At 38.2% G+C, this 288358-nt stretch overlaps 11 protein-coding genes and 2 long non-coding RNA genes across 13 annotated transcripts; 7 read left to right on the top strand and 6 right to left on the bottom strand.

The window, feature by feature from the left end:
* Window positions 1-790: 790 nt before the first annotated feature.
* On the top strand, window positions 791-5188 carry LOC139147795 (uncharacterized). The gene is made up of 2 exons (XM_070718997.1): window positions 791-1033; window positions 4567-5188. The coding sequence occupies exons 1-2, from the start codon at window positions 883-885 to the stop codon at window positions 4785-4787; spliced, it is 372 nt and encodes a 123-aa protein (XP_070575098.1). The 5' UTR covers window positions 791-882; the 3' UTR covers window positions 4788-5188.
* A 6445-nt stretch (window positions 5189-11633) lies between these two features.
* LOC139147792 (uncharacterized) lies at window positions 11634-16479 on the top strand. The gene is made up of 2 exons (XM_070718992.1): window positions 11634-11885; window positions 16004-16479. Exons 1-2 carry the CDS (start codon window positions 11747-11749, stop codon window positions 16219-16221), a joined length of 357 nt encoding a protein of 118 aa, XP_070575093.1. The 5' UTR covers window positions 11634-11746; the 3' UTR covers window positions 16222-16479.
* Window positions 16480-32749: 16270 nt separating this feature from the next.
* On the top strand, window positions 32750-35685 carry LOC139147791 (uncharacterized). The gene is made up of 2 exons (XM_070718991.1): window positions 32750-32997; window positions 35203-35685. The coding sequence occupies exons 1-2, from the start codon at window positions 32859-32861 to the stop codon at window positions 35421-35423; spliced, it is 360 nt and encodes a 119-aa protein (XP_070575092.1). The 5' UTR covers window positions 32750-32858; the 3' UTR covers window positions 35424-35685.
* Window positions 35686-40289: 4604 nt separating this feature from the next.
* On the top strand, window positions 40290-46084 carry LOC139147793 (uncharacterized). Its single transcript, XM_070718994.1, has 3 exons — window positions 40290-40540; window positions 42659-42855; window positions 45633-46084. Exons 2-3 carry the CDS (start codon window positions 42705-42707, stop codon window positions 45854-45856), a joined length of 375 nt encoding a protein of 124 aa, XP_070575095.1. The 5' UTR covers window positions 40290-40540; window positions 42659-42704; the 3' UTR covers window positions 45857-46084.
* Window positions 46085-51388: 5304 nt separating this feature from the next.
* Window positions 51389-68583, top strand: LOC139147790 (copine-5-like). The gene is made up of 17 exons (XM_070718990.1): window positions 51389-51518; window positions 52740-52780; window positions 53830-53876; window positions 54616-54719; window positions 55808-55847; window positions 58362-58432; window positions 58964-59036; window positions 59382-59485; window positions 61652-61798; window positions 62556-62634; window positions 63009-63171; window positions 63773-63909; window positions 64170-64294; window positions 66196-66301; window positions 66573-66636; window positions 67263-67339; window positions 67819-68583. Exons 1-17 carry the CDS (start codon window positions 51454-51456, stop codon window positions 67957-67959), a joined length of 1584 nt encoding a protein of 527 aa, XP_070575091.1. The 5' UTR covers window positions 51389-51453; the 3' UTR covers window positions 67960-68583.
* A 935-nt stretch (window positions 68584-69518) lies between these two features.
* LOC139148713 (uncharacterized) lies at window positions 69519-73140 on the bottom strand. The gene is made up of 2 exons (XM_070720189.1): window positions 72860-73140; window positions 69519-69897 (listed from the first exon to the last, which is right to left on the bottom strand). Exons 1-2 carry the CDS (start codon window positions 73008-73010, stop codon window positions 69677-69679), a joined length of 372 nt encoding a protein of 123 aa, XP_070576290.1. The 5' UTR covers window positions 73011-73140; the 3' UTR covers window positions 69519-69676.
* A 2303-nt stretch (window positions 73141-75443) lies between these two features.
* On the bottom strand, window positions 75444-82782 carry LOC139147788 (uncharacterized). The gene is made up of 4 exons (XM_070718989.1): window positions 82648-82782; window positions 81815-82032; window positions 76966-79194; window positions 75444-75986 (listed from the first exon to the last, which is right to left on the bottom strand). The coding sequence occupies exons 3-4, from the start codon at window positions 77114-77116 to the stop codon at window positions 75760-75762; spliced, it is 378 nt and encodes a 125-aa protein (XP_070575090.1). The 5' UTR covers window positions 77117-79194; window positions 81815-82032; window positions 82648-82782; the 3' UTR covers window positions 75444-75759.
* A 3691-nt stretch (window positions 82783-86473) lies between these two features.
* LOC139147787 (uncharacterized) lies at window positions 86474-90107 on the bottom strand. Its single transcript, XR_011555799.1, has 2 exons — window positions 89760-90107; window positions 86474-87670 (listed from the first exon to the last, which is right to left on the bottom strand). It is a non-coding gene; the product is annotated as an uncharacterized lncRNA (long non-coding RNA).
* Window positions 90108-94968: 4861 nt separating this feature from the next.
* Window positions 94969-97753, bottom strand: LOC139147786 (uncharacterized). The gene is made up of 2 exons (XR_011555798.1): window positions 97482-97753; window positions 94969-95462 (listed from the first exon to the last, which is right to left on the bottom strand). It is a non-coding gene; the product is annotated as an uncharacterized lncRNA (long non-coding RNA).
* A 24135-nt stretch (window positions 97754-121888) lies between these two features.
* Window positions 121889-205797, bottom strand: LOC139147783 (palmitoyltransferase ZDHHC3-like). The gene is made up of 8 exons (XM_070718987.1): window positions 205331-205797; window positions 203411-203573; window positions 141533-141718; window positions 129014-129159; window positions 128041-128116; window positions 125707-125788; window positions 124889-125019; window positions 121889-123692 (listed from the first exon to the last, which is right to left on the bottom strand). The coding sequence occupies exons 1-8, from the start codon at window positions 205420-205422 to the stop codon at window positions 123528-123530; spliced, it is 1041 nt and encodes a 346-aa protein (XP_070575088.1). The 5' UTR covers window positions 205423-205797; the 3' UTR covers window positions 121889-123527.
* LOC139147785 (exosome complex exonuclease RRP42-like) lies at window positions 205797-213410 on the top strand. The gene is made up of 5 exons (XM_070718988.1): window positions 205797-205894; window positions 206517-206950; window positions 210228-210351; window positions 210857-211012; window positions 212895-213410. Exons 1-5 carry the CDS (start codon window positions 205838-205840, stop codon window positions 212994-212996), a joined length of 873 nt encoding a protein of 290 aa, XP_070575089.1. The 5' UTR covers window positions 205797-205837; the 3' UTR covers window positions 212997-213410.
* On the bottom strand, window positions 211941-236028 carry LOC139147782 (uncharacterized). The gene is made up of 7 exons (XM_070718986.1): window positions 235901-236028; window positions 233444-234901; window positions 224565-224708; window positions 219236-219479; window positions 218530-218714; window positions 215710-215809; window positions 211941-215118 (listed from the first exon to the last, which is right to left on the bottom strand). The coding sequence occupies exons 2-7, from the start codon at window positions 234791-234793 to the stop codon at window positions 214859-214861; spliced, it is 2283 nt and encodes a 760-aa protein (XP_070575087.1). The 5' UTR covers window positions 234794-234901; window positions 235901-236028; the 3' UTR covers window positions 211941-214858.
* Window positions 236029-236251: 223 nt separating this feature from the next.
* Window positions 236252-280363, top strand: LOC139147781 (membrane-bound transcription factor site-1 protease-like). The gene is made up of 23 exons (XM_070718985.1): window positions 236252-236553; window positions 240544-240961; window positions 249317-249468; window positions 254709-254814; window positions 255577-255698; window positions 256737-256854; window positions 257521-257741; window positions 258329-258445; window positions 262198-262265; window positions 263134-263236; window positions 264069-264220; window positions 265260-265424; window positions 266125-266221; window positions 266558-266650; window positions 268550-268687; window positions 269447-269619; window positions 270212-270327; window positions 271519-271675; window positions 272132-272256; window positions 272421-272636; window positions 276659-276781; window positions 277637-277763; window positions 279429-280363. The coding sequence occupies exons 2-23, from the start codon at window positions 240763-240765 to the stop codon at window positions 279742-279744; spliced, it is 3204 nt and encodes a 1067-aa protein (XP_070575086.1). The 5' UTR covers window positions 236252-236553; window positions 240544-240762; the 3' UTR covers window positions 279745-280363.
* Window positions 280364-288358: the final 7995 nt, after the last annotated feature.

The raw sequence follows: 288358 nt of genomic DNA, 5'->3' as shown, positions 1-288358 counted from the left end.
TTTAAATGACCCCCATGAAAGGTAAACTGTACTGACTTTACTGTCATCGATGACGTCGTTGTTTTCTTTCGAATAGGAGCTCGGCTTTTGGGTCGCGTGATTGTCTGTGATGATGGTTCACAAACAAAGTCGGTACTGGTACAAGGAACGGATGATTGGAAAAAGATTAAGTGCGAGTAGACGGCCACACAAAATCTGCTCGGTACTAGGCGAGAAAGTATAAACTAGGGTCACTGGACGTTAAAATGTCATCATCAGGTTCGCTCGCTTGATGAGGTCGTCGTAGCACAGTCTCCCCCTCTGCCGAAGAGACACCCTTTGCTGGCGAAGCTGACCTGAAGTCGAACGTCTTCAAGACTTCTGTTCGTCAAACGTGGGTTGCCAGCGGTTTATCAACTGTACCACTTCACCTCAGGTATCTTGAGAAATTACAACAAATTGAAATATAAAAGGATTGAAAAATACAAAGGTTTATGAAGAAAATTCTTGCCACAAGTTTCATAACAATTCTCATTTTAACGTCGTTTCATATAATATGTCCTTTTCCCTTGAAATGCTGCTACAAAGGTGAATATTACCATAGTGACAACCCTACTACGCAATTGCCAATCCAATAACCTTTGCTTGTATTGCTATAGGGTGAATACGATGACCTCGGTTGACCTGTATTGTATGTCGTATTTTCCAAGCGTTCGCCCATGACGACCTACATTTAGATATATTCTCTTATCTCTTTTGTTTGAAAACATTTACGTATCTCGTGTTTGAGGTCAACATCTTCATGACGTGTTTCCGGTATTTGCAACGCGACGTATTCCCTGACGTTGGAAGTCTCCATGTGACCTAAGCGTATATACAGCTGTAGTCACGGTTTGAGCAAGTATGGCGTCCGACTTGAGTCCAGTCATAGCGGAGCGATATAAAACCTTGAACGCGCTGTATGAATCCGGAGATTACAAAGGTGTGGCTGCGTGCTACACGTCGGACTGTCAAATCTTGGCGCCAGGAAAAGGTATACAGACGGGACACGACGGTAAGTTGAAACTGTATATTAAACCGTGTATTTCATATTAAATATGAATCTAACCACGTGTATGCCTATATCCGTAAGTGTAAGAGTACTACATGTAGTCACTGATACAGGTGATTTTCTGCCTGTTTTTCTTCAGTAGGCCGTCGAGACCGCGGCTGGTCACTTCTAGCGCGAACAAATTAGAATGTTGGGCACGATGTTCACAGAAAAGAACAAAATTGGAATATGAATGTCGGCGGCAGAGTTAACCTATTAGGCCTATCTGTAGGCCTATTATGATACAGTATTAAAGCTTTGAGGAAGAGCACATTTTGCTGTTTACGACAGTAGTTCCAGCAGCGTACAGTTGAGGTCGGTCAAAATGACATCGAGACAAACTGTTTTAAAATATCGCTGGCGTCGGATACAGACACTGCTTATATGGTAGACGGAGAAGCCCAAGCGCTGGGGTCAGGCTTGAACTCCGTACTGTTGCCAAGGCAAGGCCTCGCGTCACGTGACGCTATAGCAGATGCAAGGGTGGCGCCAGAAGTCCCTGACACCTCCCACGGAGTCAGTCATAAAATTTTCGAATATAAACATTGTTGGTTGAAAGAATAAGGTTGACATAATGACGGTTTTCAATGAAATAGGAATACAAACAGACACCTTTTTTAAATTTAATCTTCCTGAATCATATACCATCCAAAAAATGTTCAAAATGCAACACAAAAAAACGAATTTTCGTCGTTCCTGTTTCAGTACATCGTGCATGTACATGTTTCATGACCACACAGTACAATGTTTGTTAAAACTTTCAAGAGCAAATATCCTGTGATCAATCTTGTTTACATGCATGTCATCAAACTAAACATGGATAAATCAGAATTTCATGTGGTAAAGTTTGGACTGCGAATATCAATAAACACTTCAAGTTTTCTGTAGAACAATTTTGATCAGTCGCTTCAGGTTTTATAGTGTTCAGCACATACTCTACTTCTATGTTGTCATTTAATATGACAATTTGATAAGGGTAGCTAGGTGTTACGAAGGGATCGGACTGTTCACCTCTATATTGTTCAGAACAACGGCGAGACAATAAAAATAGACAGTCTGGAAAAATATACAAAATATAGAAAATATAAAAATATCACCAGGTTCCTACCCCTATTTTGAAAAGCAAGTATTCAGAATCACTCCATTCTTTTTGTTTGGTCACGCTACTTTTTTGAAAAGATATAAAAGATATTCTCATATATCCTGTTCTTGACGGGCCGTGTAAGACCCAGAAAAAATATTGTGAGTTTCAGTTAACATGCCTTTAGGAAATAGAATCGGTCGCTCAGGAACTTTTTTTATTTTTTAATGTCAGTAGGGTAGGATGAAACAAACACCAGAAAATGTGGCAAATCACAAGGGATTCTTAAAAATGCTATGACAAAGTTTAGAGTCGAACGGTTTAATGTCTTCGATATCAATCACGTTATCTTGACGTGTTGAACGACACACGAATGCAAAGTGACGGGCAAAGCACGCCGTCGTCTGCATAGTGCAGTGCACGCGTCGCAGCCCGTCAGCTGGAAATTCGAATACGCACATGACCAGCTATGACATCATTTGATAGAAAAGAATAGGGTAGGTCGGGTTACCGAAAACGCTAATATTTTTAGCTCACATTTGGTATACCAATGTGAAGTTATCGTATAAGCTTAAGTCGGTGGCGTATGTGTGTCTGTATGTATATATATATATATATATATATATATATATATATATATATATATATATATATATATATATATATATATATATATATATATATATATGTATATATATATATGTATGTATGTATGTATGTATGTATGTATGTATGTATGTATGTATGAATGCATGTATGTACGTACGTACGTACAGTCTGTCCGTCAACATCAAAAACACGCGAACCGCTACACTTTTAAGCTTGGTATTTGGTGTGTGGATGCATCCTGGGCTACAGATGGGATTTTGTTCAAATAAAGTTGCATTTCCCAAGTTATGCTAAAGAGCTTTAAAATGTGAAAATGGTCAAAAATAGATAACTTCAGAACCGCTGTTTTGATTACTTTGAAAATTAGTGTGCAATTACCTTATATCAACCTTATACAGCTTTATGTATATCGTAAAGATATCTTGAATTTTGTATTTTTGCTTAATTTTTTTGTTATTTTCCTCATTTTAAGTAAAAATTATTCTTCTCCAAAACCGCCGGCCCAATTGCTCTGAAATTTGGGTTGGATATTTGCAAGGGTGTTACCCTTCTAATTTATTGATATTACGACAAAATTTGCAAGATAACCGTTTTGGGGCAATTTTTGTTATTTTTGGTCAAAAAATTGTAAAATATCTTTTGTCTTTAAAACTGCTGGACAGACAGTTTTTATTTTTGCTATACAGATGCCCAAGGATGACAATAGTTGGGTATGTAGAAATTGTCCTGAAATATGCAAATTTGTATTTTTGTGACAATTTTGTCATTTTCGTTCAAGAAAACGTATTTTTAAGACAATTTTGTCAGTTTTGATTAAGGAAATTTGTTCTGATAAACTACTTGCCTGAAAACTTTCAAATTGTAATTTTGTATAAAAGTCCCGAAGGATGTTATTAGTTAGATAAATCTTCTGCTCAATGAAACTCCAAAATTTGTATAATTTAGGTAAGTTTTCTCAGTCTGTGACCTTAAATGACCTACACCAACCCAGGATATGTTGTGAGACAGTGGTGAAGGCTGTGAACACAATTTTGTCATATTTGGTATCAATTTGTAGTGAAATTTGATCCAGAAAACAAAGCTGGGGTTTAATTTTTCATTGCAGACCAATTTTTGCAACATTTCAATGTAAGACGCACAAGAACTGATAAGAAATTTGGATTCAGGATATTTCCAGACGTCATAATCACCCCAACAGTGGAAGGCATTTCACTATCTGTAACTAACTTACTGTAAGTGCTGTTTACATTCGAATGAACAGCACTGATAGCATTTTAACAGTTTTAAAAATTCCCAAGGTTGTTAATAGCTCACTTTACATTTCCTTTCATCTGGCATTGTAGCTCTTTATGTAAATACGGTCAATGGAAAATTTGATATCCAGGAGTAGTCTAGGAGATTGATCAAGTAGCATTAATTTTTTTTACCTGGTCCTTTGTACATTATTTTTCCCCACTCTCCCACCTTTTCTTTTTGTCAAGCCTTCTCTGGCTGTTTTTTATTGACACTTGCTAATGTATGTACGATCTCTTTCTCCCATTGCTAAAGTAGATCTCGAGTGCCTAAGTTGCACACCTTATTTGCATTTGTTATTCTTGTTTCTAGTTCTACTGTGTAGAACTCATTGTCATAACATCAACATAGAATTTTGCTGCACTGAACAGCTAGAAACAACATTCATTATTGATCAGTGGTACCAATACTAGTATGTATCAATTCTGATCAAATGTGAGCAACACCGTATCATTGGCGCTGTGACCAACCCTGACAGAATCTTTTCATGTTTTGCCTCTTTTTTTTAATTCAGCCGTCGAAGAAGCGTGCAAAGCATTGTCCAAAACTGGCATGAAGACGCTGAAGTATGAGATCAAAGATGTACGAGGCTGTTCCAGTGGAGAGTTGGCATACATGATCGCAAGTGTCAGCATGGCCAAGACCGATGGCTCCGGAAATGTGGAGGGGAAAAATCTCGTAGTCTGGAAGAAGATCGATGGCGTTTTTTACGTGGCTGTTGATATGTTCAACTAGACTAAGTGCCGACTCGAGTTGAATCCGGGCTGCCATCAGACAGGCTGAATCCGATAAGACTTGCTCAGGAGTTATTCCATGTGTTACAAGTATCTCAACTAAACTTATGATGTCATCAAAATTAGTACAGGTGCTTTGCCAACCGATGTCTGAACCACGAATTATACCATAGGATGGTGGTTCTGTCTTTCGTCTCAGCCTCCAGAATCAGAATCATCATGGAAACACAGACGTCTTAAAGGTCAAGTGACTTGCCATTTTTTTCCTTGTCGATATTCCTCATCCAAAGCTGTGGATGTTGTCTTTACACTATTTTACAATAAAGTGTATTTGTAATGCAAGTTAATGCAATAAATACGTTTGCATGGTATTTAACAACGAAATAAAACGTCAATAATTTATCTTTGAAGCAAAGATAAAAGAACTCTCTCAGTTTTCGGCGGTATATTGTACTGTATTCAGTATATCTGATAATAATCACATAATAACCGAACATAGCGAAGACTAAGACAGACAATTACAGACGATTTTCCGTTGTATCGAAAATCTAAGAAAAATTCTCATGCATCAATCTAAGAGTCTGACTTCAGCAAATAGAGATTTCGTTAGAAAACCTTCAGAGCAGGCGCAACTCTAGCAAAGGAAGAAGAATACGGATGTGGGGGAGTAAAATGACGATGAGAATCCCCCGGGGTGGGGTTCGAGATAAACTGACGTCGAAACAGAAGCGAGTGATTCGGTTTAATGTAAAAACCAAGGTTGGTTTATTACAATTCGAATCCAACAACAATAACTAGTAACACCAAAGTAGCAAGGCTTGTCCAGCCATGCAATCTATAGAGCTCTCCAAAACAAGCTAAGGGACGGACCATTAGATCTTGGGAGGGGGGTGGTCAAAAACAGAAAAAAAAAAATTTTCAGAGCAGAAAGTTAGGAAAAAAAAAATCTTCAAACTAGTTTGCAAAATAAAAAAAAATTAATAAGAAGACAAAGGCGTAAAAAAAAAATCTGCAAAAGTCTTTAAAATTTTGATTTTTTTTTAGATTTTACTGACAGAAAGCAACTTTCTGTATTTTTTAGTACATCCTCCCGGCACATTTTTAATTTTAATTTATACATTTAGAGTGACTGTATCCCTTATACTGGAAGTTGTGATTATCTTATCTTTTCAGGACTTTTGTATTCTGATCACTTGAAAATTATGAAATTATAGAACCTGTTTTCTACTTGTTTCCTGCGTACAAACCAAGCAGGTACACTAGGTAAAACATTGAAACTATGGTATGGTTGTCAAGACAGAAAAATGTATTTGCCTTTTAAGATCAAGGTAAACAGATGCAAGCCACATCAGTTTCATTTTTTCACAGCATTTTATTGCAATGATGAATGCAAGAATGGGTGAACAAGTAGAAACACGTCAATTATGATAAAACAACATATCAAGTCATTATGTATTATTTGCTTTTAAAAAGGCATTTTCAATTCTTTTTTTCTCAAAAAACAGCCTCAAAAAACAACAGCAACACATGTTTTAACATTGAACAATACACTACGTAGAATGCCACCTATCCAACAAATCCCAACACAAAAACACACAAAAGGGGTTGAACTTTGAAAGTTTCTCGATAGCAAATACTGAATAAATCTGCATGAATAATCGTTTTTGTGTAGCAAATTTCAAAGAAATTGGACAAGCCCTTTCAGAGAATACAGATTTTTTGACCATGAATGGCATAAATAATTGCCCTAAAAAGACAAATATTGAAATTTCAACACATCTATACACATCCAATCAATTTGGACATACTGCTACAGAGAAATAGATGTTTTGATCAAAAAAGAGCAAAAATTGCTCTAAAAACACAAATATGCAAATTTAACTATATTATTTAGCTTATTTTAGCTTCTCAGCTTGTCAAAATAAATTAGAAATCATGAGATATGCATGATGTTTGGTTGGATGAATGTAGGCATTTCACCAATCAGTAGAAAGGGAAGCCAGGAAACCAAAATAGTCAATTTTCAAAACTATAGGAAGCTACTGAGGAGCAAGAAGACCATGTTTCAGAGGAAGATGTGTAATCCGAAAAAAATGCTCCCAAAGTGCCACCAAATAACACCATTTTTATCTCTATTTTTCAAAAGCTCCAACAGCAGGAGGGGGGACACCCCCCTCCTGACTACCCCCCGAAAAAATACTCCCAAAGTGCCACCAAATAACACCATTTTAATCTCTATTTTTCAAAAGCTCCAATGGCAGGAGGGGGACACCCCCTCCTGACCACCCCCCCCCGGCAAAAATACTCCCCAAGTGCCACCAAATAACACCATTTTAATCTCTATTTTTCAAAAGCTCCAACAGCAGGAGGGGGGACACCCCCCTCCTGAACTCCCCTCGCAAAAATACTCCCAAAGTACCACCAAATAACACCATTTTAATCTCTTTTTTTCAAAAGCTCCAACGGCAGGAGGGGGGACACCCCCTCCTGACCACCCCCCACAAAAATACTCCCCAAGTGCCACCAAATAACACCATTTTAATCTCTATTTTTCAAAAGCTCCAACAGCAGCAGGGTGACACCCCTCTCCTGACCTCCCCCCCCTTGACCGCTTGCGTGGCCGCTTTATCTTCAGACAGCGACGAACTAAAAAAAAAATTATAAATCTGAAAATTTACTCTGAAAAAAAAAATTTGCACAGCTAATCTCAATTGGAAAAAAAAAATTTCAGAAATTTACAATAGTAAAAAAAAAATTTTCACAATTTCATTGTGACCACCCCCCCTCCCAAGGTCTAATGGTCCATCCCTAAACTAGAAGCGTGGCAAGTTCCTATTCTACCTCGTGACGTCGACCATGAACGTTGGAGAAAACATCAGGAAAAGTAGCAAAGTAATTTGAGCGGGAAATATACCAAAGTCTGATTGGATAAACTAAATGTCTATGATTGGCTGAGAGTTTCTATCTCAGGATCCTAGTGTCTGTAATGAATAAATTTTAAATTACGTTCTACACTTCTCCAAAACGGACACTCTAAATTTGCTAACCTTACTTGAATCAGCCACTTGACAGTTACTCAGCATGCAACGCTTTATAAGCGTTTCATGGAGAGAAGAAACTGGTTGACTGATTTAGGGACCGGTTCACATATCAAAGGTCCTCACTGTTAGTGTAGAGCCGCTGACGGTCAGGTCTTGTGTTAAAGAGATCCAAAACGCACCATGTAACCAAGATATCTATTGATCGAGAGCAAATCTGTTGATGTGACGTTTACCAACTGGCAAAGGGCCTATTCGCCTTACAGACTCTAACAAATATCTGCCAAGCATTTTAAAAGGCCCAAACAGTTGACTCAGCTGAAATATTATTCGTCTTATTTGTACTGCGGCTGGCAATTTTGTTCAGCTTTTGTGTTGAAAAAAAATTCTCACTGGGGATTTTACTTGAGGGATCTTCGAATTTGACAGAATAAGAAATCCGTTGGGCAAACTCTCGTGTTTTCGTTTAGCCTGTTTTCGATGTAGCATGTCCGTTCATGTAGTGGCAGGCTGCAGGTGTGACGTACCTCTGTTGTGCATGTACTGTCCGTCTTACATTTGAACTTTGAACTCGGTCGACCGATTGTAAGACGGGCGTAAATGAATATATCTCATGTTTCCCTATTATTTTGTAATCTGCACGTTTTCCGTTGAAGAGCGTTACTTGCCGTACACGTATTTATTTTTAATATTATTTTTCATTGATTTGGTTGACCCAATATCTTGTTCTTCTTCCTAAAACCGATATGTCCCGTCCGCTAAAATCACGGTCAGATAGTTACGTCCGACTAGTTTACAAAGTCCCCTTTGAATAATTTTGATTACATATATTCTTAAACGTTGAATGAATAAATTGAGGTATAAATGTATGAAAGATTTATGCATTGTCACGTGATAGTACCCAACCCTTAGAGTATATGGCGATACAGCGTGATGGCGATATGACTTTGGTCTCTTAGCACCTGCTGCTGGACTAGTATGTTTGTTTTATGTTGTTTGATCTGCAATTCAGGAACTGCCATGTTTGTTTACGTCAGCAATGATTTGAGGAGTAAACAATCAGAAGACAAAGCGGCCATTGTGTACTTTGGCAGAAAACAAAGCGGTCATCGTGTACTTTGGCATTGCGATTCGGTTTAGGGTCGCGTCTCGGAGTTGTTTGGACAAGAAATCGCGGTTCGCTACGATATAACGAATATTTTGCGTGTAACGTAGGCAACTGTTTTTGTTCGGTTTTGTTCTTCTTAATGTTAGTCTTCGGCACACTTGAAAGTGAAACGTAATGATGGGTGTTTACCCATGCCGGATGGAGGAGGTCTTTCAAATTTGTTTAAAAACGACCGGTGATATTTTAAATGAATAAAGAATTTGTGGTCACGATGCGAATATGTGATATTCATGAAAACGTCCGTTCCATAGTATTATGAAACGACATGTTTGTCCATAGGGAAAACCGGTAAGTCCCCTGGGGTGGGGAGGGATCGGGATCTTTGTGCAGCGGTTTACTTTATTTATTAATTTTGACCATGATATTTCAAATAAAGATTTCAACTCCAAACCGTCTGACTGCTTTCTTTATTACTGTACAAGTTCAAAATATCTCCTCTCCAACCTGTATACACACCACTGTAATTGCTCAGCACACGTGTGGGACGGCTGTGATGTTGGCTCACTCAATAACCCGCTGAAACGGACAGCCGATTAGCAATGTTTGCAATGTTTGCTGAGCAATTACAGTGGTGTGATCGTCTTATTTTATGTGTTTGTAAATTTGTAAATGTAATCCTTAATCTGCAATCAACAAAGCAAGTGTTATTGTTCGTCAGCTGTATAGACAGGAAAATACACGTACGTCGTTGGTCTTGTCAAAATCTCTATATCACAGCCATGTTACCGCCATGATATGCAGTTCAGACCTGACGACACAAAAAATCCCAACTGATGTTGCTTCTTGTACACGAGAAAGTAGTCAATCTTAGACGAGTCAATCTGATTCTCTCAACAGTCAACAAGTTACCAAATCTCACGGCGAGGTTCGATTCAATAACACGACAGCAATGCTGATAACATTATATCGATGGCATGACTCAATCATAGCGGTAAAAAGAGGTTTAATGGTAGAATGCTTCTTGGGGACAGTTATTCTGACTTCTGACTTTCCATTTTTTCAATACTTTTCTGGTCTCCCACATGCTTGCCCTCACGTAAAGGTTTTGCAGTAAGACATGTTTTTACTGTTTTCCGAAAATCGAAAGGTTTATTTTTCCCTTGAGTGAACTCACAAAATGGCGGCCATCACAAATATTGGTAAATGATAGGTTCTCTCTTGTACTTAGCTTTGCACAGTGACCGTTGATTTTTATTCTTGATTTGGTAAGTTTCATCGAGGAAACTTTGAGCAAATGTCTAAGTCTTTAACTTTCGATTTGTAAACTGCCTCATTCTGTTGGTTGATCTGAAAGTACGCCGCCGGAGCAAATGGAAAATTCATACGGCACGTGTGCATAATTTTAATTATATGACGTCACTCACGACCAATAACAGTCGCGTGTCTTTCTTTGAGCATCCTAAAAGCCTTTCTTGTTTGATTTGTACACAGCCAACAGGTATCCTTTCAAACTTGAGTATTACATTAGTCCTTCTGTTTTGGTTCAAAAGTTGCCATAAAATACAACATAGTCATTTTATTTGTCATCGCCATATCGTCTGTTCCATGTTACACGATTTATTTCAATTCCAATTGTCACGTGAATAGAATATGACTTAGAATATGTCCTTCTTGCAGTGGAATTCCAAAAGTTAGCATTTCTCTATCACTACATCCGTGAACACGGGTCTAGTGCCAATAATAAAGTGACTGCACCACCTATAGCTGTTAAATCTGAAATACATATTCTCTAGCCTCTGACCAGAACTTCCCGTGGAGTAAACTTTGCAGGCCCGCAGGGTGATAAATAGCCGTCCGGTGTAAGCGGTCCACGTTAAAGGCCTGTGCTGGCGTTAGATTGTCTCGCAGGGAAATCTACTTATTAGAGTACAATTTCGATGGAAAACAAAAGGCTATGGTACTCCATAATTCTCTTAAAGACTACAACAAACTTGATCCCGGGGATCAAGTCCCTGGCCTTTAAAGACGACATACCGCCTGAAGATATTTCTGCGATGCAAACGAAGGTTTGTTTCATCTCTGATTGCAAAGAGACACTCCCTCTCTCTCTCTCTCTCTCTCTCTCTCTCTCTCTCTCTCTCTCTCTCTCTCTCTCTCTCTCTCTCTCTCTCTCTCTCTCTCTCTCTCTCTCTCTCTCAGTGCACAGATATTTAAAGATAAACGCAGCTTAATTCAAAGGTGTCGTATTGTCAACTTCTCGGCTGATTATGAACTTGAATTGATCAATAAACATTGTGTAGGATTTTCTTTCTTCGCAAACGTTGCAAATTACTTTAAATTCGTCACTTCAGTTCTGAATTTGAAAATCGAAAGTTGTATGCCTGAAAACAATTTGAGCAGTCCGTCGACGTGATAAAGTACTGCCTTAAAGGTTCATTGTCTTACATTGTGTTGAGGTCGCGAAAACCTTTTGCAGGGTTCATTGTGTTTGGTGACGACATCACTGACGTTTAGCTATTGCAACTTGATATCAAGATCAAATGAAATTCGCCATTGAATGAAGCATTATTACAGTACCTCAAATACGTTTTATTGTGTCATGGAACCTCTTACGATAATGTTTTACCTTGCGCAATATATGCCCCTCTATTATTTGTGACCGAAAACCCTCTGTAAATATTGGAGGCGTGTTCGTTCATATACTCTGACTCGGCCAGTTACTCGACATCCCCATTCAACGTTTTCGCGTCCACAGTTTGTTACCATTCTGTCTTTGGCGTACACCGTCTCTGCAGCGCAATTAAGAAATCGAAAATGGCAGCCGAGCTGAAGGCAAGATTCACAAAAATGATTGATACTTTCAACGCTGGTGACTTCAAAACTGTGGTTTCCATGTACACCACAGACTGCAAGGCGGTGCAGTCAGGAAAGCCCGTAGAAGTTGGACGTGACGGTGAGTATCAGAACCATCGACGGTTTTCTATACCATACGTGAGTCGCACACATTTCATTTTAATATCATTTCAGACGTTGTATAACAAATGCCAGATTTAAAGGCCTGTTTTGCAGTCTGAAAGGAGGGTACTTCATTTGCATGCATAATTAGGGATTTAGTTCAAATTCGAACAGCGCCCTCTAGCCAGTGAGTGACGGTTATGGCATTTTTCGCCAGAATTTTATCCGCAGATATCTCAGCCTTCGTTTAGCATCCGTCCTGTTTCCAGTTAGCGGCTGAATTGTACTCTTAGTTAGTGTTCGCCGATGATTTTTTATGGGGTTTCATCGATTCGTTTTTGCGTTAGCCTTATTTTCATGGTTTTCGAGCGACCGAAAATGCCGTTCACTAAACACTGCCGCAAAAGCATATCCAAAGTCAAATTTCCATGAGAAGTAGGGAGGGGACGTATCTTGAGTAGGTCCATACGATCTGAAAAAATCTCAGTGGCTTAAGCCTCCGTTTTTGAAATAAGTCTCGTTGAAGTTGACTATGCAGCGACGTTCATGTGTTAAATCTAACATGGCGACCTACAGCGCAGCGTGAGTGTACAGGTAAACTCTTTCAGCTCTTTCTCGGTCCTCACCGGCTAACTTGGCAGATTTTTTCGGTTCTGTTTATGTTTTCAATGATTGTGACGAGGAAGAAAGACTGCAAGCTTGTGTTACCTCACTGGCCAACACAATCGCCTGGCTGGCTTCTCGGTAAAGTCGTGGACAGTGCAAATGGAAAAAAACACTACGGTGACAGAAGGGCTACGTTTATCACTGTCTGCGGCCGTACACGTAGTATAGTGGTAGACAGCCGTCGTACTGACTAGCAGTGCTGTTTCGTTTAGGAGTGATTTTTTCCGTTTTCGCATTCTAGTAGCTAGCAAGCATACAAAAACTGTAGGAAATAACATCGACTGCAAAAAATCTCCGTGGATAAATACGGCTACTCTGTATCCCGCACACGAGTACTTGAATATAGATGCGGCTAGAATGATTGCCGGTAAACAGCTGCGCGTTGCGGCCATCCCTGCTAGCATTACCGTGCGTGCTCGAACTAGACTGGCACATTTTATAACTCATGTAACTAGCAAAAATTTTTTTAAGTATTGATGGTCATAATGTGACATTAATTAAATACTTTATTTATATATAACATCAGTGACCCGAGATTATAGGAGTAAACTTTGAAAAAAATGAAAGATTAATCGTGTAACACCCGCGCCGTGTGAACGACAAGTGGTTTGGTCGCGGTAAACAGCGTGGAGTGTACGTAGCGTAACGGGTGTTCGTATACTCATAGACCCTCGAGATCTACGTATACAGCGATATGGTAACTGCATGCCAACATTCAACACTGCCGCAAATACATGTCCATGGTCGCACGGTCATGAAAATTTCACCAAATGTTGATATAGTTAAATGAATATTTTCTGAAATTTCGGCTTGGCTTAAGACCTCTAAGGTCATTATCGAGCTGTTTTACGAAAAAGGTGAAGTTTACTTCCGCATTTGGCGGGTCGACCTCGCCACCCACTTTGTAGCGATTTAAATAAAATCTTCTCAACTTTTGTGAGTTTACCCGAGGAAAACAGATCATTAGTATGTATGCTACAACTGAAAGCAAAAATTATAGTTCTAGCTATTGTACGTTTTGCTGCACGTCGATATTTAAAGACCACCCTTTCGCCGTATTTTATCCCTCACTGCAGTGGCGGTCAGCGTAACGAAAACGAGGCTCTCTAACACGAACTTTTATGCAAATTTCATAGGCTCCTTTCAGCCTGTTTTGGCGCCAGATTGTCTCAGAGTGGCATTGATGTCGACCACAAAAGTGTTGCATTGATTTTTCAAGACCTTGAGTGCGCCCCGATTGACCCCATTGCTGAAGACAAATACAAGCAAAGACGTGTATAGGCCTATATGGTGACCCTAGCGCACAGTGCAGTGACATGTGAATTTGCTGTTGTTTCTAGTCATAATACTCCCTCGGAAAATACAAAATATCGCCTGTAATTCAGCTTTCGTGTCGTGCTAGCTGTGATATCGCAGCGGTACTTGTGGCGTATCGGACGCGCTCGGGTCATTGGGGTCATCGCAGACTGTGGCGATGACCCCAATGACCCGAGCGCGTCCGATACGCCACAGGTACCGCTGCGATATCACAGCTAGTGTCGTGCATGACATGAAGTGCAGGCCTACGCATCCAATAGAATAGGCGACGACGTGGTTGCGGTTCACAGTCTTATGTTCGTGTTTTGATAGCGGTAAAGTTTTGAAAGCAGAACTTGAATATCACTATAATATCAATGACGGAATCATGGAAAGTTCCAGCTTTAGCATTGTGTAGGTACGATCGCAATGAAACGCAATCGTTAAATTTGATCACCGCATATTTTCATTGGAACAAACACGTCAAATTCTGAGTCAAGCAAACCTGTGGGTGACAAATCGACAGAAGACGGAGAGCAGTCGAGCACATCACAAGCTGACAAATACCATAAGGCCGAACAAATAAAACTGTGCTGTTCCGATAACCCGACCTACCCTATTTTTTAGCTGCCGACCCTAAACTTTTTAGAGCTACTTAAACACGGAAGTATAAAAAGAAAGAAAACCCCGTAAAATCACGCGTTCGTTACTTGGCATTTGATTTTTGCTTAAACGAGGATGTCTAATATATGGGTTTTTTTCCCTTTGATATGTATGATACATTTTTCTGGAAATGTGGTCAGTGTTTGACCGCCCTGAACCCCTGAAAAATGCATATTCAAAAATAAAAATATTTTGGGGAAAAATTCCTGCCGACCTACCTACCCTATTTTTGAAAACCATGTTATCGGAACAGCACAATTTGGTTTTTTTTTGCCTAATGCCGACGATAGTACGGGTGCGATATGCGATAATGCGATAATAGACGACGCAACTAAACTTGGTGACGATCGTAATAATACTGGGGAAACGCTTCCTAGGAAGGCGAAATCAAGATCAACACTGCCCCCTAAAATGTCAAGTCTGCCCCCTAATTTTGATGAATTGGGCACAAAGTGCCCCTTTCAATGAACGTGCAGAGAAAACACTGATGTTATAACACTGAGAGGAAACACTAGCATCATACGTCGAGACAGTCATTGAGTGACATAACAGCAGATCGCTTACATCTAGCCTCACTGACAACTAGTCTGGTTCCCTGACCCGTTTTCAAGCCCGGTAGAGGGCGTTGGGACAACGGGTCAGACTAACTGACGACGGGCTGCGGCCCATCGATTATACTCAGATTGAGCAATGATCGATTCATTGAACTTGTTCAGACGTTTCCGCGCCCATAAATGTAGTCTAACGTGCAATGCATTTAATAACAACGATAATTTCATTTTTTAATAATTTTTAAATTAAACTATTTAAATTAAAACCTGAAAGCAGCCCGTCTAAATACAGACAAAGAGCGACATGAGGCTGTATGGGAGTGTGTGTAAGGTACAAAATGGTAGCAGAAATATTGTGTTTGCTCTATCATTGAGACTGAATATCTTGCCCATTTCCCTTAACCTTTTTAGGGCCAAAGTCAAATTTTTATTGCCTCTTTAAAATATAACTCGGGCAATTTTTGTCAGGTCCAAAAATTTATCTGATTTTCCCAAAAATGTTGATCAAACACTGTAGGAAAAATAACAGTAAGCTTACTCAAAGGGTTAACAACATAGACTTTATGTCATGAGCAATGCCGCGAATTGATTCATCAGAAATGTAAACTTCTTACAGTGAAAACAACAAAATGTATGTTGATGAAATGTACACATGCATATCCGCTCTGTATGTGATCACGTGGATGAAACTTTTACATTTCCTTTGATAATTCTGAGATGAGTCTGCTTGTCCGAAAAAAAACAAACCATTCTAGGAAAGAAGTACTTCGCCGCACCGTTAAAGCTTGTGCCGAAGCAGTACCCTATTGCCGGATCTCTAGCTTCCGTTGTCTAAGGTTGTTCATGAATCTGAGAGTATGTTTTCTCCCCAACATTCTTTTACGTCGATTTTGTAAAACATATCCCATTAAAAAAATTGATCTCTTGTTGTCATTTTCAGCGATGCTGAAAGGGTGTGAGGAAATCAAAGCATCAGGCATGAAGATGACAAATTATGAAATCCTGCACGTTGACGTGTCACCTGACGGTGAGATGGCTTACATGGTGGTCCGAATGGAAATCAAAATGGCCGATGGTTCCACTCCAGGCCACCACAACACTCTCATTTGGAAGAAAGTTGATGGCGTGTTTGAAATATGTCTCGATAGTATGTGCTAAGACAGCCGGTGATTGCAGCAAGCTGACTGTACCGTTGATGTCGTCTTTTCATATCAGTCTTTGTGAGTTGAAAGAAAGCATGATTTGCTTTTTACATATATGACGTGTCATGTAATTGAGAATGAATCATCTTTGCATTGAATCTCCTCCGGTAGGTGAAGCGATAATCGACTTTATTTGACAGTGGCATTGAACCTTCTCAAGCGAACAACATGGTCACGACCCAATTTAGCGAATAAAAATTGCTTACAAAATGCAGTCTGTATTTTCCTAGTTTATACTGATATTTATGGTCAGTTATATTACATTCATTCATTCCTTCGTTCACTCGTTCATTTATTCATTCCATTTGAATAGGGAAGTAAAACGATTAAGAAAGCCAGGTCCTACTTCGAGGTGGCTAATAGCAGCTAATAAGGTCCTGTGAAAATCACAATAGCTTGCAATTGAATAGCCTAGAAGAGCTAAAAGTAAGCTATTAGTAAGCTTTTAGATCTGTATTTTGTTGTCACTTTGAATTTCATTATGTTGGTTTCACCTTTTTCTACCGTCATGAGATAACCAACAATATTCAAGCAGGGTACACAATGTACAAGGATTTGAAAGGTCTTTACTATTGCTGTACATGTATTTTGTAAATTTTCTAAGTAGGGTGGGGGGCAGAGGGTTAGTCAAAATTTCTGAGTTAGAGAGGGGGGTTAATCAAATTCATCATGGTTGGCGGGGGGTTTACTCGAAATTTCAGAGTTTCTGATGAAATTCCTCCCAACCCCTAGGCCGTAAATAATGACGGCTCTCTAACAGTTAGTGTCGAACATCTGCGAATATAACTGCCCAATACATGTCTAGTTTTTCTTTGCGTGCATCCGTAATAAGTATGCGGCTAAGCTTATATGATGATTGGAGGGGGATTATGAATTTTGATCATATACACGAAAGGGACTTGAAATATTTTGAGGGTATATACCGAGGGGGGGTCAGAAAAAATAAGATTTCAGTCGCGATTCCTCCAGCACCCCCTCCACCGTTATTTTTGAACGCAGCCTAAAATCAGAAATGCGAACTCTTCATAGGGGCCTATTGTTGCAACGAGAAGCAGTAGTCTATGTAGCCACATAGAGAAAGATAGATAGAGTGGCAACGGGTATTGTTTAAGGCGTGAAGCGGTTACGTAACCCATCCATGTTCGCCTCGCCTCAGGTTGCTCTCGCCTCGCATTTCCGAAGAGTGCCGACCATGAATCCTTCGGTAATTGTCGGATTTTCGCCAATTGTTAAGTGAAAGTGTGTTCGGCAAAGTTTGTGTTGTTGTTGTCGTGTGGTGCTGAGCAGAATTGACGTGCTGGCGAAAACGGGAGTGTTTTGAGCTTCAGGAAAATGAGTTTTACCGTTTTAAAAATTCCTCTCATATTTTTATGAATATATAATGAGTGTATTTGAACCAAATTTGAAAGTCTTTTATCGATACTGTCTGGTTTTACTCAATGGTTTACGGTCAGTCATACCCTCTTTTACACGTGCGTCAAGGAAGGACATGTTTATGAAACTGCTGGCGTGTTATGTTTTGATTGGCGTGAAGCAGTATTTCTGGCCTGAGAGCTCACAAAGTAACTATGGTTGCTACGCGACTGGCATTACGATGCCATCTCGTCGTATTTTTCGCATAATCTCGTGTAATTATCAACCACAAACAAAGCCTCCAAAAAGTTTAACACCTTTGAAGCTCATTTTAATATGAAAAGCCAATAGTCTACCGAGACGACCATGGAACAAAAGGCATGCAAGTGTTGCCACTCTGCCTATATGTTTCTCTGTGGTAGCCACTATAACGAAAGTGAGTTGCACGTTATACGTCACAAATACCTGCCACGCGAGGGCGTTTAGGACGTTCGTTCGGTCTAGGCTCGGTCCGCTCAGACAGAGTGTTGCGGATATAAGTTTGTCCATACACTGGCTCTCAGGCCGGCAACAGCGTCTCTGATCTGAAACGTTCAAGGACCACTAAGTATCACTCAGGATCAATTTTTATGCCAGTATTTGACCTGAGACGTTTCAATTGACCACGTGTGAACACGGGAATACGTATGTATTAAATGTACTGATTTTCACAGGTGGAATACATTTGTTGGCGTCATCTTCGTGTGCTCAATACAATTCAGCGAGTGTGCAAACTTAGTTATGGAAAAGTCGCATTTGTAACTTTGATTATCATAGAGACATCAGGCCTAGGGTTGGTGATATTGGTATTGCCACCTTACATGACGACGAAACGACAACAAAAGGTGGAGGGAGTGACATAGGAACTTGTAACCCTGGATGAGCATTGTTTGCCTGTGCCATTACAAAGCTATCATGTTCTCCCCCTAAAGATGCTTAAATTGTTTATTAGAAGTTTATATTTGTGAGAATTTTTTAACAACAAATAAATTATAAACAAAACCTGAGGGTAATTTAGTATCACGCACATGTTTTCATGTCGCAACTGTGGCATATAGTGCGACGTCGTGCACGATAATCGAAATAGCATCAAATCTCTTGACGGTATCCCACTAATCGCGACGACTTGCGCATTTAAAGGTATACTGTCACCGGTTCCAATTTTGCCGGTTACCATGGATAGAGAAACTCTAACCAATCACAGATTTTAAGCGGGTAGCCGCTTTTTAAAAAAAGCATCGTCACATGAGCATTTTGAATACCAAGGAACGCCCCTTTGACCATATATGGGCATATTTAGATTACAGGTGACTGTATACCTTTAAATGGGCTGGTTTAATCAGCCGTAGCCACTGACTGTATAATTCCTTCCCGGAACAAAATGATCAGATCGTGAGAGATTTGAACACAGTACATAACATCAAAATCCACATTCACATAAATAATAGTTTATAATAAATACAACGAACATTTATTACATATACGCACAATAGTAAAATGCATATTGTTAGATAGCATTTTCCAGTGGAAAAGCAGATACATAAAATTATGAGGATATGATTATCCCTGTGCAACTGATTTTCGACTGGCTTGTGTACTTTGTCATTAATATGTAATGCAATGTTTGTTTAGGAATGATTTTAAGAATAGCATGATCATATGGAAACAAATCACTCTTTGTGTACACTGTAACTAAGTCCGATCAATAATGTTGGCCTTTCCAACACAAGCTTTAATTATGTCTAAGCTATTTGCACACAACAACGCTGCTAGCGCAATGTATTAATAAAAAAAACGTTATTTGGCGGCTTTGCGCATGCCCTTCCAAGTGTTTAACTTTTTTGCCCGAGGCACTCAAAATTATGTTGCAGAATTTTTCAGCCCTTAAAGCCCCAGTATTTGTAACTTTTAACCTTTTTTTATGTTCGAAATTACATGTTATTCTCTCACATCCATCGTGAAATGTTGTTCAGTAAAGAAATAAGCCAAATTTGTGCGCCTGTAGTGACATACAAACGCTAAATATTGCCCGATCGAGTTGGATTGCCGCGCGGGTTTGTTGACAACTTGTAGGCTGTGCACGTGACCGAGAACGCCGATACTGATGACATCATCAAGCCTGCAACATTCCTGGGGCCTTGCCATGCCACGCAACACTGCCTGGGTAAAAGAAAGCTGTAATCGTGACCAAAAAACGACGTAGGTCGCCCAACGTCAGACGGGAGTGACGTTGGGCGACCTACGTCGTTTTTTGGTCACGATTACAGTTTTCTTTTACAATTATCTTCAACATCGACAAACAACAGCAAGGAATGACACATTGTTTTTTAATATTTTTTATTATCGTCGTCATCATCATCATCATCATCATCACCATTAACAACAACAACAACAACAACAACAACAAGATTACTCAATTCCCTGTGGGTTTATGTGAATGAGTTTCTCATCGAGCTGCGTCTATAATTGTCCCGGGCATTGTCCATGCAAATTTGGGGCCTGCCTTATCTCCCTCCGATCGTCTGTAGACTACAGCCAAAATCACAGTCCTAAGCAAATTGTACAGTTGTGAAAGTCAAATATATATCTCATGAATTTTATACAAAAATATGTAAACAACAGAATCAAACCAAGAAGTTAGTTTGCTGTTGGGCCGGGTGTGCACGGGGACGACTTTGCATGCAGTGAAGCCGGGATCTCTCTTGTGTTCGAACTTCTACCATGCCTGGAGCTCCATCGCATCGCAGCTAGCCGATAATTGTCCTACTGTAGATCCTTGTGAGAATTAGATGCCCGTTACGTTCGATATCATTAGGAAATACTTTTAAATTTAATAAGTAAGACTTTTTTACTGCATTCAAGATATAATTTTTCCTTTCTGAGCGTTTTCAATTACGGCAACGATATGCGAAGTTGATAGGCTGTGTTGCCTGCAGTGTAGCCTGGCCGTACACAAAACTTCGTCTGAGTAGACGGAGCAGAATCGGTCCCGTCATTTATTTTCAACGACATTTTCATTATATTCCATAATGGAAGAAACGACTAGTTCAATGATTACGATGGTGTAGTGTTGAATTTTTATTCATATATGTTTTTCTCTCTCAATTCATTCAGCAAACTTGATCTCCGTACCGTCGGTCACAACTTGCAATGCCTTGCATGCATGAAGCTTACTATCGACTGCCTCCGCCGTTAGTTTAACTGTTCAAGACGTTTGTTTGCACGGCTCATTATAGTCGGAACAATCTGTAAAAACTTACATATTTATATCTTTCCGGTATTTCACCCAACTTTCGCGCGTTTTTAGCTGAGTCTCCAGTTTCGATGGACCAGACCTTTTCGAAGAGCGTATAGTTTCTACGGACGCCACAGTAAAACTTGCGTAGATGTGGGTGAGCATGCGCAGTGGTGTGATTACGTTTCGTTTCGTGTGTCAACAAAGCTGACTTCTGGTCCGGACAAGAAGTCATTTTTCACTCCTTTTACTGTTAATCGTGAGGCGGGCTGGGCATGCAAACCACTTGATTCAGTATAAATTATGGTCTACTTTTGCATACTGAGGATGTCATTTTAATCAAAAATATGAAAAAAATTGTTAAAAGTTACAAATACTGGGGCTTTAACATATCTGAATCTTGGTTATATGTACTCTGATCGCCCATGAGTATCGTCATCTTAAAAAACCTTTTTAACGAAATCTCCCATGCAGTACTGGTATTGTTACTGACATACGGTGTAAATGAATTTTGAAAAGACGCTGTACTAATCGTGTTACATGTAGTGTTTGCAGTGCGAAAACAATAAACTTACAGTTTCCGTCAATGAATGGTATTCCACAAGTCAACAAAAACTTCAAAACCTTACAAATTATGTTCAATAATATGTAATACGGTATTCAATGTTTTCTATAATAATGTAACATCGAGCCGAACTTATATATTAGAGATTCTAGCGACACCAACCGTGATTTACTTTATATTCGTCGATAGGACAGGCCAATTGACATTAATGCTCCAAAATTCTGTCATTAAACCTTGTCTCTGCCGTTCTCAAAGACCCTGTTCACACCTCAGCATGCATTCAATAGTGTTGTCAGTGTGCCCAAGACACACAATTTACAATCTCGTGAGTAAGGCACATGGTTTAATTCAATATTCTCTCCTCAGCATACAGTTTGTTTGATCTCAAATCAAAGTCAGATCAGGGGCAACCGACGTTGGGAAGATATAAAAGGAATAAATTTTTGTGTTACAAATACACTATTTTATGACGTTATGAAGAAAGTTAAAATTTGAAAAGGTAATTGGAACTCTTCCAAATCACCGCTGGGCTGCGATATGAAAAGCCACCATGTCCCCCAACTCCCAAATCTTCACTTACTCCTCGCCTCATATCTCACTGCGTTTACCTTGCCACATTATATTGCTCTCCCCATATACAAACTTAAGCCTCTGAAAATATCGCCATCTTACTCTCTGCCTGCCCACTGATTTATTGTCCAACCACTAACACTAGAACTTTGCCAAAGTGGAATTTCCCGCCACCTGATGCGAGATACAGAACTCCTCGTCCGTCCACCTGGCAAATACAGCTTTTCGCAAGATCAGATTCAATAATCCAATTCACTATATAAAGGGCGACCTCAAAAGTTCAGTGTCCGATAAAAAACTTAATTCTTTAAGGTTTTGCACCCCCCTCCCCGCCATGAAACTTAATTATTGAATGTTGATCAGAGTTTCCGATTATTTCCTTACTGTGATACTTCCAATCATACTTAAACATACTCAGGATGGGTGATATTGTTACAGACAACATTATTTCAATGAAAAACACCTTTGTTTCATTCAAAAAACTCCTCGGTCTGTCACTGTAAATATAACACTAATATCAAAGTATCTGCTTCGGACAACAATAACAACAGTGCAAAAACAGCATGCGTACACTTCCTCTCGACCTCGTCCGCGGCCTAGGTTACTAGTTGTTTTGGATCACGATCGACTTTGCCGCAAAAGGAGCGAAAATGCGTAATTACGACACAATTTTATAGAATTTCTTACCCAAACCAAAGTACGATATCGTTATATTGTTTCTGTCTAATAGAACACTTTTTTGGGTTCACCCCCCCCCCCACCCCTGACTTAAAGAATTGACATTTTTATCAGAGATCGATCTTTTGACGTATCCCTAATATCCGATGGTGATAAGAACGACATGCAGGAATCAAGTTTTAAACTAGAATGCATTTTATATACATCGGAGGCGTACGTGGAAAAATCAATATGGCAAGAGAAAAACGTGTATAGTTTACCAACCTTGGGCCAACAGTATTTACAATCAATTACTTCGAGTGTCTTTGTTTGAGCATTCTGGAACCTTTCCTGTTTGTTTTTTACGTAACTCCACTCGCATGGCCTGGAGCAATGCGCTCTTCAAAGTCGACCTTTATATATGAATGTATCATTATTGGGACTGATGGCATGAACCATCATTGCAGTTTGTATAATCTAATCATGGAGGTAAAAAGAGGTTTAATGGTAGAATGCTTCTTGAGGACAAGTATTCTGACTTACAATTTTTTTTTTCAATACTTTCTGGTCTACTGCTTGTTTTCGCTCATTTAAAACTCTTGCAGTAACCGCATTTTTACAGTGTTAGTTTTTTCGAAAATTTATTTTTCCCCGGAGTGAACACAGGGATGGTGGCCATTTTGAATTTCGAATATCGGGTAATTATTGTGTAATTCGTTTCTCTAGTACACATGAGACCATTACCATTGCATGGGTCTACCAATATTGACCATTACAAAAGTGACTTCACTTAGCTGTTAAATCTGAAATACATATTCTCTAGCCTCTGACTAGAACTTCAAGAATAAATGTACCGTGGAGTAAACTTCGCAGGCCAGCTTGGTGATAAATTGCCGTCCGAGTAAGTGGTCGACATTAAAGATGACATACCGCCTGAAGATACTTCTGCGACGCAAACGAAGGTTATACGTTTCTATTGAGGTCACGAAAATCTTTTGCGGGGGTCACTGTGTTTAGTGACATCATTGGCGTTTAGCCATTTCAATTCGATATCATAAAATTCGCCACTGAATGAAGCATTACTGTTACTCAAATACATTTTATTCTGTTATGGAACCTCTTACGCTAGTGTTTTACCTTTCGCAATATATGCCCATCTATTATTTCTGATCGACAACCCTCTGTAAATATTGGAGGCGTCGGCATTCTTAATGAACTCTGAGTGAGCCGGTTCTCAACATCCCCATTCAAAGTTTAATGTCGATCGTTTACCCTTCGCCGCGTCCCCAGTTTGCTACCATTCTGTCTTTGGTGTACACGTCTCTGCATTGCGACTAAGAAATCCGAAATGGCGGCCGAGCTGAAGGCAAGATTCAAAAAAGTGGTTGACACGTTCAACGCTGGTGACTTCAAAACAATGGTTTCAATGTACGCCACAGACTGCAAGGCGGTGCAGCCAGGAAAACGCATAGAAGTTGGACGTGACGGTGAGTATCCGAACCATCGAAGGTTTACTATACCGTACGTGAGTCGCACATATTTCATTTTAATATCATTTCAGACGTTGTTTTTGGCGCCAGATTGTCTCATCAGAAAATTAATTACTAGATTGCAATTTATCCTAACCATCGAAGGTTAAATATACCGTACGTGAGTCGCACACATACCATTTTAATATCACTTCAGACGTTTTATAACACATGTCAGATTTAAGGGTGTACGGTCATCGTCCTAAGGTTTTTGTCATGTTATTAATGTCGGCATTGCGAAGTGAAGCGTCTGCAACACTCTTGCATAGGCATCGTCTGGCCACTGACGATATAACACCTGTAGATGGATCCCTTGCGTTACAACTACAATTGAGTCAACGTGTCTACAAATGCGCTAACAAATTAACAGAAATTTCCGTAGTTGAACGTTCTGTGGGTCGGTTTCGTTGACATCGCTCCATGCTTGAAAACACTCCCCCTCAGTCCATGTTTATCCGGCCCGTCCAGAAAATGCTAGGTAAAGCCAATGGAGGGAAAATGACACCTAAACAAGTCATCGTTGATGACACAGTCCCCGCTCGCTCCATTAATTGACATGCACATGTACACTACAATACAGTGTCTGTGTGCCAAGTCTGAACGAAAATCGGTTTAGGGGTAGTTGAGTTATGGTTCAAAAAAATCGCAACAAAATGGCAAGTTATGGTTCAAAAACATGAAAAAATCGCAACAAAATGGATATTGCGAAATAAATCGACATGCATATGTATGCAACAGTATTTTATCCTTACGAACAGTTTAAAAAAATCGACTCTGGGGTGACAAACGGCTGCTGACGGACGGACGGACGGACGGGACCCAATCTATAAGTCCCCGTCGGAATGCATCCGCGGGGACTAAAAATGCATGCAGTTTTGTTACAACGTACCTGGAAAACAGGGTGACGTAGCAAAATATCAGTGTCATTTATAAAGTCGACCACAAAAGTGTTTCATTGATATTCGAGACCTCGAGTTGCATAATACCATTGTAAGCCATTGTTCTTCTCAGTGTTGTTTGCAGTCGAAGACCAACACAAGTGTTTGAGGTACTCTGTGCTGAATGCATAGAGTATTAAAACACGTTTAAGGTATTATTTTACCCTATACGAGTGCGGTGTTAATGTTATCCGTCCCGAATGTAATATTTCTTCATTTATTTTTTACCTGCCTCCATGCCAAATATCAATACTTGACTAAATACCGAATTTGTCGTTGAGATCAAGATAAGCCAAATTGGCGATGCAAAATTTAAGGAGATACCAAAATATTGCTATGTGACGTGCAGGTACGGTCGTGGTTAACAATGAAATTAAACTTGGCACAAGAACGATATGCATTTCATTATACCGACTTTAATTGATGTGAGAAATTTATTTTGAAAACAAAGAACATGGGTAAATAAATGACTGTGAGAATTGAAGCACGATTGTTGCAATAACATATAATTAGGTATAAATGGTTGTAAATCGTCTTCATAGGGCTATGCTGTGGCACTTCCTGTCAAATTTTTACCTTTTCGCGCCAAATTTGCAGTGATATCATAACACTTGGAGGAAACACTAGTATCATACATCGACATTGACTCATTGACTGATTGACTGATATATCAGCAGATCATTAACAGACAGACTGTAAAGCCTCACTGACGCTTTGTTGCCGGTGGTCTATTGTGACTGAGCAACGATCAATTCATTGAACTTGTTCAGACCTTTTCGTGTTTGACAAGGACATCCATGGCCAATAGTCAAGAATTCTGCACCTTTTACATTTTTTTACATTTATCCGTGCACGAAATACATTCTTTACATTCTTTACATTTAATAAATGTATTAAATGTAATGAATTTATTTATTGCTGACCTTTCGTGTAAAAAATGTAAAAAATGTAAAAAATGTATTAAATGTAAAGAATGTATTTCGTGCAGACCTTTCGTGTAAAAAATGTATTAAATGTAAAGAATGTATTTCGTGCAAGCCCAGCTAAACCTGACCCGAGCATAGAATGTATTTCGTGCAGACCTTTCCTGTCATATATGTAAAGAATGTATTAAATGTAAAGAATGTATTTCGTGCAGACCTTTCGTGTAAAAAATGTATTAAATGTAAAGAATGTATTTCGTGCAGACCTTTCGTGTAAAAAATGTAAAAAATGTATTAAATGTAAAGAATGTATTTCGTGTAGACCTTTCGTGTCATAAATGTAAAAAATGTTAAATCGGCAACTATTGGCCATAGCTCGACAAGGAGCGGTGTGATGTTGTAGGGTAGTGTGTAACGTATGATATGTTAGCAGAAATATTGTGTTTGCTCCATTTCTGAGACTGAATATCTCACACACATTTCCATAACCCTGTGAGTGCCGGAGTGATTTTGTCGCCTTCATGAAATATAGCCCAGGAAAAAATTTCAGATTTTTCCAAAATCATTGTCAAAATTGTAAAAATGTTGCAATAAAAATTTTGGTGGGAAAAATTACACTACACAAAGGGTGTTATGTAATGAGCCATGCCGCCGCAAATCGATTCATCAGAAATGTAAACACCGTTAAGTGGAAACAACAATGAACACATACATAATACATGCTCTGTACGTGATCACATGAATAAGACGGTTGGCATTCCTGTTGACAATCTTTTGATGGTCTTGCTAACCCATAAAAGCAAACCATTCTAGGAAAGAAGTACCAGTACTTTGCCTTTCCTTACAGAATAGACTGTAGAGGGGAAGCTATACAACCCTGTCGCCGGATCTTTGAATTCCGTTCTCTTATGGGTCGTTCATAAAAGTGATGTTACCCCTTTAAAATGATCTTTTCCTTCATTTCCAGCGATGATTAAAGGGTGCGAGGAAGCCAAAGCGTCAGGCATGAAGATGACGAATCATGAAATCCTGCATGTCGACGTGTCTCGTGACGGTGAGATGGCCTACATGGTGGTTCGAATGGAGGTCAAAATGGCCGATGGTTCCACTCCAGGACCTTATCACAACACTTTTATCTGGAAGAAAGTTGATGGCGTTTTCGAATTATGTCTCGATACAATGTGTTAAGACAGCTTGTGATTGCAGTCACGCTGACTGTTGGAGTAGTTTTTTCCTGTCGGTTTTTATGATTCGAAAGATACGAGTAGCCTGATTCGCAGTGCCATACAACGGAGAGCGGACGATCGTTATTAGGAAGGTTGATATTCGGCTGATGAAGCGGTTCGATTTTATTCGATAGTCTTCAAGTTATCGAACCTTGTCGAACGAACAATAGTCACGACCAATTTTAGACAATAAAAATTGGAAATAAAAATGAAGTCAGTATTTCCTAGTTTACGCTTGTATGTCTGGTTGATTCATTCAATCATTCACCAATAGTCATTTCATTCCTTCGTTTCCCATTCGTTCATTCATTCATTCCATATGAGTGCGGAAGTACAACGATTAAGAAAGCGTTGCTATTTATAAAAAGGGGAAAGACTAGACCTACTTTGATGTAAAATTTAGGAACTAAAACGGCAGCAAAGCGCAACCAACGAGTTTGTAAGAATGGTGTGTCTAGAAAATAAAAAAAGAAATTGATGGTAAGATTTGTGTCTGTCAGTGAATGGCTTCAATTACCTTTCCATCACTCCTGTGCATTATTCGTATGAGAACTAAAGGCGCAAAGTTGCTCTTTTTGAGCTTTTGTAGCTCCGGAGTCAACGACGATGTACATAGCAGGTTTCGTCGACTTTGATGAAGTCAATCAAGATGTATCCCTAACTAGAAAAATTCGTTGAATATGCAATTAATTAATAAGATGTTTTACAAAATCAAAACTGACTCTTGGTAATATTATATCATAGTATCCACAATATATCACGTTTTGTCAATTTTGTTCAAGTTAATCAAGCAAGATATATATCCCTAATTAGGAAAGATCATTGAATATGCAAATTAGGAATTGGCTGAAGTGAAAATGCTTATAATAATAATTTTCAGTAATTTTAACTCATAGTATCTTCAATATACATACAAAGTTTTGTCAAGTTTGATTGTGTCAATTTAGGTATATATCCCTGATTAGGAAAGTTCATTAAATATGCAAATTAGAAATTAATTTTCATGTCACACTTTTATGTCTAAGCCCTGCACTTTGCCAGGGCAGAGCCTCGCATCACGTGACGTTCAGCGGCTATAGCTCAGATGCAGGACTGGCACCGGAAGTCCCCGACATCTACACGAATACAGTCATAATATTTTCGAGATAAACATCGTCAGTAGAAATAAGGTTGAAACGATAACGTTTATCAATGAAATAGGAATACAAATAGACACCTTTTTTTAAATTTAATCTTTCTTAACCACATACCATCCAAAAATTGTTTTTAAAATGAACTCAACAGAACCCAGTAATTTTCCATCGAAAACGTTTAAGAGCAAAGAGTAGTATCACGTGATCATTCTTACTTACATATATGTCATCAACCTAACATGGATAAATCATAATTTCATCTGGTAAATTTTGGACGGTGGACAGCAGCAAACAGTTGAAGTTTTCTATGGAAGAATTTTGATCAGTCACTTTGGATCTTATGATGTTCAAACACATACATTACACTTTAATTAACATGGCAATCTGATAAGGATATCGATGTCTAAGATGTTGCGTGGAGACTTTTCGCCTCTATATTGTTCAGAACAACGGCGAGACAATCAAGACAGTTTGGAAAAATATTAAAAGATATAGAAAATATAAAAAAGATCCCCACTTTCCTACCCTTTTTAAAAGCATATGATCAGAACCACTCCATGTTTTTATTTGGGCTCGATACGTTTTATTTTAATATTCTCATGTACCCTGTTCTGTTCAAGACGGGTCTAATATGGCCGAGAAAAAAGTATTGTGAGTTTCAATGTACTTGCTTTTAGGAAATAGGATAGGTCAGTTGGGAATTATTTTAATTTTAATGTCAGTGAGGTAGAATCTATCGAACACCAGAAAATGGGAGGAAATTACGCTTCATTTTTAAATATATGAAGAAAAAGTTTAGGGTCGAAGGGTTTAAATAGGGTAAATCGGGTTACCGGAAACGCACTTATTTTTTTATTAGGCTCAAACACTCCAGGCCCGGCAGTTATACAGGTATATGATCAACCCTGGCAGCTGAAGCTTTTCACGTTTTGCCTCCGTTAGAAGCCGTCGAAGAAGCGTGCAAAGCATTGTCCAAATCTGGCATGAAGACGCTGAAGTTGGCATACATGATCGCCAGTGTCAGCATGGCCAAGGCCGATGGCTCCGGCAATGTGGAGGGGAAAAATCTCGTAGTCTGGAAGAAGATCGACGGTTTTCACTACTTGGCCGTTGATATGTTCAACTAGACTAAGTGCCGACTCGAGTTGAATCCGGGCTGCCACCAGACAGGCTGAATCCGATATGAATTGCTCAGGGATTATTTCATGTGTTACAAGTATCTAAACTAAACTTATGTTGTCACCGACCGACGAACCAACAATTGTAACATAGGATGGTGGTTCTGTTGTTTCGTCTCAGCGTCCAGGATAAGAACCATCATGGAAACACAGACGTCCTAAAGGCCAAGTCACTTGCCATTTCTTTCTTTAATTTCCTAATCCAGAGCTGTGGATGTTGCCTTTACACCGTGTTACAATACTTGTAATGCAAGTTCTGTTGTACATTAAATGTGTTTGCATGGGTTGTGAATGACTCAAAAGTACTGAGCACAATGACATTGCATATCGTATATAACAACTGAATAAAACGTCAATAATTTATCATTGAAGCAAATATAATTGAAAACTCTCTCTCTCTCTCTCTCTCTCTCTCTCTCTCTCTCTCTCTCTCTCTCTCTCTCTCTCTCTCTCTCTCTCTCTCTCTCTCTCTCTCTCTCTCTCTCTCTCTCTCTCTCTCTCTCTCTCTCAGTTTTCGGCATTATTATTATATTGTACTGTATCCAGTTTATCTAATAATAACCGAACATAGCGAAGATAAAGACAGACAACTACATTAGATGATTTTCAGAAAAATTCTCATGCGCCAAATCTAAGAGCCATACTTCAGCAAAGAGCGATTTCATTAGAAAATCAAAATCTTCAAAGCAGGGACAAGTCTGGCAAAGGAAGAATAAGGACGCTAAATTTGTATTCAGTCCGTTACTTGAATCAGCCGCTTGACAGTTACTCAGCATGCAACGCTTTACAAGCGTTTGACGGAGAGAAGAAACTGGTTGACTGATTCAGGGACCGGTTCACATATCAAAGGTCCTCATTGTTAGTGTAGAGCCGCTGACGGTCAGGTCTTGTGTTGAAGAGATCCCAAACGCACCACGTAACCAAGATATCTATTAGATGTGATGTTTACCAACTGACAAAGGGCCCATTCGCCTAACAAATGTTTGCCACGCGTCTTAAAAGGCCCCAGACAGGTGACACAGCTAAGATATTATTCAGCTAAATTTGTTCTGCGGCTGGTAAATTTGTTCAACTTTTGTTGTGAACATACAGTTCTCAACGGGGAATTTCACTTGAGGGATCTTCAAATTTGAATGAATACGAAAAGAAATCTTTTTGTCAAACTCGTGCTTTCGTTTATTCTGTTTTCAATATAGCTTGTCCCTTCATTTAGTGGCAGGTGTGACGTACCTCCGTTGTACCTGTACTGTCCGTCTTACATTTGAACTTTGAACTCTGTCCACCGATTGTAAGACTAGCATAAATGAATATATCTCATGATGTTTCCCTATAATTTTGTAACCTGCACATTTTCTGGTGAAGAGCGTTATTGGCCGATGTACATGACCGTATATTTTCCTGTATGTTTAATTGTTTTGGCTGACCTAATATCTTTTTCTTCTTCCCCAAGTCAACATTTGCCCCAAAAATCACCGTCAGATAGGTACGTCCGACTATTTTTGCTAATAATTTTGATCACATAAATTCTTAAACGTTGAATGAATAAATTGAGGTATAAATGCGTGGAATATTTATGTATAGCAAAGTGATGTACAACCCATATAGAAGAAAATATTACTTTGATCTCTTAGCACCTGCTGCTAGACTAGTATGTTTGTTTTATAATTGATGTGTGACTTATTTGATCTGCAATTCAGGAACTGTCATGTTTGTTTACGTCAGCAATGATTTGAGAAGTAAACAGAATCAGAAGACAAAGCGGTCATTGTGTACTTTGGCATTTCGATTCCCGTTTGTCTTGATCACCACGGTTTAGGGTCGCGTTTGGGAGTTGTTTGGACAAGAAATCGCGCGGCTAGCTACAGTATAATGAATATCTGGCTTTTTACATGTTTCGTCTAGTTCTTCTGAACGTCAACTTTCCGCATCCTTGAAAGCAAGACGTAAATGAGATGCATTTAACCATGCCGAATAGATGTCGTTCAAATTCGTTTAAAAACTACTGGCGATATTTTTTAATGAAAGAAGAATTTGTGGTCACGATGCAAATATGTGATATTCACTAACACGTCTGAAGCATTTCTACAGTATTTTGTGAATATATTTGTCATGACAAGACAACGCATTTCACAGGATAGCATCTGCATGTCGTTAGACATTTCACGGTATAAAATCTGTTTCATATTTCATACTATTATCGCCTAATTTTATATGTTTGTAAAGTATTTGATGAAATGTCAGACAAGTGATCTTATCCTTAATCTGCTACCAACAAACAGAACAAAGCAAGTGTTATTATTCGTTAGCTGCAGAGACAGGGAAATACATTGTATGTCGTTGGTCTTGTCAAAACCTCTACATCACAGCTATGTTAAATCCAAGATATGCAGTTTAGACCTGACGACATAAAATCACAACCGATGTTGCTTATCTATACGAGAAAGTAGTTACGCTTTGGACGAGTCAATCTGATTCTATCAACAGTCAACAAGTTACCAAATCTCACCGCGAGGTTCGATTCAATAACACGACAGCACTTATGATAATATTATATCCGAATGATAAAGGATGGCATGAACTATCCGTTGCAGTTTGTATAATTTAAACATGGAGGTAAAAAGAGGTTTAATGGCAGAATGCTTCTTGGGGACCGTTGACGACTTGACAACTTATCGTCTGATTATGAACTTGAATTAATCAATAAACACAGTGCAGAATTTTCTTTTGTTGCAAAAATTGCAAATTACTTTAAAATTCGTCATTTCAGTTCTTAATTTGAAAAACGAAAGTTGTATGGCTGAAAACAATTTGAACAGTCCTCCCACGTGATACAGTACTTCCTTCAAGGTTCGGTGTCTTACATCCTGTTGAGGTCACGTAAACTTTTTGCAGGGGGTTACTGTGTTTGGTGACGACATCACTGACGTTTAGCTATTGCAATTCGATATCAAGATCAAAATGAAATTCGCCAATGAATGAATCATTATTTTTCCTCAATGCATGTTATGGTGTCATGGAACCTCTTACGCGAGTGTTTTACCTTGCGCAATATATGCCCCTCTATGATTTCTGACCGACAACCCTCTAAATATTGGAGGCGTCTAAGATCATTATGTACTCTGACTGAGCCAGTTCCCGACATCCCCATTCAGCGTTAAATATCGATTATTCTCCCTTCGCGTCCACAGTTTGTTACCATTCTGTCTTTGGTGTACACCGTCTCTACATCGCGATTAAGAAATCGAAAATGGCGGACGAGGTGAAGGCAAGATTCAAAAAAGTGTCTGACGCTTTCGACGCTGGTGACTACAAAACTGTGGTTTCCATGTACACCAAAGACTGCAGGGCGGTGCAGCCAGGCAAACCCATAGAAGTTGGACGTGACGGTGAGTATCCGAACCATCGAAGGTTTACTATACCGTACGTGAGTCGCACACATACCATTTTAATATTATTTTACTCGTTTCATAACAGAAGGATGTACTGTTCGGTCAAAGTCCTACGGTTTTGGCCATGTTGTTGATGTCTGCGTTGCTAAGTGACGGGCAAAGCGTCAATAACACTCTTGCATAGCCATCGTCTGGCCACTGATGATATAATACCTGTTCATGGATCCCTTGCATTGTATGATTACAGCTGCAATTGAGTCAACGTGTCTGCAATGCGCTAACAATTTAACAGAAGTCGAGACGTTCTGTGGGTCGGTTCCGTTGACACCATGCTTGAAAACACTCCCTCTGAGATGATATTTATTCGGCCCGTGCAGAAAATGCTGGGTATAAAACCACCGAAGAGAAAATGACACCCAGAACATGCAAGCAGTACTAGTTTTGTTACAACGTACCTGGAACACAGGATGATGCAGCAAAATATCACAGTGTCAATCTATAAAGTCGACAACAAAAGAGTTTCATTGATTTTTCGAGACCTTAAGCACGTCATACCACTGGAAGCCATTGTTCGCTTTAGCGCTGTTCGCAGTCGAAGACCAACACAAGTGGTTGTAATACTCTATGCTGAATGCATAGAGTATTACAAACAAGTTTGAGATACTGCTCTACCCTATACGAGTGCGGTGTTAATTTTATCCGTCCCGAATGTAATATTTATTGACTTATTGTTTTACACTGCCCCCATGCCAAATATCAATATTCGACTTAATATCATGTTTGTCGTGGAGATCTGGATAAGCAAAATTGGCGATTCAAAATTTAAAGAGATACCAAAATATCGATAGCTATGTGACGTACGGTGGTTGACAATTAAAATGAAACTTGGCACAAGAGCAATATGCATTTCATTATACCAGCTTTAATTGATGTGAGAAATTTATTTTGATAAAAAAAAACAGAACAAGGGGTAAATAAATGACTGTGAGAATGGAAGCTCAATTGTTCCAATAATATATAATTAAGTATGAATGATTGTTTTAATTATCGTCTTCAAATGGTCATGACAGTGAGTCTAAAGTTTTTTCATGTCGTGGCACTTCCAGTCAAATTTTTATCTTTTCGCGCCAAATTTGCAGGGATATCATAACGCTTGGAGGAAACACTAGTATCATGCATCGACATTGACTGATTGACTTATATATCAGCAGATCATTTACAAACAGACTGTAAAGCCTCACTGACGCCCTGCTGCCGGCGGTCTATTCTAACTGAAAAATGATTAATTCTTTTAACTTGTTCAGACCTATTCGTGCTTGTAAATGTTATTTAACATTTAATGCATTTAATAATAATAATAATAATAATAATAATAATAATAATAATAATAACAATAATAATAATAATAATAATAATAATAATAATAATAATAATAATAATAATAATTTATTTTTATCAATTTTTATTAAAATAATTTAAAGCAACCTATTCAAATAGACAAAGAGCGGTATGATGCTATAGGGTAGTGTGTGTACGGTATGAAATGATCTGGCAGAAATATTGTGTTTGCTCATTTTCTGAGACTGAATATCTCACACTCATTTCCATAACCCTGTGAGCGCCAGAGTGAATTTTATCGCCTTTATAATACATAACCCAGATAATTTTTGTCCGGTCAAAAAAAAAATTCAGATTTTTCCGAAAAATATTGATCAGAAACTGTAGGCTTTGAAAAGTGTTGTCTATTTGCTCCTAAATAATAAAAAAGAACCACTGAAAAAATCATAAAAATTGTCAAAATATTGAACTTAAATTTTGTTTGGAAAATTTTAATACCCAAAGTCATGAGCCATTGCGCAAAGCGATTCATCAGTAATGTAAACACCGTATAGCTGAAACAACAAAATGTGTGTTTACGTAATGTACATATACATACGTGATCACATGAATAAGTCGTTGGCATTCCCGTTGACAAGATGATACTGCGGAAGAAGTACTATATCTTTGCCGTTCCTTACACTGCTCACAGCATAGGCAGCAAAGATGAAGATAGACGACCCTGCCACCGGACCTTAGTATTGAATTCCGTTGTCTTATGGGTCGTTCCTAAAAGTGACGGAATGTTTTCTCCCCAAGAATCTTTCATGTCGATTTAATAAAAAAAAACACATCCCTATCAAAATGATTTTTCTTCATTTTCAGCGATGATGAAAGGGTGCGAGGAAGCCAAAGCATCAGGCATGAAGATGACGAGTCATGAAATCCTGCACGTCGACGTGTCACCTGACGGTGAGATGGCCTACATGGTGGTTCGAATGGAGATCAAAATGGGCGATGGTTCCACTCCAGGACCTTTTCACAACACTCTTATTTGGAAGAAAGTTGATGGCGTTTTTGAAGTATGTCTCGATACAGTGTCTTAAGACAGCTGGTGACTGCAGGCACGCTGACGTTGGAGTAGTTTTTTTCCTGTCGGTCTTTATGATTCGAAAGATACCAGTAGTTTGATTTGCAGTCACATCTTGAGGTGCCATACAACGGAGAGACTGAGTACGATCGTTTTTAGGAAGGTTAATATTCGGCATGTGAAGCGTTCGATTTGATTCGATATTCTTATCTGGCCTTGTGGAACGAACAATAGTGACGACCCATTTTAGAGAATAAAAATTGCAAATAAAAATGAAATCTGGTTGATTCATTCAATCATTCACCCCTGGTTCATTCATTCCTTGGTTTGTCATTCGTTCATTCATTCCTTCGTTTGTCATTCGTTCATTCATTCATTCCATTTGAGTGTGGAAGTACAACGATTAAGAAATCGTTGCTTTTTATGAAAAAAGGGGGAAAGACTAGACCTGCTCTGGTGTAAAATTTAGAAACTACACATGTTGAACTAAAACGGAAGCCAAATGCAACCAACGAGTTTGTAACTGAGAATGATGTGTCTAGAAAATAAAAGAGAAATTGATGGTAAGATTTGTGTCTGTCAGTGAATGGCTTCAATTACCTTTCCATTACTCCTGTGCATTGTTCGTATGAGAACTAAAGGCGCAAAGTCGCCCTGTTTTAGCTTTTGTAGCTCTGCTGTGTCAACGACCCAGAGCTTGGGTTGATTGTCCGTCGCCATCCGTCCTCCGTTTGTTGTCCGTCGTCCATTGTCCGTCAATGTTCGTTCATCTTCTTCTCAGAAATCGCTGGTTCTATTGCCCTGAAATTTAGCGTGCAGGTTCTTAGGGGTGACCTGAGAGACACCAACTGTGATTTGCAAACACGGAGGATTAATAATTTTAGTCCGCGTGTGTACTCACAGATAAAGTTAGTAAGTCTTTGCTTTTGATTTTTAGACTGTTTAATGCGCCCTCTCCTTATGTATATTGATGGCTTCGACACACAGTATTGCCAGATGGTTAGCATGAATGATGTCGTTGTGGCTTAATTGTCTTTGGTTTTGAGACAGTTCCTCGAAGAAAATGCCTCGAGATTCTACCCTTACCACTTTGTCTACTATATCTACAGCTACCTTGTATCAGAGTTTCAGCGACTTGATTTTCCAGGGGCACTGCCTAATGTTCAACTATTTTTTTAGGGAACCTTCAGTAATTACACGTGTAAATGTAACTTTCTCCCCTATCCGCGTGTCTAAAGTGTGACCCTCCACTCTATCCGACATTCTAAAACTTGACCCCCTCCAAAAAAAAACACCGCAGTATTCTCCCCAAGAATTTCTGAAACAGTATCAACTAATTAATTGTTATGTAAGTTAGGGACAGAAATTACATGGTCGACGGCTGGCGTTTTGGGTGGGGCGCAATTTATCATGCAAGCATTTCTTGAAGGGACATCACATTTCATGCATTTGCAGGAGGGTCATATATTTTGCCCAACTGCAGTTATAAGAAGGCACGATGTGGCTGATATAGTGCTTCACCCAAAAATATCAAATCGTAATCCATGGGAGTCTATCAGGCAAACTCTTGACAAATTTCCCATATTTTTTTTCTATTGCCTTTCATCAGTGTTAACTGTTCAAGGCGTTTAATGTAGGATATCACTGCATCTTCTTTGTTTGTGAAGCTTGTGGATAACATGTATGTATTTTTAAAAATCTGTGTATTTCGTGGGTGATTTCCTATTCAGGAAATATTTTACATGGACAATCGAAATCAGCTTCTGTTAAAAGTTACCCTCCCCTCCCACAAGATAGGTTTATAGAAAGTGGCCCTCCCCTTAAACATTTTCTAAAAAGTGACCCCTCCCCCATCCCCTGTAATTATTGAAGGCTCCCTTTATAAGAAACATGGCTCTCCTGCATGTTCGGTTCAGCCACGGTCCGGACCGTGGTTCAGCATTGGTTGGATGCTTTCGTCTCAGCAGACTAGAATCAGTAATTTGACCTCTTAATGGGACCTATTTTTGCCCCGAGATGCAATAGAAAGCCACTATAATGCAGAAGTCAGAGAAGCCGCCATAAAGAAAGTAAGAGGCATATTAACGTCATAAATACCTGCCGCGTGAGGAGTCCCAGGTCGAGCCGGCAATTATGTAGTACGTCTCACAGTTACGTGTAGTTCGATACATAGCGGCCGCCGCGTGACATGCATAGATTTTAGGAGATACTGTGAACACAAACGTTGAATGACTGTAAAGAAAGAAATAAAGGGCGACGCGCTGACCATTAACGTTATGGGGCACGGGCAAGAGGAAAGCCAAAAATTAAAGGGCGAGGCTTGCCAAGCCCGTTAATTTTGGCTTTCCTCGAGCCCGTACCCATAAATAAACGTTAATAAATAAACGTTAATGGCCAGGGTAGAGTCTGTTATTTCAATTGTATTATCAACGAACCCCGAAAACCGTCAAAATTTACGAAAATTTCCCGTGCGAACGACAACGGGGCCCCAGGACCTGTCAGTGAGTAGTGCGCGCGCTGCAAAAATTTTGCAAATTCGGAGATTTTTTTTGAATTTTTGAAAACAAGCGTCGAAACTTTGCCCACAAATGCTCCATTTTATTTTGTGGTTGATTATAATCTTTGTTCAAATCACAATTTTCGTTTTAGCCGTAAAGTTAATATGTTTACGATATTATTCATATTCACGGGCATGAAAACAAACCATTATTGTGTATATGTGGGCAGTCACGTGGTTCAGCTCGATCAAAGTGCGACGGGCAGGGAATGGTAATATAATGTCTTCTTCGACAGGATAGGCCAAGGAAATATGACATTGATGCGCCCAAGTAGACTTGCTCAAAGTCTGTCGGAAAATTAATATCAAAACAGAATAAATTGAAGGAATAAACTTCAGCAGATTGTCGCGTTAGTTGTAGGCTGTTGTAGATCCTTGGGTGAACGCGTTGGCCCACAACCAGTAACTGCTACAGAGAAAAGTCAAACGACTTGGTGCCAATCAAGCTACAAAGTTCTGTCTTCAAATCTTGTCTCTGGCGTGCCACATGACCCTGATAACACTTTAGCATGCATTCAATATTGTTGTCAGTGTGCCCAAGACATACAACTTACAAGATACCAGATAATCTTGCACGTAAGACACGTGATATAATTTAATATTCTCTCCACAGTAGAGAGTTCGTTTGTCATGATCTCAAATCAAGGTATGATCAGGAGCAACCGACACTGAGAAGATGTAAGAGAAATAATTTTTCGTGTCACAAATAAAATTAAAATTTGGATCAAAGGAAATTGGAAGTTCTTCCCAATCGCCCCACTGCTAACGATTTGAAAAATCCTCCCTCTCCCACACTCGAAAAATGTTCACTTGTCCCTCGCCTCATATCTCGCTGCGCTTTCCTTGCCTCATTAATATGCACTCCCCATTACAAACTTGAGCCTCTGGTCGGAAAACCATCAGAATCTCACTCTCCGCCTGCCCACTGATTTAAAACATTAAAATTTGTCCAACCACCGACACTAGAACTTTGCCCCAGAGGAATATTTCGCGTCCGCTGATGCGAGACAAAGAACCCCGCTTCTGTCCACCTGGCAAACACAGCTTTTTGCAAGACCAGATTCAATAATTCAATACTATCATGGTGATAAGAATGCCAGGGAATCAAGCAGCTCACTTTTCAAACTAGAATGCATTTTATATACATCGGAGGTGTACATGGGCAAAATCAATATGGCAAGAGAAAAACGTGTATAGTTTACCAACCTTGGGCCAACAGTATTTACAATCAATTACTTCGAGTGTCTTTGTTTGAACATTCTGAAACCTTTTCTGTTTGATTTTTACGTAACTCCATTCGCATGCTTTGGAGCAAGGTGCTCTTCAAATTCCACTTCCACAAAATTCCATAGATACCCCTCCGTGGCACAAGCTGTCATCATTACAGACTAAAGCGCGCGTTTTTTTACTAAAAAGAGAGTTTTTGTCAATTCAAAGAAGATGCGGTTGAATGCTTTAATTTCGTTGTACGTACTAGACTATGTACGAGTGGAGTGCACATTCTGAAACCTTTTCTGTTTGATTTTTACGTAACTCCATTCGCATGCTTTGGAGCAAGGTGCTCTTCAAATTCCACTTCCACAAAATTCCATAGATACCCCAACCCTCCTGATTCACAGCCGCTTGTGGTTCGACACAGGGCGAAGGCCACTGTATGAATTAGCGATTTTCTTACCAAGTCTTACTAGACTGTGTCCTGATTGGATTACCATGCGCAGGTAACCTTTCCATGTTATGCAAATAAAAACGTGCTCGTGTCAGGGGACTTCGTCAAGCCTGTACACAGGAATTCCTAAAAAGCCAGAAATAAGATCCATTATGTCTTATTTTGATATCATATGAATAATAAATTATGATTGCAAAAAGCAGAAGTGTGCACTTTGTTTATCGTTTGGTGCTATCATAGAGGGGGTTCCCCTACCATCTATGGTGCTGTCGCAGCTGCTTTCGTTATACAGTGAGTATATCTCTTCATCAAAATCGATTTTTTTTTCGTCATGTGATTGTTTGTCAAGGGCGTTCACACCGAATGGGTTACGTCAACGTATCAGCTGATTCATTTTAATGAACTTGAACTTTCGAGTAAATTTTGCAGTAAATTTTGTATGAGATGTTAAGGCTTTACGCAAAAGGTAGCAAAATGTACCAAAATTCTGCAGTCAGTTCTCAGTATGGAATAAACACTAGATTTATGCCAAGTGGTTAATTAATTTGAACTGAGTATACAGGCTGAATTTTTTCTCTTTTTAGCGTGTTTGGTGTTCTCAAGGTCGCGGAACTTTTAACGGGGGTTGTTTTTGTTGACAAGACAGCTACCTGTGAGAAGAGCTTCCGTCTATTTCAAGATATATCAAGACCGTCGAAGGAAGGGAACGGTCCCGCAATGTTAACTTTTTATTTTTTGATCGATCGATTGTTTACGATTTGTAAAGTCCTCGCTAACAACCCTTCGTAAGTATTGGAAGCGTCTCTTTCCATATTCAAGATATTATAAGCTGTTTTCCTAACATCCTCTGTCATTGTTCAGTATTCCAGGTCCTGTCCCTCACCACAACAACAACGTCAGTACTTTACAGCTATGGCCAGTAGTTGGTAAAAATGCACGTTTCATATTGTTGAAGCTATCGTGCTATGGGGAGTTGTATGCCTTTGTACATTATAGAACCAAAACGTGTAAGGCAAACGTGCATGACTAAACACTGTAAAAGTCTGCACGTTAGACATTTTAGACACGTTAGGTCCGTACACGTTAGGTTTGCACGATACACGATAGGTTTGCATGATTGGCATGATAGAAATTGGAGTCATGTGGAGAACCTAAAATGACATACACGTTAGACATTTTAGACACGTTAGGTCCGTACACGTTAGGTTTGCACGATACACGATAGGTTTGCACGATTGGCATGATAGATTTTGACTCATGTTGAGAACCTAAAATGACATACACGTTAGACATTTTAGACACGATAGGTTTGCATGATTGGCATGATAGATTTTGACTCATGATGAAAACCTAAAATGACATACATGTTAGACATTTTAGACACGTTAGGTCCGTACACGTTAGGTTTGCACCATACACGATAGGTTTGCACGATTGGCATGATAGAGTTAGACCTTACCGTGTTTGTAGGCCATCACGTGAATCTTGAGACATATCGTATAAGGTGCCGACCTAAGATTTACGGAGCTAACGTGTCTAAAATGTCTAAGGTGTATGTCATTTTAGGTTGTCCACAAGTCAAAGTCTATCATGCCAATCGTGCAAACTTATCGTGTATCGTACATATACCTAACGAGTACGGATCTAATGTGTCTAAAATGTCTAATGTGTATGTCATTTTAGGGTCTCCAGATAAGTTGAATGGTACAGTCATGATATACACGTTTAGACATTTTAGACACGTTAGGTCCGTACACGTTAGGTTTGCACCATACACGATAGGTTTGCACGATTGGCATGATAGATTTTGACTCATGATGAAAACCTAAAATGACATACACGTTAGACATTTTAGACACGTTAGGTCCGTACACGTTAGGTTTGCACCATACACGATAGGTTTGCACGATTGGCATGATAGATTTTGACTCATGATGAAAACCTAAAATGACATACACGTTAGACATTTTAGACACGTTAGGTCCGTAGACGTTAGGTTTGCACGATACACGATAGGTTTGCACGATTGGCATGATAGATTTTGACTCATGTTGAGAACCTAAAATGACATACACGTTAGACATTTTAGACACGTTAGGTCCGTACACGTTAGGTCTGCACGATACACGATAGGTTTGCACGATTGGCATGATAGAGTTAGACCTTACCGTGTTTGTAGGCCATCACGTGAATCTTGAGACATATTGTATAACGTGCCGACCTAAGATTTACGGAGCTAACGTGTCTAAAATGTCTAAGGTGTACGTCATTTTAGGTTGTCCACGAGTCAAAGTCTACCATGCCAATCGTGCAAACTTATCGTGTATCGTACATATACCTAACGAGTACGGATCTAACGTGTCTAAAATGTCTAACGTGTATGTCATTTTAGGGTCTCCAGATAAGTTGAATGGTACAGTCATGATATACACGTTAGACATTTTAGACACGTTAGGTCCGTACACGTTAGGTTTGCACCATACACGATAGGTTTGCACGATTGGCATGATAGATTTTGACCCATGTGGAGAACCTAAAATGACATGCACGTTAGACATTTTAGACAGGTTAGGTCCGTACACGTTAGGTTCTCCACATGAGTCAAAATCTATCATGCCAATCATGCAAACCTATCGTGTATCGTGCAAACCTAACGTGTATGGACCTATCGTGTCTAAAATGTCTAACGTGTATGTCATTTTAGGTTCTCAACATGAGTCAAAATCTATCATGCCAATCGTGCAAACTTATCGTGTAACGTGCTGACCCAACGTGTACGGACCTAACGTGTATGTCCAGGTAAGTCGAATGGTACCGTATGTCAATCGTACAGTCATGATATACACGTTAGACACTTTAGACACGATAGGTGCATCCATGTTTGGCGTGCACGATACACGATAGGTTTGCACGATTGGCTTTTTTGGTCACGTTAGTTCCGACCTAACATGTCAAACATGCACTACTAAAATGTAAAAATGTCTAAAATGAAAAAACCCGACTTCTGGCCATGGATGGTACTTTACAGTCATTCTGTCTGGGGCATAAGTTTGCTGTCACTGTAGCAATCGAAAATGGCGTCCGATCCGAAAGCCGAACTGGCAGCGAGATACAAGATTCTAATGGACGCTTTCAAAGCTGGCGATATCGAAACTTTGCTCGGCTTGTACACTAAAGACTGCAAGTCAGTAGAGCCAAAAAAACCTGTTGGAGTTGGGCTTGATGGTGAGTAGGCAAACAATCGCAACTATCAGGAAAAGTACAGACCTAGGTGTGAATCTAAAAGATAGAGTTTTTGTTCTTTGTAAACGTTGCCAAAAAGACATATATTAGGCGACATTGTTCATAGTTTTGGCTGTGGACAGCTATCTCATTGCAGCGGCTAGGTGTCACTGAACACCTGGTTCAAAGGAAAGAAAATTGCTAGAGACAGACCAATGCCCTTGCGGCGACAATTAAATCATGGAGGTACAAGTTAGACCTTCATGGTTGAGTCTAAAAGTCTGCAGACTCGCGTAAAATTCAGCAACGACATTCTATGATGAACCATTCTTATTTTAGCTCCGTCTTCTTGGTGGTAAAATTCTGTACGGTCCATTCATAAAGAAAACCGCTGTTTAACCAACGCCACACTCATTCAGTTTTGTACAATACGGTAAGATAAACAAATTTAAAAGCTTTAGTGAACTATAGAATCATGAGAATGGTGCATGACACGTTATTATGTCACAAGCTCAGTGAACAGACAATGACGCAATAGAGATCATTGCTGTCTCCAAAAATCGAAAACAAACGGATCCTTTTGGAGGGCCCATAGTTGTCCTCAGCGACTACCTTCGCACAAGCTGTCATCATTACAGACTAGAGCGCGCGTTTTTTACTAAAAGACAGTTTTTGTCAATTTAAAGAAGATGACTGTTGAGCGTTTTTATTTCGTTGTACGTATTTGACGAGTGGAGTGCAATCGTTCAGATACTGAACGACGCGAGGGTTGAAGGTCCGAGTTGAGTTCAAAATCCGAAAGATTTATTAACCCTTTGGATGCTGTTATTTTCCCGCCTAAATTTTAGTGCCACATTTTACCAATATTTATGAATTTTTCAATAATTAATTTAATAATTGTTGACCAAAGGCACACAAGTTTTAATTTCTTACAGTTTTTGAACAAAATTTAAGTAAAAAATCTTTATAAAACAAATTGTCTGGATCTGAAAAATTTTGTCTGCGTTATATTCTATGAAGGTGACATTGACTTTTGCACTCAAAGGGTTTAGAGAAACATATTATCTGACTTACAATTAGATTTCTCTGAGTTCAATGGGGGGTACTCCAATAGAAAGGTGTACGATTATGTGCCACTCCAATGGGTCACATTTTCATGAAAAAACCCTAAACATGGGTCACTTTTCCTTAAAAAGAAACTAAATATGAGTCAGTAACAAGGGAAATGTCCCCACACTTTAGGACAGTTTCACATACAATAAAATAACGTTAAAAATTGCCAAACGTTGTCAAGGAAATCCCTAACAATGGTTCATGTTTATGATGGTAGATATTTTCAACTCAGGCGGCACACATCTGCATGAAAATATTGGGAGTACCCGGCCCTGGGAGTTCACAAGTGCCCTAAACCATGAATTTTCACCCCACTTGCAAGCAGGAAACCTCAACATTTCCCCTCTACCGAGACGAAAAACTTTCTACTTTCCTTGTCTTTATGTCAGCTATCGGAAACTCCCGATAACAACCGATTGCACTTCCTGCACATGCAAATTTGCCTTTTGTGAAGTTCCCTGCTGGGCTAAAGAATGAAAATTCAAATTGCTGGCAACATTACAAATAGAATAAGGGTTTTTTTTGCTGCAACATGTTTATCAGATGTGCCAGATTTCCTGTGAATCTGTTTCGATTTGTCTCGCTTGTAATTTTGAATGGAGGAAGAACATTCCGGGAAAATACTTTCCAGAATTTCCACTTGTTGTACTATGGATGGATCTTGTCCTATTTGTTTCAGAAGGCCAAGTGTTTAATATTCTCCAAGAATCTGTCGACTAATTTCCCGATACCAATCTACACAGTCCAGTAAAAGACATCTATTTCGATCCCTAGATCTGTTATACGAATATACAACACAATAACTGTAAAATTCCTCAGCTATTATCTGAATTGACACAACCAAAGTTGACGAAACTTACCATGTACACTGAAGATAACATTATTGAAAGTCATTAAACATTTTTTCTTCAGCAAATTCCTAATTGATTGACTCAACCAAAGTTGAGTAAACTTGCTGTGTACATTGAAGATACTTCGATATCACATTATTCAAAGTCATCAATCATTTTTATTTTAGCCAATTCCCAATTTGCGTATTTAATGAACTTTCTTAATTAAGGATATGGGATTTACTTTATCAAAGTTGACAAAACATACTATGTACATTGCTAGGTACATTGATGATACCGGTTTAAAACAATATTGACAGTCATTTTTGCATTTTCATGTTAGCTAATTTATAATTTGCATATCTAATGAGCCTTCACAGTTTGGCATACATAGCTTGAAGGACTTGAACAAAGGCAATTAGACTTGCTAAGTAAGCGGTGATACAATGACAGCAGTCAGGGAAATTTATTATTTTTATTTCAGCTAATTACATATTTGTATAGTTAGTGGCCTTTATAATTAATCTGTGGTGAATATCGTTCATTATATTGATCATAACACTTTCAAAGAAGTTGAAAACATGTGGTAAAAGTTTAAATTTACTTATAACTGCAATATATAATGAAACATGTGAGCATTTTAAGTTCATATCTGGTATGTATATGAATGTGCCATTAATGGGACTGATGTCACCATGCACAAGTAGAGCCACACAAATGATTGGCCGTGACCTCTTATCGATTTTCAGCAATCATAATGAAAGAAACTATAGCGACTTTCATGATATGAAGATGATTGTTTTCAACGTGATTTGTTTTCAATTTTTTTCATATCAGCGATGCGGAAAGGATGCGAGGAAGCGATGGCAACCGGTATGAAGATGGTGAAGTATGAAATTTTGCACACAGACCTGTCGAGTGACGGTGAGATGGCCTACATGGTGATCCAAATGGAAATTGAAGGCCCTGACGGCTCCAAAATCGGCAATGTGCACAACACTATCATCTGGAAGAAAGTCGATGGCGTTTATTACGCCTGCCTCGATACCGTCTGCTATTAGACCTCTGTCGGTTGGAATAACACTCGCTTCACCGTAACAGAGCACTCTTCTCAATCCTTGTGACTCGGAGGATAGAAAGACTGAATGCGAACACAGAGAGACGCCGTATAAAGCTTAACGGAAGGTCGTTATGAAGATCAAGTTCAGCAACTGGAGCACTTCGACTTTCATCAAAACTACTGATATTCATTTCCCTTTCGGCGAATAAAAATACCCATGAAAGTGAAACCTTTGTTGACTAGTTTATTCTCGTTCATTTCGTTCATTCATTTATTTATTCATTCATTCGTTCGTTCTATCCGGTCTTAACTCACTCACTCATAGGCTCAGTCGTTTGTTCGGTCGTTCATTGATTGATTGATTGATTCATTGATTGATTGATTCATTCATTCATTCATTCATTCATTCATTCATTGGTTGATTGATTGATTGATTTGTTGATTAATTGATTGATTGATTCGTTCATTAATTAATTTACTAATTCATTCATTCATTTATCCATCCTTCCATTCATTCATTCACTCATCTATCCATACATCTACATATTCGCTTGTTAGTTTTACAGTCCTTTCATTTACATATATAAACATTCATAAAGGGGATAAGAAGGCCGTTTAACCAGCGCTCTTTGCCTTCTGATGATCTTTATTTAAAATTATACAGAGCTTTCAGTAACAAGTTGCCTTCACAAGTCCAGGGTAAAAGCTGACAAACACAATCGGGTTAATAAATGACGTCATTTATGACTCATCTGTGCCATGATCCTGGTGTGTGTTCCCACACTCTGCGTTTAGCTTCTATGGTTATGTTTAAACTGACTCTTTTTAGAACTTTCTCCTGAACATTCGTTTAGGCCCACTCATAGTGCGTTCGTTCATCCATACACCCATTTATGCAACATTCATTTCTTATTTTACTTCGAATCCTTCAATCCCCACTCATTCATCCATCCATTCATTGATTCGTTCGTTCATTCATTGATCAGTGTCTATATCCATCCATCCACTTATTCATTGATGGCATGTGTGTATTCATTCCATCGGAGTCTAAAAGTAAAAGAGCTACTCAAAAATATTCCCCCGTTTGTTGGGGAAAGAATCACAAATGTCATGACGTTCATTCTGCCGTGTTGTGACGCTTGTAAGTTGCAACCACTGAGCTGTGTCGAATGACTATGTCGTGTTCGAAACCAGGCGGTTGTGTGCGGATATTCGCTAAATGCCACATATACCTTCCCGGAACCTGACAACGCTATGAATAATGAAACATAAATTTACAAATGAAATAAACGTGATCCGATTAATCTATTAAAACCCGATGAAATTACTCTTCCGAGTAACTCTGCCGCTCATAAAAGTATAAATGAAAAAAGTAGGTAAATAAATAAAATACAAGGTGCCCTTTGAAAACGTATGGTTGGAAACCAAGATTTGTTCATTGGATTGAATTGGATCATGTTTATTTCACTGGTACATTTATGTTTTAATATCTATAGCTTTGTCAGGTTTTCGCGAAAGTCGTTCGCAAGTTATTTTCAAAGTGGATGAGTCCATACTAATTTCATTAAAGAAGAAGCTCCCCTATAAATACCGTAAGTCTATGCAAATGCAAGAAAGTCACGCTTCTGATCGGACACGTTGTGTTTGGTCCGAGAATCCCGTAATTTTGTCATGTTCAGGTGTGTATTGTCATCGAGCCTTGCATATGATATCTGTGAATATATATCGACTAAACTTGAGTCGAAAATAAACTGAAAAAATGTTCTTCTTCTGTAAGAGAACACATTTGTTTCAAAGATGTGTTCCTGTACGATCGTTTGACCCCCATTTGCAAATGTCACGAAAGTGCCGATCATGATCATATTTATGGTATGCATTAGAAATACATCGCCGAGTTCGGAGAACTCGGCGATACGTGCCTATAGCGCCGTTTCCAAACTTCCTACTTTTCTGATGCATACCACAGTGGCAATGCTGTGTATCGAACCATAAGCGACCGTGCCGATGCCGACAGTCAATTGATTCATGACAAATTTTACAAGCGATTGCCGATGAGTAGGGTGTAATACGCATCTGACTTTTCCTTTATCACAGTGTCGAAAGCCTTTCGAGTAGCTCCGAATTTTCGTCATCAGATAAGAGTAGAAGGCAAAAACAGCACAAACAGACAAGCGTCTTTCCAGGGTATCTAGGCTATTCTTAATCGTGAGGTATCGAGTCACTCGCGGCTTCTTGTGTTACATCGAGGTGAAAACTACCTATCGAAGTTCGGATTTATCATCCACTTCTCCAATATTTAAAGTTTCAGTATGCATGAGTGACACAACTTTTAGTTCTGCTTTTTTTCACATAATATCTGTATTATTCTTTGCTCTCCTGTATCGCATGCAATCAGGGTTCACCTCGCTACATACATGTCATCAATAACCATAAATGTAACATCCGTGATAGCACCTCAATGACATCATCCTGCGGCCAATACAATACAATATGTATACTTGCTGTCACTTCTGTGGCCGGCGTCGGGTCACCTTGGCACAATATGCCATCTTGCGGCAGATTTTCGGACGCTGCCAGAACTGTCTGTGTCGCCAAATAGCAAGCGAAAATGTTGTCTATGATTCATTCATTCAATTTAGCAACTAAACTGGGAATAAATCAAACTACCATCATCCTGTAGTATAATGAAGCTGTAGTCCAACTCGGTTTTCGCACTGACTGTTCGTCCGGTGGAGGGGATTTCGGTCCCCCCCCCTCCCCCGGCCACGGAATATGATTGATTTTGATATTCAGAAGATGACAGAAGCAGGTGTGCTCGTTAGCTGGGCAGTCTGCTAAATCGATCGATTTTGTGCTCGATCTATAGATCCCGTGGTCGATATGCCCGCCACTGCAACCTAAATACTCACTGGACTCGAGCATTGGACCCGTTGACTGGGCTCATGGACTGGACTCGTGAGTATTTAGGTTGGAGTGGTGGGCATATCAACTACGGGATCGATAGATCGAGCAGAAAACCGATCGATTTAGCAGACTACCCAGCTAACGAGTGCCTGTGAACAGAAGGTAATACTTGGATGCTCCAAACACCCCGCCCAGTGTGTCACAGATAGTATGACAACCCTGATAAACCATCGTTTACATGAGAATCCAAAACCGTCCCGCCCAGTGTATGCAAATAGATGTGTCATCAGTAATCCCCATTGTGCGCCCAGAACCCCGTATCTTCCCGTTTAAGTAGACGTAGCCAGTTTGAACTAGTGCTACCGTTATCAGACGGGATTTTTTTTAACTTCTACGTCTCAACCAGTTTGCACGTCGGACAAGCAGAAGAAAATTATGCCCATCTCGCTAATTTGCCTGATTTAAGGGATTGTGGAATGATTGTACAGTGACGAAAGTTAGAAAGAAAACTTTAAGCCTCTCTTACGAAAAAAATCATCAACAAGTTTAAAGTCTTTCAATTTCGTTCTACCTTAAGTTAAAGGTGCAGGTCATTTATAAGCTTTATCTAAAAGGCAATTGGCCAACACTATGAAAAATTCAAAACAACGGGCTAACACCATGCAAATACTCAATGTAAACAACAACTAATGCGAGACCGGGGATCGAGAAATGCCCCTTTAAATAAGTTAAGTTGAAGGAACGAAATGTTTGAAAAGACGGTCAGAAAGAAAAGAAACAAAAGAAGTTCAATACTATTCAAATGAGTCTATCATTGCCTTTACTAGTCGTTAAACCCTATTAACAGTGAAGTCAGCATCAGATTTGAAATGCCAAAGGAGAGAGTGGACAATTGAAATTGGGAAGGTTTAGCATTTATTTTGAATAAGATCAAGTAGACAAAACAGTTCTGTCGGGGCATCTCATTCTATCATTGAAGTGGGCAAGTTACAAGCTAACATGACAGTGTATTTGTATTGTTAATTCGCCTTGCGTCTGGTCATTCAGTGTTTTCAATTTTCTGTCAGCTCCAGGCATTGTGACTGTTGTCTTATTGTAATAACTAACACCCGTACATGAATACATACATGAATTACGACAATCACACATCCCTATGTCCTCCGCTTCTCTAATTTCATACAAATTCTTTGGCACTTTCTGGCACTAGTTTCTACGAAGAATCTCAAATTCCTGTTGTGAGACGCAGCTTTTAGGACGTGCCTTCTGAGCATGCGTCCGGTTATTTGTAATCTTCTCACATTCGCAGCAAATCGATTTATCATAAATGCATAAGGGAGCCTTCAGTAATTACGGGGGTGGGCCGGGGGAATTTCGCGAACACCTGTACCGTAAAATGTGACCCTCCCCCCAATCCTCTTGTCTAAAATGTGACCCCCCCCCCTTGTCCAACATTCTAAAACTTGACCCTCCCCCCCCAACTCCCCGGGAATAACTAAAACAGTATCAGCTTATTTACATAACAATTGGTTCAATTGTTATGTTAGGGACAAATTACAGAGTGGAGGGCTGGTTTTTTTTGGAGGGACAGTCGCAATTTATTACGCAAGCATGATGAAACTATGAATAATTTTTTTTCAGTACAAAATTAGATAAATCTGTGCATTTATGTATGCTTGATTATTCACATTATTGTTCTTGATAAGACTAGAATGGTTACAAGTCCATAGTTGTGCAAGAAATTTGATTTTGGAATTTCACCAAAATGTCAATTCACTATGCATTGGGGTCTATGATGAAACTATAAATAATTTCTTTTCAGTCCAAAATAAGATAAATCTGTGCATTTATGTATGCTTGATTATTCACATTATTGTTCTTGATAAGACTAGAATGGTTACAAGTCCATGGTTGTGCAAGAAATTTGATTTTGGAATTTCACCAAAATGTCAATTCACTATGCATTGGGGTCTATGATGAAACTATGAATATTTTTTTTTCAGTACAAAATTAGATAAATCTGTGCATTTATGTATGCTTGATTATTCACGTTATTGTTCTTGATAAGACTAGAATGGTAACAAGTCTATGGTTGTGTAAGAAATTTGACTTTGGAATTTCACCAAAATGTCAATACACTATGCATTGGGGTCTATGATGAAACAAGTCTATGGTTGTGTAAGAAATTTGATTTTGGAATTTCACCAAAATGTAAATTCACTATCCATTGCGGTCTATAAGTGTGTGCGTATTTTGTTGGTGACTTCCTATTCAGGAAATATCACATGGACATTCAAAGTTTTGGCCATAATATCAGCTTCTGTCAAAAGTGACCCTCCCCCCAAGATAGGTTTATAAAAAGTGACCCTCCCCCCAATTCCCCCGGCCCACACCCCCTGTAATTACTGAAGGCTCCCAAACTGGAAACGATTGTTTGCCACACATTTGCTACAATTCTAACACAATTACCTCCCAGAATACGAAACTGTCTTTAAGATGGATTACCGTAAATACTACCATTAATAATTAAATAGTGTGTTGTTATATCTTTATGACAAGCACAGTGCCAATATAAAGCCCCCTAAAGCATACAAAAATATCAAAGAATTTCCCCTTGTTCAGTTGCGCATGCGTGATTTTGTGACAATGAAAACGTAGGTTCCGTGACTGTCAACAGAAAGCTCATTTACTGTCAAAATGGCTTCAAAGCATGGAAGACAACATGGTCCGTTCGTGGAAGTTGAATTGAGCGTCTCAGCAAGGTAACGTTTACACATGTTAGAGATTTGACGCCCCTCCACCATTAAGTGTTTGTGTCATTGTTTACGAACAATCCGTTCAATAAGTCTCTAGTATTTGACTCGGTGGACCTGTGGAGCAAGAACAGGTTCCGTTTCTAGTTCCATGGTTGACTAAATTGGTCCATTCAAACAGCGCGTTTGAACTGTCCTTACTTTAATGTGTCACTGTCGATAGTGCCTATAAAGCTGATACCGCCACTATACATACTGCCTTCCGTATGTGCAGTTCAGTTCCAAAAGTAAAAAGTCTTGTGTATACCTTGCGACTCCGTGTGGCCGGACCGCAAACTGAAATCTACTTACCCGGATCTCTCCCGGATCTTCCCATGATGTAACTGAAAGATGAATCGAACAGTGCAGTTCAAGGACAACGCGGTATTATAACCGTTCTGGAGGTCCATATATCTTATTATACTGCATTATGTGTGCCGGTACTTTGTTCACAGTCTGTATTAAGCTCTGCCGTAAAGTGTTGCGTTGTGCAGTGCAGTGCTGTGTTTGTCATATACAATAACTATGTAATATTGCGTTGTACCTTTGATTTTTGAAGAACTGATGGGTGTGATTGTTATTGATCGAAAGTCGGTCGATCAGACCAGATTCGTCCATCTCGACGCATTCATTTGATATGCCAATACATTTGCTTTGTCGTTTCGCTCCACTATATATGCCCAAACAAAAGCAAAGTCCTGCCTCTCAAAGCCTGCCCTTACTGAATGACCACAGCTAGCCCACAGAATACAAACCACAAAACAAATAAGTTTTATAGGTCTCGTCTGAATGCCCTTCCCATCAGCAAACTCTTAAACCGAATCTCCCTCACTACCTGCCCGCTGTTTTTCTCCCAAGCTGCCCATGCACTTAGATACAGAACATCTATCCGTGATGACAAGGTAAAAATGCCCGCCTGCCCTGTCTCGGCCTGCTACACGAGAACAAACACCATCCCGCCAGTCAGGAAAAGACTTTGTCGGCTATTTTGTGTTCCAGTCATGACCCCACAGAATATTGTACTATTTTACAATTTCCATCAATCGGATAATTTTTGTTATTGCTCACATAAGTTAGAGCCCCATATCATACAGGTACATTTAGAGACCGTATCCTCAGATGAAATTGTGTAACGCCGTACAGATGTCAGATATTGACTCAATATTTCACACATTTGTTTTTGCATCACAGAAAAATCCGGAACAGAGATCTGCTATCTATATCAGACCCAAGTAAGTATAATCTCAGTTTAATAGCGAGAAGCCCATCGTGGAGCGGACGTGCAGCGTCAGCAAAGTTCCTTTATTTGCGTATAGAAAATGCAATGATATTACTGCTGTTGCTGTCATTGTTCAAACTCTCACAACCTCTGTCTTGGAGAGAAGCCACATGTACTTACTGTATGTTATCTTCGAACTTGATGTCATTGTGCTTGACGCCGAGATAAAGTCCTCAGATTATTTACTCCTTAACAAATACAATTTTCTATCTTCTTTGATTGAAAAAACTTGTCTTGAAATAATATTATAGGAAAAGCGTAGAATTAGAAGTCTAAGCCGACGAGTCATGATAATTCTTCAACGGGGTACCCTAGTCCCCTCAAAAATTCTTCAACGACTAAAGTTATCATAAAAAGTAATAATCTTTGGGTTATCTAAAACATTAACTTCTCTACTTGTCGTCTTGTCAACAAACTGTGCAATTGTAAAAATGGTAATATTTGTAATTGTGGCAAGTCGTCCACATTTATTCATATGCTTTTTGCGATATTTTCGCTTTCTTTGGCATTCGATTTGTACAGTACAGTACAGTGCAGTACAGTACAGTACAGTACAGTACAGTACAGCACAGTACAGTACAGTACAGTACAGTACAGTACAGTACAGTACAGTATAGTACAGTACAGTACAGTACAGGGCAGTAAAGTGCAGTACAGTACAGGGCAGTAAAGTGCAGTACATACAGTATATTACAGTACAATACAGTACAATACAGTACAGTAAGGTGTAGTACAGGAAAGGAAAGGACAGTGCAGTGCAGTACAGTGCAGTGCAGTACAGTACAGTACAGTACAGTACACCACACTACACTACACTACACTACACTACACTACACTACACTACACTACAGTACGACAGTACAGTACAGTACAGATAATGTACAGCGCCGATTAAACTTTAACCATTTGGAGTACAGTATGCTTGTCAGAATCACGTTTAAAGCAAGGTATAAATATTAACTCAAAGCACTCACGATAACAACGTTGTCTTCATTTGAACAGTGTGCATCATGTACACCAAGAGACCCTGTTCAGACGTCTTCGTTGAGGTAAGTTTAGTTAACAGTACGTCACAAGTTGGTTCACAGATACATTCTAAATCATAGTCGCCAACAGAAATGAACTTCATAGCTAGGTTTAGTGTTGCATTAATTTGTTGTTTTTTTATTAATATTATTATTTAATTTTCTCTACATAATGTTTTAGAGGAACATATTATTAATAGATGCATGTGACAATTGTGGAACAACATTTTATTTATATCCAGGTATATAGATTGCAGCTTTCTGTGTGTACAGAGAAAATTGTATACGTTTGTATGGACTTAATAGTCGAAGAATTGTGGTAATCGATTGAGCAAAAAAGTTAAACTTCATCAATTTGTTGCAGAATTTAGTATTGTTTTTATTCATTGATGTGTGTACGAGGCGGCAGAGAAAAGGAAGGTTTCGTCGATCAGATCAAGGTATTTTGTGTGAATGCGGTGAATTTAAAGGGGAGGGGTGTGTCGTCGGAACTCTGCTCAAAGGTTGCAAGGGTCCCCTACGACCGATGTAAACACTGTATGTAGGGTACGTTGGCAATTGATGAAAGTTAAAACATGTTTGTTAACAATGCATATTTTAACATTTAAATGTTGACCTGGTGCATCTAGACATCACACATTGAAATACATTGTTTGTAAACAAGAGAGTCGCACACGAGCAGTTCCGACGGACACCCTCCCTTTAAACATGGCGGTGTGATTTGTGTGTATGACAATGGTTTCGTGTTGTTTCTTCGTTTCAGCACGGGAGGACCGAATCCGTGAAAGATGACATTGACCCCGACTTTGTCACGAAATTGAAAATTGACTATTTCCACAAGGAAAAACAAATACTTAAATTCGAATTGTGAGTACAGTGGCTGGACACTATCTTTGCAGAAATGATGTCATTGAACTTGCAATTAGGTAACAACATGAATGAACACTGAATGTTTAATCTTGTCTGCTGCAAGGAGAGCTGACGCTGTTTCAGCATGTCTCAATAAGTCGAACAACATGAACTCCTTTTCATATCAAACAACATTAATGAAAACAAAATCAAAAAAGAGGGCGACTTTGTCCACATTAAGCGATAATGATATATTAAATCATTGTAGTTGAAAGCAGCAAATTCGTCAAGGTTAAGCTGGTTGAGCACTCAGGCTGGAATACGCAGCCACATGCACGAAATGTACCCTGGGACACGTGAGCATTACATCCAGCTCTTTGTTAATTGCATTCGCGAATATTTGTTTAGGGACTAAAGTGTTCTGTTGTTTGTTGAAAGTAAAATAATAATGGTGTAGTTCATACAGGATTGGGAGTTTCTACAAGTTAATTTTTCTCTCAGATTATAACGGCATAAAACGTCGCGTCAGTTCAAGAAGGTGGTAACTAACATTTTGGCAAAAATCACTCTGCGGAAAATGATCTGAAATGACTTGTTACATTGGTTTCAATTCAAAAAATATGTAAAAAATCTTTGAGTAGATATATATTATTCAATATTTATCAGAAAATGTTTTGCATTCAGATTGTGGATTCTAGTATAAATGCAGATTGACTTTTTCTTGCACACCTGTTAAATTCTGAAATTTGCAAATGCGACCTTACCGTACTGACGCGACGAAAATACAAACTTCAATGGATTCATTAATGTGCTTGAGTTTTTTGATCACATAATAATCGATCCTGACACGTTGGGCAGACTGAACAAAAATGGAGTTCTGTTTGAAGCCTACTTAACCGACACATTTTACATCTTCTGTTTTCTCTAGCAATATTCTCTGCCCGTCCGCTTTCAATTCGCCGGCTATGATTTTAATCATAATTTAACGCCCCATTATTGCTTTTGGGGGTTTGCTTGTATTCCATTCTTTGCAAGCAATAACCTACATGTACTACGTGCACAATAAGATACATCGTCTCTTTCCTTTTTTTTCGTTTTTCCATTAGGTATGACAAAGATTCACCGAGTGGAGACCTGAGGCGGCACGTAAGTAACATTTTCATGCTGACCGTGACGTAGCTGCGTGTTACAATATTTTTACGACTTTATTATTACAACGTGATAAATTCTTGATTTGTACTCCGACAGGTGAATATTAAAAGCAACCATACCAGTACATTGATAACGCATATACTGCGATCCGATTGGTCGAGATGTGAAAATAGCCGTGCTATGTTCGCAATGTAACACAGTTGGAACAGACACGGACTCTCAGCAAGAGAAAAAATCCATTTGACGTTTCACGCCAGAATTTCAATTTCGTATTATCATATAATAGCAAAAGCCACCTCAGCAATGGGCATACCACGAGATTTTGACCGGTTTACTTCATATGTGCACTCGCTGTCGCTCGTGCATATGTCGTGGACTGGTCAAAATATCGTGGTATGCCGTCGCTGGGCGTGATTTGTTAGTCCCCACGGACACCGTCCGGGGGGACTTATAGGTTTGGTCATGTCCGTGCGTGCGTCCGTCCGTCCGTCCGTCCGTCCGTCCATCCGTTCACGCAGATATCTCAGATATGCCTGGAGCGATTTCATTCAAACTTGGTACATAGATTACTTTATATGTCATACATATGCACGTCGATTTGTTTTTTGATACGATCCAATATGGCCGCCAGGCGGCCATTTTATTACGATTTTTTCATGTACAGAGCCATAACTCAGGCATATCTAAACCGATTTTATTCAAATTTGGTACAAGGACATCGACCTATGTCATACATATGCACGTCGATTTGTTTTGTGATACGATCCAATATGGCCCCAGGCGGCCATTTTATTACGATTTTTTCATGTACAGAGCCATAACTCAGGCATATCTCAACTGATTTTATTCAAAGTTGGTATAAGGACATTGACCAATGTCATACATATGCTTGTTGATCTGTTTTGTGATACGATCCAATATGGTCGCCAGGCGGCCATTTTGTTATGATTTTTTCATGTAAAGAGCCATAACTCAGACATGTTTCAACCAATTTTATTCAAAGTTGGTACAAGGACATTGACCAATGTCATAGACATGCACGTCAATTTGGTTTGTGATACGATCCAATATGGCCGCCAGGCGGCCATTTTGTTACGATTTTTTCATGTACAGAGCCATAACTCAGGCATATCTCAATTGATTTTATTCAAAGTTGATACAAGGACATTGACCTATGTAATACACATGCAATTGATTTGTTTTGTAATACGATCCAATATGGTTGCTGTGTGGCCATTTTGCTACTTTTTTTTCATGTACAGAACCATAACTCAGACATGTATCAAGTAAATTTATTCAAAGTCGGTACAAGGAGATTGACTTATGTCATACATATGCACGTCAATTTCTTTTGTGATACGATCCAATATGGCTGCCGTGTGGCCATTTTGTTATGATTTTTTCATGTACAGAGCCATAACTCAGGCATATCTCAACCGATTTTATTCAAAGTTGGTACAAGGACATTAACCTATGTAATACATATGTACGTCAATTTGTTTTATGATATGATCCAATATGGCTGCATGGCAGCCATTTTGTTACAATTGTTTCATGTCCTTAGCCAAACTCGGGCACGTCTCAACCGATTTTATTCACCGATTTTATTCAAACTTAGGACATCACAGACCAAATTCATCATGAAGAGGACTCTATCCTCTCTGAGGACTTGTAATTAAAGTACCCGTTAACAAGTGGGGACTGTGTCATCTACGATGACTTGTTGCTTAAACATTCTACTGCACATAGTAAACGTGTGTAACCCAACAGTATTATGAAAAAGAAATTTATTCGCGTCGGTGAAGATTTTTGAACTTCGAGCGATTTTGGCAGCTTTCTATGACGTAACAAATTGTTCCTTTTTCACACGATAACGATTTTAGCGCTACGTTTGCGTTATCATATATCAATTGATCATTGCGTATCAGATTTTGACAACATGTAGAAGTTCCAGACCAAGAGACTAAAATTATGGTATACAGAGGGGCATTAACGCTACCTGCGTCCACAAAAATTATAAAAATTAAGGTAGAATGCGCCTCAAAACTGAAAGACTTATTCTTTTGCTCAAACTCTCCTCCTGGGAACCTTACAATCTCTTTCAAAATCGATAATACAATGCAGGGGGCACATTGCAAAATTTGGTACTAGAGAAACAAATTACCTTAAATTTACCGAAATTCAAAATGGCTGCTATCCCTTTTTAAGCTATGAAGAAAATTTCGTTTTCAATTTTCATAAATATAAGATAATGTAAGTAATGTAAAATGATGGAAAACGTTAGTCAAATAGTTTAAAACTTCATTTGCTCCATAAGTTTCAACGTCAGTTAACACAGGAGTAGACTAGAAGGGTGTTTAATATAGTGTGGATATCTGCACCAAGGCGTATCTACCTCAGTAGAGCAGAAATTAAAAGAAAATAGAAAGCCTATCGTAAGGGTAATCTGTTATCACTTCGAGTCCTTACAAATAACTACCAATTGTCAACACTATTGTCGTTTTCAAGGATTATCTCGGTCACGTGATATGCACCCTGGAAGACATCGTTGAAAACAAGAGAATCGAACGACCGATTGAGTAAGGAACTCATCATCGGTATTGCATTGGCATCTATTAATTAAAGGCTAATTATGTCACAACACATCTTAATCTGGGCAAAGTACAAATATCGTCAATGATTCTGTCACTTAAAAGCATCACCGTCAAAAGTAACGTGTCATCGTCATGGTAATTGCTGTTTTCAATTAAAACACGTGACATGCTTCATAGTCATCCTTGAAACTGGCCTCATGGAGTCCATTGAGTGGTTTGCTCCATATTTAACATGCTTCAAATAATGCTTGTGGTTGTAATGGATTGCCGGCGCACTAATGTATCCATGGTCCCCGTCGTCACAGACACACCCTGAAAAATAAGTGCGGGTAATGTGACGATGTTTTGTTAAGCTCTAGCATGCTCTACAGAGAAAAAATGCGGTGTCAAAGTGGTAATCTGCAAACTTAGGCTGATAGCGGTTCCTTCGCCCTGCTAAGTACTGCCATGCAGAAGGAATATTTTGCTATGAACCCAACAAGAAACAATGAGAAAATCTTTCCTCTTTTTTAACAGATACAAAACAATACTTGACCGAAAAGGCGGTGGTACCTTGATATTGTCAGCAGACGAGGTTGGAGAGCGTAATGTAAGATTATATTTATAACTAATAAATATTTTTGTGAGAAATATGATATCTATAGTAAGGAAGACTGTGCACTTAAAGGGGCAGTGTTTCGGACACTCGGATTTAACAATATTTTATGGTCTGGAGGCTTGAGTTTACCCATTTTGAACCCTGTGTCGAGTATGCATATTAAGCTTTAACCGTCCTTTTTTGTGAAAATTAAACATTTTCCCCTATTGTATTAACTTGTTTCAATCTGTAATCCCAAACTTCGCACGGTGACCTGATCATGCCGGCTGGAGGATTTTGCCAAGACAATGTTACTATTCATAAAATTTATGCTGTGTCAACGTTCCTTTTTTCTAGGACATCGTGACGTTGCAGTTCAGGGCAGAAGATCTGGATAAAATGGATTGGTTTGGAAAAGCGGATCCCTACCTTGTCTTTTACCGAACTAATCCAGATAAAAGGTTTGATAACATAGGAAATTTTGTGACTGGGCTAAGAAATAATATTAAAAACTATTGACACAATTAAATTCGAGAATTAATTTGCTAAGTGCTGAAAACGTGTCAAAAAGTGTTAAATTACCAATTTACGCCAGAATAAAATGACCTCATATTTTATTTCTCAATTATATATTTACAAACTTTATGCATGTATTTATTATGCATGTACATAGCATTAACTTGTTTAGGAAGCCGTCATTATTTACGGTCTTGGGGTCGGAGGAATGTGAGGGGTCACTCGAAAAATTCAAAGTTGACAACTTCAAGGGGATTGCTCAAAGTGTGGAGAGGAAGAAGGGGGTTTAGTCAATTTTTTGTGCGAAATAAATTGAAACACCTCTCCGATTGCATCTTTTCACACACCAATTTCTCAAATTTTTCGATGCGAGAGGGGGACACCCCCCCCCCTCTCATGCTCTCCCCTTTGGGGTGTTCTAACAGTTTACGTAGTAAAAAAATCAACTCTCAGATTGCACCAGGCTGTACCATTGCACACATGTCTAAAATTTGTCCATGCAAGATAGGGGACAGCCCCCTCTGACACTTTCCCACTCAGCCTCTTGCGTGTTCTCCCCCTGTACTATCAAATTCTGCCCAGTCAGATATTCAAGTGAAAGCCCTGCCATGATACCCATCCAAATGAAACAATACTATATGATTGGATACTGGTTATGAGGTGAGCTTTTATGTCTGTATTTTGTTGTCACTTTGAATTTCATTTTGTTGGTTTCACCTTTTTCAACCGTCATGAGATAACCGATGATAATCTAGCAGGGTACATCAGGATTTGAAAGGTCTTTACTATTGCTGTACATGTATTTTGTAAATTTTACAATTATTTGTATTTAAGGTAGCGGTAAAGGCTATTTTTGCACAAATTCTTTTCTCAGAGTTAATGTCAAGTTTCAAGTGTTTGAATCAAGATATTTAGTTCAAATTTTCAGGATAACTCCCTTAGTTAATACTTTCTCCAAAGAATATAAAAATTGTATGTTTGTACCATGATTTTGAAATATGACACCAATCAATATTAAAATTTAATTTTTCATATTTTTTTACATCTTTGAATTTAATAATAAATTAATATTACCAAATTACAAATATTATAAATATGTTGACACTATTAATTGTAAGATTTGTACGGCAGGATTTGTAAATAAAATTTGTTTTTATGATTTTACATGGGTTTACATATCAAAAAATTATTAAAAATTCTTTCAAATTTCAAAATGTGATTTTTCAAAAAGTACTTCAAATACAGGAAAGTATGCCGTACAAATCTTATCTGTAACCTTGTTAATAGGCTGTAAAAATTCCATGTCCATATCTCATTTCAAAGGTTGGATTTAATTGGTATAAAATTATGTAGGAAAACTGTTATTTTGTCAAATTGTTGAAAACAAGCCATATTTGCACCCTCTTTTGAAGTCAAAGAGCAGTCTTTTTGGTTAATCTCACTTTTGACACCTCTTTGACACTCAAAGAATCTAAAAATGCATTTATAATAGCAGTCACGCATTCTGAATGCAAGCACTGCCTTGTCAAACTTTCCTAAAAAACAGTAAAAAATGACTTTCCCTTTCAAACATTTTTTAAAAGCTAGGGGACCTCTACCATAGTTAATACACTAAGGACTCCCCAACTTCCTCTTATTTGGTCAGTTTTTCAGAAGTTTCAATGGGCTATAACTCTGCAATGCTTATGACCCCAAATGTCTAGTTTTTTTTATTCCACAGAGAATGTTGACTTCTTTCATGTTTTAATAGTTTTATTGAAGTTTATATCTGACGCTCTAGCCTTTACCGCTACCTTAACTTGTGTGTGTGTTTTGTGAGAGAGAGGGGTCAGTACAAATTTCTGAGTTAGAGAGAGGGTTACTGAATTTCATCATGGTTGTCAGGGGTTACTCGAAATTTCGGAGTTTCCGGTGAAATTCCTCCGACCCCCCCCCCCTCAGGCCGTAAATAATAACGGCTCCTTTAGCATGTACCATTAAGCATGCACATGCAAGCAAGCATGCAAGAATCAGACCATCCAACAGCCCACCCCACCTCACAAGATACGTACATACACATCTCTCCTGACCTAACTCCACAGTTTGTCTGAGCAACATTCATTTAATTACAGCACTACAATCGTTCACCGTACTGAAATTTTACTGAAGACCTTAAACCCCACCTGGGAGCCGTTCAGGTTGCCCTTGCGAACCCTCTGTGCCGAAGACTTTGACAGCACCATCTACATCAGTTGCTGGGACTGGAACCAACGAACAAGGTAGTACGCTCTTTTCACAAGGTTAAAGCATGAATGTAATTTGTTTTACATCCATGGTTAAAGTAACGACATTGTTGACATACTTGCATATAAAAAATGTATAGTGCTTTTACCGACTTTCGCACGAGGTGCAGAATTTTTTCACTCGAAATTTGCACTATGTATTTTTTTCTCGTTTTCAAAAACTTCTCGGGGCTTACACATCGTAGACCTTCTTGATCACACGCACCGAAATTCACTTTGCGAAAGCCCTGTTTTGCTGCTATGTGCACAAAGAGCGCAAAATTGAAATAGCTTGTCAATTACCTTTAGAAGATGAAAAAGTACAGAGAGCTCCTCCCAGTCTTGGAAGTGTGTATGGACATCTAGTCAAATATTTATAATGCATATTTTGATATACAGGACCCACAGAGACAAAACAGTATTAAGACTCCCAAAATCAGTTGGCAGTTGCATTCTATTTGAGTACGCTCAAGCTCTGTGCCCTCATGACGTGAACTGGACCTCATGTACTTTGGCAAATGTGAGCTGTCTTTTGAGTTCAAGGTTACCTTGAGCTCGGGGAGTCTTAAGTTTGAAACACAATTTTAGATTGCTATTTACACGTGATTAGAATCCCTGAAAGCAAAGTTCACCTATTGTTAAAGGAAATTTTAAAGCCCTCCTCGGAGGATTAGAAAATATAAAGTTGTGATGGTGCGTTGCTCACAACTTGAAGAAGATGACAACTGCCATTGTTTGCGCTTGCGCATTACAGAGATGTCTGCATTGGCCGGTGCGAGATGACCTTGAGTGAACTCAAGCAACGAAGACAGAGTTCTACAAATTTCTACAAGGTAAAAGACAATCAAAGTTTCAACAATTCATTTCTTTGTGGTCTGCGGTTGCATGTCAAACCTCGTAGGTAATTTCTCTTTTTACGGACAAGTATAGGTCGAACCAAGTTTAGCCATTGTGCAATTGTGTGTGCTGAAAAACTGAGTCTGTAAATCTGTTTTACAACAACTTTCATTGCTACATTCCAGTTTCTGTGACTGACTTTGATTACCTGTTAATTGATTCGAAATTTAGAAAGGCATGAGCTTCATCCTTGGTTCAGTCCCGTGTAGCACCAGGAGGTATTTACCAACAAAAACTTGAAGCATGTTCCATGATGAAATAACGAGTTCAATGTCTAACAGGTGTCATTTTCCACCACTCATACCCGCAGCTTATCAATTTTGAAAAGAAAGAAACTTCGACCAAGTACGACAATTCAGGAAAACTTTTTCCTGTTAGTTACACAATTGAGAAAAGGTATTCTCTCCAGGATTACGTCAAGAGTGGGCTGAGGATACATTTCACTGTAGCTTTACATGTCGCCTCTGTCAACGGTAGGTATATCCATGGAGGTAGGGTTTCTACCTCCATGGTATATCCAATGCAGTGTTGTGGTCTTGCGAGCAGAGTATTTGTACGTCGCATGAGACTTGAAAGGGTTTGAAAGGTAGTAGACTGGACTATTCAGTCGTGTGAGGGCGCTCGGGTATGACACGACCGTGGGTCTGATGTTTAGGAATACCGCTCCCAGAAATCAAGCCTTTGCAGTTTAGTGAGGTAGTATTTCGTAGTACGGCAAATTACGGTACATCTACGTACTATGTCCGGGACTGTATACCGGTGATTACCTTAGAATAAACTATGTATATCTCATAATCTCTCCTTATAGTAATTCATAAAAGTCGGAAAGTTCCCATAGCATTCGACTTAACTTTTCCATTTTGACCAAAATGCTTACATGCACGATGTACAGACATTGAAATGCCTCAAGATAAATATACTATTCACACAAAATATACACTGAATTCCTACGTTAGTCTTGACAAATCCTAATCATAGAATCTCTCTGGGAAAACCACACTTGATGCATTTCACAGAAGCGTAGACTATCTTTTCTAATATTACCAGCATTTACTAATTTTGTTTTTTGTTCAGGAAGCGAGATGCGTTACGAGAAGGTTCTGACCGCATTACGACAGTCTATCGAGTACTTCGATAAAACACGGAGCATCCGGACCCTTGGCTTTGGAGCAACAAATCAAGACCACAAGGAACCTGATGTATTCTTCTTGGTGAGTACCCTGTATTAAAATTGCAAAAACAAACACAAACAAACCTCTCTCTCTCTCTCTCTCTCTCTCTCTCTCTCTCTCTTTCTCTCTCTCTCTCTCTCTCTCTCTCTCTCTCTCTCTCTCTCTCTCTCTCTCTCTCTCTCTCTCTCGTGTGTGTGTGTGTGTGTGTGTGTGTGTGTGTGGTGTGTGGTGTGTGAGTGAATGAGCACACATAGATGTGTGTGTCAATGTTTCCTAACGGCTCTGTCATTTTATCTTAGAATGGAGCGACGAATCCATGCTGCGAAGATGTCAGTGGAGTTATAGCCTCATACAGACAGACCTTAGCAAGTTACACAGCTACAGGGGAAGCGGACGTTGCGCCCGTCTTAAAATATGTAGAAAAGTAAGTGTACTACTGTCGCTTAAAATGTGAAGGATGCGATATTCTCTGCTTAGGGACAGGTCAGTTTCTTCGGCCGGGGGGGGGGGCGGTGGATTATTTTTTGCCGACGTCAAAAAGTGGCTGACCCCCCTATTCCAAATTTTGAAAACAGGGTGACCCCCCCCCTATTCCAAATTTCTAAAACAGGGTGACCCCCCGGGCGCGACAAAGGTAAAACAAAACATGGACATAAATTATATATATATATATATATATATATATATATATATATATATATATATATATATATATATATATATATATATATATATATATATATATATATTATATTTTACATTTTACATATATTTATATTTTAAATAGTCATTCTATGTTTTAGTGACATTGTTGACATGTCAGTTGTAAGATAGGAATTTCAAAGTGTCAATCTTAAAGTTTAAATACAGTACATTTTGAATGAGCTGTATTTTGAATGAGCTGTGAATGTATTTCACACTTTCTCTGCTTAACCAGATGTCCTGAACTGTTGTACAGAAATGGATGTCAATCATTAATATCAAAGAGGAAAAAGCAGTGAATCAAAAACTTTGATGGGTGTTAAGACTTGCCAACCATCCAATTAAATCTACTGAGGAGCCATAGAGAGCTTTTTTAGCCAAATCTGATGTGTACAGTGTCTGAGAGGACCTTTTCTTGTGTAACATTGAAACCATAAAAGCACAGCTAATAATGACAAAAACTGCCTTTTTTAACTGTTATTTTGTTCATTAAAAAGCATCTTTCTACAGAAAACCTATGAAACAAAGGAAAATAATTGCATCAATGAGAAGGAAAGATATCTTGTCATTTTTCTATCTCTAAAATAAGTCACTGTATCAAATATATATTGTGAAATATTTGTGCATGTTGCTTTCTCATACTGAATTCTCACAGAGAGAACAGAAAAGTATCAGGAATTTGTCATCCTTTACATATGAAATGCAGATTTCATAATGGTACACTTTCACTTAGCAAACATCAAGATATCTCTGAAAGTATGGCGCCCGAAGGGCGCGCCAAAAAATATGAAACATCCTGATATCTCTGATATATATGTCTGTATATTAAAGTCATGCACCTGAAGGGCATGCTGAAAGATGTATGATATATTAAAGTAATGAGCTTGAAGAGCACGCTGAAAAATATTGAACATACAGATATCTCTGATGTATGTATGCTTGATATGTTAAAGTTGGGCGTGCTGAAAAATATGACTGATTATTAAAGTTACGCGCCGAAGGGCGCGCCGAAAAATACAACTGAATGATGAATTTTGTGGCTGACACTAGCATTTTAGGCAATGATGAGCCTGTGTCAAAATTCAAAAACACACTGACCCCCCCTATTGGGCATTTCAAAAACATGGTGACCCCCCCCTATCACCAAAGTCAAAAACAGGGTGACCCCCCCCCCCATGAATCCACCGCCCCCCCCCCCCAGGCTGAAGAAACTGACCAGTCCCTTAGAAAATTTATCTACACGGTGTTGAACTTTCCTTTATTTACACAAATAATGCCCTTTATGAATGGTTCTTGAAAAGTTACCACTGGATACCTAGTCACCGGACACTTAGTAAATGCCCGGATTGTGAATTGTTTAGGGGTTAGCCGCTCTGATACCACACGAAATGTGCCATCAGATTAATCAGGTATTTTGTTTTTCTTGTGACGAGTATACGAATACACAAAACAGAGTTGCAATTCGACAGAAAGTTATGTAGTTAGTGATGACTTGGTATTGATATGCCTAACCGTGGACATGGTACACCACATTTGCACTGTGATTAAGCTCTCATTGTCATCATGTTTTGTTCGATTATCGACTGGCATACCCTAACTGCTGTTACTGTTTTAAATGTCAAGATTTGCCAGAGATCACAACGATGACAACACCTATTTTGTAGCGATCATTCTGATTGCACATGTAGACACAACCACGCCATCAAGGGTCAAAGAAGCTATTAAACAGGTGAGCATTTCAACATATTCTGTGTAATGGCCAACATCACAGGCACGTCAAAAATGTTTCATATGACGTACATATTACCATTCAAAGTTTGGGTCAATGTCACATGTAACATCTACTTCGGGACAGGCAGGCACTTGTAGTGATTTGTCAAGATGTAATGGTCAAGGCGTCAAATAGATAGAAACCCTTGCTTTGTGTATCATATTTTGATGAGATGAGCGTGAAATAGATCATATAATTTCTTTTCGATTTTTACTTTATGCCTGGATAGGTGTCCCCTCAGCCAATATCCATTATAATCGTTGCGGTAGGAAATGACAATGACGACATAGCAGGTGAGACTCAACGGTCACTAAACACTGTTAGCAATGCAGCGTCCCTCTTCGGCAAGGATCGCTATTGCTTCGTATATCTTTAAGGTATACTGTCACCTGTTCCAATTTTGCCACTGTTACCGTTGAAAGAAAAAAAATCTAACCAATCACAGATTTTAAGCGGGTGGCCGCTTTTTAAAAGCAGCGCCCTCACACGTGCATTTTGAATATCAAGGAACGCCCCTTTGACCATATATGGGCATATTTAGATTACAGGTGACTGTATACCTTTAACACAAGTCATCACACCAGTGCACCAGCCTTATGTTTTAGGGATTCACTCACAGTTTGTGCAACTGACCTGGCGCTGCGCTAGCATGCTAAAAACGATTTAGCCGTAAAAAGGCAACTTTGCCAGTTTCAAGAACGTGTAAATGTATAACACTACATTATCGGCAAGGCAGCCGTGTTGCACATAGTATGTTACTGTGGAAGCTTTCAACTGCGAAGATCTACATTAAAACAAAGATTTTGCATTTGCATTTTTTTTCGAAAACGAAAGAGAAAATACAAAAGAAATGCGATCTTCGCACGGCTGCTGTCGTGTAATTTGAAACGCCATAAAAACATTTTGAATTGATTCGCAGGTTTATTGAAAGAAATCGAAGCCGAAGATGACCGACCAAACTCCGAAGGAGAGAGACCGGCAAAGCATGTTATCAACGTGAGTAATTCATGAAAAGGACGACAGGCGTAGCCTTTGGTGACATTTTAATTCCCTGTTGTTCTAAAATAAAACAAGAATCTTTTCTTATTCGCGTCCATGAAATATTTTGAAAACACAAAGTGTTAGGTTAGCCTTGCCGACACGCCGCATTGTATATAGTGTTCAATGTTGCTGTTGACGAATGAGTTCTAGTCTAGACTGCAATTTATCTGTTAACAACAAACCTATGCGCTTCACACATACATGTACATAGTGTGTTGACAAGTAAACCCGTGGTATTTCAGCGTGATTTCGGGAGTAGAACAAGAAATTGTTCACGACAGGAAAAAAAATCGAAATCGAAAATACACGTTTCGAATTCTACTTGAATTCTTTGTAATGCACAATGGTTTCTGCGCAGCTTTTAGTAAGCTAAAACTATTAATATTGAAATCCATGCTACCTTACACAGTTTATTTCTCTTCTTGAATTATCAGTTTGTGTGCCTGCAAGATTTCTTGGATGAAAAGGGTGACGTTTTCAGCGAGGACAGACTAGCAAGGGAGGTCTTCCGGAAAATGCCGGACCAGTGCCTTCATTGGATGACCGAGAACCAGATCAAGCCACGCTATGCATAAACATGCAAAGTCGGTCAGGATTGAACCGTGGATAGGTCTTCAGATAACCGTGATAAATCGTCGTCGTCAGACGATGTTATTCCCGCTAATTTTTAAAAGGATCGTGTGCAATTACCGTTACCGAACCCCCCCCGGGTCATACATTTGGTCACGTAGAGACAATTACACCTTAATTCCAATTCGATACAGTTATTTCCGCCATAGTATCCACAGATAATGCGCCATGCTCCAAATGAAATGGGGAAATTGGTCATTTAGTACATTTGAAATTGTCCGAGGGAAATTTGGATGGCCGCAAAGTGCCATCCTCACAGCAGTATATACAAATTTCTTATATTTCAATCTCAGACCAAGGCTTTTAAAATTTAAAAATGGGCCTAAAAGTTAATCACTAAGATTATAACACCATTTGAAAATTGAAAATTAGCTCAATTTCGATTTTCTTTTTCGAAGGTGCAAATTGGTTTATTGGTTGGCTGAAATGTGCCACGGATTGAACACCCATCATCCGTTGTATCTACATAATAACGGTCGCTGTCCTCCGTATCAAAATCTTAGACGGAAATAATCAACAAAATAAGTAAAGTGTATTTCAATACACTTTACAATCTCAATTATAACAAGAAAGATGAAGCCAAGACATTTTGCCCTCCCTGGTCTCAGCCAGAAATGGTTATACCTTACAGAGTTTTTTCCCACGGAATGAAAACAAATGTACTTGGGCTGAGGCCCAAGTATGACAAGTTTAGATATTTATCTCGTTTTATCTCCAATGTATTTCTTATCACTACTTTGCATAAAATCATTAAATTCGTTTTGAAAGAGGCTTGATATTCGTTGGAATACCATTTCAACTCTGACCCAGCATAACACTGCATGACGAGGTTTTTGACACAAGAAACTAAAATCCTTTCTTTTGACAGGGTACACTTTTCTGGTACCGATTAAGTATCAATGTATCTGAACTCCGCCATTTACTGACATCCAATCATATTACTCGCCTTCAATACATCTCTCTCTCTCTCTCTCTCTCTCTCTCTCTCTCTCTCTCTCTCTCTCTCTCTCTCTCTCTCTCTCTCTCTCTCTCTCTCTCTCTCTCTCTCTCTCTCTGGATGTGCTGATAAGTTGAACCCTGCGCAATTCGGAACGATTTTGTCAGCAAGAGAATAGAGCTTTAACAGGACTGATGTATATAAACTTAACCTTTTTAATAAAGGTGCTTTGCGCCACAACAATAGAAGTAGTCTCATTTGTGAAGCGTAAAAGCTGTTGTTTCTGATGCAAGCGACTTTTGATCGAAGAGAGGTATTCTGGTCTACTTCAAGAAAAGTAGTGAACAATGAATGATTGCTGTGAGATGCATGTCCAGAATTCGGCGCTCTTTTCATGTAAACTGCTTCACTGTGACGCTTTCAATTAACACTGAGTATAGTACAAACCTATCACGTGATACTTTGCTATGTAATGATGTCAGCGATGTTCTCTGTACATGTTGTCCTTCGCAGTTATACATGTTTCGTAATATAAACATAATAACGACCAAATCACAAGAAATCACGTTAGATTCAACAGTTAGGCTTTATTCAACTTGCCTGGAAAGCTATAGGCATTAAAGGAAATGTGGTGTATCAATACTCAGAATGCGATCAATTCGCTGTGACCTCGATATCAGAAGCACATAAATGGCAGGTACACACATCAGACACGATTTCGAATTTTAGTTGAACATGTCAACGCAGGCAAAGTATTCACCGTCGACTTTCTTCCAGATGAGCAGGTTGTTGGCAATGCCGGCGCTGGAACCGTCGGCCTTGAACATACTGACACGGGCTATCAGGTAGGCCAACTCCCCGTCGGGTGATGAGGTCAGATGCTCGATCTTATATTCCAAGGTCTTCGCATCGGAGTCCAGGAATTCCTGACAGACCTTTCTACAAGCTGTCAAAAATAAAACAATTCAGAAATGGTTAAGAACAGATCAATTGGCTGCTACGTTGCAAAGAATGCTCAATTATTTATTAATTACTTATTTTCCGGCTTGTGACTGACCGGGGTAATGTTTACCTGGCATGAGGTCACCCGCTCTCTTTTTCCTCCGGCGTCAACAAGTGGCACCTTTCAGATGCAAATGCACGATATGGTGGTGCTTTTGCAGCAAATTGCAAGAATCGGTTCGATGGCGGTGGGCCATTTATTTTAGTCGATCAGTGGGCGGGAAAGAGAGAATCTCCCTTATGTCAGTGTGCGGGAATATTGTCAGTGTTTTATTTTCACAGTATGCAACTTGAAAAAACGAACAGTGGGTAAGGCGGATATAATCGGATGCGGGCACGTCTCAGATAAACATCACTTCATCAACTTGTTTCAGCTAGCAAAAACTGAACTCATAAATATACGTCGCCAGTCAAAGTTTATTGCGAACTAGTATTTTCGGTCAACCTAAAAAATTCTGACGAACCTGAAAGACGGCAAGAGAGCACAGTTCAATAAGAAGCACAAAACCATGTGTTGATTATTAGGAGACCGTAGGAAACTTGGTTTTCTAAGAGTTAGGGGCACTGGAGAGTTCTTATTTTTTGGTCTGGAGAGAGGCACAATGGGAGTTTTGATAGTGAAGAGGGGAGAGGGGAAACTGGGGGTTGGGAAAGTTTTTCAAAGGACAGTTGCGAGCAGCTTTTACTTTCCCCGCCAAAATTTTATTTCGCCCGAAATTTTTTCAAATGCTATATTTACACTCAACAACACTGAAAACGCCTTTGGTTACAGTTTCTTGTAACATAGGCTGGTTGACTAAATCTACATGTACGCCACCATTTGCCAGGTTCAGTCACTTGTTGACTGCCTGACGCCTTCAGGCGTACCTTTGGTCGACGGACTTGGCATGTAACGGACTTTGCGCCTGCTACTGACTGTAACCGTGGAGACCTGTGCGCTACCTCCATGCCGAGATGTGTCTTCCCGGCCAGTCAGCACCGGATCGCGTGATATCGAAGGCCCGTTGCACAGGCGCCCAGCAGCTACAGACGCTCGGTTAAGCTAGCCGACATGTACAGTAATATCACGTACCGTTATTCTTTATTAGATAGTCAAGTCATGTAGACATTCTACTCATTGATGATTATGCAGTGCGTTCGCCTGGCCCGAGCCAGGCAGCCATAGCAATTCGCCAGTCAACATGTAGGCCTATAGGCCTACACTAATATCTCACGTACGGTGATTCTTTTTCTGAATAATCAAGTCGTATATAGACATTCTACATATTAAATACGATTATTATCCCAGCAATGTGCCAAGCGCCTGTGGCCCGTTGGGGGGGGGGGGGTGGGGAATGAGCATGAGCTGACAGGACACCCTGACCCTGTTAACCTCAATTTGAGTCCCTTGTATTTGCTGGCGTGTGCACAATGTCGTTCATCAGTAATTGGCTTTCAGCAGCGACGGTCGGCTGCTGCATGCATAAAACGTGCCGTGTTTGTTTGTCTGCAACGTGGGCGGCAGACATTGAAAAATGACATTTTATACAACGAGTTTTGAAAGAAACTTACAGACGACACGATCTGTTGAAATGTTTTGACGTTTATACACAATGAGTGCCAGCTTCACCAGTGCACGGCTGCACTGTCACTTCTATGTTGGAATAACAACTTTTGAGATGCCTTACAGGGTCGCGCATCCTAGCACAGTAAGCTATTGAGGAACCGCCATCTTTACCATGTTTGCTTTTCTCATGTTTAAATTTTTGACAGACATATTTGTCATTGATTTCCGTACGGGCCAAACATCACACTGTCAGCATCGGACCGCCACTTGCTATTACGTCCCTGGCAAAATGTGAATTGCCTTTGATTACATTGAGTCGTTTCCTGTGTATTGATGGAGAAAAAGATTGCATACTCAGAGCGAAAGGAATCTGGTTTTTTTGTCTCTTTTTTGCGTCTGGGAACGGCGTTTTCTTCAGACAAAAGAGCAATATGATGTTTACGTCTTTCTTAATGAAGCTGCTCTTCAGTAAAAGTGAAATATTGGATGCCTGAACTAATCTTTACTTGATGCACATATCAAAATTAAATTGCAGTTGTTACGCCCAAACAGAATTCAACAATTATAATAGGATTTCTATCAGGTGCAGCCAACGAACAATTTTACTTTTAAAGGGGTCCTTACTATGATAAGACATATTGTGTATGGCAAGCAATGTGAACTGACTAATTTTAAGTCAAGGGGGTAATTAATTAGCTGTTCATAATTTGCCCTCCCACTAAAATTTTTCGACCTACCCTCCCGCACTCAAACTTCATTTTTACCCACTACCCACTTATTTTTTGCCGTTTTCCCCTCCCCACTGTGAAGTTTTAAAGCTCCCCTGCCCTGTGGCGAAAAAACTTGCCGATTTCCCCTGCCCTTGAAAAAATCCCCTCAAAATTTTGTCATTCCACTTCCCCTGCAGACATAAAAGTTATAAGTACTTGCCCTGTGTCCCCATCCCCGGAAACACCATGGCTCAACTTCCCCGTCCCCGTTTAAGAGTAGCTTCCCCTCTTTTCGTTTTCGCCAAGCCCTGTCCCCAGGACAATCAACCGATATCTGCCCTGCCCTACAAAAAAACGAAAATTTGCTCCCCTGTCACTTAAAACATGTCCCCTGCCAGAGCAAAATAAAATTTCCCCTGCCCTCAAAACTTGCTCCTGGAACAGCTTTTTCGATGAATAGCTCCGTTGGCTGCACCTGTTCTATCCAGGGACTGCTCACTGATGGATAAGCGCCGAAAGAATGGTACATATGGGGTTGACCTACTTTTCTATGTTCAGTGGATAAGCGTTTTTTTCTGTGTAGCCGCTGGCTATGTATGAGAATTCCCATCTAAATTTCGCATGATAGACCAATGATTCCCGTGACTGACCTTCGTGCCCGATGGTGATGTCTTTCTTAGCTGCCACACACTGACAATCGGTCGTGTAACAGTCAGATACGCCCTTGAAGTCCCCGGCGTTGTAAGCATCCATCAGCACCTTGAATCTTGCTTCAACCTGTGACTTGACATCAGTTGCCATGTTGCTAGACCTGTTTTTTTTTTTTTAGCTGACCTGGAACGTCAAGGAAACGAAATCTGGACCGCGGCAACTTGAGACAGCCTGAGATAACTACTGTACTGCTCGGATTCTTGGCTGTTAAGCAAGTGATGGATTCTGGGAGATCATTGGTTGTTTGCCTCTGAACTATGTAAAGTGCAAGCTATATAGGTTATGGGAGCGTGACCTCTTTGACATTGGGCATTGATATTATAAATTCCATCATGCCATTTAAGGTTCATAGAAATAACTTTTTATACTTATGCTGCTATCGATTTCGCTCGGGCCTTCCAATTCAAAGGCAACTCATTGAACGCCGGTAATTACTTTTTCTGTGCAGACATCATCATCATGAAAAAAAAAGTCACGGGAAAATGTGTAAATCTACCTATTCAAATTGAGAACCCAGAAAAGAAAATTATTTTTTTTTATTTCTGTACCTCCTTCCAAATATTTACCGCATATACTCGTTTCCGTTACATGTTATTGCAATCTATGCAATGTTTTTTTTTCTAATGCTCCCCGTTGGTTACTCTTATGTTTGACCTGAATTATTAGAGACAGGCGTTTTGGTCAAGTTTTTTGCATTTACTTAGGGCACTTGTCAAACGGTTGTAGACATATAGGATGCCACAGATTATTTCCAATTTTACCGCAAGGTAATACGCACCTTGAAATATTTTGGACATGTTGGGCATGTTTTTCATATGGTGTTTGTGTGGGAGGAGACACAGCCATCTCTCTTGCAAGCTTGCAAATCAGGGTTACTCAAGAAAAAAAAAGGCTTGTCTCTACATTCAAACGCTTTTTTGTCTTGGACTGAAAGATAACCAAATTGTCACTGATGCCATCGGAAACTTTTGTCTGTGGATTAAAAACCCCAATATTTTTACTTACAGGTTGGTATGTGTCGGGTGCCAACTATTTTCGTAGCATTTTTACCGGAGGTCTATACATTTTCCTTCTATGGATTTGACTTTTTCGTTGTGTGTACCGGTACTTGTTCGTTGTCTATTAGTGCTGTGCTGTTTGTGTTTGTCACGTTGATTTTGTACATCATGGAACTTATTATGACTATGATTTTACTGAAACTTTCCTCAAGCAAAGTTCACATCTTTCTCTTTCATAATAAAGAATAAACATCAAGGTCACGGTGCAAGGATATAGATTAGAGAAATAACTTTATATAAGAAGCATTCCAATGAATGATACATGAGTCTAGCTGTAAACATTCTACTGTGAATGGTTTTACACATGTATATAAGGGCTCAAGTTATCATAATGATCGGCTAAAACTTCAGAAATCGCAGCAAACAAAGAAATTTTCCGCAGCTGACTCTACGTCATATACACGAGAATCCCCGATACACTAGCACTATAACCAGGGAGAGAAAAATCAACTGTCTGGAGGTCATTTGCAGTCTTTGCTTCCATGGTAACCGTCCATCATTCCCGCTTCCAAGGCCCAGCTTATTTGTCGCCGGCCTTTGAGATACGGGAATTTGAGACCTGCGTCCCCTGCCTCATTTCGCCACAAGGGGTGGCCTAATGTAAAAAGGCCCCGTCTGGTGAAAATTGTCCGTCGTCGGTGGATCAGTCACCCAATAACCTTAGTAGTATGAGAGAAACATTCCTGTCGGATTGTATCATTAGTATTTTTGGATAAAGAGGATTCAGAGCACACTATGTCAATGTGATCATAAAAGTACTGAATAAACGTTTCGTTTCGTCAATTGAGTCCATCAGAAATATCAAAGGAAACTAATTTTTGTTTCGCCTGGAATACATCAGATGTTAAGATGTGGATTTGGATGTACAGAATGAAAGGTTTAAACATTCAGGGAAGGCCAATCAACCTGCAGTTAAGTTAAGAGGTTTGACATACCATCATTCGAATTACACTTTCATTAAGGTAGTATGCGCCTCGAAAGTGAAAGACTTACACTTTTGCCTCAACTTTTCTTAATGGAGCTTTCACCATTCTCTGGCAAAATCAAAAATAAAAATATGGGTCATCGCGCAAAATCGGAGCTGGAGAAACAAATTACCAAACATTTAGCGATATTAAATTCAAAATGGCCGCTATCCCTGTGTTAACGATCTGGGGAAAAATAAAATGTTCGATTTAAAAAAATATGACGATGAAACTTTTTCTTACTCCAAGAGATTTAAATTGAGCTTCTTCGAGTAATAGAGCAGAAAGCATTGACAAAATTTGAGAGTTCGATTTTTTTGTCGAGGTGTGTACCACCTGTACATGAAATCGAATGATCAAAGTGGAAATGAGTTCACTCAACGACCAGCAAATGACTGCAAAAATAAAAGACTGTAAACTTGCACTCATGTTACGGAGATAGCGTGGATCTGTTTTCCGAAATTTTTGATACATCCTTTCATTCAGTAATGTTGGAATAATTTTGAGACTGATAGCGATCAACTTTTCTTAATTCATAAAAATTACAATTTTAAGGAAAACGGATTAAAGTTCATTTTCATTTAATTAACCTCCATGACTTTACATTCTTCAAGTATTGTCGTTAACTTGTTTTGGACATCATAAAAATGAGCACAACAATCATTTGGCAATTTTTGGCAAAATAAAGAAAATTAATCTATCTTTACAAAAATCACAAGCTTCTTATCAATAACGTAACGATTTCTGACCACAGATATACGTTCGCCGTATTTTGACTCAAAAACAAACTAATAAACAACAATTCTCCATAGTTCTCTAATTTGACATATCAACACATATTTTGTAATCTCCATCGTCCACTTTCTTCCACACAATCAAATTGTTCTTGCTTTTTACAACTGATCCGTCTCCTTTAATTTGGTCGACGTGTAGAATCTGATAGATCATGTAGCCGTCGGGGGAGGCGTGGAACTCTCTGACGTCACATCTATAGGCCTTAGGGCCAGCGACCTTTACGCCTTCTACACATTCTTGTACAAGAGCTGAAAAAGAGTCACCAAGCAGGATGTGAGTGCGCATGCGTAAGAAACGAGAAACTGCAGTTAAAAGTGTAGGTTTGAGAAGCTGTTCAAGAGCAGGATCTCCCCGAAATTTCAAATCTCGCCAAATTCACAAAACGCACTATGTCAAAGTTTGATTAGTTTTTATTTTGATTTTTGGTGTTTATGTCTCTTAGTGCGATTTTGTACTTTTTCCTGTCCTTTTTTTCCGACTCAACTTTGGCAAATGTTTTTCCTTTTAAAATGTCTATTTTGTTTTATAGTCATGTATTTTTTTCATGTGTTTGGCAATTTCATTTTGCTCTCTTAAATCAAAATTAGAGCTAAGAAAGTTATTATTGTTGTTGTTGTTGTTGTTGTTGTTGTTGTTGTTGTTGTTATTTTGTTGTTGTTGTTTGTATAGTTGATTGGCCTATGCGAAACAAGTTTACCAGCAAATATGTGCTGCTGACTTTGTTTGTTATGATTGGTGAAACAAGTGAGCTCCTGAGCTAAAAGCTTCTAAGATCACGTCGTCAGTAAGGGTTTTGATCGAAAACGAAAACTTATCAAAACAGAATGAAACATTAGGGTTTCCTAAATGAGTCACGACCTTTCGATGTTGAAGATGCTGCTTGCGTTGAACGTACAATTAGCTAAATATTTTTTTTCAAGCATAACAAAATGGCAACTGTCCACGGGCTGACCTCATTTCATGTCAACTTTATGTAAACATTCTAAGCAGAACTGTCAAGGAGACGGAGCGAGGTGAAGCAAACTCAACTCGAACTTTGCACCCTTTTCTCCATTAAATTATAAGTATAAGCATACAACATGATACCGTGAGTATCGACGAAGCCACCTCTTGTACTGACAGTCAGCGAGAAACAGAAGTACAACGAACGACGGGCAGGCAAACAAACAATGAAACACATGTATTTATCGATGCACATGATCACCTTCCCTGTATCAACTAACTCACCTTCTCGTCCAATTATGACACCTTTGTCCGGCACCACAATCTGGCAGTCTTCCGAGTAGAACTGCGCTAATTCTCGGAACATGCCGGCGTTGAATGTGTCTTCTACCTGGCGGATTCGTTGAGCAAGGACAGTTTTCAAATCAGAAGTCATCTTGGGCGATGTTGGTGGGGGGGAGATCAAATGACGCTTGTCGGGAATCTAGTAACTATCACGATATCCGATATCAATCATACTATACAGTTCATCGGGTGCAAAACGTCACATTTTTTACTTCCGTTTGCGCCCTATCGGCTCGGGCTGCGCAACTCCAAATAGTAGTCGCACCTATTTTTTAAGGTAGTAGGCCGTATGCGCCTCGAAAGTGAAAGACTTAAACTTTTGCTCAAATGTCCCTCAAGTAATCTTTCAACCATTCAGTTTCAAAATCAAGAACAAAAATCGGTGGTCAACGTGCAAATTATGGTATACCTGAGAGACAAATTACCGACGATTTACTGATATTTGAAATTCAAAATGGCCACTATCCCGGTGTTAAATCTGTGTATTAAAAATAAATTTTAGATTTTCGAAAAACTAAGACGGTGAAAACTTTTCTTTCATCAAAAGCTTTAAAATGAACCCCAACAAGTGGTATATCAGAAGAGAATTGGTAAAATTTGAAAGCCCGAATTTCTGTCCCCGAGGCGCGTTCTACCTTAAAAGAAACAGTACCTTCTCTGTCACCAACATTGACATCGACACGAATTTTTAAAGAAATCTTTCACTCTGTCACAAACTTTGACATCGACGTCTCTACTTGTCCTATAGGCCTAATGTATAAGTTTGGTAGTGTTCTCAATGTAAAAATCACATGATTTCCGCTAGTATAGGGTCGAAGGAAGTCGTTCCTAACTCACGCCGCCCTTATGGGCCATAATCCCAGCAACTAGATCAAAAAGTGATACATGTATATACGCTGTCAGGTCATGATCTAAACTCGTGCATCAATATTATCAGTACTGTACTTCAATGGAGAAAAATGTGTATTCGTTATAATGGCCCATAGAACTACGTCATCGCCAAGCGACTCTTTGCAGTCCTTCTGTTACATGTAAATACTTGAAATTTTTATTCCTTCGATTGTTGAGAACATAATATGGCGCAAAACGACAAAGCTTATTCCTTTCTAAATATTTGAATCTTGGAAACTTGAAAATGCATCAGTCACTTTCAGTGCTAGACTTTCCTGGAAACCAACGTCGCACTTTTTTCGACGGGGGGGGGGGGAGATACAGAATGATGACCCAAAACCCTAAGACTAAATCATAAAAATGCAACAAAATCATGGGTCACATGGTTTCATGAAAAGTTTTTTTCTTCTCGCAATCAACATCAGGATGTCCCAACATGCAGTGAATGTCTTATGTGAATTACATTTGTATTTTCCCACTCAGTCTACATTGAAATTATTCTGGACCTTGACAACACCAAGAACAGTTTCTCGTATTCCCCATGCATGTATCCAACATGCTAAATTTGAACTGGAACCCAATGAAGGATCTTAAGTTGAGATCTGTACACAGTGTTCGTATGGTTGTTCAGAAATATTTTAAGCATCCAAAATAATTTATTTGGAAACGTCATCTTAATAAACATAAATTCACAATATTACCAGATAGGTAGCTAATTCTCCAGGACATTTGTACATTGAGGTATTAAGGGGCGCAAGACAGAAAGTGAAAAAGGTTTGCTTAAGTTTCTTCAGGACAAGTTTTAATCACTCTCTTTCCTAATAAACGACAACAATCAAGAATCGTCGTACAACACTTGGCATTAGAGAAACAAACTAATTACATGTCTACAAGTTACCGATATTTGAAACTCAAAATTGCTGCTATACCCTGTGTTATCGCCTCTCCAACTCCCAAGGCACAGAAAAAATTCCAAATCACACGAAGGTGCCCCTGAATTTTCTTCTCAGGTATCTGTACAACCGACATGAATCTGTGAATATTGGCTGCACGATCAATTAAACATATCACAGCAAGCGTAATAGACGCCATCAATTTTCTTAAAGACGATTAAATTGGACCAAAGGCCCATGCTCGATCCATCGGCCTTGACCAGATCAACACGGGCCAACACATAAGCCATCTCTCCGTCGGGCGATACATGCAGGTGATCAATTCGGTCGTACGTCATCAAATTCGCACCAGACTCTTTGAAATCCTTGCTGATAGTTAGGAGAGCTGGGAAAAGAATTAAAAATTATACGTCAATTACACTATGTATGTATGTATGTATGTATGTATGTATGTATGTATGTATGTATGTATGTATGTATGTATGTATGTATGTATGTATGTATGTATGTATGTGTGTGTATCTATGTATGTATCTGTGTATCTATGTATCTATGTATCTATGTATTTATGTATGTATCCATGTATCTGTGTATCTAAGTATATGTGTATATGTGTGTCTATATGCACCCATGCATGTATGCATGCAGGCATGCAGAAGAATACACAATGGAAGATATACGTTAGGCTCCTTAACAAGCCGTTGAAAATGTTGTTCCTTGGAGGGAAACTTCATTATTCTAGGTTTTGCTCGTTTTGATCAAAAAAGCGCATTGTCAGTGGTAATGTTAGAATTACATTTAAATCGCACAATATTCAGGGTCGATTATTTTAAAGTACGACGTATCAGGTCATCATACAAAGTTAATTGTTTTCCGCCTAAGCACAAACTCATCCCTGCAATACACATTGCTCATTTACATACTTGAACAATTATCGAGTAGCTTTCGCTACAATCTCAGAAATGACAGGTGCACAAACCAACAAATAAACGTGACCGTGCAGCACGATCAGCCGTCAATCTCCTGCACTGGTGCAGGCAATAATAGTTCGGTCAGTTATATCTATCAAAACTGATATGTGCTTCATGTATTACCCATTCCGGGAACTTAATTAGATAAGGTTACAGCAATGAATAGAAATTTGGTGGTTGAGTTTACCAAAGGGAAGGAATAGCTCGGCCATTGCCCTTCCTCGTATACGCAAATATTAAAAAAAGATATACAAATATTCATAGGACACCAAAAATACATAACATATTACAAATTATATCATACCAGTATATTGATGGTGCAAATGCAGCGCTCTGATTGGTCGAGACGCGAAAAGAACCGTGGTATATTGGCGATATACCACGGCTGGCATACGCGCGAGCTCTCAGCTTGAGCAAAAATCCATTTTTGACGTTCCAAGCCAGAATTTCAATATACTGTTATGATGTAATGGCAATGAAGCACACCCAGCGACGGTATACCACTCGATTTTGACCAGTTCACTCCTGGGTGTGCTTTATTGCTTAAATAACTGTACTACAATGTTTTCCCCTTTCAAAAAATTAGCTAAAATAATCCTGTAAATGTGTCACACAATTTTGCCGTTTTTACAGTGAGGGTCAACCAATCCCCATAAAGCAGTTTACAAAACGACAACAAATATTGTACTTAAAGACCTCCTATTCAATCACGTACGCTTCCTTTCACAAGAACTTTTCTTTGAAGAAAGGGCAGTGTCTGAGCTTTCCAAACATATCGGTTTCATGTTATTTCATGCTTTTTACTTCATCAGGGAGCCGTTATGCTACACATGCCTTTGTTTGCCACAAAGTTGTAATACACACAAATAAAAACTGGCTTCAAGGAAGTAGTCAATCACATATTATATCATGCCAGAATATTGATGACGCAAATCTGATTGGTCGAGACACGAAAAAACCGTGGTATATTGGTTATATACCACGGCTGACATACGCGCGAGCTGTCAGCTTGAGCAAAAATCCGTTTTTGACGTTCCATGCCAGAATTTCAATATACTGTTATGATATAATAGCAATAAATCACACCCAGCGACGGTATACCACTCATTTTGACCAGTTCTCGTGCGTATATGCCGTGAACTGGTCAAAATCTCGTGGCATTCCGTCGCTGGATGTGCTTTATTGCTGAAATATCCAATGTTAATATCATCTTCCTTGTTTCGGATCGGAGGTTAAACTCAATGAAGTAAACCCTGAATTAATCTCTCAACTTTACAAATATGGGATGTGGCGAATTACAAAATTACAACAAAAAAATTCATTTAAAATCCACTCGTTCGAGTTATATGCCAATGGGTTTTTCCAACACTAAATGCCCATTTTAGAAACATCAGTATCTCAGCTTTCCAAAACTGTTTTAAAGTATTTCATCGTCGTTCAGATCTTTTATTATAAAAAGTAGACAATTAAAAGTACCGGTAGCATGGCCAATACAACCATTTTCACCATAAGGCTATGCGTGCTAGTCAAAATTGGTTCCAGAGAGGCATTACATCCAAAAATTTCTAATAGTATCAGTTTTTGAATGTTTAGCAGAATATTAAAGCAAAAAAAGATATCCTCGCCGTAGATTTATGATTGGCATGGACGGTGGGTCCCTCTAGTCAATAGACAGTACTGTGGGCTATCGCGTATCCTGCGTATTGGACAAATACCGCGCTTAAAATGTTGCGGAAAATTCACAGTAGAAGCACTTGCAGCAGCTTTTAACGATTAACGGACTCAAAAGTGGAATGAAAAAGCCTTGTGACTGACTTGCTTTGACATATATTGCGTCTTCGCCCCCAATTTTTGAAACAGGGGCGCTGACCTGAATGACCTTATATCCTGGGTGACCTTGCAAAGATTTTAGTGCGACCGGTCCTGGACAATTTTAGTGCGACCTAAATCGTCAAAGAGAATGGTAAACCCACCTTATACACTATGACATTCAAATCATGTGAAAAAGATAAGCGAAATTTCGCGACTAACTACCTTCTCGTCCAATTACTATGGGTTTTTTTGGTCCAACCGCCTGACAGTCGTCGGTGTAACAGTCTACTAATCTCTGCAAGTCTCCAGAGTTGTAAGCATCCATCAGCTCTTTGAATCTCGCCGCCACGACAGATTTCGCATCACACGAGGCCATCTTGTTTGTTCTGCTTCTAACTATCAGACAACCTTGGGCCTTGACGGTGAAAACACAATCGACACTGCGAAAAGTGAAGTCAGACTTTGATCGCGACGAATTCTAGTCTTTACATCTAAAGGCAGGTTAGCATATGAGAGGACTGGTAATATCTCAGAGGGGCTCAAAGTTTACATACATACATGCATACATGCATACATGCATGTATGCATACATACATACATACATACATACATACATACATACATACATACATACATACATACATACATACATACATACACACACACACACACACACACACACACATACATACATACATACATACATACATACATACATACATACATACATACATACATAGACAAACAGACAGGCAGACAGACAGACGTTGACCCTTGTACAAACAGACATATGTAAACTGCCCATATCATAAGTATTAACACCCCTGTCGTATATAATTTTTGTTGAATTTTCAGCGGAGCACTTCTCTTCAGCCTAGGGTATTACAACAAACGTACACGGAGTGACCTTGGTTCAAAATATAGATCATGCACTATCGTTGTGTGCATTGAGACGAGAGAAAACTTTCGAACAAAAATTACCGTCAAGGCCTACATTATGAGGCGAAATGGTTGACATTCGCATGTATGCTAATAATCAATATCTAAGTTGATACCTAATAGGCCGGTGGTCTAATGTTGATGGTCACGTAATGTGTGAGAGCCCGCTGGATCAAACGCGTAGCAATGGTTCTACTCCAGAATAAAATGGACGCCAGTGAATGGACGTACCGTATGGACGCGATTATGTTCCGCAGACTCAGTACGCCCAAAGATCACGTGATACCGGCACAGATAAACCCACGTGTATATATAATATACGTAGGAGTACGACAGGGAAGCTAGAAATCTGGTTGTTGTTGTTGTTGTTGTTGTTGTTGTTGTTGTTGTTTGTATTGTTGTTATGTTTATATTAGTCATTTTGATGTTGTTGTTGTTGACCATTAAAATTCAACAAACGTAATGATTATGTTGTTGTTGTTGTTGTTGTTGTTGTTGTTGTTGTTGTTGTTGTTGTTACAAAACAAACGTAGATGTCATAAGAAACTCTATACGGACACAATCATCATTTGACCCAGTGCAACTCTCCCCTGAACTACACTCTCTCCTTTTACAGCCGCCATCCAGCTCATGTATCCGTGTTCGTCATTCTCGCGAGCAAGAGTTTCCGCTCCGCTGGACCTACGCAAAAATCAAGCCTCTTTAACGGGTAGCGCTAAGCTGTTACGGTAAAGAGGCATGTGGTTTACTATGATGGTGTTCGTTGAATTTTACTGGTGATAGATTGGGAGAGGAGACAGATACGTCGATAGATGAGAGAGTTGCATCGGATCAAATGATGATATTGTCCTAGTAGTGTTTCTTATGACATCTACATTACGTTATGTTCGTTGAATTTTATTGGTCAATAACAAAATGACTAATATAATACTTATAAATAATAACACAAATTGCTTCAAGTAAAAAGTAATAATATCTGTTACGTAAGTTTCATGCATCCTGCAATCTTTAGACAGAAGTGTATAGTAGGATTCTTAGCTGTATACTTGCATTTACCGTATATGTTTTGGACGTACCATTCTATTTGTAGGTGGTTTTAACATTTCTGTAAGAATATTATTAAGATGTAATAGCCTTTATTTTCATCGAACTTGTAATCAAGTAAGTAAATTTCCTGGCAAGACATCTGGCGCCTGACACAGGCCTTTACAACCTGGTCCCAGGAGAGGTCAGAGGTGACCGGCATGTTCCCCTGACAAAGGAGCGCTGCAATACCCGCGATCCCTAAGTTAAAACTAAATTTTCGATTTTCACGAAAATAATGAAGTGAAAACTTTACTTTCTCCACAAGTTTCAAACTGAGTCCAACTAGCATACCGACAAAGCGTTGAGAACAATTTAAGGGTCTGAATATTTGTCCACTTGTGCGAAGGAATAAAATACATGCGGTTTGCGACATCTATCTAGACTGACATTTTCGTTGATACCATGAGATATCCAGTTGCCCAGATTCCTCCTATTTTTACCTACATTTCAATATTACGGCATGTATATTGTGTAAAACCCGGATTATATTGAATGACAAGCAAGTTTTACAAAAGTACTTTGGTATAGGTCATTATTGACATGAGTGTGCAATGTGTTCACAAAGTAGCAAATAAGGGATGGTAAGAAATCGATAACGAATGAATACGCGCGAAATCAGTTATATGATGCGAACAGCCATTACAAAATTATATTGTTCTTTGTGTTTACTCGTCATTTCAAATAAACTCGGACAGTAACAGTTGGGCTGCGCTATTTCTGACTCAACTGTACTCTTTGACAATAAATAAAAACTGAATAAAAGCATTTAAGTCCCTTACATTTTTTTCGAATGAATGTGCAAGCTTATATTCCAGGGGCGGACGACACGTGTGTGGATGATCAGTATTAAAGCTAGCTTTAAAAAACATACAATGTGATATTTGCTGACTAAAAATAGGATCTAGTTATTTTTTTACAGGTAACATGATATGTCTTGCTTTGTAAGGATGGTTTGAATTAATATTTAATCGTTCATATAGCATTTTAATTGGCAGCATTGAGAACTACGAAATTATTGTTCACGCGCATGCTCTGATCTCGCAAAACAAGTTTTAGGCTATTCATCAATTATGAATATTTATATGGGCATTGCTACCTATGTGACATAATTCACTCTTCCGCGCCTAGACGAAATGATGAAAATTGGCTGTCTTACTTTCAACCCGAACTAAATTTCCGGTAAAACGATACACTATAATCTGTGCGTAGCTTCCGTAGGTACGTCAAATTCTGAACGATCAACACTTTTTTTCACCCCAAATTGCGTGCGAAACTACCAATCGGTCATGTCTGAAGTGGAAGTTTACAAGGCGATAGAAGAGAGAGTTGCAATGTTCGTGTCGGCCTACAACTCGGGCGATACCGACTCGCTGAAACAACTTTTCACGGGTAACTGCAAACTGATGGCCCCGGGCCAGGCGGTAACATCTGGGCGTGAAGGTACGTAATTTCGCTCTTTCTATTAACTGACAGCCTTAATTTGTTGAAAATTGTCCATGTCGACTTTCCTTTGTTTGTGTCATAATACGGAAATTAAGTTTCAACCAGTACCCGTCGCTGTCATTACGTTGTAACTTTAGGTCCTCTCTTAGTTGTGCCACACTTCTACAACTGGTGTTATCGATCCACCCGACCTTTGAGCGAAGTACTGACGACTACGTTAGGTGCTCTCTTCAGATGATGATGCCTTAATCTTTGATACATATCATAGACCGCTTTAAATTATGAAATAAGGGGCCAAAGATGGCCTGGGCGCTAAAATAATTTGACGAACGGTCAAAACACTTATAAATATGAGTATTCCCACTCATGCGGCTGAAAACGTGCCCCATATTGCCCTGTAAGCGACAATGTATACTGCAGTGAAGGTACTACATATATCCTTTCACTTGTTGTTCAGGGGTGGAAAAGATGAGAGACGCCATGATAGCGATGGGTTACATCGGTGTAAAAATCTCCGTTTCCGGAAGCGATGTTCTCAACGATGGCGACAGGCTCTGTACCCCGATGATCTTCACTCTAGGAAAGCAAGACGGAACCGAGCTTTCTGGGAAAGGGGTCTACATCTGGAAGATGATCGACGGAAAATACTACATCGACACGGATCTGTGGAACTACGATGAGGAACTCTGAAATGTAACTGTGGCTCAGCCTGGATACCTACTGTAGAATAGCAGTGTTACGTATTACAGATAGCAGCTAAAATTGTACACTTGTAAAACTTTAAAGGGATATGTCTCGATTGCTTACAATTGTTCAGTTGGGTAACGTATCCTGGATTCGCAGAGTTACACCAGAGCGAGAAAGTAACTGCCCAGTTACTCTCGCAACCAATTGAATATCGTGTAAGAACTGTCAGACCAATACAAATAAAAAACTGTTAGATTCTGTTTTTAAGCTCTTTGGTAGGGAGTTTGGACGGGATTTTGCAAGAAAAAAGGGATGCAAAAGACGGTAGTACATACTCCGTTCGGGCACGTATGTGTAACCATAGAACAAAAGAGGAGGAGGAGAAGGAGGAGGAGACAGAGGCAAAAAGATGGATTTGTTTCATTGAACCAAACAAGCTCGACGTTATTGTGTTGCAATATTGTAACTTTTACGACAAACTTTCCTGAACTATATGTATGGACCGTTTGCAGTCGCTAAAACTCCAATGTTCTATCGCTCTTTGTGAAACTCGATTATCAGAACCGGCGTGTTGATTAAAATACAATTCAGCTACTGATGTTCCATTTTAAAACAAAAGGAAAAAATTCACGTTCACTTACGACAAACAAGACATGTTTACTGACATCGACAGTGATTATGGTACATCAGTTTACCACTATTTGATGCAGGCATTGGCAGTGAAAGTGAAGCTTGAAGTTGGCCGAAATTTAATTAACTCAAGAGTAAACAATAGTATATACATTTATGATCAACTTTGGCGTCACAGTTCTTGATGATGTAACTTTCTATGAGGTATGGCACTCAGATGAAATTAACAGTATATTTGTTTTAGATTATCCGCATCACATTGACAAGCATGTATTGATACTAATAAACGTCGGTTGATATTACTTTTTCTATCATACCAGTACATTGACGGCGGAAATACAAAGATCTGCGGGTGTTTAAATATCATCGTGAATATGTCAAAGGTTAGAACTTTCCTCCGATAGACAGAGTAAGATTTTATCTTTCATTCAATCAAGTAGTAAACTTACACGATGAATTTTTTCCAGTAAAGTAATTTAGATTTCGAGTTACATCGTATATACAAAAACGCCAAGTTTTGGAGTAGGGACTTTGCCGGCCTCGATCACACGTGCTTCCAATAAACTGTGCATTTATTCCATACGAAATTCTCCCTATGGCCATACCTCAGAGAAGCTACCAACAGTGCATAAAAGTGGTAACACGTGGTGAAGAATTCTGGTACCAGTGTAGATAGCTAAAATATTGAAAACTGAAGAATTAAGGTGATTTCAGACACGTGATCGTCATCTCACTATTGTCACAAATATGCGCCTTAGATTTGTCAAAAGGTTTTCATCAGCCCACAATCAACACTTAGTCTAATCATCGTTGTTACTGGTTACTCACGACTGCTAAAGTTGCCACACTTTATTTCTTGAAACAGAAAAATTTCAAAATAAACTGGCCTTTGTTCATTCCTCATTTATAGGGCTAATCATGATAGTAAAATAAGGTGTCGGACAGAGAGTGATGTCAAAGGATTCTGTAAAACTGAAGTTCAGCTTGTAAGAAGGATGTATCTGGAATGTTCATGTAGAAATCACCGCTCCCAGATCTTCAAGTCTCCAACACACTTTTGCAGGGCTTATGTTTAGTTGTACATGTCAACGCACACTTTATAAACGCCGTCCACTTTCTTCCACATGATCATGTTCGATCCAGTGCCCAGGCTCGAACCATCGGCTTTGGTCACGTCGACACGCGCCAACAGGTAGGCCAGCTCTCCATCCGGGGATTCGTGAACGTGCTGAACTTCGTACGATGACAACTTATATCCAGATGCGTGAAATTTTTTGCACGTTGTTACGAAAACTGCAACATTAAGAAAAGACAAAGGAATCATGACATTTGAAATGATTCTTCATAAATTATTGTTGCGCAACTCAAACAATGCAACTTGCAACGACTGGCGTACCACAATAGAAGTCCTGAAGTAGTATAGTAGCGCTTTAAGGTAGAATGCGACATTTTAAAGTTCTTGGTGTAAGACAATTTTCACCGGCTTTTACTTTTACAAAAATCGAAAGTTTTACTCTTCCCCACAGAGTTAACACAAGGATGGCGGCCATTTTGAATTTCAATTATCGGTGAATTTAAGGTAATTTTTTTCTCTGCTATTAAAAATTGAAGTGTGACCAGCCGATTTTCATTCTTGATTTTGAAAGCGAATGGTTGAAAATTTCACTTGGGAAAGTTTAGCAAACGTTTAATTATTTCACCACGCATACTACCTTAATAAAGTGATGCAATTATTTCATTCACGATGCTAAGCGTATCTTAATATTTCGATGAGACACTGTGTGCAAAAGAGCGAACAAATCCGACAGGAAAGGTCAAGTGCAAAAAGGTCGCAGATTTGTTATCTTGACTGAAATTCAAATACCGCAATGTCTTTTGTAGAACTATTATTCAGTATTTATTACAACATGTTTTGCATTCCAGATTTTGGATTCAAGTATTTACAAATTGACTTTCAGGCGCACCTGTCAAATTCTGAAATTGGCACTTTCGATATTACTGCACTAACTTTGGCATATGTAAGGTGTAACTCTGATGGGTTTCCCTTAACACATCTCCCAGTCATTGATGTCACACGCGATTCTAAATTTACAAAATGGGCTTGTCTCAGAATACGACAAAACTATTTTGAACTGTAATCTAGGAGAATTGTCGTAGGGCTGACGCACCGTCCTCCTCAGCCAATCAGTTTCGGCGATAAAAAAAACAGTATATACAACTTTGCACAGGGTGCACACGTGCACCTGGTGTGGAAATTTTGAAAATTTGAATAAAACACGACGGTCCAGAACGAGTACAACATTTGATGGAAAAACGGAAACACGTGCATTGATTTTTATCACTAGTTCGAGAAGAAGAACTGGTTTCTTGTCTACTACTCTTTTGGAAAGCGATCGACCATGGGTGTTTTCACGCAAAAACCGTCCTTTACATTTAGCTCAAGGTCAAAACGACAAGAGCCATACTTAGTACACCAAGGTTGTGTCATTGTGTGGAACGTAGTATGCTCTGACGAGCACGATTCGATATTTGTACGGATAACTGAATGTCAACGCATGTGCACAAGTTTCAATCATGGTGGTTTCTCAGGTTTTGAAAGTTCGAGGTTTCACATGTCAAAATGGTCACCAGTTGTCCTCGTTTGAATTAAACTGAAGAATGGGCAATTATGACCACATCTCCAACATTACTTCGACAAATAAATAACTTTATTTCGGGTAAGCCAGTTAACGGCATTTATCAAACATTGTATCGATCGTCTTTTAAGCATGCAAACACTAAGCGAATATGACATTGAACGTTCAAAAATCATAGTATCAAATATTCAAACGTGATTTAGTTTTCAAATAGTCGCGTTGCCATTGTAATTCCTGTATGCGTAAGGTGAGTTTTTCATGGCTAAATGTATTTTTAGATTGTCCCTTTCACATTCTGCTCGCTTAATTTAAATACTAAGTACCTCTGGAAAGAAAGCGGGTCTGTGCTGAATACGCTTATTCATCTTTAGAAGAGGTAACCTGGCACTGGTCTGTGACCGGGTCAATGAAGGTCGTCCGGAATGTGGCGTGAGGCTCTACCATCAATACTTCAGCATACTCAATTAAAATTTCGTTTTGCCAATCCGATAGTATGAACATAGTAGAAAATCCGCAGCTGTTCACACAGGGAGTGTTGTTGTACCTTGTCATTGAAATGCGTGATTCTAATCAACAATTTGTTGTCTACGTGGTGCTTGACAGTCATGCCCCTAATTAGCCATAACACAACTACCTGTTTTAGAATATATCGTACTCCTGCTGTAAAATCGTCCATTGACGAAAGCCTATCGCGTGAACCTCACCACGAAATCATCGAAAAGGTGAGACTAAAACTGTTGACTTGCCTTCCCGACCGATTTCTATCGGTTTTTCTGGCGCGACATATTGGCAATCTTCAGTGTAAGCTTCAGATACACCCTTGAAATCCCCCGTATTGTAAATGTCCACTAATTCCTGGTATAGCTTCGTCAAGATGGCTTTGAGATCGGATGCCATATTTGTTTGTTGTAAGGATCTGGAAAGTTGGACACTTGGGACAAAGACGTATGCCTACACCGACGGCGCCAATTGACTTACAATTTCTGCACTCTGGTGGCTTGTGCGCTAAAGATGTATTCTGGGAGAAATCTAGGTTAAGGTCATAGGGACGCGTTATATTCCCAGTTCTGTCACGCGCGGGCGCTGCAACCTCTGACGACTTTGGGTACTGTGAATAGTTGTACCCACACTCTCATAACAAAGTAAAGAACAGGTCAATGGGTCAGGCCGATTAGGTGAGGGAGGGGCCAATCGGTGATGAGTCAGTTGTCCAATGACAGCTGCCGCTTGAATTTGATTGACGTACAGAGCAGTTTTCTTTCAGGTGTCCGGTTTGTGTCCACCCTTGGTACTTTATATAAGAACAGCGGCAATACACTTAATCTTGAAAATACTATTTTTACCACCAGACTGATATAAAAACTCTAAATAATAATTGATATGCTATTATGAACACGCAAACGTCGAAAACAACTCTCGGAAAAAAAACCCTTCCATAGTGCTCGAAAGTGAGTACTCATATTCATAGTACCAACGTTCGGCATCATTCACGTATCGTCATATCTGCGTATATCACGGGCACTCTGTTGATCTGAAGGGATAGTCCGTATCGAGTTTTGATGATTCTGTCTAAGAAGGGTTATTCAAATCAACATAAGCATGAAAATAAACTCCACAATAATGCAAACTCAGATGCTGACAGATCATTGTGTGAGAAGACTGATAACTATGTGTTGTACAGCCTTAAATACCAAAACGAGATGGCGATAGAGGCTTGTGAGAGTGTCTGCTGTCTTTTACTTGAGCGCCACCAGCGGCCACATCGGCCGAACGCGCCGCGGAGCCTGTAATGTATGCGTGCGCGCTTGCAGAACCTTTGTCGCGTCTCCCGCCGCGCCGTGCTCCATAGGTCGTCTCACGTAATGATATATATATACAAGGGTATGCAAATCATTTCTGGACGATGTGTATTTACCGAATATAGAAGTAATCGATACTTGTGTCAAAATTTCTTTACAAACATCATGAAAACTATAAATTCGATAGATATGGATCTTAAGTCTCGGTATTTATTAAAATTAACTCATTTGCTAAGCGTTTAATAATTGCTTTCTTCAGTTTAAGTGAATTATATCATTTTTATTTATTTATAACGACGCTATTTTAACGTCCGTTTCCATGGAAACGAGCGTGGTGACCCCCATTTTTTATTTCATTTTTGCACTTGCAAAACTTCCAAGAATATCTGTGCAAAGTTTCAAGAAAATGACACCACAACTTAATTTTGACGTAATTCAATCGTGCGGAACCAGTGGCGTAAGAGGTACGACATAAGGGAGCTGTCATTATTTACAGCCTGGGGGTCGGAGGAATGTGAGGGGGTCACTCAAAAATACCGCAATGATACGGTGTCGCTCACATTTGATCAGAATTGGTACATACCAGTATGGGTACCAAAGATCAACAATAATTGTTGTTTCTATCTGTTCAGTGCAGGAAAATTCTACTTTGATGTTATGACAATGATTTCTGCAAAGTACAACCAGAAAAACGACAAGAAATATTTAAACCAGAAATACAAGAATGACAAAAGTAAATAAGGTCTGAAACTTTAGGTACTGGAGGTCAACTTTAGCAACATGCATAGCAGAAACAGCTAGTCCCCCTTAGTTTGAGCAGGTCTGTTAATATGTAACAGTTCATAAACAATGACAGGAAATGACTCAAGGTCAGTGGGGTAGCCTGTTTCAGTCACTGGCATGCCACCACTCCTACACATTTGCAGGATTTCCCTTTTTCTTACCTCATTTGACACTGACATGTTCATTTGAACAACGTCACATCTCGACCCCTGCATCTACCTGTACACCAAATACTGAGATGGTAGCTTTGGCGTTATGGGAGCTTTTGCGTGTGACGGACATACATCCGCACATACATACATACCCACATACATGCATACAGACATACAGACGCCACCGACTTACCATATAAGCTCTTTTGGTATTTATATACATACCAAATATGAGCTAAAAATTGAAATCTGCAAAGGGGTTGCTCAAAATGTGGAGAGGAAGAAGGGGGTTGCTAATTTTTTTTGTGCGAAATAAATTGAAATGCCTCTCAGATTGCACCATTGCACACTTCAATTTCTCAAAATTTTCGATGCGAGAGGGGGCACATCCGCCTCTCGTGCTCTCCCCATTGAGGTGTTCTTTACTAGTAAAAAACAAATTGAAAACACCTCTCATATTGCATATACATCTATTTCTCAAAATTTTCCACGCAGGCAAGGAGACACCCCCTCTGACACTTTCCCCGTCAGCCTGTCGCGTGTTCTCCCCCTTGTACTTTCAAATTCTGCCCAGTAAGATATTCTAGTGAAAACCTGCCATAATACCCATCCAAATTAAACAATACTAAACGGTTGGATACTGGTTATAGCACAGGGGGCTCGTACTCATTGTTTATTTGTGTCTGTGTTTGTTTGTGTGTATGTGTTTGTGTTTGTTTATTTGTTATTTTTAATAAAATAACAGCGAAAAGCTGTTTTGTTAATATTTGTCAATAAAGAGCAGTTTATTTATTTGTTTGTTTGTTTATTTGTTTGTTGATATGTATTTCCGATGGTTAGGCTTAGGCTTAGGCTTAAGTTAGGGTTAGGGTTAGGGTTAGGATTAGACTTATTCACTCCCTCTATATATTCTCAATATATAGAGGGAGTGAATAAGTCTAACCCTAACCCTAACCCTAACTTAAGCCTAACCCTAACCCTAACCCTAACCCTAACTTAAGCCTAACCCTAACCCTAACCCTAACCCTAACTTAAGCCTAACCCTAACCCTAACCCTAACTTAAGTCTAAGTCTAACCCTAACCATCGGAAATACATATCAACAAACAAACAAACAAACAAACAAATAAATAAATAAACTGCTCTTTTTTGACAAATATTAACAAAACAGCTTTCCGCTATTATTTTATTAAAAATAACAAATAAACAAACATAAACACATACACACAAACAAACACAGACACGAATAAACAAGGAGTACGAGCCCCCTGTGGTTATAGCGTGAGCTTTAATATCTGTATTTTGTTGTCACTTTAAATTTCATTTTGTTGGTTTTACCTTTTTCAACCGTCATGAGATAACCGATGATAATCTAGCAGGGTACATCAGGATTTGAAAGGTCTTTCGTCTTGCTGTATATGTGTAAATTTTAGAAACACATGCATTGGTATTTAACTTTTCTAATGCGGGGGAGGGGGTGGTCAAAAAATGCGTTCATGCGTTCACGGCGATGATGGCGCACTATCACCAGCAATTTTAAACTGGCCGACATTGTAAGAATGCTGCGACCATTATTTCAACTCAAGGAATAAGCAATATATCTCTGAATTTGAAAATAAATATAGTCAGTTTAGAAAAAATAACGTCCTTTGCATCTCCTCCCATACATACCAAGTAGCACTACACAAATATTGTTCTTCATTTGAATGCTTCCATTTCAATGGAATACAAACTCGTATTTTCGCGGAAATGGGCGATGCTTGCAAGAGTAACTATTAATTCCAATTCCACAATTTTTAACCTCAATCATTGCTGTTCCATCGACGACAGTGAAGGGAGTTGATGCTACTCACTCTATAAATAGACAGAAAAAAATTATTTTTCTTTTTGTCTGCCCTCTACGACAACGATGACCTATCCCGTTTTGTGGATGACATAAGTGGGGAACACGATTGGGACTAATTTGAGATGATTAGATGGTGAAGTAATGTCGATTTAGTCTGCAAGTGTAATCTCATCTGCTTTTCCTTTCAAGTTACACACTTGTTTTTTATGAGTAATTTGTAAAATTGCAACATTCAGCTATAGGGCACCGAACACTTTTGAGAAATTTGAAAAATATATAGATCCTATTATCCCAAATGAGTTCCAATCGGCACAATACCTGCAGCTGTGTCATTTGATGATGTTATCATTGTTTTTGTAACGTAACATTTCCTTATCTTTATCACGAAAATGATGAAGTATAAACTATTCGCCCTCATTGTTTGCGATATCATGCAATGCTGGTGTTAACAAAGGAATTATGCTCAAAACTAAAACAGTTGTAACAGTAACTCTGGCCATTACACACGTACAGGCTGTGGTGGCAAGTTGAACATGGCATTTCGGCATGATTTCGGGAGCAGAGCCCGAAACTCTCTTTCTGTTTGACAAACAGAACAAAAAATACAGGAAACTCTGATCGTTAAAAGTTACTTGATTCGGCTACGTCGGCAAAGTCCCAAAAACCATTCGAACTAATTTGGGATCATTGGATCTCTATATTTTTCAAATTTGTCAAAAGTGTTTGGTCCCCTCTGGATGAATTTCCCTCATAAAACCAAGAGCATTACTTAAATAGAAGAGCAGATGAGCTTATATTTGCAGATTAAACCGACGTTAGTTCATTATCCAATTATCCTAAATTAGTTCGAATCGTGTACCTCACTTAATCAGTGAAGCTGATTTTAGGGTATGGGCATTTAGGCCTACTCTATTCGTACGCGCCTCGAAATAGAAAGTCTTAAGGTTTTGCTCAAACCTTCCGTAGAGAAACATGAAACCAGTCCCTTTGGTTTAATCCAGAGTAAGAATCATTGTTCACCGTGAAAAATTTGGTCCTAGCAAAACAAATTGAGCAATATTGACCGACGCTTGAAATTCAAAATGGCCCCATCACTGTGTTAATTCGAAGTTCGATTTTCACAAAAATAACTCGATGAATACTTAATATACTCCGTGAGCTTGTCCCGACAAGTGGTGGACCAAGACAGAATTGTAAAAGTTTGAGAGTCCGCCTTTAGGTGCTTTCTGCCTTTAATATCACTCATTTGTAATCAAGGGACGGCTAATGTTCAGGCTGGGATTCGTAAATTTGAGGGGAAAAGAATTATTTAAAAGTCGCTCACTGCCATATAAAAGATTTACCGCAAATTCATGTAACACTCAGACACTAATCAATAAAAGGATTTGTTAACTCTTTTAATTAAAACCTTTGGGTGTCAACCCATCTCAAAGGAAATCGATACCAATATTATCATGTGCATGAAAAGACTTTATCTTGTGATATACAAAGTTAAAATTCAAACTCTGGTTGGGTCGGGCTAAGTGGTTTCAGGGAAAAGAATGGTCCTATGATGAGGACAAAGCCTCCGTGTATATGATTTTCCGATAATATCCCAACATTTCAGACTGTGTCTTCTTGAATGCTGTCGGCTGAGGACTATATTAGGCTCAGTTCATCATATCGACGCACACCTGATAGACACCATCTACCTTCCTCCATACAGTTAGATTGGTCACAGTGCCAATTTTCGAACCATCAGCTTTGGTCATATCGACACTGGCCAACAGATAGGCTAACTCGCCGTCCGGGGATCCGTACACATGCTGGATATCGAAGGCTGGTAGCTTGCAACCGGAGCCTTCCAACTCTGTACAAACTGATATCACAGCTACAACATAATAAGAAATAATAAATAATTTAACTCAGACTGATGTAAGGTTACACACAAGTTGACCAAGAAAATATGACCGCACGGGAGAAAACATCCAGCTTTAACTACAGTGATATATTTCATCTTTATCAAATGAGATGTAATTATAACAAGAGGAACATATCTGAAGCTAGAAGAAGTGACATCGTACGCTACACAGAGGCGGGTACCTCTGGGTCAAGCTGGTGTAGATTTTCATTCAAGGCTTAAAGAATTTTAAATGTTATAGTTTACGACTCTACTCATATGTATATCAAACAAATAACCATTCCTGATATGATAACGTTCTCCAGAACATATCCATAGTTTTAGTAGACCTATATTAATTAAGTTTGGGGAAAAATAGCGAAACTATGCTGAGGTTCCGGACAACTGATGACTATATGTAGTGGGATCTCGTGCAAACCGTCAAATACAGATCTCGTCCAAACCGTGTTGACTAATTGACGACATATATGCACAAGCGATAGCGAGTGCATATATGAAGTGGGCTGGTCAAAATCGAGTGGTATGCCGTCGCTGGGTGTGCTTTATTGCTATTATATCAACAGTATATTGAAATTCTGGGATAAAACGTCAAAAAAGGATTTTTGCACTTGCCAAGAGTTCGCGCGTGTGCCAACCGTGGTATATCGCGAATGTACCATGGTATCAACTTGCAACACCATGCACCATAAGAAAGGATGCCGGGACTGAAAAATAGTCGCACGGGAGTACAGTCGTTACCAATCAAGTGAAAAACCTTCCACCAGTTTAAGGTTCCAAGGCAAGAAATTGGCCTTTTTAAGCTAACAATTCTGTAGTGGTTAATAAGCTCAGAACCCCTGTAAATTATACAGACGTAGACAAACTGAGCACGTCACGGCAGTACGCGCCTCGAAAGTGAAAGACTTAAACTTTGCTCAAACTTTGTTCCTCAAGGAATCGTTCAACAATTCTTTTTCAAAATCAAGAAATTACTCAAGATTTACCGAATTTGAAATTTGCCGATTTGAAATTCAAAATGGCAGTCATCCCTATGGTGAAAAATAAGATTTTCGATTTTCGAAAGAATAAGACGTTGTAGATTTTCTTACACCAAGATCTTTAAAATGAATCTCTACAAGTGGAAGATAAGAAAAGAATTGTAAAAGTTTGAGAGACAGAATGTCCAGGCCTGAAGAATATTTATCCCCGAGGCGCATTCTACCACAACTGAAAAATCTGGTGAAGAATCTTGGTAAATATTTCAGCCCAGTGTTTACTGGTCATATGTTGCAAGAATTCGATATTCATAAAAATTTCAAAGTTGAAAGCTCATTGGTGAACATCTTATCTTTATGAGAAATTAGAGCTTTAATCCATAAATTTGTTTTAAAGACCAAGGATAAATCATAAGAATATTTTATACGTTAAACTCGTTATACAACCCAAAAGACAATGTCAAAACAGCATTAAACTCCTCGTTTAGAGAAAGTGTGCAACTTAACTAAGCAGAGTGGTCTACTGGAGATGCGACACAGTAAGAAATGTGCGTTATAAAGACAATTCAAAATATTGCTACCCTGTCATCACTTAATTAACCTTTGAAAGAATTCACTGTTGTATATTGAATGCCTAAGTCCTTGCACTGCGCCTGGTGACCTATTTATTGTAAAGACACAGTAAAGTCTGTACTGTTGCATGACTCACCAACTGGTTCACTCTTGACTGAACCCTGGTAAAGTAGTTCGGACGCGATGAAAGTAGGGGAAAATGCATGTATAGGCATCGAAGTATGGTCGCCTAATTCAAATGTTTTACTCCAGACTGGTTAAAATGGGATGTATATGCTACCTAACCAGAATACAGATATAGCTTACAGATAGCCAATAGTTGCCTAGATGTGAGATAACCAAATTTCTAAAAATTATAAAGGAAAACAGAGTGTAATGAACAATGCAGTTTACAAATTCCAAGCTCAGAATATAAGGTCGAAATGATCCATATATGACTTGCCTTCGCGTCCGATTCTTATAGGTTTTCCTTTTACTGCACATTGACAATCTTCAGTATAGTATTCTGATAAGCGCTTAAAGTCTTCAGCGTTGTAAACATCCATTATTTCATGGTATCGCTTGGTCAAAATAGTTTTCAGATCAGCTGCCATGTTTGCTTGCTATACGGAGGTTGAATGTCGCGTTGAATACTTTGCAGACCACAACTATAATGTCTGCTGGCCGGCTGTACTTGATACTACTTATGTCGCTGTGCTCAGGATCTTTGCACTGCTAAGGATTCTGGGAGCGCTCCGACTTAACAATGCGTCCATTCGGAACACCAAGCATACCAGCTGTCACATGTCAATGCAATGACCCCATGACATGGAGGTGAGAATTGGAACTCATACACAGTTCTGCTACTACGCACTGCTCCGATTACTTTCCCTGGTATTATGAGTGCGTATACTGACGGAAATATATACACCCGCACTTACAAATAAAACTTGGCCCTATTCGAAATGTGTGTCAATCGTTTCACTTCAATTGTATAGGCCAACAGTTTACGGGTAAAAACTAGCGTAGTCCGATATTGAATGAATGGCAGGTATTTGAAAGTCTGCATAGTTCGTGGTCATCTTCCGTCTTACCTCTGTCTTTTACGAAAAATGATGAGTAGGAAGAACTTTAGGTATTAAGTGATCAAAAATTCTATTCAGAGAGACACAAAATTTGAGATTTTTCAAAGTTTTTGGTGATTTAACATATTTAATCATCATAATGGATCGAGTACAGTAAATATCATTTTTATGATGTCGAGAGAACATGCTCTGAGGTATATTTTAAAATTCCAAATGCATATGACAGGCGGCTAGGTCAAGGGGTGAACTTAATGCACAGAGTTCACTTCCTGCCTTGATTAACATTTGCAACATCTGCCATTGAAATGTCTAAAAGGTATCAGGCACGAAGAGAGGTTATGTGTAAACATGTACGGGTAAACGGAATTTGCCCCCTCCAGTAATTATTCGAGATCTCTCCGACTCCACGACATTTTATGTGAACGATGTGAATATTAAAGTTAACGTTGACTTAATCTTTGTGAAACTCAAGGATTTTGATAACGATAAAGTGATAATATTACTGAAGTGAACGGAATTTTCTTACGATTTCAGGAAAACCTCTGTTTCTCTGTTGCGTCAGAGCAATTTTAGATCATTCCCGGTCACTTTGCTTCATGGATTTGACAGGAAAGTGGCTAAAAGTGGATTGGACGAAACAGCTCAATCAACACCTTGATGCTTCAGTCTGTCTGCGGAAACAACGACAATTTAACGTCACTTACGAAGAATATTTTGGCTGCCATCGGCTAGTTGAGAAACTTGTCTTTGAGGCTGTCAATAGTCTGTGAGAGTAGTAGAGTAAGCGTGGACAACTGGGATTAAGTAAGAATTTTACACCCCATTTTATTCATTTATCTACATGAAGCGAAGGAAAAATTAACCATCCATGTAACTAAAGTATAACCCTGACCTATATACGAACTCACGCACGCGCAACAGTGCATTGTCCTGAACTAAGCGGGGAAATTCCCTGCTGAGCATGTTTATACATGTACGGGAAATTCCGTGTGAGTCATCACCATCAAACTAGCCTATATAAAGGACCCCCGTTGTCAGTCCGGCCGGCCGGTCGCGGAGTCTAGCTGATGTTGAACACGAAGTTCCTATCGGTGCGAACTAACTTTCATATCCATTCAATCCATAATGTCTTAGGTATCGCTCCAGCGGCGGACTAAATCCTTCTTGTTTTTGAATTTCTAGCGCCTGATGAAATATGTTCTGAATAAGTTCTGACTCCGGAGCCTCCTCGTTCCGAAGGGTTGCACCTTTTTCTTGTATTTGTGTAAGCAGCTGTTTATATTGAACGTAATAATGTTTATATTTCTCTCGCCTCTTTGATACTCCCGTTTTCCCTTGTATTACATCAATAACGACACCTGGTATAGGAGTTAAGGCTAACAGTACCGGAACTGTTGGAATTGCCGCTATTACAGCAGAGCTTACAAGAATTCCCTTAGTAATATTGAGAGCCATATCAATTCGACCCATTAATTTATAACTTCGTCGATATGCAGCACTTGTTCTTTCTATGTAATCAGCCAATTGTTCAACGCTTTCAACAACTGAGATGTGCATTTTTACTGTATATGTAAGGGGGATAAAAAATAATTGTAGTAATATAGAAATACAATATGGCAGAAGGAGGAGAAGATATACCACTCCAGGATTTCAATGATTCAAATTTGAATGATGATGATTGACGCTACTGCTGAAACATTCTTTATAGACGATGATAATGCTCTTGCAGAAGTCGATCCTTACCGGGTTAGCCCAAAGGTTGATCGTTTGACTGAACTAAAGCAGATAAAAAATTAAGAATGGTTAATAAATTCTTAGATGAGAATAAAATTACTGATCCGGATGCACTAAATGTATTGGCTATGGAATCTGAGGTTAGGGATGGAAAGCTGTATTATAAAAACCTCAAGCTGTCTAAAGATAGAGGAGGTGGATTTTATAAGCTGTCCACATTAATGAGTTTAAAAGGAGGACATGAATTTATTAGAAAAGTATTAGCAGAGCCCGAATATGTGAAACGTACATTGCATTCTGAAGATGTGAAAAACGATAAAATACCGGCTGAGAAGATGTCACCAAAAGACATGGGTATATACAAAGATAAACTGACAGAGTTACGGCAAGATGCTTCTGGTAATGCACACAAAATACAAGCTTTTGAAAATAAAATCGAACAATGGAACAATCTAAACCCAGAATATAGAGCTTTTGTTGATGAATTAAAGATAGCAAATATGCGTCTTGATGAGCTTTACAGTGAAAGAGAAAATCTGTTAGAGCAGACAGAACTTACACCCGAACTCAGAACAAGACTAGCTAAAATTGATGATCGAATGAAGTACAACTTGATATGATCAGTGGGGCACGTGAAAGACTGGCGTCGACTAGGTCTCTTCGTGATGTAATTTCCGATCCAGAATTGTCACTCAGGCTGAAGCTGACAGAGTTATTTAAACGAAATGGTATTACAATAGCTGCAATACTGACTGCCCTTGGAATGACAATATCAACAATTGCCCTGGCTGTGACTAGAGGAGGGGGAGCAGGGGGAGCAGGGGGAGGAGGAGCAGGAACTGGCGGGTCTGGTTCAGGTCCACCCAAAGTATATACAAAAGCGAAAGAAATTGTAAAGCAATTTGGCGAATGGTTAAAAACATTGGCTGCAAAAAGTGCTGCTGCAATACCAGGTTTAATCGGCTCCCTCGTCAGTTTTCTATTAAAAACAGCAGGATCGGTTGTTGGATTTGTTGGAGAACAGCTATGGATATTTTTAACTGGTTTAACATTAGTCATTATAAATAAAATTATGTATTAATATGGCATCAACATGTTTGGTGAAAAGAATATTGCAAAGTTTCTTTCTAAAAATAAAGACCTGTTGGTTTCTCTGTCGAATTGGAATGGTGCAAACTCCGGCGGGGTAAATCGACATATCCTTCGAGCAAATCCAGGTGTCCGACTAAAGGATGATAATCTGTATCATAACATATTAGCTTTCGTGAAGGAATGTCAAAAGACTAACTTCTTTAAGCGACTAGAATTCATAAACGTCTTTCAGGAGATTGACAATGATGATATGGAAGTCCAACATTTACAAGAATATTGGGTCCTTCGATTGATTCGCGACACAGGCAATCGATTTATCTTTCAGGCAGACGGAAATATTTATGTAAAGATGTGATTTGAATTTTTTCTTCTAAGTTATTATATACACGAAGTGAAATGTAAGATGTGATTTATTTTCTTTTTTTCTTCTACTATATACATTACACGAAAATGGGGTACGATAGAACATTATCACCGACTTTCACCAACCGAATACCGAATGGAACGAAGTCAGAAAGAACTCATCATGTGATTGCTAATAATCCAAGTGAGGCAGATCCAGGCCAGACACTTATAATACGATGTCCGAAGTTAGAAAGCGGAGTACTCTTAGTTCCAGATACTTTCGACCTGGTTTTTGATCTCGAAGTAATGGGAGGTGGAACTACCCGTGTAGTACAAAATGTTGCAAAAAATTTGGTGGAGAGTATGAAACTCACATTTGAGGGCCAGGCACTTTCCGATTTGAGTAAATATAACCTCATTGAATGCTATCGTGATCTCTTCAAACATAAAAGGAGAGATCGAACATGACACTGTACGGAATTCAGAACGAAAATCTAAGAAAATTGAGAAGTGGCGCGGCCGATGCAGATGCCGACGTCGTGGGCGATAATTTACTTTTCGACACATATAAAACAAAATATGCTATTCGTCTCACTCATCCCCTCATAACAGGCCATGGAGTTGCATATCCAAAAGCGTTAGGGAGTCATATTGAATGGGAAATTACGTTGGCACCCGCCCCCCAATTACTTGTCAGTAATAAACTGATTACAACCAATTATAAATTAAAAAACATTCAAATGGAATACGAGACGATTTCTGACCTCGATCTCGCGAGGTCAACTGCTGGTTATTACAACGGTGGAAAAAGTTACCTTTACGAGCATATACATTATTTTAGAAAAATCCCATTCAAAGAATCGGACACGGTTATCAATGAAAATATAAATGTACCACGACGTAGCATTAGAGGTATCGCTATACTCTTCACTAAAAATCAGAATCAGTCAGAACTGAACAGTGAACTTTTCTTTAACCCATCCATTGAATCTGTGTCTGTAATGATTGAAGGCATTGCAAATAAAGTGTACGCTCAGAAGATGATACAAGACAATTTTGGCGAGAGGTGCGACGGTATTTTGCTGAAGATAAAGATTGGTGTGAAATTGATATAGATGAGGCCGATTATTTGAAGAATAAATTCTGTCTGTTTATCGATCTGCGTAGTTTTAAAGATATTGAGTTTCATGGAAATGGTTTAAAAGTAATGAACACAAAGGACGGAATTCAACTTGAGATCCTGAAGAAAGATACCGCGTGGGTGGCGATGACGCTCACAATGATAATATATTTGCCCACATTTATGTTATCAGTGATGCCCTGGTCTCTATTGAAAATAGTAGATTAAAGTCTTTACAATTTTAAACCATGACCCGTCGTCCGTCCTATCGGCCATGTTTCTGCCAGCCATTCGCCTGTGTCTGGATTGTATAGCTGCACACGTTTGATATCATTTGGCGCCATCATGATTTTACTACGCTTTTCACTACGGATTTCTCCAGCCTTTTTCCGTACAAACTGTACAAACTGTGCCCGCTCGGGCTTCTTCCAGTTTCAAACAGATCTTTATAATCTTCAAAGTTCAAATGTTTTCTAACACAAACATCTTTCACCCCTTTATTTTTTTTCGTCTCCGAAGTTGGAGTTCGAAAAGCATACACTTTCGAGCGTATGCCGACAAAATCAAGAATAGGTTCACCATTCAACTCATCTTTAAATTTACCTATCACTTTTTTATTAATCTTCGGAAAGTTGGGGGCGGAGCTCATCCCACTAGTATCATATATAGACTTCTCACCATTCTTTTCAACATCTTCCCGGACTATATCATTGAAAGTTACGTCCGGGGAGGCGTTCGGGATCGGTACACTGTAAACAAAACTGTCAGTATCCATGTAGGCTAATCGTATTCCAGGGAACTGTTTTCGAAAGTAATTGTAATGCGTCTCATACATAAGCAGCTTAGAAAGTTCCAGTACTGCGGCGCCAATGAAAACTGGTTTTACATATCTATGCTCATCCGTTTTCAGTTCCAGTAGGGCACTGTCGCAGGAATCACCATCCTCTTCGGAAGTTATGAAAGTTATATGTTTCATCTTTGGATTATACTTCTGAATCTTTTTACGACCACTATCCGTACCGTTCCAGTCCGAAACAAATTTAAAGTCTCTGTACTTTCGAACATCTTCTATTGTCTTACCAACATTGCATTATTCATCAGCTTATAGAAATTCTTTTCGAAATCTGTCCTCCCCTTTGCCCTCATTTTAGTGTTAAAGTCAATATATTTCGCGAGACATGGAGCTTCATCGAAAGCAAGCACCCGATAAATCTTTTTCAACCGCATTCCCATCCGAAGATAGAATTCCAGCAACTTGTAGTGTAAGACATAGGACTCTCTATCCATCACACTTGTAATCAGTCGACCGCCCTGCCTCGGAAATTCATAGTGATGTGGTGCTAATGGCAAATCGCTGTGTTCTTCATGTAATTCGGCTGGGTATTCTAAGTCTACTTCTAGAAAACTTGGTGGAAAGGTGGAACCAGGTCCCCACGCTCCGCCGGCTCCGCCCCCCGCTCCGCCGGCTCCGCCTTCCCATTCCTCCCACTCTTCCATCGTCATCCAATGAAGTCCGCCCGTAGGCATTGCCTGACTCATTGCCCAGCCGTAGAGATTGTTTGCATCGAGATATTTTATTTCGGTCACCGGCTTCTCTGGATCGTAATTCCCGCCGGCGGGGCCAGCGTAAGCAGGATGATTTGTCTGTAAGTAATGAATATTACACTGGCTGATACCGCCTCGAATTCCCCTCTGTACGAAAGTCATCTGCTCAGCATCTTGAATGAGCCCAAATTTATTACCCGTGTAAAGTAACATAGCATCCCATGTCAAGCCAGGCGCTGACATGTAATGGGCCGGATCTAACTTATATGCTTCTAAACATGTGTCGCGAAAATTTTCAAATATATTTGCAAGAAGTAGAACGTCAGTCTCACAATAGAATTCCATATAATCACGAATCGTTTTACATCCAACTTCGTCCCATACTCTTAATGCATGTTCGTAATCGGACTCTGAAATCCCCTCTTCCGTCAATTCGCTATAAAATTCCCCCCTCTCCGGGAGCTCACCCTCTCCCAGTCTGTCAACCGAGTCTAAATATTCGTAGGGGAAGAAACCTTTCGCCCTTTGAATGTCCGGGTACGTAAGTGGCACTGCCGTCCATCCGTGGTCCGGCACAGTTTTTGCCAACTTCGCCAATGACCCCACTATCAGCTGAGCACTGTCCATAAACTTATAGAAAAGAAACGTTTCTTTATCTCCCTCTTCCCTCCGGCAACAACAATTGAGGCGTGAAAAATAAATGTTTTCGAGAGACCCATAATTCCTCCATTGCTCGTCTTAGCTATAATTTTAGGCTCTGGTCCCCCTCCGGCGTCGATTTCATGTAATTCTTTCAAAATAAAAGAACCATCGTATCCCTTGAGGTTGTGAAAGTAGATAGGAATGGTTCTCGACGGCCGGCATCCTTCGCAATAGAAGGTCGCCTCCTCCTTCACTACTCGGTATCCTGCCGGCTCTCCACATGCAATACAGACTGGATCACATCCGTCGCGCCGGTAATTAGAAGGATCCCTCATCGGTATTATTTTCCAATAATACGATTAGAATAATACTCTGCCCGTTCTTTCATATCCTTAGAAAGTCTGTAACACAGGAGAGACCTGTGAATGTTCTTTTACCATAAACAGTGGGTCGGCCCGGACCTCGTTCCGAAGGTCCCCACCCCCGTTCCACCATAACATACGAAAGACAAATTGGAATGTGTCGGCCGGTCCCCTTCTCAATAATTGCCTCAGTATCTGCATAGACGACGTAGGGAGAAGGACCTTCTTCCGATGTCCTTCAAATTGACACACTTCCTTAGGAAAATCTGGCTGGGCAGTGTCTGTTCCACAGTATACCTGATGTTTTTCTAATTCTTCTGTTGACTTAAAACCTCTTTTACAAACCATACAAATACACTTCCGTCTGCGCTCATTCTTTCGATTAGTACGAGAATTACGAAGGCGATTTTCCGCAGTAATTGGTACGAAGTGAGAACGGCCGCCGTCTTCGCCAACTATCAGTAAGATATTTGCTATTTGATTCCTATCGGCTTCGCCTTCGGAACTGGCACTATATAACACAGTTATGTCGGACGGGGGAGCGGGATCATTTTCGTAGATCTGAAATACTTGAAGTTTGATGCCTGGATTTTGCTGCTCGAAGCGCCTGAATACAGTCATATCGGCGGGCGTGGGCGTGGGTATTCCCTCCCAACAGTAGTCAGCCATAAATGGGGCGTACGTATTCCATTTTCTCCTTACCTGACCACCCCTCTTTTCACGAAACTCGGGGTCGGTCAACTTTAAACTTGCTACGATGGCGTATTGAAAACAGTTCTCGCTGCCCGAAGGTAGCACCAGATCGCTAACACAATGCTTATTTTTTAACCATCTGGGAAGTTGGACTGCGCCAGCCCCCGGGCCAGCCCCGAGTAAAACTTCTACTAGAATTACTTCAAAATTAAGTATCTCCTCGAGAACGAGACCAGAACCCTCAACATTTTCAATTGTATCAAGCATACGATCGTAGCGATCTATTAATTGTTGCCCCACATCCGATCCCGATCCTCTTACATCTTTTGTGTATGTATCATTTAATTTAACATACAATGAACGCGGTTGTGTATTACCAGTTTTCGGATCCGATAATTTGACTTCCATTTCGGTATAAACAGAGTACATCTTTCCCCCTTTGACCATACCTTCAATATCCACCAGCTCCCCGATATCCTTGACTCGCTTGATTTCAGGAAATTCTTTTCGTAAAACTGCTCCCTTGAATGCTGTATGTAATCGACGGGCCATCTTTATGATATATACTATCCTAAAAATTTTTAAAATGAAAAAATAATTATTCTATGATAGGTCATCAAAATCCACTATAATATTTTTGTCAGCATTTATTTGTTTATATATCTCACCTAATCTTTCTAAGTCGACTAGTTCTTCCGCATCTTGAATTTCTGGTTTATTAGGTGCAGCACAAAATATTAATCTCTCAACAGTGAAAGAAAGGGCACGTTTATTTAAGCGCGGTTTAAATGCTAAGAATTCTATCTTACTACCTTTCCTGATATTACGAGGTACAATAGCAGGATTTTCTCGGACTGGCAATGGGCTCACTGTTTTAAAAGCACAGTCAATTTCTTGAACCATATCAATACATGTAGCGAAATCGTGAGCCCCTCCCCCTCTTTTAAACCGAAATTTAAAATACGCAACTGGCTGCGCCCCGCTCCCTCGCTTCTGATACACTTTAGATGGATTGTAAAATCTGCAGGTCGTTCCGATAGGATTCCCTTCGGTGACGTTCCGATAGTATTCTTGGAGTGAGCGGCCAGGCTTGCAGCATAACTTTTAGCAGTGTTTGCATCGAAACTTTCCCCTAAGGTACGGAATACTATCAGATCGGTAAACTTTTGAAGACTTTGTTGCCAACGGACACACATTTCATCACATGTAGCTGGATCTCCTCCCGAACCGTACTTAGGTCCGATATTGAAAACCACTTCTAGCTCACTGTCTACATATATAATAGGATCTACATATTCACCAAATACTAATTTGCCTCCATCATCAATTTTGATGTTTTCTCCGGTTTCAAGTATTTTTATTGCATCTGAAATAGAAAGGATTGTCATTGTCTTATCGTATATATCTTATAAAAAAAAAATTTAAAAAAAATTTCTATGATATAGTATCCCCAAAATGTCATACATATTCATAAATGGACCAACTGGAAGTGGTAAGAGTTACGATGCAGTAAATTTGGATCCGTATCACGTACCAGAATTTGACACTAGTTTTTCCAGCAACATTGCCGACTTTTATAATGAGCGCCACGTTTCGATTGCCGATTTTCAGAACCAGTTTATAGAACATACGCTTAGTTTACAATGTCAGGCTGGGAGGAGGAGGGAGGTTTCCCTCCCTTCAGAACAATACATTATTTGTGACTCTTCCATAATTCAACATCTGACTTTTTCTCGAATCCGGGGCGTGGCAACGGAAGAAAAAAGATTGTTTCTAGAGCATTTGACCATTTACCCAGTTTCATTATCATATTCAAAGATATGCCTTGGGATTATTGCAGGCGGAATGTGTTGACTCGAGCCAGGTCGTACGAAATAGCCGCCTTAGAAGAACTAGAAGAGATTCACAATAAGTTCAAACAGACTTTCTTAGAAATTTGCCACGACTACAGACTTCCATGTTTGGTAATTCGGAACGCTCTTACCCCCCTCGTTCTCAAGAATATACTTAATCCAACAATTGATACCGAGACAGTCGGACCAGTAGATTTTCCACAAGCTTTTGACTTTGGAATTGCATGGAGCGGCGGCAGCCAGGGATTTTTAATAGACGGTTTCAAGGAGGAGGAACTTGAAAAAGCGTACTTCCCACCTGGTCAAGAACAACTAGAACAACCTCGAGTCTCACTAAAGAACCTACACAAACTTCTTAACGCTTGTGAATCTGTGTGTGCTTATAATGCTTCGTTTGACCTACGAGCACTTGACATTATGAAAAGTGGGGACTTTGAAGTTACTTGTCTATGGCTTATGTCAGTTGTGTACATTATACTTCAACCAGAACTTATCGATAAAGCTGAACAAGGGGGACTCGAAAGAACGGACTGTGGTAACATGAGAAGTCGTTTTGAAGATCTTGCAAACTTAATATGTTCAGGAACCGAGTTACCACCTCATCCACATACGGCCGAAAAAGATGCAGTAAGTGAACATTACTTACGACAGTACATGATAAATACTTGGCCAGGTGGGGGGTGGAAGTGGGGTGGTAAACTGACACTTTCGGCTTTCAAGAAATTAAGACTTTTTCCATGGTACTTATTGAATAACTTTCGTAAATACTTACGATTAGTACTTACGTAGTACTTGACAAGTACCATGGACAGGAACTTACGTAGTACTTACGTAGTACCAGCACAGGAACTTACGAAGTACTTACGAAGTTCTAATAACATTTTCCTCCGGCTCCCAACTATTGAAACTTTCTGGATAACCTTTCCATTTTATCAGATAATATTTCTTTCCTCTAATTTTTTTCGTCTTCAAATTCGTTCTACTCTGTACAGCTCGTCGGCTCCCCGGGCGCTCTGAAGTTCATCAGAATAGAAAGTGCCGAGTATTTCCTCTCCATTCAGATCTTTTATTTGTAAACTGTGGTGTTCCCAAGCCAGCTGCGTACACAACTTTTGAAACTACGAAAATCTCCTCTGTCCAATTGGTAAATATCCTTTCTTAAAAGTGGTCTTGTATTTTGTAATTCGGACACGTTCTCCCGGCTTGAATTCAGGGTTGGCTCCCCCGGCTGCCAACTCAGGACCGAATAGTGTATAAAATGCCTGCCAATCGTTCTCCTCTGTTACGTCCCTGGGTTTCATTTTGATACTTCCGTGAACGGTGTTATTGTAATTCTCGAGAAGTTCTGGTAGAATGGGGAGCCAGGAACGTGTCTGTTTATATGTAAAGTATTTCCACATCATCGTCTTAAGAGTCCGATTAAAACGTTCAACAACGCTAGCTTTTTGTCACTGTAGGTGTGAAACCAGTGAATGCCTGACTCCTCAACCATTTCTGCATTTTTCGGTTCGTAAATTCCCGCCCCTCATCTGTCTGAAGTTTGTCGGGCCTTCTCCCAGATTTCTTAATCACGTCTTGTAGCGCCTGTAATGTATCATCAGCCGTTTTTGACTGTATCGGCCTGGCCCATGCGTATTTACTGAGTACATCGATTACTGTTAGCATGTATCGAATTTACGGTTCTCTTTTGCGAACGGGGGAGGGAATTCCACGAGATCCGCTTGCCATTGAGAGTCTATCGATGTTACAAAAACGCGCCGGCCGCCCGTAGCACGAGTACGAGGTACCGGTTTATGTAGATTATAAGTTAGCTGAGTTTTTAACCAGTCCTGCACCTCTTTCTTGGTCACTTTCAGTCCGCTGGCCCGTGCTGCGTCATACAATTTTTGTACACCTCCAAAACCAGTTTTCGGGTTGTAATATAATTCTCTAAGAGTACCTTCGGCTTCAGCTTCCATAATTGTTATATTATACGAATAATTTATGTCGTACGGAGGGCATCTATATAGTACCAAAATCGGCGGCCACCGGACCCTCTATAAATCTCATACTATACGGATGCCGTAAACGAAATACTAGTTTACTGAATGGCCTACTTTTCAATTGCTTGATTAGACCCACGGCTTCCCGTTCTGACACCTCCATTCCATATTCTTTTATAATAGTTTTGTTGTCTATCTTGTTCGGTGTGTAAAATAGTACTAACATCTGTATGTTTTCCCTGAATGGTTTACTAATACTAGTATATTGTTGAGTCAGAACCCAGACAGATAATCCGTCGTGCTTGCGCTGAAACCAAGTTGGACTAAAACGTTACTGCGCTTCTTCATATCTTTGGACGAGGCGCAGTCGTCGAGGATTATTAAAGTGTTCGTGCCGGCCCATTCTTTATGCACGTAGGTTAATGTATCATCCACTGCATCGAGTCCGACTGGAAATATAAACACATTATCATCGGTGAAAATGAATCTTCTATTATACGCTTTATTATTCATGAATGTTGGGCAAATGAATATCACATATTCGAATTTCCTTAAGTACGGACCGGTGAGGAGGTCCAACATAAATTCTGTTTTGCCAGAATATGTCGGTCCAGTTATAATCATGTTGAATGGTGGGGTTACGTATATTGACATTTCCTCTGGATCTATATACTGTAAATTAATGAATCTCTTCTAGTTCTTTTAAGTTACTGGTTCGAGTTAGATGAAACCCAGTCACATCGACAGCATCTGAATGAACTTATAGTTAGTGACTTTATTCCAGTACCTACAATAGTAATGAATATTGCTAAAGATAACAAACCAATTTTACCATATTCGTGAATAGGGTCTGCAGATGCTGCCCGTTCCGGGGAGGGGAGGGGAGGGGACCGAATCCGAGTCGTGTCATTGTGAGGTGACTCTCCGGGCTCGTCCTGCCACTTCACAGGATCCCCCCCCTCCTCCCCTCCTTCCATCTCGTGTACAGCACTTTCTCGAACTTCCGTGTTTATATCACCGTTCACCCCGAAGGACATAGATTCTGTAGCGTATTGCAATTCATTATTATAACCCGAGATTGCCGGGCCCGAAAGAATAACCATCTCAGACGGTAGAGAAGTAAATTTGGCGAGACTGCCATATCAAGTTTGACACCAGTATTCATTATTGTGTCTTGGTATCGTCGATAACTGATTACTTTGTCGGTATTACGAATTTCATCTTCGAGGAGAACACCGAATTCTTTTCGGACTTGCTCTGCACTGCCAGTATCGCCCACTATGGTACTACGAATATTTGCTTGTGCGCCGAGTATGCAATATACGTAGGCTTCAAGGCTTTCATTGAGGCGAGCGAGACCGGCCTTTGTTAGTCCCGAGTCTCCCTTCAGAGGAATGAAACTATTATATTGTACCTCCGATCCATCATTTCGGAAGAAATAGTAGTGCGGTCGTTCTTTGTCGGACAGTACATGTTTTTCTTTCCAAAAATGGTATGTGTATAGAAAACGCCTCCGTCGGAGGAGAGGAAAAAGTCATGACCGTTGTATATCGCTTTTGGCTGTCGAACAGGCCCACGATTAGTGTAATATTCATATCCATAACCAAGACCTTTATTTTGACCTTTTCGATATCGAAAGTCGGACTTCGTTGGACTTATATTTCCAAATTCTGTACATAGAAGTTCATATTGGACGAGATTGTACGGATTGTCGCCCGCTTTGAAGGTGGGGGTATCGTCTGGAAGTGCAACGCCCATTTCGTGAAGGATACGACGTATTGTAAAATATACATGGAAACGGCAGAATGATCGTATTTGCGGAGGAAAATCCCCCCCTTCGGAACCAAAGAGATGGGCGAATGATATACCGCAACCAGTAGTGCTGCACCATACGGCGAAATTTAATTGCTGGTCCCAGTATTTCATGTTTGGACCGCCCAGCCAGACATTACTTTCTTTAGCTGTTCGATGAGTGATTACGTTATCTTTAAATATATCCCGAGGATGAAAAGTAAATTTATCTGTCGGCGTTACATATATTTCTAAGTCCATGAGAATAGGTTTTACTCCCCCATCCGGTTTGGAAGGAATATCAGCATGCTGTACTGTCGGTACGCTCGTCTTATTCAATTGAAAAGCAACTGGGAATAGGTCTGTACTCATTATTCGTGTTTCTATATACATATAGATTTAAATGGAGGAGAATTTTCCCGAAATCCTGTCGGAATCCCTATCGGTACGGTTCTGTTAGGGGTACTAACATTCCAGACTATGTTAATACTTTATTTCGGATTCAGGTTTAAACGAATTTTTATTTTTACTAAGAATAGATAACATACTGCAAACAATGGAGAATTTAATAAAGTCATCGGCAGCGGCAAATATGGCAGCGCATTCCGAAGGGGCTTCGGCGCCTTCAGCGCCTTCGGACAATAATCAATCCATAATAGAGACAAAACGTGAAAAAATACTCTGTGTCATCGCAAGTGGTCAAAGTAAGTTATTTTTTGGTAAGGAGATTTCAGTTGCTGACGTAGAAAAATGGAAAGATGAAACGGTGGTTAAAGCCTTCAAAATGTACGAAGCGAAATACAGTTCTCTTATAAGTGATACCATCACTCAAAGTTTCATAGATCTAGGAGCCCGCGCAATCAGTCAGGTAGTTCCAATCGATGATCGAGATAACTATGCCACTGATCTTAAAAAGGATTTTATTAAACAGTGAAATAAAACGATTATCAGGGCGGATAGGGTACACGTGGGGGCCCCTGATTGCACTAATTTCCACCGGTTTAATTACGGGTAAACATTTAAATTTTAAAAAAATCGGTTTTAATATAGTACCTGAAATAAATGGATTCAACTTCGCCGACTCAGCAAACGACTCCGTCAGAAGCCCCGCCGACGACCCCCCACACCGCAAACGGCTCCGCCGACTCCGACACAGCGCAACATAGAGAAAATGACGTTACCGACGAAGAATCCAGGGAGAGTTGCTGCGGGCAAGCGACTAGCGGAATGGAACAGGCAAAACAGGGAGAAGAAACTAAAAGCAATGGAGGGGGGGGAGAGGGGGGAGCGATGCGGTAGCAGACCTACCGCCTACAATGAAAGAACAGTGTGATAATAATTCACGCTGGTATAATAAATGTTATCTTGTTTTAGGAATTGTGGGAGTTTCATTGACTGCATTAGGACTATATTGGGGGCGTGCTCGACATACCCCCTGTTCCGTCCGGAAAGATCCTCCCCAGAAAGCGAAAAAAACAGAGCACGTAGCAGCTCCCTCCGGAACAGTTCCGACAGGGGAGGGGGAGGGGGAGGGAGAGGTTTCCAGCTCCTCTACATTGTATGAGATGGATTAACTCCCCATATTTTTTATTTTTATTTTTTATTTTATATACTAGTCAGCAATCATGGATATTAAAACAGTTGTAAACACAATGTACGATGGTATTGTAATCGCAGGACTTGCGATGGGTATCTTATGATCTCCAGCAAATTTCTGAAAATAGAGGTTGGCGATCCAAGTCGTCCAAATTTGACTCGATTGGCAAAATTAGGCGGTGCTACTGCTGCTGCGGTTGCGACCAAAGATCTCCTTGAACAGAAAAATATTATTCCTGCAGAACCTTATACTGTGTAATGGGCACCTTCGGAATAATAATAATATTCATCGAACACTTATACTTAGTAATATATACAACGTACAACGATGATCATTTGGATTGAAAGCCAAACAGGTGAACCAGTCACTGTTAATTTTTACCCTTGCATTGACACGACACAGTTTACGAAGATAAGACTGCTAGAGTGCGGACTATACAATTCATGGCATAACATAACATCAACGAATAATGTAATAAAATATCAAGAAGGTGACCACCGAAGAAGACTAAATCAATACGTCCAGGTAACTACAATATCGATACGTTAAACAAAGCAATCGGGTTGAAGCAAAAAATTAATTTTGAAAAACATCTGCCGACAAACCATGTTCTTCTAACTTTGGCTAAAGATGTTAAAGTTTATTTCAATGCTACAGGTAGCTTCGCCAACGTCGTTGGCTTTTCAGATAAGCCAGAGGACAACCCAGTTATAAAAAGTACTATGAGTCCGAAGAAAGTGGATTTCTTAACAGTCACTAAATATATAGTTCATTCAGATGTAGTCGATGTTACTGGAAATTATGTTTCATTTGGTTCGGGTGCCTCCGGAGGATACATACAGGGTAAAGTATCGAACTGTTTACAAATACTTCCCATCCGGGATACGAGAGAAATAAGTGAAAAGGTTACTTACGATTTTAAAAACGGAGCAATTTCTATGCCATTGAGAAAAGGGGGAGATTACATGAATTCAATGCGTATCTGGATAACAGATCAGGATGGGAACATGATCGATTTCAATAACTGGCCAATTAGCTTTTGTATTGAATTGCTGTAGTCGTTCTGAAGCGTTCCGAAGGAGCCCCCTACCGGTGTAACCTATCGGAAGATAAACCATCCCACGACTAATCCTCCAGCAATATAGATCATCTCATATTTCTTTGCTCAGGGCTGGGTTGATAATAATCTGAGAATTGAACTGGACTTGACGTAGAGTTGCTTTGCACCGCTTCTGCTTCTTCCAGGATTTCTGCATCTGTATCTCTTAATTCTGCCGCAGCATGCGCATCCTTTGCTTGATTTTCTCTTTCCCAGTCAGCCTGTAGTAATCTTTTTTCTGACCAGACGTTGCGATCATGTTCAAATTTTTCTAATGCTTTATCATGTCGAACTTTCTCTTCAATAAGAGCCTCACCATTCCCAGAAAGCTTTTGTCCGATAATATTTCCTCCTGTGAATGCCGTTGCATTTAATACAGCACCGAGAACTGTCATTCCTATAGCTGAAGCCATGACTGTGTATTGTATATTACAAGGTATTATTTTAATTTTCACTGTATATAACATAATTATGTCTGATCCAAGTGGCTTCGGTCTAGGTACAATTCGTATGCAAAATCTTGAGCTTGAAGATCTGAGTGATGTTAAAGTTAACAATAATACTAAGATGGCTGCTAATCATAATAAGGATTACGTCCTTCGTTATAAAGACCGCGAAAAATATTTCGTTTTAGCCAATGCCGCGGCGCCACCCCACGAACATGCTGTAGAATTTTCCGAACTTAAAGACATTGATGAAACTGTAATTGACGCCACAAAGGCTTCGAATGATCCTACTCCTTTTGCTCTGACATGGGATGGGGATAGTCAGAAATTCATGCCTTATAATGTGCCGCGTAACATCTTAGATATATTGGATAGTGAAATTGCAGGAGGTGTTGCTGAACCACCAGGAACTCCGAATGTGATTTATTTTGATAGCAATGTAAACAAATATAAATTGTTAGATTTTCGTAGTTGGCTTACTCCTACGAATCCATACATTGCACTTCTTGGTATACCAATTCATCTTAAAATTAGTCCTCTTAATACAATAATGAAGGCAGATAATACACTAAGAAGGTGGATAAACGAGGGGGAGAATTATTGCTCGTATACAGCTAGCGGAGTTCCAGTAAGATTATTTTGGGACACAACTTTAAAGAAACTGGGTCTTAAAAGTGTCGGTGATGAGGCAGCTGAATTAACTTTACAGACAGTAAATCAACAGATGACTGATAATATGAAATACTTCAACATGGTACAGTTCTCATTAGATGTGTAAAGTTAGCTACAGGAGACGAGTTTGACGATTTGGTTGGATATTATGCTATGAAAACAGATAACAGAACAACTTGTGATATTATCATAAGTATCGATAAAGATCGGGGAGGGGAAATGAGTATTGAATGTTTTGTTGGTGGGAATAGAATAGAGAACGACTTAGGAACTACATTTGTACGTAGAGATAAAAGAGTGAACACTTTAGATATCAGTACCATTCATCTGAAACGTCTCATATTATTTGAAGTAATGGTCTTCCGTCATATTTTAAGTTCAGAGGAAATTACTAAAATTTTATCTATCGGGTGAACAAGTTCGCCCCGATAGGAACTTCGTGTTCAACATCAGCTAGACTCCGCGACCGGCCGGCCGGACTGACAACGGGGGTCCTTTATATAGGCTAGTTTGATGGTGATGACTCACACGGAATTTCCCGTACATGTATAAACATGCTCAGCAGGGAATTTCCCCGCTTAGTTCAGGACAATGCACTGTTGCGCGTGCGTGAGTTCGTATATAGGTCAGGGTTATACTTTAGTTACATGGATGGTTAATTTTTCCTTCGCTTCATGTAGATAAATGAATAAAATGGGGTGTAAAATTCTTACTTAATCCCAGTTGTCCACGCTTACTCTACTACTTGCGAGACTTCACAGGAACACAGTCCCTCTATCCACGGGACTGTGACAGGAATAAGAACACCACACAGAAACCGCAACCTTCGACAGTTTTTGGTTTCTTTTCGCTGGATGGAGAAGAAATATCTTTGGACACTGCTCCAAACGAAACATTGCAATACTTTGTGTTAGTCTTGTTAGGCAGATAGAACTAGGTTCAAGCAGGTCAGTGTAATATAGTGAGAAATTTTCTATGGCTCAGCAAAACAAGAGGGATTAACATCGTATTACCTTCATCGCAAATTGGTCTGCCCCGGGTCTGCCCCGACGAAAGACTTAAACGTGTGTATTTGCTCAAGATTTCCTCAAGGAAACTTTAAACAACTCTATTTTAAAATCCCGAATAAAAAGCAGAAGTCATCCTGCATATTTTGATACCAGAGAAATTTTCCGACATTTGAAAATAAAAATGGCCTCTATCCTTGTGGAAAAAATGCAACTTCGGTTTTCATTAACATAAGACGGTAAAAATTTTGTTTACTCAACACGATTAGAACTTACTTGGGATAATGGGATATTCATATTTTTTAAATTTCTCAAAAATGTTAGGTGCCCTATAGCTGAATTTTGCAATATTACGAATCACTCATAAAAACAAGTGTATAACTTGAAAAAAAAGCAGATGAGCTTACATTTGCAGATTAAACAGACATCACTTTACCGTCTAATCATCCCAAATCAGTTCCAATCGTGTTACTCTAAGATGTTTCAAAATGAGTCCACAATAGTTCAGAAAGGTGTCGGAAAAATTGAGAGTCTGAATATCTGTTCTTGAAGCGCATTGTACCATTATGTCAATTGGACACATTACATCAAGAGTTTTAGGACCTCAAGCACTAATAACTGAATATTCTCTATAACTTTTCATGTTTTACGTCATTTTTATGCTGTTTGGAAAATAACGTTTCTTACTGTTTCCGAATCATGTTAAAACGCATAGCATTCAGCTTGTCCATGCAGCCTGTTTATTTAATGTCCAACACCAGAGCCTACAACAGAATTTTAGTCAGGATGAAAATGCTTTTTTCAATGACAATATTGAATACTTTACAATTTGTGCCATACGCTCATTCTGTGCTCATTCGCCGTAGCACGTGTCGAGATAATATATACTTCTAGTTCCGACTGGCTTGAAAAAAGTGACAAACATAAGAGGTATTTTTATCAAAGACCCGGTCACATGATCATACGCTCAGTGTTGTCTGCATTTTTGAAACAACGGTAGGTTGTTAGAGCGTGATGAGCGCCAAGGATAACCGACAAACCTATGACAAAAACAGCAAGATCTTGCATTCTTACAGCCCAGGAACTTGATGACCTTAGGCTGGCTTCACTAATACCTCGGGGGAAGGGGTCGGGAGATTTCCGGGGACTTACAACATGCTGGAGGGATCTGAAAAAAATTGACATTGCAAGGGGGGGGGGCTTGAAAATTTATTGAATATCAAATTCCTTTTCAAATACCTTCTGGCACTTATATTTCCTGCCATTTCCGTTTTTGGAGCGCCATTCAGGCGCAAGTTTTAGAGTATATTAAACGATTTAATGATGATCTAAGCAGCCACCTTGAGGCAAAAGATTTAGGTTGTCGTGATTTCTACTTACCAAACCCCTCTGTTGTGCAAAACTGTCCTCTATAATGACTAAAAGTTTCAACATAATCTTTCAATAACAATTTGGGAGATAACATACTTGATAACATTCTCCCATTGACAATACATTGGGTCTTGGTCAATGTCAAACATTCATGTCGCAATATGTACATTTTTATGATTTTAGGACTTTGATAGAATACAGATTTTTAGAATAGTGCATAGTGTCATCTGAACTGGAAGCTTCAGGTCAAACAATCTCTGAATAACAATTTGGGAGATGATAACACATGTGTTATTCACAGTTGCCTCATTGACTACAATGTATAGTGAATCAACATTTTCAGTGATATTCTAAAATCAAATTTCTTGCACACACATGCACTTGTAACCACATAAATCTAATCAAGTACATCAATATAGAAATAACGGACGACGCGCTGACCATTAACGTTTATTTATGGGCAAGGGCAAGAGGAAAGCCAAAAATTAACGGGCGAGGCTTTTCTCTCGCCCGCGCCTATATATAAACGTTAATTGTCAGCGCGGAGTCTGTTATTTCCATTATATTATCAAAGAAACCCGAAAAAACTATCAAAATTTACGAAAATTTCCCGTGCGAACGACAACAGGGCCCCAGAACCTGTCAGTGAGTAGTGCGCACGCTGCAAAAATTTTGCAAATCCGGAGATTTGTTGGTAAATAGCGTCTAAACTTGGCCCACAAATGCTCCATTTTATTTTGTGGTTGATTATGATCTTTGTACAAATCTAAATATTCATTTTAGCTGTAAAGTTACTATGTGTACGATATTATTCATATTCACGGACATGAAAACAAACCATTACTGTGTATTTGTGGGCAGTCACGTGGTTCAGCTCGACCAATTAAAACGTAATGGACAGGGCATGGTAATATAATGTCAATTATTAAACGTCTGTTAATTAATAGATTTAGCAAATTCTGTATTGTAAAAAAATTATTCAGTTTCCTCATAGACTACAATGTATAGAGGATCAACATTTCTGTGAAACTCCAAAATCAACTTTCATGCACAAACATGCACTTGCAACCACCTAAGTCTAATCAAGTACATCGATATCAATTATCAAGTATATATAAATACACAGATTTAGACTACCATGTATAGTGAATCAACATTATCGATGAATCCAAAAATATAATTTTTTGTACACACACACACACACTTTACCTGCCACTTCAAGCAAAGTACATTTACATGCATTATCATACACAAATAAATGTAGAGATAAAGCTTGGTTTGATGGGGAAAATGTTAATAGTTTGCCCAATAGACTCAAATGTATTTTGATTTGATATTTTTGGACGAAGCACTGTATCGGCAACATTTTGCCTTCCTTTGGGTGTGGGGGACTTTAAATTATAGCAAGTTAGAAGGGGTACTTAAACACATTGTGAGTTTGTTAGGGGGGTATTTGAAAAAATCTGAGAACTTTTTTAGGGTGACCATAGAGAGCGCTCTGGAGTGATGGATCTTTTAGTCTACATTAGCTTGTGGCATGTTATAAAACACCTATTACATGGTCTTTATTTGGGCTATAGTGCCCGTTTATGATCACTTTTGGTCTTGCATGACCAGAAACACCTCCAGATACCCCTTAGCCTATGGCCTGGGGAAATGTTAATGCATTATTGGTAACGCACCGCCAAAAGGGACCATTAACAAGGGCTATAGCCCTAATAACCATGTGTTCACTGTGCACTTCTCATGCAAGTTTTATGTATTGTTTTTCGGCATACTTTGGAGAGTACAATTAGAGGAAAGTTCTTTTTTACAGAACAAAAAGTAATGTATATATTACCATAAGTTACGGCTACTGTTGCTCTAAGGTAGAATGCAACTTGGGGACCAACATTCGGACTCTTAAAACTTTTATAATACTTTCTCGGTCTAGCACCTTTGGGGTTCATTTTAAAACTTGTTGAGTGAACATCTTTTTATTTGCTTCTTTTTGTAGAATCAAAATTGAAAGTTGAATTTTTTCCCCTTGGGTTAAACACAAAAATGAATTTTCAAGTGTTAGGGAAATATCCGGTAATTATTTTTTTCCCTGGTACCAAAGAGGAAGTGCCTCCTAATTTTTGTTCTCGATTTCAAAAAGGAATGATTTAAAATTCCTGTACAGAAAGTTTGGCCAAACGTACTCAGATGTAATAAGACATATAATAAAACTTTTTTGATAACTCCAATAAAAAAAATACCGTCAATGACGCTGTACCTTCTCTAATGTGTGGCCAGGTCAGGTAATTGGTTGTTGGCATAGAGTTGTTGGTAAATAGTTGATGATGTAGGGGCATGAGGTGGGATATGGACCCAAAGAACCCAAAAGATGATAAATACATCAATCAAAAAAATTCTAAGCTACAGTATAAACTGCCTAAAGATAGTTCAAAGTGTAAAAAAGTTAAACAATTCAGAAATAAGAATTAACAGTCCAAAATAGTAATGACGCACTTCCTTACTGACCTGAGTGCATGTGAAATACACAACCTGGCATCTGTAAATTAAATGTATACCAAGTGATCATTTCCAGTCACTTTTAACTGTTTTTAATGGATTTTCCAAAGAGTCCTGTGGAAATGATGAAAAACGCTTATCTGGTCTTTTGTTTGTATAACCTCATGGCTGATAATTGTCATAGTATTGAAAAAAAATTGAAAGTGAAGAAATTACTGTTTTTAATAGGCATATTTCCTTGAAATACATGACCGTGTAAAGAATATATGCTAAAAGTGTTTAAGAGTAAATTTCTTTTCAAAAAATAATTTAATTTGTGACCAAAGGATTTTATTCTTTGAGTTTACAAATTCAAACATTGCAATTTGTTCAATCATCTTGTGCAGTGCAAAATTTATAAAATGACTGAAAAACAAAAAAAAAATGGCAGAATTACAGTCTTTGTGATGTAAAATTATGGGTTGACATCACGATAACTGTTAATCTGTTTGAAGTACTAATATACTATAATTTAAAAAGAAAAATTCATGCAGAAACGGTAAAATATATTGTCAGCAATGTAGTGTTAATTTTGACTTTACATCAAAATATGCCTTTGCTGGATACCAAATATATAGAGCGAAATATCAGCCATGTTCAGCAAAATCCACACAACAGCATTGATCCTTTTCTAATTTGATTTGATTTGCTTATGTTATCCTTGTATGACAGTCAGTACAATATGGAACTTGAACACAACACAGTGAATAAGTATGCTGTAAATGAAATGGTGTGGCTGCATCCACATGCAGCAATAGGAGAGCCTTTGTCTCTCACCCCTCATTTCCAACCTGTCCCATCCCTGAAAAAATAGTTTGGTCTTATATTTATAATGTTAATAATTTCTGATTTGTTAAAATGTGCGCATCTCAAAAACTTTTGATCATAAACATTTTCATTGTTTTTTATAGCTGACCAATCAGTTAACCTGTTTATTTTGAATATTTGCGCATTTTTCCTCAGTATTTGACATTTTCTGAATACCTTCTTATTCAGTTTGTCATTTTCTAAAAGTTTAAATGCTCCATTGTGTGGTCGACGGTCAAGCTTTCCACAAGCATCAAATGTGGTACTTCATATAGGAGGGTCTGCCTCTAGAGGGCGGGCATCATGAACACTCCTGTGTTTGTTGGTTAATTCCTCCACGTAAACTTCTGATTGTACTGTAAACATTGAACATGGCCGACGTCCGATTTTCCTGTCTAAAACTTTCACTCATTTTCGTTCATACGACTCTGAAACTCCAGGAAACGATTGGGAAGAAAGGGTTATCTTGAAATATTGAGGTACTCGCCGATATTTTGCAAAATTAAATGAGAAAAAATGCAAGGAAATGCCGACAGGCTTACACAATGACAGTTTTCAGACTCGGAGGCATATGATCATCTCTGCAGATTATGCAACAGGCCCAGATCACGTGAGGCCATGAGGGGATATCCACGCAACTCAGTACCAAACACTAGCGCTCACAGAGTGAGCAAACACAAAGTGAGTACCCTAACGTCAGCTCAGTAGTCTGTAATAGATTGTAGTCAACTAAGAAACCTTGGAGAAAGGCTTAACACTGTGGCTATGCCGCTAAGTCCCTTTTGGTTTTTGTCATAGCTCAAAATCGTTCTCCCACACCTCAACCTGAGCCATGAACACCCCCACCAGTTTATGATATGACCCATCACAATGGCATGACGTCAACGGATCTTGACAGACGGAAGTCTTGACAGACGGAAGTTCTTGACAGCAGCATATTGGTTTTCAACTCTAATACCTTCTCTGTCTATAAATAGACACGAGAAGGTAAAAACAGAGCAAATGTTTGAGTCCTTCAATTTCAAAGTGCACACTACCTAAACATTTACAGAAAGATGAAGGAGCGTGAAAATGAAAAAAAAATCTGAAAAATTATTTTTCAATCAGTCATCATAATTCTTTATTTCCAAACATCGTTCCATTCCATCAGAAAAATGAATTACAGAAGTCCATAGTTGTGTAGTTGGAAAACTGTGACAAGGCAAATCATTCAGGGATAATGTCTGACACACATAGGGCTGATGGACATTGGGGGTTACAGAGATGTGATTTGCACCCTTTCAAAGGTACTTGTCATAGATTCTGTTATGAATACACATCTAAAACTCCGTTACTCACACAGTACAAAATCATCATTTCTTTTCCATAATAATTCCGTTGCATGACTGCAAGGACTCGTAGTGAGAAAATTTTTGTAGTTAGGTGTGAATTTCAAGAACAGAAGCTAAACCACACAACCAAAAACTTTACAGCTGGTTATAAGGAACTCTGGTATCTGGAAATATACATCTATGCACCATGCAAAACAACCTATTGTGGAAATGGAAAATATACATTTAGACTAGTGAAATGATAGATGATCCCACACTTAACATACTTTCAAAGAATGCGCGGTAAACAAAAAACTTGAAAATTTATAAATGGCTTAACATTGTGATAGAGAGAGGAATTTCAGCTATTTAGAAATTAGCAAGCAAAACGTAAAACTGTAGATTTCGTTTGTGTACTCATTCTCAACCAGTTGGATTTCATTGCATATTCATGAGATCAAATGTGTGCCTTCGCATACATGCTTCTAAAGAAATTATACTAATATAAATTACAAGTGTCATAAAACTTTGATGTCTCCTAGTTTTATGATAAAATCATCCATTTTAAAAATGACTTCCAGTACCTGTATGATCAGATAAATTGCTTTTCTGTTTTCTTTTTCGCAGATACTTCGTTTAAGTTAAGAGTTTTACAGTAGGTAAAATATGGCCAAGTTTTCATGACATAAGACACACAACTGTTTCATTAAGATGATTGGCTCAGACCATAGACAGTTGAGAAACTGTCTATGCTCAAACTAAGATGAAAACAATACCAAGTCGTATGAATACATATTACATACATGAACCAAATGACTACCATGAGTCTATAAAATAGTTATAAATCATAGAAATTTAGTTCCAAGCATAAAGAATGATTTACAAAATATTCATTGATGATTTAAGTCTTTTGCGGGTGTTTCTGAACATCTATTGTGCATGTTTTGTTTTGATGATGAAAGGTCCGTGACTTGGTACTAGTACGAGTGCAACCGAATCATGCTGCAAATGAACATTGCATAAGACTGGTGCCAATGATCTATGCAAACTAACATGAAATAGAACAATATACCTCAGCTTACTTTTGGACGATGGAAAGTTGCAAGTAAGACTGCAACTTTAAATTTACCACCTGATTATCATGAAAATCAGTGAAACTGTACATGAAATAAAAATCAAGGTATCACCCAGTTAAAATTTAATCTGCCTGTGATTACAGCGTAAGTTTCCTACAGTAAAAGTTGCTTTCGAAATCATCATTTTAGTTTAGTCATTTCAATTATAGTCAATCATTCATGATAGTGATCACTTCAATATAAAATCAAGTAAATAATTGTCTTCCTTTTTTTGTTTTTCTCTGGTTTCAAAAAATACACGTTAAAATCTTCTAAAAACCCTAAACCCCACTTTTTGTACTGCTGCTATACTATATACTGGTATGGTGTGACTTTTCCACTGTTGAAGTTGGGTGCTGAGAATGGTGAAAACCAGCTGAGTGAGAACTGATTCCCAAATGTCGATTTCAGCGCAAGCCACGTCGATTTCTTGTTCCAAGTTGGTGTCTGTTTCTTAAGCTGTTCAATACCCTGTGCGGAAAAAGCAAAGTTGAATCTCAGTATTTACGGGGATTGACCAATACAGGGGATGCGTCTGTCACCTTTTGACGTGATACGATGACTATTGTAGTCGAAAGTTAGAGGTGATTTCTGCTTATTTGAATATGATACTTGGTATTACAATTTCTGGATATCTCAAAAAATTAAATAGTCAAAATATCTAAGTCAATTAAGAAGGAAGCTTTCGAGCACACTCGTGATGACTTCAGAATGAGCAGTTACTGTGTACAGAAAGAAATAAAGCACCTCCTACAGAATACAAAACATGGAAATAGAATATGACATATATGTAATCCAATGAAAGCATGTATCTTAAATAGCGCCCTCAGAGACCAAAATCATCACATCATGACAATCCTTTTCTAATGATGATATACAACTGCGGTTCCACTTCACCTTATGCTTTCATAAAGACAGATTTTTAATCAGAGAATTGAGATGCAAGTGGTAGGGTTCCTAAGAAATAGGCCGAATCAAACTGAAAAAGTTCTCATCCAACGTATAAATTGAGCATCCTGTTCATATACAGTCATTTGAGTAGGAAATTCAACCATGAACATTGCACTGTCCAGACTCAAGCTACAAACAGCGAACTGAAAATAAATATTCTTTCAGAAATTTGCGTCTATCTGAGTAACTATTGCACAATAATTTCTGACAAATTTACATTATATATATGAATATTTGATGTATAATTCAAACATTAAGAATTCTGATTTTCTTTTCTGATGTCCATCTACTGTCTGGTATGCTGCTGCAGAATTATATGATGGTTTTAATTTTGAAAACACCACAGAAATTATTATTGGCACAGCATGATTACATATGAAAGATGTCTGTAAGAACATTTTTTCAAGGGTTTGTAATATATCAATCATAAGATACATATGTACCTTTACATGCAAATAATAAAAGTTGCACCAAAGTGTTTTTGACAACAAATATTGTACATTGCAGTGGCTTCTAACTCATTAGCATGAAAACCTACTTTCTCTGTACAACAGGTTTGGCTGTAATATAAAGCCTTAAAAACTTCGACATAATTGTTTTTTCTTCAGCAAAGATTAATCATAGAAAGAATCCCTAGAGCAGGCAGATGCTGGATGAGCAAAATATAGCTGATCTTGAAATGTCATCAAAATCTGCCCGGCATCCCTGGTACTTACGGTTTCGTCCGTACAGATAGCGTGGATTTGTGTACCGCACATTATTGTTGTAAATAATGCAAAAAGCACGCCTTCAAAGATGGTGAAGATCAGAAGGATTACGGTGGCTGGAGGTGAGTATCTGCTGCACTCTGTGGGGAGGGCAAAACATGAATGGGGAGGACAATAGTATTAGGTACCAAACACTGATATGTTATGCCATGGGGGTAAATATACATGGAACTACTGTTTTTTTTATGAATGAAAACATGTTCATTTCTATGACAAAGATCAAATTCTACATTGCCCTGAGATAAAGCATTAATAAGACTGCCTTGCCATGACAAAAAAGTCTTGTTGCACTGTACAGTCCATTGAGAAAGGCAGGATTGTCGCACTATTCAAATCCTCGCTGGGATTAAAATACAGTCATGCAAAAAAAGGCCAGAATGTCAAATATTACGCTCTCTTGTTAAGTCCTAAAATCCTGCATCTGGGCATTCTCCAGAGTATTGAGTACAGTACAGTACAATAATAAGAAATAAAGTACAAAACTACAAAACAGAGAGTAGGCATAGAAAATGTTCAAGTTCTGGGGAAACTTGGAAGCTTGGATTATCACTGAAAGACAGAATCACACTGCAAGTCATATACTGCCATATATCATGTCATTTTGTGTGCGGCTGGTTCTCCCGTCACACTGAATACATCTTATTGCTCACTTTTGGGTGTTTTCAGCATTTCCATTTTAAAAAAAGGGGCATGGGAACTTCATTGACAGCAATGAATCACCACAGAGAGAAATATGTATGAAAAGTTGATAGTGTCTTAATACTTACGGTTCCACTGAGAGTTGACGCATGATACAAAATGCGTGATTCCTAAAATTAGTCCATGAATGGAGATAAGAGCTATGTACATCTGAAATGTAAAAGGAAATTTCAAACAAGAAATTTAGATGACTGATTTCACAGCTGTTTAAAAAAGGAAAGGTCATCTTCATATCAGTTATACGTTTACTGCCTTGAGATTATTTTGTTGATACAAAATGTGCAGCTTGGGTGTGACGAAGTTACACTTGTGCTGCATATTTCGCTAAACAGCACTTATTTACAAAGATCCATTCAATTTTCATTAATTTGTTAACCCAAGATGGTTGGGTTCACCTTTTAACATGACAAGTTGTCATAAGTTGGGAGAAGAAGAAATGTAAATTTATGCAAATTTAAGCAAATCATGCAATTTCCTTGCTTCTTCTTCCTCCCGTTTTCAATATTTCAAAAACATTTTAACTCCGCTCTTGACTGGCTCCAAATTTTGTAAAATGTTCACATCATATTCCTTGATTGATTTATGATAAAACGATTTTGTTTGGCAATAAATTTCTTATATTTTGAAAAAGAGTCATTTCGATTTTGCTTCTCATGATTTTAATCACTTATTTTGAATGTCAGTCTTTCAACCTCTGCCATTAAAGCATGACAATAAATAATGCAAAACAAAATTGTCGTTTTTTTCTACATATACACTCTAGTTACAAATGTTACAAATGAGATATTAAATTTCAGAGACTGCATAAAGATTTTGACTTCAATTAATTTCATTGTTAATACAAAAATTGAGGTTGTCTGACAAAAACATGTATCCCTTCATCCTCCAAGTAACCTGTCACTATAATACAAAACTGAAGATTCTCTGCTTTATGAAAATATACCGTACAGGATGAGGGGGTTTCAGGTCATCTTTGAAAAGAATTATTGCTTTGAATAAAAGTGTGTTGGTTAAGTGCAACACCAAGTTAACTGTGATATTATAAAAGAACTGCAAGCCTTTCCAACTTTTGTTTTCTCAATGGTGGCAGCGGTGGGAGTTTTCCCAATCAGTATAAGGCATCACTAGCTATTTTATGATCTGTATCTGCATACAGTCTACGCTTGTGGTAAAAAACTGAATAATTGTATCAATTTCACCTAACACTGACAAAGCATACAGCCATTTTGCAATATGCTTAAAGTGGAAACATTGGGAGGGTCTTACAAGGTCATGGGGAGACAATGTCGATAGTGTTCAAGTCAAAACAATGATTGATACTTCAGAGAAATGGAGTGTTAGAGAAGTTTCAAACACACACAGAATTAAAACTCATGCTGTCTCCGATGAATTCGTGGCTCATCTAATTAGAATGACTAAGAGGTGTGTTGATTAACAATGTGCAAGTTAAGACCCATGAGGTGTCGAAGTGAAATAATTAATAATGCAATGCATTTTTGTCACTTTATCGGAAGACTGGCACTATTAATTTAATGCAAGGGACAGTTTTGTGTTTCAGCTGTACATACATCATTTCTCACATTTTGATCAGAGGGGTAACATCATTTAAGAGTGCTGCATAAGAATTCTGACACTGTCGAACGAATTATTTGTTCAATCCATGATATAGGCTGGAGTAATTTCCTTCTTAGCCAAATTGTCAAACCATGTACGATTAGCTATAAAATCAGGAGCAATAACAGACCCATGGAGAAACTAGTGGAGTTTCAGTGATGCTTTCATGTCTGCTTGTTTCTGCTAATATTTCAAATGACTATGGTGCATGCAAATGCGTCAGTACCCTACGTCCTCGCCAATCTTCTCTAGCCCTAAAAATGACTTGATAATATCACGCATGTGCGGATTTCATCTCTTTCACATGACCTGTACCATTTCAAAACCAATTTGAACATGGAATGAACCTTGCAAAAAAATAACCCAAGTGTTAAATCCACGTCATGATAAGTCTAGGTGGCAATACAACACTGCCGTTCCATCATGGGAATGGCACGGAGTGTGAAATCCAGGGAGACTTGAAATATGAATTGTCAGCACTTGGCAACGGCAATATGTCATTGATCTGGGCTTCCTATTTACAAGACAATCTACAGGAACTATTTGCATACTAATGAAATCTGCCTTGTAGAACTTGTATCATGTTCAGTTGATTTTGAAATATTTATAAGTCTTCAGGGAATCTGGTGAAAAAATTATTTACATACAACAGTTAATTGTTCAGTTATTATATATGGTTAAAAATTTGGATTGCGGTGATTAAGCCTACTGTTTACTGCGTAACGAAAACTGTTATGGCTTCATTACATGGGAAAGAAGACTACAAAGATTTTATACAAATTACTTACTGTAAATAATACAAAATATTTCTGGTTGTTTTCACCGACACAGTTGTTCACCCATGGACAATGGTGGTCCATTTTTCTGTAATGTGATGAGATAATGATATTATCCTGTGAAATCAGACTAGTAATACACATTTATTCATAATTCACATCACAATTAAATGGGAAATTAAGTGTGAAATGCAAACAGGAGGATCACTGGCTAGGTATCTTCTACTGCATGATGATGCGCTGTAAACTTTCACACTTTCCACTTGACCCTGAGCACCATTGTTGATTTGCAAAATCTGGGTGTGGTTTCAACACTGAAGACTGCAGCAGTCTGGCAATATGGCAAATTGTGGAAAATTCTTTGCGTCAGCCCTACATCTTTACATGTCAACCAAGTTTGTACCTTCAATTTACTTATGAGAATTTCTTGGCATTTGAGTACATCCAGCTTGCACAAGATGTACATATATATGTCTGCAGTTGTTTGAAGCAACACATGTCTTGAAACACAAAGTCACAAAGTTTTCAACTTTCGCTCACATTTCACTCAAGAAGACTTAAAACCATTTCTTCTCTTTCACTATCACCGATCACCATGCAAGTTTTGATATCAGAAGCACAAATTACTAAACATTATTTACTATGATGTGTTAAACAGTATAGACAAAATTTTCAATTTTCACAAAATCAAAAGCAAAATGGTGGAAACTTCATTTGCTCTCTGGGCATCAAAATACATCTACAAAAGCGGCAGACCAGAAAAATGTAAAATTTTGAGCACACAAAAAAAAGTCTGTGAAGTCTACTCTACCTTGAGAATTCCTAGAAAGTAAGAATAAGTGTACAGTTCAGTTAAGCAGAAACTATTCTGGATTGACATTAACCCTTTCACCACCATGGTTTGGTCCAAACCCATTGATATCAATGGTGGTTGTGGACCTGTTTACAGGGAATTGGGGGTGAACAGGTTAAAGTGCTGTCATACCTTACACATCTTCTGCATACACTGCAGTGATGGGCTCTCTCTGGTTTTATACTAATGCACTTGGGACACTTGTAGACCACTTGTCCCACCTTCAGACCCAGACTGGCTATATGTTCACTGGTCGCATTTCCTAAAGGCACGGCACCCTGGGAAACAAGGCAGAAACGAAATAAGGACATGAAATACACACTTTGTAAAACGCCAACCAAATAAATTTGATCATGAATTTTTCAGTTTGTACGAAGCAGCGTCTGAAAGTAATCTGTCCAAGTGGGTTAAGAGAGATCTGGGAGAAGCTTTCAGGTTAGCATGAAAACCTGTAGAAGTAATCAAATTTTCATTATACTTGTACAATGTTTCAACTTCATTGAACTTTAAAGGGAAACCGTCGTCAGAGCTGCGCCTGTGCAAGTTTACAAACAATGTATTTTATGCACGATATCTAGATGCACCTCATCATCATAGCTGCAACATTTAAATTATGCGATGTAGATTATGACAGACATGTTTTAACTATTGTATCTCACAGTGTTTACATTGGTCGTACAGGTCCCGTACAACCTTTGAGTGCAGTTCAAACTACTGCATCCCTTTAACCACAATGTTTTTGCTGATGTATAAAACATCAACAGCAGAGAGAAAGGCTCCCTTTAAATAGATTTCATTATAAGTAATCTTTTTTTTTCCAGTAAATTAAAATTATGAGCGTCACGTTTCTTCATGATGAGCGATTCTCATTAATTTTTCAAATCCCTCAACTGGATCTGGAATAATTTTTACCGCAATGAATAATTAATTAATCTTCAAGGAAAGCTGAGGACTTCAATTTATCAGTACTCATTTCGCCCCAGAGCAGAGTTGTGATTAAACTTACATGTATTTGGCTTCAAAGTAAACTTTTTATATGTAACATCCTTTATTAAAATGTTCCTGCACTAGGTATGTGTGTGTGTATTTATAAAACAAACTTGAAAATCTTTACAAAACTCAAACTACATGTACATCACTGGAATCAATACTGGTGAAAAATAACCGTGACATTACAATCATGGTAGAATGCTGCAATGGGTATAGTTGACCGTTCCTCATCAATATCGCAGCAAGGTCCAAGAGAGAGACATCTAAATTCTTGTCAAACTTTTTTCTTGAAAAACAAGAACTTGCTGGTTGGATTCACTACAGGAAATGAATCAAGGGGGCAGTATGTCATGGAATTCTTGTTCTGGATGTTTATGTTGTACATGACAATCTATAATATGCACCTTGGAAGTAAAAGACTTAACCCCTTTGCCCAAACTTACCTCAATGAAACTTTAAACCACTGTCTCACCTAATCAAGTATAAGAATAAAAATCTGGGGGCACAGTGCAAAGTTTGGTACTAGAGAAACAAAGTACATTGCCATTACCAATATCATCATCTTAAAGGTATATCTGAAACCTGTTCCAATTTTGCCACAGTTACCATGGAAAGAGAAAATCTAACCAATCACAGATTTTACGCGGGTGGCCACTTTTTAAAAACAGCGCCCTCACATGGGCATTTTGAATACCAAGGAACACCCCTTTGACCATATATGGGCATATTTAGATTACAGGTGACTGTATACCTTTAATGTTGACACAAAATGGTACCTGCAAGGCTTTTGCTGAGGATTGGGTACAATGGGTACAGTAAATACAGGTAGGTAACTGGTTTGGGTACTTTGGGTATATGGGTAACTAGTTTGGGTACTTTGGGTACATGGGTAACTGGTTTGGGTACTTTGGGTACATGGGTAACTGGTTTGGGTACTTTGGGTACATATGGGTAACTGGTTTGGGAAACACTGGGTATGAAGGTAACTGGTTTGGGTACATTGGGTACATAGGTAACTGGTTTGGGTACGTTGAGTATTACTCTGCTATTAGATAACTGATTTAGGAACCACTGTAACATTTCTTCACACCCCTAATCTGATGGCTTTGATATCGCAGGGGAACCCCGTCCCCCATTAAAGCCATGTTAAATTCACCCGGTACTGCCTACATCAAAAAAGCTGGTACTGGCTGCTCGATCAAGGTAAAGGGAAATTTCAATGATATTAATGATGCACAAATAATTGACTTAACCTCCTTGGATTTTTCTGTGTGATGCCTTGATGTGTGTGTGTGTCAATTTGATGTATCCTAGGAGAATTTTTTCTCTCAATCTTATGCATTTTATTCAGGATTAGCAAATACCATTTACATATTGATGTCAGTCCCAGTAGTACAAGCATGTTATTGACTGATTGATACCCTATAGGTTTAACTGGTTGACTTGCTAACTTGGGGAATACTAACTTGGGATAAATATTTGAAAGATGTGTGTTCTCAAAATTTCCCTATCTTCTGCAATGCTGCAGTTTGAATGGACTCATTTTCATTGCCACAGGGAAAACTGAATTTTTTATCATGCTTACGTGTTATGTGAAAACCATCATCAGTTTTTCTTCAAAATGTTGACACACTGAATGGCTGCCATGTTTAATATCAAATAAATATTTCAGGCAATTTCGTTCTCTGATTAAAAAAAAATACGGTAGCCTCAATTTATCTCTAATGGCTTTATAAGGCTCTGAAGCAAAGTTTCCGTGAGCTATCTCTGAATAAAAGTTTAAAACTTTTCTGTTACCAGGTGCATACTACCCTGGGACAACCACAGGCCACGCTGGTGTACAGAGTAATAGAAACAAACATGTCAAGCAAACTGCCTGCTTACAGTTTGCTGCCATGCAAAAACGACATTTAAGGTTATACTGGCCTTGAAACAAAAAGTTTTAGCCTTTCATTCAATAAAATTCAAAGTCACCTTACAAAGTTTGAGATCAGAGAAACAGATTGCATACAATTTATCAATATTTTTGAATTTAAAATGGTCACTATACCCTGTGTTAATTCTATTTGGGGAAACAAAACTTTTTCAGTTTTCACAAAATTTAGTTTGCTCCACGGGTTTCAAAATGAGTCAAAATGCATGTAGATCAGAGAAGTATTATAAAAATTTGAGTGTCTTGAAAAATTGGTCCGTAAGTTTCACCGCAACAAAATGCTTCAGTCTGTGAGTGGTATGTTAATTAAAGTGTATGTACGTGTGTTTTATTGAGTACAACCCTTCATAGTTTTCTGTAATGTGAGTGGACCTACAATACAGGTATATAGGGGTGAAGAATTTGATGGATCAAATATACTATACTGTACAATGAGCCTCTTCAAAGGGTTTTAGAAAGTACATTTACAGGTATGGTTAAGCTTTTCTTTCCATTATCTACGGCTAATGACAAATTATCAGGCTAATCAGCAACACGGTACAAAGGCTGTGAAACCAAAAAGGACAGATCATTTGCTCAAGCATCTTTAATTATTCATCTTGCTCCAAACTACATATATCAATTGCATCAATTATTAACGGCCTTTTATTCATGTCTTCCGAGATCATACACACTCCAAGGCAAAGGTACCGTACACTGTACTATTCTGCCTGCAGCAAGACTATGTGTTTTTATCACATATAAAAGTTGCTTGGATAAAAATGCATCGAATTCGCAGACTCACAATGTCAGTAATCTCTATAAAAGCTGTAAATATTGAGTAACTGATGTTTCACGGATGACTTGTGAATTTTTTATACTGCGGCCTCTTATGTGTCAAATACAAAAGGGAAATCCATTAGTCCATTTCTCAAACTGAAAAGATGTCATTTGTGCCGGTTTATGAGTTCCTCTCTACAGGAAAAAGTTGCGGAAGCAAAGTTGGTGGTTGGGCATTCTGTGATGTTTTAAAATGGGTGCATGGTAAACACTTACTGACATAAAGCTCCTTGAATTGACAGATTTAGTGGAAAAAAAGCTGGAATTTCTGGACAGGTCATTGGATAAATCTTTCATCATTTTAATTTTTTGTACTGTTTTGTATTCCCAAAAACACTGCTTTTACCTAAACAGTGGATGTTTTCATGGTCTTTACCTGGGAGTTCAGCTCGAACACAGGAAGTAAATACCACAACTATTATTATGACAGTAGATAATAATTAATTTGCATAAAACACCTTGTCAAGAATTCTACACATCCATCTAGCAAGTGTTACTAAATTTAACTTAGAAAGAATATTTCGTGGCTCACTGAGCACAAGGCTGCATCAGCTTTCTAAAAACCAACTGTCGATATTAACTGAATTAATTTACTGTATTTATTTGGTCAGTAGTTGATTACATGTAATATTTTGTATACTTTATTATATTTCCAGTTATTGAACATTTTCTTATTGCATTAAGGGCTCGTGTAGACACACAATTGTTCAAGCCTAGCGTCAAAGAATATGCCAAAATGCATTTTCAGTCTTTAAGACAGAAATGTACTATAAAACGAAAATAATGCGAACAATGTTTTGATCAAAGTTAGAAATCTGGACCAAAAAATTACTTATGCAAATGTTATCATCAGTTGTACAAAAAGTCATCCTAAGGTACCTCATACGGAAGGAAAAAATCCTGAAAAAATATGATTTTCAAATTTCAAGACTAATTGTACAATGCTGAACGAGGTTATCCCTTGAAAATTTACAAAGGCAGTTTCATACTTAGTAACTACAGCCGTTCACCATATTTTAGTCGAATATAACCACTTCTTATGAGCTCTTATTGACACACAGACTGATGTGCAGACAGAATGGCAGACAGGCAGTATAAGTACATAAGCTCCAATGTGTTAACACAGGAGCTTTAATGGTAAAAATAATTTTCATACAGTGAAAGTTCATATGAGAGAGAAATAGACTGTGGCAAGTCACACATGCACTATGACAGAACTGTTTGAATATTTCTACTTTCCGTAGTATTCAGATTACTGATTACTCTGCTGTTCTGCTTGTATTTTTTGACGTAGTAATTTTCTCAATGGATTCAAATTTCATCATCACATTGAAATCTCCTCCTCCACTTTTTAATATCACATCGTGGGAACAGACCAAAATAGACTGGAAAACGTCTTCCTACACATTCAAATGTCATTTGAAAGGCCAGACAAAAATAGCTAAGACCACTTATTCAAGCTTATGCGTCAAAGGTCTGAGTTGTCTCGAATAGTCTATGTACCTGTACAGCATGTATGACACTCAAGGAGTGGATGCCTATCATGATAAACAACATCCAACTTCTTTTCCTTTTAGATGACAAACACTTTAAAGTTTGTTTTTTTTTAATTTTGTGTTAGTCTTTTAGTCTTGCCTGAAGCAAATATTAAAGAGGCACTCCCACTTGGTAACATTTTTAAAACACATTTTTTTAATGCCAACGGTCGATATTTGACGTGGCGACTGGGCGCGGATCGCGAGATATCGATAAAAACATGTCATTTCCCGAGCGTATTTTTCACATCCCGAAATTTTACGATCGTTTCTGATTTTGACCCGAAATCCCCTGAAGGTTTGTTGTTGTGCTGATTGACGATATTCTAGGGAGTCTACAATAAGTTTGAAGGACGCAATTAATTTACTTCCCACTGCAAAGACTTTATATACAGCATTATGCCATTACCTCAGGTAAGTTTTGTAAAACTTCTCCTTAGTTTTTGTCGTTTTCATTGTTCTAAATCAGTTGTACTGTATTTTTAACCAATACCACATAAACATCAGTTTTTACGTGTCAAATATTAGCCGCCTCTGATGACTACATTTTGTCGTCTGCCACACAGTACGCCGCGCGCGTGGTATGCGTCTATGCATACCACTCGGCCGCCGCTATGTATCAACTGCACGTAACTGTGCTAGTCACCTATGCGAATTCTGGTGGAATCAAACTTTGTTTTCCGTTTTTTCTCAGAGTCAGTAAGACTCGGCTTTCCCCCGGGAGCATGACCGATCATCTCTCTTTCTACCTCCATGGACCGATCACCGACGCGAGTGGTACTGTGGCGTACAGCAGCGTTAGCGTAGACTCGTACTCCATAGCTTAGTTGACAATGGCCCCAGTGCCGAACGTTCGATGTTCGGAAGCTGAATTTAGGTGGGCCACCGGAATTCAAACTTTTACTTTTTTGAGGACATGTTTTTATCGATATCTCGTGATCCGCGTGCAGTCGCCACGTCAAATATCGACCGTTGGCATTAAAAAAATGTGCTTTAAAAATGTTACCAAGTGGGAGTGCCACTTTAATAATGAGATTTTCATGCAGCCTAAAATGTAGCAATCTTACTTGAATTATAAATTTGATTAAACTGGTACATATGTAATAAAATATGGCAGAAGACTTCTGAAGAAATTGATTTTGAACAGTTTTTGTCAGCTGGCACACATCTGGTAAAACTAGCTGGAATCAATACCAACTTGGCAGTACAGGGAATATCAATATTAGACACTGATCTACGACTTGTTGCAGGGGAAGATCTATCGCTAGTACCACTGGCAAGAAATCTATACCTGTATCACTCTGAAGATCAGATATCTGCTTCAAGGTGCTCTGCTACTGACGGTAGATGATTTTTGTACGGGGTATGGTGCAGTGACCTGCCTGACACAACTTTAAAGATAGCTGTTCTGCTGTGCCATCTTCAAAACTGAATTAGCTGGCCAGATCAGATCAAAGTATCAGTGGTCTTGCCCCGGCCATGCTTAAATACCCTGTGTATGTGCATGTATATATGTTCAGTCAAACTCATGTAGAGGGACTTCAAAATTTTAACATTTTTCCTGCATGCAAACGGGAACACATCGGTCTCTCACGATCGATATAGTCATGTATTCTCACAATAAAAGGTGATGCAATAAATAAATTTACACATGGAAGGCATATCTAACGAAATTTGGAGTTGCTTAAACTTTAGCTATTCTTGATAATGTTATGCATCCAATGACACCAGCTGTCAGCTGCAGCCTGAACTCTGCAGGGCTGTCGATGGATCATCGAAAGTTGACAACAAAACAGAGTTTCTGTCAAGTGACAAAAGTTTGAAAGCATCTATCAGCGGGATATGTGTCACTGCAAACATCAAAGTCCATAAGACGTAAACATGATATATGTGTTTTGGTGTTGATGGTAAAAGATTGAAATATTAACCATTGTTATGCCAACACATTGTGTTGCTATATCATTAATATCAATATTTTACCAAAACACCATCCGTTCTGATCGCAATCATCTTATTAATATATCTGTGCAATGAGTTCACGATAATTTACTGAGAAGCCAAACAACTGCTGATAGTAATAAAGGACGCTGACCAATTTCAGTATTCTGGCCATTATTCCATTTCTTTATAGTTATGCCTATATTATATCAATTTTAAAACTGAACTGTATTCTTGGAGTTACAAACATTCAAATGTGACCAACTCGCGGAGCAGACACACTTGAAGTGTTGCACAATTAACATGCATGTACATGTGTCTGAAACTGTAAGTGTGACAAACTGAAGATATTCCCAGTAGGTACATGTTTAACAAAGCAAGCCATATGCCTTTGAATATTTTATCAAGCATTGCTGTTGACAGTTTCCTATATTCACCAAGATTCTATTAGCCGAACAACATTGCAAATATTTTGCTCGTTCACCCTAGAAAATGACATCATTGGCGGTGTCTTGTTTGTTCCCCTTGTACAAAGCCATGGAACGTCTGTGCTTGAAACATCCGTCAGGCTTTCATCGATTTTCCAGCATATATGCTCCACACAACAATATACAAAGCCCTGAATGAAACAAATTTCATGTAGTTATTTCACGTGGATATTGATCATCATCTATCTTGTCATTTCATTTCAAAAGAGAATCCGTTCACAACACTTTCTGCGGCAGACCCATATGTCAGCTAAATCTCCATCTACACCACAAACTATCGACAGACCATTTTCGGCACTACATACGACTTTCTCAGAGACAGTGTGCCCGTTGTGTTTGGAGAACATGGTCTCAGTGAGATGCAGTGCAAAGGGACACCATCTATATAGCCTGATGACTGCACAAACGATCTCTTGTTGTGGTGAACTTCACAAATATCTAACTCACTTGACACGTTCATGCGGCGCACAATGTACTATCTGTCTATGTCTTGTGTGATCTTGCAATGAGCAGAAAAGTCTTTTGCAGAGATTTCACCAACGGACCTATCTCAAGAGGGCACTTGATATCCCTTTTCACTGCTGACACCCTGCTGACTACAATCAGTCTAACCTGCTTGAAAATCATACACCGTGACAACTACAGACCATTTGCACAGGACTCTCAGTGAAAAAAACATGCAAAGAAAACTGTGTGTTTATGATTTGTGTATGTTTATGTGATTAGCGGAAATTACTGGTATATATAGTGGAAGATATACAATGATATACAAAATGACGGTGATCTGTGCATCATTATGACCAGGTATTGCCTACAATCTAAATCTCAACTGGGCTGTATAATAATAGAAGATTTTCATCTCACCTACCCAATAATTTCCAAACATTACAACAGAATCTTGCTCTCTGCATTTAACAATATTCCATGTCCGCATAATGATGGAACAAGCAGAGTTCTTCTCAGTTCATCACCTGAGTATCGATTCGGACATTTTTCATGTCACAAACAAAAGTTGCTGCCGCTAGAAATATCTTGTTGAAAGACTTTGCAGCAATAAAAATCTGTACAACAAAAACACAGCTGATAATAATTGTGGGTTTGTTACCACGCACTACATTGCCTGCTACATTTAAAAAAATTTGACTGTTTTGCACCTTTCTTGTAGTTTCTATTACAAAGTTGGCAAAAAGGAGAAACCGTTTTGATTTCCTAATTCTTGTAAATGGGAGCTCCATAAACTCGTTCTATAGTAATTAATATCTTTGCATATTAATGATTATAATTATGATATAGTTTGAAATAAGTTGTACACAAGGTGAAGATGTGTTCAAGTTAACATGGATGAGCGTGAGATGATTACTTGTAACTCATTGATTCTTTTCTTGCAATCATTACCAGTATACTAAAACATTCAAAATTTCATTTTAATTACATAAGCGACTGCACGTAGAGACACAAGTATGTCACAGACAGCAACATGGATTTGAGAATTACAGCCATCTTCAACGTATCCAGGCATCTATTGGTATCTCCATTGTTGCCGGGGAGTTGTAATTGATCAAATCCCGAGGCTCACAAACGCCCAGGTAGCAGAATGAAAAGCTTGTGAAAAACGCATCTTACATACGCATAGAAAGCACATATTGCTGGTTTGGGGGTTTATTGAATATTCTCTCAGCGTGGTACGCCGGTATATATGTTTGGTAGCCATGGGGTTCATATTAGAGGTTGTTCACTTCTAATCTTTACTGTTGTGCTAGCCAGTGGGGTTTTTTATTAGCAGTCTTTCATTTCTGAAAGCGTTCAAAAAACAACCACAGTCAACATATTACAGGGAACATATATTATCTTATACTGAGGTGTCTTGTAATACCGGTAGGCTCAATCACAGGTAATGGAATCAGAGGTTGCCTTACAACTGTTAGGTTGGCTATGTACATGCCGCATCTGTGACAGGGCAATGTTGCAATTTTGGTTGAAAAACCATTCCATTTCATGATCCTAGTAACATGAAAATGGAATATTGATGGAAAGGCATTATCATAATATTTGCACATTTAAACGATATAATTAATACCCTTTGCGTAAAGAATACCATTATGTCACGCTTCATGCATTTTGTCATAAAAGTCTAAATACCATAAACCATTGACATACAAATGTAACGTTCCAATGACTATGCATAGTGTGAGTGCATATTACCCTGTTCATCCCTGATTTCCAGTAACCAAGACCACAATCACTATTGAAAACCATGGGTCTGGGCCAAACCATGTTGGTGAAAGGGTTAAAACAAATCCGTACCATTCACTGAGGTTTGCAATGTGAAGAGGCAGTGTTTCCTTCATGCTCAAAACAATATCTCTGCAATTTGACTCAGAAGAGATTAGAATTTTTTTTCCAAGAGCAAATCCTTGATTCACTACAATGGCCTCATGTAGTATGTGAAGAACAAATATTTGCATATTCCTTATAATTTTGCAAAGATTGGCCTCCATCAATTTACTGGTATTCCCATGTCCAATTTTTCATCTATTCTTGCTGTCAGTCTAAGTTAAATCAAGTTGAAGGAAATATCTCTCAGTCTCAGATCAACTGAAGGTATCGCAATAGTAAGACACACAATCAACAAGTGGTGTGTATTTGGTATTAGGCTAATCAATACATTAGCATGGGGCCATAGTGTGATACACTGGTCCACACAGTTATGTCCAGTTTGAAGAAAGTTACCAGAGATATGCTGAGAACAGTGGCAGTTTCATGAACATTGGCAACGTCAATTCGTCGCCGATGGATATACACAGGGCATTATTTGGCATAGCAAATTTGTGTCATTCTTGCATAACAATCCACTGTATGACACAAATCAGTACGTTTCCTTGTTTTGAGTGTATATACAGTGTTTAATGTGGCCACAGCAATGCATTGTGGGATAACTGCCAAAAGGTCTATTACATTCCCTGTTTCTTTCTCTTTTCTGATGCATCACAGAGTTGAAGACGTCACTCTAGCACTCTTTCACTTTGTTTTGGAAACTGTTCACTAACTTTTCAAAGATACCAAACAAATGAAAATGCCTTAACACAAACCTTATCTCAGGAAAACAGCAAACTTCCATCATTTCCTGATAATGCCGCTCTCTCTTAAATGAAAACACAGAATAACCTGAAGGACTTCATGAATTACCTGAAAACTTTCATCAATTTCCGACTTAGCAACTGTACTTAATGAGACCCATATCTAGTCATAGCCTTCAGCACGTTGGTTATTGCGGCATTTGATTGCTGTCGTGATTTCTCAAGTTCCCTAGCTGTCTGTACACTACCGGTAAATTCTATTTGCATTCATGCAGATATATGAAGATCTATCGGTATCACTTGAGTGTGTATTGTGTATACATACCGGTACACTATAATTCTGGAAACTTGGTGCTGGTATGATGCACAATGTAATTTGTTGATTTATTTTGTGACATGTTCCAATGTGGCTACCAGGAGGCCATTTTGTCATGAAGGGATGCAGGTGATAAATTCAGCTAAACATAAAGCTGAAAAAGATATCTTTGTATTGCAAACAGTGAAATATATTAACTGCTTCTTTCTGCAATCCTCAATTTCTTCTACACAGGTTAAAGATACTTCTTTTACAAATGTCCTTCACACATAGGAAAACACTGTCAGATATTTTGGAAGGGAACTTCCTGTCTATGAAGAAGATGAGCCAGTTGACTCACTTTACCATTACAGTAACTGAAGTGTGCAAGCCTGTTTGTAAATGTGTCAACTACAAGCACTATGCAGTATCTCACATCCTACTCCATCAGTGTTGACAGAGGAAGTGGCAACTTTCTGTGCTGGATTTGGGTCTTGAGATAACCTTGTGAGTGAACTGCCAACATGTCTCAATCGTATAAAGTGTGAAGGCCATGTCATGGGATTCACTGAATGTATTAGAGGAATACAACTTCACAGAGACACAATTGTGTTCATAAAGTCGAACACTCCTTAGTTTGCACACTAAAAATCCCAGGGTCATGTTGCACTGCACAGCGGTTTGTTCAAACAAAGGCACTGATTGAATGTGGTTTCACTTTCAGACAAACACAGCCTGGCAAACCCATAGAAGGCAGAAAGAAGAAAATTTAATACACGCATACAAGAGTTACATACGAAGTGTACATATTTGTATGGATTTGCTTTGTGCTGGAAAAAGATAAACAGAACAAAATTTGGATCAGAATCAAAGAAGGGGATGAAAATTGTCATGTTCACAGGTCAAGCTCCAAGTACCGGTACACGTTTTAAAAAGACTGAAACATAATCTGTTTGAACTTCAAATGTACAGAGAATTACATTTTTAAATGCAGCTACCATGTAGCAGTCCATATCGTGTACGGAAAATTGAAGTGGGTGAGAAGAGTATTGGAATGGCGACCATAACATCTGTATACGGTATGTGGTGCCTGTTTAAATGCAGTCTTTAATTTTGACTTTAATACAAGCCCTCCTGGCTAAATTGGTTTCATTACCTGCTTTCACAATACATAAATAATGGTCTTGATGTCAGAGCTGAGCTTAGCTGAGTTGAGCCTAGTGATAATAGCCAAAACGTTAGTAAGGGGGACTCTTGCTGTAGCATGGCCGTTGGCTGAACAATTTGTAAGGTGGCCTAAGCAGCTACAAGATGACAGCCAGTTTAGGGGCTTTGCAAGACTTGGGCGTGAAATGTATTCTTCAGTCAGTGTCCCTCACGGGATGCACAGACCAATATTCCACACCATCCCACCTGTGATGATTGAAATTAATTATGCTCCAACTTCTCCATGCCAACCCCCCTATGGATATTTAAAGGCTTCGAGTAGAAATGGATGAAAACATGTCATGATCTCTGACTCCCACACCTGAATGTGGAAAAGCAGGGCGAAAAGGTTGAAATAAAAACTACTTACCGGATCTGACATCATGCATTTTGCATGCGATGACACTCCGAGGAAAACTAGAGTATTGAAAATGACGATATTGACAGAAGAGTACACAGGGGAGTATGCTGGGAGGAGGACGACGTAATTGATAACAAACTCTCCGTATGCTAGCAACAAATACGTGAAGATGGCACAGACAATCCCACACGGATCCTGAAATACAAAAAGATTTGCAAAAGCATGTCAATTTAGGGGAAAAACATCACCTAAAAGCCTTGGATATTTTCATTTGAGAAACCCTAAGTCTGGTTTGTATGATTGAGCTTGCTTTGAGCACACTTAGGGATATTGATCAACTTGACCTCTCATTATATCTATTCATTATATCAGTACACCAATGATCAAATAACTAAAACATGATATACAAATTTTATTCAAATTTCTTTTCATTATACAACTAATTGATCAAAATATCAAAAATTACTTATTCATGATCACAAAGATTCACAAAACACAGAACTTTTGCATATAATGCTTTTTGAGTATTCCATCATTTTCAATTATTGCAAAATTAATATAATTTTTCACAACAGTAATTGCATAATACCGACTTCTTCTGACAATGAATTTCCATCTCGCAAGTTTGGGGGGATCTTTGTACCTGACTTCCCTCCCAAGATCTAACAGTTACTCTGTAACTCTCAAAAGCAATTCTTAAACCCTCGTTCAACACTAGATAGAGGCAGATCAGAACAGATATTACAGTCTACTAGTCTCTGTAAAGGTGCATGTCATTGACAAATCAATCATGAATTTAATAAACCCGGAGTCAATATAAACCGGTATTACGACAACTACTCGAGAGGAAGAAAGCAAATAAATTTACAGCAGAGCAATCTATTACATATTGATAGTCAATATGTGGGTAAATCTCGCTACATGGATTTGTTCACGTCTACCAACTGCAGCAAAACTCTGAGGTATCGGTGAGTCCATTGAACTGGGCAATCAATGATCTTTTTTTTTCACGGGCATAAAAATAATCAATAGGATTGATTCTGAGCCGCGGAGGAAATCAATATTTCTGTCTTTACAGTGATAAAGCTTACTGTCTTGATTGCGCTCAGATTCGTCTGGGTGAAACCAGATTCGATGGACTGATATCTCGACAGAGAGCACAATAATGAAGTACTACAGCCCTTAAAGAGAATGTGCCGATCAATATAAATTCAAGTAGGAATCAGGTACTAGGTATATGTACGTGGCCTTTAAATCTACCGTATACAGTGGCTGCTTGCCTGAAATCTGCGGGATGCAAACAGTACATGGTATAAATTCCACAATATTACTGGTATTTGCATGTTTAATTCAAACACAAAGGTTTAAAGGAGCTGCTACACACTGTGTGCTTGCAGACAATTTCAACATACCAATGGCTTCCTGGCAGAAAAAAAGTTTTTTTTTTGTTGGCAAGCCAGTTTGGATGAGAAATTTCTCTTTTGAAATACAGTGTTTCAAGTATGGCTCAATCTCTTTGAATTTTACCACAACATCAGTGTGTGATAATGTGAGTGTAAAGATGTGAAACAAAAACACACTGAAAACGTTAAATTTAAATAAGTTAAACTGATTTGAAAAATCTTCACAGCAATGGCTTGGGTAATTTTGAGACCTGCTTACTGGGTACTGTAACTTTGATCCACACCCATTAACTTGGGACAGGAACCATTTTAAGTGAAGCAAAAACTCAAAAGTTTCATCGATTTATATGGTAGCGAGAGCAAACTCATCTAGGCCATCAAATGCATTTGATTGCAAAGAATATACGGTATACCTGCTTAAAATGCAAGCACACCAAAAAATACATGTCTGATAAAATTGTGAAAACACTTAAAATTTCTCGGCTTTATACATAAAAGACCTCTTGGGTATCACGTTTCTTTTTCAAAACCAAAACAACACAAATCTACAGTTAATTTCATTTAGCTACATAAGAAATGGATAGTTCTCTATATCAGGATAAAGTTTGAGTGTTTCTCTTATTTTTTTATGAAGACAAAATGATAGTAGAAAATACACCTAGACCACGTAAAGCCTTCTGAAGCAGCTTAATGTATCCCATTATTCAAGCATTTCTATGAAATCAGTGAGGCAACCTTGTTGAAAGATTTTGCCAATGATAAAAAGTTTCCTGCAGGGCAGTGGGTATTACTTGACAATTTAGAATTTATGCATTTTTTGGCAATAATCGAATATACGGTATAATTAAATATCACAGTCATGACAGTGCCTATTCTGTACATTTACAAGGGTAACTTCTATTATAACCAAGTTTAACAACTTTCCACATGAGACTTTTTCACCATAACTTCAACTTCCGCAGTCAGCTGTTTTGGATAATAGGCATCTTATGCCTGATGTCAACTGAAAAGATGTCATTTCCATATACTTTTATGAAAGGAATGAGATACAGGCACAGACTTCGTAGAGAAATCCCTGTAAGCATGGCTTGCTACATGTTTGGTCATTCATTAAAATTAAAAACTATCCACTGTTGATTGACCAATCAGAGTGCTCAATTCAGGGTGTTTTATTTACACGTAAAGCCCTGGTCACCAAATTCCAGAAACGAATGACAGCGCCGTAGTAAAGTACTGTCCAATCAAAAGTGAACATGTCATATTCTGTAGACATCTGGTACATTTTAATATTCAAATTTGGTAATACAGCGGAAACCAGCTGCAACACAAAATTTGCTGTGCCCTAGGGCATTTATATAATGTGCCCTAGGGCATTTATAGGATGTTCCATTACATTGGAAGGCTATTTCACAAATAAAAGTTTTAATTCATATCCTAAACATGTTACATTGACAAAGGGGACGGTTGATGTAAATACATTGAAAACGAAAATATATCAGTTAGGGGCGATAGTTTTTAAGTCGGATAAAACCTTCATACTCGGGCTCTTCTGGTATATAAAGTCCAACCCTACGATAAAATGTCGAGGCCGCAGGCCTCGACATTTTATCGTTTGGTTGGACTTTATATACCAGAAGAGCCCTCGTACTCGGGCTTTATCCTATACATAACGCAGGCTGGTAGCCATCACATTGAAAGGACGAGAAAACAAAAGCTGGAACTGCAAAGCTTTCTCGAATCAAAATTGAAATACAACAGTTGCATTTCAAAACAGGCACAAAATCTACACTTGAAGAGAGAAGTAATCTAGTTATCCTTGGACTCACACAGGGAAAGAGTAAATGGATAGATGTGCAAAGAATACTAATATGAGGGTATTATTAATTTTCAAGACATGGCTGGTATGTAGGCCAAATTGAGGTCACTCATCAAAGCCATCAAATGTGAGCTACAAGCAGATGCATTGAATATGCTTTTGTTGTAAATGCTCATTTATCTTTGTTGCCCGGGAACTATCTTCTCTTCTGTTAAATGAAACACAAAACTGCAAAAACATGACAGACTTGTCCATTTTCTGTTACCATGGTAATGGTGCATTTGGAGAGATAATGTACGACATGGGCTGCATCATTCAGCTAATTTACAAGAAGCATTTTTTTTGCACTTTTGCAACCAAGCATGTTAAATTGTTAATACATGTAGTTGTGCTTGGGGGTACCAACTACGCAATACACCAGTTGCGTGTTCAACCAAATTTCTTGTGAATTAGTCCTTCCACACTGTTGCATATTGGCGCCTAAATGATTCACGTATGGTTAAAATAATGTGCTGGTATGATGTATGTCTTCCGCCAGCACAAGAGAGACTGAATTCTGTAGGCAATTAAGTGATAAATGCTGTCATTGGTGAGATATGTTTCTTGATTATTTATTTATTAAAGCTGGATATATGTGAGAACTTCATTTTGCGAGGGAATGCACTCACCTCTATGAATCTATAACTTGTCACATATGCCATTTATATTTCCATTGTGACTGCATTTGACAGGCGTACTCATTCTGTGATTACCTTTTATGAACTCCGGGAGTTTGTCAACTCCCCTGTTTCAAAAACCAATAGATTTACTCGAATCATAATATGATTATTATACATTTGGATGGCAAAAAATTGCTTGTAATGTGTGACAGGTTGCAACTCTATTCTGTTACAAGTAATTGTTTTGAAGCAGAAGGTGTAAAGGGGAACAAAAAAACCATAGTTCTATCACAATCTTTTCCAAAATACAGAACAGCTAAGATCAAAATTTGATTGACAAACAGACTGTACAGCACTGCCCACCGGTACTTGCTGCATTGTCTACATGTACACGTGTGAATTCAAGATATGATCAGTTTTTGCTGGGTGCTCATTATAACTATTTCTTAACAAATACTTCGTAGTGGTTTATTAGTTGGTACACTTTGCATTTTAAAGCCAGTCACATATAAGCTGAACTAACAGACAACTACATATGTAATGATATGCAAAAGTTTTCATCTAGCAGTCTGCATATTGCAGCTGAGCTAAATGTGGGAAGACTTATAAAACAGTTACCCGGTACCTATAAACTGACATGTTCATTCTTATAATTCAACATTGAACAATGTTTTCATGATATGTGAAATCATCAAACAAGATGTCTGAACTTTGAGGTTACAATAATATCAGTATTGCCAGATAAATGTGTATCAAAGAATGCATCGTAATCCTTATGATCAAACTAAATGGCCATAGGATATTTACAATCTACGGTACTGATGTAATGGTAAGTATCTGTATGGTATTTTGTGCCTTTGGCTTTACATGTCTGAGTATTTCAAGATGATAATTATCACAATGCTTCTTCTTTATCTTTCCCATGGTATATGAGCTTACAATAACGCTTCTTGTGGGGGAAAAATCAGTTGTATTGCGTTCTTCAAATTTGTGCTCTTCATGGTTGGAACAGACAAAGTGAAAGAAATTACCAAAGTGGAAAGCAATGACTATCACCAGAAGGAATTATACGATGAACAGTGGACAGTGGTGATTGTAACACACCTCATCCGCAGTCTGTATTCTAATTCGCCAGTTGATAGTCACGTGGGATGCATTCTTTTTGTGCTGATCCACGTAAACGACGTCATCAGGCATCATTTGTTGGAACTGTTGCCTGCCGGGCATCAGTTCCGAAAAATGATGCCCGCTGACGTCAAAAACGACATTGACGCGTGCGCGGACCGGAATGTAAACAAAGATGTCGTCTGCGGCCGATCGAAACTATAGTCGAGAATTTTTTTGGTTTATCCTACTTTCTGAAGAAGAATTGAATGCTTTGGTTTCCAACAAGGAAGCGAATCGGACGAAAACTATAATCAAAAGTGCATTGAACGATTTGCAGAAGTATTGCGATCCTGTTAGGAAAAACGTTTTCTTACTGAACCACTCCAACATATTACGTGAGACAAGTTTTGTGTATAGTACGTTCTTATGCATGGCTACGGATGAGATGTGTTACAAAACACATATTGACTGGCCATGAGGGCAACAGCATACGTCTTTAACCCCTCGGGCCTGTGAGTCACCCCCAAAAACAGACTGTTTCCCTCGGCCTACGGCCTCGGGAAACAGTCCGTTTTTGGGGGTGACTCACAGTCCCTCGGGGTACAGACGTATGCTGTTGCCCTCATGGCCAGTCAATATGTGTATACTATCCCATCAGGAATTAGAAAAGTCCCTATTGCATTTACTTAAAATAATCACAAATGCACAAGAACAATGAAATCTTGAGATATTACATGTAATTACACAGAGTACTGCAGCATGATTAGTGTCCATGTACTGATTAATTAGATTACAAAACTGAGTCTGAACTTACAGTATATGAAAAAAGTGTGAATGATCAGTGTAAACTTGTAACATAATAGCACATAATGTAATGGTTTAAGCATTTCCTACTGAGATAAAAAGGAAAAATAGAAGTCTCTTTCTAATTCAATACATGACCTACTCTTTAACGATAGTGTGTGAATACCTTGATAAACCTTAATTTGCATGATTTAATTTTGCATTATTTATTATCGTTCCTCTTCAATCAGAACCAAATCCCCCCCTAATTTTTCAAGGAGAGGAGAGGGGACGTTCCCCTCTTGTCAGAGAAACCTTGAGTAAACACTGCCTACTTATGTACTTCTTGGTTAAGGACATGACCTTTCACAAATTCCAGAATTAAAATAAATCATTGAGTGATACAAAATTTTACTCTACATGTGCAATAGTCAGTAATCTTATATACTTCTCAAGTCTTTGCATGAACACTTTATCTCAGTGACCTTTCTCCAGTCTGACACCTTGAGAGTAAAAGGCACTTTAAAAATCCCAAAGGCTGGGCGCAGTTTAACATTTGAAGATGCCAAGTATTATCAACAGTTCAGTTACCTAAGACTAATGTTATTCTCATGTGTTAGAGATGTATACATGTAGTTCATCCCTATGTTGCCAACATTTTATTCACGGTTGATGGGTGGTAGAACAAATGAAATATTTAACAACAAGAAAATGCTGGACCCACACTGAAAAATTTTAAAAATTATTACATTCCTGGGGGGGGGGGGGGGGGACTGGTAGCCTTACAAAGCTATGGATGGGCACTCAATGAAAGCCAAGTTATTTTCATCAGTGTGATCAAGCCTAGCATTCCCTGTGTGGGGGTGCATCAGTCAACATAAATGCTACTCATGACTCTCTGATTTCAATGTTACATGAATATTGAGTACAATCTGAACGAAATATCATATACAGTTGTGCTTAATAGTTATTGAAAGCAAATCTATGGGGAATGCAAGGGACAGGGTAAAGATCGGAGAACAACTGATTGCCACATATGATTTTACTCTGACTTGAATAAGCAAAGTAGAAAAATTCTCATCATTTTTACTGCCTTTCCTTTAATACTTTTATTTCATCATCTACACAGCACTTCACACAACAAACAAATATATGACTTTGAAAATTGTGATAACATGGCAAGTGACTATCATAAGTTGAAAAGGAATAATGGGCAGAAGATAGGCATGGGGTATGAATATTTTGGAAGAATGATGTTAACAGGAATGCAAGAATTATATGACTATACAAGACATTTTATGAAGCTTTAGTCGCGCTTTTCCTGTAGAAATTGACCCTGAACAAGAAATAACATTTATGGTGTGGACAGGATCAGTAATTACTCAAAAGATAGGTTCATCAAGGATGCAATGCACAAACGTATTCAACTCCTTATACAGACATGCCGAGAACTCAATAATAGACCCTGTATAAGATTAGCTGAACAGAGGAACCAAATTGGGAGGCAACATTTCCAAGGGTCAAATTAAATTACATGAAACTGCATGTGACAAACCTTGTTTACTGCATTAAGTATTTCTGATGAACGTGCCTGACAGAATTTCAATAATGGTTACTCAGCGCCTGTTTAAAACTCTATCTAAGTACGCAACAAGAAAGTGTGGTTCTCTCTAACTCTGGGAAAGTCTCAAAGCAATGAGTACTGATACCATCTAAACGTAAATGTATCTCCGATTGTTGAATAAAAACATACAGAATCAACAAACTTTTCACATCCTACAGCTATACCGTAGACAGTACTTCAACTCTCTATGCTACAGCACAGTAACCTATACATTCATTAATTAATTCAAACAAAAACTTTTCACATTCTTGATTCCAAGTTAAATTTTTTATTTGCACTACAACAACCAGTTATCTGAATGAAAAGTGGCCAAATCTAGGCAATCAAAATGATCAATTTTCATTGTAATTATGAAATACCTGTGACAGAAATATTTGGATGCATAAACCTTGTTCATGTTCACGTAAAATCAATTTACACACTCACTCTTAACCATAACACAGTGCAGTTGCAGTTGAAAGAAATTAATGTCTCATACACACCATGTTTTTTTTTTTCAGAGGGAATCCTTATACCAGCACATGTACATTGTACTGCTACAACAAGCAGCACAAAGCAATACTAAGCCTAATGGCTGAAGATCAACACAAAAGATACAACAATTACCTGGTAGTGTCCTTGAAATTCAGTATTCTCTCATTTGCTGCAAAAGTAATTACTGTGAATATCCTAAACCACTTCAGGAGAGCCTGCAAGGGGAGATGAGGACGCAATATTACACTGCCAGTCCAGGAAATGCAATTTAAAGTAATGGGGACATCCACAGGCCATTACAGTTATCTTTGTAATGATACACCAATAGCTAACAGGGATGACACAGAGAATTTCTATGAACATCTGTCTGTACTTTGTAGTGGTATACCGGCACCGGTACGAGAAGCAGCCTACCGGTAAGTGAATGAATAAACATCATAAGAACCATGCTATTAGTGAACACTAACAGTTATAACTCCGCACAAGTCATCATGGCCATACTGTTACTGCACTAACAGTCACAGCTCCAAACAAGTCATTATGGCCATACTGTTACTGCACTAACAGTTGCAGCTCCCCATCATAAGTCATTACAGCAATACTACCGGTATTACCTAACACAAACAGTCACAGCTCCAAAGGGTCATTACAACCATATTGTTAAGGCACTAACAGTCAGTGCTCCCCACAAGTAATCACAGCCACGCTGTTACCAAAAGCTAACAGTCACAGTTCCACACAAGTAATCATAGCCATGCTGTTACTGAACACTAAAAGTCACACATTATCCATGTATGTACCCTCAGTACCGGTAGTTAATATTGTGCAGAGTTCAATTGAACTTACCATCACTACAGGTAATGTGCACATCTTATTTTCACTATGTTTAATTTGTGTGCAGACATACCCTAAAGTTCAAGAAAAAATCTGAAAAGCAATAATATTTATTAATATTAGACAGTACTGATGCAATTAGTGCACTTCATCCATACGTCACTGCCTGTCTCATGAGTAAGTCTTTTAAAGTAAGTCTTTTATGCCGACAACGTAACAGATTCTATCAAAACAATTTGAAAGTGCCCCTATCTGATCTAAAGAATGAGTCATTTCTGTTCAGAGATTGAGTCTGCTGTCTTTGACGGTAGATTTTCCCTCAGATATTGCTGGGTTTTTCTGAATCAATTTGAAAAAAAGGTGAAAAAGTAAACACAAGACAAGAGGATCACATTACTGTTACAGGTCATGCCATTCTAAATCGTATGTCTTTTTCTTTCACGAACCATTCAGATGGTACTGGGCATGATCATAAAGTATGTGCACTGGTATTTCTGGAGGCATTACGGTGCAATGGCCTGACTAACACATTCAACTACCGGTAGAAGAGGATTAAATTGTGTGTTTTATGTCAGAGAATGATCAGCATTTCGGACCCTAAATTATACAATGGTCCAATTGAAGGGCCAGTAGCTGTTACATTAGATTCATTTTTTCACCATTTTTGGTTATAAATGTTGACTACAGTTTCGTGTTCTACTCCCCATAGCATGTTAAGATACACAGTATGTAGCTTGTCAACTCAGCCTGCACAAGTGTAGACTGCAGTATTATTGTTGAAAGGTTCATTCTAGTCTGGATTGAAACAAAAATAGTGAAAAAACTCTTCAAAAGTTACAGCTGGCGGCTCTTCAAGACATTATCATGAGTATGATGTTGCCCTTGAGCCAGACACTTTTTTCTCCCTCATACAAGAGTCTAGGATACCTTACCCTGCAATTTGGCTGCAATCAACCCCTTAGATGATAAACACAATATAATAAATGAAATAAAATATAAATAAATAATAATTAAACACGTGGTCAATAAATCACTTTTAAATATCACAATACTTAAGTGAGGTTGCTCACACTGATCCTGGATGAGTGCATTAAGACACTGTTCGTGAAAGGCTAATTCCATTTTATTAATTTCCCTTTGCACCCTGACCCCCTGGTACTCTATGACGTCATCGGACATTTATGTCCGAGCCGGGTTCAAAGGGTTAATTTCCAAAACAATTTTAAACTTTGAATTAAATTTCAAGATTATTTGTAAAAAGTATGCTTCAAAATTATTGAGTATGTTTAAAATTCAAGAGTAAATCGAGTAAGAAGCTGATGTTTGTAGGTGCTACAAACTGTACACTTGTCAAGGTAAAGTTATCAGCAACTAAGATGGTCTCATCATACCACCTGTCAGACATGCAAATTTCCTTTGTCATGAACATTAAAAATAATCAGTACCCTTTCTTTTGCCAACACAGATGCAACTTATTCCCTTAGTTTCCCATTGAAACTGTCAAAATCCTCTGTGGAAAAGAGGTTGATCTTGCTGTTATTCAAAGTGGGAAATAAGAAAGAAATGATCATCAAAACAATGCTGTCAGAAAATTTGAAATACTGACCAAGCTGTTCTGAGTACAGAAGTTAAGAGAAAGTTGCTTGTGTTTCGTGAGTGATCTCAGTGTGCAGTGTTTCATCAAGGATGGCATCAACAGGGGGGATTTTCCCCCTTTACCAGAAAATTTAGGGGGGATTTCACCAGGTCATATGTTCTTCTTGTATCTCTAACATGTGACTTGCACCATTTCATGGGGGCTGGTCCGCCCTTGACAAATTACTAGGGAGAGCCAGCATGTCAACAGAGGGGGAATCCTCCCGTCGCCTTCTCTAGATGAAACACTGAGTGCGTACAGATCCTGGAGAATTGTGGGTAACATCACTTACTGTGCAGCTAGCATGGAATCAAAAGATGCCTCCTCTGACTGTACAAATCATAAAATTCAATGAATATTGGATTCTCAAACTGGCATAAAATGGCTTATACTATTCATATATTAAAGAACTCCAAGGGAGAAGGCTTACCCGGTAATTTGTAAATAGTATCCCCCTATGATAGATTCAAGTTGGTCATACATCAACATTTTTTATATTTTCAATCTGCTATTTCCTTTATTCATGTGCCATGTAATTCAGTTGTTGCAGGACCTGAGGTCATAAAAACAAGAATGACGTTTTGAATACAATCTTAAAGTTTGACTCCAGAGAAAAACTGCAAGTAGACTCCACGATTATTGAATTATTGAAGGGAAAGAGGCCCCATACTTACCAAGTACTGGTATGTATGAATAACATGTCTCTAATGAAACATAGAATGACAGAGGCAGTGAGGAAAGCTAAGACAAGGTTTTACGCAAGTTCAATGATCAAAGTAGCTGGAGAATTGGCAAAACAATTTTTCCTAGCTTCATTGATCAAACAATCAAACACCATATTAAAGGTAGGTACGGTATGTCTCTTCATCAGTGTCATTTTCAAAGTTTTACTACCGGTACATGGCTTTTTAACATTATAGGAGACAACCATGAATTTAGAATGCTGATCAGATAATATCATCTGCATATCATACTGAGCTGATTTATGCTCACAAAATCAATTGACTAGACAGACCTTTTGGAACAGTGGCTCACCTATGTTTCATTAGTCATTGATTTTGGTTTGTCAGAGTAGGTTTCTCAAAGATAAGCAAAACAAGATACCCATAAAGATACACTACATCAATGCATCAATATTCTTTGGAACAAATGCTTGTGACACCGGTATTCAAATTGTGACATTTCACATTCAGTATGGATAATCTGTGACAATTTAGAATTCAAATACACTTTTGAGGTGGTAGTTTGAATGAAAACACTCACAAAGTGAGTTAATACAAGCTAGGTTCTAAATCATTTTGAAATGCTGTTGGGGTTACTCTACACCACATCAGGTAGGGTAGGATGCACCATGCAAATACATGTACAACATACACCGTTACATCAATCACACATGTTTATGAATTATGAAATGCTTTTGATGGCTTTCAAAATCAGGTTCACTAAGCCCTGTGAATGTATTAATGCAACTAGTTCACCGGCTAGTGCATTTTTTGGCCTTGTTCCGAGCGTTTTCCATAGCAACACAGGAAAAAGTTATGAGAAGTCATGATTAGATTCAAACATCGAAACAGAACTTCTGGCTTTCAAAGAAATACAACATTTACCTTTTTTCATCAAGTTAATGTCCTTGTGAGATAAAATCACACTTCTCGGATTAGGTTCTTCTGCAAAAGCTGCCAGACTTAACAAGAAAGATGGTAGCCTACAGACACATTGACCCCAAAGGTTGTGTGCTCACATTGTACATACAGAGAACCTATTAGCCAATATAGCTTTGCTCGAACTGCAATCATCTCTCAGTCTATGTGCCTGTGTGAGTAATGACCTTATCGCAGATTGAGGGAGGAAGGCCAGAAACAGCCTCCAAACACTGACATGTTTTACACCGTAAAACAAGAAAACGACCCACCATCAATTCAGTTTGATGGATTCCATGAATTTTTCTGAATTCAGGACTCTTGTAACCTGCTTCTTTGTCGTGGTGGTTGGTTTGAACCTGACAGCGCTTATTCCTATCACCATCAGACTCTGATACAACCCCATCGTTTCAAATGGGTATCAAATGCATATACAGGGGACTCCCATGTAAAAGGGTTAAAAAATAAATGTTAACATCATTTGTCTCTCCTAAGCAATTAAACTGAATGTCTGTAGGCTACGTTAATACTGAATAAGTACAGGAAATTGTGATTGATGGCATTTGCAAATGTCACTCTGGGAATTTCAAATCTGTCACATATGAATACATTACAGGCAAGGCAGAATAAAATTATCCATTGCCATCAGATGGCTAATTATTTCAAATGGATGGAAGACTAAAGCAAAATTTACTATCGTGCTACAACAGGGCCTTGGATTATGATCACTAAAACTGGGGTATGATGGAGCTTGTAGTTGCCAATATGGGTCGTAACACTACATATAAATTCAGTCTGCTGACCACAACAACTCACTTTAGCAAAAGCACTTTGTCTTGGCTTTAAATGAAATGAAATATGCACGGATTTGACTGTGACAGGTTAAATATGGTTGTGTTGTTGATTGTAAATAACCAGTACTGTGTTGCATTCATAGACACTCCAGGGACACTTTCACAGGTTTGTTTGAATTTGAATTTCTCATATTATTTTTCAGAACTGATGTAATCAGCTCAAATGAGACTTTCTGCTAAATTTAACCCACAAAAACGGTACTGGTTTAATTATTTTATACCCACAATATCAGAATCTCCTGACAATGCAAAATCTCAACTTACATTACTAGTAGTTGAGATTAGCACTTACATTAATGGTAGGTACAACATATATGTAACACTAAAAAAAGAGTGGAAAACAGGCTAGCCGTAATCTGAAGCTTCTCAGAAAACCAAACATAAGGAATAAATTCCAATAAAGCCATGGATTTGTCCTCCTTTGGGAAAATTGTTCAGTCAACTAATTTTCAGCAAAAGCAGATCTGACATCTCCACTTTTAAATTCATAAAAAGTACAAGATTCTCGAGTCTTTGTTGACAGTACCTCCGTTGTTTCCTTACCTTAAAAGATGTATTTACCGTACTACTAGAAGTGATCATCAAAAATTCTGAAGGTACCATAGTTACAAATGACACATTCCTCCTCAACAACTGTGCATGAATTGAAAGTGAAAGGTTGAAAACAAAATGACACAAAACACAAGATACAGTCAATCTAAGCGAAAAGTATGTGGATCTGCAATCATGAATGTAACCAAAAAAGGGGATGTTAGTTGCTTCACAAAGAATGAACAAATCCTGCCCACACGTTCACATCCTATAAGCAGGACATCAATCTGTACCAGAATGTCATTCAAGGACATGGTAATATTCTGAAGACAAATGGCACTGTCTTTGAAAGTCAAAAGTCTCCACCATCATGAACGTTTCTAACAATCCTAGGCTTACACCAAGACCATGCAGTTTTCAATCTCTAATGATCATTAAGATGACTGATTAATAGTTCCTACACGTCTGACTTGAGTGATTGGACTTCATTCTTGTATAATGTCAAATACATGCCCAGTACTGGTAAATGTACACAATGGCAAAGTCAAGACTTCTTTAACCCCAACTTCCCTGTGATGCCAAGGTCAATGACAAACTTTGAACTTCTCATTTGAAAGTAAATGTGGTTGAAAAGAATGCCATTGGTTGCACTATACACAATTTTAAATTATGAACCACAAGTCATAGGGCAACCTCGCATTGCTTTTCACTAGCAATACAGTTTATCGCCTGCACACCCCCAGTGGCTGGGATTGTTGACTTGATTACATCAACGATGTCTAATGACAAATAACTCAAAGCACTTTTGCATTTTGAAAAAATTGCACATAAATTACAATGTATTTGGGTCTTGTTTCATCCAGAACAAACATCCTATGAGACTGTGTAGCTTTGAATAGAACCTTAAACTAATGTCTACTTGAATGAAAGTAAAAAACACGTCTGAACAACAACAAAGGACTTGAATTGCCCACATTCAAGATGCTTCAGCTCAGAATAACTGACCTCCTAACAAGAGACTGTTGTGTATTGGAGACAGTACAAAACTGAACCTTATTAGATCCATACGGTACAGTCTGAGTTAAAGCCAATGAATCTCTTTCATACCGATACTCTGAACACGACAGCAAGTCAGGGGGACGTTAATATTGTTGGCAAAGCTAGGCGTCATTCACAGTGTACATTTACCGTACACTGCACACTGTACACAACTGACTTTGAGCTAACGTTTTCAGGTACACGTACAGTTTGCTGTGCGTTCTCTGTTATGCACACTTGTTGAAGGCTATGGATTTTTAAAATTATATTTGTCAAATAAACACACATACCGGTAGTAGATGCATGTTCATGATCTTTGTACAGGTATACGTACATACTGGTATTTGCGCCCTAAAATATTCTTTTTAACTAAGTGGAATTTTGTTTACTACCTCTGTTGGGCTCATGGCATTTTCAAGCAGTATGGTAAATTTGATTTTGGTATTTGAGAAGCGGCCATCCACACTTCAAAATACTTATACATGGCCATCAAACAGATAATATATCACATCAAATGACTCTTTTGGAAGACAGTTTGATGTGCATGTTGATCAAAATTTGCCTAGATACATGAACTTTTTAATTGAGTTCACTCTGGTTATTTCAAAAAGTTTATACAAATATGAAGTATCCGTGACATCTAAGGGACCGTCTCAGATTGTCGCAGAAGTTCAAGAAACGAAATTTCTTCGTTTAGATCAAAACCCCCTCCCCCTAAACGAAACTTCAAAAGTGCGAAATGTTCATGTCTGCCCGAGAGTACAATGTTGCATTTTGCTATAGCTACTAAAGACGTATTCCCCTTGCCACATTACAATTAAAGTAATCGATCAGATTTGAGTACTAACAGGGCATTTTACTGCATAAAAGTTTCATTTTATTTACTTTGAATTCCCTTTTTGCATCTCTTGTACTGTTCTTTGTCTTTGTGAACACACAATTTGTACTTGGTAGGGGCGGTAAATAAGCGAGAAACTTTGACAAGGGGGCCCAGGCATGTTCAATCATATTAAAACGACTATGACCAGGTGCATAACAAGTGGGAATAAAGACATCTAGTGGTTAAAGCAGACGCTTATAAATAGCACATTTTAAAATAAATGATACTTTTGTCTTTGTATAATTTGATTGATGAAATGTTTAGGATGCATGTTCCTATCGGTAAATTGTGTTTGGGGCACAAACGAGATGGAAACAGTTACAAATTTGTTGGCACGAGTGTGCAGTTTTTCTTTAATTTAAAATAAACACACGAAAACTTGTGATCACAAAATAAAAGTGCGAAAGTGAAGTTCACTAATTGAATGGAGGTCAAACCCCCTCCCCACCCTAAACGAATGAATTTCGCCTTTTGAACTTCTGCGACAATCTGAGACGGTCCCTAAAGTGTCACTTTTGCTTTAAAGTAACACTATAGTTTCTAGTAGTCGGTCAGGATGACCGGAAGTTTGTTATACTGAAGCTGTCATTCTCCTTAAGCATGGTAAAACAAACAATTTGCTCATCACAAGGGACTCTTTATTGGCATTTACACAAGTACAATTTCTGTGAAGTTAAGAATAGACCTCTCAATATGTTAAAAACCGTCCTTTAAACTGCATGGAAAATATTCAGCTATTGACAACTCTGAGTCATATGACCGTATCTTCAATTCATGCATTCTCTATAGCAAAGCGCCATACCGTAAAATCTAGCTTCTATTAGTAAATGATTATAACCTGTTTCTTTATTGCCTCTTGTTACGTGCAGAGAAAACGAACAAAAGGGTGAACTCAGCAGTTAACGTTTAAACCAAATTTATTACAAAAATAAAACTAATTGCTAAGTCAGGGATAGAGTACAAGCTTTAAAAGTGTACAGACTACTTATCTCAGCTGGGACGGCAAAGCTCCAGTCTCAGAGTTGTAACAGTCAGTCGAATGAATGAACAGTCCTTTGGCTTGCAGGCTTGAAGCTGCACAAAGTCCACAGTATAAATCCAGCGTTGACAGTGAAGGTCTTGAAAAGTCTTGAGAATGACTACTGCTGGAGTTTAGTAACACACAAGAGACACGATCCCAAAAGTCTGACTGGAAGCTGTGCACGTCCCTTTTATAAAGGCATGTAAGAACAATCTAGAACTTTTATTGACATGCTAATTACTGTTCTAAAATTATCTCCCCTACACAACTAATCAACTTTCCAGAACATTCCAAACATGACTAATTGAATTCAAGGTTGTGAGGTCATCAAGGGCAGTGACCTTGGGAATGTTCTAGACTATTGAACTCAGGTCATGATGAGTGTGGGGGAAATGACCTACATAACACACCCCCTCTTCAAAAAAGAAATTTTTCAAAGAAAAATCTTTCTTTTACAAATGTAATCTTGAAAAGGATTTAAGTACTCAAATTTTGTTTTACTCTAAAGTAAAATTTCTTGAAAGTGAACAACAATAAAATTCTTGAAAGTGAACAACAATAATTTCTAAATACGAGAGAGACAGTCTGCAATTAAATTGTCTCTGCCTTTGATATGTCTAATGTCAAGATTAAACTCCTGTAACATTAAACTCCATCTTAGCAATCTCTGATTTTGCCTTTAAATTTCTGCAGAAAAACAAGAGGGTTGTGATCAATATAAACCACTATTGGCTGATTTGAAGAAGTAACATAAACTTCAAAATGCTGTAAGGCTAATATCAAAGATAAACACTCTTTTTCGATTGTAGAGTAGTTTCTCTGGGATTTGTTAATTTGCGTGAAAAATAGCAAACAGGATGATCTATACCATGACTATCCTCTTGCAATAAAACAGCACCAGCAGCCGTATCACTAGCATCTACAGCTAATTTGAATGGCAAAATGAAATCTGGTGCAGACAACACTGGGCACTTTGCAGTATGGCTTTAAGTGTATCAAATGCCTGTTGGCATTGCTCTGACCAAACAAACTTTACTTTCTTTTTAAGTAAGTTAGTCAAAGGCTCAGTAATTGTGGAGAAATTTGGACAGAATTTTCTGTAGTAACAGCCATACCGAGAAAGCGCATCAGTTGTCGTTTGCAGTTTGGTATGGGAAAACTTGAAATGGCACTGATTTTGGCATCAACAGGTTTTACCTCACCCTGTCCTACAGTATGTCCGAGGTAAGTTACCCTTGCCCAACCAAACTCAGATTTGGCAAGGTTGACAGTCAACATTGCTTTGCTCAGTCTCTCAAAGAACTTCCGCATGAGCTTGATGTGTTCCTCCCAGGTGTCACTATACAGGACGACGTCGTCAACGTAGGCTGCACACCCGTCTAGCCCGGATATGACGTCGTTGATCATCCGTTGGAACGTTGCCGGAGAGTTCTTCATTCCGAATGGCATCACCTTGTACTGGAACAATCCGTCTGGTGTAACAAAGGCGGATATTTCACGAGCACGATCCGTCAGAGGGACTTGCCAAAATCCCTTCAGTAGGTCAAATTTTGTCACATACTTGGCTTTTCCCACTCGGTCGATGCAGTCATCAATCCTCGGGATTGGGAAAGTGTCTGTCTTTGTTAAGGTGTTGACCTTCCTAAAGTCCGTGCACATACGATAACTGTGGTCTGATTTGGGAACAAGTATGCACGGCGAACTCCAGTTACTTTTACTGGGTTCAATAAAGTCATTGTCCAGCAGGTATTTGACTTCTTCCTGGAGATATTTCGCTTTTGTTGGATTCAGTCTGTATGGATGTTGTTTTACAGGCTTACTGTCCCCAACATCAACGTCGTGATAGATGACGTTCGTCCTCGTTGGAACATCTTGAAACAGGTGTTTATATTCGTGGAGCAGTTCTTTCACCTGTTGTTGTTGTTCTGGCTGGAGGTGTGCCAACTTTGTAGACTCCAGCTTCTCCAGGATTTCTGAGTTCTGAAGCTTGACCGAGCCCAGCTTTGAGTTTAGAGTATTTTCACTCAAGTCAGTTTCAGTATCACTATCTTCATAATGGCTTGAACTGACTGCACTGACAGGCTGAGTTATAGTAGGATTATCCCTATCCAAATATGGCTTAAGCATATTTATGTGACATAGCTGTTTTGTTTACGCCTGTCAGGTGTTATTATGATGTAATTTAAATCACTCAATTTCTTATCAATTAGATATGGCCCAAAGTAACGAGCATGGAGTGGTTTTCCAGGAATTGGAAGTAGAACAAGAACCTTTTGACCGGGTTCAAACTTCCGTTTTGAGGTGCTTTTATCATATTTGGTTTTCATTGACTGCTGAGATGACTCAAGATTTTCTCTGGCTAATTCACATGCTTTAGAGAGTTTTGTACGAAAATCTGAGACATATTGCAAAATATTCAGACAATCATCATCGTCTGATAGGAATTTCTCTTTAACGAGCTTGAGTGGCCACGGACTGTATGTCCAAATACAAGCTCAAATGGGCTAAAACCAAGAGACTCTTGAATTGACTCTCTAACAGCAAAGAGCAAAAAATGAATTCCTTCATCCCACTGCTTCTCTGTGTCAAAACAGTAGGTCCTAATCATGTTTTTCAAAGTTTGATGAAATCGCTCAAGAGCACCCTGACTTTCTGGATGATAGGCGGATGACCTATACTGTTTAATGCCTAGCTGATCCATTACTTGTTGAAAAATACCAGACATAAAGTTGGAGCCTTGATCAGACTGGACACATTTAGGGAGGCCAAATAAAGTGAAAAATTGACTAAAGCTCTCACTATAGTCTTTGTCTTTATGTTTCTCAGTGGTATGGCTTCTGGAACCGAGTTGATGTACACATAATTGATAACATGTACTCATTTCCTGATCTTGTTTTTGGTAGGGGCCCACAACACAGTCTATTAGTATCCTACTAACTGGTTCTTGAAATGCAGGAATTGCTGTAAAGGGGCCTTTGGAATGGTCTGATTCGGCTTTCCTACCATTTGACATGTGTGACAAGTTTTACAGAAATGTGCTACATCCTGCCTGAGATTAGGCCAATAAAAGTGACTGAGAATTTTATGATAAGTTTCCCTTACTCCCTAATGACCAGCCCAGGGCGTTTCATGGGCCAGGCGCAATATTTCAGCACGATAGGGCTTTGGAACCACGATTTGATGTTTTATAGCCCAATCGTCATCAACCAAAACGTCTGGAGGTCTCCATTTACGCATGAGAATACCAGATTTTGTATAATAGGAAACAGAGCTATCTGAAGTTTTACCTTCATCATCTACCCTGTCAAACAAAGACAAAATATCTGGGTCTTTGTGTTGTTCTGCAATGAGATTTGATCTAGAAAATGTCTGACTTTGGTCAGCAGAAGTTTTACTGGAAGTTTCAAATCCACGAGGGATAACGGAATGATCCGTGTCAAACACCTGACTGAGAAAGGTGTCATTAAGTCAACATCTGTGACATTATTTTTGAGAGTATTTTGATTCTCAGAAGTTTTCTTTGACATGCCTTGAGTAATGGCACATGATGGAAATAAATCAGGTATCTCTTGTTCAATTGGCTCTGGATCCTGATCTAAAGTAGGATTATCAGTCACAAGTGGATTAGTAATGACCTTGTCCCCAGCAAGGTCGTTTCCAAGAAGAAGGTGAATCCCTTCAAAAGGCAAAAAGGCCTAATACCTAAAGTCACAGGTCCAGAAACAAAGTCCGAAGACAAATAGACATTATGGAGAGGAACAGGAATGTAGTCATTACAATCTACCCCTTAATAAGAACTTTAGAACCTGAAAATGACTTTTCAGAAAACGGCAGGGTATCTGCCAACAAAAGAGACTGGGAAGCCCCGGTATCTCTTAAAATTTTGACAGGGGTAGCGGAAGAGAAATCACTAGAAAGTGATATAAAACCATTATGAATAAATGGCTCGAAAATACCCATAATGCTATCCTGAGAAGAATTGACCTTGACCTCATTAATTGGGGATAAGAGGGATTTAACCTCAGAAAATGTGTTGCACACATTATTAGACTCTAATTGAGTTGATGAAGAAATAAAGCCGGTGGGCTTAGATCCACTTTGACCACTTTGACCTTCACGTTTTCTTTTCAATTTGAAACAATCTGACATTAAATGGCCGTCTTTCTTACAATAATTACAAGAAAGTGTACCGAACTGTTTGTCAGAAGGAGATTGAGACTTGGGATCTGATGATGTGGGAGTGTTACTTGAACTCTGTGAACTGTTGTCATTTGATTTTCTACTGTCCTTTGAAAAATTCTTGGATGAAAAGAGGAGTTAAATTTACCTGCATTGTTTCTGTAGGAAAAGGACTGGGATGGTTTGCTGAGAAATGAAGATTTGTGGGTCAATGAATAATCATCGGCCAAACGTGCAGCAACCTCCAATGTATCTGCCTTTTGTTCATTGATAAACGTCTTGATGTCACTCCGGATGCACCTTTTAAATTCCTCAATCAAAACAAGTTGTCGTAATTTGTCATAATTCTGACTGACCTTTTCAGAAGAACACCAACGATCAAACAGTTGTTCTTTTGTTCGAGCAAATTCAACATAAGTTTGATCCTTCACCTTCTCACAATCCCTAAATTTCTGACGGTAAGCTTCAGGCACCAACTCATAACCCTTGAGAATTAATTCCTTCACAGAATCATAATTTGAAGCCTGCTCTACTGACAACTGAATGTAAATTTCTCTGGCTTTACCCACCAAAGCACTCTGCAAAAGCATAGACCAGGACTCCTTAGGCCAATTCAGACTCTGAGCAATTTTCTCAAAATGAAGGAAATATTTATCAACATCCTTTTCTTGGAAAGGGGGAACTAACCTGAAATGCTTAGTGATGTCAAACTTGTCTGAAGGGAAGAATTTTCCTGTCTGTCCAAGCTCTAAACGTTTCATTTCTAACTGTAGTCGATGTTCTTCCAATTCTCTCTCCTTTTCTCTCTGTCTTTCTTCCTTTGTAATTCTTCTCTCTCATTTGTAATTCTAGTTTCTTGATCTCCAAATTTGTCTGCATTTCTAATTCTAATTTTCTGAGTTCAGAGGTAGACTCGGGCTCATAATCTTTCAGGGTGGATTCCTCAAATTGGCCTAAATCAACTAGATGTTTGGCAATACGGTACTGTATTTCCCTCTTGCGCATAGATCTTTTGACTTCTACTTTAAGGAAATTGGCCAGTGTTATGAGGTTGTCTTTTCTGAGGGAATTAAATGTGTCCTGATCAAGGTCATCCATAAATTCGTCTGGTTTAAATTCCGCCATGATTAAATTTCACTGAGTTCACAGTATACAGTAGTTTTGAAAAGGCTGTCAAAATGTTGTCAAACGGCTCAAAATATTCGTCTCCCGGACGAGCCCCCAATTTTGTTACGTGCAGAGAAAACGAACAAAAGGGTGAACTCAGCAGTTAACGTTTAAACCAAATTTATTACAAAATAAAACTAATTGCTAAGTCAGGGATAGAGTACAAGCTTTAAAAGTGTACAGACTACTTATCTCAGCTGGGACGGCAAAGCTCCAGTCTCAGAGTTGTAACAGTCAGTCGAATGAATGAACAGTCCTTTGGCTTGCAGGCTTGAAGCTGCACAAAGTCCACAGTATAAATCCAGCGTTGACAGTGAAGGTCTTGAAAAGTCTTGAGAATGACTACTGCTGGAGTTTAGTAACACACAAGAGACACGATCCCAAAAGTCTGACTGGAAGCTGTGCACGTCCCTTTTATAAAGGCATGTAAGAACAATCTAGAACTTTTATTGACATGCTAATTACTGTTCTAAAATTATCTCCCCTACACAACTAATCAACTTTCCAGAACATTCCAAACATGACTAATTGAATTCAAGGTTGTGAGGTCATCAAGGGCAGTGACCTTGGGAATGTTCTAGACTAATTGAACTCAGGTCATGATGAGTGTGGGGGAAATGACCTACATAACACTCTTGTAACTCTATGAAACTTTGGTTGAAGAGTCCACACCAAGAGAAATGAAGAGTTGAATATCATTCAGTCGATTTGCATTTTGTTGATGATACATACATCAAAATACATGATACATACCAAGAACATTTTCTGCTGTTACCTGTACATGTACACAGGTATGCATATCACGTGCCAGCAATGTATTACCAAGACTGAATTTCATTGCAAGCCTGAATACATTGGTACATCATGTAACATACAACCGGGACTTGATCTCATTTAAGCCCAAATGCCAGAGTTTTATAAAGCTCCTCTCGAGTTGGCAACAAACTATACCGTAATGTGCAGACTTGTTTGCCAGAAGCCACTCATCAATGTTTTACGGTGCCGGGCAGAATGCAGCTATTCCGCAGGCTTGGACAGTAATGGGTTTCCCAAATTGCCGACTGAGAAGTCCGCTATTAGCTTTCGGAGAGTCACCTGTCAGGATTGTCTAGGGTTTGATTTGTGATGTATCTTATTTTACTTCCAGGTATAAATTATTACTCCTGGTTGTGCCACAACAGGTAGAAATTTCCCGGTATCTGCCAGCCGAGAATGCTTTCGGCTCATATCAGTGAATGTTCCCATGCATGCAGTTATCTCAGTGACATATCGGAAGCATCTTCCTATCCGAAGAGAATCTTGGAATTATGTGAACTAACAGCATTCTCTTAATATAAAATATGAAATCACCGGATTTAGACCGCTGCACTCTGTTCACTGCCAAGGTTCCTGCCAACAGAAATTCATGTTGCCATATTTCATCACAAAAACACTGCCCTCTGTAGGTCATGTCAAATGTGCAATAATAAGTTCTTCATTTTTTGTTCCACAAATTTCATTATCACTGATCCAATGATTCTGAAGCATACGTTGACAGAAGAATTGAGTGACATTGCTGTTTGAAAAATACCTCAAGTTTTAATTGGAGAGTGCAATGATTAATTTAGTTGAGGGAAATTGTGTCAAATCTTGAAACATGGGTGTCAGATGCCCACAGGTCAAAACGGAATATTGCCAGCATCTCGCAGGTATGTGGCCTGGCATTTTAGCTGTAATAAATATATATCATACAATGACATCTGAGTAACATACTTAACCTTTCATTCTGTTTTCTGTTTGTGTAGATAAAACCATATTAGATAAAAATAGTTATCAAAACAAGCTAAAATCAAGCTAAAAGATTTTTTTATCACAAATAGAAACAATTCCCCCAATAAAATAAAATTATACAAATTTCATCAGAATTTGATCAAATCTTACTGACGTCACCCGTAAAAACCTCTACACTAAGTTTCAACTCATCGGACGTGTGGTTTCAGAGTTAAAAAAAATTTTTGATCAAAAATGAAAAAAATAGCCAAAAAATGCAAATATGCAAATTTCACCACGATTTGCCCAGATTTGAGAAAGGTCACTCCTATGCACTTCCATACCAAGTTTCAAATCAATCAGACTTGTGGTTTCAGAGAAGAAGATTTTTTGACCAAAAATGGGAGAAAATTACAAAAAAATTCATGAAAAATAGCAAGTCCAAGATACTGACCCAAGATGTGCACAATCATTTCAGGTCAGCCCAAAGTACTTACATGCTAATTTTTCATCTAATCTGCTCAGTGGCTATTGAGATTTTCAACAAGCGACCTAGCGGCCGATATAGCTCCGCTGTGTTTATGTAGAGAATAACTATTTTTGACACATGTTGATGAAGAAGGGTGGAAATCTTTGATAGCTCGATGCAGTGGCCAGAAAAAAGTGGCTAAAATAAGCTGCAAAAATACGCAATTGAAGATTTCATCATACTTTGAATGTATCACATAGGATCATCCCTAAGAACATGTCAACCAAAGCTATCTGATGAGTAGTTTTTGAGAATAAATTTTTTGACCAAAAATGGCAACAATTGCCCCCAAAAGTAAAAATTGCAGATTTCATCATAATTTCAAAAGATCAAATTTAGTTCATCTATAGAAACCTGTATACCAAATTTCAAAGCTGTAAGACAAGTACTTTTTGAGAAACGCATTTTTTGACCAAAAATAGGAAAAATTGCCCCAAAAATTCAAAATTGCAGATTTCATCATTATTTCAATAAATATCATTTAGTTCATCTATGGAAACCTGTATACCAAATTTCAAAGCTATCAGATGAGTAGTTTTGAATATACACATTTTTTGACCAAAACTGGTAAAAATTGCCCCAAAATTACAAAATTGTAGATTTCATCATAATTTCAATAACTATCATTTAGTTAATCTGTAGGAACCTGTATACCAAATTTCAAAGCTATCGGATGAGTAGTTTTGGAAATACACATTTTTTGACCAAAAATGGCAAAAATTGCCCCAAAAATACAAAATTACAGATTTCATCAGAAATTCAATACATATTACTTAGTTCATCGATAGAAACCTGTATACCAAATTTCAAAACTATCAGACCAGTACTTTTTGAGAAATAAATTTTTTGACCAAAAATGGCAAAAATTGCCTTAAAAATGCAAATTTGCATATTTCTGCACAATTTGAACAAATCTGAAATAGATCATCCCTAAAGACCTATGTACCAAATATCAAAGCTATCTGACTGGCAGTTTTGAAGAAGAAGATTTTTAAAGATTTTTTTACCAGAAATGACAAAAAATTGCCTTAAAAATACAAATATGCAAATTTCGCCACGATTTGAACAAATCTGACTGAAGTCACCCTAAGCAAACTGCATATCAAATTTCAAAGCAATCGGACAAGCGCTTTCAGAGACGAAGATGTTTTTACCAAAAACACCAAAATGCCCGAAAAATACAAATATGCAAATTTCACCACGATTTGAACAAACTGAAGTGAGGTCACCTTAAGTGAACTGCATATAAAATTTCAAAGTAATTGGACTTGCGGTTTCAGAGGAGAAGGCAATTGTTGACGGACGACGACGGACGACGGACGACGGACGACGACGACGACGGACGACGACGGACGACGGACGACGACGGAAAATCAACCTATTTGATAAGCTCCGCGTCGCTGACAGCGGAGCTAATAAAATGTAAACTTGTAAACATATATACATATGGCTATGGAGCTAACAAACGACCCAATGGTCGACAGAGCTCTGCTGTGTTATGAAGAGAGCAACGTTTTGTGACATATGTATTGATGAAGAAGGTTGAGATCTTTGATAGCTCATTTCAGGATGGCCTGACCTAAAATGGCAAAATTAGCTGCAAAAATACAAAATTGATGATTTCATCATAATTATGTATAAAAATGTATACCAAATATCAAAGCTATCACATGAGTAACTTTTGAGAAACAAATATTTTGACCAAAAACGGCAAAAACTGACCAAAAAATACAAAAATTGAAGATTTCATCAAATTTCACTATATCACACTAAGAGAACCCCCAGGAACCTGTATACCGAATATCAAAGGCATCAGACAAGTAATTTTTGAGAAACACATTTTTTGACCAAAAATGGCAAAAATTGCACCAAAAATACAAAATTGCAGATTTCATCATATATTCTGTATATCATATTTAGTTTATCTGTAGGAACCTGTATACCAAATATCAAAGCTGTCAGACGAGCGGTTTTGATGAAATAAATTTTGACCAAAAATGACAAAAAAAATTCCTTAAAAATACAGATTTGCTTAATTTCATCATAATTTGAACAAATCCAAGTTGGGCTATCCCTAGGGACCTGTATACCAAATATCAAAGCTGTCAGACGAGCGGTTTTGATGAAATAAATTTTTGACCAAAAATGACAAAAAAATTCCTTAAAAATACAGATTGGCTTATTTCATTACAATTTGAACAAATCCAAGTTGGGCTATCCCTAGGGACCTGTATACCAAATATCAAAGCTGTCAGACGAGCGGTTTTGATGAAATAAATTTTTGACCAAAAATGACAAAAAAATTCCTTAAAAATACAGATTTGCTTATTTCATCACAATTTGAACAAATCAAAGTTGGGCTATCCCTAGGGACCTGTATACCAAATATCAAAGCTGTCAGACAAGCGGTTTTGATGAAATAAATTTTTGACCAAAAATGACAAAAAAATTCCTTAAAAATACAGATTTGCATATTTCATCACAATTTGAACAAATCCAAGTTGGGTTATCCCTAGGGACCTGTATACCAAATATCAAAGCTGTCTGACCAGCGGTTATGAAGAAGGAGATTTTTTACCAAAAACGCCTTTTTTGGCACTAATTTGCATATTTTTGGCAATGACAACTTCATTTGAACAAAATCTCATCTACAGCCCATCATCCATGTACACACCAAATATCAAGATGAAATGTGCAGCGGTTTTGGAGTTTTTGATGTTGACGGACAGACATACAGACATACAGACATACAGACATACAGACATACAGACATTTTCCTAGCCTATAAGAATAGCTTCCATTGCCATATATACATATGGCTATGTTAGATAAAAATCCAACGAGTTAAAGCAGAATGCATAGTTAGAATGTATGTCATTTACTATTGCTGGTGCAAAACAGAATATCTGAGTCAATTTCTTTTTACGCATATCCCATAATGTTCGGCCAGTACTGCAGAACTCCACTTGAAAAACACTTATTGAAATTACACCTTAAACATCTCTAGTAAAGCTTAATGTATTTTCAATCTTCCAAGTTCAATGCCAGTCACCACGCATTGCATCAACAAAGCAGTCCATTACAAACCAAAGTGGATTTAGATAAGCCTATTTCTAATCAGATGTCTGCAGTTAGCACATCTGACGGGCAATATCACGTTCCATAAAACGAATAGGTGATCACCCCTATTTTAGAATACATGGACCGGGCCATATGGAAATGCATGAAATATATGACTTACACATGACCAGGAGCTGTATGAGAGGGTATAGCAACTTCTATTTCCTGGAGGGATCGTGGGGTCAGCGATGTTTCCCTTAGAGAGTCATAATCCATTATGGAAAATTTATAATACTGTCATAAACAAAAGTTATAAGTCAAAATGCAATGAGAAAACATAACTCACTACAGAGCAAGCTTTCAACAACATGAATATCCAGTAATTGTGTTCTGTTTATTATTTCATATTCCCTAATGATCAAAACAAACTTCAACTTAAGCCTTTGAGTGCGATAATTTTTCCCACCAAAATTTTAGTGCAACATTTTGCCAATTTTTATGAATTTTTCAGTAATTATTTTGATAATTTTGGACCAAATGGACATCACATTTCATTGGCTACAGTTTTACAGTTTATTAGTTACAGTTTTTTTAGAAAAAAATCTGAAAAAAATTGATGGGGGTATATTTCATAAAGGCAATAAAAGTTGACTTTGACGCTCAAAGGGTTAATCTCAATATTATTTTTCCGTTGAAAATTTTGGGCTAATGTGTAGCATCTCCAGAGCTGTTATTAAATTGGTTGGCTGAATCTTACCCTTATCATTGAATTATACACAATAGACTCCTTAAATTGCTGTGAATAGTGAAAATCAACCAATGAGATATAACCTTCCAATTTTTATCTGAAAATATCCATATGCCTCTTTCTCCTGACATACCAGTATTCTGTCGAAACATGATTAAATCATTCATTCTGAGGACTGCTAATTACATGTATTAGTTGTATCAATGACAAATGAATCTGTGCTCTGAAATATTTTTTAACCTGAGGAGATCATCAAAGATACAGAATGCAGCACGGGGTTTGGGCAGGATAACGTTATCTGTTAAGATTACACATATCTGAAGTTGTACTTTCCAGAGGGCCGACTTACTTTGAATTCTGATGCTAGATTTTATCTTGTGTTTTTCTGTCTCTTATATACAACTTTATTATGCATAGCTTGGTCATTATTTCAGCCATTTGCAGCGTATTTTGACATATTACAGCGCATACATGTTATCAGTTTATTGCAAATAATGCATGAAGAACTGCAATGGCTTACTCTTATCGTCAGATAACATTGTCTCCGCTGATGGCTGATATAGTTTACAAATACAACCATATTGATACTCCACAGTGCACTTATAGAAATCCCAAATCTTACCCCTAGAAATGATAGAATTCCAGAGATATCAGTACACACACTGCAAATCCCAAGTTGATCTTATTTATTTAGATATTTTCTTGAGGTAGTACGTGCCTCCAAAGTGAAAGACTTAAACTTTTGGTCAAACTCTTCTCAAAGAAACTTGAACCATTCTCTTTCCAAATCAGGAATTAAAATCAGGAGTCACTGTGCAAAGTTTGTTACTAGTGAAACAAATTATCCAACATTTATCGGTAATTGAAATTCAAAATGTCTGTCATCCCTGTGTTAACTCTGAAGAGAAAAATAAAATTTGTGATTTTCAAACAAAATCCCTTTTACTCCAAGAGCTTTAAAATGAGCTCTCACAAGTGGTAGATCAGAAAAGAAGTATAAAAAATCGCAAGTCTGAGTATCTGTCCCCTAGCATCCATTGCTATTTTGATAATATCCATGAAATATGAACTGTAATTTGCAAGGCATTTGAGAACACAGCTGTGAGGCAGAGCTGCGTGTACCCGTAGATTACTGCTCTCTGGCATTTTTTCAATAATTAAACACCAAATAGTTTTTCCATTCCTTACTGATTTTCTGTACCACTCTGGGATGTCGAGCTTGAGACAAAAGTTGACATGCATAAAGAACGTGGATCACAAATGATATCTCATTTGCCTTAGGCTGAAAAAATTAAATTTTTTTTTTCTCATAGTACACCCTTGTGAAAAAAAAACCGAAGTGATGCATTTTCTTACTTTACTCAAATGTTTGTTTTGCCCACAAGATTCAACCATCATCATGAAAGCAACAAAGAGGAATGTTTGCAAGCTCTATCATTTTGACACACACAAAATGACTGTATGATGAGCAGATGTAATTTTGACACACGGCAAAATGACTACATGATAAGTTCACTTGCACTTACTGATTACTTTTACACACTGAAGAGTGTATGAATGCAATCCACCAGACACTGTCATTTTCTTGCAACCATAGTTCACTGTCATATTTTTTTCACATCAGTTTTTCACCAGAACATAAAAAAGGCAGATGTGCCTAGCCTTGATCAACATGTCCCAGAAACAAACCTTTTCTCTTTTTTTGCCTCAGTGATAAATACCCGCTCTCACAACTTGTGATTCTGTAATTAGTCTAACATTAATTTTTAAAATGAGTAATTTCTTTATAATATTTAGGAAAATTATTAATTGCGCAACAAACAATTTACAATATCACGACATGTAATTCTCCGTTTTAAAAGATATCGTATATCATTCACACCTTTTGGGCATGTCTAATTACACGTGCTGAATGCCAAGCAAGGACGGTAATAAATGTTTTGCATGTTATTTTAATAGAGATAATATTGCCTCATAGAAGCAATGAGAATAGCAAAGATTTAATAGGCGCTTGGGTGAAGCAGGTCATCAGTGCTGACAGTACAAGTGGCATGTGCTTGCTGGGAATTGAAAAAGTGATAAACAGGATTTGCAAATACTGAAACTGGACACAAAAATTTCACTGAATTGTACACCTTAAACTAATATAGCTGTTTTAACATGAATGTTATTTTCTCCCGCCTAAATTTTAGTGCAAAATTTTACCATTCTTTATGAATTTTTCTGTAATTTTTTGACAATTTTGGACCAAATGGACATCACATTTCATTTGCTACAGTTTTTTCTCAAAATTTTGGCAAAAATCTGAGAAAAATTGACTGGGGTTTATTTCATAAAGGGGACAAAAATAGACTTTGGCGCTCAAAGGGTTAACATGAAAGCCAGAGTCAAGGCTGCAGTGATTTATTAAAAATACAACAACTGTACAATAACGGTACAAATGACACAATAATGAACTCAATCGGTGCTGGCAAGGTCCTGTTCTGGAATTCATCTAACAGAACTTTAACAACATGCTTGTGCTTCCTTCGAAGAGGACTTAGTGAAATAACATTACTGGAAACCAAGTTGTGTTTAACATGTCAATAAAGCATCACTTTTAAATGGGGAAAAGTCAGGCACGCTGTATAATTTTACAAATCGAATCAACCTTTCTGCATTAAATAATGTTCCAAGCGAAAAACTGTTCACCTATTTCTTGGTCATTTTTGTTCAAGGAATCGACCCCTGCATCCAGACACTAGACGTAATAAAGTTTGATGGAGGTAGTGAACGCTAACCAGTTTTAAATGAAGCTTTCGTTATTGTGTATAACACATGATGGGTATCAAAAGCACTCAGAGAGGATGAAATGTTGAAAGCTAATTTTCTTTGAAATCTCGTGAGTTCTGTGCTTATTTCTTTAAATGCAAGCTACGCTGTAGGCACTTACCTGCATTTTAAAATCAAAGTGACTCATCGATGGACACTCGTACGCCACAGACACCAAACAATCACTTGATCATTACCTATAAAACTTTATATGGTTTTTATTTTAACACACGTTCCATGCGATTGAATTCATATACATGTACTGAGTCATCCATTCAATGCCAATCCACAATCCGAATGCAAATGTTTTGTTTTTCAAATATCAATCACATGTGGTACTGTTTCCTATTGGAACCTGATTTGAACTTGAATTTCCGTATCTTTGGAGATATCCTGCATTCCAGAAAACTTTCCACAAATTCAACTTGTTTAAGAAGAGATTATGGTAATAGACAGAAAGAATAAAAAGAAGACATAAAGTAAATGACTCGACACATGACCTTTGACACACTTTTTTTGAGATTGAAAACGGAGAATTCACTCACCACGATGTAGAGAAATCAAACAAGAAAATTAACACTCAGGGAAGGAAAACTTTTCTTTTTTATTTTCTTATAAAACATTATTTCAGTGGAATAACCAAAGAGCTGTAATACCAGCAATACTATGGACTCCGTACAGTGATCCCCAGTGACTGCACAGCCTGGGGGCAAAAACACACGAGCCATTGAGAGAACAGCCAGACACTGATCAGTGTACATCATCTTTAAGGAACAGAAAATAGCACTCAGAAACAGATCACAGGATTAGATAGAGCAGCTGTAATATGATCCTGTACAAGTCATAGAGAGACTGCTCCCTACAGCAGTGAGATTGACAACACTTTCACTACGAACAGTGAATACCGGTATATCACACCCGGTTTCATCTACCGTGCATTGTGTGTACAGTAAAACCTGTCTAAACCGAACACCAAAGAGACTGAGATAACTGTCCAGTTTGAGGTGTTTGGTTTATAGAGGTTCCTTTAACACGGCATTCTATGTGGAAGGGACTAGAAAAGGTGTTCAGTATAGACAGGTTTCCAGTTTGGACAGGGTTCGGTTTAGACAGGTTTCACTGTATATACTTTCTTTTTCAAATATCACACTGCTGCTTCACATTCATGCACTACCTGCTACAGAGTACAGATTGAAAGACGTAAGCAAATATATTTCACAAAAATCTTTTTTTAACACATGGGCCCAATACCAATTGCCACGTTATCCGCGGCTGTTGAATTTTTGTCTCTTTTGCTGAAATCTTCCATGAAATTGTCAATGTGGCGCACAGATGTGTGTACACTACACTGACTATCTTGCTCTTCCCTAGTAGAATGTGCCATGACTGGAAAATATTTAAAGAAATTCCACATTTTTTACTTGAAGATGTACTTTTCATTCTGCCCAACAATGCACAGGAAGTGTGAAACACTTTCCATCTATACAACCTGACACTTACTTGTTCACCCTACACAGTTTAGGTCACCTTTGAGTCAGCTATGGTTTAAAAAAAACCCCTATGAACGCATAATTATGTCAGCCCTGAGTTGGCCTAATTATGTCGGGTCAGAGTTGACACAAATTTGCGACTGGGCTCAAATTGTGAACGGTTTATGTCTGCCCCAGGGCTCAGTTGACACCCAAACAGCTCGACTAGAGTGAGGTAGGTCAGTGCCTTTGGATGCAGTACATTAAAATAGCGCTGTTCACGGTTACAGGTTTGTTACTAAATATAGCTGTACGCGCGCGACATCGCACACGCAGCTTGAAATGCGGACAAATTTTATCAATGTTGCATACGTGGCCGTTTTTGCAGCTAGTACTCAGAGTCGTGAATATGTTTTTTAGTATTCATTGTTACACTAGCAGTCACCCACTGAGATGTATTTTCGTCGTTCTTGCATGCGTATTTTCAAAAGCGTTATCTGAAAATGCGGACAAATATTTATTTTTGCATATTAATGAGAGAACAGTGACGTAAACTGTGAACGGCCTATACATCTAGTGAAGACAGAATATCAAAATCTTGCACCAGGACCAGATGCAGCCCTGGGCCTTAGTGTGTGTGAACCCAGCAGCTATTCATATCATACGAATATCCTGAAATGTGGATAAATTACAGTGTGTACAACGATGTCTTATTTCTTATAAATATCGCTTTCAATCCATTCTGCACTTTATAAGTGATGTTCTATGCACTACCCATGAGTACGTCACTGCCCCAAGGTGCTCTTGAAATATCAATCATAAATAGGGAATTCAACGATAAATAATCTCGCTTTCTATCTTACAAAATATACATCTCCTCAAAAAAACTCTGGATAAGAACTCGGGCATTAATCAACCAAACTACATGTACGCCTGCCTGCTATGTAACATTGTTTTCTATTCCTGTTCACAATCGCTGTACTAGTATAGATGTATGTGTACAGGCACCAATGCAAAGCTAAAGGTTCCCGTGAGACTCGACCTTTTTGGAAATACCAAAGATGCAACATAAAAGTCACGTCTTTTACAAGCTCTTCATCAATTACTTGCTTGCAGAGGATGAATGGTTGGGTTGGAAATTTTTTCATTTTTCATTCTCTACTGAAAAAGTGCCCTTGGCTTCAAATCTTAACCAGGTATGACCTGCGGGCTGAGACAGCATAGCACGTTCATTGAGTGAATGGAACAGCAGTATATTGGACGTTTTTTCCTTTTTGACAGGACGATGTACATCGTGAACGCATCCAGGGTATATTTTACCAGTTAAAGACAGTAACCTACAGCTGGTTTGATAGGATTCATAGATCTAGAACTGACATCTGAGTTATGTAATGGATCACTGTCCCAACCCTCCGACTTTTTCAAACAAAAAGAAAAAAAGGTAATTTCTGGGAAAAAAAACAAAAAAACAAAACGCTGGAAGGGACAGTGATGTGGGCTTTGCCCAAGCAAAAGAAATAGAACACTGAGTTCTTCGTATGCAAAAAAAGTTTTCCAAATAAGGTACAAGTAGATTCCAGTTTTCTTATGAGGTAGATTTGAAAAGAAGCAATAAAAAAGAAGACGAAAGGCTGAGCTGATAGTTGGAACATTGATGATTGAGCATTAAAGATATTTGCTCACCATTTAGAAAATTGTTGGAAACAACAAATTTACCAGTAAAACAGCCAGCCAGTGATCAGATAAACAATTACACTACTATACCACAACATTTGACAGAAGCCAGCAGAGATTGCGGAAATTTGGTAAAAAGTCTGAAATGCTGTGGGGGACTAATGGAGAAAAAAACAACAAACAGGAAAACGAAGTACACTCTGTAGCCATCCATGGCCAGTAGTCAAGAATTCTGCACGTTTTACATTTATCCATGCACGAAATACATTCTTTACATTTCATACATTTATTACATGAAAGGTCTGCACGAAATACATTCTATACATTTAATACGTTTTTTACATGAAAGGTTTGCAGGAAATACATTCTATTAGATTGGTGGATAGAGTATTTCTATATAGAGAAAAGTTGTTCACTAAAATTAGGAAAAAAGTGAAGGTACACACAGAAGAGTAAAAGATGTAATAGTATCCTTGAGGTAGAATGCACCACATGCATTGATATTTGGACTCTCGAACATTACAATACCATTTTGGTCTATCACTTGTGGGGCTCTGTTTTGAAGCTCATGGAGTAGATAGTTTGATTCGCTTCTTACTTTTATAAAACCCAAAGTTGAATTTTCCCCATAGACTTAAACACAGGGATGGCTGCCATTTTGAATTTCAAATGTTGGTAAATATTAGGTATTATGTTTCTCTAGTACCAAATTTTGAACAGTAACCAGATTTTTATTCTTGATTTCAAAAGCGAATGGTTTACAGTTTCCATAAGGAGAGTTTGGGGCAAAAGTTACGACATTTAATTTGAGGCACGTACTACCTTAAAGAGCTATCATATACCTTAATCTTCCAGGACAAACACACAGTCATTTTCACTCACTATCCTTGTTTTTCATACGCTGTCTGACATCACAGGAAATTAGAAAATAGCTTCTTCTTCAAAACATCTGCACACATCTAAATCAATTTATTGACAGCACAGTCACATAATATATACCCTTTTTTTCTAAAAACGATTCTTTAATTATCAATTTCTACAATTTTTGTTATGTTAAGTGCTCTTTACTTGACTGACGTCAATACTTCTTTTGCCAAACATCTTCATATTATATAGCCTGGCCGCGCAGTCCTTTCGGTAGTATAGTGATCTTGCTGCACACAACAAAATGCTGAAGGCCCAGCGGTGGCTAACAAAAACTGTACACTCTGAATTCTGTAGTTGGATACACTGGTCTTGATGTTGAGATATTAACTCTTTCATCCCCCATTTCCTTCTCTAGAGGTCCCTCTTTACCATAGAAAACAATAGGGTCGGTTCAAACCACTGTGGTGAAAGGGTTGATAAGGGACACAGCAAGGCGTGTACAGTACATGTAGCACTGCTCAAGCAGCACAGATACCGTAGTTACTGCGTGAACTGCATCCATTTGGCAACTACCGTAAGTGAAGTGGCATTGTGTGGTTGAGCTGCACTGGTTCAATTTCACACAAGAAGTTAGAATTTTGATCTGCCTGACCCAACAAAAGAGTCCTGCATTCTACATCGGCAGTGTGCATCAATTCCTGGTGCACTTGTTCCAATCAGAGTCACTACTCAGACTTGCAGCATCTCTGCAACCATGGTAACACATTACTCTTACCGGTACAATAAGAGTAATATGTTACCATAGCCGTAACAAGAACATAAAATTTTTCTCCCTTGAATATTTCAATTGTGTTACATTCAACAGTGTTTATGGACACCTTAAAACCTTATCCCTATACTTGTACACTGTACAGGCAAATACATGGATTCTGAATCTGTGAGTTTCGCACATAAAGGCAATTATTGTCTCAGATAAAACACACATAAAACGGTTTTATTGAGGAGACTGCATATTACCAGCCTCTCTGATCCAATCAAACAATTTCCATAGTGTTATAAAACGGTCACTTTTTATCGATGGTTGGCAAATTGCAAATGTTGATTTATGGATTTTTAGACTGCATGTCTGCCTCCAATGTCATACTGCTTCCTGACTGTTTACCGACCTTGGATTGATCATCTTGCGGTCTGTTTCAGAACACAAAAACCTGGTGACATGATTCAGCCTTGAGGTATAAAAAAAATCAGGAACATTGAGATACGAGCACTGACTTTTTTTTGAAAATCATTATTTATATGAACTATCCTGCACACAAATTGGTTCTGGTAAGATTTACTGTTGCCAAGCAACAAATCATAAAAATATCATGGAGGAGCCCATTTCCGATTACGTATCATATGAATCACTGGGCCAACACTGAAATAAATCAGTTTTGTGATCACAGATGCAGCGTCTGGACAACCTATTCATGAAAGACCTTATATACCAGTAGTATGCCTAACAGCCAAAATGTCAAAAGTTACACGTGCCTTCTTTGTCTAAGTCGTTGATGCACCAAGTTTCATACATGGGCAAGTGCCTAATATTGGTACAAATTTCAGTAGTTGCTTTTACCCACGCAGTTAAATACTGAAGGCTCAAGGGCACGGACTTGCGCAAACAAAATGTTGTACTGCTGTAAAGCAAATTCAGAGTAACAAGTCATCATTGATGACATAGTCCCCACCAAGTATTATTGTGTTGGTTGCATGCCAAGGTGTTGATCTGGTTGTGAAAAGTGGGTCAATTTTGTGAATGATACCAACTGCTGTGGGTGTTAGGCAAGTGAGAGAGAATCTGCTGGCAGAACAATGAAATGACTGCCATGGGACCACATACAATCCAATAAAAAAACCACAGTATGTGCATATTTACCTTATGGTGTGTTTCCTTGAGCCAAAAATGAAAGAACACAGTGGCAATGTCTCTGTATCAACAACTTTTAATATGCAGAGACATTGCTGACAAACTGATGTGCACAGCTTCGGATTCAAATTCGTGCATCATTGTGATTATCAATAAGTGAAATGGCTGCCATTTGTATCTCATTACTGAAAATGTCAGAAGTAAATACGTCAGTCTTTCTTAGTAGTTGCTGTAAAACTTCAAAATAAAAACAAGCTGGAGTACACAGTACAGGTACTGTAAAGGTAATTTGCATGACAAAGTGGTTGAACTCTGTGTTGAGGGTATCTCCTCCGCATGAACTTGGCAAACAACTTGATTGACAAGCAAATAACTTGAATGACAGGCTTTCAACAGTGTTCTCCACCGCTTGAAAAAATCAGAGGGGTGGCTAATTTACCTGTAATTTTCATATTATTTTGTTGTTGAACAAACAACATTCTCACAAGTTATTAACATATGAAGAGAGGGGGAGGATCTTGATAACATGTATCAAACCGGGGACAACAGTTACGCTAAATAACATTCACCTTTAAAGCCATTAATTATGGCAGTTGGTCCATGGGTTTTATTTATTTCAAACTGTTCTATATCCCTAGAAGGACATCCTCAGGCTGTCCATTACAGTTTGGGGTCCCAGTTCCCTGGCAAGAATAACGGCATTCTGACATAACTGGCCATACATCAACATTATAAGACAATTTCTTTCTCGCTGATTGTGAATAACCTTACCGCCCATTGCATCTAGACTTGCTCAACATCAATGAATAGTTGATATGCCTGAGATACTTAGACATCACTGCAAACAGCTACAATGTCATGAAACTTTAAAAACGCGTACTTTTACCATCATTCAGTAATCTGATATGATAAACCTCTCCTATAACCTAGAGTGACTGACACACTAAGCCAATATTTTCGCAAACTCTTTTACATTTAGCTCGGATTTTCTCTAAAACAGATATAACTTAAATGATATTTTGCAACAAACAGCCTGCAAGCCCATGTTTTTAATCTTGAAAGTTGAAAAAAAACATGGCTTCGTTTAGTTTTCCACTTTGTGCCTGAAGCTGATGTGAGCTTACCAAACGAGAGTTACATGTATCAGTACCGCCTTGAGTAACGTGTATGCGAGACACGTACAGCACAGTACCGTGCCATACATGGATGAAGCATGGGTTAACCATTGAAATTTTACTTTAGAAAGCACAGACAAGAGTACTAAAACCATACTTGATAATCGCTCAATTAGTTGAAATGTATATTCTACTGGATGATTTCACTGTTAAAGAAGACTAGAAAACTTCGCTAAAGACGCTTTATCTAGGGTTTCTAAGGGTTTTACTCGTGTGAATATCTTGGCAGCAGTTTCAACATAGATACATGTCGTGTAGATGGGGAGAATACTAAAGACAAAACACATCAAGAGGTTTGCTATTTACCAAAAGTACCGTATAACAACATGGTGTCCTGATGGTAGAATGTATAAAGAGCTTGATGAAAATACATGTATTATGGGTATGTGAAGTGTCAACTTTTATAATAGATGGACCAATTTGTATGCATGATTTTTTGCAAAATCAAAACTTTGGCTTTGAAAATTTAATACAAACATGAATTATACAATGTAAAAATATTACAAGAGTACAAAGTGACTTCCTATGCAGCTCAAAACTCTCCAATCAATCCAATATATGTGTATTCATGACTTTTCTGAATCACTGCTTCACACTCTGCATTTATGCATGATCACTTGCAGTTGAAAGGTGCTATGCTAGCAACTTGGACAAGACAGACACATTTCAGAAATCATCCACATCCTAATTTTCAAATAATGTCGTTATGAAGATATACAGGACTATGCTTTGGAATGCATATCAACTTTGCATACCGTACATTTGTATGTAAACATGTGCTACGAGATTTTTTTTGAGTGAAAAAAATGTTTCGATGTTACATGCAGTTGGTTGGTGAGCTTTCAGTAAAATGCCAATCAAGTCCTTCAACAAGATGTTTTATACACGTGATCTAACAGTTCCGAAAAAAATACAAGAAGTTTATTGGTCTGTATCAACATTTGTGTTGAGTGAGTTGCAGGCGTTGTACAGGGTTTCTGAAACTGAAACTCTGATTATCATAATAACACGTGACTTCATTTCAGAAAGACACTCTTTAAAATATTATTAGTTTTGCTCATTAGTTACTAGTAACATATCAAACACTATTATGGTTTCTTTCATTTCTCCTACCAACACCAAACAATGGTAACAATCATCCTTGATGCCGCCACGGTTACCATGGAGATGGATGCAGTGCTCCTTGGTATCTTTTGAGAGGATCAAAAGATGAAAGTGTGAGCACTTGCAATGATCTGTTGTCATGGTAACCAAAGTGGCATCTCTGACAAGATAAAAACAACATCAAAGATTAATGCAGGGGAAGTTTAGCTGTGATATGTTGCCCAAGACGACTATAAAAGTAAGAGCTACAAACAGCTGTGCAGTAGTAGGGATTTGAAGTAAACCTCTTCTCCAACACTTTATTACTTCATTTAATTACAATAGATATACAGCCCACAGCCAAATTATAAATATCCATGATTTTTTTTTTCCTTTTGTCAGACTTTTTCACTTCATTTCACTACAATTGACAATATTTGAAGATTCGTGTTCAATCCGTATTCTAAAATGATTGTGAGCTCTAGTTAGTTGCTTCATGGGAAAGCAAACAGATTTACAACTACTGGTATTTCATTTCTCATCAGAATACTTATGAACTGTACAATGTCCAGTATGTAACACTTACCTGGTAACACAATAACACCATCTTGGATAGATTTGATGAAACAACTTTGGTGTATATCTATACACGTAGTAAGTATTGCAAAATTGTTGAGACGTACAGTCTGTATGCTTCAAGTTTATGACTGATCTGAAGAGTGCACTGAACGTCAAGAGTTCTCTACAGAAGGGATTGCCTATATCTCCAAATCTGCAATTGACTTCAGTCAAATAAGAAAATAACCCGGTACAAGCTAACGTTTATCAAAGACCATATGAAGCACACTACATGTACGTGTGTATGCACTTGACATTTTCAAGAATCACAGAGGGAAACCCTGACTTATTTCAAAACAAAAAAACAATATGTGACAAATTGCCTTGAGTTTGCCACCTTTAAGGTAACAGAAAATCGCTCATTGTAATGTCCTTAGCCAACTGAAATAGACAATCAATATAATTCATGCGGATGATGAAATCTACATGTATCTCCTCAAAAGACAAAGGAAAGGCCCACTGGTCAACAACTTTGGATTGGGTCACAAAGCAAATTTAATATGGACTACCTAAATACCACTGGTGGATGCCCACATACTGAACGTTGTACCGACATTGTATTTTACAGGAAGATGATTCATGCCGGTAAATGTGTATACCTTAGTATTTGTGTTCACCTGAATGAACAGTCAATGCCTTGTTAAACTTTTCGATTTCAAAGCAAATTGCTTTACCCATGACTGCTCCCAATGATTGATTTACAAAATGTTCAAATGGAAGGCTGAATAGATGGTCACGTCTTTTCTACATTATCAGGTCACCATCAAAGGCACTGTTGGAATCCAAGAGTGAGCATTAATCCACTCATACAAGGTACGGGATTCACTGTTATTTTTCCACTAGGTCCAGTGAACCTGTCATTCCTCTATTGTGACATACAATACCTGCGCCACCGATCCCATTATGATGGATTGCCACTTTGGGTAAATTTATGTCCCAGGGCACCATGGAATTACTTGGATGACCTTCCTGTGACAGGTCAAATACAAATGGAATTTGCCACTAATATGAATTTTTAAAGCAGGGGTAATGCTAGTCAAGGCAATGAGATGTAGATCTTTGAATTGTAACCCCAAGTATATTCACAAACCAAAAATGATCGCAATATTTACATATAACCTGACTCTTTTCCGACCCTTTTGAAAACTGTGAATCTTCAAAATCTTTTGTCCTGACAGTCAAAAAACACCAAACTCGTGGTCATAAACCATTACAAGTGGTTAACTTGTCATTATATTTCTCAGATCAACTATCAGTATCAAAGTTATCTACGTAAAGAGGGAAGAATATAAAGTTGTTCAGAGTAAGTTGTTGGTTGACCCGGTGAAATATGTAAACATTGGACCATGAATAAATGTTACTGCAGTCATTTGAATTTGTGAATGTCATAAATTAACGGTATAAATGTTACTGGAATAGCAGGTAATACATGTAGTTTTCACAATCTGACAGAATTTGTATATGGTATATGTGCATTACATGAGGAGACTTACAATATATTGCAGAAATAAAACTTGAACACTATGAAAAGAATCTACCTTGTTTGGTACACTGAAAGTGACCTGAACATCAACGATTCACAGCGAATTCAAACAAGGAGCCACGATCGATCATGATCAACACAGTATGGTTCGCACCTCCCTGGCATCACACAGATACCCATGTGTAACTGCCTAACTGCTAGGTGTATTCCTGATTGCAAGGTTTGAGTCAATCATCATTACCTGCCGACAGACCTCGATGCTGAATCATTGAAAAGAAAAACTGGCTTAACTTGAGAAATAAGAGTGGAGAGTCTTGGGTACAAATCACTGGGGCAGCTAATAAGCTGATTTTGCGAAACTGTAACCAAAGATTATCATCATGATTTTTTCAATCCATAAATATAAAATGCTACGATATGTAGCGGCAGTTTTAACAACATATTCACTTAGAAGGGGAGAGCAAAAACTTTTTTCAACTGCTCTTCTCATAATTTGAAAAATTTTTCCATCGTGCCCATTATTACGGTGTAATTGCCCACTGTCCTTTTGGAAAACTCCCACCTGGCCCATAGCTCATATGAAAGTTCTCAACTGCCCTAATCACCAAACTCCCAAACACAACAAAATTGTACTCCTACACATCTGATGGCCTTTTCCAAAGAGATATACAACATCATTTCCCATCCTGCTCACTACTATGATTGCCCACCAACCAACTGAAAATTAATTAATTAAAAATGAAAACGCTCTTGCTGGCTTTTTCTCTAACCTTCTGCTGCAAGGGAGAAAATGTCCACCCACTCAGAATGAAACCATTTACAAACATCTTTTTTCATCGAAGACTTTCTTGGCTGCTCCTATCATTACCTAACTTTGTATCCCCCCCCCCACCACTGATTCAATTATTGAAAAACCTGACAGCACCAAAATATCAACTGTGAAGTTTCATTGCCAGTACATATATACAGCTTCTCACCCTTATTTCCGCATGCATCACATCTAGTAATACACATGCGTCACATTTCTAATAATATGAAATGCAGAACTATTTAGAGGATCAAGAAGGAAACTAATTTCAGTGAGGGGAAACGCAACTGTGACATCACCTTCACAACAAATCATGTAAATTGGATGTTAAAAGAACTGACTACTGCAAAACTGTTAGCACTGTGATTGGACTCCGACTTGTCAAAGCAGCATACACACATGTATAAGTACATTTTACTGTAGTTTAAGATAATACGCTTTTCGAAACTGAAAGATACAAGCTTCTGCTCAATCTCTGCTCAAGGAAACTTGAAACAATATTCTTTCAAAATAAAAGGATAAAAATCAAGGTTCACCCGGGCAAATTTCAATGCTAGCAAACCTACATGTAATTACCTAAATATAAGTTTTTAAAATTCAAAATGACCACCATCCCTGACAATTAAGTATATGTCCATGTATGTATGTTGTATGCGCAACAACATACCCCTTGCTATCTTCTGTCAGTTTCTGGCTTCCTTTTTCATTCCATGACCCTGCTTAGGATTTTCATCCAGAAATTAAACTGCATTCATTCAGACGTGTATCTGTCTTTGCAATATATACTTTATTGCTCTCCTTTCAAATCCCCCATATTCACATCTAATCAAGCCATTAACGATAATTACAGTGATCTACAGTATGGGTTCCACAGTATTAACATTCCTAGACATGCATACAGACCTGTGTAATAAAGATTGGCATCAACGCACTATAAATCTTCAAATGCAGTTTCACAGCGAAATTAGAAAAAATTACTTCAGCCCTTGGAGAGTTTTGGCCGCAGTGAGATAGCTGATGAGGAAATGAGCCAAGTGCTGTCACCGCTTCCAGTCGTAATTACAAGCCTTGGTTTCCTGTACTTAAAAACACCAACAAATTTCACCGAGGGGGAAACTACCATTCTCAAGGGATTGTCTGATCAGGTATGACAAGATCAGCTCAATAACAGGATCAATTACGTGCCTGTCCAAGGAGAGATGTTTCTTTAATCTTGCTCACGACACCCAGAATATTTCACGACGGTGTCTAAAGATGAGAAACATCTACACAACCTCTCTGAGCAACAGTTTTTTCATTGTTTCAAAGTTCAGTTATTTGATATTTTTCTCATAGCGTTCCACTTACAGACCATTGTATGAAAAGCGGGCAGTATAAAAATATACAACATATCTGAATCAATATTTCTCCAATACTTTCATAAAATATGTACGCTTTTCCAACGTGTTAACATCATAATGGAAAAAACGACATCAAATTTGACATTTATATTTTGCATTTCTCTAATCTAAATTGCAACTTTTCATTCAGTCCCCTGTTCACCCCGATTCCCTGTAAACAGATCCACAATAACCACTGATAACAATGGGTTTGGGCCAAACCATGGTAGTGCAAGGGTTAAATGTCACATTTGTATCATGATCACGTTCCCTGATGTGGACGATAGTGTGTGGCAGAAATCATTTTCTATGGAATCTTATTAAAAAGTTACCAACTGACAACACAAAAACACAATGAAACTAATCTTTGCTGCTATAATGCCATATGAAATATCTGCAAGAGTTATCGTGATGTCGCTCAGGGACCAGCAATCCATCAAAGTAGCTAGGGTCAGGAATATACAGCTTTGAAACATGGATAAACTCTTAGAGTATCTTATTTCAGTAAAACCCTGTACATTTTCCATGGAAAAGTTGGCCTCTGTACTAGTAGTGGAAGATCTGTTGCTGGAGGAAGGGGTGTGCCACCCTCGCACCCTCGCACTTCCGGAATATGTAAAGAAGTGGGCATGGGAGTGTGCTTGTGTTACATACATTCCAGTCTGTCAGAACAGGTGAGAAAATGAAAAAACAGTGACAAAGACTACACCAGATACTCTGAGCAATACCGTACACACACTGAATTACACACCAGCAGTGTATCCTGCTACATTATGAAGGACTCACACAGAATACAGACACACCAGTCTCTGCTAAGAACAGACGCCAGCTTTCTTTTAATCTTCCTGAAATCACCTCTTATACCATCTCCTTTCACTGACTGAAAAAATGTTAAGAGTATGTTGAATTCGTTTCCATGTTTGATCTCAGCCTTTTCTAAGAAACACAGTTGACATTTATGGGTCTGGAATTGCAATTTTTGGATCAAAGACTGATAATAACTTATTTACCAGGTTCTTTACCTGTACAATTGAGTTCAACTTGTATTGGAAATGTTCATCATTTCTCCGATGACGTCACCTATTTGAATGATTATTGAGTTTGTCACAAGGCAAGAACAGACACTATGTGCACATCGTGTACCGACGGCGATGAAAGCAGGTTTATCCCATTATGGTAGATCAAATATTGGAAATTCACGACCTGAGTGTGGTATGAATGTGTCGCTGTCGCCACGACTGTCATTACTCGTTCAATCGTGGTTCTTTGATATTTTGCTTCGGACGTATCCCCAACACCTGGTCACTATTCTGTCAGTACGATGTCTGTGAGAATCAGTCGATCCCAACATGCAACTATAGGTTTTCTGGAAACAGATTCCATTACAGCCTTTGATACCGCAGTGTGGAACTTAAGCATTGGTCTAGTTCTATGAATTCTAAATGGGGAGGGTGCGGTTTTTTTACAAAATTCAAAAATTGCGTTAATTAAGACACTGCAACAGGTGAAGTGCTGGATCAAAATAAACAGTCATTCATGCAAACCAACCTGAGTAAAAACAGAATAAAGTTCTCAGAATATTCCTTCAAATTTGTACCGGTAGGTAATTGCATGATCATCTACATCTGCTTTGAATATTTTTTTTTTGCCAAGTGTCAATAGTGTTATATGATTGTTAAATGTATTCGGTCACCTGTTTTGTAATAGCCAATCATAGATTTTACGCGGGTGGCCGCTTTTTAAAAAGGGCGCCTCCACTCGACCAGCCATGGCATACTTAGCAGCGTCGTCTGCATGTTCTTTGACGTATCAAATATGGAGGACCGACAGCTACAGGTGTTACGGGCTAGTACGCTAAGCCCCGCGCCCTTTACCATATATGGAATATGCAAATTTACGGTGACCGTGTACCTTTAAATATAGCTGCAAGTGCGTGACATCAAGTACTGCTGCTTGAAATGTGGAGAAACTTTGTCAGTGCTGCACGTAGTAGTATATTTTTTTGCAGGTTGTAGTCTGAGCCCTACATACACATGTACGTATTCAATGTCACACTAGCAGTTGCCGACTATGCGGTGTTTTCATCATTCTTGCGTGCGTAATTTCCAAAAGCATAATCTAAATTTGAAATTAATGAGAGAATGATGACGTCATTTGAGAACAGAGAAACAGACCGCTGGAGGAGCCAAAGCATTTACATGTAATTTTATTCAAAAACCAAGGAGACCTACCGGTATTTAAAAACCTGCTTTTCCAAAAAAGCTTACCAAAATTTTTTTCAAAATTCTGTTTTCCAAGATTTCTAACTGCATTCTGAAACCCAAGTAAGATGTAAGCTTTGTAGGCACAGAACTTGAGGAAGAAATGTTTATGCTAGATGTCATACACATAGTATACATGCATTTGTTTTTTAACAAAATTCTGGTCTCTGATTAGCACGGCATAGTACAAGTATATGGGACAAATTCAGAGACTAATCAATAATGTGTGATTTTGTGATGGTGCAAGCGAAGAAAAATTAATATCAGGCAGGAGAATCAAACAGCTGCTTCATTATTGGATAATGACTTCTACGAACTGATAAAAGGATCACCTCTCACTGGTGTCGGTTTTCCTCTACAAAGACTTGTCATCAATCCTTGCAATGAAATGACGGCACTGATGCCGGTACCATCACAGACATGTTGCTTCCGCTGCTAATGACGGAGATTGTACACGACAATCGCATCGCATCCTGTCTTCCTTTACACAGAAAATTGGCTCCTAATGGTGGCTTGTTTGGAACGACTGAGATCAAGGATACGCAGCAAACATGTGATTCAGACAGCTTTAATAAGGGCCTTGCAGAACCCACTGTCAGCAAATAAATATTCCAAAGCAAGCATATGTACAAGCACTTGCAAAACCGCAAACCATTTTTGAAATTGTCTGATTTCCATGCTCATGTCTTTGAGTTTTATTTTATACTTTTTAAACTGACCAAAGGCAGAGTTAAAGTTTTTTGTGGTGCACTCAATGTAAATAAGTACTTATCTCACAGCAAGAATATGGAATCTCCTTGTTGCTTCAAATATGAAATATATGTGTGCCACTTTGGAACAACTCAAGCAAAATGAGTTGTTGCATCTTCCAAGATGTATTGACTTTTGCCTTGGGTGTTTTATTACACAGGACGAACACTGTACCACACATATTTGAATGCTGCCAGTGTTAGTCCTCCTCTTTTTTGAGAAATCCAAGAACCATATTTCAATTCTTTCTGAAGAGTTACTAAGAAGTTGGTATACCAGAATCTGAATACCTGTATACATGTATTGTAGTCATGCTATTACATTTTTGACAACCTTGCACTGTGCACTCTTCTGTCTCACTGTCTGCACCATGACTCATAATTTTTATGGATTTGAGATGTGAGATGAATAATTTGAGATTTCTTGGAGTATATGGTAGTATGAGTATAGGTACAGTCACATCTCAGATTTTTCTTCAAGCCATGCTGAACTATCATAGGTGCAAAATTTAGAATACTTTAGAATACGTACAGTATAAATCGTAAACAATACAAAAACAAAATGGTGGTTTCTACAACTCTACTGATGATGTCCATAACATCTGTCGCTAGGACAATTTATCCCTTATCCTTAATTTCAAGTTCACACATTGTACAAGTATGTCAGCACCAGGTCAAGTTTGTCATAAACAGTGAGGCATAACATATCCTATATGTTGAAATGTAACAACGACTTGTACACTGGAACAGTGGAAGGCCTCTGAAAGTACATACGTAGATACATGTATAGGGCTGTGAACATTTTCACTAACTAAATAAACCTACTGTGACACAGCATGCCAACAGATTTTGGTTCAATCCCACTTTTGTATTGACTTAGCAGATGAGAAGTGATAGGACTTGTAGGATATCGTTAATACATGAAATAACTGAAAGTTTTAAAAGAGCCTAAATTTTAAGAAATTCTCAATATCTATCCATCATGGACCATTCACAATCACTAATGCTTAGAATTGAGAAACCATGAATGACACTGAAGTTACAATAGAGGGTGGTTTAACGTTACTGGTGTAATGTTCCCCAACCTTTTCACCACCATGGTTGGGCCCAATACTGTTGTCTTCTAAGGCAATATTGGACCTCCAAACTGAAAATTGGGGGTGACAGGGTTACACTTGGCACTTACATATATTCCCCTCATGTTGTTTTGCCCAAATGTAAATTGTTCAAGAGGCAACATTTGACTGAAAACAAGTAGAGGAATGCACATTTAAGATTACCTGTAGCACGAAACTGATGCAAACGAAACTCTTATAAATCTAACATAAGTCAAAAAAAATTCTGCATTCAGTCTACTAATGCAACTTCTCAAATTAATTTAACTGTGATCCTGATTTTCAATTTTTGATCACCTCCATCAGTGCATTCTATTTCAAGTGGGTTTTTATCACGTTTCATCTTCAATTTGACTGCAGGTGTTTTACTGTAGATATTCACTCTGAAATCAAACAGCGACAAAGAATTCTTTGCCGCTTTTTCATGTCGCCATCACCTGCAGAAATAATTTTCTTTCTATTGATTCCCAGTTTCCGAAAATTGTATTATTCTCTCAATGCAAATTGATGGAATGACAACAATATGTCACTCTCTATGCCATTCACTTTTCCTAGTTTATAAATATTGTGTAACTGACAAGGAAATATTGCAGGATTCGCTGACATGATGCATCTATGAGAAATCTCATGATGCCCTTGAAAGATCACCTTGCAGTGGGCACCCACACTTGGTGATTGAGATCTCTTGACTGATTCATTATACAGCAACTGCAATCCCAAGAACACTTTGAATGCTCTGGGAAATATTTTTAGATTTCAAAAGGCACAGTACAGTACTACACATCACTGATGAGCTGCACTTTTTCAATCAGGAGAGTGGTTGCTGTCCTGATGGGGGAAAGGGCCATGGAAACACACTGCAGGGTTTATTACCATGGGAGAAATTTTCAATTTTGACGTTGTGATCAGACCTTGAAAGAGACACGAATCTTGATTACTTGGGGCCACTCTGCATCCATTACAAGCATCTGATTCACAAGAGTCAGGGCCAAATGAAATCAGGGAAAAAGGTGTTCAACGTCATAAATTACTTGAGGAAGTCACGAGAAGTCTAAACTGGGAAGGGGACATCACGTACTTGAATACAACTCTTGGCAAATCTGAAAATATATCTTACACCATTATGCGTAAGCAATTCTCTCTAGGTTGGTATTATCCTTGCCTCACTGAAATTGGCAAATGCTATGAAAATACACGTAAACCCACTTGCACAACTTACTTGTACATGTACACATACACATAGAAAAATATTCATCAACTCTTAAGAGTGAAGCCAAAAAGACTAGAGCATGTGTAGGGTAATTCATTTGACACAGTGAAAGTTCATTCAAAAACTTTTCGGCAGACTTCAAGATAAAACAAATTGTCGCTGTGAAATATTGTTTGGGATTTGTTGACCTAGATGTACACGTGATCACAAAATGTGAAATCTTAATTTCTGAAAGATTTCAATTTTAGAACATGCATATAAACTGCTCACAGAGAGAAGACACAGACTGATCCAATTAGCCACAATGTACGGGCAAGATAGGCTCTAACCAGGTTGATTAATATCTCACTGATAGGTTTTTAATCACGTCCCTTGAAATGTCACTTTCACTACTGAAGTAGCAAGTTACAATGAATCTTTCACACACTGCATAAATGTACATGTACATCCTCCTTGCTAATAGCCATATATATTCACAAGGTAATGTATTTTTTCACCGATAGCTGAAGATAGCGATCTGAAGAATGCTACAGCAAGGCAAAACAAGGACTGAAACAGACTTCCAGCGAAAGTTTCTGAGATCTGAAAACTTCCAACATACAGATGGATATTCTTATAAAATAATTTGCTGAGAACAAAAATATATTATTCTTCTACATTATGGTCGTGGAGAAGTCATAATACCCCTTTTCCTGCCAAGTCCATATTTCACCACTAGGTCAAGATGGTTAAAATTAATGAAACACAGCGTATTCCATATGATGTATTTTAACATAATCCTGTACATTTAAAGGCTGTTGAAAACATAATACTATAAAGTTGATTTTTTTTTTGGACAAAAGATGCTATAACATACCAAGCCAAGTGGGTGAAAATACGTCATGTTTTGGCTCAATACCGCTTTTTACTGACTTGGCTGATGGGGAAGTGATACAATTATTACTGTCTGGCAGGAAAAGGGATACAGTGTATTTTGCTCAAAATCACTGTTTTGCAAAGACTCATGTACAAGGTTAAAATATTGGAAGAGTTTACCTGTTGGCATTACAAGCAGTCATAAGTTTGGTGAGAAAGCAGTATTAATGTATGCAAATTTATGCCAATCACCAGATTTCCTGGCTTCTTTTTCCTCCTGTTTTCAACATTTAAACAAGTTTAGCTCCACTTTGGCTGAGTCAAATTTAGTCAGTTTCACATTATGTTCAATGTAACAAAATGGCAATTTTGTTTAGCTATAAAGTTCTTATGCTTTGACTAGGAGTCATTTCAATTTTGCTTATCATTATTTTAATCACTTCTTTCAATTCCTGCCATGATTTAAGAGTGCGAATAGACAACGCAAAACAAAATTGTCATTATACAACATTGGCTAAAGTGACCAACCAGTTTATAACATGCATGGCATGTAAACTGCCTTATAAATTTCTAAAATGCAGTGCAAGGTAAAATATAGAGTACGCATTTGCATGTGCACACACATGTTCAATACAAGAGCTGAAAGTTTGTGAGGGAAAAGTCTAGTGTACAAGTTGCATCCTATAATACAAGGACACAATTTGTACCTGATAGGCGTACTGTAGTCTTATTGATAGAATGCAACTGAGACAGACATCAGCATTGGCTTTTGACAGACTGACAAACACAGTCGTGGAATTCGATCTACAAGTCTGTGCTCAGGAGATAGCTGACGATAGTGACCTGAAGAATGCTACAGCAAGGCAAAACAAGGACTAAAACAAAACAGACTTCCAGCGAAAGTTTCTTAGGTCTGAAAACTTCCAACATACAGATGGATATTCTTATAAAATAATTTGCTGAGAACAAAAATATATTAATCTTCTGCATTATGGTCGTGGAGAAGCCATAATGCCCCTTTTCCTGCCATTTCCATATTTCACCACCAGGTCAAGATGGTTAAACACAAGGTATTCCATATGATGTATTTTAACATAATATATACATTTAAAGGCTGTTGAAAACATAATACTATAAAGTTGATTTTTTTTTTGGACAAAAGATGCTATAACATACCAAGCCAAGTGGGTGAAAATACGTCATGTTTTGGCTCAATACCGCTTTTTACTGACTTGGCTGATGGGGAAGTGATACAATTATTACTGTCTGGCAGGAAAAGGGATACGGTGTATTTTGCTCAAAATCACTGTTTTGCAAAGACTTATTCATTGTTCATTAATTTGTTATTACATGTACAAGGTTAAAATATTGGAAGAGTTTACCTGTTGGCATTACAAGCAGTCATAAGTTTGGTGAGAAAGCAGTATTAATGTATGCAAATTTATGCCAATCACCAGATTTCCTGGCTTCTTTTTCCTCCTGTTTTCAACATTTAAACAAGTTTAGCTCCACTTTGGCTGAGTCAAATTTAGTCAGTTTCACATTATGTTCAATGTAACAAAATGGCAATTTTGTTTAGCTATAAAGTTCTTATGCTTTGACTAGGAGTCATTTCAATTTTGCTTATCATTATTTTAATCACTTCTTTCAATTCCTGCCATGATTTAAGAGTGCGAATAGACAACGCAAAACAAAATTGTCATTATACAACATTGGCTAAAGTGACCAACCAGTTTATAACATGCATGGCATGTAAACTGCCTTATAAATTTCTAAAATGCAGTGCAAGGTAAAATATAGAGTACGCATTTGCATGTGCACACACATGTTCAATACAAGAGCTGAAAGTTTGTGAGGGAAAAGTCTAGTGTACAAGTTGTATCCTGTACAACAACACAATTTGTACCTGATAGACGTACTGTAGTCTTATTGACAGAATGCAACTGAGACAGACATCAGCATTGGCTTTTGACAGACTGACAAACACACTCGTGGAATTCGATCTACAAGTCTGTGCTCAGGAGACTTAATCATAAGCCCAGGATAATTGTCTGTCTGTTCAGCAAAAATTTCATCTGAATCAATTCTGGAATGATGGACAAATAGCTACGCTGAAAATGACATCCTCATTTACATGTAATGCATTTAAACCATCATTTCTTGGCCAGGTTAGAACTGCATTTATGTCAAATTGTCGGTACCTTGAATACCATTTTGCCACGTATATCACCTGTATATGTAAGTTTGTCAGAACAGTCTCAGGCGGTCAATCATTTTTTCAATATGGCTTACTTCTACAGGTAAAACATGAGATTACAGAGGCAAAATTGAGGTTTAAGGTTATACAGAAATTTCACACCAAAAATGACTAAAAAGTTGAAAAGATGAATGAGTGTACAGCTAGTTTCACAGACAAACAGAACTTATTGCCATGAAAGTGATAACATTTGTGTTCAAAATTTTTACAAGATCACTATCTCAAACTTGCTGTGGAGAGAAGTCAACTTTTTACCCACAGTGCATTTCACTATCACGTACATGTACCTGTAGTTTACCTGCCTAGCACACAAGAAAAGCTATTTAAGGTAGTGAGAATTAGATGAAAAATATGACAGCACAATATGAAATCACTGAGTTAATACAGATACCTGCTTGATTTTGAAGATCAGGAAAGCCTACATCGACCAATAATTAAGAAATAATTTTATGTAAACCAGATTGAAATAATGATTTTAGAGTAAGATTTCTACTCATCATTCTTATCTAAAATTGTGAGGCTTCCCTTATTGAAATTATTCATATAAAATGCAGGTTCCTGCTGACATGAAAATCTGTACACTTCACCACAGAACAGCACAATACCTGCTTTCTGTTTATCATCTTGTGTGGGCTGACTGAAGATGAGTAGACACACCTTTGGTTGTGAACTAAAAGTGATTTTCTAAGGGGCCTGGAAATAATACTGATGGTGTGAGTGAACTCCCTATGTTACTAGCAATTCAAACAAAATTTCTTTGTGTCCACTATTCTTCAGTTTTGCCTTTTATATTCCAATACACAAATTGTGAGAAAAGGAGTTTATTTTTCAGAAGACTTTCACTTTCTTAAAATCTACTCCTTGCATCATTTTGAAAACAAAACCAAACAACAATGTCCTCATCTTCAACCCTTTCGTCCATACATTCACCGTAATGATCCAACCCTTGTAAATTGAGGGCAGCGACTGGGCAAGACCATCACAGCTAAAAAGTTGGCAACACACTAATCGGACAGACTTTGATGTAGTTCTAACAGTGACAACAGCCCAATTGCTGCTAATACCATGACGATGCAACTGAAACGTGACACAGCTGAAAATTAGGAAAGTTTTTGCAGAAATTGCAATTTTATAGATCAGCAGACACTGCTGGGGTACATAATGTACATGCATGATTTCAGTCAAGTGTGAGCCTGTTGAAAAAAAAAATAATCCCATTAAACATCCAGTCATGGATATTTAGCAGACGTTCTTATGCCTGACTGTCTAGCAATTTATCCCCACTTGAAAGCAACCTTGGATAGCTTCCTGGCAAGGTCAACCATACACCTGCAGCATCAAGGGCATGTTTTTGACACTTGCTATCAGAAGGTGCTTACAAGTGATTAGCCAGGCTTTCCAGTTGTTGGAGATGGCACCACTGAGGGGTACGTCGTCGCTGTATGACAGTCAACAGAAGACTACTTTGGAGTGATACACTGTATTTTCACCTGTCAGGACTGAATCAGGTGACCAAGCCATTGTGTACCGATATTGCACTGATCCTCCCATCTCATACATGTCAAAAGTTTCACAGTACTCTTTAAGTGCCCATAGCTGTAACTTTTGAAGATATTTTTCTACAATATTAGATTTAATATGGATTGCAATTTCTTGATCTACTCCCTAAAGCATGTTGAGATACACTGTGCTCAGCTTGTCAACTCAGCCCTGTTAACTCAGCAAGTGAATTCCTGGTCCGGATTGGAATGAACGTGTAACCAATAAGTGTGCACGTATATATGTTGCATTGAAAAACTAAACTGTTGGTGTTTCAAAATGCTTTGGGAACAGATCAAGAACTTGCGATCAACATACAAACAAAAATACTGAAACAAATTATTAAAATTAACAGCTACTGGCTCTTTAAATAATAAGAATTCTAATGCAGATCTTAAAGTCTCGTTAACGGTAACTTTTAACATCTTTTCCAGTATTTTTTGTTCTGTCATAAAATAGTTCTCCGCTCAACTCAAAAATTGTGTCCAAATGCCACCTCTTCAATTCCTGAAAGCATTCTCTGTGTGTCCTGTCCACGTCGTTATTGTTGATTTCTATCTAGTTCAGACAATAATTTGTTTTGCAACAGGAACACTTTACATCATAATACTGGCAAACTAACACTTTGCATGTCAACATACTCAGAGGGACAAATTACAAGAACTCACGTTTTATTGAACAAAAATAATGAAAATATTATTCCATAAAGATAGAGATATTGTCTCCTTTAACCCTTTGAGTGCCAAAGTTGATTTTTGTTGCCTTTATAAAATGTACCCTTGTCAACCCAGTCAAATTTTTTCAGATTTTTGCCAAAATTTTGATGAAAAACTGTAGCCAATGAAATGTGATGTCTGCTCAGGCCAAAATTATCAAAAAATTACAGAAAAAATCGTAAAAATTAGTAAAATGTTGCACTAAAATTTTGATGGGGAAAATTACAGCACTCAATGGGTTAAACTATGGCAGACGAAAGACTGTTACTACAGTACAGACTGAAAGAATATGAACAGTTTTCAGAGAACACTACACATTTACTGTCAGTCTGACAATGGCCAAGGATGATTAATTATACGATTGAGCTAAAGATCATTACAGCCGAGTTCCTGTGACGAGGACAGAGAGAAAGATAGAATTTAGAATCTTCAAACTCTGCATAAAATGTATATTATGAGACATGGGACCTTGCATGTAAAACAGTATCGATGCTTCTAAAAATAAAATGTCGAGTGAGCAAAATATTAATAAATGTAGAGTGTTATTATATTTCCATGGAAACCATCATATAGAAAAGAATACAGAAACCAGTAATATCTCACTGACAATTGATGTCATTTGGACGGGAAATGATAATTGACAAGGCTTTCACATTGTCTGACTACAGATACATGTACTTCCAATATTCTAGATAAAACTCCATGCAGAACTGAACAGTTTCCCCAGAACCTTGTTTCACGGAAAAGATACATCCTCATTAAGAGTGAAACCTAATTCATATTAAAACCGTGTCTTTTCAATCAAAAGCTTGTTTCTTGTTTACTTCAAATCAATAGTTCACTGACAACAATTTACACGTTCATTCATCGCATCATTTGATAATGCCTGCATGTGATGTTAGGCAGTGTTCTTTTGCAGAACAATAAATGCAGTTTGTCTTGGTTATTGGACCATACATGGTAGCTACCATCTTGTAAATCAACAGCTATCATCAGAATTAAGAACATTACAGTACTACAGTGACGGAAAAGGATTGTGCCGTTTGTGGCTGTGCATATGGGACCCATGCAATGCGCCTGTTGCTGTGCACAACATATCCCAATGTCTCTTGAGCACATCCAAAATAGTAAAACAGCCGCTGTACCAAAACTGGTGATTGCAGCCATTGCAGCTTCACATAAACGAAGGGATGCAACCAAAGTTTATTTGGCAAAGTCTTGCAGTGATTGGAAAGCTACAAAACTGATGAACTAACGACATTCATCAAATGCTGAATTCGCTTCACATTTGCTCAACATTCATCGCCAATTACTAGGCAGAGGCAAGGTTTATCAACAAGAAAGTCACGCAGCCACAGACAGGGTGACCCACTCCCTCATATTTCTTGTAGAAAAATACTCAAATTATTGTTCAGCAATTTTCTAGATCTTCAATCAACACAGACTTGTACACTGAAAAAAGCATTAATTATTCACAGGGATTTAATTTTGCTATACTCACTTACAGGTGAAATACGCTTAATTAAATCCCAGTAAAAATGTTCCCGAACAATTGCCCCCATCAAAGTTAGTGAATTTATATTAATATATCAATTTATTAATGATTTTACTGTAGGCAGTTATTTGATTATTCTTACGGGTTACAAGGATTATGATAAAATACACAGTTCTCTCAGTTCTTACACTACATTTGTATACAGAATGCGTACTCTACCGTATTATATATACAGACTGCATAGTCTATGTAGAGAATACGTACTCTATGTATTGCATATTACTACGGTAGTACACACCTTTCAGAGCAGCTCAGATTGATAAGGCGTACTCAGAACTACACAGTGCAAATTTTACGTACATGTACAAGTCAGTCAGACAATCCAAAGACGGTATGGTCCGTAGGTACTTGCACTGTCAGTGCCAACTGTAACCACGTATAAATTACCTGTCCTGATCAAACACACTAAGCAAAAAAAAAAATATCACTTTCACAGCAACTTGGTGATATTTCTTCAATCCAGCATGGTCCTGTTAGAGTGACAGTGAATCAAGGGGCCGGTCTTTTGGATGGAGTACGTCAAAGAGTTCTTGATTCAACAGACTACACGATTGTGTAATGGGATGATACATGCCCATCACGGTGCATCAAAGATTAAGAAGATGCACTGAGCACTGCGGCACAAATCTCATGTGTATTCCACTGTGAGATTGAATCTGCTCTTTGATGGTCTTCCCCAGTGAACCAGGAACATCAGTATCATCTATACATGAAATGAGTACACCTCAGTACATTTCACACAGACTTTCAGATACCTCATTAATGTTTTTTTTAATATTCCTGTTATTGCCAACACACGGTGCATGCATCACAGTTTGCCTTCGGCAATCGATGTCTGAAATTCCTCAAATGTAGGAAAAATTTTCCTTTTCCACAAAAAATTTTTCCCATCCTTTTCTCATTTGACACAATACTTCCTATGATGGTACAACTGTATATGTAGCTGTACACTTTCAGAAGGATGGTATCTACATGTAACTTGTCAATGATTTCACATCGCAATGATGTGCCAAGAGCAGGCTAATTCATTAAATTGTCATTTAGGGTGGAAGGATCAAAAATCTAGACTGTTGTCTTATCCAGGAAGTAAAATGTTTTCTTCATTTTTGTCCGCCAAGCTTCTATCAATAGATGGAACACAAATAGTTTGTGTGTGTCAGGAAACCTACTTGGTTTCAAACACACCAACCCTGTCCATTTTTCATTTGCATTATACGTAGTGATGCATGATTTATCACATTTGTCTCTATCTTTGCACGACAGTGAAAGCACAAAGTTTTTGGCCAAACAGATCTACGGTATTTGCGGGAACCATGCTACAGGAAGGACATTTTCTTCCTTTAGACTAAAATGATTGACATGTGCATTGAGTTGATCACAAAGCCACTCACTGCACAGTGCAGTGTACACTGATCACATACAACTTCATAACTGTCATCAAGGCGTGTAGTTTAATGGACCCTACATTACATCAACAGAAGATTTAATATCAATCATCAACAGAAGATGCAGTATTGTTGTTGTTTCATGGACCGTACAATATTACATCCACAAAAGATTTCATTTATATGCAAATTTTTTTTTTCTGGATGATGGCTAAGTAATCAAAAAATTTGTCAAGTATTTAAAGTCTATGCACACACACAGGCAAGATTATTCAACTTCAACTGGCTTGCATGACTTGGAAAGCAATAAACTGAAACACAGAATGACTGTAGTCTTCAGGGAAGAGACGTAAAACATGTTTCAGTGGGCATAAAATAATTGAAAATTTGGGTACCTGTACTGTACTGTGTAGTACATACAATATGTGTGCGTTTGAAATGTATCACAGATGAATGAAAAAGCAGTTGATGACTTTGTCCTTTTTTTTGAATATAAAATATTTAGATTCTTTTGAAGCGGTATTAACCCTTTAAATGCCAACTTCAATATTTGTCTCCTTTATGAAATATAACCCAGCCAATTTTTTCAGATTCCAGAACTTTTATTCTAGATTTATCCCAAAATTTTGATCAAAAACTGCAGACCATAAAAAGTGATGGCAACAAGATCCAAAATCATAGAAAAATTACACATAAATTCAAGTAAATTGGTAACATTTTGCACTTAAATTTTGGTTGGAAAAATTACAGCACTCAAAGGGTTAAATTACACAGAAAAATACAAGATACACAACCTGGTTAATGCGATACAAAAGCAATAAAGTTTTGCAAACACTAAGAACGATTAGACAAAAATTGTCTCAATCCACGGTGGTTCTGCATGTACCAAAGTGTGAGGTGTGACTCAAAATTGTGAACAGGGTAGCAGAATTTACTAGACCATTGAATTTCTTTTGACTGACCTCCAGCCCGCATGCAAATTACCACTAGGTGTTGGGAAAACGTGAAAGATAGAAGTGTGGTGGCTCTTTGCGATTCAGAATGTAATCCTGTGGGAAGAGACTGATTTGATGGTCTCACATCAGTGCTCATATCCTAAACTGGATTTTGCAAGAAGGTTCACCATAGTAACAGGCGTAATAGACAATCCTCCATTCGATAGATAGAACATGGTGAGTTAGTTAGGTTTCGAACCGTGGAAACTAAATTAGTGCCATGCTCATGATAATGGACACAATCAAAATTTCGGAATTATATAACATCTCATGAAATTTCCTGATGTACACTTCTTTGGGGAAAGGCATGCTTGAAACACAGAGAAGAAAAAAAAATACATCAACATTTGCATGGGCATCTTTGCTCTGTATTTTCAGGTAGTAGAAAAGGCTGTTTTTGTTCTTTAATTCTTGTTGTGCAACATCGTCTTAAAAGTATGAACTGTAAAGGTTTATGCACAAAATTGTTGATGTGTGCTCAATGAAGGAGGGTGTGTTTACGAAATTACGGTACATCACTGTCTAGTCCTTACATAATTATGTATGTAAGTGTCCTAGACATAGGTTGTCGATACGATCACACTTTTGCAAAAAATAAATCCTACAGGCAGGATATTTTTCAAACTTTTTTCTGAAATTACTCTCCTTGTCAAATCACTGAAACTATTCAGGCATGTTGTTCATGTGAAAGTCTCACTTCTATTATTAAATATTTGTCAATAAAATGTCAATTGTTGCCATCGTTGTAAAACGCACGAGGCCAGAATAATCACAAGCATAATATACAATCCCGTTCATTATGAGACACACAGAGACACAACCGCTGTGTTGGTGCTACATGAAGCTAACACTCAGAATGTGATCCAGTGCTCATGAAAGCTTGGAAAATCCCAGGGTGAAAGATTAACATGACAAAAACCAAATTTGCATATTCTTATTTTGTGCAAATAAACTCCTTTGAATGGAACTGTCCAAAACACGCAGACACGGACAAACCTGTCATCACTGCTTATTGCATTTGGTAGCCAAATTTTGTTTTTTTGCACAGGCATTTCTACTGTCTGTGGCTTTTGCTACATAAATTGCAATAATATATAAATCATAGTAGCTCAAGGCTGTAGGAAAGTTTGGTTACAGGTGGCAAAGATAAAAGTGAAAGGCAGTCTGAATTAGTGTTTGAGCACAATGAATTTGTGCAAAATGTCCTACCGGTAGATTCTTCATTAATAATATTCACAACCTGTATTTTATCTGACAGCCAGTTGACTTTGCCAGCTGCCGGCTATTTTCTACATCCCTGTAGCTTATAAAATTTGACATCACTTATCAAAGAATTGAATAATGAAATATTTCAGGACTTCAGAAATCTCATGGTACTCTTACACAGAAATAAAACATATTATTTTTTATTTTCATCTTCTACACTATAAAATGTGCCGTCTCCTATTAACAAGCATGCTACGTTGAAATTCTTTGAGGAGAGTGATATTTGGATACTGAACATATGTGATGTTGTGGTAGATCATAAAAGAAATCAGATGTTTTCTCCATGTTGAATTTTCAAGAGATACAATATATGAATCGTATCTATTTGTGGGGCATCTCTTCACTTACACCATATGATTCAATGATTGATGCCGCACTGTTTGAGAAACAACAACAAAAGACCTGACATCAATGACAATGTGAACATATTGCTACTGGCTTTACAGAAATCGATGTGATGCGAAATATTTGGCATCTATTTAGGTCCTATCAAGTTACGGCCATTCAATCAAATTGATGAACACTTACGCAATTCATCTTGTGCGCCAGTCACGAGTATGAATATGGAACTGTTTGAACTCTAGGCAGGGGTCAAATGCATTGAAATGCCTCACAAATGATTCATCTTTTCCAAAGTGAGAAAAAAAAAAACTGGAGGCAATATTACATGAAATGTATGCATAATTGCAGTCTTGGTTGTGGATACAGCTTGCAAACCTATGGTCTACAGCAAAAACCCCTGTATACGGTTGTTCACAAAATACCCAGCGAGAAAGTGATCAGCAACACTTAATCATGCCAACAGAAAATCCTGATAGCAAACATCAGTTACCAAAATCAAATACCAGCACTAAAACAGCAATCATTTTTCTCAAACAATATTTCTTTGGGTTCAAGAAGTTCTTGAAAATTAAAATTGTGTAATTCACATTTTCCCCTTTTCTGTAAAATGTATACTGCAGTTTTTTGATTTCCAGAGTGAGATTTTCACAAAGACTTAATTTATTTGCTATATCCGAATGAACACAAATGCCATTCCAGTATATGACTCAATGCAGACTCAACTGGAGTACATGTCTATAGTCTTTGCTTTGTGTATCAGTGCTATTGTGTGTACTGGCACTGTGTTTGCTCAATCAGATGAAAGGCACCATAATTATTGTAAAAACAATTCCCAATGGGAGATAAAATTCCCCTGTCGTATTTGAGGACACCAGTAACTAGCAAATTACCTCACTCATTGACCTAAGGTATTCAAGCAAATGGCATGTAACTATGGATTTCTCTTATACACGATAAATCTTGTTGTAGCAAGTATAATTGCAGTGTAATAACCGGCGAGTAATTATCTTTTTTTTCACAGCCACTGCATAAACATAATGAAATTCTTGCTAGAAATCATCAATACAGCATTCAAATGTAAAGATACAACCATAACAATAAAAATTTGAAAATAATCATATTTTGTATGCAAAAGGAAGGGTACATGCACTAGACTTGTATGCAAAACTGCCAGGCCATGGTTTCAACTTGCACACAAGTAAACAATGATGAAACCATTACCATCATGACCCAGTTGGCTACATTGTCATTTTGGGAAAAGTGCAAATTAACACATGAGTAGCACTTTAAATGACCTTTACCGCTGTGAACTGTGCAAATTTCGCATGTTCCCTTTCAACACTAGAAATATATTAGACAGCACAAAAATATAAATAAACTGTCATTTAAGTGAAGATAAATTACATTTTAAAGTCGTGTGAGACTTGATTTGAAATTTTTACATAACAATTTTTTTGGCTGCACTCTTGACAGCTACTACTGCCAAATTCCTAAAACAACATGACATGTTCTACACATTCTACATTACAACAGCTATCGGGGTATTTAACATTTTGATCATATTTAGTTTGCTCTGCCAATGTAACGGTCAGACAGCTGTACATCCTAAACTGTAATTATATAATAAGTAATAACCCTCTGTGGATTGCTGTGTCATCGTATCAGGAGCTTGCAGCATTCACAATAGGGCTGTTCACGGTTGCAGGTTTGTTACTAAATATTGCTGCACGCATGCGACATCGGAGACTGCTGCTAGAAATTCGAACAAATTTTGAATGAATCTCTGTTGTTGAAGATTGTAGTCTGAGTTGGTAATACATCTTCCTAGTATTAATCCTAACATTGGCAGTCTGGTAGAAGTTAATTTTTTTCATTCTTATATGTGTAATTTTCAAATATTTATTTATGCATATTGATAAGAGAACAATAAGGTCATTTGCAGAATGCCCTAGTCTCATTTACAAAGATTTGTTTAAATATTGCTTCTTTGCCAGACATGTCACATTTTGGCAAATGACACGGCTGCACAAAAGCTCTTCTTTCAGTGTTACTTTCATAATGTTTTCCTGATTTTTCAATTGAGAAAAATTACATAACTGTATAGCAAGCCTGTAAATGTAGCATGAATTGAGTATAACAACCAGTCTTTGCCTACCATAGTAATCCCTTAGGCATCACTTGGCAGCGGGTTTGAACTACTGAATTCCAAATAGTTTAATTGATTCAAACATTTTACCATATTCCTATGCTTCTTATTCACAACATCCCAAGCTTTAGGGGGCAAAGCACGTGAAAAATACAACACTATTGTAATACAAACCTAATACTTTATAATCAACAACAGCAAAAAATTGAATAAAACTGTTGTTTAACACTCGACTGCCGCTGAGCTAACCTTTGTGCTACTGTGGTTTTAGCTGCCTAGTTCCATCATTCCCGACAGGTCAGAATTAAAACAAAGTGCCGCCTTGAGGAAATTAAGTGGCAGCTTGATGGAAGGGAATACCCATTCCCGAGGAAATCAATCATTAATATACTCGGCACATCAATTCTGTTAAAGGGCCATTCCAGACTTTAGAAAAAACCCACAAAGGATAAAAAATCGTAAAGACGATACTTGAGGAAGGCACTGCTTACCTGTATGAACCAGGTTTTATCACACCCCAACATTTTTGTGATGCCAAAACACTTGCAGCAGTAATTGAGACGTGTTTGGAAGTCTTCCGGATGGTGCATTTTGGCCTGCTTAGCTCGTTGCTCGGCGTCTGGATGGACTGGAACTAACTGCATCACCGTAGGCCTGGTAAGCAAAAACCGCGACATGAACCACAAATTACATATTTATGTACGTGTATTTGCGTATATTGTCACCACCCTTATTATCATATTATCAATTTCATCATCATCATCATTATTATTATTATTGTTGATGTTGTTGTTTTTGTTGTCTACCACCATAATCCTTTCTTCAAGACTATTTACCACCAGAACAAAATATTCAACCAACCATAAATCACGTTCATAATACTTGAAATATCAGACAATATATCATACTATTCCTCAACAAGATATTATATAATATGAGACCTGATATAATACGTCGAAAGAAAATTAAAGATGGTCTCGACAAGACATTACGCAGTTGTTTTCACAATGCAAAGCTATGTAGGAATATGCAATATAAATGTTGGGCCAGTAAATATTGCTTTTACGCCTCATTCTTTGTACCTGAATTCAGGTTATTGGCATTTATTTCTGGGCACTTAGCAGAGTGAAAATGGATACCACAGCCCCTTGAAGTGGAGACCAAGCAATGTACTTCACATGCTTACACCACTGGCTGATCTCCCTATTGAAAGTATTTGAAAGAATTGTATCTTTGTATCTCCTGTAAGGCAGCTGAACATTATGTTGCCAAATTCAGATCTTGCAGTGCATTTGTCGTCTAGATTTTGTCATTGTAGATGGAATTTTAATAGGTCATAATTTCATGCCCATTTAATGAGTTGATAGTGATTAATCATGTACAGATGAGTTGTTAATTTGGTCACCTCAGTAAGGCCCTGGTGTTTTACTGTGGTACCCCTCAATATATCAAAGGAATCCTTATAGCTAATTATAGGGGACAGTAGAAACGGTAGCGGGGCTCTATCTACCTATCTTTCAAAACTGTAACCGAAAATACTGCACCACGTGGTAATGTCACAGAAGTCTGAAATGGCTTACAACAGGTAAAAGAATTTGGGTTCAATGCTCAGGTGTTGTGAAGTGATCCACTCTTTTGTCCATGATGCATTGATGCATCCCTCGTGTATGTTCTTGCCAGTGACAGTATCACTTCCACCAGCAATGCTATTCATGCTGATGGTGAAAATTGTTAATGATAATAGTGATAATGATCATGATACTGTTGCAACAGCAACAAGTAACTTGGTGATTTAATTGATGATGATGATGATGGTGACGATGATAATGATGCTGTTGTTACAGTAACAAGTACTAGACGATGATAATGATGATGATATTGCCATGGCAACAAGTACTGTCATCATTGAACTTATCACCTGTCGGCTACACATCTTGTGTCACTTCAGATACAAGACAGAGGTATGAAGACTAGGTTTTCACCTAATTTAACAGGTATGATCAAACCTGTGCCAATGATTTCCTGATGTAGCTCAGGCTGATTTGAAGCACTGCTGGTCCAACGGTTTTGGTGTGAAGCTAACAAGCGATTAATCTGATACCCTGAAGGAAATTTGCCAAAGCGTTCTCTGCAAAGTACGTAAATAATTGGTACTGAAATAGGATTGTCAACTTTTCACACACAAGTGTTGAGCCTTTGGGGAACATTAATAGCGATATTATTCTTGAGGCAAAAATTATGGACGTCTCCATTACAATGCATGAGCAATTACCTATGATGGTGATAAGAGACACACATTTCATGTTGAAGGTGGGTACATGCTAAACCAAAGTGATATGATATTACATGTAATCGTCATCACTTAATCGTGTAAAATACTGCTAATTGTGCTATTTAATATATTTACTCACTCTGGTTTACCCGTTGCCCTCAAACTCTCTATCGTAAGGCTTGAGGACGAGGGTAGATTGGCTCCTTCGCGTTCACCACTTGTGCGCTGCATGGTTGGAACCTACGACAGCAAGTAGTCTCGATTCGACGAAAAACTGCACACTTTCACGTGATACAAGACCGTCTCCACTTCCCTTCTCTCGCGTAGTCAGTGCTAGCCGATAACGCGGATCTCAAATTGCTCACTCGAGGATTGTTGCCAGACGCCCTAACTTCGTAGAGCTGTAACTCGATAATCTGAGTTATCTGACCTCCCCGGTCGGCCAAGATGTTTATCACTATACAAATGATGGAAACACGACAGGCCGACAAAACTAAATTAGGGTGTAGTTTCAGAAAGAGTCAGTAATTCGTATTACCGCAAATATATGTTGGTCACAGTAATAAAATGATTTGCAGCAAGCTAGAGGGTACTACACACCTATATATATGACGTCACTATTCCATGTGCACATTGGTCTGCAAGCATGGCTTCCGTGTTGTTGAGCGAAGCTCAGAAAACTTTCATCGCACACGGAATACAGGTGCGTTAGACAATGTATTATCCTTCAGTATGTTCAAAGTGTATATCTGCACCAAACCATCAACATAAACAGTGTTCTAACTCGGTAGTTTGCTACTGCACCCACCAAACAACCACGACGTGTGGGTAGTCGCGTCGTTGACTGCACTAGTTGTGATTTTCAGGGGGCTCGGGCTGAGCCGGCCGGGGGCGCTGTGTGACTTGATTCCCGGCGTTGACCGTGATACGGATTTATTCATGGATGTACAAAAACAGATTTTTGTACATCCATGATTTATTAGACTATGTTGTATCCATTGCAAACCGTTGCTGGGATTTCTTCCCCGTGAAACAACTTTAGTCCATTTATATATGAATGTTACATCCATATGGGCATGGCATATATTTTACTTGAATTTGTATTTACATATTTCGAAATTCTGTGTTCATATAATACTGCACTATCAGCTCGCATTAACAGAAGAGATGATAAACAAAAACAAAAAACTCGATGACTTTGACCTGGTCACTGAGTTTTGATATAAGGCAAGTAGTCATATGATGCAATTCTGAATGTTTCACCATGAATTGTTGTACCAGGTGAGGGACCGTGGTGTTACCGCACTCAATTTTTTGTTTCTCAGGATGGTTTGAGAACAGATGGACGTAGCTGTGAGGAATATCGCATCATGGAACTACAGTGTGATGTCGTGTCCAATACTAGCGGCTCAGCTAGACTTAAGCTGTCCAACACAGACATTCTAGTCGGCATTAAGGCTGAAATGGGGACGCCAAAACCAGAAAGACCAGATGAAGGGTATCTGGAATTTTTTGTGGACTGTTCAGCAAATGCAGCGCCAGAATTTGAAGGCAGAGGAGGCGATGATCTCGCAACTGAGATTTCAAACACCATCCAGAGGATTTACGATAACAAAAAAGCAGTTGATCTAAAATCACTCTGTATAATGCCAAGGGAGACATGCTGGGTGATCTACATTGATGTTGTAATTCTAGAATGTGGAGGAAATCTCTTTGATGCAGTGTCTGTCGCCATCAAGGCTGCTTTGCACAATACAAGGTGAGACAAGTGTGTCAACTCATGTATGCATCTTGAGTGACAAAGAATTATAATTCACATCATTGAGGTAGAATGCGCCTTGGGGACAGATATTTAGACTCACATTTTTACACTTTTCTAATCCATCACTCGTTTTGGCTCATTTTATATCTCTTTGAATAAGAAAAGAATTCACTGTCTTAGTGTATGGAAAATCAAAAATTTTGTCTCTCCCCATAGAGTTAACATAGGAATGGCAGCCATTTTTAGCTCACGTGTGTAAACACGTGGGCTATTGTCATAGCGATGTCTGTCTGTCTGTCCGTGTGTGTGTGTGTGTGTGTGTTAGTGTGTGTGTGTGTGTGTGTGTCTGTCTGTCTGTTTACACGATAACTCAAAAACGCCTGAACAGATTCAAGTCAGATTTGGTACACAGGTACCATATGCTACTTGCAAGAACTGATTAGATTTTGGTTAGTGTGGTTTGCATATTAATGAAGTTATGCAATATCGTTTTTTTCCGTACAATGGTTTCCCTATGGAGACGGTAATGACAGTGTAGACATATATCAAGAAATACCGCACAAACTTTCATGAAACTTTTCATAGATGACAATCTCAGAACATTATGATGATACTGTGAGTGTCATGTCAATTGTCTTCTCATTTGCATATTTAATGAACTTTTGTTATTAGTGAGATAACTCTAAAATTCCTGCACCAAACTTGATGATACTTGCAACAAGTATTGATCTGATATATATCTAATTATACTTAGAAGCATTGGACAGTGTCAAGTTAATAAATAGGTCATTTGCATATTTTATGAAGTTTTGTAATTAGTCATATAACTCCGATATAACTTCACCAAATGTGATGAAGTCTGCTGCAGATACTGATCCGACTGATATCTTACTGTAGTGTAAAGCATTCAGTAGTGTGAAATTAATAAAAGGTTCATTTGCATATTTAATGAACTTTGTAATTAGGTATATAACTCTGAAATTACGGCACAACAGTCTTGGAAATTGGGTACAGATATTGTTTTGATAAATATCTAATTGTAATGAGAAGCATTTGGCAGTGTCAAGTTAAAAAATAGGTCATTTGCATATTTTATGAAGTTTTGTAATTAGTGATATAACTCCAAAATAACTGCACCAAATGTTATGAAATCTGCTGCAGATACTGATCCGACAGATATCTAATTGTGGTGTAGAGCATTTACTTTTGTGAAGTTAATTAAGGGTTTATTTGCATATTTAATGAACTTTGTAATTAGTGATATAACTCCAAAATTACAGCGTTAAATTTGATGAAACTTGCTACAGATGTTGATCTGATAGATATCCAATTGTACTGAGAAGCATTGAACAGTGTCAAGTTAATAATTAGCTCATTTGCATATTTCATGAAGTTTTATAATTAGTCATATAACTCCGAAATAACTGCATCAAATGTGATGAAAACTGCTGCATATACTGATCTGACAGATATCTAACTGTGTTGTAAAGCATTAAGTAGTGTAAAGTTAATTTAGGGTTCATTTGCATATTTAATAAACTTTGTAATTAGGTATATAACTCTGAAATTACGGCACCAAATTTTGTGAAATGTGCTACAGATATTGCTGTGATAAATATTTAATTGTGCTATGAATCATTGAAGAGTGTCAAGTTAGTATAGGGATTATGCATATTTAATGAACTTTGTAATTAGTGACATTACTCTAAAATTACTGCATTAAATTAAATTAAACGTGCTACAAATGTTAATCTGATGGATATCTAATTGTCCCATGAAGCATTGAGCAGTGTCAAGTTAATTAACAGCTCATTTACATATTAAATAAGTTTTGTAATTAGTGATTAAAATCTGAGAGTACTGTGCAATGTTGAAAAAACCTGCTTCATTTAGTGGTTACATATTGTTCTGTGAAGCGTACTACTATTAATGAACCTGTTGTAAAACACGTGAGCATATTCAGTTCATATCTGGTTAATTCAAATATGTATGTTAGGTAACTTATTTCTCAAGTTGCAAAATGACCCCCGATTTTATTCTCGATATTTTAAGAGAATGGTTGTATGCTTTGGTTAGTCCCCACGGACACCGTCCGGGGGGACTTATAGGTTTGGTCATGTCCGTGCGTGCGTGCGTGCGTGCGTCCGTCCATCCGTCCATTCACGCAGATATCTCAGAGATGCCTGGAGCGATTTCATTAAATTTTGGTACAAGGAATACTTCATATGTCTTACAGATGCACGTCGATTTGTTTTGTGATACGATCCAATATGGCTGCCAGGCGGCCATTTTATTACGATTTTTTCATGTACAGAGCCATAACTCAGGCATGTTCCAACCGATTTTATTCAAAGTTGGTACAAGGACATTGACCAATGTCATAGCTATGCACATCAATTTGTTTTGTGATACGATCCAAAATGGCCGCTGTGCGGCCATTTTGTTACGATTTTTTCATGTACAGAGCCATAACTCAGGCATATCTCAACCGATTTTATTCAAAGTTGGTACAAGGACATTGACCTATGTCATACATATGCACGTCAATCTGTTTTGTGATACGATCCAATATGGCCGCCAGGCGGCCATTTAATTACGATTTTTTCATGTACAGAGCCATTTCTCAGGCATATCCGCATGTTTCAACCGATTTTATTCAAAGTTGGTACAAGGACATCGACCAATGTCATAGCTATGCACATCAATTTGTTTTGTGATGCGATCCAATATGGCCACTGTGCGGCCATTTTGTTACGATTTTTTCATGTCCTGAACCATAACTCAGACATGTATCAAGCGAATTCATTCAAAAGTATTTTTATCACAGACCTAATGAAGAGGACTCTATCCTCTCTGAGGACCTGTAATCAAAATACCCATTAACAAGTGGGGACTGTGTCATCAACGATGATTTGTTGAGGAAAGTTTGAGCGAAAGTTTAAGTCTTCCACTTTCAAGATGCATACACTGTACTTCCTTAAACCAAATTGAACCCTGACCTCTTAGTGACCTGTGATGTCATTTACCGTTGAACAGGTTGCAAAGGGTTAATCAACAATTGAATGCCAGCACTAAGTCTAATTTTCATAGTACAGAGACATAGTGTTATGTGAGAATATTACGATAAACATGGTTTAACATCTATGCAATCAGTTGAACTGTGGTTAATTCGAAACTGCATGCATTTAAGGCAAGAGAGAAGCTGTTTTTATTGTAGTGAAGATGTACACAAAGTTTCAGAGATATTTCTTGAATAGTTGATTTCTTTTCATAGGATTCCAAACGTGACGGTGAGTATGGATGATGAAGGACAGCGAGAAATAGAACTGTCAGATGATCCCCATGACTGCTACAGAATAGACACAAGAAACATTCCATGTTTAGTTACTGTCAGCAAGGTAAATTGTTAATTATTCGTTTACCGGTTTCGTAAGTCTTCTTGTTTTTCATTGCAAGTGTCAAAAAATTCGTTTTCATCTCTGTCGATGTCATTCTGGCATCATCTGCAACAGCGCCACCAAGTGTTTAAAGAGGACTCAGCAAAAGTACAGCAACATGGGCACACACAGTCTCTACTCTGTGTTGCCTGCTCCTCGTAAATTTATAAAGTGAATTCACATTGTTCCTGCTCAAGGCAGGAATGTCTTAATATGGTAGAGGCCACTTTCACCAGTAAAGTTTAAAATCTTGTCCTTGAACCCACCTAACTCTCATATTCTTCCCGTACTTTATAAAGAAGAGATGTAAGATCAGAAGACAGTGCTGCAGGATTCATGCTCTATTCCAACATTTGACAACAGTTGACTCACTTATGGTAGTGTACTGTGGACCAGTCAAATCCTATAGTGCCATTTTTGAGAGACTGTCACCTCTCCTGTAACTATCGATGTCTGCCACTCTCAGGTTGGAAACAGACATATCGTTGATGCCACCATGGAAGAGGAAGCGTGCTGTCTAGCATGTTTAATGGTTGCAGTCACACCCAAAGGAACATTCTCTGGGGTCAGGAAGGAAGGATCTGGCAGTCTTGATCCGGAAAGTGTCTTTGAAATGATGGAGGTAAGGAAACATTGAGATAAAATTGCCACAGAACACTTTGACATAGAAAGATTGGTCTTTTGCCATGTAACTTGTTTTTTGTTTACTAAAAAATATACAGATAAATATTTTAAACACGGGCCAATAAGGAAAAAAGCTTTGCTCCTTATCATTGCATGTCGATTTAATTAAAATGTCCATGAGCAATTTTATCATGCGTACTTTAAACAATGAAAATATGAAAAAATTGTAAAAGCTGAGCAGCAACCATTGATGTCTGTGAGATCATACACTCAGTTTTCTGAACAGAGAACCTGTCATCCCCATTTCCGTGGAGCAAAGATATTATCATTTGGCCAGATATTATTTAGATCTCTCAGCATCCTAAAACTGCTTTGATCCAGTTTATGTCAAGTTCAGCCAGACTTCTGCAATTTTTTGAAAAGCATAAAGCGCCCTCATAGGTTGCTAGACCAAAATCCTGAATGCATGTCAAGGCTTTGTAAGAGTACAGAATACCATAGAACAGGGTTTGCAGAGTTATGTTCTTTGCGGTAACATTTTTTCCTCATGCCAAGTCTTTCATGCCCCAGGTTTACAATAAGGCCACAGAAGATGTTGTTGGGAAAACAACAATGAGAGACAGAAATTATTTCTTCATCGTTTAAATTAGTAAATTACCTCACTTTACATCTAGTCACTGCTCTGGTGTGTACCTGAATATCATTTTCAGCACGTAGCAACTTTGCACAGAAATTATATAAATGCAATCACTGGTTATGTTCAAAGTGAAAATTGCTATGCAGAAGTATCTTCAGGCAAAAATATTGTAATTTGGGATAGCAGAAGAGCAAATTCCCAGAAGTTGCTTTAAATTCTGCCTGGCCGAAGCACTACAACAATCACATGTACGTGTAATCACAGATATGACACACAAGGCACTTCAGTGTGAATTAATAAAATGTACAGAGCACTTTTATTTTGTAACAAAGCCAAATTGTACAAGCATGATGTAAATACAGAAGAAAATCAATTACAAATCAGGTAAAAAATATAGACTATTGCACATGGTAATTAAATAACAGAAACAAACGAAAATCATAGACTTAGTCCAACAGCAGTAGATATCCCATGCTGAAACTTGAGTTGTATGGTGCTGCATAGAGCATAACTGCTTCAGAAAGATGCAATGGTCACAACTTATTCTTCTGTGCATACACACCAGTTCTTTCAGGATTTGACTACCGTGATACAATTTTTTGGGGGGTTTTTCCACAAATGGATCAGAGAGTTTCTACGATCCACACACGTTTCTGTACATGTGAAACCTTCTTCGCATTGGCAAAACAAAATCCTACCTTTTTGGAGGTGAATTTACCAGTCAACAAATACGACAAGCTTTCCTGGTGCCATGAACGAAAGTCACCAGCATTCCACACAGGGCTTTGAAATGTGGTGATCACAGTATTGCCTGCTGAAAGTCCATGTAACTATGGAAACTGCTAACTATGGAAACCGGTATTGTCCTTTTTAAAAAACCCAAAAACATGCTTTGTTTTCTTAAATTAATGAAAGATAATGATAATGTCAAAACATCCCAAGTAGAAAGGAGAGTTCAAAAAACTGTAAACTTTATATTCAACAAGAGATATTTATCACATGATCAACGTTGGGTGTGTCTTTCCTATGAATTAAACGTAGACGCTGATATCTTTGGTAAATGGAGTACTAAAAATAACTTTGTATGCTATTATGACATTGAAATCTGACGTGAGGACAAAGACTGACAGTCTAGAATGAATTAGGAAGAGGAGAATGTAATAGGTACAATAGTGATATTCAAAAGCAACTGTAGTAATGTCCATCTCACTTTTACTTTTTTTTTTTTTGGTGCTCTTTCCAGTCTGCAAAGAAAGTGGGAGTTGCCGTAAACAGGAGTTTGAATACTTTACTGGAACGACTTGAGAAGGAACCAAATAAGTCTTACACGTGTTTCTTGGACTGAGAACCCCTTGAAGTGAAAATGAACATTGTAAAACTTGCGAGAGCTACCATCTCAGGTTCAACTACTACCTGGGATATCCATGACAGGCAAGATTGCGTACAGCGACATTGGAGGGCTAATAGAATCTTTATACCAGCATCAAAATGAATGTCAGCCAAAGATTACCGTATGCCTACAATTTGTCATCAATAGGGAACTATGGCAGCTGTGTATGAAATCATTGCCTATGGCTCGGACTTTGTATCCAGCATTCAGCCATCGCACTGTGTAGCTGAAATCAACTTTTTGAATTTTTGTATTCAAAATACACCAAGTTAATCCATGTATCAGCTGATCAGTCTTAAAACAGCAGGATTGACATGTTTTTTTGTTTCTTTGTTACTGCCAAAAAAAATAAATATATCATTAAAGTCAGATTGAATCTCCCATGGATATCAAAGTTCTATAGGGCAAGAGAGGGGCGTAGGAAAGTTCATGTAGCCTGGAAGCCTGTCACTGCCGTTGTTTGTCTTAACTAATGTTGTGTCGGTAACATGATTTGAAAAGCCTTGTTTCTAAAGTTCTGCTGACCAAAATATTTTTCAGGATTTCCAATATCAAAAAAACAATGGTCTTATGCTTTTATAGGAATTATTTTGGATATGTAGACTTCTTTTGGTTTCACGTTACACTAAACACGCTTAACACGTGTCTGCTCGTAGACATGTCTGTTGTCTCATGGATGCCAAAAGCTTTGTTTCGGTTATCGTAAGCTTTCCTGATAGGTACAGTGATATGTGACTTGTACATAAACAAAATTTGAAAATTTGGTATGACCTGTTTCTAATGGTGTGAGTGGGCCATGCACACAGTCTCTGAACGGTAGAGTCAAAGTATGATATAACAAAATTCTGTTTAGGGATGTTACTTTTGTTTTGACAAAGCACAGAAATAAATCTACCATACATGTTTTTGAAAACCCGAGACTGTAATGTTACTGCAATATGCCAGTATAGGGCACAGCTTTTCTACCGGTTCAAGTTCAACTGCGGAGTGTAGAAATCGTTACATCCACTATGGAGGGTTTCACTACTGTGACATTCTTGCACTACAGTTGGTACAAACACTTCTCAAACCTTTCGAAATAAAGACCAACTTCTGGTACACTGGTTGCATCTGGCGCAAAACAGCACTGTAGGCCTTAACAGAACTACAAGCATGTCTCAAAGCAAGGGTCCTTGTGAAGATTCTCTGAGAGCCAGGATGCAGATCAGCATAGAGAGCTGCTGTTCATGTAATAGGAAGTAGGAATTTCAGTCAATCTTAAGGTAGAATGCGCCTCGGGGACAGATATTCAGACTCCTAAATTTTTGCATCTACTTTCTGATCTACCACTTGTGGGGGCTCATTTTAAAGCTTGCAAAGTGGCCCCTGAATTTTATTTTTGATTTGGTAAGAGAATGGTTGAAAGTTACATTCAGGAAAGTTTGATCAAAAGTTTATGTTTTACAATTTTGAAGCGCATACTACCTTAAACAGGATCTGTATGGTTACTTTGATTATACTGAAATTGTAGGAATAACCAATAATACTTGGATTCTATCAATAATGATGAGTGTCCTATAGCTGCTCCAGATTGTGACAAAGTCTTCTATATATACAAGTACACAATGCCATGTCCCTGTCATCTACCCAGCTTCAACTAAATCCGTACAAAATACCTCTCTTGACAAAAAGTTGCACAAGGGATTCGCTGAAACTACAAAGCAGAGGCAATATAATGCATTGAGAGGTGTAGGCTGATCAAACGGAAGAGGTCAGACCAATGCTGAGCAAGTATTGGCAGGGCAAAAATGTGGAGTTTTTCACTAATTTTGTGGGTGTCACAGTTTTCGACAAACTCTTCCGGATGCCACACAGATGTTTCTGATCTCTCCGCTCTGTTCAAGAACAGGTAAGTCGGGGGCAGAGTGCAGTTCATTGTAAACATCTTCCTTGGACACTTTCACGAACATCGTGATCCCGGACTTGTAAGCCGCCGGAATCTTGATGTGAGTTGTCATCAGACGGTAGGATTGCTGTCCGAATCCCGGGTAATCCATGGCTGGGGGAGTCCTCTCCCTGATCATGTTCACCACTTGACCTGTGCATGAGGTAGACATGAATTTTGCTACGTGTTACTGTGCATGACAAATTCTTGCAATGATGGCAAACTAAACGTAATTCATCCTATTAAATTATAGCACTGAAGGTATGAAGTGTAAATACAAATGTTGATGTACACTGGGTGTACAACCTCAGGATTATATAAAATGGAAGGACATAATGTTCCTTTTCCTACATCCACTGTAAGTGTACTTCAATTTGTTAGATGGCAGGTTAAACTAGAGGAAACAGGAATAGGGCTTTACATGTCTATGCAAGATTTTGCAGTGGTGCCAAAGTAGAAAATGGAATCTAAAATTTTCGTTAGAGACTTCGGCTTTTTTAAATAAGGCAACAAAGTTTCCACACATACATAAAGAACATTGTGATGATAGTATTCAATTGTCATTCCAAGGTGTCTACATGAAGCAACAAAGTCCTAAAAAAGGGTCACATTTTGGGGGGTTGGCATTTTGCTGAAAAGTACTCTCAGGACAGGGTTTTTGTAAAAATATTCTGTGACTTCACAGCATCCGTTGATATCACCCATTCCAATAGAAAGCTTATATAAAGTACTATACAGGCTTACCAAGAACATTCATTTCAGCCCATCTTTTGTCAGGGTGGGTCATCAGTGGTGTCAAGTCTGTCTCCTCATTCCAGCGTCCTAGGACGTCATATTTCCTGATCTGAACAAATGAGTTGAAAAATAAACAGTAAGATAAGGCGTAATGTTGACAGTCTTTGTAACCTTTGTACCATGTACTCCTCAGTACAGTGCTCAGAACGGTGACCATGTCACATCCTTATGGTGGTTTTACACATAGTGTATTATTCCAGGAGTGTCTGTAAAACTGATCAATTCTTTTACGTTATATACAGACTGTAATTCTAAAGGTGAAATTTGCACTGAACAATTATCATCACTTACATTGCTTTGTTAAACAAGTCATCGTTGATGACACAGTCCCCACTTGTTAATAGGTACTTTGATTACAAGTCCTCAGAGAGGATAGAGTCCTTTTCATTAATTAGGTCTGTGATAAAAATACTTTGATACAGATGGCGCTCAATGGCCAAGAATGAGTTCCATGGTGATGAAAACATAAACCGATGTAGGCCACCATCCTAAAGTTCATTAAATGAGTCAACTAGGAATTAATCAACAGGATTTGCAAAACATTTTGCATCCTATCATAACACTGATAGATTATCACTGGTACCATATTTTATAAAGTTTGATGCGTGCTTCTGGAAATTCACCCTAAAAACAAAAGTTCATCATGTAAATGCAAATTAGCAATCAATTTAATGTATTGGATCGTATCACAAAACAAATCGACGTGCATATGTATGACATAGGTCAATGTCCTTGTACCAACTTTGAATAAAATCGGTTGAGATATGCCTGAGTTATGGCTTCGTACATAAAAAAATCGTAACAAAATGGCCGCACGGCAGCCATATTGGATCGTATCACAAAACCAATTGACGTGCATATCTATGACATTGGTCAATGTCCTTGTACCAACTTTGAATAAAATCGGTTGAAACATGTCTGAGTTAGGTCTCTGTACATGAAAAAATCGTAATAAAATGGCCGCCTGGCAGCCATATTGGATCGTATCAGAAAACAAATCGACGTGCATATGTATGACATAGGTCGATGTCCTTGTACCAACTTTGTATAAAATCAGTTGAGATATGCCCGAGTTATGGCTTTGTACATGAAAAAATCGTAACAAAATGGCTGCACGGCAGCCATATTGGATAGTATCACAAAACAAATTGACGTGCATATCTATGACATTGGTCAATGTCCTTGTACCAACTTTGAATAAAATGGGTTGAAACATATCTGAGTTTAATGGCTCCGTAAATGAAAAAATCATAATAAAATGGCCGCCTGGCGGCCATATTGGATAGTATCACAAAACAAATCAACGTGCATATGTATGACATAGGTCAATGTCCTTGTACCATCTTTGAATAAAATCGGTTGAAAAGTGTCTAAGTTAGGTCTCTGTACATGAAAAAATCGTAATAAAATGGCCGCACGGCAGCCATATTGGATAGTATCACAAAACCAATTGGCGTGCATATTTATGACATCGGTCAATGTCCTTGTACCAACTTTGAATAAAATCGGTTGAAACATGTCTGAGTTATGGCTCTGTACATGAAAAAATCGTAATAAAATGGCCGCCTGGCGGCCATATTGGATCATATCACAAATCAAATCAACGTGCATATGTATGACATATGAAGTAATCCTTGTACCAAGTTTGAATGAAATCGCTCCAGGCATCTCTGAGATATCTGCGTGAACGGACGGACGCACGGACGGACGCACACACGCACGCACGGACGCACAGACGCACGCACGGACATGACCAAACCTACAAGTCCCCCCGGACGGTGTCCGTGGGGACTAACAAACATACATCTAATACTCAATTTCTTAAATATGAATATTCATTTATGCAAAGCATATTGATTAGCATTGTTTGAATATGCAAATCAACTTATAATGAGTTATTATCAATGGAGAATACTCATTGGCCTAAAATTGAGCAATAGGTATCAGCATATTGCAAACAAACGCTGTTCTACTTTATATCAAAATCCATTCCTGTGACATATACAAAACTACTTCGCTGTTGTTAACTGATAGGAGCCGTTCTGAGCAACATGACCATTCTAGTTACACAACAATTTAGTTTTCCTTCTGCAGGGAACGTCAATCTATCTGTTTGTGGCAACAATGGTAAAACTGGGAACTGGTACCAGTGAGGGTAGTAAACCACTTGCTTCATCAAATGGGACACTTCTTTCAAATAAATCCCCAACGTGTTGATGTAGACACTGCTACTGATATCTTACAGAGGATCATTAAGGTTGTATGCACCTCAAAAGCGAAAACCTTCAACTTTTGCTAAACCATTCCCCTATAAAACTTTATAAACTATTCTCTAACCAAATCAAAAATAAAAATCAGGAGTCAACATGCGAATGTTAGTACTGGAGAAATAAATTACCTAACATTTACCGATATTTGAAATTCAAAATGGCCGCCATCCCTGTGTTATGGGGAAAAGCAAAATTTTTGATTTTGGAAAAACAAAAGACTAAGATGGTGAAAATTTTTCATTTTCTGAGAGGTTTAAAATGAGCCCCAAAAAGTGGTAGATCAGAAAAGAAATGTAAAAATTCTGAGAGTCTGAATATCTGTCCCCGAGGCACATTCCACCTTTAATGCTGTTAATGGAACATGGTGACAGGTTTGCTCATATTAACATTCCGATATTTCCGTCTCACAAAACATTACAGAGCACATCATTATTCACCCATTAGGGCAATTACTATGAAGACACAAACAAGCAAGGGAAGCGATCTGCGATATGCTTACTAAAAGTACAGAATCGCTGCACAGTTGCTGATTGAGACGTTCCACGCTTTCTGTGACCAGCGGATTTGTCATGTAAATTCCATCGGCTCCCAGTCCGTGCACCATCTGATGATGCCATGCATCCGGAATTTTCCATCCCGGCTCCTGCCCTCTCTGTAAATTGAGCGTTGCCATGGGGACAACTCCTACAGAAAGGTATTATGGTTAAAGCTATGTGACAAGCTGTGCAAAAATCACTCGGTGAAAGTAAATTTTGTATGAAAAATATATGCACAGATCATGAAAACAGCATTAATCAAAAACACATTCATGCAAATATTGAATTTCATAATGGTATTATAGTTGGAGTAAAAGCATAGCTTTAGTAGTGGCCTTTTATGCACCTTTTCAAAATTTCAATGAATAGTCTATGCCAGGTCCACAAAACAGCGCCCTCAGTGATTGTAAAATGGAACCCACAATCAATGATACAATTCAATGTAACCTTGTAACTTCATATACTACCGGTAAATGTACAATTACAACAGAATAATACCACCTCATGTCATCATGCTGTGCATTGTAATGTGATGATGTTTTATTACGTATGTTTTTAAAGCAAATAGCAATGCTAATTTTTTTCTCTGAAAATGTCATTGAATGTTATGATCACGGAGCTTGGAAATAGAGATTGTATGTAACAGCATATCAGCAGACTAAGTCTCACCTTTCCTCATCCAGTATGCAAGCCACTCTTTGAGGTCCACATTCCGTTTCGGATAGAACGGAAAGAATCTCCCGTACACTTTGCCTTCCGTGAGCTCGCTCACACTCTGTATCAAGTCCTCGTGTGTTGTTCCTGCTACACTCCTAGAAAACAAGTATTCCGGCAGTGGGGAGTGGTTGGCTCGCAGACGGGTTGGTATCATGTCGGCAACAATCTTGATGTCGGGACACATGTACAAACAGTTCTGGAGGGATAGGAAAACAATTTTGTTAATACAAATTGAAACTTACCGAATTAAAGTTTGCTAGTTATCGCTAGACAAAGAATACCTAACCCGGTACATAATAGAAGATAGTATATATATGAACCTTTGAGGGAAATAATTGGCAGAATTTTGACACAGCAGATGGAAGCGGCTTTCAATTCATTGTACATATTGATACTCTAATTATAATAGCTCCCTAAACCCTGTCAGGTCTTTGGGGCTAAATCAAAAGCGTGAACATCTTACTGTCACTTATGGCACTTTACTTTACAAAGCATTCAACAAAATAATTTCATGGATAAAAATATTTCAATAAAAATATATTTGACATTAATATTGGTCCAATTCCTATATACTGTTAACAGTATTTTGTATTTGTTTATCTCTGAAAAGTGTTCTGCACACGACAGAACTGCAATGAGTCTGCCTTACAAAAGTAGAACTCTTCTTCCAAACCTTGGAGAGAACATGGCATGTTCTACAAAGTACCTTAATATTAAGTACTACGAATTACGTCAAAATTAAGTTGTGGTGTCATTTTCTTGAAACTTTGCACAAATATTCTTGGAAGTTGTGCAAGTGCAAAAATAAAATAAAAAATGGGGGTCACCACGCTCGTTTCCATGGAAACGGACGTTAAAATGGCGTCGTCAGAAATAAATAAAAATGATATAATTCACTTAAACTAAAGAAGCAAGTATAACCCTTTTCCTGCCAAGTCCATATTTCACCATCAGGTCAAGACGGTTAAAATTAATGAAACACAACATATTCCATGTGATGTATTTTAACATAATACTGTACATTTGAAGGCTGTTGAAAACATAAATACTGTAAACTTGATTTTTTTGGACTAAAGATGCTATAACATACCAAGCCAAGTGGGTGAAAATACGTCATGTTTTGGCTCAATACCGCTTTTTACTGACTTGGCTGATGGGGAAGTAATAGTCTAAATACTGTCTGGCAGGAAAAGGGTTAAAAAGCTTAGCAAATGAGTCAATTTTAATAAATACCAAGACTTAAGATCCATATCTATCGAATGTATAGTTTTCATGATGTTTGTAAAGAAATTTTTACATAAGTATCGATTACAAAATGACGATATCGAAATTATATCACTTCATAATTTTCGAACTTTCTTCCTGTCGCTTTGAATGGTGTCATTTTGACCAAACTTGGCGAATAAAATCCTGACATAATACCATTTAGTTTACACTTTTAATAAAAGGGTGTCACCACGCTACTTTTTACAATATCTCCAGGTGAATGGGTAATATGCGCCATGTAAATTGGAGAGAAATGTTAATTTTTCGCTCATATTGAATAAAAACCAGCTTCCTAGGGGGTCAAAATATGACAAGGTTATAGGTCACATGTATTTCTAAGAGACTGGGTCAAAAATTAGGTAAAAGCGCAATTTCAACAATGACAGGTGATGTTAAATACATGCACTACAAAGTAACCCATTTGCGACAGGCTGGAGTTAAATCTGCGCAGAAACGTTCTAAAGCGTGTGCGCGTCCGAATTCGTCGTCCTTCAAAGTACCTTAATATTACACTTGAACGTAAAATGTTCTCTGTATATTGTAGATAGAATGACATAGAGTGAAGAAAATGTACATTCCAAGCCTGTTCAAAATATTTGCACCCAGCTTTACTGCAGGAGTTACTATGCACATTCAAAATGTGGAGGCAATCACAAGTGTCTGGTATGTGATATAAAGTGCTCTTGTATCTCTGAAAGGGATATTTTCCCCGGATCATTCCGTAGCTACATGTATGCAACCATAGTCCTCAATGAGATCCGAGTGTTCACATATTACAAATACTGTCCATTGAAAATAAGGCATTTGAACAGCTTAGCCAAACTTTGAGATCTATTTCATTCCAAATACCCAGCAACGGGAAGACTTTGGATCAAGATTTCATGGCATACATTCATAGGTGATATGAAGTGGAACACACTCAAGCGGTTTTGACTTCAGTCAACCAGCTACGTAAGAGAGTGGCTGAGTTGGGTCTTTGTATGATTGCTTCATCAAGGTTTCCTTTCTGAAGGAACAGAATTCATATTTTGGTTTCCTAAACATAAACTACAGCATATATTTATATGTACTTGGTGTCTAATATGTATGTCTTCAGGATTGGCACTATTAACATGGCAAGCATTAATGGTAAACATTACATGTAAAAAACATATGTGAACAAACCTATCCAGCATTTCGTGAGCCTGTTTCATACCCTACATAAAAACAAAATCATTTGGTCATATGACCAATTCACTTTTTAACACAGATTTTCAATTTAATTCATTAGTGTGTTGGAGCACAGTCCCTGTATCCACCGGTCTGGAAACACATATTGTAAAAGGTGTTAATCACCTAGACCGCACAGCCAAAGCGCAACACGGTCAGGTGATACCAGTGCGTCGCTTGGTTTTGACCTCTGTGTCAAGGCAGACGTTCGTCCTGTCGAATCTGCACTGTTTTGGCACTATAAAGTGTTCTCTGCATCTATCTTCAACACCAAGACAGAAATAACCATATCCTGAAACCGGTGTGTGTTTTTCGTGATCCTTCTCCCATCGTAAATGATGATAGTGTACGATAATTTCTGGGGCTGATCGCTTCGAGTGTGTTAACAAAACACAAGCAACGGCTGGAATCACACCGGAAAATTGTCGTCCCTTTCTCTTGCAATGCTAGTAGTCAGTGCCTCCAAATATGATCTAAATATGTTTTCTGTGTAATATTCTGTGAAATCATGTCTGTTAACTGAGCAGAATGGGAACGACAACTGCAGAAATGGACGTAGATTTTATTCCCATATTTTCCCTTGTAGCGTCAATATGGCGAACTCTCGATACGTACGCTCGCGCTCAGGCACAGTAAATGCCTTTTACAAAATGCTATATGTCAACACAATAACAAGTTTGGTAATGAACTACTCAGCTGTCGATGTTAATATTCTGCTGATTTTGCCTGTCTTTTTGATTTCGGGCAACAGTCCATGACACTTGCGAACAGTGCGTCGCCATTTGTTTTCGATCGTGATCATAATGCAGCCAATATGTGTCGTCCCTTTCTAGCTTTATCTAGAGGGGCAAAGTTACCCATTTAATGAAAAAATAAATTGTTTAGTGTTTCTAAAGGGAACAAGTTGTAATGTTTTGTGATATTCTGAAAATAACAACCCACAAACGTCATGTTTTTGAACGATCACAGTGCGGCTGTCATAGGATCGTGGGGTAGTGACATTGATATAACGGCCAGTTGAAAACTGTCGGTGTCCTTTGTTTAAGGTGTGAATCGTGTGTTTGTTCATATCACGGAGTGTCACAAAGAAACCAGCCACGTTTCCAGACTGGTGGATAGAGGGACTGTGTGTTGGAGCAATGGAATGGTGTATAATGCTGTTCAATGAAAACAATCCAAAAAATTACTGTATACCACTTGTAATGCTTACACCAAAAACTAGTGTACAGCAAAAACTGCATAACTTGTTTTGCTACAATGTGAAGTGAAATGATACGATTATTTGTAACTTCCATATAATACACATTAACATTTAAAACAGAGAGCTTAGGTCACTGTCAGAATGACCTGACGGGGTATCAAAAGGCAAAAGCAATTTTAATAGTTGATGAGAGAGCAAGCTCATTCAACAATGTACAAGCATGATTCTTCACACAGTGGCTGCAGGCTCCAGTGCTATGTCATACAATTATTCTCAGCTGAACTAGTTACCAGGTATACATGAACACACAAGAGGTTACTATTGACCCTTGACACCTGACCTCATTCTGAATGCATATCAAAGGTGCCTTGAGGACTGACTACCTGGTAGCTGTACTCTGTTGGAATGGTAAGTGGTGAGATTGCAGCACCATTCTAACTCCTGGCTTCCACTTTCAGCAAAAGAATACCATTCTAAATTTTCAAAGTCCTTTTCAATACAAAATTAAACTTCAAACTGGGGTTTGTGTACAGTAACCTCCTCGTTTCGCTATTTCTCAAACTTAAATACAACTTCGCAATCCAAGTTGGTCAGCAGTAAAACAAAACCCGGGAGTGTTATAATTTAAACTCACAATGTTATTAAAGAATGTTATTGTCTGTATGACCATAGAGGGAAAATATCCCACACTCATGAACTTGTAGACTGCAGCCCTGAAGGTGAAAAATTAGGCATTTCAATAAGGTACACAATTTGTGCAAAAGCAAAAGGTCAGTGGTAAGAAAATTACACCTGAAGATTTTTTTTTCATTTGCCGTACAAGGTGGATATTTGAGTGCAAAAGATCTGAGGTGTAAAACAATCACAGATATGACATGGTATACTCTCTTCAAAACAATTTAATGAGATGGATTCTATACTGTGATTTCCACTTCATGGGATAAAACCTTCAACTGGGATGGTGGGTATTCATGAGACAAAGAGGTTTGAGTCAGGGTAAAACCCAGATTACATGTTCATAAACTGTTATGTGATATAGGTGAAGTTATAGAAATAAATCAGAGGTGGGGTAATTTCATGACGGAGAAGTTGCAGCCTGCATAACTCAGACAGAAGATAAAGCTTTGGTTTCATATCATATTCTGAGAACTTTGCAGGGTATAGAAACGTGGTTCCAGATTTAAAACAAGTGAATCTTAAGCTCATGTCATATTCAAGACTCAAGAAAATGGTAGAAACATTTCTGTAAGCTTTTAAATTTTAAAAATTACTTTCAATCTTATGAGACAGAAATGTGATACCTTGATAAGAGTTTTTCATACTAAAAATTGTCATTCTCTTCACAACAAATGAAAAATACGCACTTGAAAAATGAAGAAAGATTTAATTCCTCGTTAAGTTAATGTTCAACGCTTCACAAAGTCCAGTGATCACAAGCTAAAGGGAGCATTTTGGTCTGGCATGAACACTGTATGAATATCAAAAAAGTGCAAACTTGGAAAATTTACTGGTATCTTTTTGGAATAATTTCAGATTTAAAACAAAGGTAAAAATAAGGGCTTTTATGAGTACTGAATCATTTTGCTTTTGTTTTGAAATTCTTACCAGGACATTGATGACGGCTGTTGCACCACAAGCAGATGCTCCGATCTGCCGGACTTGTCTGGCCACTGCTTCTTCAAATGTCCACAGGAATACTGTATCATCATCTGCTTTCATAGGCGTGACTGGCTTGTCCACATGGTCACACTGAAATTCACAATCATAATGTCATTAGGATAAAATTGATCCCTGGTTTCCTGTTATTCTGCAACCTTTTCATTAAAGAGTGTGAATATGTGTATGGGACGAAATGCAAGTGACCGATTCTACCCTACGGCATACTCAAAACAGGAGGAGATATCGCTTATGAAGATTTTTTCATCAGTTTTGATTTTTAATTCAACCACACAGTGTCTTCTTCTACTCCCAAAGGCACGTTGATATACACAGTATTCAGCTTATCAACTCAGCTTGTATATATACAGACTACATTGTTATTGTTGACAAGTGAAGTCTACACTGGACTAGAATTCAAACAAAAGCAATAATAGTGAATTTTACACAGATAGAGACTGTGTTGACAACTTTGATAGTTGATGTTTCAACATGATTTGGGGAGTAAAACAAGAACTCGTAATCGAAATAACAAACACAAGAAGTGTCAAAAAAATCGAAAGCTACAGCTAGTAGCCCCATGCGTGCGTGACAGTCCCCAGGATCACAAGCTATGTACTGACCAATTCAGCACCATGGCATGTCTGAAATGTCCAATGAAACACAGGATGGCTTACCATTACAGCTGTAGTGTACCTCTGCGACAGATTCCATATTCTCAGAAGAGTAAGACACAATAGCGATGTCTTAAAGAAAATAAAATATGTACAATTCCCCGAGAGACTAATTTTGACTTAATTTAATCCATGCAAGACCTTTGGAAAGGGTTGTGAACTGCAATTCACAGAGTATGACTAAATTTAATATAAATTCAATCCAGCAGTATTAAGTATATGGTATTACAGTCTGGGTGTACACAGAAAACCAATACCGTGACAAAGTATTTCAATATAACGTCGGGACTTAATTTCAGAGAAAAACCTTGGTTTGCCATTTCCATTGGCAGTTGCATCCCAATGATTGATAGAGCAAATTTCCTACTGTATAATTGCTGGCATTTGTCGTTCTTCTTCTAACAAAAATTAAAGCTTCAAAACATACTTTATGAAAACTAGAAGTCTAGCCAGAAAGCGAGCATACGCATGCGTATGATCAAAAGTTAATCAACGCATGATAATTTGATAATTTCACTAATGAATCAGTGTCAATTCGGCAATATTTCAGAATTCTTAACATACATGTAGTTTGTCATAATGGGAATGTTTTGAAGGCGCTCTGGTACGAGAATATTTGAACCATATTTCCTAATTTTCTGGGTTTTTTTACAGGTTGTTTTTGTGGTTTACATACAGTATTTTAAAACCAATTGATTTTGGCAGTTGTGGCAAATAGGACAGAATTTTAAACACTACCTAAAACAAGTCATCGTTGATGACACAGTCCCCACTTGTTAATGGGTGCTTTGATTACAGGTCCTCAGAGAGGATAGAGTCTTCTTCATTAGGTCCGTGATAAAAATACTTTTGAATAAATTAGCTTGATACATGTCTGAGTTGTAGTTCAGGACATGAAAAAATCGTAATAAAATGGTCACATGGTGGCCATATTGGATCGAATCACAAAACAAATCAATGTGCATATGTATGACATAGGTCAATGTCCTTGTACCAACTTTGATTAAAATCGGTTGAAATATGCCTGAGTTATGGCTTTGTACATGAAAAAATCATAACAAAATGGCCGCACAGCAGCCATATTGGATCGCATCACAAAACAAATTTACATGCATATGTATAACATATATTACCAATTTGGTCAATCTCCTTGTACCAACTTTGAATAAATTTGCTTGATACATGTCTGAGTTATGGTTCTGGACATGAAAAACGTAATAAAATGGCCACACGGCGGCCATATTGGATTGTATCACAAAACAAGTCAATGTGCATGTGTATGACATAGGTCGATGTCCTTGTACCAAGTTTGAATAAAATTGGTTGAGATATGCCTGAGTTATGGCTCTGTACATGAATCGTAACAAAATGGCCGCACGGCGGCCATATTGGATCGTATCACAAAACAAATTGATGTGCATAGCTATGACATTGGTCAATGTCCTTGTATCAACTTTGAATAAAATCTGTAGAAACATGCCTGAGTAATGGCTCTGTACATGAAAAAATTGTAATAAAATGGCCGCCTGGCAGCCATATTGGATTGTATCACAAAACAAATTGACGTACATGTGTATGACATAAGTCAATGTCCTTGTACCAATTTTGAATAAAATCGGTTGAGATATGCCTGAGTTATGGCTCTATACATGAAAAAATCGTAACAAAATGGCCGCACGGCGGCCATATTGGATCGTATCACAAAAAGAATTGACGTGCATATCTATGACATTGGTCAATGTCCTTGTACCAACTTTGAATAAAATCAGTTGAAACTTGCCTGAATTATGGCTCTGTACATGAAAAAATCGTAATAAAAATGGCCGCCTGGCAGCCATATTGGATTGTATCACAAAACAAATTGACGTGCATCTGTATGACATATGAAGTAATCCTTGTACCAAGTTTGAATGAAATCGCTCCAGGCATCTCTGAGATATCTGCGTGAACGGACGGACGCACGCACGCACGCACGCACGCACGCACGCACGCACACACACACGGACATGACCAAACCTATAAGTCCCCCCGGACGGTGTCCATGGGGACTAAAAACAGTGTGCATTGAGAGTCTTAAAATTTGCAGTACATGTAGTTATCAAGATCGTGCAGAGTGAGAAAATCCGTGCACATGTGACCGAATGTTGACCATCAAACTCCACTCTTGGGAATGTGTGAGATTCTCTCACAACAATGACTACAAATCTATTTTGTTTCAGTAAATTTTTTGGCTTTGCTGAATCCAGTCGATATTACATGTAAGTTCATTTGCATTTCCATGATGTAATCTGACCAACAGCTGGCAACATCATCCCTTCATGCAAATTAAGTCACGGTACCTGATGATTCCCTTCTAGAATTGCTGAACTTATAGTTTCACATGACACAGCTGTTCAGTGCAAACATCAGAAAATGCAAGCAACTGGACAAAATGTATTCATAAAGTATATATGATAATAAAAATACACCATTTAATTTTAACTAATCATTGACATGATGGTACCCCTATTTTTTACAGCGGTTGTATGATAGTAAATCTGATCTACGAACTGAAATATTGTTATCTTCATATTGTGTTTGAATAGCCCTGTTTGTGGAACATTATTTGGTTGACTGGGCATTGAAAAGAAGAATCCACAATTGTGCATATTTGTTTTCATAGAGAGGTATTGAGAGGGCTTGCACAAATACCAAGATTTATGTAACATTAATAACATACTCATATTCTCTGGAAAAAATTACGTTGATTTTCAGGGTGTCAAAGCGAAAACATTCAGGGCCCATTATCACGCAAAGTCGGTAATATTCAACATGTCTACCAGTGTGTGTGATAGCTTATGTTGTCACATACACATGCCAATATCACCCTATCCTGGTGACGTTTACTATAAAATATCAGCCGTGATACTTTATGGTAAACGTCAAGATATGCAAGATAGACGTCATCAGTTTTGGAGTGTTCCCTAACTACATTTGCAATTTAATAGTAAACAAAGTAAAATAACAAGATGGCCGCCACTCTCCATCTATGACGTGATGTTGCCAACATGAAAACTTGAAAGGCTTTAAGCAGTAAGGATATTTCTGGTAGCAAAACACGTGAATAATACATTGAATCTTGTAATATTATCCCATGGTTATTCTGTTAAAGTATGTGTAATTTTTTAGGCAAGCTCAAGCCAATATTCTACCTTTCGCATGGCATAGTCAACCTTTGTATAACAGTAATCGCGTGGCATGACATGACTGTGATGTCACATGCGCAACATCTGTTGATATAGCAACTCAGTGTAAACAAACAAAATGGCTGCCTCTCTCCGCTCTGTACGACAGTGGAGCGTGATTGAAGTCAGGAGAGATTTAAAGCGGAGGGAAGTTTTTTATTGTTAACGATGATAATAACATATTGAACTATAAAAACTTCTTCCCATACGACTACTGTTGAGTACTGGTATCTTATCATTCAGTGTTCAGTGTGATATGGAGGCTTTGTCGCGCGTGGCGTTGACTTCTTCGTAGAGTTTATGAATGAAGCCTATTTACACAAATACATACCAATGTACCGGTATTTCTATACTTATGCGCATGGCAGAGTAGTTCTGGGCATGGGTACATGTATATGATAAATCGGTTATTACCTAATATTGCTTGTTCCTTGCGTTGTATCAGCATTCGTGTCTCAATAACCTCTAAAAGTCCACACAAATGTTTTGGTGGATCTTTAGGGCCTGATCACAAGTATGTTACATTCTTGGATATGGGACTTTCAAAGTTGGTGAAAATAGGTTTTGTAAATTATTAAAGGGAGGTGGGGGGGTGTTGTTCAATTTGTTGCTGTGCTATCTTCTTGTTGACAAACGTTGCCTCTTCCCTGAAATTGGTGATGAATGTTGAGCAAATGTGAAGCAAATTCAGCATTTGATATGTATTCATAGTTCACCAGTTTTATAGCTTTCCAATCAATGCAAGGCTTTGCAAAATAAACTTCAGTTGCGTCCCTATCTTTATATGAAGCTGCATTAGTCTAAGTTACCAGTTTCAGTACAGCCGCTATCTTAAAATTTTGGATATGCACAGTGGGTGTTGGGATATGTTATGCATAGCAACAGTCATGTCATATGGTTCTCAAACAGACAGCTGCAGACTGGACAACCCGACCCCTACCCACTCCCTGTGACTGACTTGGCAAAATGGCTGGTGATACTACAACACAGAGTGTGCCTTACTACCATATTATTTTGTTCCAGTCAAAGAAAATTCCAGATGCATTGGTCAACAACACAAGTGTGTGGTATATAACCCTTACAAACCCACCGACCTACTGTTGCACTCCAGGTTTTGTACAATCTCTGTGTGTCCAAAAAGTCAGAAATTATGAATGGTTAGCACAGAGGATGCTTAGACTGCATCAAACACATCCTATACCAGTATTTCCATAGAAGATGGCCATCTCTATTAGCACATGTCCATAAATCAGTGTTGTAACAAAAAAAGTTTCCTCCTTGCTGAACCTATTATAGTCATCATATATACGTAGCAACCTTTTTACAAAACATGTAAAATTTAATCTTCTGAACTGATACTCTGTGACATTATATGTAACATACTTTCACAGTGCTATGTACAGTGCTACTGTACATTAAGCCTACAATTCTAAAGTTTAATGTTGCACCAGCTGTGCTTCGATACTGCACAGCACTTTCTGGTTTTCCTCTTCAACAAACTATATACTCGCTTTTCTCAATTACCAACATTTGTTAGTTTTGTTATCAGAGACAACATGGTTTCTATTTTATTTCCTTTTCATTACAAAAACTTTTCGAGTTTGTGAAAGCCGAGTCACATTCATGACTAACAATTGTACCTTACTTTGCCAAATGGCCACATGTAGGGTTCTCCTCAAGGGGATTTTCAGCAGTGTGTCATCCCAATGTTTCTTTGTGAGCAATCTATTCATAAGCTAATAACTATACAAAAGTGTACATTTTCACAACAAAAGAATATGCAAATTATGCACAGTTACATAAAAAAACTGGGCCAAAAAACTCATCCTATTGATAATAAAAATTTTTAATTTTGATGAATTAAGATATGGAGAATAAAATGTGGCTATTTTTCTAAACATAATTAGAATATAAAACTAAATCCCAGTCAGACCAATTTCATGTTATCACCATTTACATTTACAAAACTTATGTGGTACAGTAACTAATGGTAACAATAGTACCACTGGAGGAAAAAATGGAAAGTGTGTTCCGTATGGACCAACTAAACCATTAATAACCCTTTTCCTGCCAAGTCGGTGAAAATCCGCTTGAAATTCGGTGTAGCCAGAATCTAAGCACTGGTGACCGTTATTCTACCAACCCGGTGGAAATCGGGCCCTTTTTGGGTACCCCCTTTCCTGCCAAGTCGACGGCACTACGTTTTGCTATCCCCTGTGCGTTTAGGGGTCATCCGAGGAGAGGTTTTCTGACAAGGAACGCCTTTTCCCCTCGAAATGGGTTCGCAGGGAGTCGATAGACAGGGAAAGGTGCAGAAACCTGTCCGCCAGTCCCCCACACCCGAGGGGGGCTGGGTTTTTTTTACCGCTTTTTAGCGGACTTGGCAGGATAGCATGGTGACGTTTTCTGGCGGAGTTGGACGTACTTGGCTGCCTGGCACTATAGAGATTGCTGCCAAACTTGACCAACTCGGCAATGCTAATCTAGAAGGCTACCTCTTGCAAACGACTTGGCAGATGGTGCGGATGGTGCGAGACGAAAGTCACTTATTCAGTTGTGCGTGACTGAAAATGAGAACGTATTTTTGACGGGACGGCTCGACTTGTTCCTCCGATGGAACGGATATGAACGACTTGGAAATACCATTACAAACTGGTGTCCGACGTACTAAGCTGGGCTTCAGCTCTGCAAGTTCAAGCCAGGCAACGTCCTTCACCGCCTTGGCCGTGCCATTCAATGGACGTAGCTTTGGATTTTTTATTTATTCCATCGTCCGAAGTATTGGCTCTGGTTTGCAGGCAAACGTATCCTCTTGCCGACGCATTGGTAACTACGTACGCTGTTTGCGTACAGAGAATTCAAAAGGGGACATAAGGTCAATGCTACGGGGATACCGCCTGCACTTAGCAGGGACTGCTTTTGTTATGCAAACCAGCTAGCAGTACAATATGGCTGCCAGGCATGTGGACACGTCGATGGCTAGAACAATGGAAGCATATTGCGTTGCACCCGTGCATCGCAAAAGTGAACTGAAGACTTGGGTGTAGTGACTGGTTATCACTGGTTAGCTGCAGCCCAAGCCATGTCGGTACAAACCCGTACCTGACTGAGGACCACTCGATTAAGTCAGTAATGAACGGTAACACTCATAAACCAACTCCCAACTGAGCTGGCTAAACTACGAGGAGCTGTGCTTCAATGGCTCAGCCATGTCGTTAATACAATGGCAAAAACGTAGTTTTTGTGCTACACTGCCAAGTCGTTGAAGGTACGAAGCTACCCTGGGGAAACAGGACAGGTTTGCCGGTGCTGCCTCACCCCTAGCACGACCCTCAGGGTCTCTGACTAACAGACGAGTGAGGTGATGTTTGTGCCTAGCGGACGTGCGTTATACTGAAGGAGTTTATTTCCGAAAAAATAAACATGAAACGGCAATAAAATGACGCACTCCCAGTAGCAAACAAAGCTGGTGACCTCAATTTTTTTCTGCAGTAACCCTTGAGCTCCTTCCCCTGTCTACGGGCATGTAGAAATTATCGAAATCTAACACGTAAAAGTACGGCTAAAACTACCCTGAAAATGGGCGATTTCTGCCAAAATGCCTGGCAGGATAGCGTGCAGGAGAGCCAATCTTTTGCAGGCACATATTATGGGGCGGTTTTCTACTGACTTGGCAGGATAACGGACAAGGACGCTCGGCAGGAAAAGGGTTAACATAGGCTCAGACAACAGCTTGTGCCACCTTGAATAATTTGGTAACTTACATTTTGAATATGTGACATATGTGACAGCAATCAGCAGTTCCGATCAATTTTTGTTGTGGTACATGGATACTAAGTTCACTTATTACTGTAACCCTGCAACTCTTTTGAGTTGCTCTCCCCAGTGGACAGATAAGTCTCCATTTCTGATATCTTGTACATAAGAAGCACAACTTCTGTCCTGATCATCTTTCAAGTAGATCAACGTATCAGGAAAATAAATTGCCAAATATATTCTCCTTTACATATCACTCATATGGAATCTATAACTGCCCAGTCATTTACATATGTACTACTGTTTTATCTACATCTGAAATTCGCAAAATTTGAGCATTTTTATCAGAACCCGGGAGGTTGGTCTGTTCAAATGTGTTATTCTTGTTGTGCTTTCACCAGTTTGATTTGGTCCAGCCTTCATTCACCGTCATCCTGTCAAGTTCATATGTCATCATCAGGTCAAGTTGGTTAAAACCGGTGAGGCACAACATGGTCCGCTTGTTGAATTTAACAAAAACTTGAATATTTGAAGGCCCTATGAATACCTAGCTACCCTAAATGTTTTTCACAGACCAAACAGGATATAATATAGCATATATGTACATGTACGCAAGCATGTGAAAATATGTACAGATTTGGCTAGATACCACTTATTACTGACTCAGCAGATGGGGGCGTTATACTGTCTGGCAGGATTACAGTTAATGCTTCGTACAATTTTGGCAAACCATGGACAGACACAAACCTTGTAACAGTATACCGGTACAGTTGGCAAACCGGCAAGGAAATGCATTACATACCGGTAAACCCTACTATCCTGGCTCCCTGCATTAAAGCTTCACTATCAATAACTTTTGGTGTACTTTATATTATTTCTGTTCCGTTTTCATAATAAAGGTTCTTGTTTTACTCTCAAAATCAGATTGAAAGTCGAATTTAGCTTTGTATTCTGGGAAAATATTACGAAAATCCCTTAAATGAGGGCTAGGTAACGTGTACCTATATATAATATACTCAACCTGTCCACCCCGATTTCCTGTGAACCAGTGCCCAGTAACCATAGATAACAATGGGATTGGGCCAAACCATGGTGCAGAAAAGGTAAAGTGAATCTACTTGAGAGCAATACAGTATACATTGCTGTGACACAGGTCTTGTCACCAGATACTTACCTCATCTTCACTGTCCTCAAATGATATTGGATTGTCATATTCTGATATCATTGACAGATAGTCAAAATTATTATGGTCATCAGGCCTCTTGTAGTTCAATCTCATTTCAGTGTTATTGGCCTCATCCTGACATCCAATGTCATCATCATCATCGTCTTTGTCAAGACTATCACTGTCGTCGTTCTCCACACCTTGATCATCATTATTGCTCCCGCTGCTGTCCTGGTCTCTGTCCCGCGCTTCGTGGGCACGGTACCTTTGCTCGTAGAGGTGAATGTCCTCGATCAGTTTGTTGAAGTCAATCATGTTGGAATACTTTGACCTCGCGACCTTTTTCAGAATGTCTTTCACTTTGTAGCGCCCCCCTCTAAAAGACATGAGACCAAAGTTGATGATTTCAGCTGCCAGTTTATCCTCCTCCGTAGGTTCCTCTCGTTCTCTTTCATCATCCGCATCCACATTACTGTTGCTATGGTTGCTGTCGTCATTGATGACTTCGCACCCACCTACGGCGCCCTCAAGGTTCTCCTCATTTTCATCCTCTTCACGATCATCCCAGAGCTGATCGTTGAAAGGATTTCGCCTGTCCCGATGCTCGTTCACATAGTTTGACTCACCTCCATCCTCACCCCCTGACGGATTGTGATGACAACGCCGGGAAGACTGCCTGCAAAGGCTAAGACAATTCCTACCTTCCCTACATTCTGCACCATTGATCAGCGCGACACGCCATCGCCGCCGCCGCTGCCTCTCACTCCTATCGACATGATTCAGATACCTGCCCAAATCCAGATGTCCATCAGTGTAATCTTCATCGTTATCAATAAAATCATCCACATCATTACCATGCAGATGGCCATTCACAAGTCCATTGCTATTTGGCCTTCCTGTTTCCCGTTCAAAACTGCCCCAGGTTCCAGGCCTGAAATTGACATCATCCTCAATGTTATTGAAATCACTGTTCGTTTCGGTTATCTCAATATCATCCTCTACAAAGTCATTCATGTAGTTGAAATTGTCACCAACAGCCTCGCCGGCTCCATCTTCCATTTCTTCAATCCCTTCATCCGGTAAATCCATTCCGTTTGCGAGTCGCTCATCATGGCCATTGCAGACATGGCTTGGTTCACCATTGGTGACATTAGCGTTCTGCAATCTTGATGATCCAACCTCGTCATGATTCAATTCCGGCGATCTTGATTCCGATCTTAGCTGCTCGTCAAAGTCATCTTGCAGATCATCCTCTCCAATATCCGGAGTAATCACGTCAATTTCTTCCTCCACTTGTTCACCATCGCTCACGTCATGTATACCATGATTCATATCAGCTCGGTTCAAGCTATGAGCCATGGCTTGGGTTTTCAGGTTTTACATAACTGCCCACTTGATACGCACACCACAGATGTAACTGTCAAAATCTTCAAAATTTCTATCTTCTATCCCTTCACATGGAGTCACCTGAAAATTAAGTATTCATTTTCATACTGATAATATATCTGATTATTATCCAGTATTGTGGCCGCAGATGTTTTCCACATCTACAAAGTCCTCGGCATTGCAAAAACTTTGAAATAATAGCAACAATGTACCCCCTCTTGGCCCATAATGGATTCTGGCAAGCTTTGCACTCCATAATGTACTAAGCTTTGCCTCATACATCAAGTTGTGAAAAGTTTCCTTCCGTTCATTATTAGCCATTAAGGGGTACATCATTGCGTAAATCACAGAGAGAGTAAGTCTTTATACATTGCAGGTACATAAACTTTGTGTACCTTGCAACGTGATAATGTAAGCCATTTATCAGTAAATATGATGCACATCCCAGAGTAAAACCAGAGAATTGCCACTTCATGAATAACATTATCGTGGGACCCTTTACGTGTTTAGGTCAGTTACATGATGTACAGGAATATCAGTGCAATGAGAATGGTATAGTAGAGAACATTCCAAACATGCATGCATGCATGCCTGTAGAGTGAGACCATAAATGTGTAAATGACACAGTGAGTGCAGCAGTGACACAGCTTTATGTATAAATATTGTGATAGGATCACGGATTAACGCGTTTTAAGTTTCCAAATGTGCCTTCAACAGAATCCAATACAAGTATTATGATCACTGTAAGGTCCTGTCCATAATCACAATATGACGGGACAATCAACAACAATTCAATCAATGAATATATAATTGCGTTTGTAATTTTAGACCGTTTGCGGAATTTCTCTGTGCATCAAAGCTCGCTTATGTACACAACATAACCCTTTCTTATATTTCATTCCACTCAAGAAATCAACTATGATTGCAAGGTAGTTATTTACACGATAAAATATCACAACATTGCTGATGAATTGCAAGGCCATAGTAGTACCAATCACTATGCTGATGTGGGACAAATATATACAGACAAAAAAATACAGCTTATAACCAGCACTGCCAAAGGAGGGTACTTTTACTTACAAGATGTGAATATCAACTTTCAGAGTCAACAAGGTTTGATGGAAGATACTCAAAATATCACCCTGTGATATGTCATACAGCTGTCACTGGCACTCCGTACTTTTCGGAAAATACGGAAGTCGTAGAGACTCCCTAGTTCTGTACGATTTGAACACAGATGCTATCTGCAACATTTTTTGTTTCTACATTTTCATGGTCACGTTAGCTTTATACATCGGAAATTCTTCCATTTTAAAGCATATAGCGTATTCTTATTGAAAGAGGCACGGGTAAATCACAAAACCGCGCAACATTTCTTCCTGTTTGGGAAGAGAAATATAATGAACCCTTATTATGTTGAGAAGGCTAGGCAGCTCAGAAAGTCAAAAATGGCGTCCAAATCCTAGCCAATCAAATCTCAGTAAAATGAAACCATTGTGCTGTCCGACGTGAAAGTAAGTGTAGCATAGTATGTCTATCTCCAGATATTTAGGAAATTGGCCGGTAAATATGTAACCTGAAGGCGTCAAAATAACAGCAGAGAGGTGACAGGAGATGTTTACGGTCTGAAAACGGGTAGAGCTCGCGTGGAAGAAAGAAAGGAAGTTGTTATTTCCGTGGCAGCGTGGATAGCTCCAACTCCATCACATATCCAAAATAAAGCCACTGTTATGGTGAGTATACTGTATAACTGGATAAGTGCACCATGCACCGGGACCATACACGACATTTTTTCGAGAATGTAGGTGGTCATTTCGGAATGGTGCGCCTAAAACCTTCCTAAGAAAAGTCCCCACTCCAATTTTAGTTAGCCAAGTCACGTTTGTGTCAACTGTGTCATCGTAATGGGTTATTTGCTCGATTTTCCATTTTGAATATGGTGCACGTTGCGCGCAACTCTGTGTCTAGTAGATGTAATTACTAGTTAAGAACTTCTTGCTTCTTCTGTATCTTGAACATTAACCAGGTTTCGGACTTCGCACTCTCTCTATAACCAAAGGTTGTAACCCCCCTCCCCCCAACTGTCCACTGTTAAGTTCGCTACGGTATCTAAGCAGGTGGTTGAATCGTGGAGGTAAGTTATGATGTAAATCATGGAGGTAAACGTAAAAAAAGGACAAAGCCTCATCTTAATTGGTAGTAACAATCCTGCACGTTAAAATATACAAGACTGGTGACAGTAATTCCAAAAGTTCCGAGGATATGGATATGCTTTTCTGGAATCTCCCGAAAAGAAGATAGCAGACACTGTTACTACACCCCCCCCCCCCCTGAATATTTTCAAGTAAGTCGTCACAAAATCTCTCTTGTTGATATGAACATTGAGTTAAGTTTGTTCAGTGTAATCTATCAAGTCCCAGTATCATCATGACAAGGATTGAGCACAAATATCAAGCTTTAATACTACCTCCATGCTATGCACGTGCACAGGTAGTTCTGAAGGGAAAAAAGGGAAGAGGAAATTGGTGTAACCGGTTTTTTGGTCAAAAAAATAAGACCAAGTTGAAGCCCATTAGCCATGTCTTTTTTGTATTTTGCTTACCAAAAAATACCATACCCAATCTTAGGAGAGCTGTGGTTTATTACTGTTAAAAAGCTGTATTGTCTTTGAAAATGTCACTACTCCAATCATTGTTGATGGAGTTGGCCAATTGTTTACAAATTTTGTGTACTTGCTTTTGACAGCTAAATAAGGACTAGCAAGTCAAAATATATGCAGTCGTTATAATAGGAGTCATGCTTTCATCACTTAATGTTTCAAATCCACCTGTGATAATACTTTAAGTAAACACGTATACATACACTGTAAGTTGCCTTTTGATTTAAGACCATCTTACCAAAAAGAATGTAGAAAGATATTGTGGGCTTTGAACACGTCATTTCACTGCAAGTAGGTGATATACTTCAGCAAGTAGCAGGAAACAGACCACACGTAATTAATTTAATGGCAGGAAGTTTTCAAAGACAGACCTATCATCTCTCTTATAATTATTACAATCAAGATTTCATGTTTTTAATCTAAAGTATACAAAAGCGGCCAGTTTTCTCCAACCAGATAAATACAAAGTAAACATTGCCCCAGAGGTTAATCCAAAATAAACGGTAGTTAGCAGTAGCAAATGCATTTAGGTTGCATGCTTGTGCATACGTGTACAAAAAAATTATGCTGTACACAACCTGTTGTAACATTCAGTTGAATGAGGATATACCCAAGTCTAAAATAACACTGCATTCAAATACAAAAGACGCCATTCTGTAGGATGAATTGACTTGTCTGGTCAGGCCTTGCAAAGCCACTCGGCATCTGTACTTTTATCTTTTGTGCACTACCAGTTTTTTTCATTGTTGTGCCTGCTGTGTAAGACCCACCAGTATCTGAATGAACAATTGTCTGGAACTTTTTAAACGTGTATTACGGTGTAAACTATGTCAATGATACGTTATTTGAGTTGCTTTGGTGAGAAACAAATCCTAGATACTGTCAAAAATATGTACCAATTCAGTATTTTGTATCCCACTGGACCAGTATATCAACCTAAATCCAATGACCCTACTTACAGCCGAGTCAAACAGTCCTTTATTCACTGTAAATGATGAATTTTGCTTGCATTCACACGTCTTCCTGTGAAGTACAATGGAAATAGAACCTGTGTGAGCAAAGAAAAAGATACAGGACAGTGAACTCACAGATTTGAACAGCCTTTATAAATGAACTGCTCGATTTTATCTATTTTTTTTGAAAACAGTTTTCTCATTACAGCTGCAGTAGTTAGTTTTCCAATATCTTTCAAGTTGAATATAGTCAAAAGAAAGCCTGCTTCTCAATAAAGTGTTTGATGCACATCTTGTATTAATAGAGCTTGAATTGATGTTGACCTGCCAATACTCGTCTATAGTGCCCATTACCAGTGTCTCAAAGTTAGAAATATCACTTTTGTAAACTGTTAATTCTTTGTAATATTTTAGGTGAGTAGGATGTTTGGCAAGACTCAACTTCGTCAGATGAGCACTTGTTTCCATATGTATCCAATTCACCTTCAGGGATGGATAATTTCATTCATGTGAAACTGCTGATAAATCTTTCAATTTTCCTTATTCTTGTTGGTTAGGATTTATTTTCAAACAAAAATGAATTGTTTTCGTGAATTGTTAATTTGTGAATTATTTTCCTTTCAAGAAAATCAAGAATTCATTTATTCTAAATTTCAAATGTGGGTAAATTTTTAGAAATTTTGTTAAAATGGTAGCGGTTGTAAATTTGAAGGTAGTAGTGTAGAAAAAAAACTGCACTATGGCCTCTGGACATTCAATATTTCAAGGCACATTGAGATTACAGCTAAAAAGTTCCTTGCAGCCATATTACTATGACATGGTTGGACTTCAATACTTGTATGTCTATCTAACAATGTTAGAAAGTTCAAAGGTCTAATCAAGAGATTAGATGCCTCAAAGTTAGCCATTCATAAATGTATGTGTAGATAACTAAGTATTATCAATTCTGTGCCATGGACATTATTTTTGGCTTTTTAATACAAATGATGAATTGTGAAAGTAAATACGCTGGTTTTTGCTGTAATAAGTCAAATCCTTGAGATTACATTCGCCTGTTGATGCCTAGTTCAGTATTACCCTAACCAACAACGCCACCAGGCCAGAGGGCTACAATTATCACAGCTAGTTTGTATTATGGATAATATCCAAACATGAGATCAAATATAGCTATAATTGTGGCCAGCAGGTATTGTGTGAATCACAGTGCTCAAACATGTAAACTATTATGCAGTTTACCTTCCAGCTCTTCATTTTAGTTTTATACTGTAACTACAGGAATTTGGATACACTAAGTGACTGAGGTGAGAAATTGAGTTTTTTGTCGACAGAAAACTCATAAACAGAAAGATATACACATTATACAATCAGAAGAAACAGTTTCATCATTCAGTTCTCTCATCATAGCAAACTTTTTTGACATATTGGAATATAAGAAATCATAGCCAAGCACCCAAATTCTGAATCCACTCCCTTCTCACTCATTTCCATTAACCCTTTTCCTTGCCAAGTCCATATTTCACCACCAGGTCAAGATGGTTAAAATTAATTAAACACAGCATATTCCATTTGGTGTATTTTAACATAATACTGTACATTTAAAGGCTGTTGAAAACATAAATACTGTAAACTTGATTTTTTTGGACTAAAGATGCTATAACATACCAAGCCAAGCGGGTAAAAATACGTCATGTTTGGACTCAATACCGCTTTTACTGACTTGGCTGAGGGGAAGTAATAGTCTTAACACTGTCTGGCAGGAAAAGGGTTAACTAAAGAAAAAGCCCTTCATCTTACAGTGTAGAATCTACGTGATCATTCTTAGCTATGCAAAGTGAACTTGCATTCAACAAGCCATAAAATGACAAGCTTGACCCTGCCTTTCTGCTAGACAAAATACCTTGAATCCAGTCATTTATATTCTACAAACAGAGCTTGACCAAGAAAGATTTTGATGGTTTTTATCTTGCCTTTTGTGTTTTTGTCATAAAGAGGGCCCCAATTATGGTACATGGTAAGGAAGAAAGGTACCATTTTCTAATGATCCATTGAAATGAATGTCCCTGTTATGGCTGCCTTCCTGTTATTACCATTATCTTTGGCTTTGTTTACAGACAAAAATGGCGTAGGGCATTGTAGTCAAGAGCACTCTTCCTGATTTCAACGGCAAGGATGTAGTCACCAGGAAGGACTACATAATATTGGACTCCATGGAAATGACAGCCGAGTTTACCACTGACAGAATGATGAGCGGAAGGAGGTAGCAGAGACTGTGCTCGGTGAATGGATATCTCCCAGAGGGACATTCCTCGTTTAAGGGAACACAAAGAACCATGAGACATTCACACTTTGGAACCATTTTATTTTTGATACTAAGCTTAGGGGTAGATGTGACTTTGAATGCAGAAAGTGTGCTAGCTCAGAAGCTCTTTACCAGCGGAGGGAAGAGTAACTGCCTCGGTTCATCGGCAAATGTCACCGACCCTGTATATACTCTGAAAGTTGATTTCTCTACGGATATTGTAGAAAATGGTAAGTATATTACACATAAAACCGTGATATGCAGAAAGAGTCAAATATAAGTGTGTGCAAAATTGGTCTAATGTTTTCCTTCTTCCATCAGGAAATAAAGTAATGCGGTTAAAACCTGCAAAACATGTCATTATGTTATGTCGGCTGAGTGTTGCGTCAAAGTCAACATGTTTAGTAATACCGTTGCATAACTTGCAGTACACATGTACAAAATCATGATCTTTTCTGTTCATAGCATGCTGTGGGCAAGGACAACTGGTACAACGGCAGTGTGTTTATCATATCAGTGAACAGAACAAAAGCAACCATTGCTGCTGTCTACCACAACAAAGAGCCAGAACACACACACTGTCTGCCTCCAGTGTTCCAGATTTTATTTACCCCACAGTTCTTTCTGGTGGAGGGACTGTGTTTACCAAACAACGTAGACTTGACGCACCGAGTCTGTGGGCATGTAAATATCAAAACAGAATAAATTTCAGTAGTAAAGTTCAGCAGACTGTCGCGTCAGTGGTAGGCTGTTGCGCAGATGGTAGGGTGAACGCAATGCCAATAACTACTGCTAAGAAAGGCCAATCAACTAGAGGACAGTCTACCATTAGTGCTAATGCATGTTATGCTTGTAATAAGATACTATCATTTCATTAGGTCCTTTATTCAGTGATACCAAACAATATCAGAGTTGAAAATACCAGTTTCCAGGGATACTTAGAAAATTACTTGAAGCTACCCACAGTAACGTAATGAAGCTGATTCCCAAGGCACAAGGGATGTACGCTGTCTGGGAAAGTATAGAGAAAGGACTTTGACCCTTTTCCTGCCATACAGTATCACATCCCTATCTAAAGTCAGGAAAAAGCGGTATTGATCGAAAACCATATGTATTTTCAACCATGTGTCTCAGTGTGTTAGAGCAGCTTTAGTAAAAAAAAACAATGTTTACAGTATCTATGTGTACAGGGGCCTTCAAATGTTCCTGTTTTTGTTTGAATGCACCATATGGGACATATTGTGCTTCACTGCTACTAGTATAAACAAACTTGACCTGATGGTGAAATATGACCTTGGTGGGATGAAGGTTCAAGCAGAGAAACTGAAGTGAATTTGCAATTAGTAACATCAGTATTCGTAAACAATGTTTCCAAGTAAGATGAAAAAGTAGTGGGACAAAAAATGTTGAGCAGCCAAATCCGGGCTATTTAGTCTACACATCACTTGTAATGGTTTTCCATTGATCATTCAACTCACAGCTACTCGCAATATGTAAGGCTGTGAAAATCTGACAAATCTCATCAATTGGACGTAAACTTTCTGAATAGAAATACGTGACTGCTTCATATGGCATGGGGATTCAGTTATACTAATAGAACTACTTTGGACCTATAATACTTCGGTTAGGTCTTACTACAATTACAAATACGCTTAAACTGTATTCAATATAATGTGTAAAGATTGTGCAATTAATACAATGAATCGTAACAAGGTGCACATACATATATGTAATGCATTTATAGTTATAAAAGCTTATACGTGTTAAATCTGAGATATTATTGCCTCAATATGTCCTTAAAATAAATCAGAGTTATGAAAGTCCTATTTTATAGACCATCCAATGAAAATGAAATGCAATGATTGTATGAAATCCTATCGTGGAGTCCACCCACATATACATGCCATTTTTCCACACAACTAAACAATTCAACCAAAATTACAGTTATTAAGCTGATCAATGAATACCTGAAAACTGACTAAAGTACGTACATAGTAGGCCATGTCGTTTTTGTATTCACAAGATGTGTCATGTAAGTAAATTACAGTTTAACCCATTCAGCCAAGCAAACATCTATTTGAATGGAGAACACTTTGTCTTTGTGTGAGTGTTCCCGTTCCATGCAGTGTCATCACGACAGCATTTTCATGTCCACATGTCATTTGGCAAAATACGTATACACACTTCGTTGATTTTTCTTCATTTTTCGTTTTCTGTATCTATCCATCTGAGACCGTTTTGGCTCTGAATATGATTTGTGTTATCGTGGTTTGGGTTAAAAATACGATCAGAAAATGCAATATCCAACCTTCCGGTACAACATCCCCTCCGAGGCTCCCACATGTGTGACAGAGAAAACAGATCCGTATACCATCCATCATCCGTGTATCCCTATGAGTCAGGGTACATACAAATTTGCAAAGCTCTTTCCAAACAGCAATATTATTTAACCCTTTTCCTGCCAGACAGTAATAACTGTATCACTTCCTCATCAGCCAAGTCAGTAAAAAAGCGGTATTGAGCCAAAACATGACGTATTTTCACCCACTTGGCTTGGTATGTTATAGCATCTTTTGTCCAAAAAAAATCAACTTTACAGTATTATGTTTTCAACAGCCTTCAAATGTACAGTATTATGTTAAAATACATCATATGTAATACATTGTGTGTGATTAGTTTTAACCATCTTGACCTGTGGTGAAATATGGACTTGGCAGGAAAAGGGTTAAACTGTTTGTTTGAATACAAGTTCAGATCCCATGGTGTCCGCGATAGTTCCGCTACCCAGAAATTCTTTTTTTCATATGTGTACCAAATGAGGCTATTTCAGACATTATGAATGAAAATTTTTCATATGAGAAAAGCCATACTCTTGTTTTTTTTATTTCACATCTGTCTCAGAATTTTTTTAAATATATTTTGACAGAATTCTCCAACAGTCATTATTATTCCGGAAATAAATCGTCCTGCCTCAAACAAAGACACACCAGGACAGTATCATATGTGTGCACTACCATGCAAACATGGTACATTATATTCATTATATTAATTCTGTGAAAAAGTTCAAGCAAAATGAATGAATGTCACAGTTTTTACAACACCCTCGTTGTCGCCAGTAAGACACAAAAGATCATGAATTATATTTAACCACACGTATTTACTTTACGGTTTCCGTTGATTTATGCCAATCTTTGTATCCACACACTGTAAGTTCATCTACTACCCTTTTAATGTGTGGACCTGGTGTCAAAGGTCATCTTGTCAGGGGTTGTATATTGCACCAACTGTCCTGAATCCAAAGTAATTTGTCTCAATTTGCGTATGTGTCAGAGCAAGGAAAGCAGATCCCATCTCCGATGCTGACATCTGTAAATGTCTGCGTAACCTACACCAGTTAAAAGCTAACAGGGAATTTAACCTAAATGACACACCGAGCACTTCACTATGTTGGCTGTTTAAAATGCCAAAAGCTAAATCCTTACTTCTGAACTTTAAAACAGAATTGGAAGGGAAAAATAAGATAGTGTTTTTTTTTGTTTTTTATTTTTTTTGCATGACCATTTCATCACCAAATGCTATTATATTAGATATTAAATGCTAGTAATAATTGTATGGTATCATTACTGATGTAAAGAAACCGTAATGAAATCAATTTGCCTGTAGGATTGTACCAGTAAATGGAATCTGACTGCCTGTATATTTTACAATAGGCCAGCAATATTATTCTTAGGAAATGTGCATTGAATGCAAATAAAAAAGTTTAAAACCTGAGATATATGTACAGTACCACCAGATATGATAACCTTTGGCTTTTGCTGTAATCTGGCAACCTTTGACCTCCGCGCTCTGCACTGCATAATATGAATGTACTGTAGATAATTACATGTACATGTGCATTCTCACGCTCTTTGCATCTGATGTACCTCGTCAGATGATAGATAGATAGAGAAATACATGTTGGCATTCACACCGCTTCTCGTGGCCTCTTTAATCTGTGATCACCGTGGCAACTGTCTTGTCTGATCTTTGTAATAAGCACTGACTGCCAGATGAGACTGAGAAATACAGAGTTAGGGCAGCAAAGTTTATGTACCATAAAAGGGGACTTCCTACCACATTTAACTACATGCAACATATCACCTTGTCCAGAAAGGTATTCTGCTATACCTAAAGGTTTTAAATAAAAATTGACCATATCAACTCATTTTTCTCATAATAACTCTTGTATGATATTGTTACAACATAACGCCATACAATTACCATAAGCTTTGATTGAAAAAAGTATTTTATTTGTCAGCCTGGTAGAAACGTCATTGCACTCAGGGTTTTTAGAAATGTTAGATCCCAGACTTCAGGAATCATAAAAAAATCAAATGTTATAATTTGAAAACAACACCTGGGTGAAAGGACCCACATTACTGTAATTATGTTATGTTCAATGCCATAATCATGTGTACATGTACATGTATCAGCGTGTTCATTTTTAGCCGGATGCCGGCCAAATTGACCGGCTACTTTCGTATTTTGGCCGGCTACTTTTCAGCACTGTTTCGCTCTCAGGCCCGGAAATTCTGGTTTTGATAACAATAATTAGATTTTTTTGGTGGTCTTGCAAGCCGCAGATTATATTTCAGAAGTGCCGATGTGGCTATATGTAGTCTACTAGCAATTTACGCGGTGAACTTGTTGCTATCACTGTAGTACCGCAATCAGCGAACGTGTTGTACTATACACTGGGAATCGCTCTCGAGGGCAACCTCGCTCGCCCGATCACAGCCCGAATTATTCCGACATTCACATCGGGTATAGCCGAAAATTGGTCTAACATACAATTACGTTATGCCCGCGAATAGCCGACCATTTCCGAATGAAGCCGACTTTTGTTTCGCTCAAACCCGGAAGAGAAAGTTGACGCTTGAGAGCTTTGGTTTTCTGCGTAAGAGTAGGGCCTAGTCTGATGGGTTTTGTAGGTTTTGATCAAATCTAAAGCGACCACAAGTTACTGAGTCTCATTTTTCATACTTTCGAAACGCCACGTCAATCTATCCATGGTCGATCACGATGTCAATATTCAACTCAAGTCGATCGACATCGCATTTTGTGGAGGGGCCGTGGTTGTGTGCATCGCTGAAGAGAAAGTCGACGCTTGAAAACTTTGATTTTCTGACTTTGTCTGTTGGTTTTGGGAGGTTTAGGTCAAATCTAAATAAACAAAAAATTACTTGGTCTCACTTTTCGCTACGTCGCTACGTCGATCACAGTGTCAAATTTCAGGTCGACCGATATGGCGTTGTGTGTACTGGTGTTACAATTGACCATGTTCCGAACCGCGCGTGACATTCCGAGATATCGCGAGAATATGTGGTTCGCAGTGGACGCGTTCTCGCAACACAGGACAAACTGCGTAAAACAGGACAAGTCGCTAATTACGTTAAACACTGCATAAAATATATGAAGTTGCAACCTTTGCTCAGTTCTGCACTTTTTCTAGTTCATACAAAGTTTGACTTGTATTACTAAGCTGGAAACCTGTTTCTACGGGCATGTATTAAAGTCTCGCAAGATCTCGCAATCAGCGGAAAATCGTCTATTGACTACCGGTGCTTTGTACACACACGGTGTAGTACAGGCTTGCGTTCAGTGTCGTTAGTTTGAGGTTTTATCAAACATGAACACTGAAATTTAGCTCTCTTTTTCAATTATATTCAACATCAGCAAAATTCAATAATCAGCTCGCGGATTCGTTTTATTGTGAAATTAGTACAGTGAATTAAAATCACTGAAAATTGTGTTCCTATAATTCATTGAATTGAATAAACTCTTTTATTTTACTGTATCTTCAATCAAGTCTATTTAAATCAGTAAAACACTTTGTACAGCCAGGCTGGTCAGGATTCTAGCGGATCGTTATCTGGGTTGTGAAAACCCTAGGCCCTATTCTATGATGTATTTCAAAATGTTTGTTCAAGTCATGAGCTAAATATAATTCTACACAACAGTCTGGTGAAATTTTGCTATCCTTGTCAACTGAATGCAGTTGACAGGCCAGAGTGATATCAAATTAATTTTTCTGACTTTTTTAAAACTTTATCCCTTGAAAACATGTTGTAATTGGCAATGATAATGATTATTCTGTATGCTGAAATGGTCTTTAATACTGTACAATGCATAAAATTACTCCAAAATGTCTTCAAAATTAAAATTTTCTTGCCCACAGGGACGGGGGAAACCCTCCCCTGTGTGTATGTTTAAATAGCCTTTTTTACACTGTATAAGAATGCATAAAATTACTCAGAAATGTCTTCAAATTTAAATATAATCCTTAACACTCTCATGCTGAAATGGTCTTTCATACAGTACAAAATGCATGAAATTACTACAAAATGTCTTCAAATTTTAAAATTTCTTGCACAAAGGGAGGGCATCCCCTCCCTGAAACCCCCCCCCCCCGTGTGTATGTTGGAACAGCCTTTTATACACTGTATATGCATGAAATTGCTCAGTACTGTCCCCCCCCCCCCCCCCCCCCCCCGCCCGCCCCGGGAACCTGGTTGCACACAGAAGCTAACCGCCTACTTTTCTGAATTTTCCGCCTACTTCAAAATTTTTTGAGAACCCTGTGTATGCTATCGTAGGGATCAAGACAGTGTAGTATTTACTGTTAGGATGAAGCTATCAATATTAATAACACAAAACCCTCATTTGCTGTGTATCTGCTACAAATCAAAGTTATTATATAAAAGTACAACTACCACTTAGAGGATGAAATTCGTTGGGAAAAGGATGAGTTACAGGTCTAGACATTTCAATAAATGGATTCAGCGTGAGTAATACCAATTGATTAATGAAAATGTAGAGCTCTACTGTAACACCTTCGTGACAGGTACTGTAACAGTTAATCCTCTTTCTACCAGCCTCCATAGACAAACCATAGAAATAAATACAACTAGAGAGAAAGAGGATTTACAGTAACCATACTGTAACCAGTAACTATAACCATTCTTTACGGCTGGTGTTACCAATAAAACATCTTGAAATGCAAAAAAAACCTATCAATATTACAGTATGAATAGACTATATTACAGTATGAATAGACTATAGGGTTAAACCATCTGCGAAATATCATCTACACTGCCCTTTTGGAGAAAAGATTTATATCAATTCTGGCAATCATACAATCATACCATATGTGTGTGTGACGGGAGACACTTCCCCAGGGAAGGATAGGCATGGCTACAGGGCCAAATAGCCAAATTAATTAAGTCCAGCTCATTTATCCATTGTCGGTAAAGGATGGTGAAGTTGAATAAATTTACACAGCGGTTTAGTATAAAGATGAATTCAATTATATCATTCAAGGCTTTTATGGTGATGCAGGCATTGGTCTGTAACTGTATGTCCAATGCAGAGAAACTCTTTTGTCAAAAAGACAAAACTACTGAAGTACCGACATATTTGCATATCACAGCCACAATGCTTAATTATAAGAATACATGTATGCTGCAAGACAAGAAGTGATTCTAGGTCATTTACTGATTAAATGGCTAGTGGCTGTAACCTTTTGTAATTTTGATGATTTTTGTTTTCTGTGTCAGCCACACTTTCATGTTCTTCTCCAAAAAGTATGATTGAAACGCCTCGATTTAGCGTGTCAACACAACGTCTATGCATGTAAGAATACTAAAATCCACCGTTATTGTTCACAGTTTAATTCTAGTCCGGACCAGAATTCACTTGTCAACAATAACAATGCAGTCTACACATGTACAGGCTGAGTTGACAAGTTGAATGAGAATAGAACAAGAAACTCTTGTTGACATTAAAACAAAAATGTGAAAAAAAAATCATCAAAGTTACAGCCACTGGCCCTTTATAGGACTGGCTTAACTCAAACATACTGACAGAGTGAAAGAATGCGAAAAAGTACAATATAGAGTGTGAAATATGAAAATCAAATATTTGACAGGGCAGTGTCTTTTTCATTCAAATTATTTTCATGTATGATACATTTATGGATTGAAAATGAAGCAATATTCAAAATAGAGGGTAATTTAATGTAGATGTGTATAATTACAAACAGTTATGATGATCTGTTTCTCTGCTTCAAACACAAATTGCAGATAGATTGTGCTCTCTTGAATTTACATGCAATTTATACAACCGTTTTCTCTGTTCTATTGATGGTCACCTTCTATGGTAACTTTTCTCAGTGTCAGTGATGACAGGTCCTTCTTCACTTGTAATTTTCTATGAATCAAATTTTCAAGTAGTACATGTAGCAAGTGTTTAATGTTTACTCTTGTCTGGTCTTGTTACATGTGATTTGATAAAGTGTACGTAAAACTACTGTACCATCGTACACTGAACTGACAGGTAGAAGAAAAATAGCTCCTTATACCCAAGTGAAATGCAAAAGTGCCGAAGGTGTAAAGCTGAAACTTATTCTCCTCACGTCTGTTGTGAAGTGTTGTCCTTCAGAAAGTCTGTAAAGTGATCCTAATCAATGGCTACCTGCTAGCTCTATACCACTGCCCCAGACATAACACTCTGTAACCCCTCTGTAACTCTCTTTATGTCCCTTGCAGAATATATCGTAGCATTTCATGACTACTACTCCAGCAAGGCCAGGAGCAGCTATGTAGAGTCAGCCTTGAAGAACTCGGGTGTGGTTTCTTGGCAGATCCTTCCCAGGGACAACCCTGCCAGTGACTACCCAAGTGACTTTGAAGTTGTACAGGTAAGTTCAGCAATCCTTGTAAAACTTAGACATAATCTTTATACGGTACTCTCACTTAATCAAGGGGTGCCCAAGAAGAGTACGTAACCTCGCTACCCCTGATGAATTCTTTGAACCCAATCTGTATTGTCATCTGGACCAACTGGTACTACTACATTTTTTCCTACCAACTTACATGAATTGATCACACTCTTGTTGATTTTACTGCTGTTTCTCTACATTTCTGTGATCCGACGCTTTTTAGATCTTAGTCTTACGTGTTGTTTGTTTGTTTATTTTTGGGTTAATTTCTTTCAGTACATACTATTGATATAAAATATCTGAGATACTCTAGCTGCAGCAGTAGCATAAACGGAAGTTATTTTAACCCTTTGAGCGCTGTAATTTTTTCCCGTCAAAATTTTAGTGCAAAATTTTACCAATTTTTATGAATTTTTGCGTATTTTTTTCCATAATTTTGGACCAAACAGTCATCACATTTCATTGGCTACATTTTTTCTCAAAATTTGGCAAAAAATCTGACTGGGGTTTATTTTATAAAGGGGACAAAAAACTTGACTTTGGCACTCAAAGGGTTAAACAAAATTTTTCTCTCTCGCTTTCTATCTCAATCCCAGATGGTGACATCAATTGCAATGTTTCTATGCAAACTCAGGACATTTCTTACTTGTATACAAAACACTTGCCCTTCACTGTGTCACTATTTTTTTTTGAAATCAACATAATTCTATGATGTTTAAGGTAAATGCAGATGTTGACAGAAGTGAGTTTGTGCATTTTGTGCATCAGAGCAGATCCCCTTGACCACTGTAGAGATTTCAAATCTTTACTTCTCATCTACAAATACAATCATTTAGAAACATCTAAAGTTCAATCCTACAGGTGGATCGGATGTATTTCCTGTCATGAAGTTTCTTCATTTTCATTGACTTCAAGGTGTAGACTCCCTAATACGCTGTACATAATGCTAAAAGGAAGGCCTCCTGTGAGCCACCTTGTCTTTTGAAGCCCTTGATGGAAATGGATTAATAACATCCAGAGAAAAAAATCACTCTGTGACTGATAATTACTTGATGGCAAGCAGCCAGGAGGAAATGTCTTCTGGTGATATGGTGTGCCAGACAATGATGAGTTTCAAATCCAATTTTGATATAATTACTGATGATTAGAATCTGTAAATTGGCAAGTGAAACAATGTAATTAGATGTGTGTTCCGGTACACTGCCGCTTTCCATAGCAATTATTCTTTCATTTGTATCGAGTCATTATGACTTTCAATGCCGTAGGTGTTTCTCTGTGTATCAGTCAAAATGTTTTCAGAATCTATTGAAGAACATTTATGGGACCCGAACCATGATTTTTAAAAAGGTCATGTAAATCGTTATAAAAGTATCATACAATGTAGATATTTGCAAAAGTGATTGATGCTATAACATGTTGTACAAATTAGCTTTACTACATGTACATAGTTTACGGGATAATAACGCGTATTATTATACACCTGCATCTGTAATGTATGGATTTTTGAAATATAGTAAGTTTCCGTATCAGAAGATGCAGAGTGCAATAAGTGTACATGGAGGTGGTATTGGATGCTGTTTGACCTTTGACCTCATAACACCTTTACGGCAACACAAGGAACGACAAGAGAAGATTTTACATATTTCACGAAAAATGTACTCCTAAACATTCAGTATTTCACACAATTAATACTGGCCAGTCCAAAACCTATGAATTTGAGTGTAACTATTCTGCTGAACTGCAGTTTCTACCACATGAAATGCACTGCGCAGATTAAAGTTCGTAGTTTGGGCTCGGTTGATGCACTGAATGCACGAACGTTCCCAGTCTACTTAAAATTGTGTGACAGAGTACATGTATGTTACAGGCATCCTCAAAACGCTATAATTTCAACTTTTTTTGGGTAATATTTGACTAAAAAGGTGCGTATTACAGTTATTCACAAAATACTGAGACTTATGTTCTCATACATCTTAGGCGCGTTTAGTCTCAGACAATACCTCTGCTGCACGATGTATTTGAACGTAAATCCCGGGTATTTGTGAATAACCTTAAATGAACAATGTATGAACATTCAGTCCTCTTTTTTCACAGTGTCCCAAATTTTGTTGAGAGTGAGCCTAGCATTTCTACTGTACTGAAAATCCTACACAATTTTATTGTCCAGGCAATTTTGGACAGTGAGGGGCAAAATTTGGATTTTACCTGTGATAATAATATGTCTCCATGTTTGTGTTAATATCCAAAGCCAGTGTTTATGTATTTGACTAGGGTGGGTAAACATCAATCAATATATCAAAGCTAAGAAACAAGCCCAGTGTAAATATCTAAGATATGTTTGTGTATTTCAATTCAAAAATCTACCAGCAACAAAATTTTTCCTTAAAAAAAGTAAAATTAGAAAAAAATTTAAAGGTTTCAAGCTGTGAGTCCCATGCAAGTACCAGCATGTCTGTCACAATTCTTTCATTTTTAGCTGCCAGTTGCTGTATATACACTGTAAAATATGGCAAAAGAAGCTATAGGGGTAGAAGCTGTCCAGTGACTGTCATCTGTCTGTCTATCAGTATGTGTATATGTGTGTATATCTGTATGTATGTTAATCCACTTAGTTTTCTCAGAAACAGTGGCATTTGCCAGCTTGAACTTTACTGTGTACATAGATTGTAGGTCAAGGACGGTAACTGTCAGATTATTGCTAAAAAAATATGCAAATGTTCTCAATAAAAGCTGAAGTTGAAAGGAAGTTGATTGAATGACTGATGTGCGTATGGGCAAAACAGGTGGTCGAACAGAACAACCTCATTCACTAATTTTACCACGATGGTCTTACTTGTACACCTACTATCACTGTCAGGATGCTTCAATTGCAAAGCTTTCTGGTTGAAATGAAAAGTGAAAATTAATGTAATTTCTTCTTAATATTTTATGGTATTTTCACACTTCATTTGTAGAAGCACTCTGCTATTAATGGTTGTAACTTTAGTTTCTGTATCAATTAGAGAAAAGCTTTTTTAAAAATTAATTGATAATTATTGATAAATATTGATAAATTTATTGATATATATTGATATGTCCCAACACTGCAGCTTAGTCTTACTACGTGCAGTGCATGTTTTTAAACAAAGGAATTCTGTACAGTGACTGAGGCAGCACAAAGTTCTGTTCAGATAATTACAAGGAACATTTTCAGATTCTCAGTCTGATATCAAATTTTATGATCTTGCTTGTTGTGAGATAGGATAATGCATAGGTGTGTGCAATGCCAGGCTAAATGTTTATGACTCATTTTAGATCAGCCACTTGTGATTGTTTTGGGCTCCTTTCGCAAATGCTTTATTATAGACAATCACAAGGAATCTCTGTGTAAATTCGACACCAACAACATAGCAGCAAAGCCGTGTTGTTAGGAAATTGTGGGAAAAGCGCCAAGAGGAGTGCATTCTGGGTGAAAACAGAAAATGACGTACTGAAGCTTCATAGTAGACCCCATTGCGAACAAAGACCTGGAAGAATTTGTACACCCCATTCACATCACCCTGCAGGAAATCACACGAACATTGCTCCTCAAGTTCTACGGAACTATCCACCCACCCAAAGCCCCCCAATCAATCCCCCTAATCTCCCATTGAATAGTCAATGTTTTAGTTAAAAAACTCACAAGTATCAACTGATGCAGTTTTGAGCCAAACAAATGACTCTATGCAGCAAACGACGGAGGTATGTTGCTTTGACACACAGTGTAAACAAAACAAAATGATGGGATTTGTGCTTTTTATATTCCTCTGTTGGCAAAGGCTTATTATTGTTGATACTCTAGCCCTAGTTGCTCCTAAAAATGTTACAAAATATAAATATGAATATGAAAAAAAAAATTGGCCAATTTTATAAGCAACAGACTGTGATGGTGTAATGGTATTCAAACTACCAAGAGAAATGGATTGTATCACGTGGTGTTTTGAGGTTTGTTTAGTTTGGTATGCAACTTCATTGACTGTTTGACCCCTTCATTTTAATTCTGTCTGAAAGCTGTTAACTGCAGTCACTTGACAGACAGAAGATTGATTTGAAAAATCCCTGACTTTTTAGCAAACATTGCAGCTCGTTACCAGCCCGAGATGAGACGTGGCACCAAGCACAAAGTATAATCTAAATGTTACATTGCGTGCCCCCAATCACAAGACCACATGGCCTACAGATGACATGTAAATTAAAACCTGACCTCTGCTATAGAGTCACATGTCTTGATGGCAAAATACAACGTGCCACAGTTTACTCCATCAAACAATTTATTTCAGTATAGGGCACTGTATAGTTTATTAGTCCCTACACTCTAAGTGGTGTCAAATCTGGAAAGGTACTATTGCTCTATTAAATACTGTGCAGTGAATTACATTACAAAGTGTAAATGTCCACATTTTCCTGCTAGACAGTATCACTTTCCCATCTGCCAAGTGAGTAAAAAGTGGCATCAAGCCAAAACCATGCATATTTTCACCCACTTGGCTTGGTCTGTGAAAGCAGCTTTAGCCTGTAAAAATCACATTTACAATATTTACGTTTTCAGGGATCTTCAAATGTCCAATATTCTGTCATCTGTTCAGTACCCAGTAACAGTCAGAATATAAATGAAATTTTCCTCGAAGTTTGACTTTGTGAAAAAAAAGTTGATAAATAATTCCATGAAGTGAAAATAAAAGTTGTGTAACACTCACTATGCTGTCACGAAGAGTGTTTGATATTTTGCCTAGAAAGTTATGGAATGACACTGAACATCTCTGGTCTAGTTTGGCAACAGTACCTTGTAGATACTGTGTGTTCAGTGTAATACTGCAGCTGCAGTTGGTCTTTTATAATGTTCCGCAACCATAGAAAATTCAACTGTTTCTTGCGATGAATCTTGGAAGAGTTGATTGTAAACTGAAGAATGCTAGGCTAATAAGCCACAGTACAATTTAACACTATTTTAGGGGGTATATGTATTTATTCACCATTAAAGGCATCTTCAGCCTAGTACTGATGCCTACCATAGGAAGGATATGGCCAAGTGATCCTCAGGTACACCAGGGATCATTGAAAGAAGGCCTTTGATTGGTCAAAATTTACATCCATGGTAGCAAAATGCATCACAATGTCGTTTGACTTTATCACAATGGTTCAGAACACCATATTCAGTCTGAACGTCAAGCAAATCCTGACATTTTCCTGATACTTCACAGATTCAGGAACACACTCAGGACGGAATAGAAGCATTAAAAAATCATCCATTTGTGAAAGGAATAACGCCTCAGAGGAGGGTTACCAGAAAACTCCAGTATGTTGCAGGTATGGTGTTTCAAAAGATCCGTTGGCATCTCTGGGATTTGCTTTCCTTTCTGCCATCTGGTATTAGATACTCCATTTTCACTCATAATAGGGCTGTTCATAGTTATAGGTTTGTTTCTAAACATAGCTGCATGTGACATCGGACACTAAAAACAGACAAATACAGACAAATTTTGTAACTGTTGCATGCATGGCTGTTCTTGCAGCTTGTAGTCCGAGCCATTAGCATGTCTTTTATTTTTCATTTTTACGCCAGCAGTCAGCTACTAAATTGTATTTTCATGGCTCTGTATGTGTAATTTTTGAAAGTGTTTTCTAAAAATGTGGACAAATAATTATTTTTGCATATTAATGAGAGAAAAATGATGTCATTTGCAAACAGCTCTATTGTACTGTAAATAACCCAAATTTTCCTCAGGGAAATTTCACACTGTTCTCTTTCAAAATCAAGAAAAGAAATCTGGGTCACCATGCAAATTTTGGTACTTGAGTAATAAATTACATAACATTTACCATTAATACTTGAAATTCAAAATGCCTGCCAATCCTAGTGTTAACTAAGTGGAGAAAAATTAAATGTTTGGTTTTCACAAAAACAAGACTCAGAAATGTTTATTTATTCCACAAGCTTGAAAATGAGCCCACACAAGTGGTAGCCCAGAAAGGTATTGTAAAAATTTGAGAGTCCCTGTATTTGATCCTGAGGCACTTCCTACCCTACTATGGGCTGGCATCGATGTTGACTTGTGTACTTTATTGCAGACGACAAGGCTGAAGACTCACCAAGTGAATTCAAGCCTTGCAACAAGAGCAGAGATTGCTGGGAACAAAAATGGCAGTCTTCCAGACCTCTGAAACCTCTGAAAAGGGCAAGTTTAGCATTGGTAAGTCAAGCAAAGTCACAGCAAATACATGAGAACCAACATGTGAAATTACAAACATATTTACAGGTTTTGTGTCCTTCCATCAGGGTCTTGTACAGTGTTTCATATTACGGTAAAGACACCATATTAACATTTTCCTTTTTATGTTAATATATCTAAATACACTAAATTGTGGGTGAAACAACAAAAAACTGTTTAAAGTATCACTGATGCAATTTTGCAAATTTTACAAATTTCAATATTTGTCACATTCAGAAAATTAATGAAAACTTAATTATGAATCATTTTTCAGTGTTTTGTTGTCTTGTTTCATCTGGGATTTGAAAGTAAAAGTACATAAGCTATCATCATTACTGTATTACACTTCCAATAATTTGCAAATCCTCAAAATTATGATCAAAATATTTGTGAATAGTGGACGATTTTGCTGCCATATTTCAATATTGGTGTCAATGTGAAAATAATTTCAAGGCTGATAAATATTGTGTTCATGCCAAGCCATGAGCAATAATGTACCCCCTGCCCTCCCAGCCAAAAATGGACTCAAGCAAACTTTGCACGACATAATGTATCAGGCAAAGCTGAGTACATTATGGAGTGCAAAGTTTGCTTGAGATATTATAGTATTTGGCAATGCCAGTGAATTTTTAGATGTCGATAAACATATGTGGCCAAAATTCTGGATAACATTATATGTTATCAGTAATAATCTAAGGTTATGACGTCACAATATTCACTAGTATTGATAAAGGTATATTATAATATTGAATATTGTCCCTGGTATTATGAATCTTTTTGTATTCTTCATTCAGGAATGCCTCTGATAACATGCATACTCTATAAAAATGAACAGTTGTCGTGCTGTTTTTCAGGTCTGCCAAAACTCTCAGGGCAAGAGACATGCGGAAAATATAACTATAAAGGCATTTCATGAAATGATTGACAAATTACATGCCATCTCTGTATGCTGTTGTCAAGTTTTTACTGCACTGTTTATTACCGGACACAAATGACACATGTATGGTGTTATTTTTGTAGGGCACAGCATTTTGGCATTCCACTGGTCGGTACACCAGCAGACGATTACTGCGGGCCATTCCTAGACAGATTACCAATGCTCTGCAGGCAGATGTACTCTGGGATATGGGATTCACTGGTAGGTGTACACTTTGAACACACACTGACAGGCTGTGATGTTTAGTATTATCCTATGTCGATACATAGATATGGGAAGCATGCAGACATGTACACAGTACAGTACATATTACTCCATCCCTCCTCTCATGTACATACTGTTTAGATGAAGATACACACACACACACACACACACACACACACACACACACACACACATACATGCGCACATGCGCATGCACACATACACACTAACATGCACACTCATATACATCAATCAAGGAAAGGAAAAAGTATAATTCCATCAAAACCAATGAACACAACTGGTCAGATAACTGGTGACTTTGTCCCAGAATTAGTAATTTAACCCTTTTTTCACCATGATTTGCCCCAAATCTATTGCTGGTGATTGTGGTTCTGTTTACAGGAAATAAGGGTGAACAGACTATAGGGCCATATCTTCAAACTCCATACCATCAGTGTATTAAAACTATATATGAGTCCCTGGTTAATATGTCTAGTATGTGAAAGTTAGCTTCATTCATGAGGATAACAGAGACAGAAATTGCTATTTAAGCTTGTATTCAAAAATACACCCTTACTGATGGAGAAGGCAAGTTGTGTTGATAACTTCACATGGGACTGTAACCTGCATGCTACATCACACCTACCATCTCATGCCATACAGGTCTAGGAATCAAAGTAGCCGTCTTTGACACGGGTCTCAACGAGAACCACCCCCACTTCAAGAAGATGAAAGAGAGAACAAATTGGACCAATGAAAAGACGCTGGACGATGGTCTTGGCCACGGTACGTTTGTAGCTGGTGTCATATCAAGTACAAAAGAATGTCTTGGATTTGCCCCAGATGCTGATCTCTATGTATTCAGGGTATTTACCAATAATCAAGTAAGTTAAACATCATTATTTTTTAGAACAATTTTAAACTATTTCTGCTCTTTCTGCCGCTTTTTTACACAAACATGTTGATTTGAGTACAGTCATCATTTTCTTCACTGTAAGTACACTGATAAAGTTAACTTGATAATGTTCCCAGTATGCTGAAGCAGGAATCTTCCCAACAGATTTCAAATTAAAAACAAATTGTTTCAACAGCTTAAAGACTGAGTCCATATAACAAAGATTTATAAAGAGTGAACCAAACGATTGTGCAGGTAGCAGAATAAGTGTACCAGGTCAGAAAAGTTGCCTTTATAAACTGTTTTCAGTCTGACCTTTATTCCCAGGATTCCCCAATTGATAAAGTAATAGTGTAATATATCCAAATATTACAATCCACCAATATTAAATTTGGTCATACCAAATCTGATGTTTTTGAAAGATAATTGAGGAATGAACTGTTCATCAGTTATCATAAATTCAGTGGATAGCGTGTATATTTGGAGTAAGAAATCATTGTTTTCACCACCTGTCAACTCTTCACAATCATTCCAGCTGTAATGTCATGTCTTTTCCATCTTGTATCTCTTGCTCAGGTTTCGTACACATCCTGGTTCCTCGATGCCTTCAACTATGCCATTCTCAAGAAAATCAATGTTCTCAACCTCAGCATTGGTGGTCCAGACTTCATGGATCATCCCTTTGTTGACAAGGTACGTCCTCAACACCAAGTGGGTCTTCCATTTTTTTTTCCGCTGTGCAAGGGTAATATCCAAGTGTTGTGCAAAGCCATGCAAACATGTAGTGAAAAATAAAAGCTGCAGTTGACAAAGACAAATGTGCTGTTTACAATGCTTCGACATGATGTTACATCCCAGTGTGGAACACTAAGCCCATGCTGATGTGACACTATCGTAAGAGTGTGTTTGTCATTTATTAATCAAGCCAGAATAATCAAAGTCTTCGTTTTGCTTCCTCTTAAAATTACAGGTGGGTGGCTAAGCGGTTCTAAAACACATACACAAAATTTTACACACACAAGTTTTATATTAACAAGATTGTTTCCATTGAATGTTTGTGGCCATTAAGAATTAAAGCAGAAACTTCTTTTTCACCCCCTCCTACTGCCCCCCCCCCCAACCTCTCCGGAATTGATAAAAATTGTGACATTCTGCAAGCATACAGGCATCTGTAGTGCACTTTACATAATTTGTGATCAAAAATTTATAGGCAGAAAAGCTGTGCTGTAAAGACCTGTAAAATTAGACAGTGTGTACCTTTTCGTTAAAACCATCAATTAACATGGTACAATGTTTGCTCGCTTGGGCACAAAACAAAGGATTTAATTACTTTTGCCTCACTGAGGGACCCCCTCCAGATAAGCACATGTCAATACCATAAGGAAAATGGGTCCACTTTCTTCAGGTGTGTACATACCATCAAAAATTATAGGCCACAAGAATGTCAAAATGGTCTGTTAAAAGGCTACCTGTGACCTTTGATGACATTTCACTATCGCTGTTTTGTGTGTCAATTGCAATTTATTGTTCTACTCCCCAAAGAAAGTTTAAACACTTACTATTTAGTTTGTTGACATAGTGTCTATGTGTGTACAATGCACTATAACTGTTTGATACAGTATAATTCTAGTCCAGACCCAGAAATCGCCAGTCAACAATGGCAATGCAGTCTTCACACGTACAGGCTGAGTTGATAAGTTGGATACTGTGTATCTCAACATGCTTTTGGGTGCAGTACAAAAATCAGCAGTTGACATAATGAGCTTAGATATAGGAAAAAGTTTTCCAGAGTCACAGCTATTGTGGAGGGACGGTGATTAAGCCATGGTTTTAGCAGGCATAATGGTTGTGCGGTGTCTGGAACAAGAGTATCATGATCACAATACAGTGAGGTCAAGCCCCAGCAGGGGCATAATACTGTGTCCTTGAACAGGACACTGCACTTCTCATGTGCTTGTCCTTCTAGGTGTTGTGAGTTAACAGTGCCTTAGCTTTCTAACAGCTGTGTTTACAGCTGTTTCTGAGACTAAACCCTGCCTAATGGATGAATTCTATAATATATTTGCTCTTCTTCTTCTTGTTTTTTTTATGATTGTATATAAATACGAGCAAAGTAAAGGTATTTATTGGAGGATGTGAAAGTGTCAGCCTCACTTGTATTTTAAGTGTTAAAGCTCAGGTTTAAACTTTGATTTGTGAGCTAAACTTCTAGGATTAAGGTAGAATGCGCCTCGGAGACAGAAATTCAGGCTTTCAAATTTTATCAATTCTCTTCTGATCTGCCCTTTGTGGGGGTTCATGTTAAAGCTCTTGGTGAAGGGAAGTTTTCACCAGCTTATTTTTTCAAAATATCAAAATTTTATTTTTCCCCATAGAGTTAACTCAGGGATAGTGGCCATTTTGAATTCCAATATCAGGAAATCTTAGGTAATTTGTCTCTCAAGAACCAAATTTTGCATGGTGACCCCTGATTTTATTCTTGCTTTGGTCAGAGAATTGTCGAAAGTTTCATTGAGGATAAGTTTCAGCAAAAGTTTAAGTCTTTCACTTTTGAGGCGCATATTACCTTAACTGTACAATGTACGATTAAAGGTGAAAACAGAATATGCGTTATGATTGCCTACAAAAAAGAGTTACTCTGACATGGATCAGGACCGTGATCAATCTGTAACAGTTCCAGGCTGGGTGATGCAAGGTCAAGTCAACCACAGAGACTTTGAACATGAACAGCCACCATTTAATCCTTCACTCCTTGGTCAATAGTTTGGTTTCAGGTTCGCTTTTGGTGTCAGGTTCACATTAAAAGTGCAGTTTATAGCTATAATAAATGACCAACAACTGAGGTGGTAAAAGGCATGGATTATTTTACAATATTAATATTAACTGATGGTATGAAATAAATCCCCAAATCACACTAATTGATTGGTGAGATTTCAGAGGATTATTTTTATCATCCAGTCTGTTACAGACTTTGACAACTATTCAATGTAGTACTGTTTTTATCATTTCCCAAAAATCCTCTCCAAATACAATATTGCCCAACAACCTGTGACTATGATCAGTATGTCGCACTCTGTTACAGGAAAAAATTTGTATACTATGTACAATGGATGTACACATCCTTACAAAAATTTTAGAATGAAAAAGTGACAGCATAACCTGATATTTAACATGAACTTTAGGAAGACATTAGAGCAAAGGAAATATAATAAAGCAAGAATAACATGCACTTACATTTTATGCAATCTGAGCCTAATTATTAGGATCTGACCATTGAGACCATTGGGTGGCTGTACTTTTGCAATTTAGACCCCATAACTCCATGTAGGTGGTTCAGAAGGTCTGCGTAGGTTAGAATAAATTGTTTTGTGTATACTGCGTGATAGTGTATGATGTCTGAGGTACACAGTCAATGGCACCAGAACATTGTAGCCAGGTACTTAACTTTGTCTCAACCCTCTGTTTCACTGAAACCTTGAAAGTCTCTTTGTGTTGATACATCCAAGGGATAACAAAGTTATTCAGATAATCATATTCATAAATTCCCCATTGAAGTAATATTCCAATAAATGGCTGCTTTGAGACTTTGAACTAAATCGCTCTTAGCACAGTGAGAATTACCCAAAAATTCCATGACAAGAATTCTACATGTACACCATCTGAGTAGGAGGAGGACTGGCGCCCCGAAGCGTATCCTAGCATTAGCATGCTTTGATCTCTCGTTAATTTTACAGTTGGTTGCCAGGCAATTACCGTGTCATATTTTCATGCACGCGTTGCCACCCACAATACATGAAAGTGTAAAAATTTTTCATTTTTTCTGTAAAATATACCTGAAATGTGAATCCTTTCTTTCACCACCATGGTTTGGCTGAAACCCATTGATACCGATGGCGATGGCGAGAGTGGAGTGAACGCGATTTCAGGGAATAGGGTTGAAGAGGTTAATATGATCCTGTTTCATGGCCGTAACACCCCATAGTGTGTGATATTCATGTCCTCATTATACTATTCATAATCCTCTGTGTATGTACATGGGAAAACTGCCATTGTGGATATGACCCTCCCTGTGGGAAGTTTTGCACAATTTTTTTTTCCTCAAAAATGAAAGACTTAAAGTTTTGCACAAACTTTTCTCAGCAAACTTTCAACCATTCTCTCTCAAAATCAAGAATAAAAATCGGGGGAAACATGCAAATTTCAGTACTAGCAAAACATATTACCCAATATTTTGAGAGATTTTAAATTCAAAATGGCTATCAATCATGTCTGTGTTATCTCGATGGGGGAAAATGGAATTCCTGATTTTACACATAACTACGCTAGTGAAAACTCTAATTACTCCATGAGCCCCCACAAGTGGTAGGTCAAAAGAATATTGAAAAAGCTTGAGTGCCTGAATTTCTGTTCTACCTTAATTTGTACATTGTTTCAATCATTTGTAGGTGTGGGAGTTGACTGCCAACAAAGTAATCATGGTGTCAGCCATTGGCAATGATGGTCCCCTCTACGGGTAAGTGCACAGACTAGAATAATGTGATGCAAATAATGCCGTGTATTTCTATTGCCTTTGAAGACAGCCAAACAAGCAAGAAGCATGTTCTTTGGCAAATGTAATTGATTTCCGGCTTCTCATAAATTCTCAGCCAAACTTAGTGCATGTACCATTTATGTTTATGTCTGGACAGCAGACCATCCTGGCCTCGTTGTCTAAAGGTCATATTTGGTATATTTACTTTGGTACCCTGTCAGGTCAATGACTTATAAAACTTTTTTTTTTGCTTTTCAGCAAGGAATGCAGCGTACAGTTGCATTGTAAACAGACATTATCAGTGTCAAGCTATCCAAAAATATCCAACACTGTGTAAAAGTTTAGGGAGTTTGGCTATTTCTGTGACTGTATAAGCTGAAAATAGCAATCATTTCAAAACCGGAATTCCACATTTATCTCTTGCTATCATTATTAAGGGAACTTTACCCCAATGTGTTGAATCTGTGAAAAGTCCAAATTTCAGTGTGCACTGTTTCGGAAAAAAGAGTAAAACTGTGATTACTGATACTGGAAAACCTATTTATCGCCAAAGTGTGGCTTGCCTTTTATGAAAAGTTGAAGCTGTTGGTTTCCTCAATAAAAAACTGGTTCTCATCCCCATCAGGCAGGCACACATTTGTTCTGTTATAACTGAAGTTGCGTCAACATATGACCATGCCAAATTGAAATTTTCCACCATCTGATTCTTTCACATATTTCTAATCACTCCACAAGGGTTAAATTTATAAAAGAAATTGAATCTTATGGCTTTGTGATGTGGATTTCCAGATTTCCGTGCTGCTGGGCCACTTTTGCTACATGAGAATTTTTTTTTTTTTCTGCTTGACAGGACACTGAACAACCCTGCTGATCAGATGGACGTCATAGGAGTCGGTGGAATCAACTTTGAAGATAATATCGCCAGGTTTTCTTCCAGAGGAATGACAACCTGGGTAAAAAAAATATTCCTCCTAGTTTTCAGATTTCTTGCCATCCCTGATGTGGCCTTTCTCATTGAATATTTTGCAAATTGGGAAATTTTGTCAAAATATTAAAGATGAAATAAAGCATTGTCAAATATTCCCCCAGTTTTTGAGATTCCTTGCCATTCCAGATGTGGCCCTCCCAGTTGATGTCTTTTGCAGATTTGGAAATTTTGTTAAAAACATTAAAGATGAAAGAAGAAATTGTCAATAAAAATACGTAATTCCTAGATGCTCTATCACAACATTTCCTAACATAAAAGGTAAAGTTAATAGGCATCTAGGGAATATTTCTTCAGAATTTATTAAATGGCCGTTTCAATTTGAGAAAGTTTTACATATAAACACCCAAGGAAGTCAAATGGCCGGTAGTTTAAATTTTTTGATGATTTTTTTCACTATGTTTGTTTGTCAGTTGCAAGTTCTACTCCCGAAAGCATGTTGAAATACCTACTATTTCGCTTGTTAACACAGCGTCTACTAGTATGCATGTAAAATGCAATGTTATCATTACATCTGAATTCTAGTGTTGACCATGATTCACTTGTCAACAATAGCACATCAGTTTTCACTTGTACAGGCTGAGTTGAAAAACTGAACACTGTGCATCTCAGCATGCTTTTGGGAGTAGAACTAGATATTGCAGTTCTGAATAAAAACCCAAATAGTGAAAAACAAACCACCCAAAGTTCAACCTAACGTCACTTCAGTACCTTTGAAAGACTCACAAGCCAGCTCTTATGGCAACCCCAATATTGCAGAAGATACTCACTTCACAACGTTCGCATTTCATTTTCTCCAGGAATTGCCAGGTGGCTATGGAAGAGTGAAGCCGGACATTGTCACCTACGGATCAGCTGTGAGGGGATCAGGAATCAAAAACGGCTGCCGTACTCTATCAGGGACATCGGTAGCGTCACCTGTCGTCGCTGGAGCTGTCTCCCTTCTGGCAAGGTAATCTGCAGCAAAATACTGCAAATATACGTATTTTTGATTTTCCTCTCACCGTAACAGTTTAATGTTTACAATAGTGAAATTTCTGTTGCTGTGGAGGCACTTTCATTAAAAAAAATCACATTTGTTAATCAGATTTACACCACCAGCCTTATGACCCTTTTGTTATTGTCGCTCACTTATCAAATTTCACTCAAGTAAGCATGATATGTTATTTGGTTAATGAACTAGCAACTGTAACTTTCAGAGATGTTTTTCACTATTTCTTTATAATGTCAACTACAGCTTCTGGTTCTTCTCCCAAAGGATGTTGATATACACGGTATTCAGCTTTTCAACTCAGCCTGTTCATGTGTTGACTGTATTGTTATTGTTACTGTTAACAAGTGAATCCTGGTACAAACAAGAATTCAAATGTAAACAATGTCAGTGCATTTTACAAATACAGACGCTTTGTTTACAAACTAAATGGTTGGTGTTTCAATATGCTTTAGGAGTAGAACAAGAACTTGCATTTGGCGTACAACACAAAAATAGTGAAAAATCACCAAAAGTTACAGCTACTGGCCCTCGAATTATTCCGTGACTCAAAGACTCTTTTGAACACAAGGTGGCTCTATCGTTTATGGTAGCTGGTAGAAATATGTTGTATGCCCGAGTTACAAAAGCAGCATGCAGTTTCTGGCAAAATGCTCTCACAGACCTTGAGTGTGACAAAGCACCCTCAAGGGTTGAGTTCAATATTGCTTTACTCTAGAGGGCAGCATGAGTGCAGTTAGAAATGACTGTGTGAAAGTCTCTGTATAATGACCAACATTTTAAGAATTTGGCACATGATACTCAGAAATAAATGGTTGGAAAGATTTTTAAAACACGAGTCTCTTTGAAAAATTTCCCCCATGATGAGATAACGTCATCCTGTCATGCATTATAGTATTTGACTAATTGTATAAACCCTGTCAAATGCAAGCGTTTGAGGGCAGTGCCCTGTTAAACATCACCTTTCCTATTTCAAGTCTTGCCCGCCTTCCTCTTACAGCGCAGTGTTACAGCGCCTCCATGTGGTGAACCCCGCCAGCATGAAGCAAGCCCTGATGGCGTCGGCCAGGAGACTGCCAGCCGTCAACATGTTTGAACAGGGTCACGGAAAACTTGACCTGGTCAAGGCATATCAGATACTCAGCAGCTATAAACCTCAGGCCAGGTAACAACAAAACGGAAGCGCAAACAATGAAAATTGCAATTAATTTTGTCGAGTGCAAATTTTGATATGTAATTTATGAAGCCATTCGGTTTAGTAAATCAAACACATAGTTATTACGATAGCAGATGTTCACTTGATGCATGTGTTTACCTTCATACAATACTTGTGTGCTAGGTAGTTTCATCCGTGCAGTTGGCCCTTGAAATTGAATACTGTAAAACACTTTGAATTAGCTGCATGCCTTTCTTGGCATTTTCATTGCAATCAGTATGTTTTTTAATTGAGCTAAAATGACATCCAAACCATGGTAAATAAAGGGAAAGTTTAAATTAGGTTCATCCTAAAATAGCAAATTTACAGACTTAGGTAAATTTGCTAAAAAAAGATCCTAGCTAAAAAGACTTGTATTACAGTACCAAGGTGCAGCAGAAAGCATGCTGACAATCATAATGCAAAGATTTGTATCGACAAAAAGAACTTTCTCAAATATTTTATCTTCCAGTCAAAAGTAAATTCCCGTTAGTTAGAACTATTTCATCATTCAACCTCTAATATCCTGAAATTTACAGGTAAAGTAGACTTGATATCTTGTAAAAAGTGCAGTGACATTTATAATCTTTTATTGCAGGAAATTATAAACTGTACTACACTAGAACACTTGATAATGTTTTCATTTCTCTTGCCTCTCAACTGTTTACAGTCTGAGTCCCAGCTATATTGATCTTACCGAGTGTCCGTATATGTGGCCATATTGCACGCAGTCTATATATTATGGAGCTATGCCAACAGTTGTCAACGTAAGTGTGTATTCAAGTAGACAATATGCCACACAGTATCGTATATTACTCACTGTGACAAAGTCAACAGCCGGTCATACTGCTTGTAATGTGTTCGTGTTTTCGTGAGTGCAATACAAACGCGACCTATTCTTCACCCTGCACTGGGTGACAGGGGTAAAATTTGATGACAAAATATTCAGACCCTCATGTCACGTTTTATTAAAGGACAGAAATTTTATGGTTGTAATAAAGAGCTCTTTTAGGTAGCATGTGCCACAAAAGTGAGAGAGTTACATTTTTTACTGGAACATAAAGTATTTTTTCCTAATATTTGCTTCCCGCTTTGCCATCAAGGTTACAATACTGAATGGTATGGGAGTGACAGGCAGAATCGTTGATAAACCAGTGTGGCAGCCATACACACCGCAGAATGGCAACTACATTGAAGTGAGTATCCTCACTATGTGAATTCAGCACTTTCTCCAGGGCTTATACAGCAGCATATCTGCTCTCATGTACAATGTACCCTCCAACATTCTAGATATCTTTTCACTCTTTCATCTAAGTGGTTTGGCCCAAACCTATTGTTATCAATGGTGATTGCAGATCTGTTTACAGGGAAACAGGTTAACTGTGAATTCTCTTTGAGTCAATCAAGGATTTTCTTGAAATTTCTTCCAGTCGTCTCAGTACCAGGACATGTGACATTTTAAAAATGTTCTCAATTGAAAGAGAACTTGTATTGAGTCAGTGGTCAATTAGATTGACCTAAAGAGCACCATGGTTCTGTACTCAAGCCACCTGAATCTGGTAAAATACAGGTTATTTAGAACATATATAGTTCCATCCTTCACAGTTTCCGACATTAACCCACTCAAGATCATCATTAATCTGTGGACGATGGAACCTGTTTACTCCAATTCCCTGTAAACATCATCGATAGCAACAAGTTTGGGTCACACCATGGTGGTGACAGGGTTAAGGAGTTATCAGGTATCAACATTTTAAATGTACAACTGCAGACTGCAATCAGTAATGTATGATTATGTTATCTGAAAGAGTATAATATACACCTAAATAATATTTTGCTTATAGCCCTTCGTGATAAGTTCCCCGTGGTTGCGTGAGACTTGTAATCATTTAATCTTTGTACTAAGGTTGTTGACAGGGCACTGCACTGTGAGATAGCAGTATTTTCAAACAATCTACTCAGGTGAAGGTACACAGGTGCATGGTTTAGAAATTAGGGTAACATTTAGGGGCCGTCGATAAGAAAAGCTGACGCACAAGAAATGTAATTCCTTCATTTTACTTTAAACCCCCTCCCTCCCCCCTCAAAACGAAAGTTCTTGTGTGAAATCAATTTTGTATTATGGTGCCGTTTCTGACAAACCCACACTCACAGGCCCATGAAAAAATACCGGAAGTGCACATTAATTATTAAACCTCCACTTTACGCGTTTCACCTTTTAAGACACAGAAAATTTTACGCGCAAAATGTCGGTTTACCGGTCTGCGTACTGGGCAGCTCTATACAGAAAAGTTAATCAATTTCAATTCAAAAGTAAAATTGCGACTGTGTTTCTTTTGTAAATTCATGTTTGAACTCTTTTTTTTTCACTCCAGAATCCTGCAGTAATTTCAGCTCCACATTTTTCCCACAAGCGCAAGTGGTCATGATTTAGAAAACAATAGACGAAAATCCTTATCGATTTTGACGCACACAAAACGAAATGAGCTTTTACCCCCTCTCCCTAAACGAAAGAATTACGTTTGTCTTGCATCAGCTTTTATTATCGACGGCCCCTTATACCATCCCCCATTGCTTGTAACTTTTTTCTGTCAGGGGAAACTTCAGTAAACTGTCTGTGGAATCTCAACAATTTCAGAAGCTATGTCATCAGTAACAAGCAACACTGCCTGAAAGTATGGTTATTACTAAAACACGGTCTATTGCCAGCATAAAATTTGTGTCCTTATTGAAAAGATAAACATAGTGTATAACTCAGTATTAGCTGTTCAGATGAAAGTGTCATCATTTTGAGAGTAGATTTTTTGCAAACAGAATTCTGTGGAAACATTGGATTCCATTGTTTTGAACTTGGGAATGAAAAGAAAATGAGGAAATTACCATTGTGTAATGATTTTGGGCTTCTAGTACCTTCATTACCTTCAATTTCTTTTCTCTTACCCAACATACAGAAAAGTTTCAAAACGTGTGAAATGACTTTGAAAATAGTTCAATATTCAAGGTTTGGTGCTCTATTCAGGTACATAAAACCGTATCGGCAAAGGTGTCAGACTTTTTTCACATGGTAAACATTTTCTTACCCTGTTTCCTGACAGGTTGCTCTCTCCCATTCACCCACACTGTGGCCCTGGTCTGGCTACTTAGCAGTGTCTATAACAGCATCCAAGACCGCGGCATCATGGGAAGGCATAGCCCAGGGTCAGGTTACTTTAACTGTGGAATCGCCACCAGAGGTAGGTACACTGACAAAATCAAACTGAGGATCTAGCTTGAAACGCAAAATGAATTATACTCATTAGTGGGTCAACTTGTTTTTTTTACATTCAAAGAGATGTACGGTGTTTCACACAACAGATTTTTTGACAATCAATCCAACCAAGCTCAAGTCCAAGTTCACAGACCTATACAGGCTGAACTTGATCACAGAAACATGAGTCTTATTAAAATACTGAATATCTGTGTTTGTTTTTAACAAAGTAAAACTTGTTTTAATTTTTTTCTTTCAATTTATCTCCTTTGTGCAAGTAAATGTGATATCTGATAGCTCACAAAATACAGTACTATTTATGTACCCTTCTGTCTGTCCACCTCTCAATGCTGCATTCTATATACAATTGTAGCAGTCAAATTCCTTGGCGCCCCCTTTTACCAGCGTACTTTGGTATATTCCTGTTGTTTTCAATGGGATGGGTGTGTCTATATGCAGGGAAGATGGATGAAAGGGTAGAACTTGGTGTGCCCATTAGCAATACATTTCGAACGTAGATCAGTGTGCCTTTGAATACTGATGTCTCAGCTCTTTGAGCTCCTGTGAGAATTTCCAAAATTATCAAGGCATGGTGTGAAGATTCTTTGCTTCAAGGGAAACTCGTGTGTCAGTAATGAGTCGACAAGGGGCTGTCCGTAAAGGACACACCGATGATTATCCAAACTGCAGTAGGTAGACCATACAAAATCATCTTCCGTTTTGAATTGCTTTGTTGTGGAAACAGGAAGGAGAGGTGGAACCGCGGAGATCACAGCTGAAATTAGCCATCAAAGTGAAAGTCATTCCCACACCGGCGCGCAGTCGGCGTATCCTATGGGACCAGTACCACAATTTGCGATATCCACCAGGATACTTCCCGAGAGATAACTTGCGCATGAAAAACGATCCCCTGGACTGGTAAGTCCTTGTGTGAAACCTTTCCAGCTTGTGTTTTTATCTGTGTGTGTGAGCATGATGGATAATTTGATGTTCCCTGCTTGTTACATTTGTGAAATTACAAACTGGAATGCTCATGCACAGGGGTGGTGATTAACACCCTATGATAAAGCTTGTATTTTTGTTCTGACGTTTCAGGGACTGTTTTGTATGTGTAATATACCAGATCAATCCATTTGGTTCATTTTGTCAGAGTAGCAAGTTTCACCCAACCTACCATGATCTTTTTTTGGCTTTGTGCAGACACTGAAACATCAGATAATGTGTCAAAGTTTTGATCAGAAAATGACTGCAAGGATTGCATAAGTAATTGCGTGAGATTAGTCCGTTGATCAGGAATTTAGGATAAAACATTCAAACATTGGTAGATTCTATTGATAATTGTACTAAATCTTGGTTACTGTAAACCAAATTAGCTTGAAAGTTTAGTGTATTATAAGTCAACATTTCTGAAAATTAAGTAACAATACCATCATACAAGTACCGTATGAAGATGTTTTTTTTCAACAACAGATAATGCTTGACTGTAATTTTGTCCATTTGTTTCTGTCAGGAATGGAGACCACATCCATACCAATTTCAAAGACATGTATCAGCATTTGAGAGATGCAGGTTTCTTTGTTGAAGTCCTGGGTGCCCCTCTTACATGTTTTGATGCCAAGCAGTATGGTAAGTCCATGCCCAACATTGTTCACTCGCAACTTCCCAGAGCTCTTGTACATCAGTCGAGGATACAAAGTCACCTGCTGGTCTTGGGATGAAACTGATGAGATGTATTAAAAACTATGGGCTCTCCTGATTCCTCCGATTGCAATTCCTTCTCTCTGCAGGCCAAGCATTCCAAAAAGTGATCTGCAAGAATTTTGCAGCGTCAGGCTCTACATAAGGGCATGCACGAGTTCAATTTGCTTGGTAAAAACTAAGCTATACTGGCCATTTACCTGTTAACAGGTCCACAGTCATTGATCACAATGGGTTTGGGTGAAACCATGGTTGTGAAACGGGTCAAGTCTGTGTATGTAAATGTCCAATTTGACCATGGAAAACAATATGTTTGTACTGAACTGTGAGGGTGACAAGGGTAAGTCATTTCCACACAAAATGTAAACTTAACCCCCGTGTTTCTTTATGACATGCTTACAATGGTTGCAGTGTTGAAGTCTGTATTTTCCAAAAGCATGTGTAAATCCTTTATAATTTTAAAATTTAAAATTTCAAAGAGATTTTGCATGATTACGCAAACATTAATCAATTGGGAAATTTACCTTGCTGGTTCAATCACAATCCAGCTCTGATAACTGGGAAAATATTCATTTCATTGATTATCAAGATTTGGCACAAGCAGAGGGCGGACCAATGTTTACTTGTATACAACTGCGTCTCCACCAAACAAACAAACTGCCAAGTTGCTCATAATCTTACCGGTAATTTTGCTGAATGGCTGCCCCTCAAATTTGCATATTCCTGATGAGATTTAACAGAAAGCCAGTTGTTTCAAGTGATAAAGTTTTGCCACGTTAGAATCAGATAGGTAGACACACAGGCCCATTAGTGTATCTGGTCAGAAAATATGTCCCTTAACTTCTCATAATATCTGTTGTGAAGACTTTGTTCTTTGGAACATATACATTTTCAACTAATCCACCCAGTTTGTGGTTTCAATGTCAGCTCTGAAGGCATCACAGAAAGGTCAAAATGGGGCATCATTGGCATTGAATATCACCCCTTCCATTCACATGTACAGATGGATCCTCATATTGGATATCATGAGGTTATGACATAAGTTTAGTCATGTTAAAGCTCAAAACTCCCTAATGGAACAACTCCCTTACGTTTGTCGTTTTGCCAATTTCTCCCCAGGGACGTTGATCATCGTTGATGCAGAAGAAGAGTACTTCCCGGAGGAGATCTCCAAACTCAAGAGAGATGTGGACAACGGCCTGTCCGTCATGATATTCAGTGACTGGTACAATGTGCAAGTCATGCGCAAAGTCAAATTTTATGACGAGAACACCAGGTATGGGGGAACAAAAAACACGGGACAAGAATCTGTTGAAGGGTGTGAAGCTGATGCTGCATCTTTTCATTGATAGAGGTTGACTGAATTACCCATTGTGCCTTTTTGGATGGTTCAACTGGGACGTGAATACATCAGGGCTGTAGAAAACTGTTTGTTACAATGGTTGCAGGAAATATGATACCTGTATATTGATGTTTGCTGCTTCAGGACATTGCTCAAAAGAAAACTCTGAATATCATAGTATTCACATTGTAGCACATCTGGAGCATTCTAAACTTCTTTCTTTCAGTAATACATTTTATACAGCACGGAAAAGAGCTTCCTCAACAATGTGTACTTTCCAATCAGCAAATTTTTACAGTAATGATCAGATTATATCATTAGTTAAGGTGTAAAGCTGTTTTAAATACACGCATTTGTAATTTACTAATTTTTTTATGGCTGTATCTTCAGACAATGGTGGATGCCCGACACAGGTGGCGCTAATGTCCCAGCCTTGAATGACCTATTAGCTCCATTCAGTATGGCTTTCAGTGATCAAGTATATGAGGGTGACTTTGCACTTGGAGGGCATGATAGTAAGTATTTATAATACAAATAGCAAAAAAGAAATTACAAAATCCATCACCATGTGACGCTCAGTAATGTACCGTGATGACTGGTAAGAGTTTCGTCGATTTTCGGTCAAGAAGTAGCCGACATATTGACATCATATACTGTGTTCATTACGTTTGTATTGTAGTGTACTACGCCTCTGGGGGAAGCATTGCCAAATTTCCTGCCAGCGGTGTGCTAGTACGACAGACTTTAAAAGACCAAGGTCATGAAGTCCTGAAGGGGGAGACAGTCACCGAGGAGGACGTACCCATCCTGGGGTTACACCAGGTCTCAGCGACAGGTGGCCGCATCGTGCTCTATGGAGATTCCAATTGTTTAGATAGCAGTCATTTACAAAAAGGTAGGTTTGATTAAGGACATGACACTTGCTCCTGAATGTTGGTGGGTTGAGTTACTTTTTTGTTCTGTTTCAAAGTTGTCTTTGTTGTTTTGTATAATGATATAATATTATACAGGGCTCAGCCCTTGGTGTCGCGCCAGGGGTTAAGATTGGCAATGTTATTTGTATTGATTCATGATAAAATATAATTAATTGTTACTTGATATACGTTTATATGACAACTAATTCCCACTTTCCCTCTGATGAAAACAGTTCACGTGCGTACACGACGTCAAACCCTGCAGCAGTGCAGGTATAGATTTTCTGTAATGTGTAAAAAAATTGGACAAAAATTGGCAATTTTTACCATGATAACAGCCTATTGTGTTAAACAAGGGACGTATTATACCATCGTTACCATTGCAATGGTAACCGCACTGCCCACCTTCCACTTGCAAGCTGAAAACTCGAGCGTTCCGTCTAAAAACTGGCAATTTTTTGAATCTAGTTATTGACACAGGGGGCGCTTTTCTAAAATTCAATCCCAGCATTCTTTGCATATGCCCCCGTTCATATGCACGACAGTTTTCTCCCATTTTCTACTTTTTATGCGTGATATTAACGATATTTTGTATCAGCGACAAGGTGGATAATAACACTAACTGGCTAACAAAAGATATATTTATAAATGGCATGTTATAAAATAATAATTTGCACGTTTTGTATTTGTTTATTTATGAGTACTCAAAAAAAAAACATGGCGGCGCCCATGAAGGTAGGGTACACTTCCGGTTAGTTGCATAGTATATTATGAATATGCGCATGCGTAGTCAGTAAGCCGCTGGCGCGACTATTAAATAGCGGATGAAGGAGCATGGCTCCTTTGGTGTTCAGATGTAGAACACAGTATTTTCTGGTATATAAAAAATTAATACAATTTTGATTTTCATTCTGTCGACTTCATCTGTGAAAACATGGAGGGAGTACTGCCTTATCAACTAGCATTTCTTGTCTTTTTGAGCACTACATGATGAAAACATACTCTTACTCATTGCATTTAGAAGAGAGGGAGTTTTGCTGTATTTCAATTACCATGCACAAATTGGCACCAACTATTTGCCATGGTTACAATGGAAACCATATGATACACAATCACCAAATCAGATTTGTTGTGACATGCTTGTTGTTCAAAACACCTTAGAATTGTTTTAAACCTTCCAACAAACGATTTATCTTGTTTTGTATACGGAAAGTTCAAAGCAGAATTTCAGTCAGAGTTTCATACTAACAAACTTTCATTAAATTCAGATTTTCATAGTTATAAACTTTGATTTTGAGGACATCTCCGGCTGGCTGCAACTGATTGATATTCAGGGTGACTGGTGATGAATGCACACTGACATTTACTGTTGCTACAAAACAATTCTATGTGACTTGCATGTCATACATTTGATGTATTTGCCATCAGCATGGCGACTCCCATGAACTGGTGATCTGCTTCCTAGATTTATCACACTGGTTCTTTGCAGTCATAGGATGTGCTAAAAGTATTATCTTGTGAAAATGATAACATGGGAGGAATTACCATGGTGATGCTTAAGTGATAAACCACACCTAGAGACGGAATACCACAAGATTTTGACCAGTTCACAACATATGTGCAAGAGCATTAGCGAGTGTATATATGGAGTGAACTTGTCAAAACCGAGTGGTATACTTTTGCTGGGGTAGTTTATTAGTTCCAGAGACCAGCTCTGGAACTGTTAGTTTTTGCTCACTTTCCTTCTTTCTTTCTTTCTTTCTTTCTTTCTTTCTTTCTTTCTTTCTTTCTTTCTTTCTTTCTTTCTCTATTTCCGGTTTTACTACCATAGAACATGCTATACACAAATTTTACCTCAATTACCCAGAATGCATTGCGACACGCTTATGACGTCATCGCTCAGCTCGGACGGGTTTTACGGGCATTTCTTGTTTGTTTATTTATTTATTTTTTATTTGGCATTGCTCAACTATCATATTGCGTTCAGTTATTAATAATTCTAGCTTTCTTTCGCTTTGTTTTTTGTTGCTTTTTGATTTTATTTTTCTCTAAATACTCGCCGTACGTGGCGCTATACTGTTTCGCCCGAATGCTCATGGGTTGAATGACATTAACAATGGCCGCGTATCGATCGCTTCGCTCGCACAGAGAGAGAAAATTAGCCTTTCCCTAAGTTTACAAGCGCGGCTGAGCACATCGTGTACCTAGGCGAGGTGGGTGTGCTCGAAAACGATGATCAATGCAAAATTTGGACTCAAAATCGGCTGTTTTGGCGGAGAAACTGCCCGACAGCCCTGCCATGCAGAGCTAGGCATTCATAGTGAACGTACTGTCTGTCACGCACCGGCATGCGTTGGCTGCACGTAAAGCAACTCAACTTTCCAAGATCAAACGGTCAGTATCTTGTGAAAACAGCGACATAGCAATGAAAATTGTTTTAGTCTGTACTTTTAATCAAATGAAAATGCATGCGGCTCAATTTCAACGGCCTAGGTCCGATGTTTCCTCTCGTCTGATCATCGTCGTAAATCACAAGCCTCTTTACGGCAACAACTCAGCGCTACCCGTCAAGCGATTGATTTTTGCGTAGGTCAGCTGAGCGAAAATTATTGCTCTGGCTCGCGAGAATGTCGTCTGATAAACATTTCCGTGCGTTGTCGCCCCCGTATGTATCTGTTGCGTTTTTACCGTACATGTAGGCATTTGTAATCTGTGTACTGTAATTCCCCGGACTGCCTTGCTTTTAGTTGTATTATGGTGTTTACTTAGCCCTGCGCTGTGTGTTCCGCTACAGCTAATCACCCCGCTCTGTGGTGAGCGGGGCGATTAGCTGTAGCGGAACACACAGCATCGTACGCAGGGCTAGGTGTTTACTGCTATTACCCTGAATATTAAAATCTAAAGCACTCTTTCATTCTGCAGCTATCTTTGTCATACATTGTCTTGTTTCTTCCGCTGCTCTGGTCTCTGGAACTTCGCTTTTGCTTGCAAATGCTTTCTAGTTGCCATTATAACATAATATTGAATTGAAATTCTGGCGTGAAATGTCAAAAAGGAAATTTTCTCTAGCTGAGAGCTGGTGCCTGTTCCAACCATGCTGTATTGCAAATATACCACAGTTATTTTCACATCTCGACCAATCACACTGCAGCATTTGTTCCACCAATATACTGGTATAATACAATTCAGTTTATCGCACCACCAAGTGTTGCCTGATGTTAGTTTATGACAGCCACAGACAGTTATCCATTGATTCTATCGACTCACAGCGGTTTTGTAATTCATTCTTATGAAACATCATACCATCCAGCTTGGTCTGCTTCTAAATATATAAACTGCTTCTGGCCCAAGATGCGCAAATATGTGTAAAAGAACACCCATATTTCACCACAATGTGTCGGCTCCATGTGTGTTTGAGAGTAAACAACGTACATTTTAGGTAACCTCTACCTACAGATGAATGTGCTCAACTTTCATAAGGTCCACGATCTTTCATATATTCTAATTTCAAAAGTAATTTTTTGAATTTACCAAATTTTGCCACCATTTTGCCATTTTGGTAAGCAAAACCTAAGGCCAAAACAAAATTATGCATTTTTAGCTCATATTTGGTATGTCTATAAATACCAAAAAGAGCTTATATTTGTTTCTTATTCTAGATCTTTTTACATATGTAATGATAACAGAACCCTATGGCGAGACTACACGTGCACCATACTCTGGTATATACACTCAGGCTTAGAGTGTATTCTGCTGTTCGTATTCTCACTAGATGCTCTTGCAGGTACAGCTGCAAAATACACTGCAAGTCCTTATGCAAATACCCTGAGTACGGCATGCATGCACTCTCTCACCATGGGGCTTTATCATTGTCTTTGATTTTCGAAGTGCGTACTACCTTAAAGAACGAAAGTAGCAAACAAACTATTTCAAACGCCTCGGTATGTTTAGATTCTTCATCATGTTTTAACAATTCCTTTATACTGTCCCATTCCTTCTTCAGAATGTTTTTGGTTACTGGAAGCGTTGCTGCAGTACACGGCGTACGGCAATCTAGCCCCCATGCTGACAGAGCAGTCTGGTCTGCCGCTTCCCATGGATGCAGAACTTCCTGAGAGAATGGAAGGTACAAATTTTTCACTGCTCTGTGACATAGATTATCGCTTTGTGTGCTGTGTATATCCCAAGATGTTGGTGCATAAATGTGGTGTCCGTCTACCAAAGTGGCTGCTTGTTAGTGAGAGCATCAGTGCCCTCCCCTAGATTTCCATATTTGTTTGTAAATTCACGAATTGGTTATTAACAAAATATATTTTAAGTTCTGCTCCAACCGTGTCTCCATTTTAAGACAGCCAATATACAGTATCAGGGAGTTTTAAATTCTATAAACCTGAATCTTTCAGCTAAAGGCTGCATTACCAGACAGCTTGGTCTACCCAGAGCAGGGCTTCCTTCACACCTCAGTCAGTTTGGAAGGACAAAACAGATTTGAGGTCCCATCATTATCATTGATATCAATGGATTGAGGCCAAACCATGGTTGTGAAAGGGTTATGTCTCTGAGGAGAATCAGAGTTCAGACAGAGACGAAATTTTGTAAAAACATTCACTGGTCACACATTTGTTGGAAACTCATACTTTTTCAATTGTTTTTTTTCTCTAAAATTTACTAGTATTGCAATTTGTACAGGTTATAACACAGACAATGTTTAAGTCATGAGCCATGTTTTAAGCCGTCACATCATATATGTAGGGATGTAACTCCATGTGTACAACAATTGAATAGTCATTCAATCCATAAATCTCCTAGGAATGTTTGAGCATTTGCGTCCACCTTTAGATGCGACCAAACTAAGGACTGATGATGAGCAAATATCGACCCATTAGTACGTCTGATTTCCATGGTCATTTCTGTAAAAAAGTGTGAGCGAATTTGCACTTACCATGTCGCTGTCTTGCTGTGCTTTCCCCTCCCCTGTCAGGTAATCATCTCTACCGGTATTCCAAAGTTTTAGAATCCCACCTTGGAAAAACTCAAGCCCAGCCTCTGCCAGCCTGTCCCCATCTAGCCTGGGCTAAAGGTGAACCACTCAATATATCAGCACCAACGTAAGTACCACCGAAACTCATACTTGTATTGTGTTGTGATATGTCTTTGACAAGTGAAAATTTCAGTGTTAGTTCACTGGACATTATATTACCATGCCCTGCCCGTTGCATTTTGATTGGTTGAGCTGAACCGCGTGACTGACCACAAATACACAGTAATGGTTTGTTTACATGCACGTGAATATGAATAATAAGATTAACAAGTCAAAGTATCGTAACTTTACAGCTGAAACGTAAATCATAATCAATCACAAAATAAAGTGGAGCACTTGTGGGCCAAGTTGAGATACTTTTTTCTGAAAACATCTCCGGATTTGCCAAATTTTTACAGCGTGAGTGACAGTGCGTCGCGTATTGCTCAGTTCAGGGACCCAAGTGTCGTTCACTATGGAAAGTTTCACAAATTTAGAAGGTTCTCTTGGGTTTGTTGATAATATAATGGAAATAACAGACTCCTCCCTGACCATTAACGTTTATTTATGGGCGCGGGCTCGAGGAAAGCCAAAATTGACGGGATATACGTATGTATATATGTATGTATATATATGTGTGTGTGAGTGTATATATATATATATATATATATATATATATATATATATATATATATATATATATATATATATATATATATATATATATATATATATATATATATATATATATATATATATATTTTGTACATTGAGTTTAAAACATAGTCTACGTAGGCAGCATAAATTGGATGTATCATAATACATAGTAATGTTACAGCTATTTGAAAGGGCCTGTAGCTGTAACTTTGATGTAAACCACAGTTTCTTGTTCTCCACCACCATGCATATCAAGATACAGTATTCAGCTTGTCAACTCAGCCTGTGCATGTGAAGACTGCATTGTTATTGTTGATTAGTGAATTCTGGTCCGGACTAGAATTCACTTGTAAACAATAGCAGTGCATTTTACACGTCCGAACGCTGTATTGACAAGCTAAATAGTCGGTGTTTCAACATGCCTTGGGGAGTAGAACATGAACTTGCAATTGACATACAAAACAGTGAATAACTATCAAAAGTTACAGCTACTGGCCCTGTGAGTTTCTTCTGTGTTTATCTGTGAAACTTGCTGTTGTCAAGAATTTACACAATTATGAGTATGCATAGTGTTAGTATACATAACAAGCTGTGCTGTTGAATAAATTCATCAGGCATCCGGTGATCATGTGTCAGCTGTACCTTGTTTAGAGATGGTTTCAAGGTTTATTATGATAATTGCTCAGAGCTGGCAAGTTGATTACGCTAACAGATTATGCGTGAAAGGATTATATGTATTTTTCAACATGTCACCACACAAAAAATCTATTTTTGGGTTTGTCTTTGTCGGCATGCAGAGAATAGTGACTTCTCTAGAAAGTTGTCATTATGGAACATACAGAATCATTTATACAATAATATACCCTGTGCCCTCACCCATTAATGGACGAAAGCAAAAATGTTTTGGCCAAACCATATTGGGGAAGGGTTTAGATCATGGGGTAAATACCTACTCAGTACTGCAAGTTTTTGTATTGTGGCCTCCTAATTAGATAAGGAAAACAAGGCTGCCACTTTGTGAGACAACATTTCTTAAAAAAATATGTAGCCATACTCTAGTGTAACCACCTATTTTTCTGTCTTCCTCCATTCACAGTAACCTGTACAAACATCAAAAGTTATTGTCAATAGCAGAGCCTGTCATGCCACTGCTCGGCAGAAGAGATTCCCAAGTCGTGCCGCATGCCATCCATGAGCGACCAGGCTGGGAGGTAGGGCCTGGCGGGATAATCACGCAGCAGCAGGACTCTGCACACACGCTGCCTGTCCTGGCATTCCTGGCCTTGGCAGTGGTCTTGATATTTTTCGCCCTTCAGGTGCACAAAACCAAAACGAAACCCAGGAGACGATACAGGCCGCCGCGGTTGAAGCGTCTGCAGCAGCTGGTTCATGGAAGAATGCCCAATGTGTAATATACATAGTATATAAGAACTTATAAATCAAAAAATAACAAGAGGGCATTATCACAATAAACATTTTATGTGATGCGCCAAAAATATCCGAAATGTCCCAGAAGATTTGAAGATCGTAATTTTTGGTACATTTTTTATACTTAATAAATGTGCACTCTTGCATTACTCGTATTACTGTGAAAGGTGAAATTTTTTTTGTCAGTTTTGCTGCACAGTGAAAAGAACCAACTTACTCATTTTAATTTATGAATGTACCTTTTTTTTTGTCCCCAACACCGCTGAGTTTTATTTTGTAAACATTTTAGTAAGGCTTCCTTGCGAGGAGAGCACTTGTTGTATGTTGTGACAACACGTGATGAGCTGTATATTTTTAGTTCCAGCTGTTGTGGCTTTTAATGGTACCCTATTTTTATGTCGCATATTTTGTAGGGAGCTCGTTGCTCTAAATATAGAACACAAATGAAAGAGGATGGAGATAATCCTTTCTAAAAATAGTGAGCATCAGAGAGCACCATTTCTTCATTTATAAACAGAAAATGGAACCGTTATCACCATATGACGTGAATTTTTTTTTCATGTGCAAGAGGTTTTTACTCAATAAAGTATAAAGATTAAAATATCACTTGTTACTGATGTGTTCACTGACGTAGAGTTTGCCATGATGTGTTGCGTGACTCATCAGAAATGTCTGATTTTGCTCCACCAAAATTTTCTCTGCCCATTTGTGAGAGGGTTCCATGGAATAGTCATTAAGTACATGACACACTAGGATAAGTGCAGTGTTTGAAGTGCAAGTGTGTTTTAGCTCAACTCCACCAGTGGTCCAGACTTGCTTCATGTCGGTGATTTTGTAGAAAAAAAAATTAGGCCAATGACCCTGAAGCTACTATAGACATGGAAGGTATAGAAGACTTACATACCATAATACCAGATACAGTGAGTGCAGAGGTCCTTTGGCAATATTCATATGGCGGAAGAATTGTTACAGTATGGTTCATACTTACAGACCCCTATATACACACAAGAACTAGCAAAAATTGCCCCAAAACACAAAATTAAGGATTTCCTAACTATTTGAAATTATCTAAAGTTACCTGTATACCAAATGTCAAAGCTGTCTGACCAGCTGTTTTGAAGAAACAAGCAACATAACTACCAATAGACCTCTGCTGTGTTATGTAGAGGTGTTATGTAGAGAATAACTATTTGTGACATATGTGTTGATGAAGAAGGTGGCTATCTTTGCTAATTCATTTCAGGATGGCCTGACCAAAAATGGTCAAAAAGCTGCAAAAATACAAAATTGCAGATTCCATCATTATTTCAATAGATCATATTAAGATAGCCCCAGGGAACCTGTATACCAAATATCAAAACTCTCAGACAAGTAGTTTTTGAGAAACAAAATTTTTAACCAAGATTGGAAAAAATTGCCCATTGAAGTTGTGAACATTAGCAATCGAATGTGCACGCCCATTTAAAAGTAGGATATTGAACTCCCAACTTTTTACAAAAGTCATTTGGTCTTCTACTTTTATGGATTCATTTTGAGCCCCTGGAGTAAATGAATTTTTCACAATCAAGTTGTGTATTTAAAAATTGGCAAAATCAAATGTTTTCCTAAAGGATTGTTTCACAAGGACATAGTACCAAAATTGCATAGTGATCCTTGACTTTTGTTCTTGGTTTTGAAAGCGAATGGTTTACAGTAAAAGTTTGTTTGATGAAAGTGGGAGCAGAGATTTGTAAATCTGTGACTTTTGAAGTGCGTACTACCCTAAGGTCTTCCCTTCTTGGCTGCTGGCTTTACAGGGTTTGTCTCCTTGATTGCATTTCTGTTTGCAGTACCTTGTGTACAAAAACTCATCAGAATGCTGGCCTTCTGGGCTCTTGCGAATTGTACAAGCCTCCCTAGCTGAGATGAACTCTTATAGATGTACCTCCTTGCGTAAAGGTTCTTTGGACCAGTGTGTGGGTTGGTTTTCCGTGTTTAATCATCGTACAGTAACGAGCTAAAGGCGAAGTTCATTAATTCATCGTTAAGGATTTTGCAGCACGCGGAATCCAAAAATAGCATTGCTGTTTGCAAAAATCCTGCAATTTATCAACATCAATTCAATTTTTAAGCTTCTATGTCCATATTTGGTTGCAGACATTGAAAGCTACATATTTCATAAACGCCCAGTTGAGTGCATCGCTAAATGCATTGTCCTCTTCCCACTAACTACCTTCAGCGGCCATTTTGAATTGGAAATATGGGTAAATTGTAGGTAATTTGATTCTCCTATTGCAAAATTTGTACGATGATCCCCTGTTATTATTCATGATGCAAAACAATTGTTTAAAGTTTCCACAGAAAGGTATGGACAAGCCCCGTTAGCTGTATCTTTTCGCATTTTGCTGACCAAAGACATATACAACTGTTGGAAAGACGTTTATTTCAATACCTATTAATTACATAGCCATGTTGTCTTTGGAAATGTCATTATTTCAATTCTTTGTAAACGGAGTCAGTTGATTGTTCACAGTTTCTGAGCACTCGCTTGCTGCTCTTGTCATATTTGATATTATTTAGTTGTGAAAAATCTGTGTTTTATAAGTGCGTCACCAATGTTCAAAACTGTTTTGTAGTCACACTTCAATAAGCATTTTAGTGCGTAAGTCGCTTTTTATTTCAGACATTTTGAAAATGCAAAAGTACCCAGCACGTGTGTGCTAGAAGGTCTAAATATAGGTTGAAGTGGCGAGTCGTGAGACGGTTTCCGTGTCAGGTAGCCCGCAAGTACACGAAAATAGATGAAAATGAGTCTATCTCATCGATGTTAAATGTTTTGGAAATCGCACGACACAAATTTATCTTATTCATCTTTACAAAGCTATTTGAGTCACGAAATGAGTTACTATACGGCAAACTCGTACAACGCAAAGAAGGGGCGCTTCTGCAAACATGCAAACACATTCCACCGTAATGATGTTCCATATGTACCGTCTGAACAGTTTGTTTATAGGTGCTGTTTATTTGTTCACGTACAAATCTAGTACCGGGTCATCTTGCCCCGCTTTTGAAAGCATTGCCGTAAATTTCTGTAACACGTTCATTTTCTTGTATTATAATAAGTGATGCGAGAAAGGTGAAAACTGATATAAATTATATAAATTATACTCTTACTGTATTTTCATCTCGATGTCTGATAAAGGTATCACAGTTGATACATTGAGATAGTATGCACCTCGAAAGTCAAAAGGCTTAAACTTTTTGCTGAACCTTTCCTAATGAAACTTTCAACTATTCTCTTGCCGCATTGACGATAAAATCGGGGGTCACCGTGCAAAGTTTGGAACTAGGGAAACCAATAACCCAACACGAACGACATCTAGCATTAAAAATATATAGCCGCCATCCCAGTGCTGATTCTATCGACAAAAATGAACTATAGACAAAAATGAACTAAGACGGTGAACGTTTTTCCTTCTCCAAGAGCTTTAAGGTAGAACGCGCACCTCGGGGACAGACATTCGGACTCTCAAACTTTTACAATTCTCTTCTGATATACCACATGTGGGGGTTCATTTTAAAGCTCTTAGTGAAAGAAAACTTTTCACGGGCTTAGTTTTTCGAAATTCGAATTTCTTTTATTTTTCTCCATAGAGTTAACACAGGGATGGCGGCCATTTTGAATTTCTAATATCGGTAAATCGATATGGGTAATTTGTTTCTCTAGTACCAAAATTTGCATGGTGACCCCCTGTGTTTATTCCTGATTTTGAAAGAGAATGATTGAAAGATTCCTTGAGAGGAAAGTTAGAGCAAAAGTTTAAGTCTTTCACTTTCGAGGTGCATACTACCTTAAAATTACACCCCCCCCCCCTCAAGCGGTAGATCACAAAAGAATGACTTGAAAGTACAAAAATTTGAGAGTCCAAATATCTGTCCCTTGGCGCATTCTACCGTAAACAGAAAACACCACCTCTTTGATTTACTGTTTCATACGAATGACGTCATCTCGGTATATTCTAATCGTAGTGAAGATTGGATATCTTACAGTTTTTGGTTAGATTTATAACATTTCAATTGTCTAAATTCAGCATAGTGTGGCAGAAGAACGTACCATGGGTAGTGCAGCTTACTATCGGCTCGTATGAAGAAATGCAAGAAAATGTCATATTGTAAAGTGTCATTTTCTTGAAACGTTCAAAAAATCGGTAAGAGAAGCCGTTTTCGAAAATGCAATCAAGGGAGTGGTTATAATACTAATAAAATAGAAATAAAACCAACAATGAAAAGAAGTAAGCTTACCTGTGCTTCAGTCTCTTTAAATCAACCTTAAGGGAGTAAGCGCCTCGAAAGTGAAAGACTTAAACTTTTGCTCAAACTGTCAAGAGGAATCTTTCAACCATACTCTTTTTCAAAATCAAGAATAAAAATCGGGGGTCATCGTGCAAATTCAAGATTTACCGATATTTAAAATTCAAAATGGCCGCCATCCCTGTGTTAACTCTATGGAGAAAAATGAAATTTTCGAATTTTCAAAAACTAAGCCGGTGAAATGTTTTCTTACACCAAGAGCTTTAAAATGAACCCCTACAAGTTGTATATCAGAAAAGAATTGTAAAAGTTTGAGGGTCAGTTCTACCTCAAAGGGAGGCTGTCTTCGGAACTTAGCGTGTGCGACTTTCTTGTTTACAAACAATGTATTTAGGCCTAATACATGAAATCTACATGCTCCAAGTCAACATAGTTGCAGCATTTAAATTTTACGATATTCATCGTTCACAAGCATCTTTAACTTTCATCAATCGCCAACGTACCCTACATACAGCGTTTACATCTGTCGCAGGGGTCCCTTGTAACCTTTGAGCAGAGTTCCGACGACAGCGCCCTTTAATTACGGTCCCTCTATAAAGGGACGTGCTTAAATCTATCTCTTTGAATTTTTCATTTTCAGTTTTGAGCTGCAAAAAATCAAAAGGTACGATATATCTCAAAGACTAAGCCGAAAACACCAATTTTCACATCATATTATTGCCTTATCAAGTTAAATTTAAAATCAAAGAAAGTACAATATTTGCATTTTTTCGTAGTCATCAAGTTTAACCATTTGATGAATGTATTTGTCTCATAAAGATAGAATTCGTCTTGTCGAGCCATTTTTGGACTCAGTTGTACAATACTGCGCTAGTACATCACACTGCTCGTGTGGGCTCATTTTCAAATTGGAGGAAACTTGTCAAGTAAATCGAATTTTCAAGTCCTTGTCTGTCTGTTTTGGTAATCATCATTCCTTTCTTGTAAGCTTGTTCTCCGTCGCTTTTGGTCGTAAACAAAATGACATTTTCTTGGAATCGTAACAGCTGAAATACGGTTGTACAGCCAAGTCCATTTTTAACTTCATATGGCAAGTACAGAGTGAACCATGACTTCGGGTGACAGCAACTTAGTCTAATTAGCCCTTCTTTCGTCTCAAAGAAGTCATGCAAATAAGAACACATTTAATAGTCCTGTGTACGTTTTCGTAACTTAAAAAACATCGTCCATTTAGCGACAACTATCGGCAAACATCTTTTGTATTATGAAACGTATGTTTGAATGACATGTCACCATTAGACCTATCCGACACAGGCATCTGAAAGTACTTGGTTATCTGTAATCTAGTGACAGTTAACCCCCCTTTACTTAGGGACCGTCGCAGATTTCTGCAGACTGTCGCATAAGTTCAACAGTCAAACGAAATGTTTTTATTACAGTATTTTTCATGGCACTATTTTTTTAAGATCAAAACTCCTCTCCCAAAACGACACCCCAAACGTGCTCAGTGTTGATGTCGTCCACAGAGTAAAATTGTAACAATTTGCCATATAGATTTCGATAATCTGAAATTATCCTACCCCTGGCCATGTGACATCGTAAAGGTAAGCGGTACAACCATGCGCATGGAGCTCTATTTTTCACTATGTGATTGGCAGACTAAACGGAAAACTATCATGAGATTTAAGTGACTGGTCTTTAAACATTTTTCGTTCCATGTGGTGATATTCTTACGCATGGGATGGACTTTGGAACACTTTGCGACAATGCCTAAACTTTACATAGCATCGGCATCAAATTATCTATTAAGTTTAAAACATAACGATAGCATACTATACTACATAACATTCTCATCTTACCTGTCTTGGAGGGATGGCTGCGCTCAAAACATGTACGCTTGTGCAAACACAATATGCAACAGCGTTCCCGTTCATGAATGTTTTTAATGCAGCGACAAAATTTTCATTTCTCTCGTCCCTAATTTCAGCCCCTCGCTGCCATGGTGATAATTTTTACAATTGGCCGATACAAGTACACCGATGACTCCTCCTCATCTCGGTTGGCGATATAAATACATACATACATACATACATACATACATACATACATACATACATACATACATACATACATACATACATACATACATACATACATACATACATACATACATACATACATACATACATACATACATACATACATACATACATACATACATACATACATACATACTGATACATACATACATACATACATACATACATACATACATACATACATACATACATACATACATACATACATACATAGAATACATACATACATACATACATACATACATACATACATACATACATACATACATACATACATACATACATACATACATACATACATACATACATACATACATACATACATACATACATACATACATACATACATACATACATACATACATACATACATACATACATACATACATACATAGAGAGAGATACACAGACAGACACACAGACAGACACACAGACAGACCAAGACAGACACACATGTTGTCTGCTTGTGGAACGTTCCTTCACTGTTTCAAATCACCGTATGCGTTCATGTAAAAGTTATTTAAAGCTAATCCTTACGGGGAAAAAGACTTTAGAAGTGTATAACTTCAGAAGAGCCTACACGGGTTGTGAAAGAGGGTCGTTTTCAGGATGCAGCCCTCACGGCGCAAGAGAGTGCCCCAAGTCTTGCTTTTGCATCCACATTCGCAAGGTTTTATTGTTCGACAATAGACATGTTTAGAGTAAAGCCTGTTCCTCTGTATGAGAGCAAATCTAGATCAGCGATGACTTACACGGATCTCATTCTTTGATCGGCTTCCACATGAAATGAAACTTCGTGTTTTTCCCCTACTGCAAGAGATTGTCATCGTGAGAGAATATTATGCTAACTATGACAGTCTAAACCCCAGCATACGAAAATCTAGCTTTTAATTACTAAAAATTCGGTAAAAAAATCCTGGTTGGGATGCGTGGGCACTTTCCATATTGCTATTTTGGAAGTTCCTTTCTTCGAAATGCAATGGATTTGAGACGAGCTACTGATACAATTATACTACAGACAGATAAATCTCCTTTTAAGGCGTACAGGATCTTTGGGAGCACGTTTTCAATTGTGTTATTCAAAGGAGGTAACGACCGATTTTACGAAAAAGCAGTTAAAGCGCCGCTTCTTGCATACAGTGGATCTATCGCGAAAAGTTGTCTAAAATCAAGCGGTGGGTTTCGAGGCTCGGTCAAAGAACCTGTAAAGTACAGAAGACTACAGCTAACTGCAGAGCACGTCGCATTACCATAATTATACCCATACCTCGCATGAAGACGTGAAGCGTCACAATTATGATCTGTAAAGAGAATGCATAGCTGTGCATTTTTTCCGATAAAATTGTTTGAAATCAAATGCAACTTCTGTAAAAATGTTTACTGAAGTGTGACCACAGAACGTTTTTCAAACGTTGACGACAAGTGCACCACTGAGATTTTGACATTGTCAACTAAACGATTTTCGAGTTTCAACTCAAATATGGCCGCGGCATATTGAACACCTATTTCTGGTCACGAGCGCTACAGCGTCCGTCTATTACCCCGAGGGGCCGTGTGTTACCAGAAACACATCGCTATTCCCCGAGGCCGTAGGCCAAGGGGTATAGCGATGTGTTTCTGGTAACACAAGGCCACGAGGGGTAATGAACAGGCGCTGTAGCCCTAATAAAGACCAGATTATAGGTGTTTTATAGCACACCACACGCTCGTGTTATATTATGTTATAGTTTTTAATGGGTTTTAATATTTTGCACGGCAACAATCCACTGTGACAAGTTTACTTGGCGATATTTCCATAGCGCTTACAGTTGTACGTGGTACCACTTTCTTTCAAAAATATCCTAAGCATACCTAGCAACAATCCTTGGTTGCACTTGAATCTTTTTCGACGTTGAGCTGTTCAAGTCCTATGGAATGTTGGAAAATGTCGGAAAACCTGTTTTAGACAGAGGCACGTCGCTCATCCCGGACGCACATCACCTTCTAGTCACCTGCCATTGTTGCAAAGTTGCAGACGACACTACGGTCACGTGACCGGACACGTTTCCAAATTTGTTAGCTTTTCAAAAAATACCCTCTGACGTCACTTTTGTCGATTCAATGGGGAACAAGACGTATCTATTTTCTCGTCAAGTGACGTATTCTGGCGAATCACGACACGGAATGAGTATGTGGTGTGTTAGAGAGAGAGAGAGAGAGAGAGAGAGAG

The sequence above is a fragment of the Ptychodera flava genome, chromosome 13 (genome assembly GCF_041260155.1).
Source record: "Ptychodera flava strain L36383 chromosome 13, AS_Pfla_20210202, whole genome shotgun sequence".
In the NCBI taxonomy this organism is placed as follows: domain Eukaryota; kingdom Metazoa; phylum Hemichordata; class Enteropneusta; family Ptychoderidae; genus Ptychodera; species Ptychodera flava.
Note: the sequence above shows the minus strand (reverse complement) of the source record. Positions and strands in the feature narration are given on the sequence as shown.

What these genes read in the sequence shown, in the direction of transcription:
- LOC139147795 (XM_070718997.1), top strand. Translation starts at nt 883, where the DNA reads ATGGCGTCCGACTTGAGTCCAGTCATAGCGGAGCGATATAAAACCTTG. An exon ending in TATACAGACGGGACACGACG is followed by an intron (nt 1,034 to 4,566) that starts GTAAGTTGAAAC and finishes TTTTTAATTCAG; the next exon opens with CCGTCGAAGAAGCGTGCAAA.
- LOC139147792 (XM_070718992.1), top strand. Translation starts at nt 11,747, where the DNA reads ATGGCAGCCGAGCTGAAGGCAAGATTCACAAAAATGATTGATACTTTC. An exon ending in CGTAGAAGTTGGACGTGACG is followed by an intron (nt 11,886 to 16,003) that starts GTGAGTATCAGA and finishes TGTCATTTTCAG; the next exon opens with CGATGCTGAAAGGGTGTGAG.
- LOC139147791 (XM_070718991.1), top strand. Translation starts at nt 32,859, where the DNA reads ATGGCGGACGAGGTGAAGGCAAGATTCAAAAAAGTGTCTGACGCTTTC. An exon ending in CATAGAAGTTGGACGTGACG is followed by an intron (nt 32,998 to 35,202) that starts GTGAGTATCCGA and finishes CTTCATTTTCAG; the next exon opens with CGATGATGAAAGGGTGCGAG.
- LOC139147793 (XM_070718994.1), top strand. Translation starts at nt 42,705, where the DNA reads ATGGCGTCCGATCCGAAAGCCGAACTGGCAGCGAGATACAAGATTCTA. An exon ending in TGTTGGAGTTGGGCTTGATG is followed by an intron (nt 42,856 to 45,632) that starts GTGAGTAGGCAA and finishes TTTTCATATCAG; the next exon opens with CGATGCGGAAAGGATGCGAG.
- LOC139147790 (XM_070718990.1), top strand. Translation starts at nt 51,454, where the DNA reads ATGGCTTCAAAGCATGGAAGACAACATGGTCCGTTCGTGGAAGTTGAA. An exon ending in GTTCAGACGTCTTCGTTGAG is followed by an intron (nt 53,877 to 54,615) that starts GTAAGTTTAGTT and finishes TCTTCGTTTCAG; the next exon opens with CACGGGAGGACCGAATCCGT. An exon ending in ACATGTCGCCTCTGTCAACG is followed by an intron (nt 63,172 to 63,772) that starts GTAGGTATATCC and finishes TTTTTTGTTCAG; the next exon opens with GAAGCGAGATGCGTTACGAG.
- LOC139148713 (XM_070720189.1), bottom strand. Translation starts at nt 73,010, where the DNA reads ATGGCAACTGATGTCAAGTCACAGGTTGAAGCAAGATTCAAGGTGCTG. An exon ending in CATCACCATCGGGCACGAAG is followed by an intron (nt 69,898 to 72,859) that starts GTCAGTCACGGG and finishes TATTTTTGACAG; the next exon opens with CTTGTAGAAAGGTCTGTCAG.
- LOC139147788 (XM_070718989.1), bottom strand. Translation starts at nt 77,116, where the DNA reads ATGACTTCTGATTTGAAAACTGTCCTTGCTCAACGAATCCGCCAGGTA. An exon ending in TGTCATAATTGGACGAGAAG is followed by an intron (nt 75,987 to 76,965) that starts GTGAGTTAGTTG and finishes ACTCTTTTTCAG; the next exon opens with CTCTTGTACAAGAATGTGTA.
- LOC139147783 (XM_070718987.1), bottom strand. Translation starts at nt 205,422, where the DNA reads ATGCAGCGCACAAGTGGTGAACGCGAAGGAGCCAATCTACCCTCGTCC. An exon ending in ATAAAACCTGGTTCATACAG is followed by an intron (nt 141,719 to 203,410) that starts GTAAGCAGTGCC and finishes TTTGTATTTCAG; the next exon opens with GATCCGTGTGGGATTGTCTG. An exon ending in CGTCAACTCTCAGTGGAACC is followed by an intron (nt 125,020 to 125,706) that starts GTAAGTATTAAG and finishes CCCTCCCCACAG; the next exon opens with AGTGCAGCAGATACTCACCT.
- LOC139147785 (XM_070718988.1), top strand. Translation starts at nt 205,838, where the DNA reads ATGGCTTCCGTGTTGTTGAGCGAAGCTCAGAAAACTTTCATCGCACAC. An exon ending in GCTGCTTTGCACAATACAAG is followed by an intron (nt 206,951 to 210,227) that starts GTGAGACAAGTG and finishes TTCTTTTCATAG; the next exon opens with GATTCCAAACGTGACGGTGA. An exon ending in GTGTCTTTGAAATGATGGAG is followed by an intron (nt 211,013 to 212,894) that starts GTAAGGAAACAT and finishes TGCTCTTTCCAG; the next exon opens with TCTGCAAAGAAAGTGGGAGT.
- LOC139147782 (XM_070718986.1), bottom strand. Translation starts at nt 234,793, where the DNA reads ATGGCTCATAGCTTGAACCGAGCTGATATGAATCATGGTATACATGAC. An exon ending in TTGAGGACAGTGAAGATGAG is followed by an intron (nt 224,709 to 233,443) that starts GTAAGTATCTGG and finishes TGTGAATTTCAG; the next exon opens with TGTGACCATGTGGACAAGCC. An exon ending in GCAGCGATTCTGTACTTTTA is followed by an intron (nt 215,810 to 218,529) that starts GTAAGCATATCG and finishes TCATTTGTTCAG; the next exon opens with ATCAGGAAATATGACGTCCT.
- LOC139147781 (XM_070718985.1), top strand. Translation starts at nt 240,763, where the DNA reads ATGAGACATTCACACTTTGGAACCATTTTATTTTTGATACTAAGCTTA. An exon ending in AGCTATAAACCTCAGGCCAG is followed by an intron (nt 265,425 to 266,124) that starts GTAACAACAAAA and finishes AACTGTTTACAG; the next exon opens with TCTGAGTCCCAGCTATATTG. An exon ending in AGAATGGCAACTACATTGAA is followed by an intron (nt 266,651 to 268,549) that starts GTGAGTATCCTC and finishes GTTTCCTGACAG; the next exon opens with GTTGCTCTCTCCCATTCACC.